The sequence below is a fragment of the Erythrolamprus reginae genome, chromosome 7 (genome assembly GCF_031021105.1).
Source record: "Erythrolamprus reginae isolate rEryReg1 chromosome 7, rEryReg1.hap1, whole genome shotgun sequence".
Taxonomy (NCBI): Eukaryota; Metazoa; Chordata; class Lepidosauria; order Squamata; family Dipsadidae; genus Erythrolamprus; species Erythrolamprus reginae.
Window position 1 is genome coordinate 25,037,105 of NC_091956.1, and position 288,358 is coordinate 25,325,462.

Here is a 288,358-nt window from a genome sequence, read left to right on the forward strand (position 1 = left end):
CTTGCAACCATTCTTCATAGAGAAGGGTCTTATCCTTCTCCTCTTTTTTTGCTTGACAGGCAGAAGTAGCAGAGGCCAAATATATGAGGCTTTGAAAAGGAAAATGGGCTCTCTCCCCTCCCCAATATAATGATTCCTCCCCCTCCCCCAGTCCTCGACTTACAAAAGTTCAGTGAGGGACCATTCAAAGTTTAAAAGGTGCTGAAGAAAGTGGGGTTTTTTTAGATTTTATTTTTTATTTTTCTCCACAATAAGTCAAATAACATTGGTCAACACACACAAAAATGATCATCAAAGGTAATATGTCTATTTTATGGAGATAGAATAGAATAGAATAGAATTCTTTATTGGCCAAGTGTGATTGGACACACAAGGAATTTGTCTTTGGTGCATATGCTTTCAGTGTACATAAAAGAAAATACACATTTATCAAGACTTATGAAATACAATAATGAATGATTGTCATAGGGGTCAAATAAGCAATAAGGAAACAATATTAATAAAAATCTTAAAGATACAAACAGTCATACAGTCATAAGTTGGAGGAAATGGGTGATAGGAATGATGACAAAAAACTAGTAGTAATAGTAGTGCAGGCTTAGTAAATACAGTAGTTTGACAGTGTTGAGGGAATTATTTGTTTAGCAGAGCGATGGCGTTCAGGAAAAAACTGTCCTTGTGTCTAGTTGTCTTGGTGTGCAGTGTTCTGTAGTGACATTTTGAGAGTAGGACTTGAAATAGTTTATGTCCAGGTTGTGAGAGGTCAGTAAATATTTTCCCTGCCCTCTTTTTGACTCGTGCAGTATATAGGTCCTCAATGGAAGGCAGGTTGGCAGCCATTGTTTTTTCTGTAGTTCTGATTATCCTCTGAAGTCTGTGTCGGTCTTGTTGGGTTGCAGAATCACACCAGACAGTTAAAGAGATGCAGATGACAGACTCAGTGATTCCTCTGTAGAACTGAATCAGCAGTTCCTTGGACAGTTTGAGGTTCCTGAGTTGGCACAGGAAGAACATTCTTTGTTTGTGTTTTTCTGATGACGTACTGATTCCAAAATTATGCTTAGTTTTGCTCTATTGCATAGAAGTGTCTGATATAGACGCATTTTTGTTATTAACGTTATTTCTACATTTTCCATGTATATGTATATACAGTGATACCTCGTCTTACAAACGCCTCATCATACAAACTTTTCGAGATACAAACCCGGGGTTTAAGATTTTTTTGCCTCTTCTTACAAACTATTTTCACCTTACAAACCCACCTCCGCCGCTGAGATGCCCCACCTCCGGACTTCCGTTGCCAGCGAAGCACCCGTTTTTGTCCTGCTGGGATTCCCCTGAGGCTCCCCTCCATTGGAAACCCCACCTCCGGACTTCCGTTGCCAGCGAAGAACCCATTTTTGCGATGCTGGGATTCCCCTGCTGGGATTCCCTGCAGCATCGCAAAAACACAGAAGTCTGGAGGTGAGGTTTCCCATGGAGGGGAGCCTCAGGGGAATCCCAACAGTGCAATAACGGGCGCTTCGGCTGGCAAAAGGGTTGAATTTTGGGCTTGCACGCATTAATCGCTTTTCCATTAATTCCTATGGGAAACATTGTTTCGTCTTACAAACTTTTCACCTTAAGAACCTCGTCCCAGAACCAATTAAGTTTGTAAGACAAGGTATCACTGTACTGCCTTCTCTAATGTTGCCGGTATATTTCAAATAGAAATATATATATTCCTATTCTTTGTAATAATGATGCTGCTCCGTGGAAACTATAAATTTTTGAAATCAAAACAAAAAATGATTTGGAAAAGTACAAGATCAACTGCGATAATTACAAACAATATTTTTTGGTAGACCTGTATAATTACATCCATATAAACCAAACACATTAATTAAAAAAACACCAAAAATATCTTGCTTTGACTTCAATCCAAATACAGTGGTACCTCTATCTACAAACGCCTCTACTTAAGAACTTTTCTAGATAAGACCCGGGTGTTCAAGATTTTTTTGCCTCTTCTTAAGACCCATTTCCTACTTTAGAACCCGAGCCCGGAAAAATTTCCCAGGAAATTTGAGAGCAGCACGAAGGCCCGGCCAGTTCCCTGCCATTCTCCCGGGTTTCTCTTTCTGGTGCAGTGCATGGGAGGCAGCCTCGCACGGGTGTATGGGAGGTGCGTGCTCCTTCTTGCCACCTCAGAGTCCCTCTTTTTTTTTAAGCCTTAAAAGTTTTGAATTTTTTTGATTTCCCTCACCTCACCTCCTTCCTTTGGCAGCGACTGTCCTCCTCTTCTTCCTCCTCCCACCCAAATTCCGAGTTTTTATTTCTTTCCTAATGGGTTTGCACGCATTATTTGCTTTTACATTGATTCCTATGGGAAAAATTGCTTCTACTTACGAACTTTTCTAGATAAGAACCAGGTGTTCAAGATTTTTTTGCCTCTTCTCAAGAAACATTTTCTACTTACAAACCCGAGCCTCCTGGGAGGAAACAGGGCCGGAAACGGCGGGGAGAAGCCTCCATGGGGTCTCTCTAGGAATCTCCTGGGAGGAAACAGGGCTGGAAAAGGCAGGGAGAAGCCTCCGTGGGGCCTCTCTAGGAATCTCCTGGGATGAAACAGGACCTCCACCTTCCCTGTGCTTTCCCTAATCGCACACATTATTTGCTTTTACATTGATTCCTATGGGAAAAATTGCTTCTACTTACAAACTTTTCTACTTAAAAACCTGGTCACGGAACAAATTAAGTTCTTAAGTAGAGATACCACTGTACTATCAATATCTGCCTGTCTGAACTTCCATTTTCTATTCACCCAACCTTCCTTTCCCTTTTTCTTCTCCTTACCCTTCTACTTTCTTTAACTTTCTCTCCACCTTCCTTCTCCAATCTCTCCAGCCTCGATCTCCTACCTTTCTACTTCTTCTTCTCCTTACTTTACTTCAAAGAAAGTTATTGTTGACCCTTTTTCACACCTAGGACCCTTGCAGCATCCTCATGGGTTACATGATCAAAATTTGCTAAGTGAGGTAATTATTAAGTGATTGCACCCAATTTTATGACTCCCCCTGGGCAAAGTTAAGTGAATCATGTGATTGTTAAGCAGATCCATTTATTTTGCCTGTCAGAAGCTGTCTAGGAAGATTGCAAATGAACCCGAGAATCTGCAACCATCATAAATATCTGCCAATGAGAGGTGAGTTCCTCCTGGTTTGGGTTGGATGGCCCAAACTGGTAGTGACCGACTGGTGACATCACTGAACTGGATCGGCTGGAGCTGGTCTGTGCACACCGCCATCTTTGAATTTTTTGCAAATTTCATTCCTGTTTGGGAGGTTTCCCCTGTTCCGCTGCTTGAAAAAGGGCCTTCCCGTGTTAATATAACCTTTATTCCTTTGCCTAAAGCACAGCTGATCAGCTCCTCAGTCAGGGGTGGGCAGCAGGCAGGACGGGGTGGAACACAGTTCCACCAGCGGAAATGAAGATGCGTGCACAGCTCCAGCTGATCAGTGGCCACCTGAATTACTGGTCTCGGCTCTCCTTGTTCCCCCTGCTGCTGCATCTGCATTCCTTGCTTTTTTCCTCTTTCTCCTTCCTGGCCTCAGACGAGCTTCCCTCTCTCCTGCCCAGCTCTCCTCCAGCCTCATGCAGTCACCTCCTACCTGAAGGGCAGGTAGAAGACGTGGGTGGAAGCGGCGCTGGCAGCATTTATGCTTGTGGCAGCACCCGTTCGCCTAGCTTCCCAGCCTGAGGTGGGGGGGGGTGACCTAGGAAGAAGAGCGCAGGAAACACGAAGCAAATTGTTACCCCAGCGAGTGACACTGGTAAGGTTGTAAATCGAGGACTCAACAGTTCACTTGTACGATGATGATCGTTCAAGCCACTCCCACCCAGTCACATGACCATTAAGCCACACACACAAAATAGGCCACACCCACAGTGTGGCAGTAAAAATGTTGACTGCCCATTAGTGTCCCCAGCTATGTTTCCGGCTGATTCCAGTTACTGACTATGGTCGGGTGGCGCAAAATGTTGCAATGCGAACCGGTGGGGAAGGTAAATAGAATCCACCCCTGCTGCCAATTGCCAAGTGTCCAAAGTTTGATCAATTGACTGTATGAATGCTTTAATGGTTATTAAGTGAAAGGAACCAATCGTAAGTCACTTTTTCAAGTTGTATCTTTGGATGGTTGCTAAAAAAATGGTTATAAGTTGAGGACTCCTTGCATTCAGCGTTTTCCACAAATCTATCAATTTGTGACATTTGCACTAATGTTCCAATGCAAATATATTCCCACCAGCAGTGGGTTGCTCCCCGTTCGACAAAGTGGTAGCGGCGGTGAGAGTAATATTGTAGAGAGACGGTGGGATGGCAAGCACACACACAACAGGATTTAAAACCCACTACTGATTCCTGTGCTGAATAGTCTTTCAGTAGTCTTTGATTCTGTCTGTCTGTCTGTTTTTCTGTCGAGTCAGCTAGTATACCCAAATACGGGAGGGTGCATACTGCTTCCTTTTGCCTTTCAGCCCTACTCCAGGGGCCAAGCAAGCAGTCCAGGTTTGAATCGTAGAAGGGTATGACTAGCTGATGAGAGCTAAATAGCTCAAAATAGATCTATAGTAGTCTCCCTTTTTCTTTTTCAGTTCTTTGTAAGTTTGATGTGTGAGTGTGTGTGTGTCTGTGTCTGAGTGTGTCGTTCTTGGCAGATTCGGGTTTTCCCCGCATGTAAGATTCTTACCAATCTTACACAGGAAAAGACCCGAATATACCAAGACCTACATAGGTATAACCATGAAAATCTACGAAAACATAAACAGTATATAAACAGTGGTACCTCTACTTAAGAACGCCTCTACTTAAGAACTTTTCGAGATAAGAACCTGCTCAAGATTTTTTTTGCCTCTTTTCAAGAACCATTTTCCACTTACAAACCTGAGCCTCTGAAACTGTAACCGGAAAAGGTGGGGTCTCTTTAGGAATCTCCTGGGAGGAAATAGGGCTGGAAAAGGTGGGGAGAATCCTCTATGGGGTCTCTCTAGGAATCTCCTGGGAGGAAATAGGGCTGGAAAAGGCAGGGAGAAGCCTCTGTGGGGCCTGTCTAGGAATCTCCTGGAAGGAAACAGGGCCTCCACCCTCCCTGTGGTTTCTCCAATCACACGCATTATTTGCTTTTTCATTGATTTTTTTTGCCTCTTTTTAAGAACCATTTTCTACTTAAGAACCGGAACCCAGAAAATTTCCCAGGAGATTTGAGAGCGGCACGAACGCCTGGCTAGTTTCCTGCCATTCCCCCTGGATTTCTCTCTCTAGCGCCATGTATAGGAGGCAGCCTCGCGCCGGGTGTATGGGAGGTGTGTGCTCCTCCTCGCCACCTCAGAATCCCTCTTTTTTTTTAATGCCTTAAAGTTTTGGATTTTTTTTATTCCTCTCACCCAGTGATGGGCTACCAAGATGTTTATGTTTACTACCACACTGCGGGCGTGCCTTATGCATTTTATTTCAACATCTTCCACTGCAAATTGGGTGCTCTGGAGTGAAGTTCCATTTTCGCTACCCCACTGTGTTCCCTTCCCCCGTCCAGGCAGTAGCCCACCCCGATTATCTACTATATAAAGTGTATGTACACAAACAAACACACTACACTTCTAAAATTATACACATTCAACTTCATTTACTGTAATAGGAAAAACATACCCAGAGCCCAGAAGGAAAAAAAAGAAAAAAAACCTGGTCGATTTACTAACCGCGGGCCACTTCTCTCCTCTCCTCTCCCAGCAATGCTCCTGCGGCTTGGAAGGCTATTATTTCATGGGCATTGCCTCATCCGAAGTGGACGCCTATGAGGCTCTGCCTGACCTGGGCCAGTCCCGGAATTGTATAAACATCAAGTGTGAGACCTCACCGACCCCCTTTCCACAGCCTCAGTACCCCCATGGACCCTCTCCTAACGGACTCTTTGACCAGAGCCTCCCCTGTCAGGCCTCCGCCTCCAGGATCCTCATCACCCCACCTGCCTCCCCAATGAAAATGTGAGAAACCAAATCGAGAGGACAGCTCTCTTCATCCCACAAACGGACCACGACACAAACCCCGTCCGGGTTTTGGCCATCTGATACCGAGAGGCGAGTGGGAGAGGTATCGCGGTATTGCTTCAGACGAGCACCAAAAGAAACTTTTACGTTTCTTGTATCTTCTACATGGAAAACTCCCGCGGCTTAACACCTAGGCCACCCCCGGGTAAACCGGGCGGGGAGTCTTTCCGGAGACTAAAAAACCTGAGGCCTGCGCAGCTAGAGCCTTTGGTTCGCCCCACCATGGGCAACAAGACCCCGCTGATGGCGGGCAGGGATTCACCAGGGCCCGAAGACCAGGGCCGTCCCAACTCTGGCGCTTCTCCCCCGAGCGACACCGCCCCGCGTCGGAGACATATCTCATCTGGTCACGCTGTTGGTCTGCGCGCTAGCTTGGCGCGATTTAAATGGTCTCCACCGCCGGCCAGGCCTTCTACAGCGCGCCCAGGAAGCCTCTTTGGATTGGGCGACCCCGAGTCAGACATAGCCGCCTGTTTGGCATCCCTCGCATCTTTCCAGAAGGTGGACAGCCGCCCATCTTCCCAGGTGAGTTGGCCCCACAGACCGTAGGGAGCGGGGTGGGTGGCTGGAACGGCACGCACTCTGCACGTGCTCAGAGGCACTGCTGTTTGCTTCAGGAGACGGGGAAAAAAGGGGTGGCGTGGAAGCTTTGTATTCCCCTCGCCTTCAAGGGGGGGTCCTCCACTCAAACCTGAGGGACCCCGCTTAACTTGAGAGGAGGGAGGGAGGGGGGGTTTCATGGGAAGACGCCCTCTGTTCTCCCTCACTCCTTTGTGAGGTGAATTTTTGTGATGTGAATTCTTTTTTGGTGGGGGGTCAGGCCAGTGTCTCAGGTCAATCCACTAACCGTGGGCCACTTCTCCCCTCCTCGCAATGGTCCTGTGGCTTAGAAGGCTATTATTACTTCATGGGCATTGCCTCGCCCGAAGTGGATGCCTATGAGGCTCTGCCTGACCTGGGCCAGTTCCAGAACTGTATGAACATCAAGTGGGAGACCCCACCGATGCTCTTTCCGCAGCCTCAGTACCCCCACGGACCCTCTCCTAACAGACTCTTTAACCAGATCCTCCCCTGTCAGGCCTCTCCCTCCAGGATCCCCATCACCCCACCTGCCTCCCCAATGGAAATGGGGGAATCCGAATCCAGAGGACAGCGCACTTCAACACACAGACGGCGACGCACAGGTGCAATTACAATGGCTGCAGGAAAACAAATAAGAAGAGCTCCCATCTCAAGGCGCACCTTAAAACACACAAGGGTAAGGCCTCATTTTATTGCGTCATAGGAGGGAAGGTTTCAGAGGAGTCTGCTAAACACACTCCATCACCCCATCCGCCCCCTGAGGTTTGCACACAATTCTGGAGAGGTGAACTCAGAAGGAGGGATAGTTATGCTGGTACAGCTGAGAGTTCAAAAGGGGTATTTCACCTGCCCTGTGGGTGTACATGGCAGGAGTGAGCACATCAGATGGACAGGTGTGAGGTATACAGCAGTCAAAAAGCCACAGTGATTTTTGACCTGTACAGAAACAATGCTTTGGCTGCCTTTCCTACTTAGGATTAAAGAGCAAGGTATATTTAGTTTTTCAATTTATTTATTCAAGTTTTTAATGCCTCCCTTCTCCTTAGACTCAGGGCGGCTTACAACATGTTAGCAATAGCACTTTTTATCAGAGCCAGCATATTGCCTCCACAATCCGGGTCCTCATTTTACCCACCTTAGAAAGATGGAAGGCCGAAGGTGAGATTTCAACCGCTGACCTACAGATCTAGCAGTCAGCTTCAGTGGCCTGCAGTACTGCACTCTACTCGTTGTGCTACCTTGGCTCATTTACAGATACATTTAGAAGGCATAATTTTAATAAATTAAAATGAGAGATCCCTTAAAAAGGAGGACCAGGTCTGGTGGTCACTCATATCATTTTCTTTCCCCTCTTCTCCCCAAACAGATGAAAAGCTCTATTACTGCAATTGGCAAGGGTGCGGAATGAAGTTTTCCTGCTGTGAGGAAATGACACGCCATTATGAAAATCATACCAGCCATTTTCTACTTCAGTGCCACCTGTGCGACCAGTCCTTCTCCCGCTCTGATCACCTGGCATCACACATGAAACAACACCAATAGCCTTTGACACCTGTGGCTTGATGCCTGGTGATCAGAGTGACCCACCGTCTCTCTACAATATTACTTGAAGTCAAAACCGACTCACTTGAATTGTTCCCTCAAAACTCTTCCAGATGTACATACAACTGGTAGCAGTAAAAAATACACTGCTTCAAGTTCTAGTATTAGAAGAAAGTGCAATATTTATGGACTTTTCTCAAAATATTCTAAGCCTTCAATTTGCCCTCCTTTTCTACAGATATTTTCCTAAAATAAAACCATCCATTGCAACAATTGATCTCTGGTCATATCTCATTATGTTACAACCAAAGTATTGGATTTCAAAAAAACAAATTTCAATAGAATGGGGGAATATTTAAATAATAAATTAAAGGGCAGGGATCAAACGGCAGGAGCAAGTGCCCAATGGACTATATTAAAAAGGCCATCTTAAAAGCCACTGGACTGTATATAAGGCAAATAACTAAAGGTAAAAGGACCATCTATGTTTGTGTTTTGATGTAAAAACTGATGGTGAACAATCCTATACTGCAATCAAAGTATTGGATTTCAGAAAAACTAATTTTAATGCAATGGGGGAATATTTAAATAATGAATTAAAGAGGAGGGATAAAATGGCAGGAGCGAGCACCCAGTGGACTGTATTAAAAAAGGCCATCTTAAAAGCTACTGGACTGTATGTAAGGCAAATAATTAAAGGTAAAAGGAAGAACAAACCGCTATGGTTTAGCAATGGTGTAAGGACTACAGTCAATGAAAAAAAGGCTGCCTATAGGAGGTATAAAGAGTCTGGAAATATAGCTGATAGAGAGGTGTATAAAATGAGAGAGAAGGCGAAACAGATAATATATGCTGCTAAAGCCTCAAAAGAGGAAGAAATTGCCAAATCTGTAAAGAAGGGGGATAAAACCTTCAGATGTATATTAGTGATAGGAAGAAGAAAAACTGCAGCGTCACGAAGCTTAGTACCGGGAATAATACATGCATTGATGAGAATAAGGAGGTCGCTGACCATTTGAATAGCTACTTCTGTTCAGTTTTCTCAAAAGACACTTTACAATATAATACTATAGATGGATATAGCATTGCTTCCAGCTGTAGAGATTCAGCTCCAGTGATCTTAGAAGCCAATGTCTTAGAAGAACGTGAACGATTAAAGATAAATAAGGCAATGGGTCCAGATGGCATCCACCCCAGAGTTTTTAAAGAACTCAGATATATGATTGCTACCCCCCTGACTGATTTATTTAACCAATCCCTGTTAACAGGAGATGTTCCTGAGGATTGAAGAGTGGCCAGTGTTGTGCCTATCCACAATAATGGCAGTAGAGAAGAAGCTGGTAACTACAGGCCAATTAGCTTGACATCAGTTGTAGTTAAAACGATGGAGACTCTACTCAAAAAGAGGATAAATCAGCACTTAAAAAACAATAACTTATTGGACCCAAATCAGCATGGCTTTATTGAAGGAAAATCATGTCAGACTAATCTCATTGATTTCTTTGACTATGTCACAAAGGTGTTGGATGAAGGTGGTGCCGTGGATATTGCCTATCTGGACTTCAGCAAAGCTTTTGATACAGTTCCAGGTTTGGAAGGGAAGTTTTGCCTATTTGCTGATGACTCTAAGTGTGCAATAGGGTTGATATTCTTGGAGGTGTCTGTAATATGGTAAATGATTTAGCTTTACTAGATAAATGGTCAAAGGAATGGAAACTGCAATTTAGTGTTTCCAAATGTAAAATAATGCACTTGGGGAGTCTTTCCGGAGATTAAGAAACCTGAGGCCAACGCAGCTAGAGCCTTTGGTTCGCCTCACCCTGGGCAACAAGACCCCGCTGATGGCGGGCAGAGATTCACCAGGGCCCGAAGACCAGGGCCGTCCCAACTCTGGCGCTCCTCCTTTTCTAGGAGAGCTGAATTTACGCCTCCTCGAAGAGGCAGGCGTCATCGCTTTACATCCCCCGAGTGACACCTCCCCGCCTCGGAGACATATCTCATCTGGTCGAGCTGTTGGTCTGTGCGATGGCTCGGTGCGATTTAAATACTCTCCACCGCCGGCCAGGCCTTCTACGGCGTGGCCGGGAAATCTGTTTGGATTGGGCGACCCCGAGGCAGACATAGCCCCCTGTTTGGCATCCCTCGCCTCTTTCCAGAAGGTGGACAGCCGCCCATCTTCCCAGGTGAGTTGGCCCCACAGACCGTAGAGAGCGTGGTGGGTGGCTGGAACGGCACGCGCTCTGCACGTGCTCAGAGGCACTGCCGCTTCCTTCGGGAGGCGGGGGGGAAAGGGGCGGCATGGAAGCTTTGCATTCCCCTCGCCTTCGGGGGGGTTCCTCCACTCAAACCTGAGGGACCCCGCTTAATTCGAGAAGAGGGAGGGGGGTTTCATGGGAAGGCGCCCTCTGTTCTCCCTCACTCCTTTGTGAGGTGAATTTTTGTGATGTGAATTCTTTTTGGGGGGGGGAAAGGAGGACCCTGACCCCTTCCCGGGTCAGGCCAGTGTCTCAGGTCAATCCACTAACCGCGGGCCACTTCTCCTCTCCTCGCAGTGGTCCTGTGGCTTAGAAGGCTATTACTTCATGGGCATTGTCTCGCCCGAAGTGGATGCCCATGAGGCTCTGCCTGACCTGGGCCAGTCCCGGAATTGCATGAACATCAAGTGGGAGACCCCACCGACCCCCTTTCTGCAGCCTCAGTACCCCCATGGACCCTCTCCTAACGGACTCTTTGACCAGATCCTCCCCTGTCAGGCCTCTCCCTCCAGGATCATCATCACCCCACCTGCCTCCCCAATGAAAATGTGGGAAACCAAATCGAGAGGACAGCGCTCTTCATCCCACAAACGGACCACAACACAGAGGTGCACTTATGATGGCTGCGGGGAAATGTACAGGAAGAGCTCTCATCTCAAGGCGCACCTTCAAACACACAAGGGTAAGGCATCGCTTTATTGCGTCATAGGAGGGAGTTTCAGAGGAGTCTGCTAAACACACTCCATCACCCCATCCGCCCCCTGAGGTTTGCACACAATTTTGGAGAGGTGAACACAGAAGGAGGGATAGTTATGCTGATACAGCTGAGTTCAAAAGGGGTATTTCACCTGCCCTGTGGGAGTACATGGCAGGAGTGAGGACATCACAGGTGTGAGGTATACAGCTGTCAAAAAGCCACAGGAAGTTTTGACCTTTACAGAAATAATGCTTTGGTTGCCTTTCCTACTTAGGATTAAAGAGCAAGGTAGATTTATTTATTCAATTTTTTTAATGCCTCCCTTCTCCTTTGACTCAGGGCGGCTTACAACATGTTAGCAATAGCACTTTTTATCAGAGCCAGCATATTGCCTCCACAATCCGGGTCCTCATTTTACCCACCTTAGAAGGATGGAAGGCTGAGTCAACCTGGAAGGTGAGATTTGAACTGCTCACCTACAGATCTAGCAGTCAGCTTTAGTGGCCTGCAGTACTGCACTCTAATCATTGTGCCACCTTGGCTCATTTACAAATACATTTAGAAGGCATAATTTTAATAAATTAAAAAGAGAGAGATGAGATCCCTTAAGAAGGAGGACCAGGTCTGGTGGTCACTCTTATCATTTTCTTTCCCCTCTTCTCCCCAAACAGGTGAAAAACTCTATTATTGCAACTGGGAAGGATGCGGGTGGAAGTTTTCTTGCTGTGAGGAAATGACCTGCCATTATCAAAAACATACTGGCCATTGTCGATTTCTGTGCCACCTGTGCAACCAGTCCTCCTCCCGCTCTGATCACCTGGCATCACACATGAAGCAACACCAGTAGCCTCTAACACCTGTCGCTTGATGCCTGTCGATCAGAGTGGGGGTCGGGGGGGGGGGAAATCTAGTAGGTGGTTCTACTAGGTCTGTCCAGAAAAAAATACTTGGACTGAACACTGACCCCGGGAACCAGCTGGTTCTGGTGCTTCCTCAAGAGCCAAGAACCTGACTTGGACTTTACCCATGGGGCTTATTTATGGAGAAGAACTGCAGAAAGACCACCAGAGCACTTGAAAGAACTGCAACAATTCCTTGACCGATCCTCACCCTTCAATAACAAAAAAACAAAATTCTTTGACCGACCCTCACTCTACAATATTATTTGAAGTCAAAACCAAGACTGTCATATTTCGGTCTTATCATCAAAACCAACTCACTTGAATTGTGCCGAGAATGATTTATAGGGTGGAGAAAAGAATATTTATAACTGTGAAAAATGGACTTCCAAAACCCCCCCAAAAAACAGACAAAAGTGTGAACAGGACTTTATTTCTGAGAACATGCCAAAACTATCCTGTACACTCAAAATGTGCCTTAAAGTCTACTAGAACTACTACTGGATTACAGATTCTGTAAATAAACTTGTCTTTGGACCGGAATTGTAAATAGTTCTATACTGAAGTTGGACTGTAAACAGGAGATAAAATAGGTTTTTGCCCCCTCTACCTATTATTTTGTTTTAAATAAATATTTTCTGAAAACTGTTTTTTTAAAAAGACTTTTCTAAAATAAAGCATTTGCATTGATCTGTCTTTCACCCTTATTTAAAAGCCATTTGCTGAGAGTCTATTGAGGAGGTGAACCAGATTTGCCTTAAAGCTGCTTTGTGGTTCAACCAATGTCTCAGCTGCACCGTAGAACAGAGCTCGGTAGCAAAACTCTCAAGTCTATAATTTGAGTCTCATGTTTAGTTTATTTGATAGCTATTTTGGTAGCTCCCTCAAAACTCTTCCAGATGTAGATACAACTGCTAGCAGTAAAACCATTGTACAATGCTTCAAGTTCTAGTATTAGAAGAAAGTGCAATATTTATGGACTTTTCTCAGAATTCTCTAAGCCTTCAATTTGCCCTCCTTTTCTACAGATTTTTTCCTAAAATAAAACCAATCATTGCAACAGATGATCTCTGGTCATATCTCATCAAAAGTGGAATCTGTTATTTTGATCACTAGCTAAGAAGCTGATGGAGTACAGGAAAATCTCAGGGAGAAAGGAAAATCAGATCTCATACTCCAGGGGTAGGCAAAGGTGGCTCTTCTATGACTTGCGGGCTTCAACTCCCAGAATTCCTGGGCCAATCATGCTAGCTCAGGAATTCTGGGAGTTGAAGTCCACATGTCATAGAAGAGCCAACTTTGCCTACCCCTGTCATAGTCCAATGTTAAGTATTCATAAAGTATGTCCTGTAGATGGCACTCAGGGTGTGAACACCTAAGCTTTCTTTGGCCTAAAGCTGAAAGAAATTGAATACTACATCAGAGAGACCATTAGACATGGAGGAGGGGGAAATGAGATAAAACAAGGTCCAAAATACAGAAAAATAAATGATCCTAGGTCGAGGCAGGTGTAGGATCTCCTGATTGGGATGATCTGCAAGGTCCCTTCCAACTCTGTTAATCTGTTAAATATTTTAAATAGGAAAGCAGTGGGGAGGAAGAGAGGAAAAGAGAAGTGAGATGGTTTGGGGATGGTTTGCATCCATCATACAGAGGTACCCAAGTGCTTGGTGAGGAGTTCAGAACTTTTTTGGACAGGTATTTAAACTAGGTAAAGGGGACAGAGATGTAACCGACGTGGATGATTTCTGTCCCCGGACAACGAGGATAAATCAGTTTGTTGAAATTTATGAAAGGGGAGCTGTAAATGAAATAGATGTAGTTGTTGAGGATAAGGGACAAACAAATAATGATAATAATGTTCTTCGGGTAATGTGCACAAATGCTCGAAGCTTGAACAACAAGGTCTGTGAGTAATGGCCATAATATCAAGAGATAATTTGGATCTGGTTGCCATAACTGAGACATGGTTTAAGGACTTCAATGAATGGGAAATATCCATACCAGGATATACATTGTATAGGAAGGATAGAGTAGAAAGGGAGGTGAAGTAGCCATTTATGTGAAGGAAAGTCTAAAAACAACACTCATTCAAAATACATGTAAAGATCTGGAGACATTCTGTGTTTGCATGCAAACTAAAGAGGGTTCTGTCATTAGATTTGGGGTGATCTATAGACCTCCAGGGCAATATGAGGATTATGACAACAAGATGGTGGATGAAATTGCCCAAATGGCAGTAAAGGGATATATCGTGATTAGGAGTGATTTCAACACGCCTGATATTAACTGGAATATCCCTATTGCTCTTACATGCAAAAGTAAGAATATAGTAGAGGCCCTTACAGGAGCAGCTCTGGCACAGCTGGTTAAGACACCAACTAGAGGGGAGAATATTCTAGATTTAGTTTTTACCAATGGGAACCGGGTTTCAGAGGTTAAGGTGGGAGAAAACGTCAGTTGCAGTGATCACCTATGTTTGTGGTTAGATGTAAAAACTGATTGTGAGCAATCCTATACTTCAACCAAAGTATTGGATTTCAGAAAAACAAATTTCAATAAAATGGGAAAATATTTAAATAATGAATTAAAGGGCAGAGATAAAAAAAGAACACCGTAAGACAGGAAGTACGAAACAGGAAGCTACAGTAAAAGAGTCATTTAGAGCTACATAGAGAAGACTTGGAGAATTGATTACCTAGCGATATTGTGTGGCCAGAGGAAATATAGTCGATTGCTACTGGTTTTTAAATACAGTATTCTAGAGAAGAATGACCAGCCAATGCATTAAAGAAGTCAAGATGAAATTATTTGAACTGAATTAACTGATTTGAATTGATTAGATTTAATTGGAGTGATTGATTTGACTGAAATTACATTTTGATCTAATTGGATTGATTGATTTGACTGAAATTACATTTAATAATATTAATTGAAATTAAATACTTTTAAGAATTAAATGTCTTTAAGAAAATTAAAATTAAAATACCTGTAAGAATATTTAAAAGTTACTAAAAGATATTAGCACCTTCTTTTCTCTTTTCTCTGTTCTTACAAAGTTATAAATTAGAAAAAGAATTGAGTATACTTAATGAATTAGATTTTTTAATATTTTAACCTTATGGGAGCTTATATATATATATATATATATATATATATATATATATATATATATATATATATACATACACATATATATACACACACACACACACACACACAAATATACAAGCATAAGAGGAGAAAATTTAATGGCTTATAAATAAACAAATTGAAAACAGATTTGATTATTGCGCATAATATAGATGAGATACTGTATATGGCTAACTGAAGGAGGTAGATCTTTGTTATGTAGAATAGACTGGTCCAGACTATTAACAAAGGTGTGGGGGATGAGTGAACTGGGCCATTTCTTGATGGCACTTTGACAAAGGTGGGAGCTACTAAGAGTGAGTCTTTTTTCTGTTTAAACAGTGGTTCTCAAGCTTTCTAATGCTGCAACCCCTTAATACAGTTCCTCATGTTGTGGTGATTCCCAAACATAAGTCTAGCACCAATTCTCTCAACAGAGATTTAAGCTGATTGGCAGGAAGGTCAGAGGGACATCCTCATTGTAAACACCCAATGGGTTGAATTGTAAAACTATGTTCTAAGATGCCAGAATAGAAGCTATAATTCCTAACACCATGGGAAATTTGTCCTTTCCCCTGGTCTTATGAGACCCCTGTGAAACGATCATTCGACCCCCTCAAAGGGGTCCCGACCCTCAGGTTGAGAACCACTGGCCTAAAAGCATGTTTCAAGGGATATTCTATATAATTGTTGTGAGCCGCCCCGAATCTACGGATATGGGCGGCATACAAATCTAATAAATAATAATAATAATAATAATAATAATAATAATAATAATAATAACAACAACAACAATAATAATAATCTTCCTTTTTAATATTTCCTAGGATATTTCATTTTTCTAGGAGGAGGTTAACTTCCCACAAGTTATATTTTCACAAATAAGTATTTTCTTTTCAGGAGAAATGGTTGGCTTGCAACATATATACATATATATTTACCAGCCATTACTACTTTTGATGCCATTTAAGGTGCTTTTTAATAAGTTTCCTCTTGTATCTGTTCCATATTTCCTGTAAGTTGTAACTCTCCTGGATCATACTCTCTGTGGGGTAACTGCTGAACAACTGTAGTGCTATCTGCGTGGATTTAGCAGTTGCTTTTTCCAGAAATAGCCGTTTTGGAATAAATATGCACTCTGCGCCTTCACTGATCTGTGGAAAGAGGAAAATAGTAATAACAATCTCTTTTGCTAACTAAAATAAATAATCCATATTTTAAGGCTACACTCTATTGTGTTATATATAAAACAAATCTGAGATTACCAAAAAAAAAGATGTCAAGATAGTTAAAGTATAAATTGGTACACATAGATGCTTGCCAAAAGAAGAATACTTATTTAAATTCAGCTTACAATGAAAGAGGTTTTTTTAACTATTAAGGTGAAGAGTAATCTTATCCAAATGTGAGAATTTTTATTAAGATAATGGTTTGTCTAAAGAACAATATATTCTAATTTCCAAATAAAATGAAGAGACTATCAGAGGAAATGTTATTGTCCAATAAATGACTTAGCAGACATGCACTCGCAATTAAAATTAAAATTTATTTAGGACTGATATTAATTAGGGAATAACACCACCCAAATATACATATGTGAACGAATGTTGTTTCATAGCAACAGTTCCAATTTACGGTAATTGATTTGTACCTTATGTGTTTCTGAAGACACATTTTAGATGGCAAAGAAGAAAAGAAGAAAAACTAGCACTGCTCTGTGATCTCATAATCTATTATTAATATAAAATGTTCATTTTACAAATTCAAGTAGAGTAGCCTGATCACAGATGCATGTAGTTTAGCCTGAATTCCAAATTTCTCTGTAATATAAATAGTACAAACGGAATAAAAGAATAATAGAATTGGAAGGGATCTTGGAGTTTTTCTAGTCCAGTGATGGCACGCGTTCCACAGGCTGCACCCAGAGCCATATCTGAGGGCACCTGAGGCCTTGCCTTATATCAGCTCCAGTGTGCAAGCTTGCACTGGCCAGCTGATTTTCAGTCTTCTTTTCAGCTGTTTTCGCTCTTCCCAGGCTTCTGGGAAACCTCCCAAGGCCTGGGGATGGCAAAAAATGGCCCAACAGGCCAACTGGAAGTTCAGAAGTGAACTTACGGTTGGCCCGTTTTTCACCATCCCAAGGGTTCAGGAAGCTTTCATGAACCCTGGGAGAGCAAAAAACACCCAAATGGGCCTAGCGGAAGTCCGGAGGCTTCAGTGAGGCCTGGGTGCATATGTGTGGGTCAGCATGGAAGGGGTGTTGTGCGCATGCAGGGGGAGGGCATTGCATTAAACACAAGAACAAGGGGACACAATCTGAAGTTAGTTGGGGAAAAGATCAAAAGCAACATGAGAAAATATTATTTTACTGAAAGAGTAGTAGATCCTTGGAACAAACTTCCAGCAGACGTGGTAGATAAATCCACAGTAACTGAATTTAAACATGCCTGGGATAAACATATATCCATCCTAAGATAAAATACAGAAAATAGTATAAGGGCAGACTAGATGGACCATGAGGTCTTTTTCTGCCATCAGACTTCTATGTTTCTATGTTTCTATTATTTTTGTAAGCCGCTCTGAGTCCTACGGAATTGGGCGGCATAGAAGTCAAATAAATTCAATTCAATTCAATTATTGGTGTAGGGCAAAAAAGGTTCGACATCATTGTTCCAGTCCAACTCCCAGCTCAGGCAGGAAACCTTATTCTAATCCAGACAAATGGTTGTACAACCTTTTCTTTAAAATCCCCACAACTTCTGGAGGCAAGTCATCTCACTGACTAATTGTCAGGAAATTTCTCCTTAGTTCTAGGTTGCTTTTCTCCTTGATTAGTTTCCACCCATTGCTTCTTGTTCTGCCTTCAAGTGCTTTGGAGAATAGATTGACTCCCCCTTCTTTGTGGCAGCCCCTTAAGTATTGGAACATCTATCATGTCACATCTAGTCCTTCTTTTCACTAGATGAGACATCACCCAATTCCAGCAACCATTCTTCCTATGTTTTAGCCTCCAGTCCACCCTTAATCATTGTTGTTCTTCTCTGTGTTCTTTTTAGAGTCTCAAGATCATTTTTTTTGTATTGTGTCGACCACAATTGGATGCAGTATTCCAAATGTGGTCATACCAAAGCATGATAAAGTGGTACTAACTCTTCATGCGATCTTTAGTTATTTGCTTATTTTTGTCAACCACTTATTAGCTACTACATGAGTATAAACATGAATTGAATACATGAAATATATACGAATAAAAATAAATGGTGGCCTTGCCATTCAACTCATTGGTCAGATGTTTCCCAAACTTTTCCAAAAATTTTACAATTTTAGGCACTATTACAGTGCTAGATATTTTTGTCATTTACTGGGTGAGGGGAATTAATATACATTAATAGGGCAACTGTTGAAGACACTAGCCAAATATAGTAGTAGAGGAGAGGACTGAAATGAGGGGGGGAAATGTTTCATCTTTTTTTATGATGTTTTACCTATAGAAATAAATTTACATTGCTTTTTAAAACTCTGGAGATTCTCAATCATGGTTGTTCCAAAGGTGCTTTTTCAAAAGGCAATTAGATTTTCTTTTTCTTTGAAGACATTTTGCTTCTCATCCAAGAATTTTCTTCCGTTCTGAAGGAACGTTCAGTTTATTTATATGCTCTCATTTTTCACAAAGAACATTGAATAATGAAGGCTAATCTTAACATTATTTTTAAAGTAAGATAAAACAAATTTTCTTTTTTTTTTCAAAATAATGATTTACCAAACTGAGCTGAAGACCACACGACTTGTCCATTAAATTGGCCAGCCCCTGTAATGATAAACAATTTAAGAAAATGAATGAGTTAGTGCTAATAATATTTTTTGTCATTTTTTAAGAATAGTTTCTTTATTTTACACAATCTTGATGCGGCCCTCAATGAAAGCTGGCTACCAAGACTGGAAATAAATCTGATTTCGAAAATAACTGAGGGGGTTTGTTAATGTATTAGTATATGTAGAAAGGATGAGGCATTGCTTTATGTAGTTCCCGTCTATTAATTATTGCCTCCTGCGTTCTGGTCAAATTTGGGAAATGGGTACCGGTATTTATTAAATCAATATGTAATTTTGTCTAAGTCTGTTGAATCTGCTGTGGAAGCTGTCCCTAAGAATTTATTATTTGTGTGTTTGTTTAATTACTATATAGTCCATTCAGAAAGTTCTAATCAGGGAATATCATATATTCCAACCGACCAATTCCTAAAAGTCAGTTTTAGAATAGTAGAGTATATAGACTATAGATTCTATACTATTCTAAACTATACCACTAGGAATTGGTTCTCAAGCTGCGGGTCAGGACCGTTTGTGGGTTGAACATTCGTTTCAAAGGGGCCACCTAAGATCATGGGAAAAGACAAATAGAACTAAAGCTTCTATTCTGGGGCCTTGGAACATATTTTTACAATCCGACCTAACAGGCATTTACAGTGTGGGTGTCCCTCTGACCTTCCTGCCAATCAGCTTAAAGTTCTGTTGGGAGAATTGGTGCTAGACTTATGGTTGGGGGTCACCACAACATGAGGAACTGTATTAAGGGGTCGTGGCATTAGAAAGGTTGAGAACCACTATAGAATAACAGAGTTGGAAGGGTCCTTAGAGATCTTCTAGTCCAACCCCCTGCTTAGGCAGGAAACCCTACACTACTTCAGACAGATGGTTATCCAACATCTTCTTAAAAACTTCCAGCATTGAAGCATTCACAACTTCTGGTGGCAAGCTGTTCCATGGATTAATTGTTCTAACTGTCAGGAAGTTTCTCCTTTAGCATAGTTAAATAGGCTGGTTACCTTCAACTTAACTATTGAAGACTGCATTAAAAAATGGTTTCCTTGCCTTTTGAAATGCCAAAGGAAAAGCAGCCAAATAAATATCTAACCTGCTCCATGAGGTCAGATCATCCAAAAGAAAGCTAGAAGACAGCAGAAGCCCTGTTCAGATTTTTATTTTCTATACAAGTAGTCCTCAACTTACAACAGTTCGCATTAAAAAAGTGACTTATGACCATTAGTCACACATGACCATTGTAGCATGCATATGCTCATGTTATTTACATTCAGCAACTAACAATGTTAGTTGGCAACTAACTTGGCAACTAACTCACATTTGTGACCGTTGGCAACTAACTCACATTTGTGACCATTGCAGTGTCCTGGAGTCACGTGATCCCTTTTTGTGACCTTCTGATAAGCAAAGTCAATGGGGAAGTCAGATTCACTTAACAACCATGTTACTAATTTTACAGCTCTACTGATTCACTTAATAAATCTGGCAAAACAGTTGTAAAATGGGGCAAAGCTCACTTAACGAATTTCTCACTTAACAACACAAATTTTGGGCTCATTTGTTGTCCTAAGTTGAGGACCACCTGTAACAACTTTTGGACTGGATGTTAATTTCTAACTATATGCATGTTACATAATTAGACTTTCTTTACATCTGCACTATTTAAAAAAACATATCCATATGTTTCTAGTTCAACCAGCTTGTACATTTCTAATACTCACAAAAATATCACCTTGCTGAAGAGTTCTTATCTTTAGCAGCCGGAAAACTAAGGAAGCTACCTGCATTGAAAAGAAAAAAGGGTGTTAAATGGAACATTTTCCCTATTATAGTTTGCAGCCTTATTTTCTATACTTATAGCTCTTTATTATAGGTAATATGCACATGCGAGGCATTTTCAATCACTATAACCATATATAAAAGTCAATTGATAAATCTCTGGTGATTTTGCTTTTAGTAATAGGAGACCATTTTCTTACTGTAACTTCCCAGCTTTCCTAACAATATCATTAAATACTGTCTGTTGTGTCTTAACTTTTTCCACCACAAGATAACAAACTATTGCCGAACATCCTAGTAGCATATACACATCCATCCATAACGTATTGCCCTACCTGTGTTCCTTGTTTCTCAGGCTTGGATTTAGGTGTCATTTCCCTTGTAGCTTTATTGGATGACCAAAAAGATAGAGATCACAATTAAACAATTATGAACAGCTTCTAAGAACAGGCGTAGTAGTCTTTTGAAAATGTGTACGTTGAAATTAACTACTTTTTATATTTAAATATTTAAAAATTATTATTTATCTAAAATTGTGTACACACCCATTCGCATGGACATGTATATAGTCTTTTAAAGTACAATGGTACCTTGTCATACGAATCCCTCGTCATATGAACTTTTCGAGATACGAACCTGGGGTTTGGATTTTTTTTGCCTTTTCTTATGAACTTTTTTCACCTTATGAACCCACCACCACTGTTGGGATGCCCCGCCTCCGGACTTCCGTTGCAAGTGAAACGCCTGTTTATGCGATCCTGGGATTCCCCTGAGGCTCCCCTCCATGGGAAATCCCACCTCCTGACTTCCGCGTTTTTGCGATGCTGTAGGGAAATCCCAGGAGGGGAATCCCAGGATCGCAAAACTTCCATTGCTCCACTGGCAATGGAAGACTTCCATTGCTCCGCTGGCAATGGAAGTCTGGAGGTGAGGTTTCCCAGCGAGAGAAGCCTCAGCGAAATTGCACCATCACAAAAAAGTCCGGAGGTGGGGTTTCAAGGATTTCCGTGTTTTTGTGATGGTGTGATTTTGCTGAGGCTTCCCTCGCTTGGAAACCCCACCTCCGGACTTCCGTTGCCAGCAGAGCGCCCGTTTTTGCGATCCTGGGATTCCCCTCCTGGGATTTCAAAAACGCGGAAGTCCGAAAGTGTGGTTTCCCATGGAGGGGAGCTTCAGGGGGATCCCACCAGCACAAAAACAGGCGCTTTGGCTTGAAAAAGGGGTAAATTTTGGGCTTGCATGCATTAATTGGTTTTCCATTGATTCCTAAGGGAAACATTGTTTCGTCTTACGAACTTTTCATCTTACAAACCTCCTCCCGGAACCAATTAAGTTCGTAAGACAAGGTATCACTGTATACGTCTAAAAGCATACAATTTTTGAATTAAATTTTAATGCTGGTAAATCTTTTTATCTTTTTTCTATTCCTTCCTTTCTTTCTTTCTTTCTTTCTTTCTTTCTTTCTTTCTTTCTTTCTTTCTTTCTTTCTTCTATAAGCACCAACAGATTTTAATATGAAGCCTGCAGGAGTCAGTTCACGACACCTGTAGATTTTGGCTAAATATGATTTTAATTATAAAAAAGAAAAAAGAAGAAAAGAATCACAGGAAACACAGTTGATTCATTCAAGATGCATTGTTGTGCCAAATCGGAAGCGCCTGTAAAATCTGCTTCGTGTTAGCTAACAAAAATCCTGATTACTAAGCTACAAATTGTAACTATGGCCACAGATCTGTGTAAATGCATTTGAAATTATTCATTATCTTGGTAATTTATCAACAAAGTTTCAAATTATAGGGCAAAATACATTTGAAAGGTTCAATGCTAGGAAATAACAGTAGCAAATTGCATGTACAAACCAATGTTTGACCTAGAAAATAGTTCCAAAGCTTATAAAGATAAAAATGTTCCCCTCGCGCATATGTGCTAGTCGTTCCTGACTCTAGGGGGCAGTGCTCATCTCCGTTTCAAAGCCAAAGAGCCAGCGTTGTCCAAAGACGTCTCCGTGATCATGTGGCTGGCATGACTAAAGGCTGAAGGCGCACGGAATGTTGTTACCTTCCTACCAAAGTACAGTGATCCCCCGTTTATTGCGTCCCCAACCATTGCGAACAGGGTACTTCGCTATTTTTCAACCCGGAAGTCAAAAATACCATCTACGCATGCGTGCCGGGCACGCATGCGTAGATGGCAGCGGCTTCCCTGGGTCTTCCCCCTCTTGCTGGCGTCAGCGAGGAGTTTCCCCACTGCCCACGCAAACTCCTCGCTGCCGCCCGCCCTTCGCCCGCCCACGCCGTTCATTCTCGCCGCTTTTGAGCTAAATCCGGGAGCGAATTCGCTTCCGGACTCAGCTCAAAACCGGCGATACCAAGCGGCAAGGAACGGCTTGTCTCGGCGCTTTCGAGCTAACAGCTCGAAAGCGCCGAGACAAGCCGTTCCTTGCCGCTTGCTATCGCCGCTTTTGAGCTAAATCCGGGAGCGAATTCGCTTCCGGACTCAGCTCAAAACCGGCGATACCAAGCGCCCCCCGGACCCCCAACCCGGGTTTGGGGGGCTGCTAGGAAGCCCTCCATGCCGGCGGCAAACAGCCGCCCCGCCCCCAATCTTCGGCTCCTCGCTAGCGCTGTGGGAGTAAAAACACCGTCTGCACATGCGCAGACGGTGTTTTTACTTCCGCATCGCTACTTCGCGAAAACCCGCTCGTTGCGGGGGCTCCTGGAACGGAACCCTCGCAACGAGCGGGGGATCACTGTAATCCCTATTTTTCTACTTGCATTTCTTATGTGCTTTTGAACTGCTAGGTTGGCAGAAGCTGGGATAAGTAATGGGAGGTCACCCTGTTATGCAGCGCTAGGGATTTGAAATGCTGAACTGTCGACCTTTCAATCAACCAGCTAAGTTGAGCCGGGGTGGCGCAGCAGGTAGAGTGCTGTACTGCAGGCCACTGAAGCTGACTTGTAGATCTGAAGGTCAGCGGTTCAAATCTCATCACCGGCTCAAGGTTGACTCAGCCTTCCATCCTTCCGAGGTGGGTAAAATGAGGACCCAGATTGTGGGGGCAATAGCTTTGCTCTGTTAAAAAAGTGCTATTGCTAACATGTTGTAAGCCGCCCTGAGTCTAAGGAGAAGGGCGGCATAAAAATTGAATGAATGAATGAATGAATGAATGAATGAATGAATGAATGAATGAATAAATAAATAAATAAGTTTCTTAGCCACTGAGCCACTGAGCCACTTAGCCACTGAATTTGATTGTGCATAATTCAACATATCATCTGTTTCAAGAATGTCATTCAGGAAGTGATTAAATTAAAACAATTACCATCTTGTGTATTAATTATCCTTGGGTCCAGCCTTGCTGCCTCTGTGCAATGGCCCTATAAACTCATAGAAAAGGTTTATTATTTGTTTTGTTTCTTTATCTTTCACCTTTATTCTTTTTTATTAGCTAAAAACAAATGTAATAGTTAAGATATCTCATTAACTGAGGACCCGGATTGTGGGGGCAATATGCTGGCTCTGTTAAGGGCGGCATAAAAATCAATCAAAGAAATAAACAAATAAATAAATAAATTCCAGCGGAAATACGGTGAGCATGTGTTTAAAATATACTGGACCAAAAACAGAATTTGAATAGTTTGATTACCCTAGTTATGTTCCATAATGTGAGAAAAACTGATTTTGAATTCAAATATTATATGTATCCAGTTTCATTTTTCTACCAAACAAAATCACCACAGCATTCTACTGGTTTTCTAGTTAACTTTCTAAACTTGTTAATTTTAATATTTATGATTTTATTCTAAGCTGCCCAGAGTTACTTTGGATAGTAAGGGGAGCAGAATATAAATTTAATAAATAAAATAAAAAATCGATATCTTCAGTCACTTCCAATTAGCTGAACTATAACGCCAATCTTCTGATCCAACCTACATCCTATACAAGTTGCGTTAAACTTCAATTTCTCATTGTAATAAAAATTTCTATCAAGCATATTTAAGATATATGGATTTCAACTCCCCAGCAAGCAGCTTAAAGTATTCAAGGTCAATAAATTGCTCTAGTCAATTTTAGGAAATAAAGTAATCCATTAATAACACTGTTCTTGTTTTCTTTTTTAAGATACTTACTGATTTTACAATAACAATGAAGCTAGAATTCAAGCTGTCCATTATAATAGTTGTTCCTGCTCTATAAATACAGAGAAAAAGAGAGTATCAGAGCTTTTTTGGTAAGTAGGCGTTTACTCAAAATGCTCATTAACTCATGCGGTGATCTGAAAGTTATTTGAAATATGCTAAAAACAGTGTTGAATTTCAATTGCTGTTTCATTTAGAATACTGATGTTTTTATTTTAATGCTTACTGCCTTTTCCTTAGAAATTTTAATGGTAAACCATGATGAAGTCTTCTCATAGAATACAGTGGTACCTCTACTTACAAACTTAATTCACTTTGTGACCAGATTCTTAAGTAGAAAAATTGTAAGAAGAAATTGTAGGAATCAGTGTAAAAGCAAATAATGTGTGTGATTGGGGAAACCACAGGGAGAGTGGAGGCCCTGTTTCCTCCCGGGAGATTCCTAGAGAGGCCCCATTGAGGCATCTCCCCACCTTTTCCGGTCCTGTTTCCTCCCTGGAGATTCCTAGAGAGGCCCATGGAGGCTTCTCCCCGCCTTTTCCATCCATGTTTCCTCCCAGGAGATTCCTAGAGAGGCCCCACGCAGGCTTCTCCCTGCCTTGTAAGTAGAGGCGTTTGTAGGTAGAGGTACCACTGTATATGATATTCATTCCTCCAGTAAATTACAACAATATTTTGCTTAAGATTGGTAGGTATTTTGATCATTTTAGAGGTTTGCCATTAGTACTAGCTGTAACAGCGATTCTATCCAAAGTCTACATAATACCTAATTGGTTAGTTTCTTCAAAATCTCCTGAATAGTATAGACTTTATTAAAAATCGGAACTTTATCATATTTTTTGAAAAAAAAAAATTTTTTTTTACTCTTAATGAAACATAGAAACATAGAAGTCTGACGGCAGAAAAAGACCCCATGGTCCATCTAGTCTGCCCTTATACTATTTTCTGTATTTTATCTTAGGATGGATATATGTTTATCCCAGGCATGTTTAAATTCGGTTACTGTGGATTTATCTACCACGTCTGCTGGAAGTTTGTTCCAAGGATCTACTACTCTTTCAGTAAAATAATATTTTCTCATGTTGCTTTTGATCTTTCCCCCAACTAACCTCAGATTGTGTCCCCTTGTTCTTGTGTTCACTTTCCTATTAAAAGTAACAATGGCAGTCTTTCCCCTTCATAACCTATTGCACACACTTAATCTTCCATATAGAGAGAGCAGCATGGTGGCCTAATCAATGGTGGGTTGCTACCGGTTCACATAAACCAGTGGTGAAAATTTGGCCACAGTTGCCAAACCGGTAGTGAAGGCCGGCTTTCTACGTCCCTGAACCTGTTCCCCGGTCGTCGCTGCATGAAAGCGTCTGGCAAATAACCCTTTGTGCATGTGCAAAGGCTTCTGCGCATGCGCAGAGGGAATGGAGATTTTGCAGTATCTGTCGCCTGCCGCACACACCAAGCCATTCCCGCTAAGCCACACCATGCCCACCAAGCCACGCCCACAAAATCGCTAGTTAACATTTTTGAATCCCACCACTGTTGAACCTGTAGAAAATCTGCCATTTATTACTAATGGTTCTAGCATGATATATGTTATTAATAACAACCTGTATAACTTCTGCAGAGAACAATGAATGATCAAATCTATTTTTTCTGATGGCCAAGTAGAGAACAGTGGGAGTTTCCTGCAGAAAAACAAGGCAAATATATATTAGAATTGCTAATGAAATATTTGTAAAACAAATCTACATTTGGCAGCAGGAAGCTTTGATGACTCTCTAGTTAGTCAAATCTTAGTTCTTGGTGAGATCACTCATTCATCTGAGAGTGTTTTGCTTCAGGATACTTTTTTTATCTAATATGAAATTTTTAATTGGGCTGAGGGCTATACAGTGTCCCCTCGATTTTCGCGGGTTCGAACTTCGCGAATAGCCTATACCACGGTTTTTCAAAAAATATTAATTAAAAAATACTTTGTGGGTTTTTTTTCTATACCACGGTTTTTCCTCCCCAATGACATCCTACGTCATCGGCAAACTAATAAATTTTGCAAAGAAATAGCAAAAAAATAATTATTGTTGTTAATAATTATGTTTATAAATATCAGGATCACGAAGTGTCTTATTCAACGGTGAGTACCAGTAATAGTGATGAGTAAATGGTTGTTAAGGGAATGGGAAATGGTAATTTAGGGGTTTAAAGTGTTAAGGGATGGCTTGTGATACTGTCCATAGCCCAAAATGGTGTATTTACTTCCGCATCTCTACTTCGCGGAAATTCGACTTTCGCGGGTGGTCTCGGAACGCATCTCCCGCGGAAACCGAGGGAACACTGTATTAGCTTTAATCATCCTAGACTGCCCCACTGCATTTTAGCTATTATCAATGGATTACGCGACTCAATGTAATTAATTTTAAATAAAAAGATACTACTATACATTGACACCTGCTGGTTAAGAATGTACATTGATATGGTGATAAATGCAGAATTATAGGAAGATGAAGAATAAGTATCAGAAATTATTGTGTTAAATGCTTTGCTATCACATTTTTCCAAGATGTATTTGTTAATATTTGAGTCTGCGGAGATGGGCGGCATACAAATCTAATAAATAATAATAATAATAATAATTATTATTATTATTATTATTAATAATAATAATACTAATAATAAATTAGTATTAATAATACTGCTGGGCGCAGTACCAAAGGATCTCAGCGGACATTTGAAAACCATTGGAATTGACAAAATCTCCATCTGTCAATTGCAAAAGGCTGCTTTACTGGGATCGGCAAACATAATTCGCCGCTACATCACGCAGTCCTAGGTGCTTGGGAAGCACCCGACTGGTGATGAAATACGAAATCCAGTATAGTGATCTCGTTTGCTGTGTTGTACTGATATAATAATAATAATAATAATAATAATAATAATAATAATAATAATAAATATAAGTGTCTCTACACACTAAGCCTTCATAAAATTAAAAATCAAGACAGCTATACTGTATAACAGGAGTGAAACTCAATTTTATCAAGGGCTGCATCAAGGTTGTGTTTGATCTTGGGGGCTGGGGAGGGAGTGGCAAGGATGGGCATGGCCAGCTCAACCTAACTTGTGTCGGGGGTGCATTTGGTGGCCTGAGTGCTCTGCCATCAAAAACGGGCTCCTGAGCTCCATTTTTGGCTGCAACAGCTTCCTGAAAGCCTCTGCCAGCAAAAATGAAGCTTGCGACGGCTGGCTACAACCCTCTCAAGCTCTGTTTTCAGCCGCAATGGCTTCCTGCAACCTTCTGCCAGTGAAAATGGAATCCTGGAACCCTCTGGTATTGAAAATGGAGCCCAGGGGAGGTGTCACAGAAATATTTCACAAGAAGAGACCTCCACTCCTCTACTCGCAACAGAATAGCTTATTCCAGCAGACTTAAAATTCTGTGCTTAGATAGCTTAGAGCTATGTCATCTTCGATCTGATCTAAATGTAGTTCATAAAATCATCTACCACAATGTCCTACCTGTCAATGAACAATTCAGCTTCAACCACAACAATACACAAGCACACAATAGATTCAAACTCAATGAAAACCGCTTGAAACCCGACTGCAGAAAATACGATTTCAGCAACAGAGTTCTCAATGCCTGGAATACATTACCCGAATCTGTGATTTCTTCCCCAAACCCCAAAAACTTTAACCTTAGATTGTCTACAGTTGACCTCACCCCATTCCTAAGAGGGGGTGTGCATAAGCGCACCATTGTCCTATTGTCCTAATTTACCTGTTCCTACTTTGCTAATGTTTATGTTCATACCAATACCTGCTATCTTGTGCATGTTTTGATAAAGAAATAATAAAATAAAATAAAAATGAATAAATAAATTCATAGCATTCACAAACAGAAAAGTCCAGGCAATCATCCTTCCAAGCGTTAAACTGATGTAGAGACCTATCAGCTCCTTGGATAATTGCCAGGCTGGGAACTGCCAGTCACAAGGCTATAAATTAAAGTCTAACAGTCTCCTGGATATGAAACACAACAAACAAATCTTCCAAAACAAATCCAAACAGCCACACTGCGTACAGGTAGTGAAAATGGAGCTGGGTCACCGGAGTGCATGCGCACCTGTCAGATTTGGCTTTTGCACACGCACAGGAAGAGAAATCTCACAAGATGACAAACGTGTGTGAGATTTCGGCAGTTTTTTGCTTCTGTGCATGTGCAGAAGCAAAAAAATCCTCAAAGATCTCGTGTGGCTGCACAGCCTCTCACAAGATTTCGCTTCCTGTGCATGCGCAGAAGCCAAATCTCACTTGGATGTGCCTGCCTGCCCGTCAATCATCCGGAGCTGCGCACACATCGCACCAGTACCAGGGGTAAGTAGAAACCCATACCCAGAGCGCAGGCAGAAGCAAAAATCCACACTGAAATACTGGCGCACCTGCATCTCTGCGCGCAATTCTGCTATCAGCACAGCTGCAATAGCAGAATTGTGCTGGAGTTTGCTAGCACTCAGAGCCACGGGGGCAAGCACATGTCACCGTTCCACCATAGCAGCCCACCGCTGCCACCGCCTGATACCAACTTAGGTTTGCAGTGACTGTTCTGAAAACATCTTGCTTGAACCCGATTCATCATGGAAAGGGGGTCAGCAATTGGGAGGCAGTTTAGAAGTTGCCTTTTGCAACTTCTGACAAGCAAAGTCAATAGGCAAATGGGATTCACTTAACAACTCTGCCTCGGTGGTGCAGTGGTTAGAGTGCAGTACTGCAAGCTATTTCTGCTGATCACCGGCTGCCAGCAGTTTGGCAGATCCAATCTCAGTAGGTTCAAGGTTGACTCAGCCTTCCATCCTTCCAAGGTTGGTAAAATGGGGACCCAGATTGTTGGGGGCAATATGTTTACTCTCTGTAAACCGCTTAGAGAGGGCTGTAAAGCACTGTGAAGCGGTATATACTGTATTTTTCGGTGTATAAGACACACATTTTTCCTCCCAAAAAGAGGCTGACAATTTGGGTGTCTCTTATATTCTGAATGTAGCTTTTTCTTTTTAGCCCTAACCAGATGCTAACAATCTTCCCAGCTTTTACATTGCAGGCTCTTTCATCGTTACTCTCTGCGAAGAAGAATGTTTTCCAAGCCCTAAATCTTTGCAGGTTTTTTTATTTCTGTACTTGCTCTGGCTGTTTCTTTCCAGGTGCTAATGATGTTCCCAGCTCTTATTGGCTTGCAAGCTCTTTCATTGTTACTCTCTCAGAATAAAGCTTTTTTAAAGCCCTAACCAGGGGAGCTGACCAGACTAAGGATGCTAGCCAGATGGCTACCTGGTAAGCAGATTCTTTTCCCTATTTTCCTCCCCAAAAACTAAGATGCTCCAGTGCGTCTTAGACTCTGAAAAATACGATAAGTCCAAATGCTATTGCTATTAACAACTGCAGTGATTCTCTTAACAATTGTGGCAAGAAAGGCTATTAAATGATGTAAGACGCACTTAACAACTGTCTCACTTAGCAACAGGAAGTTTGGGCTCCCTTGTAGTCATATGTTGAGGATTATTTAGATCCTTTGCCTCTAGTCTTTCCTCGTCTAGCGGAAATATTTTTTTATAATCTGGTATCTAGTGCCCTCTAGTGGACAGCTGTCTAATGAAGAGAACAGTTAGACCTCGGAAAGGAAAAAAAGAACATTACATTCCTGAAAGTTTTCTGTCTTTACGAAGCTGTGAGGCAATAAAATAATTTTCTGGTAGTTTTCTATGTAGATAGTAATCAGACCAGACTGTGCTTAAGTTTTTGCAATCAGTGATCTACTAAACATCAAATACAGATTTATGATTTGTTGTCAGAAAACACAATATGTGTGCCTAAAGCCCCGGATTCAGTTTCTCTAACATAGGGATGTCAAACTCAAGGCCCGGTGCCCATATCCGGCTCACGGGGTGCCTAGATCTAGCCCGTGGTGCCTCTGCCAATGAAATAGAGGGCTCCCAAGCTCCTTTTTCACTGATAGAAGATTTCAGGAAGCCATCACAGCCGAAAATGGAGCTGTTTACATTGGCAGAGAACTTGGGACGCTACTGGCGCACACAATACGAGTGATATTGAGTAAGCCACGGCCACCCTAGCCAGACCCACCCCAGCTCCCCAAGGTCAAACACAACTCTGATGTAGCCCTCAACAAAATTAGGTTCGACACCCTTGCTCTAGCAGTAATGGCAAACCTATGACATTTTACATTGATTCCTATGGGAAAAATTGCTTCTTCTTACGAACTTTTCTACTTAAGAACCCGGTCACGGAACGAATTAAATTCGTAAGTAGAGGTATCACTGTATGTATCTTTAGTAAACATTTAAATAAGAATGATCTCATTATGCATTTGTCGATATCCACTGTTGGATGTAAGGACATCTGAGATACTTTACAGCTAAATGCATATATTAATTATGGACTTTAAGTCTTGAAGCAAAAATAATCTAGATACGTATGAAATATTAAACAGAGCAGAAGAGTAGAGCCTGATCTACAAAAGGGCTTAAGTTTGACATGGTTGCAAAAACCCAAGGCAGAATGACTGATCACTCCTAGGTGAAGCCAAAGATCTGTTTTCCTTTTTAAAAATCACTTAACACCTATTATGTTTAGAACAGACATACAGAATCAAATTTTATCCCTTTTAATTTTTTCTCCCTCTTAATACATAGCTCTTTTCTCCAGGAAAGACTGGAAGCCGAAATTATTTTAATAAAATTGGCAGTAAAAAATCTCTATAACTCATAAGTTATAGAGTACAGTGCAGGTCACCCTGTTTAGCAAGTGCCACGTTTAGTGACCCTTTGCATTTGAATGGTGATGAAAAAGTAACTTCGTGACCTTGCAGGTCTATAAAACAAAGAACAACTGAAGTGAGATCATAAGCACAATTGTGATTACACTTAGTGGAAGAACCAAACCGAACCAAACTGAACCGAACCAAACTGAATAGGATAGGAAGAGACCTTAGAAGTCATCTAATCCTGCTCAAGAAGGAGAATAAAGTGCTCACTGTTCTCAACTGCAGTTGCTAAATTAGGACTTTGTATTGGTTTGGTAGTATTTTCTCTCCATCATTCTTTCTGCACCAACTCAGGAAGCTCAAACTGCCCAAGGAGCTGCTGATACAGTTCTACAGAGGAATCATTGAGTCTGTCATCTGCACCTCTATAACTGTCTGGTTTGGTTCTGCAACCCAACAAGACCAACACAGATTTCAGGGGATAATCAGAACTGCAGAAAAAACAATTGCTGCCAACCTGCCTTCCATCGAGGACCTGTATAGTACACGAGTCAAAAAGAGGGCTGTGACAATATTTACTGACCTGGACATCAGCGTTCCCCGTAAGCTGCGCACGTGCGCATGCGCATGCTCCCAAATAACCCCCCGCGCACCCTTTTCCACAGGCGCTCCCCATCCCCCTGCCAGCCCGCGGGGGGGTTGCGGGGGCGGGGAGGCACCGGCAGTTAAAGGAAAGGGAGCTGCGGCCGCCGCTGCCTCCCCACAGTGTCTCTGGCCCCCTCGCGCCCTTGGCCTCTCAGTGCTGCCCCCCGCCCACCCGATCCGCCCCCTCTCCTCCTCCTCCTGCTTTGGGGCGCGATTTCTCCAGCGCCGGTGGCTGCGGCTTTTTTTCCTTCTCTTCCGTGCTCCCAGCCAGGTGGCTGCGAGAAAGGGATTTCTCCGTGCGCTTCAGGAATGCCCGCCCCTCTCGCAGCCCCCTCGCTGGGAGCGCTTTCATCCCAGACTTTCAGCAAGGGGGCTGCAGTAGAGGCAGGATAGGCGTTCCCGAAGCGCTCGGAGAAAGCGCTCTCACAGCCCCCTCGCTGACACAGAGAGAGAGAGAGGGAGAGAGAAGAGAAAGAAAGAAAGAGAGATAGAAAGAAAGAGTGAGTGGGAGAGAAAGCAATAGAGAGAGAAAGAGAGAGAAAGAGAGAAAGAAAGAGAGATAGAAAGAAAGAGAGGGAGAGTGAAAGTGAGAAAGAGAGAGAGCAAGAGGGGGAGAGAGAAAGAGAGAGAAATGACTCTTGATTTAAAGCATATGGTAAAAAGCACCCAAATAATAACAGAGAAAAAAACCCCAGCCATGTGTGTGTGTGTGTGTGTGTGTGTGTGTGTGTGTGTGTGTCTGTGAACTCTTGAACCATTTCCAATAGCTCACCTGTTATTGGAAATGGTTCAAGAGTTCACACACACACACAAGGGGGGAGGAGACAGGGATGAAAAAAGAGGAGAAGATAGTAATAATAGTAACAGATTTTGGTTTTGTTTTATTATTAATTTCTTTAAATAAAAAAGGATGGAATTTTTTTCTTATTTATTTATTTATTTATTTATCCATCCATCCATTCATTCATTCATTCATTCATTCATTCATTCATTCATTCATACTTCTATGCCGCCCAGTCCCAAAGGGACTGCCGCTCCGACACTATACTTTTCCGCCCACACCGAAAAAAAGTTAGAGGGAACATTGCTGGACATAAACTATTTCAACTGCTACCCTCAAAACGTTGCTATAAAGCACTGCACACCAAGACAACTAGACACAAGAACAGTTTTTTCCTAAATGCCATCACTCTGCTAAACAAATAATGCTCTCAACATTGGCAAAATATTTATTAAGTCTGCACTACTATTATTACTAGTTTTTTCTCATCATTCCTATCACCCATCTCCTCCCACTTACGACTGTTGGACTGTAACTTGTTGCTTGTATCCTAAGATTTTAATTAATATTGATTGTTTCCTGATTGCTTATTTAACCCCTGTGACAAACATTAAGTGTTGTACCTTATGATTCTTGACAAATGTATGGGGTGGACATAAAAATGGAAACACCTTGAAAAATCATCAAAATATCTTTTAATATGGTGTTGATCCACCTTTTTGGCAAATGCAGCCTCAATTCTCGGAGGTATTGATTCATACAAATTGTGAATTGTTTCCAAAGGAATTTTAGCCCATTCTCCAGTTAAAGCACCCTCCAGGTCTTTTAGAGACGATGGTGGTGGAAATGGACTTCTTACTTGAATCTCTAAAATCGACCATAAATGCTCAATAATGTTGAGGTCTTGTGATTGTGGTGGCCAGATGAGATGCTGAACTTCATTAGAATGTTCCTCGTGCCATTTTTTAACAATTCTTGCTCTATGGATTGGTGCATTATCATGTTGAAAGATGGCATGCCCCTCTGGAAACAGTTCTTGAACCAAAGGATGAATTTGGTCGGCCAAAATTCCTAAATAGTGATGGCTGTTAATTCTTCCATGAAGGGAAATCATTGGCCCGGTGGATTTCCAAGAAATAGCACCCAAGATCATCACTGAACCCCCGCCATGTTTGACGGTTGGGAGGAGGCAGTCTGGATGAAATGATTCTTTTGGCTGTCTCCAAACGTAAACACATCCGGAGGTCGGAAAAATGATGATTCGTCAGAGAAAACCACATTTTGCCATTGCTCGAGGGACCATTTCTGGTGGTTTCTACACCATTCTAAATGCTTTGAAACATTTGTCTTTGAGAGCAGAGGTTTTCTAATTGCAGCTCTTCCGCGGAATCCAGATTTGTGAAGCTCCCTTTGAACAGTTTTTGTGGAAACTGGTTTCTGTACGTGTCTATTGAGCTCTGCAATGATTTTAGGAGCTGTGGTCTTGCGATCCACTCTAACAATTCACTTTGGAGTCCGACGGTCTCTCTCAGACAACTTCGACTTTCGACCAGACCTGTGCTTGGCTGAGGACGTTTTTCCCTTCTCTTTCAAAAGCAGTCATTACTTTTGAGACATTACCTCTTGAAACGCCAAACATTCGGGCACTTTCTGTTACACTAGCGCCTGCCATTCGAGCACCAATAAGTTGGCCTCTTTGAAAGTCTGAGAGGTCTGCCATTTCTAGAAGGTTATAACCAATTTCCTTAAATTTCTGTAAAAAAAGGTAGTTTAAAAAAACATATCAAATAACAAAATTTAAAAAAACACATTAAAATTTGTCAAGTTTTGATTGATTTGAACATGTTTAAGCATGATGCCAAAAAGTCAAGTGTTTCCATTTTTTTGTCCACCCCGTGTATATTTTCTTTTATGTACACTGAGAGCATCTCCACCAAAGACAAATTCCTTGTGTGTCCAATCACACTTGGCCAATAAAGAATTCTATTCTATCTGCACTCCCCTATCCAGTTGCCAAAATTTCACCACCTGGTATTGTTTGATCTTATTATTCAACCAGCATTTCTTAGGGAGCGGGTCTCAATTTCCAGAATGAACATAAGGGAAGGATTGTGAATTATTATTATTATTATTAATAATAATAATAATAATAATAATAATACTAATACTAATAATAATAATAATAATAATTACATTTGTATGCTGCCCCTCTCTGGATAATCAGAGCGGCTTACAACAACAATACATAGTACAAATCTAATGGTTAAAAAAAGACAGTTTAAAACCCTTATTATAAAAACAGTCATGCATCCCAAACAAACCATATATAAAATGAAACGGCCCGGGGGAATGAAATTACCCATGCCTGACGGCAGAGGTGGATTTTTAGGAGTTTGCGAAAGGCAAGGAGGGCGGGGGCAGTTCTGATTTCCAGAGGGAGTTGGTTCCAGAGGGTCGGGGCCGCTACATAGAAGGCTGTTCCCCTGGGCCCTGCCAGATGACATTGTTTCGTCAACGGGACCCAGAGAAGGCCAACTCTGTGGGACCTAATCGGTCACTGGGATTCGTGCAGCAGAAGGCGGTCCCTGAGATATTGTGGTCCAATGCCATGAAGGGATTTATAGGTCATAACCAATACTTTGAATTGTGACCAGAAACTGATCGGCAACCAATGCAGACTGCGGAGTGTTGGTGTGACATGGGCATATCTGGGAAAGCGCATGATTTATTTATTTATTTATTTATTAATCAGATTTGTATGCCGCCCCTCTCCGCAGACTCGGGGCGGCTCACAGCAACAATAATACAATGTAAACAAATCTAATATTTAAGTTAATTTAAAAAAACCCAGTTTAGAAACCAATCATACATACTAGCATACCATGCATAAATTTTATACGCCTAGGGGGAGGGAAAATGTCAATTCCCCTATGCCTGACGACAGAGGTGGGTTTTAAGGAGCTTACGAAAGGCTAGGAGGGTGGGGGCAACTCTGATATCTGGGGAGAGCTGGTTCCAAAGGGTCGGGGCTCTCGCAGCTACATTCTGCACGATCTGAAGTTTCCAAATACTCTTCAAAGGTAGCCCCATGTAGAGAGCATTACAGTAGTCGAACCTCGAGGTGATGATGGAATGAGTGACTGTGAGGAGTGAATACTTTCAACTGAGTCTTTTTCCTTAAAGTGAATTCATACAGAAAGCACACTAAATACAATTCGTGTAAATATCTATGAATCCTAATTATCTTTAGATCTTGAGAATACACGCACCCTTTTCGTCAGTTTGTTGCAGCACATACAACAAGCACACACAAGTAAATGAACTCAGCAGGACCCAATTAACTTCTCTTTATAAATATTATAACCCATTAAATCAATATACAATACTGTAAAGCAGAATCCACAAGTACAGAATCAATATTTACAGAAGTAATATTCACAGAAGCAATATAATACGGAGACTATAGAATCACAGAAGCATATATTTACTAAGTCTGCACTACTATTTCTACTAGTTTTTTCTCATCTTTCCTATCACCCATTTCCTCCCACTTATGACTGTATGACTGTAACTTGCTGCTTGTATCCTTAAGATTTTTATTAATATTAATATTGTACCTCATGATTCTTGACAAATGTATCTTTTCTTTTATGTACACTGAGAGCATACGCACCAAAGACAAATTCCTTTTGCGTCCAATCACACTTGTCCAATAAGAATTCTGTTCTGTTGCGTTCTATTCTATTTCTAAACAATTTTTCCGTTTAAGAAGGCCAATTATTAAGGGGGGGCGTGATGTTTACTCCACAGAAGAAGTGAAAATTAAAGATGATTATTGTTATTTCCCCTCAGTGCCCAAAATAACCATCAACCTGGCAGTGTTTTGCAAGGTGATTTATGACAAGAAAGACATTTTCAAGGTTTTTTAAAATTTTATTTTGCTCAGTGTGTCTTCCAAATACAACTAATATCAGAAATTGTACTAAAGTAAGCGAACTGATGTTTCCCATTATTATGGTTCAGTTTTTTTACTGTCTTTCCTTTATTTTCAATGATTTTTATTTTATTTTATAGCATTTTAAGTGCTGTGACTGATATATTAATATATATGTTCTAAACTTATCTGAAATTAAGATTCGTGCCTATCAAATGCACATATTTCGTACACAAGACTCACAGATACTATAATCTAGTCTGAATTCTTAATCTCAACAATTTGGAAAATAATAAAGTTACTTTTATAAATCCGGGGCTGCTCGTCTCTTATCTAAAACATGCACTTAAAAAAAGCAGTTACCTTAAAAATCGGCAAGTTGCATGGTATTGTTCATACCTTATGCTGGCAAGAGCACTTTCAAAAACCTGTTAAATGAAGAAGAAACAACAAATCTGTTTATAATCAGCTATATTGTGCTTCACAATAGTCTCCCTCACTATAGCATAGATCAGTGATGGAGAATCTTTTTTTTTCTCAGGTGCCGAAAGTGTGTGCACATGCTATTGCATGTGCATGCGTGCCCACACACATAATTCAATGCCCCCACAATGCATGCACGACCTGCCCATGCTGCCCCACGCATGCATGCACAACCTTCCCACTCCCCCCTTTCCCAACTTCCAGTGCATCCTGGAGCCTGGGGAGGGCAAAAATGTCCTCCCTCACCTCCCGAAGGCCGGAAACGCCCTCCCAGAGCATCCACGTGACCTGAAAATCAGCTGACTAGCGCACTCATGCGCCCTGGAACTGAGCTAGGGCAATGGCTTGTGTGATGGTAGATATGGCTCCGCATGCCACCAGATAGGGGGAATATTAGAACATACTTTTTTAATAGAATGAATAAAAATAGAAAGATACATAATTCACATAATTCAGTGCCCCCACATGCATGCACGACCCGTCCATGCTGCCCCATGCATGCGTGCACAACCCTCCCGCTTCCCCATTTCCCAACTTCTGGTGCATCCTGGAGCCTGGGGAGGGCAAAAATGGCCTCCCTCACCTCCCGAAGGCCAGAAACGCCCTCCCAGAGCTGAAAATCAGCTGGCTAGCGCACTCATGCGCACTGGAGCTGAGCTACGGCAATGGCTTGTGTGCTGGCAGATATGGCTCCACATGCCACCTGCGGCAAGAAAGTTTGAGGAAAGATTAATCCTCAATAACAGAGTTGACTTAATCAACATTTGGAGGAGCAGGAAGATACCTTTGATAAGGAGATTGGGATATGGGCAGACAACGGGAAGAATTGGCAGCACACGATTGCACTGGGAGAAATGTTTAGATTGAACAAAAGAATTGAAGCACTAAAAAGGAGAAGAGATGATGGATAGAATAACTGCCCTTTAAATATTAAAGTATATAAACTAAATATTAAGGTAGCTTGATTATAAGCTAAGGAGGCAGAAATAAAGCTAAGTAAGCTAAGGAGGCAGATAGGGGAAATATTAGAACATAATTTTTTTATATAATGAATAAAAATAATAGAAAGATTATAAGTTTATAGATGTCAGTCATTTTTTTTAATGTCAAATAATATAATGAGGATTACATACATTTGATTAATGTGATATAAATTATTAACATTAGTGCGAATTATGAATGATACCGAGTTAAACTTCTTCATATATAATAGATAAATGTTTAAATTGAGCAAGAAAGATATAGATGAAGATAGCTGCATTTTTTGTTCATGTAGGTTTGAACAATATGAGAATTACTTAAATTTGAAAAATCTGATAGAAATTATTAATATTGTTATTGTGAAGTGGATTAATATGAATAATACCCAGAACCAACTCTGTTCATACCCAATATGGATGTACAGTGATCCCTCGAGTTTCGCGATCTCGATCTTCGCGAAACGCTATATCGCGATTTTTAAAAAAATATTAATTTTTAAAAAACCACTTCCGGGTTTGGCTTCGGGAGTCAGCTGGGAAGCGGCGCGGCTGTTTTAAAAGGTCGCAGCCGGCCTGGGGGGCTTCCCAGCACCCCCCTGAACCCCCAACCTGGGTTCGGGGGGGTGCTGGGAAGCCCCCCAGGCCGGCTGCGACCTTTTAAAACAGCCGCGCCGCTTCCCAGCTGAGTCCTGAAGCCAAACGCCAAAGGCGAACTTCCGTGTTTGGCTTCAGGACTCAGCTGGGAAGCGGCGTGGCTGTTTTAAAAGGTCGCAGCTGGCCTGGGGGGCTTCCCAGCACCCCCCGAACCCCCAACCCGGGTCTTCCCGGCCGCCCACGCAAAGGGGAAACCCCGGCTCCTCGCTGATGCCCGCCGCTCGCCCGCCCGCCAGCAAGAGGGGGAAGACCCAGGGAAGGTTCCTTCGGCCGCCCAGCAGCTGATCTGCTCGGTAGCGCAGCAGCAGCGAGGAGCCGAATCGGGGTTTCCCCTTTGCGTGGGCGGCAGGGAACGCAAACTCCACCATCTATGCATGCGCGGCCATAGAAAAAAGGGCGCGCATGCGCAGATGGTGTTTTTACTTCCGAACCCCTACATCGCGAAAAATCGATTATCGTGAGGGGTCTTGGAACGGAACCCTCATGATAATAGAGGGATCACTGTATATTTTAATAGTAATAAAAATATATATATTAAAAATAACAGAGTTGACTGGTTTCACAGTTGAATTTAAAGGTGTACATCAATGTTTATGTGGACATATCTGAAAACAAGAGGTTATACTGCCATGGAAGAGTAGACAGCCTAGAATTTAAGGGAGGACATTATCTCAAAAACTGCTTAATATATCTGTTTCAAAGATGTAAAACATAAACAAAAACTAGGATTTTAAATTTACTCATCAGAAATTAACCGCAAGACACCAGACTAAACAAGATTGTACTTATTGTAATAATTGTAACCATTATTCTTAAAACTTCTCTGTATTCATTTCACAATCTTTAGGGAAATCTGTACATACACCCCTTTTGGCCAATTTATTTCTGTTACTCTCCTCAATTTCTTAGTATTATTATTATTATTATTATTATTATTATTATTATTATTATTATTATTTATTAGATTTGTATGCCGCCCCTCTCCGAAGACTCGGGGCGGCTCACAACAGCAATAAAAACAATATAACAGTGGAACAAATCTAATATTAAAAACATATAATACCCTATCATTATTTAAAAAACCAAACAGCACATTCATACCAAACATAAAACAAAGTATAAAAAAAGCCTGGGGGAAAGGTGTCTCAACTCCCCCATGCCTGGCGGTATAAGTGAGTCTTAAGTAGTTTACGAAAGTATTGGTGAAAAGGTCAAGCAAACTGCCAAACTACAATTAACACTCTGAATTTGGAAACCACTGCAGAAATAATATTTCCACCTCTATCAATTTCTGCCACAATGCCAGGTGATAAAGCCTCGCCTTGAACAGGGAGAATCTGCTCCATCCTTTAAAGTGCATGTCACAACTTTTATCATGGAAAAAAACATAAATATTTAAAGTTAATGTCTGATGCTGGCAGGATTATCAGCCTGATGACTCATCCCCTTGTATCTTCGTTTATTACATATTCAGCTACCAAAGCTAGAACGTATTAAAAATGTAAGAGAAATTCTAAACTATTTCATTCTGTAGGCATTTATTTCAACACACGCCGTGTCCTAAAAGTGTGGTTTCTTTCTTTCTTTTTTTGTTCACCTGCTTAAAGGGATCGTTTCCTCTGAGAATTAAACATTTAAAATACAGTGATACCTTGTCTTACAAACTTAATTGGTTCCGGGAGGAAGTTCTTAAGGTGAAAAGTTTGTAAGACGAAACAATGTTTCCCATAGAAATCAATGGAAAAGCGATTAATGCGTGCAAGCCCAAAATTCAAAATCTTAAACCCCGGGTTTGTATCTCGAAAGGTTTGTATGACGAGGCTTTTGTAAGACGAGGTATCACTGTACATTAAATTACATGATTTCCTCACATTCCAGAATGTGAAACAAAAATAAAAAGCTGTTTTTTCTGAAGCGCCAATTTTATAGCACACAAGTCAGTGCAGTGTGTCTTTGGTATACAGTGGTACCTCGGTTCTCGACCACAATTCGTTCCAGAAGTATGGTCGAGAACCGATTTGGTCGAGTACCAAATTAATTTATCCCATAGGAAATAATGGAAATTGGTTTAATTGGTTTCCAGCCCCTATTTCCTTTATTTCCTATGGGATAAAGATCTGAGGTCTAAGCACTCCAAGCTGTAGTAAGGGTGGGGGCAGCTGCAATACCGGCAGTTTCAGGGGGGGGGGCTCCTTTCGTCAGTGGTTCGTCTTCTTCCCTTTAAGCAGCTACACCAACTTTCTCCTTCCCGGCGGTGGCAACGGCGGCTTTCCTTCGAGCAGCAGCAGCGCCGGGAACGTCACATGAGAAAGGGAAGCCGCCGATGTTCCCGGTGCTGCTGCTGCTCGAAGGAAGGCCGCCGCCACCGTCGGGAAGGAGAAAGTTGGTGTAGCTGCTTAAAGGGAACAAGACAAACCACTGAGGAAAGGAGCCCCCCCCCGAAACTGCCGGGATTGCAGCCGCCCCCACCCTTCCTACAGCTTGGAGCGCTTAGACTAGAGACTGGGAGGCTGTTTAGTGGGCGGCCAGGATGGGCGTGTCAGATTCCGACTCCCATTCCGTCTCACCCCGTCCCCTCAGATTTTGTAGCATTTCGGATAATAAACAAAAATTTCTGTGGCTGTTTGGTATCTGAATTTTTGTTCAGATACAGAAGCAAATTTTTGCCGAAAATTTTGTTCAGTATCCAAAATGTACGAGAACCAAAGCGTTCGAGTACCGAGATACCACTGTATTTCTGACAAAGTAACTATCGATAAACTATTTGTAGCCTCAAGGTTGAAAGGAGGGTTCTTTGGTGCTCTCTGAGTTGGTTGTTTCCTTGTAGACATTTCATTGCCAAGCTAGGTAACATCATCAGTTCTAGTTAGGAGTGGGATTTCTTCTCCTTCTGGGGGAATTGATCGCGAGGGACCACACATGTTTCCCGTGGTCACATACGCCCCCCCGGCATTGCCCCACGCGCACCCCATTATTTGCGAATCATAGAATCATAGAGTTGGAAGGGACCTCCAGGGTCATCTGGTCCAACCCCCTGCTCAATGCAGGATTCACTAAACCATTCCAGAAAGATGACCGTCTTAACCAAATGCACGAAGATCAAAACACTCAGCATCATGGATCTGATAAATTCTGTCTAACCACTTACTTTCAATTTTATGGACAAATTTATTAACAAACATATAACTGCCTGAAACATATGGCCATCGCCTGATTATCAGTCAGGAAAGCATATCAGCAAAAATGAATATGAAGATTCTTGCAAAGTTTATCTCAGCTTCCATGCTGTTATTCTCACAAGAAAATTCTTCTGCAAATGCTGAGATTGAATGATAAATATAATATTTGTGTTGTTTTAAGGATTAAAGAATTAAAGCACAATGTTATTTCACCATTCCCATTTGCACTTCTGCAGAACCTTCTATAATGAGAATCATTACAGAAATATATGAACAATATGGCAAGCTAATGGATTATAAATGTACCCACATGCAAAATAGGAACCATCAACTTTCACTTCTAGTATATTAAAATGCCTTTTGGATCTAGACCAGAATAGAATTAAAGACTAGAGGAACAAAATACGACTCTTATTTTCTCAGAATGAGGTTTTTCACTGTCTTATTGCAACATAACACACATAAAATTATATTACAGTATTACACAGATCCATAATTTAGCCCTTGGAGATAACTAGAATAATATTTTTATTGCCATGTCAAGAAATCTTTAATATACAGACAGCTCAATATAACTTCGGCAAAAGTGTTGTTTAATTAAATTGAATTTGCACGTGTCAAATTCTTCCCTAATGTGTCAACAACCCAGGCCACAACTGCTGAATAAAAGCACATTAGCTATATAAAAGCTTTGTGGATTAGTGTAACATAATACAGTATCAACATCTGGTATGCTGGTTATGCAATGAAATAAATTATCAATTTCATTGTTACTTTAAAATCTGTTCTTCAAAAATAAATTAATAAAGTGGTTCCTAAATTATTCCAGTTCAGGTCTTCGTGTTGGTAGGAATGACTAAAAATGAAGTCTATATTGATTATGCTAAGCAAAAAAGTGCAAATGAAAAAAAATCCAGATTTCCAACTTCCGGTTTGGAGGAGATCGCGGCGGGACGTTTCTGGCAGGGCTCTGCCAGGCGATCCCTTCTACCCCCTCCGAAGGTCGCATTTGCGATCGGATCGGGCCCGGATGGCCCGATCCATGAACAGGGGGCTCTCCTCTGCCCGAGGACCCTTCGCCAGGACTCCGGAGGCAGCGGTTCGTCCCGCAGCTTCGGAGACGGGAGAACCGCTCCTCTCTGCTTAAGAGGACCGGCCAGCGCTTTCTCCCCTCACCCAGCGGGAAGAAGAAAAAATCTAAGAAGTGAAAGTACAAAATTTCTTGATTGAAAAAGAATACCAGACAAAGGACCTAAGGTAAAAAATCTCCATTGTGTTTCGTGTTCAAAAGAGAAGATCGTGAAAGTTTTAAGTAAAAGTCTTTTTTTCTTCAGGGCGAAAGTGAAAGTTTTTCCCTGTTTGAATTCATCCGCAAATAACAGCCGGATCTAATTTTTTTTTTACTTTTACTTTTCCATCTTGAACGTGAACTTTGGAACCTATAAAATAATTTCTTGACTTCATGGTTTAACAAAATAGCCTAAATTTGACATGACTATTTAGAAAATTTTAACTGCTAAAGGAAATTACTAGTGATGATTAGAATTGGTTTTTGATAGACTGTCAAAATCATAATGTTCTGGGCTTAAATTTTGAAGCGGAGGAACACAGCTTTGCTGCCTTTTTTTCTCTTTCTTGTTGCTCCTTTTCACAACATGAAATAATTTAATAACTATGAACTAAATGGAATCTAGAAGAGATTGAAATCACTTCTTTTTTGGATTACTTACTATTGGATTAACCTATTTGGATTACTTGCTGAGCCTTTTTGGATTATTTGCTGACTCCTTTTGGATTATTTGTTGAGAATTCTTTTGTTTAACATCTGCCCTGCTGCATAGAAATTAACTTGACTCCATCTTGGGATTTGTTTCTTTGTTCCTGCCTTGAACTTGGAAAATAAACTGACTTCACTTTGAATACAAGCAAGCTTCTGATTTGTCTTACTCTTTGAACCTTGAACTGAAACCAAATACAACTTCACCCTCTGAGACTTGGATCTTCATCTTTACTTTCTAGCAAAATTACAGGTTCCATAAGAAGAACTTAAGTATATTAAGTATATAATATTGCTATTGTGTCTTTGCATAATTATTTTTTTTTCCTGACTTTCCTTTGACTTTTTTTTTAATTCCTTGTGCATTCTTATTATTAGAAGAAGTTTAGCTTGAACTATATGCATTGTTAATAACCCTTGGGTTCCTGCTCTATTTTAAATAGTTGAATTAAAATATTACCTCCCTTTTTCTTTTTCCCTTTGAACAACTCTTTTCACTTTTCATTAATAACTTTAATAACTTTTATTTTTTTCCCTTTCTCCCCTTTCTTCCCTCCTCCCAAAGCTTCCCCTCCAATGCTTTTTCTTTTGTTTTCTATATATAGCTGATATTTCTTTTTTTCTTTTATTTTTTGTCTCCCTCTTATTTCCAAAGGTTAATACCTGTTCTCTCTTCTTGTGGCATTGAATAATAATATTTTTTTTTGAATTCTGTTATTAATTGAATTGGTATTGAATTGGTATAGTTATATTTTAAGGGAATTTCATTGAACAGATTTGGAATTACACTGAACAGATTTGGAATTTATAGCAATTTTTTTCTTTTTCACTATATATAAATTGAAACCAATTTCAAATTTGAAATAGTGGATTCTAATTTGATAATGTCCCATACCTCAACCCTTGTTAAAACAGCAAAAAAACAAACTACACCAACTACCCTCTCTCCACAAGTGTCACCGCATTCTTCCCCTTCACACCAGGTGATAACCATGTCCACCAAAGATAAAGACAAAGACAAAACAATGCAGTCCAACCTTGCAACTATACATGAGACTTTAAATACTTTGAAGGACTTCATGGTTAAATCACAAGAAGATGCCACTCAACAAAGAGAGGCCATAAAGGAGGAGGCAACACAACAAAGAGAAGCCATAAAGGAGGAGGCAACACAACAAAGAGAAGCCATAAAAGCGGACTTGGCAGAATTCAAAGTGGAGATGGCCCAAATGAAAGCTGACATGGGTGAGATGAAAGACCAGATAAAGCAGATCCAACAAACACTCCAAGAAAGTGATGACCGAGTTAAAAAAGTTGAAGAGCAATCTGATAAAAATGAGAAAAGAATGGACTACCTTGAAGGGAGAGCTGATGAAAGATACAGAAGATATGATGAATCAATCATCCAGCTGGAGATGCAACGAGCTTCGTACGGACTTCGATTTCAGAATATAAAAGAGGAAAAAGATGAAGATTTAAAAATGACTATGGCGGAGATTATTGGAGGTATACTCCAAGAGGATCCTGCAGCTCTACTGAAAGAAATCGATGAAGTATACCGAATCTCGAATAGCTATATCCGTCGACACAACCTCCCAAGAGAGATACATATTAAGTTCACAAGAAAAGCGTTGCGAGATGAGATACTTCATTACTCAAGAAATTCCCAGCCTCAACGACATGGAGTAGACATAAAGATACTAAAACAAGTTCCAAGAAGTGTCAGAGAAAACAGAAGAGATTATCACTTTTTAACTAAAATCTTGATCAAAGAAAATATCACTTACCGTTGGCTTATTCCACAAGGACTTTCTCTGACATGGCGTTCTACAAGGTACAAACTGGAAAACGTAGAACAAGCCATGTACTTTCTTGAAAAGAGTGGCATCGGCCACTCCGATTACACAAGTAAGCAACAAGTGGTCCAACTACAACCAGCTCAACAGCAACCAGGGGAAAAATTACCAACTCAGCAAGAAGAAGATTTGGGAGCCACCGCTCAAGTAATAGAGCAGGACCAAGGTCCTAGAAGAGTTCAACCTCAGCGAGAAACCAAAAAACCCATTAAATGATAACAAATAAAGACTTAAAAATCTTTTCCATAAATGTCAATGGACTTAACGAACCAAGAAAAAGGAAGCAAATTTTTTCTAAAATTAGAAATCAAAATGTTCAGATTGCAATATTACAAGAAGTTCATATTAAAAAAGATAACCAAAAATTACTGTTGAATCCCAAAATTGGAAAAATGTATGCTGCATTAGCAGACAAAAAAAAAAGAGGTGTAGTGATGTATGTTAAGAATTCTATAAATTCCAAACAAATATATAAGGATAAAGAGGGTAGGATACTGATTGTACAAGTTGATATTGAACCTAGACCTCTAGTGGTTGTTTCTATCTATGCTCCCAATGAAGACCAAATGACATTTTATAAAAATTTACACCAAATAATAATAGACTTAGCTATCGACAATGTATTGATAATAGGTGACTTCAATGCTATTACGAATAGACAATTAGACCATTCAGGAGGGGGAGGCAACAAAAAAAGGGAAAAAGGTAAAAAAACAAGAAGGAATTTGCTACCTAGTACTTTCCAAAAAATGAAAGCGGAATTATTACTAAGTGATATTTGGAGGGAAAGACACCCCCACAAAAGGCAATTTACCTTCTACTCCAACCCTCACAAAATTTGGACGAGAATTGACATGATATGGGCGCCAAAAATGGTGGCAGAACAAATAAGAGAGGTCGAGATAGATGTTAATACATGGGCTGATCACAACCCAATAGTGGTCTATATGACGATGAATAATAAACAGAACAACTGGCGGATGAATAGATATATATTAAATGATAAGAAATATAAGGATTGGATTGAGAAGGAATTAAAAATATTTTTTGAAATTAATAAAACATCAGACACTACTCCACAGAATTTATGGGACACAGTTAAAGCGTATATAAGAGGCTTAACAATATCTTATACAGCAAAACATAATAAGGAAAAGAAATTAGAGTACTTACAATTAACAAATGAACTAAAACAATTAGAATCCTTATCGCAGCAACACATTAAGAACAGAGATTTAAAGACAGAAATAAATGTAATTAAACATAAAATTAGAGTTATAGAACAAAACCAACTAACTGAAAAGATCAAAAGAGCAAAGCAACAATATTTTGAACACGCAAATAAACCCGGCAGATGGTTAGCGTATAAACTTAGAAAACAGAGCCAATCAAAATTAATCCAAAAATTAGAAGACAAAGATGGCATAATAAAATATGATACAGAAGGTAAGGCAGACATTGTGTATAACTTCTATAAAGAGCTATATGCTAAAGATCATGTCACTGAAGATGAAGTTTTTAACTATTTAAAAGCTTCAAATTTACCACAAATAACAGAAGACCAACAGGCCACCATGGATGGACCAATAACAATGGAGGAACTCCTAACAACAATTAAAAAACAGAAAAGTAATAAGGCCACAGGCCCAGATGCCATACCTGCAGAATGGTACAAGATAGAGAATGAAACAATAAGAAACCATATGTTAGAAACCTTTAATTTATGTAGACTTGAGGGAAAAATCCCCAAATCTTGGTCAGAATCACTGACAACCTTAATACACAAACAGGGTACAGAACCAGAAAAAATTAAAAACTATAGGCCTATATCATTATTAAATGTAGACTATAAGATATTTATCGCCATCTATGCAGAGAGACTTAAAAGAGTTATAAATGGAATAATACACCAAGACCAAAATGGGTTTCTTCCAGGGAGACAAATTAAAAATAATCTTAGAACTGTAATAAATATACTAAGTACTATGAACAACACCCAGACAAGACGGCATCTTTAATGTTTCTAGATGCTCAAAAGGCCTTCGACAACGTTAATTGGATATTCATAAAAATGCTATTAAATAAAATGAGATTTGGCTCAAAATTTGTTAACTTAATAGATACTATTTATTCAAAACAAACAACGAACATAATACTGAACAACAATCAATTACCAACACTTGATATAAACAAGGGAGTTCGTCAAGGTTGTCCTATATCACCATTGTTATTTATCATGACTCTTGAAACCTTATTAATTAAAATAAGAGCGGACCCTAAAATAAAAGGTTTAACTGTAGGAGACGAAACCTATAAACTCCAGGCCTTTGCAGATGATCTAATGTTCATAATTGAAGAACCGACAACAACAGTTTCTACCTTACTGCAAACCATTGAACAATACGGAAACGTAGCAGGTTTAAAGATAAATAAAAGTAAAACACATTTCTTGACCAAAAATATGAATAAAACACAAGAAACCAAATTAGAAAGTATTTCTGGAATAAAGACTGTAAAAAAAGTAAAATATTTAGGAATAAATTTAACAGCGAAAACAATAACATTAAAAAATGATAACTATATAAAATTATTAGTAGAAATTAAAAAAGACTTAGCAATGTGGAATAATTTGAAAATATCTTTTCTAGGAAGAATTGCAACAATTAAGATGAATATTTTACCCAAGGTTTTATTTCTTTTTCAGGTAATACCAATAAACCCAGGTGGAATTTTTTTAAAAACTTTAACAAACCTAGTTAAAAAATTTATATGGCAAGGGAAAAAAGCAAGGATAAAAATAAATTGCTTAGAAGATATTAAAGAAAGAGGAGGATTTGGCCTTCCAAATTGGAAACTATACTATCAGGCTGCTGCATTAACATGGCTTAGAGAGTGGATAATCCTAGATAATAAAAGAACACTTAACCTAGAAGGACATGATTTAATGCTTGGATGGCATGCATTTTTATGGTATGATAAAGACAAAAACCATTCATATTTTAAAAGGCATACATTAAGGAAATACTTATTAGAAGTATGGAAAGACATAAAGAAAAATCATTTTTTAAATATCCCAGAATGGCTAGCTCCTTTAGAAGCAATAACGCATCCAAAGTCTATAAAAGACAAGAAAATAACTCATAGATATAAAGAATTATTAAATGATCAGATGAAGCTTAAATCTAGAATTGAACTACAAGAAGAAGGGATAATAATAGACTGGTGGCACTACGCCCAGATCCGATCTAGATATCAGAAGGATAAAACTCTTTACATTTTTAATAAAAGTAAGAATCCTTTAACTACCTTAATTACCACTAATTCAACAAAAATGATAGGGAAAATATATAAACTACTCATCGCTCATAAAAATATAGAGCTGACTTTAAAAGACACTATGATAAGATGGTGTAGAAATATCGGCAAGGAAATAGACATAGACACATGGGAGAAAGTGTGGATCAATAATTGGAAAATGACTAAATCAGTTTCATTAAAAGAAAATCAAATTAAAATGTTTTATAGATGGCATCTCCCACCAAATAGGATAGCAAAAATGTTTCCCAAAACATCCCCAGTATGCTGGAAATGTAAGAAGGATATAGGAACTTATTACCATCAATGGTGGACATGTGGTAAAGCTAAAACATATTGGAAGATGATTGAAAAAATATTAAAAGAAATAATAAAGCAAGATATAGATAACACCCCGGAATTTTATTTACTAGGTGTTACAAATCAGACCTACAAGAAAGAAATTTTTTATTTAATTATACACATATTAACCGCGGCTAGAATAATATATGCGCAAAATTGGAAAGGGGAGGAAATCCCCAAGGAAGAAGAGGTTATAGCCAAAATATTAGATTGCGCTGAAATGGACATGATGACAAGAAGACTAAACGATCAAGAAGATACTAAATTTTATGAAACATGGAACAATGTTTATAAATGGATAGATAAGAAAAAATAACACATATAGATTGATTTTTAGTTATTTCTTTTGTATTTGTTTTTACCTAGGTGATAACAATATTAATACTAGTTCAAAAGTACTTTTTGATGATTATGATATAGTAGTGTATGCACAAATATAATGCAATATACTAAGATCTTTGATGTATAATAATTGATATTAGCTTAAATCTTTGGATTGATGGTTTGACATTATTTCATCATACTAATTAGCGTTATATTAAAGGTATCTTTCTGGCAACTATGCTATACTAACCCTATTTAACATCTACATTGAATTCAAGATTTGTAAAACTTTAACTCAAACTTATTAACTTTTTTTTCTACAATAGTTAACATATTTTTAATTATGTATTCTTTTTCTATATTTGAATGTATACTTTCATAAGAAGCGGGGGAAATACACCCCCACTTTATGTTTATTGTTTGTATGTATTTGTTTGTTTTTTATGAAAATTAATAAAAAAAATTATAAAATAAATAAATAAAATAAATAAAATAAAATCCAGATTTCCTATCATATGCTTCACTCTTTTACTATGATTGTAAAATAAGATATTATAAAATCTACACTGTTAATGAATTAGAAATATATTTTGATTACAGCAGTTAATGTTAAACCTGTAACTGAGAGGAAAAACTTGAAGTTAATTGCTGAAGATTATAGTGTAAAATACCACAAAGATCTTTTCTATCTTACATCTAAAATCTCACAGGAGCCTATTCTTTCGTTTTGCTGCTCAAGGAGAACTATGATTGATAATTCATTTAGCTGTAACAGGCACGGCTGTTATTGTCATGAATATTCATACCAGTGATGTAGTGAAGGGCCACTCATCTTCGATGCTAGCAGTGCACCCTCCATGGCTGTTGCAGGCACACATTCATCTGTCGGGTGCACACACATGCACAGCAAGCAAAATCTTGTGTGAGGATGCACACACGAGCGAGATTTCAGTGGTTTTTACTGATATTTTTGCTTCCGTGCATGCAAAAAATCAGTGAGAATCGCTAATATCTCGCTTCCGCTTTCACACGAGATTTTGCTTGCTATGAATGTGGAGAAGCCAAATCTCGCGTGGGTGCATGTGTTAGGAATGCACAGCTGTGCGCGCAGCTCCCATTTTTCCATTTTTCCAACTGGGGGGGGGGAATCATTGACCCCCTCAGAGAGGGTCCGCAACTTGGGCGTCCTCCTCGATCCACAGCTCTCATTAGAGAAACATCTTTCAGCTGTGGCGAGGGGGGCGTTTGCCCAGGTTCGCCTGGTGCGCCAGTTGCGGCCCTATTTGAACCGGGAGTCACTGCTCACAGTCACTCATGCCCTCATCACCTCGAGGCTCGACTACTGTAATGCTCTCTACATGGGGCTACCTTTGAAAAGTGTTCGGAAACTTCAGATCGTGCAGAATGCAGCTGCGAGAGCAATTATGGGCTTCTCTAAGTATGCCCATATTACTCCAACACTCCGCAGTCTACATTGATTGCCGATCAGTTTCCGGTCACAATTCAAAGTATTGGTTATGACCTATAAAGCCCTTCATGGCACCGGACCAGAATATCTTCGGGACCGCCTCCTGCCGCATGAATCCCAGCGGCCGGTTAGGTCCCACAGAGTCGGCCTTCTTCGGGTCCCGTCGACTAAACAATGTCGTCTGACAGGACCCAGGGGAAGAGCCTTCTCTGTGGCGGCCCCGACCCTCTGGAACCAGCTCCCCCCTGAGATTAGGATTGCCCCCACCGTCCTTGCCTTTCGTAAACTCCTTAAGACCCACCTCTGCCATCAGGCATGGGGGAACTAAAACATCTCCCCCTTGCCCATGTTATGTTGTTGATTGATTGACTGTGTGCCTGTTTTTTATATATATTGGGATTGTTTTAGGAAATTACTAATTTTAAATTGTAATTAGATTGGTGGGCATTGGATTTTTATTATGTACTGTTTTTTATTATTGTTGTGAGCCGCCCCGAGTTTGCGGAGAGGGGCGGCATATAAATCCAATTAATCTAATCTAATCTAATTGGAGCTGCGCACCAGTCCGCGTAACCAGCAGCCCCTTATTGCAGTGATGTCTTGCTGCCGGTTCGAACTGGTTTGCCCAAGCCAGTGGCGGAAATATGCCCCCACTCAACGAACTGGCAGCGATGGCCAGCTGCCCATGCTCCCGAACTGATCCTCCACTCCTTCAAAGCAGCTGGCAAAGAACCCTCTGCACATGCACAAAGGCTTCTGCACATGCGCCAAAGGTCGTTTCCCCGATGTGATACAAAACACGCACTTTTGACGCAATGCGAACTGGTAGGGAAGTTAAGTGGAACCCACTGATTCACATGAGAGAAAAATGTTGATCTGATGTACTGTTACGGGGAAAGTCTATTAGTGCAATACTGCCTTCCACATGTAAATTTTAATTTATGCCATACCACCTTACATTTAATACCTAGGAATCAGGAGACGCCCACTGGATGGACACTTTGAACACAAAGAACCTAGAGGCTAAACAAGATGGGCAAGTCTGAAAGAGGAACCAGCAACGATGCAGATGTTTTGGCTCATACATTACTCCTTTTGCAGTGAAAGCATAAATGAGGACAGCGTTTTCAATAATTAATTAATGTAATTAATCTCACACATTCTGCCTTTTTGCTTTGGGCACTTATGCAAGGATTATCTGTAAAGTAAGGTTACAAGGCACGTAGCTCTCGCAGGAAATGTTCGCGGGGGAAGTTAGCATTACTATCGTATAAATGGAAGCCAGCAGAAAAGAACAAGCAGTGCCAGTGGTCAGTAGATTTATTTTTATTTATTTTATTTATTCATTTGTCCAATACACAATACATATGGAAGAGAATAGACAAGAAGTAACATATATAAAGATAATATGTAAAAATAGAGAAGATATATGAAAGGAAGAAAATATATATGATATATGAGATAAAGGAAAGACAATTGGACAGGGGATGAAAGGCACACTAGTGCACTTATGTACGCCCCTTACTGACCTCTTAGGAACCTGGAGAGGTCAATCGTGGATAGTCTAAGGGAGAAATGTTGGGGGTTAGGGGTTGACACTATTGAGTCCGGTAATGAGTTCCACGCTTCAACAACTCGATTGTTAAAGTCATATTTTTTACAGTCAAGTTTGGAGCGGTTAATATTAAGTTTGAATCTGTTGCGTGCTCTTGTGTTGTTGTGGTTGAAGCTGAAGTAGTCATTGACCGGTAGGACGTTGCAGCATATGATCTTGTGGGCAATACTTAAATTGTGTTTTAGGCGCCGTAGTTCTAAGCTTTCTAGACCCAGGATTGTTAGTCTATTTTTGTAGGGTATTCTGTTTCAAGTGGAGGAGTGAAGGGCTCTTCTGGTGAAATATCTTTAGACGTTTTCAAGGGTGTTGAGGTCCGAGATGTGGCATGGATTCCAGACAGATGAGCTGTATTCAAGGATGGGTCTGGCAAAAGTTTTGTAGGCTCTTGTGAGTAGTGTGAGATTTCCGGAGCAGAAGCTACGTAGAATCAGGTTAACAACTCTAGAAGCTTTTTTGGCGATATTGTTGCAGTGAGCTTTAGCACTTAGGTCATTTGATATTAGTATTCCAAGGTCTTTTACTGAGTGTGGGTTGGCTGTGAGAATTTGTTTATTCAGATCATCGACTGGCGTTGTAGTGAAGGTTAGAGATGAGCGTCCTCATTCCGTTTCCCTCCAAGTGCGAAGTACGCGCTGTAATACGCTACCTGAATGCTAAGGGCACAAATGCTGCTGTGATGGGTGCCCAAGATGTTTACTGAAGCACAAAAAATTGACAGAGTCAGTGCCGCCCGAGAATTTCTTGACCATTTCGAGATTGAAGGTGAGGCTTTTCTCCGCTGTAAAGTGACAGGAGATGAAACTTTGGCTTATCACCATACTCCAGAAAGCAAATGTCAATCAATGCAGTGGCACCATACCCATTCTCCTCCAGCCAAAAAATTCAAACTTCAGCAATCGGCGAGAAAAATCTTGGGCATCCATTGCGCACAAATCTTGGGCATCCATCGCAGCAGCGTTCATGCCCTTTTTCTCCACAGCAATTTCATTTTTAAAAAAATAAAAATCCTACAATTAGCATTATCACAAACAGATGTCTTACTCATCATTATTTACCTCTGAATTTTCTTTCCTTTCCTTACTAGGGGTAGGGAATGTTGACTCTTCTATGACTTGTGGACTTCAATTCCCAGAATTCCTGAGCCAATCATGCTAGCTCGGGAATTCTGGAATTGAAGTCCACATGTCATAGAAGAGCCAATGTTCCCTACTCCTGAGTTAAACTATTGCATGAAAAGGGCCTGCAAAAATTTGTGATTTAACTCATGCGTGCTACGAAACAACTTTTTGTTGTTGCTCTTGCAAGAAACCAACTTTTCAGAAATAGAAAAACAAACTTTAGGTAGTGATATTGTGTACATCAGTGTCACAGCTAGAACGGAGCTCTCCAACCAAATGTTACCACTGCCAAATCCAAAATATTTGGTGAGGAAAAGAAGTCTATACCCCATACCTTTTTGTCAATCACAAGAAGTTCGGCGTCAGATTTACAAATAACTGAAGCAGGACGTCTCATGTTGGTCAACAGACAGGTTTCCTTGAAAAACAAGAGTAGTTTTAGCCTGCCTTTCTGTCAATTTACTAAGAAAAATATACAAAAGCATATTAGTCAGTTATATCAAAATTACTCTTAGCATTTTGCATCCAATGTCTCCTCTTTGGAGAAGGGCCCTGAGATTGGTGAAGCTAATCAGCTGCACAGTTCTATATAAATGAATGTTTTAGATGATGAACTTTTTTTCCTGGGTGCCAAAAGCTTGTGCGCGCACACTATCACACATATGCAAATGCCCACACACCCATAATTCAATGCCTGGAAGGGCGAAAATGGCCACCCTAACCCCTGCAGAGGCCCTCTGGAGGCCCAAAACAGCCCATTTCCAAACTTCTGGTGGGCCCAGTACACCCATTTTTTCACCCTCCACAGGCTCCAGAGGCTTTCCTGGAGCCTGAGGAGGGCAAAAACAACCCCCTGGCCCTCCTGGAAACCTAAAATGCCCTCCCAGAGCTCTGTGCGAGCCAAATATCAACTAGCCAGCTCACATATGCACACTGGAGCTGCGCTAGGGCAAATGGCTCATGTGCCGGCAGACATGGCTCCACGTACCACCTGTGGCACGCACGCCATAGGTTTGCCATCACTGGTTTAGATCCTTCCCCAGTCTAGGTTCAAACCCATGCAAAGGTGACATTAGTCACTCTCTTGAATGGTTTATGTTGGGACCTGAATGAAGGGAAACTTGGTAACTTTTGATACTATTGGCCATGGTATCTTATTGGCCTTCCTAGGTGGGTTGGGAATTCATTTTGCCATGGTTCTGTTCTCATTGGGTTTCTTCTTTCGTTCATGAAAATGATTTACACTGCCATAGAAATGGGATTATTTATTGGAAACATTATAAAACCCTAGTAATCAATTGCCCTGCACATACTTTCTTAATGTAAGTTTAAAATTATTCTTGACACATTTCTCTTTCATCTTTTTTAACTCTGTACACTAAGAATTGGCATCTGTGCAAATTATTTTATTTTATAAACAGGAAAATGGTTACCCCTATGAAATCTTCTCCTTCCAGTTCATACAGTACTTTGGAGGCTAAAATCCCATTTTCACATTTTTCATCAGTTATAGTAAATTTCAGCTTGCCAGACAATAGTAAGTAACATTCAGTTGCCTCATGTCCTTGTTTCATAATGACTGTTCCAGTTATGTACCTATAAGAATAAATATTTTACAAGTCATTTCTACAATACTTAGAATGTAATCAGCAACTGATTTTTAAGAAGGGATATCCTTGTATGGAGTATATGATAAATATTTTAGGTATATGTAAATATGAATCATTTTTAAATATTTTAAATATTCAGTACTTTTGTACCTTCTTTATATGATCATAGAAGAATCCTACAATCCTGTTCTAAATAGAGTGTTCCCTCGATTTTCGCGGGGGATGTGTTCCGAGACCGCCAGCGAAAGTCGAATTTCCGCGAAGTAGAGATGCGGAAGTAAATACACTATTTTTGGCTATGAACAGTATCCCAAGCCTTCCCTTAACACTTTAAACCCCTATATTACAATTTCCCATTCCCTTAGCAACCATTTAGATTATTACTCACCATGTTTATTTATCAAAGTTTATTTAAAAAAATGTTTTTTAAAGGCAGACGAAAGTTTGGTAATGACATATGATGTCATCGGACAGGAAAAACCGTGGTATAGGGAAAAAAACTGCAAAGTATTTTTTTATTAATACTTTTTTAAAAACCGTGGTATAGACGTTTCGCGAAGTTCAAACCCGCGAAAATCGAGGGAACACTATATTATGTAGTTTCCTTAGGTTTACTCAATAGAAATTGAGTATTGTACCTTACAAATATGTCCTGACCTGCGATACAAGCAATGGAATAAAATATTATGGTTCATATCATCAAAGAACTAAAGTACTCAATTCTACTGCTTCATGAATTTCAGTATATGTTTAGAAGCAGACATTTTTAAATATGCGTGCAATCTGACTTTCCTGATTGCTTATTTGTATACCCCATGACAATCATGCAGTGCTGTACCACATGATTCTTGACAAATGTATCTTTTCTTTTATGTACACTGACAGCATTTGAATCAAAGACAAGTTCCCTGTGTGTCCAATCACACTTGGCCAATAAATAATTCTTATTTTCTGCAGATGATTTACTAATTTGCATATCAGATTCATGTAGTCTCCTTGATTTTTAGAGGACAATAAGTACGCTTGTAAAAAGCCACAAAGAATGCACAGATATGTTAAAGGCATCTCTTTTTGGCATCCCTCTGTAAAGATTTTTCTTGCTTTTGAATGGATACAATGCAAGGAATCCTAGCAAAATAATTGCTCCGATATTATTTATTTATTTTTATTTATTTATTTTGTCCAATACACAATGAGGGTTTTAGTGGGTATACATCTATATACACATAGTAAAATACATGATGAAGGTTATAGAGGAGATACTCATAGTAAAATATATCTAGGAAAGAATAGAAAATAAGATATAGTAATAGAACATATCAATGAAAGAATAGAAGAAGAGATATAGGAATAGAAGGTATAGGAGATATAGGAGAGCAATAGGACAGGGGACGTCCTATTTGTATTAAGGCATTATTACAGTAATATTTAGAAGGGCTTTTCCTTTATTAAGTGGAAAATCATATTTTTTTGCAATTTTAAAAATGGCACAATCTTGATATGAAATATTCATGAACTTCATTGCTTTGCCGTGAAGATCTGTGGTGGCACAATAGTTAGAACAGAGTATTGCAGGCTAATTCTGCTGACTTCCAACTGCCACCAGGTCGGGAGTTTGATTCTGACCAGCTCAAGGTTAACTTAGCTTTCCATCCTTCTGAGGTTGGTAAAATGAGGATCCAGATTGTCGGGGACAATAGGCCGACTCTGCCTTAAGAGAGGGCTGTAAAGCACTGTGAAGTGGTATATAAGTCTAAGTGTTATTGCTAGTGTCCCATATCTGATTTCAGCAAGGTTACTTCCATCTGTTCAAATATATTTCAGCACAGCTTCTTTCAGGAAGTGCCAACACTGCTTCCAAATTATATTTTTTGCTTCTAATCTGAAAAAGTATCAATTTATCATATTAATCAAGAGGATCTATCTTTGGAAAAAACGTATTTCCTTCCTTACACTTAGAAAAGCAATGTCCTGCCATATAGCTACAATATTTCTGAACCTTTTTTTTTTTTTTTTTAAATCCACTTAAAAATAGTAAAGGCCAAATTTTAAAAAGTGCTTGAATTCATTTATTTTTTAGAGGGTATATGAAGTATCCGATGACTGGGCCAACAGATACAACTGTGGATTATGCAAACAAAATTTGATACCATAGCTCAGTGATGGCTAACCTTTACTGGACCGAGTGTCCAACCATATGCGTGGCCCCAATGTATGCGCCCCGCCTCGTGCATGTGTGCATGCCTCCACATGCACTTTGCCCCATGCATGTGCCCCCCCACATACATGCCTCTCTGTGCGCCCCCCCCCCCACATGTGCAGCAGATATTTGACAACCAGCTGACCGGCAAGAGGCATGCACACATGCACACCAGAGCTGAACAGGGGCGACGGCTTGCGTGCCCCCAGAGAGAGCACTGTGTGCCACCTCTGGCACAGTTGCCATAGGTTCGTCATCGCAGCCATAGCTAAAGAGTCTCCTCTAATTTTTGTCCTCAGCTTGAAAATGTTCACTCTACTAAATGAAGATTTGTTGGAAACTTTATAGACAAGCTGCAAAGTGCCAGCTAGGAAAAAACAATACACACCTTTAATGAGCTTTATACATTATCTTTCAAAGTAAAGCCATCTATCTATACATTTGTATTTTTCTTAGTCACCAAAGGTCTAGAAGCTCTCCATTAGAAGGCGGCTGTTGAATCGCAGAATACCAAAGTAATATTATGTAGCTTGCATCCGTCAATATTTTATTTTAATGGGGCAGGTCATTTCTAAAGAATGATAAATATTTAATCGGGGTGGAAATTCAGCTTTCTTGAAAAACATTCACCTTCTGACCTAGCTTTCTGAAGAGAGCTCATGGAGTGGATCTCATTCGCATCCAATAGTATCACCCAGGCTCCTTACTTACTTTTGATAGATGAAAGCTTGGCAGAGTTTCTGTTGTACATTGCTGGGGAAGCTGTAAAAGGTTCTGTTTGTCTCCAAACACAATTGAATCTGCAGAGGCAGGGGGAGAAGGTAGTTTATAGCAATCCGGGTATCGAAGGCCAGGCACTATCAATGTATCACTATTTATTTGTTTGTTTGTTTATTCATTCATTTATTTTATTTTGTCCCAAACACAATGAGGTTACAGGGGATATACATATAGTACATCAATCAATGGATAATATAAAACATAGGAAGAGTATTAGAAGAAAGAGATATTGTAGAGTGATAGAGGAAAAAGATAGAGAGTTATAGAAGAGACATTAGGACAGGGGACAGGAGGCACGCTTGGGCACTTATGTACGCCCCTTACTGACCTCTTAGGAATATGGAGAGGTCAACCGTGGATAGTCTAAGGGTAAAATGATGGGGGTTAGGGGATGACACTACAGAGTCCGGTAATGAGTTCCACGCTTTGACAACTCGATTGCTAAAGTTGTATTTTTTACAGTCAAATTTGGAGCGGTTAATATTGAACTTGTATCTGTTGTGAGCTCTTGTATTGTTGTGATTGAAACTGAAGCAGTCGTTGGCAGTAGGACGTTGCAGCATATGATCTTGTGAGCAATACTTAGATCACATTTAAGGTGTCGGAGTGCAAGGCTTTCAAGGCTCAGGATTGAAAGTCTAGTTTCGTAGGGTATTCTGTTACAGGTGAAAGAGTGAAGGGCTCTTCTGGTGAAGTATCTGGATATTTTCAAGGGTGTTAATGTCCAATATGCGGTATGGGTTCCAAGCAGATGAACTGTATTCAAGGATGGGTCTGGCGAAAGTTTTGTAAGCTCTGGTGAGTAGTGTGAGATTGCATATCACAATGCATAGGGGTCAGATTCAAAATTTTTAGGAATTCTCTGCCCAGTTGCTGGGTGGGCGTGGCCTATTTGGCCTATTTGGGGACAGGGGGCGTTTCTGCCCTCCCTGGACTCAGGGGCTGCTTCAAAGGTCGCCACCAGTGGTGAAATCCAATTTTTTAATAAACTACCAATTCTGTGGGCGTGGCTTGGTGGGCTTGATATGGCTTGGTGGGCGTGGTTTTGTGGTTGTCTCAGAAGAAGGATATTGCAAAATCTCCATTCCCTCCACACTCTGGGGCCAGCCAGAGCTGGTGTTTGCTGGTTCCCCGAATTACTCAAAATGTCCACTATCGGTTCTCCAGAACCTGTTAGAACCTGCTGGATTTCACCCCTGGTCGTAACTATGAAAACAGTTGTAAATCACTTTTTTTCAGTGCCATTGTAACTTAGAATGTTCATTAAATGAACTGTTGTACATTGAGGACTACTAAAAAAAAAGCCTGTTCTTTGTGCTTTATTACTCTGTCTGCTAAAGAATTCTGCAGTTTGGAGGCATGACAATCAATATTGGGTTCCTACCTGGATGGGGGAGGGCGGCATTCCAGTAGCAAAAATAGAGCTGTGCCGGCAGCTCTGGGTGACTGCACATGCACAGAAGCAAACCTTTGCGCCCGAGCGAAGTTTTGCTTCTGCGCATGTGCAGGAAGCACATTCTTGTGAGATAATACATGGGAGCATGAGATTTTGGCAATTTTTGGCATTTTTTTGCTTCCATGCACGTGCAAAAGCAAAAAAACCCACCAAAATCTCACAAGTGTACATGTCCTCTCGCGAGATTTTGCTCCCTGAGCATGCGCAGAAGCAAAATCTCGTGAAGGCACACACGCATGTCTACTGGAAATGTGGAGCGGTGCGCAGAGCACACGGGTAGCAGTGGGAGCCAGCAACCCTTCAATAATGACAATAATTGTATTTGCATATGTCTAAAAATTTGGGTGCATCTTATACTCTGAATGTAGCTCTTTTTTGGAAGATTTTTTCAGTCCTAACAAGGCATTAATGATCTCAGCAATTACTGGATTACAGGCTTTTTTTTTCATTGCTATTCCCTCCAAAGAAGGGTTTTTAAAGCCCTAACCAGGGGATAAAATGATGTGCTGAAGCTGACCAGACTAAGGACGCTAGCCAGATGAATACCTGGTAAGCAGATTTTTCCCCCTCTATTTTTCCCCCCCAAAATTAAAATTTTATTTATTTATTATTTATTTATTATTTAGATTTGTATGCCGCCCCTCGGACTCGGGGCGGCTCACAACAAGGCATAAACAAATCGTAACAAATCCAAATAAATTTAAATGCGTCTTATACTCCAAAAATTACAGTACTTTGTCTACTTTTAATTTGTCGTCTCTTTTCTCTTGTCTAAGCGGAAGCCTGTTTTAATGGAGTAGCAAGCACTCTGTGACATATCCCAAATGACACATTCAATCCAAGGAACAATGTTTAATAGAATCATTGTTCTAGGATAACAAGATAATATATCCCAACTGTGTTCTGTTCATGAAACTGGCTCTGCATTGCCTCAATATAACTTGAGTTAGCTTTCTAAGATATATTGCTCAAAATCTGGTGAGATTTAGTCATTCTCACTTGAAATGCAAGATTTCAAATAAATTTCAATAAAAGCTATGGAGATTCTCAATGATCCAGGTTATGATTGTCCCAAAGGTGCTTTTTCCAAGAGGCAACTGGACTTCCTTGGTTTTTTTTCTTTTGAAGATGTTTCGCTTCTCATCCAAGAAGCTTCTTCAGCATCTTCAAAGAAAAACCAGAAAATCCAGTTGCTTTTTGAAAAAAAATCAATTAAACCTTTTATTTTTATTCAATTTTGTGGTCTGTCTTGCATGCTAAGACTCTGATTTATATGGTAATCTTCAAAGTTTGTAAAAAGGAATCTAGCAATCTACTAGCAATCAACCTATTCTCCAAAGCACCTGAGAATAGAACAAGAAGCAATGGGTGGAAACTAAATAAGGAGAGAAATAACTTAGAACTAAGGAGAAATTTCCTGTTTTTAAGAAGATGTTGGACAATAATTTTTCTGAAGTAGGGTAGGGTTTCCTGCCTAAGCAGGGGGTTGGACTAGAAGACCTCCAAGGTCCCTTCCAACTCTGTTGTTGTTGTTGTTGTTGTTGTTATGGAATGGGAGCTTCTTTTCAAGAATATAAAATAATCACAAAAGCTATAGTTTGCTTCTTGAAGGTTTTGATTTCACTTCTGTAAACAGATGGTTTGTACAATACAGCACTGAGGTTGAGAAAAGATATTCTTTTTCTAGTGAAAAGTTTAGTTCAGCAGAATAAATTATAATTATTAATAAAAACAAAACAAAACAAGAATTGAACTAGGATAATTCAAAGTCTCCAAAAAGCAGAAATCAGATATAAACTCCACTATCAGTCACAATCCAGATGTGTTTTGATCAGAATTCCCAGAATTCCTTGTGTCTAATAAAATATTCTAGTTTGTTGGAAGGCAGGGAATTAGAATTTTTGCAACAACTTAGGGAAAGTTTATCATAATGCAACTAAAGCAGTATCTTTAAACAAATTAAAGCCTTAAGTCATCTCTTATGGAAACAATTTTTTTCTTGAGTTTCTAACATGTACAGAATCTCAAGACATGTGTGAATAAAGAAAATAGATATGAAAAAAACTATAGATTTTATTTTCCGAAGCTTTTTTAGAAAGAGCTTCTAATTTGACAGTTGTGGTTTTTATTGTAAAGGAACTCCCAGTCAGGGAATCATTTCTTTAAAATGATTTCCTTGGACAAATTACCAATGGAAAAATTCAAATAATTACATTAGCAAGGCCGATTATTAACTGATGGATAGTTTTACTTTACTAATATTGTCACTGCTTCAAGAAATAATGATTTATAAATCAGATATTTATTGAGTCAAACAAATCTCTGGCATAGGTTTTGATATAAACAGACCATAGCTTGTCGGTTAATGCCCCAATATGTAAAGTTACATTTCATAATTTAATGTTAAAAGATAAAACGCTTGTCAATATTTATCAGCTTTACAGAAAAGCTTTTATATTGAAACACTTAAATAAAAAATCTATGAGATCTAAAAGCCTGCCTATTATACAGAGAGTTAACAAAATGTGTCTTTATATAGTAGCACATGAAAGTAATTACATAGCCTATTAAAACTACAAAAGCTAGGTTTGTTGGATAGCATCCCAAATGCCAGAGGGTTTCCTAAATTTCACCTCCTTCCAAAATCAGAGATCGGATTCTCTAAAATCAAATATCCCCTCTTATTTCTCGGTCAAATGGAAAACAATAAGCATTTCTCTTGTTGTATAGAATGTGCCCTGCAAGTTGCAGCCAGCGCAGCATATATAGAGTGGTGGGATCCTGCTGGGGCCATGAATAAATTTAATACCATCTGGATCCGGCCACTAAAGGATTAATGTTTTTAATGGGTTTTCAGATTATTTTATACTGCTTTTATATGCCGTAGGCTGTCCAGAGTCTGGAAGGAGTCGAGTGGCCTATAAGTATAAATGCATTTAAGTAGAGGTTGGTGTGTGGCTTTGTCCGGTAAATAGTGGTGTCCTAGGGAGCCATTGGATTTTTTGTAGATCAGGATGTCCAGAAAGGCAAGTTAGTTGTTGGCTTCTATTTCCATGAATTGTATTTTGGGATGTAGGCTGTAGAGATGGGTGAGGAAGTTGTCCAGTTTTTCTTTCCCTTGTGGCCAAATTATGAAGGTGTAATCTACTTATCTAAGACAGAGTCTGGGTTTGTGTTCAGATTTATCCAAGGCATTGGTTTCAAAATATTCCATGTATAGGTGTGCGATGACAGGTGAGGGGGTGATCCCATGGGGGCTCCTTCTGTTTGTATCTTTGCCCATTGTGGATGAAGTATGTGTTTGTTGGTCAGTGGTTGGTCAGATCTAAGATGTGCTTTGGGGGGCAGGGGTATTTGTTTTGGATAGCTGTCAAGGCTTCTTTAATAGGCACTTTGGTGAACAGGGATATGACATGGAAGCTCACGAGAAGGTCGCTGGATAGTAGGCTTTGTTTCATTATAGTTTCTATGAAGTGGAATGAGTTTTGTACACACACACACACACACACACACATTTATTATTTATTTATTTATTGGATTTAGGCATAGAAATAGAGTAAAGAATTCAAAAAACCTCTGACATCCATTACCATAATGCTGTACCATTATTTATAAAGGTTTGTAACAACAGATTCTCATTGTTAGAGAAATCATTTCAGAATTATCATTAACAAGAATCAAATAATTTACACGCAGCTTATTATGAAGACATCATATTTCTTGGCTATAAATAAAACCCTCTTTTTCTTTTGGAAGGAAGCATCAATTTGCCACAATTGAAAGATAAAAAAATTAGCATAGGTATTGTTTGGAGTGCATGATGTTTCATTTAATAAATGAATTTAATATGATTCAACATTTACATACAATAATGGTTACTACCTTTTTAAACAAATGTTAAAATTAAGTTGAATGACTTAATTCAAATATTGGTATAAGCAATAATTGTCCACACATTTTTTTCATATTATTGTGTTCAAAATTATCAATCAAACAAGTGTTCATAGTTATCACTTACCTGTAGAATGTCCTTCGGTGTTCTTTCATTTGGACATATATGTAACAGATGTATAAGTCTTTCAAAATCTTTATTTTGCTACATAAAGAAAATGCAAACATTGTTCAGGGCATTTACAGTAACTAAACAGTTCCCCTAGTGACATGAGAGTATGAACAATACAAAAATATGCATTGCAGTCACAGCTAGTTCCAGGTCTGTTTATCTTGGTTTGACTATATTCAAGGAATAAATAATGGCAGTGTTTCTCAATTATTTTCTGTTACAACCCCCCCCCCCCCCCCCCAGGAAGAAGTAAACATTTCACACACACCCCACAACTCTCCGCGGGGACCATTGTTTGCAATATTCAGCAAATATCCAGGGGAAAAGCCTTCTCTGTGGCGACTCCGACCCTCTGGAACCAACTCCCCCCAGAGATTAGAACTGCCCCTACCCTCCTTGCCTTTCGTAAGCTACTTAAAACCCACCTCTGCCGCCAGGCATGGGGGAATTAAGACTTCTTCTCCCCCTAGGCTGATACAACTGTATGTATGGTATGTTTGTACGTATGCTGGTTTTATATATTAAGGGGTTTTAAGTTAGTTTTTAGTATTGGATTTTTACTGTATATTGTTCATGACTGTTGTTAGCCGCCCCGAGTTTTCGGAGAGGGGCGGCATATAAATCCAATAAATGAAATGAAATGAAATGTTTCAGCTGAAAAAAACTCAAGCGGCTTATCAGTGTAATTGGTGTGTTTGTTTATTTATTTATTTATTTATTTATTTATTATTTATTAGATTTGTATGCCGTCCCTCTCCGTAGACTCGGGGCGGCTAACAACATACAATAAAACAATTCACAACAAATCTAATAAATTTAAAAAAAAATTAAAAACCCCATGATTAAACCAGACATACACACAGACATACCATACATAAATTGTATAGGCCCGGGGGAGGGGGGAATGCCTCAATTCCCCCATGCCTGACAGCAGAGGTGAGTTTTAAGGAGTTTACGGAAGGCAAGGAGGGTGGGGGCAGTTCTAATCTCCGGGGGGAGCTGGTTCCAGAGAGTCAGGGCCGCCACAGAGAAGGCTCTTCCCCTGGGACCCGCCAGACGACATTGTTTAGTCGACGGGACCTGGAGAAGGCCAACTCTGTGGGACCTAATCGGTCGCTGGGATTCGTTTAAGTGACGTCTTAATTTATTTGGCTTCATGCTGTCTGCTTCTAACATTTTTAGACAAAGTAAACATACCAGTCTTTCCTCATCTCCCACCGTAGTCACAGTGAAGCCAATCGATACATATGCTTCATCATATTTCTTCATTTTGGTTTTTGGGCTTTCTCATTATCTCCATCTCTCTCCTCCTTTCTTTTCATCCCTGTTCAATATTTTTTCAGGGTGTCTCTTAAGGGTTTGTTATATGCACTTCATATCTCCTACTCTGTGCTGTGTGCTATTGTTCAGTGCAAAAAAATTCACTACTCCCTTTGGTAAAAAAAAGGGCATTCCCCGGGGGTCACACGCCTTCCCTGGCATCGCTTTGCGCCCTCCCCCCCGGGGAGGCACTATTTGAGAAACACTGCTACAGTCATAGAATCACAGGACTGGAGGGATCCTTAGAAATCTTGTAGTCCAGCCACCTGCCCAAGACTGGGGACCGGGGATGAAATTCAGCAGGTTCTGGAGAACTGGTAGCAGAAATTTTGAGTAGTTCGGAGAACTGGCAAATACCACCTCTGGCTGGCCGCAGAGTGGGGAGGGAATGGAGATTTTGCAATATCCTTCCCCCAGGAGTGGGGTGAGAATAAATATTTTGCAGTATCCTTTGCTTGCCGTATAATAATAATAATAATAATAATAATAATAATAATAATTATTATTATTATTATTATTATTTATTAGATTTGTATGCAGCCCCTCTCCGAAGACTCGGGGCGGCTCACAACAACGATAAAAACAATATTATACTGGCACAAATTTAATATTTAAAAAAAACTAAAAACCCTATCATAATTAAAAACCAAACAGCACATACATACCAAACATAAACCCAGGCCCAACCCAGGGCCATATATATATATATATATATATATATATATATATATATATATATATATATATATATATATATATATATATATATATATATATGTAGATTGTTCTGAGTTCGGGTTTTGCCCTGTGTAATGTTTTGCATGTCTATGCGACGTTTCGGTGAAATCTCATTCACCATCATCAGGCTGGAGTTCCAATCTTTGTGTTTTTGCAAATGAATATATATATATATATACACATACATACATACATACATACATATATATATATATACACACACACACACACATAGTAAAATACATGATGAAGGTTATAGAGGAGATACTCATAGTAAAATATATCTAAGAAATAATAGAAAAGAAGATATAGCTATAGGACAGGGGACGGAAGGCACTCTAGTATAAGTGCACTAGAGTGCCTTCCGTCCCCTGTCCTATAGCTCACCTATATCTCCTATATCTTTCTTCTATTCCTATATCTCTTCTTCTATTCTTTCATTGATATGTTCTATTACTATATCTTCTTTTCTATTATTTCTTAGATATATTTTACTATGAGTATCTCCTCTATAACCTTCATCATGTATTTTACTATGTGTGTGTGTGTGTGTGTATATATATATATATATATGTATATATATATATATATATATATGTATATATATATATATATATATCATATATATATATATATATATATATATATATATATATATATATATATATATATATATATATGGCCCTGGGTTGGGCCGAGAGGCAAAAAAGGAGCTGTGATGTTCCTTCAATATACCAGTGTGATTCGACACAAAATGTAACCCTTCCCTGGTACAGAGCTGAAGGGATTGGATACTGTAGCCTAGAGGATAATTCTCTGCCTTACAAGGCAAAGGTTGCAGGTTCAAGTCCCAGTGGGTATGGCTAGCTGATGAGGCCAAAATAAGGCCGAAATAGATCTATCCTAGTCTCCCTTAATTTTCAAATTCAGCTTAAAACATGTGACATACATACATATATATATATATATATATATATATATATATATATATATATATATATACCCTGTTTCCCCGATAGTAAGACACCCCCGATTGTAAGACGTATCGGGGGTTTCAGGGGGGTCGGCTAATATAAGCCGTATCCCGAAAGTAAGACATATGTCTTACTTTCGGGGAAACACGGGGGTATTGCCGCCTCCCTCTCATCTAGCTGCGCGCCGCCTCCTGCCCACGTCCGCACCTTCCCCCTCTCCATACGTCACTGCGCCGTCCCCTGCACTTGTCACTGCCGCCTCCTGCTTAAAATACGGTAATGCACACAGTATTAATCATACATCAGTAAAACATACACACTGGCATACTGGGGTACCATCTGCTGTTTTGTGGTGAATACAATACTGTTCAGGTTGTTAATAAATGTTAATTTTATGGTTAAAACAAAAAATTTGACAATTTTTTTCCAATATAAGACATACCCCGAAAGTAAGACATAGTGGGGCTTTTGGGGATAAAAAGAAAGTAAGACACTGTCTTACTTTCGGGGAAACACGGTATATATATATACACCCACTCCCTCATTGTGTATTGGACAAAATAAATAAATAAATAAAAATAAATATTTCAAGGGTGTGTGTTGGGGTATTTTTTATATATATACCGGGTGTAGATGTACAATAATTTCAACAGGTTTATTTTATTTTTAAAGTAAAACATATATCATTTAAATATCCATAGAGTAAAACTTAAGTCTATAGCCCAGTGGAAGTGATTTTCAAAGTAGATGAAAAACATTGTTACAATAAAACAACAAATGGTTTTGCCTATGTTTTAATGGTTAAAAATCTACAGTATATCAACAAGACTTCAAAAAAAATGCTACCAATCGCATTCTCATAGCAAATCTGATTTTGCTTATGACTTTAAGCATACAGTATATGATTATGTATTACTATTATGAATGATTATAGTATTTAATTTATATCCTTTAAGTTTCTCAACCCTTATTTTTGTACTGTAGTTTTTATATAAATACATATTTTAATTAATATGTGATATTGAGATGTTTGCAAAGTATAATAAAAAAGATCAAGATAGCCATCACATTTATCGATCACATATTTGAACCACCATCTGGTTCAAGTCCTTCACCCATCCTTCGGGATTGGGCAGCATAGAAGTCAAATAGATAGATAGATAGATAGATAGATAGATAGATAGATAGATAGATAGATAGATAGATAGATAGATAGATAGATAGATAAATGAATAAATCTCACTCACAAAGGGGCTCTAGGTAGTTATGCCATTGTATATCAGCAGGCTTTCAAATGCTACAGAACTATTTTTCCCCTATGTATAAGATTGAACTTAAAGGTAGGTGTATTGCTTTTGCTGACATTATAATTTTGATAATAATATCAGCATTATTCTGAACAAGTTCATTTAAATTGAACATGCCGAATTTCATTTAACAACATGTATATTTTTTCTACTTCCACTACTTTTTCCATTTTTTTCCATTTCTGACTCTCTCAAGAGCCATTCCCAGGAGTCAGAAAATGCCTTGGAACTGTGTATGGTTACTTTATGTGGAGCTATACTTAGAGATCTCTTTTACAGGAAAGTGCTCTCCAGTATCTGGAAATGGGCCACAATTAGTTTATTAGAAGCACATCCAATCTCAAGCTTCACTCTGACCACCGTGTTGCCAAAGAAAGATGGGGTGTGCTTAATGTTTTCCTCTAATGTACTTATCAGCTTCTGGATTAGAATCAAAATAATCGTTGAACTATTAGATTGAAGAATGAGATATAAATCTAATTATCTAGGAAAAGCAACATTTATTTATTTTTTGTTTAGATTTCATAACCACCCACCTTCCTCAGATACATCAGTACATTATTTTTAATATATTAAAAATATATTAATATTGTTTTATCTTATTTCTTGATAGTGATTAATATAATGCTTTTTTGGCATAATATGCTTCACTTTTCAAGAAATATGACTGTTTGATTGTTTGTTTATTAAAAGTGCATTACCCCTTCTCAAATGCATGACCAGGGTCTTAACAATTGTAAACCAAATACAGTGGAACCCCGACATAAGAGCTGCTCTACTTAAGAGCAACTCGAGATAAGAGCTGGGAGGGGAGAGATATTTTTGTTCTACTTACAAGCCCAAATTCGAGATACAAGCGCCAAGGAGCTGTCTCCTGAAGCCAAACGCTAACTTCCGCGTTCGGCTTCAGGAGACAGCTGCGAAGCGGCGCGCGTGTTTTAAAAGGTTGCAGCCGGCCTGGGGGGCTCGGGGGGGTGCTTGCAGCTTTCTTTCTTGCTCTTTTTCTTTCTCTCTTTTACCTTCCCTTCCTCTATTTCTTCTTTTCTTTCTCCTTCCCACCTTCTTCCCTCCCTCCCTTCACTCATTCCTCTCTTACTCTCCCCTTTCATAAGTTTCCTTGCTTCCTTCCTCTGTTCCTGTCCCTTCCCTCTTTCCTTCCTTCCTTCCCACCCTCCGTCCATTCATTCACCCATTCCTCTCTTGATCGCTTAAAGCCGGTCCCTGGTGCAAAAAGGGTTGGGGACCTCTGTCCTACAGGATTGGGTGGCAGAGAAGTTGAACATATGTAAATTTAAAAGTTTAAGAAAGTTTACAAGTTAAGTGAAAGAAACTTCATTATTCATTTATATGTACATGTACATTTCTTCATTAAAAACATGTCTTTCTGCATAATTTAGACTAACTTTGTGAGTTTTTTGAGGGCTGGAACCAATTAAAATTATTTACATTAATTCCTATGGGGAAAAGTCGTTCGAGATAAGAGCTGCTCGACTTAAGAGCCCAGGTCCGGAACGAATTAAACTCGTATCTCGAGGTACCACTGTACTGTATAAACAGTAAGTTGAAACTACATACAGTGTTCCCTCGATTTTTGCGGGTCCGAACTTCGCTAAAAGTCTATACCACTGTTTTTTAAAAATATTAATTAAAAAATACTTCGCGGTTTTTTCCCCTATATCACGGTTTTTCCCGCCCGATGACGTCATATGTCATCGCCAAACTTTCATCCGCCTTTAATAAACTTTTTTTAAAATAAACTTTAATAAATAAACATGGTGAGTAATAATCTAAATGCTTGCTAAAGGAATGGGAAATTGTAATTTAGGGGTTTAACGTGTTAAGGGAAGGCTTGTGATACTGTTCATAACCAAAAATAGTGTATTTACTTCCGCATCTCTACTTCGTGGAAATTCGACTTTTGCGGGCGGTCTCAGAACGCATCCCCCGTGAAAGTCGAGGGAACACTGTATATCATAAAATAACAACTGGGCAACACCACATAACAGACACCCACAGGCCAATACAGCTGAGAAATGGGCCAGAGGAATATTAGATAAGTTCACCAGCTTGAGGTATTTATAAAAAATAAGTATGGGTAAAAGCAATAAAAATATATTAAAAATATGAATGTTCCACATAGGAATTTTTTCTTCTTTTGCCCAAATTTATGTACTAGGCATTAAGGTGAACTGAAATATATTTCAACCTTCCTAGGAAAATCATATTTGTACTGGTATACCTTCAGATAAGGAGATTGAATCTATATCGCACAGTCAATTTTATTAAAAATGATGATTAAAATTGATAACTCCAATTATTGCAAAGTTTCCATCATAATGAGAAAATCAATGTTTTCCTTTTAAGGGATCGTTTTTTAAACGTCCCAGGGTGGGGGCTAAATTTTTATCTGTAGCTTTAGCCCGTAAGAATCAATTATCTCACAGCTTTGATTGTCTTTGCTTTTATATAAATTACAAACGATTGTTTAAATTTGCTGAATGGATTTTATTAGGTTCTTTGTTTGATCTTGGACCAGAAATTAATAAATAATAAAAATAGACAACATTAAAAATACTCACAAATTTTTCTTTAGAATAATCCCTAATATTGAACGAAAGATCACCTCTGATATTCATCTGCATCTCAAATATTGCCCACTGCATAAATGGACTTTGTTCAATATATCTGTAGAAAAACAAAAGGAATGTTAGATAGAGAACTACAGAACATATAACATATTTCTTATATATTTTTTCAATAAATCATCATTGCAAAAACATATCAGAACATATTTTAATAATCCAACCTTCCAAAATTGTTCAAAAATACCAGATGAACGCAAACTATGTAAAAAGTTGGTTTCCTCTCAGTTGTGACCCATTCTGTTAACTTTGTGGCAGGAGTGGGTTCCAACTTACCTTGCTGCCTTTTGCTCCCTCCGGCACTGTATGGGCATGCCTCATGGGCACATGAGTGCATTGCGCGCATGCACATAAATCAAAAAATTTAAAATAGTAATTAATAAAACAAAGCCATATAAAAGATGCCAGAATTCGGCTTCTGCGCATCTAGGAAGGAAATTTTAAAAAAAATTCAAATTAGAAAAAATTCAAAAAGATGGTGGCACTGACCAATCTGGTTCAGTGATGTCATTGTGATGTCACCAGAGGGCGAACCAGTCTGAACCGGGAGGAACTCACACCTGCTTTGTGGACACATGCATTTTCCTTGCCCACAATATGAAAGTGGTTTGGCGCTGCTTTCTTCCTTAATATTTTTTCCCCCAATTACCATTGTTTAACCCTTGAATCTATTTACAGATAGTCCTTGACATACAACCACAACTTAGCTCAAAATTTCTATTGTTAAGCGAGATAGTTGTTAAATGAATTTTGACTCATTTTATGGCCTTCCTGGCCAAAGTTGTTAAGTGAATAATGGCAGTTGATAAGTAAGTAACCTAGTTGTTAAATGAATTTGGCTTTCCATTAACTTAGCTCTGCAAGACGGGAATAACATCAGTTCTGGATACAGCAATGATCATAAATACAAACCAGTTCCTTAAAGTTTCTAAAAGGACAATTCTAGGCTGCATCAACAGAGCGATAGAATCAAGATCACGTGAAGAGTTAATACTACTTTATAAGTCCTTGGTAAGGCCACACTTGGAATACTACATCTAGTTTTGGTTGCCACGATGTAAAAAGGATGTTGAGGCTCTAGAAAGAGTGTAGAGAAGAGCAACAAAAATGATTAGGGAACTGGAGGCTAAAACATATAAAGAACAGTTGCTGGAGCTGGGTCTGTCTAGTTTAATGAAAAGAAGGACTAGGGGTGACATGATAACAGTGTTGCAATATTTCATGGCTTGCCACAAAGAAGAGGGAGTCAAGGTATTCTCCAAAGCATTTGGAAGAAGGACAAGAAGCAATGGATGGAAATTAATCGAGAGAACCAACCTAGAATGAAGGAGAAATTTCCTGAAAGTTAAGGACAATTAATCTAGACTTGCCTCCAGAAGTTTTAAAGAACAGATTGGACAACCATTTGTCTGAAGTGGTAGGGTTTCCTGCCTAGCAGGGGGCTGGACTAGAACAGTGTTTCCCAACCTTGGCAACTTGAAAATATTTGGACTTCAACTCCCAGAATTCCGCAGCCAGCATTTGCTGGCTGGGGAATTCTGGGAGTTGAAGTCCAAATATCTTCAAGTTGCCAAGGTTGGGAAACACTGGACTAGAAGACCTCCAAGGTCCCTTCCAACTATTCCATTCCATTCCTATTCTATTCTAATCCATTCCATTCTAATTATTTCCTATTCTACTCTATTCCATTCCATTCTAATTATTTCATAATCTATTCTAGTCTGTTCATTCTAATTATTTTATAATCTACTCTATTCCATTCCATTTATTTCCTATTCTATTTCTTTCCATTCCATTTATTTCATATTCTATTCTATGTTCATTCTAATTATTTCATATTCTACTCTATTCTATTCCATTTCATTCTAATAATTTCATATTCTATTCTATTATACTCCATTCCATTCCAATTATTTCAAATCCATTCCATTCTGCACAAAGCCATTTGGGTGACCTTGGGCCAGTCTTTCCCAACCCGAGTCCTGCCTGGTCTAATCCCAACAATCTAATCGCTACAACTGCCCTCCTACAAGGGGAGTGGGGCGCGCGGGGGAATCAAAAGGCCCCTTTAGTTCCAGGCTCCAACCCCTGAAAGAAGCCCCGGCCGAGATTCCCTCGAGCTTTCCGGGCCTTCCTTCCCAATTTTTCCCTCACAAAACGGCGCCGCGGCGTCCTCCTTTTTACCTTTTCCCGCGCAAAACCAGGCCGCAGAGATGCGCGACGGCGAGGGCGGCTCGGCGGAAGCGGCGCCGGACCGGCGAAGCCGTTCGAGCCTTGTCCTGACAGAGGGAAGGGGAGCCGGAGGAGGCCGAGGCGTCCATAGCTGACCTCGCCCTGCCAACCCCGGGCTGGTAGCTTCACACCCGGACCGGGGGAAAATAAAAAAAAAAGTCGCTGCCTTCTTTTCTCTTCTCGGCGGGAACCGCAAACAAGCGCTCAAAGACGGGCATTCAAGCGGAGCTTGGCGGCTTTTACTCCCCATGGAAACTTGGGGGGTGGCTGGGTGGCGGTGCTACATCTGTTGGGTTTCTGCCTGCCGGTGACCCTGGCCGGGATAAGGGTGTGTGCGTGAGTGTGTGTCTGAGGGGGTTGAGCTGGAGGTCGACATGGAGGCAGCTCTTCAATTGAAGGGTCCCAGATGGGCTGGAGATTGGAGTTTATTTATTTATTTTATTTTATTTATTTTGTCAAACAATTATAGAGTGGTAATTTGTACAAATAAAACATTAGATAAGTAATGATAAAAAGTAACAAAAGAAGACAATAGGACAGGGACGGTAGGCAGTGGTGCACTTATGCACCCCCTTACAGACCTCTTAGAAAAAGGGAGAGGTCAATTGTACATAGTCTAAGGCTAAAGGTTTTGAGATTAGGAGTATTAGGTGGTGGTGACACCAGCACAGGATTCTTCTCCAGCTATCAATCATTTTTTAAATTTATTTTTTCTCTCCACAGTTTCCATATGTATGTATGTATGTATGTCTGTCTGTCTGTCTGTCTGTCTGTCTGTCTGTCTGTCTCTCTCTCTCTATCTATCTATTTATCTATCTATCTATTGTTCTGTTCAGAGGCTTTGTGATAAATTCCAATCCCGGAAAAATCACTTCTTACAAATAAAACTCACTCTTTATTCACTCAAGCAGTGAATGCTTGAGTGAATGCTTGAATACATGAATGCAATGCATAGTTCAATGATGATGAAACTTTTTCCCCTCGGGTTCCGAAAGCGTGTGCGCACACACTATTGCAGTTGTGTGAGTGCCCACACCTATTATTCAATGCCTGAGGAGGGTGAAAATTGCCTCCCTTGCCCCTCTGGAGACCAGGAACAGCCTGTTTCCCAACTTCTGGTGGGCCCAGTAGGCCAGTTTTTCACCCTCCCCAGTCTCCAGAGGCTTCACTGGAGCCTGGGATGGGCAAAAATTATTATTATTATTATTATTATTTATTGGATTTGTATGCCGCCCCTCTCTGCAGACTCGGGGCGGCTAACAACAGTGGTAAAACAACATGAATAATCCAATTAACAAAAACAACTAAAAAACCCTTATTATAAAAAACCAAACATACACACAAACATACCATGCATAACTTGTAATAGCCTAGGGGGAAAAGATAACTCCCCCCTGCCTGGCGACAGGGGAGTTGGTTCCAGAGGGCCGGAGCTGCCACAGAGAAGGCTCTTCCCCTGGGGCCCGCCAAACGACATTGTTTGGTCGACGGGACCCAGAGAAGGCCAACTCTGTGGGACCTAACAAACTCAACAATTATTATTATTATTATTATTATTATTATTATTATTAAACTGTTGTAATCCAATTTTCTGGGGTCACATAACAAGCTGAATTCAAAACTTAACTATACAATCTATGCACAGTTCTTGCAACAAAATTGTGGTTGGTCAGTTTTAGATTGTACACGTGTGAACAAGGAATTATGGATTCAAAGATAATCAAATCTACGTCACCTCTGATCTGATCTAACTGTAGTTCATAAAATCAAATACCAAAATGTCCTTCCTGTTAGTGACTACACCTTCAACCGCAACAACACACAAGCATGTAATAGATACAAACTAAATGTAAACTGTTCCAAGCTACACTGCAGAAAATATGACTTTAGCAATAGAGTGATCAACTTCTGGAATTCACTACCTGACTGTGGTTTCTTCCCCAAACCCCAAAATCTTAACCTTAGATTATCTACAGTTGACCTCTACTCTTTTCTAAGAGGTTTGTAAGGGACATGCATAAGCGCACCATTGTGCCTACCATCCCTGTCCTACTGTCTTCTTCTTTTATCTGTTATCTAATACATGCTTGAGTAAATGAATAACCAGAGAATCTTATAGTACTGTGAAAGTGCTATTGCTATTTAAGCCAATCATCTGCCACAATATTTTAATAAGCTAAATGAAACTGCATTTAACTTAACTATGGTGAGCTTATTCTGTATTAATTATTTGGAATTCCAACCATGGCTGTAAAGTTTTGAATTCTTACCAGGGAATAGAATCTACTGAACTGATTGAGAGTTATTCCCAGACAGACATAGATAAAACTGCAGTTACACTACCTTTAAAATTCTTGTACACCGAATGGCAAATGTAACAGAATTACTTACAGTTAGTATTTTACTGACTTACATTTCATATGGCACAAATGAAATACAAAGTTGATTTAAATATCAATTGTAAAAAGAGGCTTTAATGGCATTATGCTACTAATTGTTTTTGAAAGCTGAAGTGAATATAAGGGCGGAAAAATAACAGTTAGCGAGCACCAAAATGAATTAATTATATTGATAATGGATAGTTAATTATGTTTAATGATTTATTAAATATCAACAAGATACCGAGATTCTTTTTCCAGCATTGGGTAGCTGAGTAGTTTGCTAGTCTTAACACTTTCTGGTCTTTTTTTTTTCCTTTTCACCCTTCTAAACAAGGGGGTGAATTGTTTTATATAAGAACAGTTTAGTAATAAATAAAGTAGAAAACCAGGGCCATGTAGAATAAAGACATCATATCTTCATAGAGGAATGAACACTGTATTCTAGATAACATTGAAGGAGATGAATTATCAGACTTGGAAAGTTTATAATGCTGACATTACTATGATAAAATACTAGCAAGGAAAGGGTTACTTCCCATAGTTCTCTAACCTGGATAATAGGGATTTTTTTCCCCCCTGTGTGCCTAAGAGTAGAGACTTAGATATAATATCAACCCATTTTTTTCCCCCTGAACCAACTGGAGGGTTTGGAATTGGCTGGCTTTCCTTTTCCTCCGAAATGATGCACGTACACTTGTGGGAAAAGATAAGTGTTCAGGATAAGTGGCAGTTCTGCAGATGAGGGCGTTGTGAGTATATGTAACTCCTGCTCCTGTCTCCCGCCAATAGTCTTAACTCTAAATGGAAAATCCTCTCAATCAATACCTCCAGGCAGCTATGGGATAAACGGAAGCAAAATGTTGTTAGCGCGAATGGGGCTTTTCTGTTACTTCGGTTAACAATGCTTTTGCCCCAGGAGAGCCAGCGGGCTGCTAAATCCCATAGGAGCGGATATTTATTTCCATCAACAGACTATGGCAGAGCAGAGGAACTTTGGATGTACCGGACACTGAATGGAGCTACTGCTAGTGCTCTTTCTCTAGCCAGCAAGCTGGACAACTGGAACCTGGTGGTTTGATGGTTTGGTCACAGAATTGACTTTCTAACCTCTGGAGGAATCCACACCGGAGAAGAAGCGAAAGGGAGTGGAAACAAAGCATCCCTAACTTAGACACAAACCAAGGCAATGTCATCGCTGTTGAAAGAGGATCTCAACAAGAAGCTATTCAGATCTATAGGGCAAAAGTTATATGGCTTCATTGAAATTGAGTGTTCAGGCCAAGATCGGTTTTATCTCTGTGCTTCAGGTAAATGGGGTTGGGACATAAGGAAAGTTAACTGTCTCTAGTTGTTTTCTATCCATTCATTATGCTGTAAGAGTATTTTCCTGATTCAAAATTGATTCTAGCCCTTAACTAACTTGGTGTTCTAAGAAAAAAATACTATTCTATTAGCCTCAGTTCCTTTATCTGCTAGAGAGGAAATATATTGATGTGCGTGTGATTGCATAATGGTGCAAATGAGATGCTTTAAATATACTTGATATTTTGAACGTATTAAAGTAGTTAAGTATTATAACCTGACAGGATCTACATCTGATAGCTGTATTTATAAGGATTTTCAATAAATGTCATAGCAGCTTTTTAAAAAAGACAGTAAACCTAAATGTATGTAGTACAGTACTTAGAATTAAGATCTATTGAAATCAATACAGTTTGCTTCCAAGCAGCTGGCTGGTATCAGGCTCTTAATATTAAAGATTAAAAGGCTAATCAACTGCATAAGCATGGATTTTAAATGCTGTATTAATAATCTAAATTCATAGTACAATCACTTATATAGTATTAGACAGTACCCTTCCCCCCCAAATTCGATGTGATTAATTTTTTCAATAAATGCTTTAGATGTGTAGTCGGTAAATTCTTATTGCTAAGGTTATGGATTAAGTATACTATGCTTGAGAAAATGAATTTCCTCAAGTGCTGTCTGAAAGTAATTCACATTTCAGTAATTTTAGATCAATATAGGATTGAAATGTCTATTTTGTTAACTTCTTACTTGAAAAGGACCACATTGATAATTTTTGAATTAGAAGAAAATTTATTTTTCCATAGAAAGCAGGCAAACTAAATCTTTCTAAAGAGAAACAGCGAAAATATAGTTAGATGTTAATAAAACACATTTCATTTGTGGCTTTAAAAATGGTTAGTTTGAGCATTTTTACTTCTATAATGTAATAACCCTTTTCTCTTATTTTTGCTTCTAACATAAATAAGACTTTAAGTTCTTATTTCAGCATTAATATTTTAGAGTGCAATAGCTCATAGCTTATTTTGCCAATCTAATATCACTTATTGGCCCATTTTTATAATTAAGCAATATATTACAGTACTTCCATCTATGTAAAATATCTCATACTATCTTAGAAAATATATCTTAGCCAAGAAACCTCTGTATTTTTGCTTAGAGTACTCCATTGTTTCGACTTAATGATTTTTATTTTTCATGATATATTATCACTATTTTAAAATAAGAGCTTTGTAAGTCCTAAACTGGGTATTAAGAAAATCTAGGCTTGCCATTTTGATTTCACTGAATAACATGTTAAGTAAGGATTCATTAATAAGAGGAGGAACTGACTGTAACTTTTTACGTTGCTAAATATTTCTTAATGCAGAATATGCAGAGAATGTAGATTTATTGATAGATTAGATTAGATTAGATTAGATTTGTATGCCGCCCCTCTCCGCAGACTCAGGGCAGCTCACAGCAATAATAAAACAATGTATAACAAATCTAATATTAAAAGTATCTAAAAACCCCTTATTTAAAAAGCAAAACATACACACAAACATACCATGCATAAACTATATAGGCCTGGGGGAGAAGACTCAATTCCCCCATGCCTGACGGCAGAGGGGGGTTTTAAGGCATTTACGAAAGGCAAGGAGGGTGGGAGCAATCCTAATCTCCGGGGGGGAGCTGATTCCAGAGGGCTGGGGCCACCACAGAGAAGGCTCTTCCTCTGGGTCGACGGGACCCGGAGAAGGCCAACTCTTTGGGACCTAACTGGTCGCTGGGATACAGAAGGATGATTTCTCCTCCTTAAACTATTGAAGGAGCCCCTATAATAATATCACTAAAAGTACAGTACTACATATCCAAAGCAGTAATAGATGATTGGTGGAGAATTTGGGCTTGGAATGTTAAAAGAGGATAAGATAATATATAACTTCACATTACATATAATGAAGCAAAGGTCAGAATTAGATAAATTGATTCTTTTTCAAAGAATGGGAAAAATTGTGGGAGGGTGCAATTGTGCTGTCTGTAGTTAAAAACCTGATAGGAAATTGTTATTAATTCTGAGGAAAGTCATGCGTAAAAAATAAGAAAGTTCTTCCAAGATAACACACAAAAACTGGTATGCATCTGTGGGGGAATGATTTCTTAAAATTTAATATTGCTTCATTTTCTTTGGGACACACACATGTTGTCAAGCTACCCATTGGAAAAAGGACCTTCATCCTTTGGATGCCTCCTTTTCTATGTGCATCCAAGCAGATTTGCTGTTTGAAACAAAGTCTGAACAAATATTAGGGGGAAATCATTCCAAAACTAAGAATCTGTTTTGCTCTCTGAAATCTATTCTTGGGTTCACTCCCTTCTCATCTCATTTCCTTTCACTTTAGAAGAAACTCAGTTCCGATCGATCTGATCGATCATTGAATTGCTCAGAGAGGACCTACGTAAATTTCCACAAACTAATTTCGAAAGGAATCTAAGCAATTGCTAAATTAGAGTAAAAACCAGATTTGGGCCCATTTTACCCCCCTATTCCCTTGTACCTGATTCTCAAAGGCTGCTTGGAAAGTCTCCGTAGTTTTCTTGGAAGTGTTCTTACGTAAATGATTTGCCATTGTCTTTTTTTTTAAGACTAGAAGAAAGTGACTGGCTCAAGGTCACCTAGCTGACTTTGTGCCTAAGGCAGGGCTAGAACTCACAGTCACCTGGTTTCTAGCCTTATCCATTACCAGTGGTTCTCAACCTGGGGTCAGGAGTCAGGACCCCTTTGGGAGTTGAACCACCGTTTCACAGGGGTCGCCTAAGAATATGCGAAATGACAAATTTCCCATGGTGTTAGGAACTAAAGCTTCCCAGATTCGCCCACGTATCTACAACACTCCGTGGCCTGCATTGGCTGCCGATCACTTTCCGGTCACAATTCAAAGTGTTGGTTATAACCTTTAAAGCCCTACATGGCATTGGACCAGAATACCTCCGGAACCGCCTGCTACCGCACAAATCCCAGCGGCCGATAAGGTCCCACAGAGTTGGCCTTCTCCGGGTTCCGTCGACAAAACAATGTCGTCTGGCGGGCCCCAGGGGAAGAGCCTTCTCTGTGGCGGCCCCGGCCCTCTGGAATCAACTCCCCCAGGAGATTAGAATTGCTCCCACCCTCCTTGTCTTCCGTAAACTACTTAAGACCCACCTATACCGCCAGGCATGGGGGATTTGAGACACCTTTCCCCCAGGCTTATTATAATTTATGTTTGGTATGTATGTGCTGTTTGGTTTTTAATTATGATAGGGTTTTTAGGTTTTTTTTTAAAATATTAGATTTGTGCCTGTATAATACTGTTTTTATCGTGTTGTGAGCCACCCCGAGTCTTCGGAGAAGGGCGGCATACAAATCTAATAAATTATTATTATTATTATTATTATTACTACTACTATTATTATTATTATTATTATTACTATTCTGGTGCCCTGGAACATATTTTTACAATTCAACCAATCAGGCGTTTACAGTAGGGGTGTCCCTATGATCTTCCTGCCAATCAGCTTAAAGCTCTGTTGGGAGAATTGGCACTAGACTTATGGTTGGGGGTCACCACAACATGAGGAACTGTATTAAAGTGTATTAGAAAGGTTGAAAACCACTGTCAGTCACTACATTACACTGGTTCACGTATCAAAAGGATTTATGTCCTAATATATATATATATTTAAAGTATTTCATGCTACTTTTGAAAAAAGGAAACTAAAGTCATTAAAATTGCCCTCGGCATGTTCTGCCCTTTGCTTCAACATAATAATGCTAAATGGCAGCTATAGCTTTATTTACTTGAAAGCATAGTTCCCTCTAAGCTGAGCAGTCAGCAATCGCTCACTTAAAAATCATCATCAACTCAGAGTTTTCCAAACCTGCCCAGAAGCCGAGAGGGAAAGAGTGAGAGGGAAGGAGAGAGAGAGGAAGAGAGGAAGAGAGAGAGAAACAGATAGAAAAAAGAGAGGAAGGAAAAGAGAAAGAAAAAAGAATGGGAGTAAGGAAGAGAGAAAGAAAATCAAAATCTAGTTTGAAACTAGCTCAACTATTTAAGTGGCATTTTGATATTGATAGAGTTGCCCTATTATGAGCTCACTGTTATAGACACACAGTACAGTATTTTATTGTTTGTTTGTTTGTTTGTTTGTTTGTTTATTTATTTATTATTTCTGTGCTGCCCAGTCCCGAAGGGACTGCCGCTCAGACACTATACTTTTCCGCCCACCCCCCAAAAAATTAGAGGGAACACTGCTTGAAAGTAGATAAATGTGCACGAAAAATAAATACACCCTTAAGTCAAACTTGACTTTTTATTTCTTCATCCAAGCAGATTTTTTTGGGGGGGGGATATATTCCAGCAAAAGGATTATCATTGCCTTGGACTGGAATGGATGTTGTTGTTGGTTTTGTTTTTGATTCCTCAATCCTGGGATGGTGAACCTATGACACGCATGTCACAAGTGGCACGCAGAGCCATACTTGAGGGAACATGAGGCATTGCCCTATGACAGCTCCGGCGCGCATGGGCGCACTAGTCAGCTGATTTTCGGCCTTGGGGAAGGCTGTTTTCACCCTCTCTAAGCTTCAGGAGGCTTTCCTGACCCCTCCAGAGTGTGAAAAATGGCCCAATGGGCAAACACCCCCCTCCCACACCCATTTTTGGCATGCAAGAAGAAAAAAGGTTCCCCATCACATTGGGCCAGTCTATCCTACAGCTTTAGAATTTCTATGTGATTTCTCCACACAAATTCTAACCCCGGCCAACCTTATTTAGATTCTGAAATCAACCAAGGTTAGCTATGTGCTGCCTATCATTGAGATGAATATTGCACATACCTAGATAGGATGCTGCGGATCTCTTATTGTTTAAGAAAGTATGTAGGGATTTTTTTGCATGCCTCCAATCTAAAACCATGAAGAACTATCAATTAGTCCAGCATCTGAAACAGGATAAAACCATTTTTTTTAAAAAAAAATTCCTATTCAGGCTTGTCATACAGTGTTGATAGTCCAACCCCCTGCTCAAACAGGAGACCCTAAACCATTTCTGACAATTTTGTGTGTTTCTGTCTGAGAACTGGTTTTCTTGAAGTAATTTGGCAGGATCCAGGGGAAAAGCCTTCTCTGTGGCGGCCCTGGCCCTCTGGAACCAACTCCCCCCAGAGATTAGAATTGCCCCCACCCTCCTCGCCTTTCGTAAGCTTCTTAAAACCCACCTTTGCCATCAGGCATGGGGGAACTGAGTTACTCTTTCCCCCTAGGCCTTTACAATTTATGCATGGTATGTTTGTATGTATGTTTGGTTTTATAATAAGGGTTTTTTTAGTTGTTTTAATATTGGATTGTTACATGCTGTTTTTTATCACTGTTGTTAGCCACCCCCAGTCTATGGAGAGGAGCGACATACAAATCCAATAAATAATAATAATAATAATAATAATAATAATAATAATAATGTAATTGCTTCTTGCAGCAATCAACTTTTATGTGACTCCATTGCTGCTTTTACATGTGGCTTTTAAGTGTAGGTTAACAGAAACATAGAAGATTGATGGCAGAAAAAGGCCTCATGGTCCATCTAGTCTGCCCTTATACTATTTCCTGAATTTTATGTTAGGATGGGTCTATGTTTATCCCAGGCATGTTTAAATTCAGTTACTGTGGATTTACCAACCATGTCTGCTGGAAGTTTGTTCCAAGCATCTACTACTCTTTCAGTCAAGTAATATTTTCTCACGTTGCTTCTGATCTTTCCCCCAACTAACCTCAGATTGTGCCCCCTCGTCCTTGTGTTCACTTTCCTATTAAAAACACTTCCCTCCTGGACCTTATTTAACCCTTTAACATATTTCAATGTTTCGATCATGTCCCCCCTTTCCCTTCTGTCCTCCAGACTATACAGATTGAGTTCATGAAGTCTTTCCTGACAATTTTTATGCTTAACACCTTCCACCATTTTTGTAGCCAGATTGGTCCTTGAGTTACAATTGTGAGTTTAGCAACTGTTCAAAGTTACAGTGGCAGTGAAAATAGTGACATGACCATTTTTCACACTTAACGACCCAACATTCACAGGGTCATGTGATAAAAATTTAGACACTTGGCAACTGATTCATATTTATGACCATTGTAGTATTTCGAGTCATGTGATCTCTTTAGCGACCGTCTGACAAATAAAGCCAGAGTCCCTTAACAACTGTGTCACTTAACAACCACAGGGATGCACCTTAGCATCTCTCAGTAGTCCAAAGCCGGGGTCCCCAAATTTGATGGCACTACTGAAAAAAAGTGGTGTTATTAGCCACCCAACCTCAAAAACATACTTTTCCCAAAAGGTTTCCACAATTTTGGCCACTATATTCCGACTCCTCGGACATGTGGAGTCATGATGAAACTCATCACGAACAGTCTTCCCACAGGGAACACATCACACAAGATATCTGCCCATCCTTCCAAGTCATGGTTGCCCTGCTGGTTCCTTCCTTTTGCCTTTAAAGAGCGTTCAAAGACTACAATTAGAACAGAACGCAGCTGCACAATCTGTTGTGGGTGTGCCTCAGTACACCCATATAATACTAATACTCCGTGAGTTGCACTGGCTTCCAGTCAGTCTCTGGACACAATTCCATACCTTTCTTCTATTTCTATATCTCTTCTTCTATTCTTTCATTGATATATTTTATTCCTATATCTTCTCTTCTTTCTTAGATATATTTTACTATGAGTATATCCTCTATACTCATAGTAAAATATATCATTATGTATTTTACTATGTGTATACCCACTAAAACCGTCATTGTGTATTGGATGAAATCAATCAATCAATCAATCAATTTACAGTTGGTTATCACCAGTGAAGGGCTACCAAATTTTTTACTACCACACTGTGGCTTATGCAGGATGCTCTGCATGTTCTTTCAACATCTTTCAGTGCAAATTGGGTCCTCTAGGGTGGAACTCCATTTTTGCTACCCACTGCGTTCCCCCCACCATCCGGGCAGCAGCGCACCCCTAGTTATCACCTATAAATCACTACATGGCTTAGGCCAGATTATTTATGGAACCGTCTCCTGCCTCACACTTCCCAGAGACCAATTAGAGCTCACAGGGTTGGCCTTCTCCAGGTCCAATCGGCTAAACAGTGCCGCTTGGCGGGGCTGCGTGGAAGGGCCTTCTCTGTGGTGGCTCTGGCTCTCTGAAACCAGCTGCCTCCGGGGATTCCAACCACCCCCACACTCCTGGCCTTCCAGAAAGCCCTAAAAACCTGGCTCTGCCGGCATGCGCAGAAGCCAAATCTCGTGCAGGGGTGCGTCAGGGGGCGCGCAGCTGCGCATGCATCTCAACATTTCTTACCGGAGCTGCACACCGGTGCGCATTTGCTTCTGCTCACTACTGCACATGACCCCACACTCCCCGCTTTCCTGACTTCAGGTAGGCCCGTTTTTCAGTCTTCTCAGGCCTCCCCCCCAAAGCCCTCCCAGAGCCTCCGCGCAAGCCAAAAATCAGCTATCCGGCACGGATATGCACGCTGGAGCTGAGCTAGGGCAATGGCTCACATGCCTGCAGATATGGCTCCGTGTGCCACCTGTGGAACGTGCCATAGGTTTGCCATCATGGCTATATACCTATTATGATATATCATATCATATTATCTCTGTTTCTTTCCGACAGCTTAGGGGAAGATGTATTACATATCCCATTTGAACATACCATAAAGATTTGTATGCGTGGGTGTGTGCTTCCACACTATTTACACAGAGTCTCAGAAACACTGCACATTCAGATTGTACATTTTTAGGTTATACACTGCTCAAAAAAATAAAGGGAACACTTAAACAACACAATATAACTCCAAGTAAATCAAACTTATGTGAAATCAAACTGTCTACTTAGGATTGACAATCAATTTCACATGCTGTTGTGCACATTCAACTTTGTACAGAACAAAATATTCAATGAGAATATTTCATTCATTCAGATCTTGGATGTGTTCTTTGAATGGTCCCTTTATTATTATTTTTTGAGCAGTATATCAAGATTGTTTGATATGCAAGGATCTTATGCTACTTCAAGGGTAACTGACTGGATGTCCTACATCCCCTGTTTTGTAAAGTAAAGTGCAAAATATATGTAAAAATCGGTAAGAAGTAAATCACAATTGTTTGTCAGAAACTAAACTAAATTAATTCAAACAAAATTCAAGATACTGTGAGGAACACTTTATAACATACTGTACCTAAGATCATTAGCAAAGTACAGTAGGTACAGGTAAATTAGGCAATAGGACAGTAGGATAGGGATGGTAGGCAGTCGGTTCTTTTAAATTCTTTATTTGGCTCAGCAGGAGAAAGCTCTTTTTAGAAAGTGACTTCAGCTCAGAGCGTTCCTTATATACTTTTACTTTCCCGCCTAAACTCAACTGTCATTGTTTCAACCAATCAAAATGCTCAATCCACATTCAACTTATTTACATTGCTTCAATGAATATTTAACACCGCCCCTCTCCGAAGACTCGGGGCGGCTCACAACAATAATCAAAGACAATATAACATTGCAACAAATCTAATATTAAAAGAGAAAGATATATAAAACCCCAACAATTAAAAACCATGCAACACCTACATACCAAAACATAAAATATAATGGTGATAGATCGACTGTAGATAGCCTCCTTTTAAGAAAATGAACCTGTGAGAGAATTTTTTGTGCTTTTAATTATCTTCAAATTTGTGGTGATCAAGAGAAATTTTGTTCCTTTATTCTTATACAGCATTATTTATCTATCTACAGAAGGCAGTCATTAATCTTTATTAGATAGTAATCTTTACTAGATAGTAAAAAAATAATGTAGCACATACATTGTTAAAATATACTGCTCAAAAAATAAAGGGAACAGTCAAATAACACATCCTAGTTCTGAATGAATGAAATATTCTCATTGAATACTTGGTTCTGTACAAAGTTGAATATGCACAACAGCATGCGAAATTGATTGTCATTCCGTGTTGCTCCCTTAATGGACAGTTTGATTTCACTGGAGTTTGATTTACCTGGAGTTATATTGTGTTGTTTAAGTGTTCCTTTTATTTTTTTTGAGCAGTGTACAATAACAACATTTCCCTAAGAGTGCATTAACGTAATCAATTTATAAAAGTTGTACTGCTATTAACAGAGTTACATGAACAACAACAAAAGAAATTCACCCAAACTGAAATTAAGAATAACAAATACACACCTTTATGTTCGGATATTATTATTATTATTTATTATTATTTATTAGATTTGTATACCGCCCCTCTCCGCAGACTCGGGGCGGCTCACAACAGTGACAAAAACAATATATACTGACAAATCTAATAATTAAAATCTAAGATAACAATTATACATTTAAAAATCTAAAAGCAAGGAACCCCAATATAAAAAACATACATACAGTCATATCATGCACTAGAACTACATAGGCAGGGGGAGATGTCTCAGTTCCCCCACGCTTGACGACAGAAGTGGGTTTTAAGGAGTTTACGAAAGGCAAGGAGGGTGGGGGCAATTCTAATCTCCGGGGGAGTTGGTTCCAGAGGGCTGGGGCCGCCACAAAGAAGGCTCTTCCCCTGGGCCCCGCCAAACGACATTGTTTTGTTGACGGGACCCGGAGAAGGCCCACTCTGTGGGACCTAACCGGTCACTGGGATTTGTGCGGCAGAAGGCAGTCTCGTAGATATCCTGGTCCGGTGCCATGAAGGGCTTTATAGGTGATAACCAACACTTTGAATTGTGATCGGCAACCAATGCAGACTGCGGAGTGTTGGTGTTACATGGGATTTTTGGGAAAGCCCATGATTGCTCTCGCAGCTGCATTCTGCACGATCTGAAGTTTCCGAACACTTTTCAAAGGTAGCCCCATGTAGAGATATCTTTTCTATGAACTGTTCTCTTGAATTTCTTGACCATCCTAGGACATTTGAGAGATTATAATAAATATTCATAAACCTCTCAAAATATTATTCATATTTTTTGTTATAATTCCAATGAATTGGAACAAGTAGCAGAATTTTAGGGATACCTAGCAAGACCTCCTCCTCCTGGCAGTTCATCCTTAAAAAGGAACTCCACACTAAATCATTATAAAATTTGGAACTTCTTGATGTAGACTTTCAAATCGCAAAAGTGGCTGCAGTTTGAGGTGGATGTGCAAATCCAGAACAGTTTACTTAGTAAACTTTTCAAAATCATTAATTTCGATTCCAACTTAAATTAACTGAATTTATAATCTTTAGTGAAATCAGACCCTTAGTTACTGTATACAGTATTTTGTGGTTGAAACAATAATCTGAAAAATACAAGGAAAAATTACTGGGAAAACATCGGCATCTGGATCTAGGAAAGTTCTGTAAATGAAGCAAGGCAGTTACGTATAAAAATCATATTGGCGCTTAATTAAGTCATGTGCTAGCTCGGTCTATTGATTTTAACAGGAACTAAGTAGAGCTAATGTATTCTGGATCTAATCCAAGGCTATTATTTGTAGGAGCACCAACAGTCTCCGAGTCTTCGGAGAGGGGCGGCATACAAATCTAAGTAATAAATAATAAAATAAATAACAGTTTTTAAATGTCGTAAAGTCACTTTTAAAATTACTTGGATGAAGGTTTATTTGGCAAATAATACAGAGACTGGAGATGGTTTGCCATTACCTCCTTCTGCAAGGCTCTTGGACTTTCAGATCCTAGTGTACCCCAGAGGCTGAGTTGACTTAACGGCAAGACCAGGTGTAAAAAACTAAAGCACAGCTTATACTCCCCAGTAAGGCTTGGCTTCTTTTTCTAATGTCCATTTTCTTCCAAATATTCAAATGAAAACACTTCGGAGTCTGAGGCATGTATCAGTTCTCTGTATAAATAAAATATAAGTACTGTAATTGGAAAGTTTAGAGCTTGTGATTTGTCCTTTCCCTACATCAGCGGCAGTTTAGTTTAGTTTAGTTTCATTAAATTTGTATGCCGCCCCTCTCCGAAGACCAATATAAGTTAAAAACAATTTAAACCCCATAAATATTAAAAAAACCATCATTACTGCACAATCATACCATTCTCATATATTACAGTCAGAAAAAAGGTGGTGCTGGGGGGACAAGATAGTTATTCCCCCCATGCCTGGCGATATAGATAGGTCTTCAACATCTTGCGGAAGTCAGGAAGAGTAGGGGCAATTCGAATCTCTGGGGGGGAGTTGATTCCAGAGGGCCGGGGCCGCCACAGAGAAGGCTCTTCCCCTGGGTCCCGCCGAATGGCATTGTTTAGTCGACGGGACCCGGAGAAGGCCAACTCTGTGGGACCTAATTGGCCGCTGGGATTCATGTGGCAGAAGGCGGTCCCGGAGGTATTCTGGTCCGATGCCATGTAGGGATTTATAGGTCATTACCAGCACTTTGAATTGTGACCAGAAACTGATCGGCAACCAGTGTAGTGCCATTTCAAGTTTAAATATGGACAGTTTGTATATTTTATTTAATTACGTACATTTTGATATCATAGATATGCCTTATTTAATTAGGTTTGAATTAGTTTAAAAGGCATGAATGCTACGAGGGTCGCCCAGAAAGTAATGCACCAACTTTTTTCCCCTCAGCCTACAGTAATGGTACAAATGCGAAACTTTAGATATACATTATTTGAATTGTCAGGAGTGGGTGTGTAAATTTTGTGTTTCTTCAGACAAATAGCGTAGCTACAGCAGTGTTTTGAAATGGTGTCTTTAAGTGATGTATGTTACAAGCAGTGTGTCATCATTGAATTTCTCAGTGCAGAGAAAGAAACTGTTGGGAACATTCACAAATGTTTGTGAATGTTCAGCCCTGACCATGTTCCCTCAGACTTCCACTTGTTTGGCCATTAAAGGATGCCATTCATGGAAGACATTTTAAGGATGACGAAGCGGTGATTCGCACAGTGCGGAAATGGCTTCCTGACCAGAACAAGGAGTGGTACCGACAGGGCATACACGCCCTTGTCTCTCGCTGGAGGAAGGCCATAGAACGGGACAGAGATTACGGGGAAAAATAGGGAGCATCATTCTTTCTTGTGTGTAAGTTTCATTGTGTTCAATAAATAATTGTTGAAGAAAAAAAATGTGGTGCATTACTTTCTGGGCAACCCTCGTAAAAGCAACAGCAATTGCTGAATCTTACAAATGCTTGGCCTAACTCACCAAATTTTACCAGAAGGCATTTTTCTTTTCTTAATATAGATTTTATTTTCTCATTCTGTATGAAAACATATTGTCAAATGTTCATCCTGCAGTGTCAAAAGGTGAAGAAGTACAGATATCCGTGGTCAAACACTACAGAACTGGTCTTGATGAGAACTATGAAATATCTGAAAAATGGCTTCTAGATGATTTGGAGATGATAGATGGAAAAGAGGCAGATTCTGTAAGTGCTGCATTTTATTATAAAGCATATACTGTGCCGATGATGATATAATACGGTAGCTAGAATGTAAACATCTGTGGAGGTTCTCAGTCATCCAGGTCATAGTTGTCTCAAAGGTGATTTTTCAAGAGGCAGTCGGACTGTTTTTTTCCTAGAGGAAAACGTTTTGCTTCTCATCCCAGAAACTTCATCCGTTTGGGCAGGATGGTGCGAGTGAGGGAAGGATTAGTTCAGGCCACTCCTACCATTACTGGTGCATTGTGCGCACAATGCCACGTCCCCAGCACGAGTGTGTGCATATGAGTGAGATTTTGCCTACGCGCATGCGCAGAAAGCAAAATATTGTGAGGGGAGGGGCCCGCGCGCGAGAGATTTCAATGATTTTTTTGGTTCTGCACATGTGCAGAAACAAAATATTGTGAGGGGAGGGGCCCGCGCAAGAGAGATTTCAATGATTTTTTTTTTGTTCCGCGCATGTGCAGGAAGCAAAATATTGTGAGGGGAGGGGCGCGAGAGAGAGAGATTTCAATTTTTTTTGTTCCGCGCATGCGCAGAAGCAAAATATTGTGAGGGGAGGGGCACACACGAGAGAGATTTCAATGATTTTTTTTTGTTCTGCGCATGCGCAGAAGTAAAATATTGTGAGGGGAGGGGTGCGCGCGAGAGAGATTTCAATGATTTTTTTGGTTCAGCGCATGCGCAGAAGCTAAAAGTAGCCAAAACCTCTCTCGTGCACCCCCTCACTAGATTTCTGTGCATGCGCAGAAGCAAAATCACACTCAGACATGTGCACACACCAGAGACATGGAGCTGCGCGTTCAGCTCCATTTTCACCACCGGTACAATGGTGTTGACCGTACTGGTAGGAACCCGCTACTGGATGAGTTCTGACCAGATTGGGGGGAGATTGGTAGGATCATATTTCTCTGCAGTTGTCTGGTTGTTAATACTCTCCCCGGAAGCTCTTTAGATCACTTGAGGGTTTAATCTGTCCCCTCAGGATTATCTGCATCAGAGTTCAAATGGGGGAGGAAAGTTCTTGGAACATCTTGTAGACATGAGGTGGTGTCTTCTCCCTCCTCTGTTGAGAGAGGGCTGCTCGATGTTAACATAAATGGCCTCTTTTACCCCTCTTTCAAACCAATGATCCAAAGGAGGCCATATAGGTTAAGATTGAGCAGCCCAGTGTCAACAGAGGGGGAGAGAGAAGATACCTACTATCTTCTGCATACAAGGAAGTTAGGAAGACCTGGGGCATGGCATGAAAAACTGGTATGAGTCCCTTTATTGGCACCAACATTGCCCCCAATGTCCCATTTAGTCTCTGGCCTAGATAAAACCTCTCTCACAAATCTGCAGCAGCTTCTGGTTGCAGATACTCCAGTCTAAACGCTGTAAGCAGAATGACTGTAACCAATCACTCCAGCAAGATAATGAGTCCCGGAGGTGAAGAATTTACGGCAATAATTCTAGCAAGGCAAGATAAGCACACAGAAGCATGACAATAATTCAAACAGTCAGGAGGAATGCCAGGAATGCAGGCCACAACTCTCAACGGTATATGAATTCAGCGTTTGTTCCGGAGAAATGCCCTCCCAACTGCCTCTCCTTTAAACTCCATCCCCAGGTGTGCCTTGTGAAGGGAATGGGGGCCCTTTCCTTCCTCATAAGCCATGCAACCCATATTGCCTTCTTCTGTGTTCTTCCCTGCGCAGCCTAGGATGAGGAGGAGTTGAGCCTTGGTCTTCATCTGAACTCCCTCTCCCTTGTTATACCTCTGCCCTGCTCTGCCCAGCCTGACTTTGCCCTTCCCAAGTTTCCTCCATAGCCAACGGAACCAGTTACCCGCTCTTTGTCAGCTGTTCATCTTTCATCTCAGATTCAGGCTCCAACAGGGGCACAACAGAGGTCCTTTCAGCAGTTCCAAGAAGATTTTGCCCCCATTTGAAGTCAGGACACTAGGAAGTAGCAGGTTATACAGTCCAGGCAAAGCAATTGAATCACTAACAATAAATAAAGCAATTGAAAATTATTTATTTATTTATTTATTTATTTATTCGTTCATTCATTCTTTCATTCATTCATGTATTTATTTATTTATTTATTGGATTTGTATGCCGCCTCTCTCCGAGGACTCGGGGCGGCTCACAACATGTCAAAAACAACATACCATATACATATCTTAAAATCCAATTAATATACTAAAAAAACTTTTAAAAACTCTAATAAGATATAAAACCATTCATTACCATTCACACAGCAAAACATACACACTCGTCGACCAGAGGGCTAAGGTCTAATGGCCCCAAGCCTGGTGGCAAAGATAGGTCTTTAAGCTTTTATAGAAGGCAAAGAGGGTGGGGGCAGTGTGAATCTCCGGAGGGAGCTGATTCCAGAGGGCCGGGGCTCCCACAGAGAAGGCTCTTCCCCTAGGTCCCGCCAAATGACATTGTCTAATTGACAGGATCTGCAGAAGGTTGACTCTGTGGGACTCATGCGGCAGAAGGTGGTTCCGGAGGTAATCTGGTCTGATGCCATGTAGGACTTTATAGGGCTTTATGTTGCAAAAGGAAGAACGGAAAATTAATGTGAATAGGCATGAATGTGCCTATTTTGACACTATAAATTCAGCATCCCTATAGTAGCAAGTTATTACTCATGCTGTCTTTGCCACATCCTTGGTTGATTGTTAATTGTTGCTCTATTTGAAGCTATCCTGGGAAAACTCCCAAAACATCGTAGTTAGACTGCATGCCTTACTAAAAGATCTCATTAATTGGCAGTTGGTTTCCAACCACAATTGATCTGATATTCTAATCATCTGTCTTGCCACTTCGGTCAAACTCTTCCTTATTTTGCATGCAGATAAGAGCTCTTTTTGTCTCTACGCTGCTTTAAGAAGTACAAACAACACAATTTTCCACCCCAGGTCTTAAAAGGGCAGTAGTTTTCTATAGCAGTGGTCACCAACTGGTCTGTGGACCCCTGCTGTTCCTCAAGAAAATTTTGGTGGTCTGCAAAAAATTTATTTGCATTTTTTAATATTGCACTAAATCAAGGATCCTCAAACTACGCCCCCTAAGTTGGATATGTGCAATTAACATTTGTGTTGCTGCAGATTTTGCGTGGGTCAGAAGGGGGCAGAAATTCCAACTTGGGGTCTCCTTGTGTGGGGTTTTAGGCGAAGGCTGGAGGGAAGTGTAGTTGGTGGCGAAGAGCTGGAGGACCTTGTTCCAATGGGACTGCATCATGGCCTGGAACTGGCTGACCATCTCAGTCTACTGAACCTCCAGATGCTAGTACCTGGCCTTGCACTCCCGCAGGTCTTTCCTCTGCTTGGAAAGCCTATGTTTGTAGTCCTCAGTGAGGTCCTTCTGCCTGTGAAGGGTTGCACTTACCTTTCTATGCCGGGATGCCTCTGGGCCAGCGGCGGGCATGGATGGGCGGTCGGCGGTCATGGTCCCATGGGTGATGGTCAACGTCGCGGGTCAGGTACGCATGCCTGGCATGAGATTTCACATGAGCATGTGCGCGAGTGCGAGATTTTGGTATTTTTTGCCGGGGTTTTTGCTTCTGAATGCAGAAGCAAAAAAAGGTGAAAAACGTCAAAATCTCAAGGCCACACAGATTCTCACATGATATTTCTCTTCCTGCGCATGTACAGGAAGCAAATCTCACGCCGGCCACGCACAACTGACCACCGGGCAGCTGGAACTGTGTGCACAGCTCCATTTCGGAGCTTTCGGAGAAGGGCGGCATACAAATCTAATAAATAAATAAATAATTTTCCACTACCCGGATGGCATCTCCCCTCGATCCGTGCAGCTGCCCTTCATTGCCTTCTACTGAGCCTTCTTCTTGATCAGATTCAATTTGAATGCAGCTGTTTTGCCAACTCGTTCTCGTGGTGGCTGTTTAGCTCCAACTGCTTCCTGTTGGGGTCCTAAGGAGCCCGGGTCAGCAGGAGAGGAGTGGCTGGGAGGGGAGGATCCAATAGAGGCCGGTGAAGCACCCCTTGACATGAGTGACATAGAGTTGGCCACACCCACTCAGTCACATGACCACCTGGCCATACCCACCTAGCCGATCATTAGGTAGCTCATATAAATGTTCCGTGGGATTTTAAATTATGAATTTTGTGGTCCCTGAGGTCCGAAAGGTTGGTGACTCCTGCTGTGTAGTACATTTTACCGACAGCCCTTGAGTTGCAATCATTCATTTCATGACTGAAGTTTCAGTGGCACTGGAAAAAAGTAGCCAGTCTCTTTTTCACACTTAACTATCAACATCTCCATGGTCAGGGGATCATAAGAGTACTGGACGTTTGACAATTTGCATGCAATGGATGCAGAATAAGTACACTGACCACAGAGCTGGGATTTATGGGTCACTTTATTAAGTCAAATCTGGACCTGCAGAGGAAACCAAAAGGAGGTGGAACTTCTGTTCCAAACATTCTTGGTCAACTATGGGTGAAGCTCCATTACTGAGCAAGAGAAGGGTGTCCTTGACCTTGGTCTTGACCTTCCCTTGCTCTCTGCCACGCCCAAGGCATGTGGGAAGGCTCACCCCCAGTTTGTCGCCTGTAGGCCTGCGGTAGGTGAGCCCCAAAGGCACCCCCCCTCCATCACCCTGGCCGGGTCAACCTTGAGTTTCTGGAAAGTGGCAACCCATCACTTTCCAAAAGGTACCCAAAAGAGATCACGTAGTTGCTGTTAGCCCCATTTTCCGCCCCGTACCGCCTTCCCTAGTGACCAAAGGGATTTAAGCCAATTAATCTAGTTCTACTGTGTAACCTGCCGGACACCCCCTAACATAGTTCCCTCTAAGCTGAGCAGTGAGCAATCGCTCACTTAAAAATCATCATCAACTCAGAGTTTTCCAAACCTGCCCAGAAGCCGAGAGGGAAAGAGTGAGAGGGAAGGAGAGAGAGAGGAAGAGAGGAAGAGAGAGAAACAGAGAGAAAAAAGAGAGGAAGGAAAAGAGAAATAAAATCAAAATCTAGTTTGAAACTAGCTCAACTATTTAAGTGGCATTTTGATATTGATAGAGTTGCCCTATTATGAGCTCACTGTTATAGACACACAGTACAGTATTTTATCTTGAAATTCTCTGAGGCAAAACAGGGTGGGTTTTTTATTTATTTATTTGTTTGTTTGTTTGTTTGTTTATTTATTATTTCTGTGCCGCCCAGTCCAGAAGCGACTGCCGCTCAGGCACTATACTTTTCCGCCCACCCCCCAAAAAAAATTACAGGGAACACTGCCCCCTAACCTTCCTGTCCCCAGCTCCCAGTGTGGAGTAGGCGAAAAAACAGCCGAAACATAAAAGGTGTTACAACCGCCAAAAATTCCTACTCGGACCCCAAAGGCCACCACTAGTCACACTGTGGCTAAGGGGAGGGTGGGCGGGTGCCTGCAAACAGGGCCGACGATCAATTCCAAAGAGGGCGGGGAATGGCGAGCCGTCCCCTTTTATATCGGGACTCACCGCCCCGCCCTCAAAAACAGATCACATGTCCCAGAGTCATGTGATTTGTTTTTGTGACTTGACAAGCAAAGGCAATGGGGAAGCAAAGATTCACTTAACAATCGTATTACTAATTTAATAACTGCAGTGATTTCCTTAACAACAGTGGCAAGAAAAGTTGGAAAATGGAGCAAAACTCCCTTAACAACTGTCTTAGCGATGGACCTGTTGGCTATGATGGCTATAAAGCAGTGTTTCCCAAGCTTGGCAACTTGAAGATATCTGGACTTCAACTCCCAGAATTCCCCAGCCAGCGAATGCTGGCTGGGGAATTCTGGGAGTTGAAGTCCAAATATCTTCAAGTTGCCAAGCTTGGGAAACACTGCTATAAACTTATGGATGCTACTTTTATAGCTGCATGTTATTTTAAATTCTGTATTAGTTTGAATCTTCTTTTCTGCGCAGAAAGGCAAGCCAATAAAACATTTTTTCCCCCCTTTTAGGACAATCCATGGTTCGATATGCATTTCAAGCAAGTTTACACTTGGGAAGCCTACAGCTGTGCATCTAAATACGCCTTTGCAAGAATATTAAGCCAACTGAATGAGATGTACCTGCAAAAGGATCTGAAGATCGTGAACTTTGATTTTACCTACATTAACGAGGCAGCACTCTGGTCATCAAATAATGGGGATTGCTTAGTAATGATGAGAATCTGTTTTTATGCCTTCAATCTTGTGTGTCTATCTCTGTGTCCCTTGCCAGTTTGACGGTTGTAGCCACACCCAGATTTGGATACGGCTACCAAAAAGCTAGATACAGTGATCCCTCGCTACTTCGCGGTTCACCTTTCATGGCTTCAGTGCATCGTGGGTTGCTGCTGGGGCTTAACCTGGTGCAGAGCGGAGCCTCCGGGAGCCCCTCTGCCTCGGTCTCTCTCTCTCTGGGAATCTTCGCGAGGGGCTCCCGAAGGCTCTGCTCCGCACCCAGCAGCAAAGCGTCGCTTTGGCAGGGACAAGGCAGGCGCGTCGCTGAGTTAGCCGGGAGGAAAGCCACTGGAGCCGCCTCAGCAGTTGCCGCCGCCACCTCCATCAGGACCAGCTAACCCAGCCGTGCACCTGCCTTGTCCCTGCCAAGGAGATGCTTTGCTGCTGGGTGCGGAGCAGAGCCTCTGGGAGCCCCTCGTGAGGTGGATTCCCCGCATGCACCCAGTGTCCCTCACTTCCACCCTGTCTCTTTACCTCTCGTCTCTCTGCCTCGGTCTCTTTCTCTCTCTCAGGGAATCCTTGCGAGGGGCTCCTCGAGGCTCTGCTCCGCACCCAGCAGCAAAGCGTCACTTTGGAAGGGACAAGGCAGGCGTGCCGCTGAGTTAGCCGGGAGGAAAGCCACTGGAGCCGCCTCAGCAAGTTGCCGCAGTCACCTCTACCAGGACCAGCTAACCCAGCCTCGCGCCTGCCTTGTCCCTGCCAAGGCGATGCTTTGCTGCTGGGTGCGGAGTGGAACCTCCGGGAGCCCCTTGCGAGGAGGATTCCCCGCATGCACCTAGTGTCCCTCACTTCCACCCTGTCTCTTTACCTCTCGTCTCTCTGCCTCTGTCTCTTTCTCTCTCTCAGGGAATCCTCGCGAGGGGCTCCCGAAGGCTCTGCTCCGCACCCAGCAGCAAAGCGTCGCTTTGGAAGGGACAAGGCAGGCGTGCTGCTGAGTTATCCGGGAGGAAAGCCACTGGAGCCGCCTCATCAGTTGCCATCGCCACCTCCACCGGGACCAGCTAACCCAGCCGCGCACCTGCCTTATCCCTGCCAATGCGATGCTTTGCTGCTGGGTGCGGAGCAGAGCCTCTGGGAGCCCCTTGCGAGGAGGATTCCCCGCATGCCCCCAGTGTCCCTCACTTCCACCCTGTCTCTTTACCTCTCGTCTCTCTGCCTCTGTCTCTTTCTCTCTCTCAGGGAATCCTCGCGAGGGGCTCCCGAAGGCTCTGCTCCGCACCCAGCAGCAAAGCGTCGCTTTGGAAGGGACAAGGCAGGCGTGCTGCTGAGTTATCCGGGAGGAAAGCCACTGGAGCCGCCTCATCAGTTGCCATCGCCACCTCCACCGGGACCAGCTAACCCAGCCGCGCACCTGCCTTATCCCTGCCAATGCGATGCTTTGCTGCTGGGTGCGGAGCGGAGCCTCTGGGAGCCCCTCGCGAGGTGGATTCCCCGCATGCCCCCAGTGTCCCTCACTTCCACCCTGTCTCTTTACCTCTCGTCTCTCGTCTCTCTGCCTCGGCCTCTCTCTCTCAGGGAATCCTCGCGAGGGGCTCCCCGAGGCTCTGCTCCGCACCCAGCAGCAAAGCGTCGCTTTGGCAGGGACAAGGAAGGCGTGCCGCTGAGTTAGCCGGGAGGAAAGCCACTGGAGCCGCTTCAGCAAGTTGCCGCAGTCACCTCTACCAGGACCAGCTAACCCAGCCATGCGCCTGCCTTGTCCCTGCCAAGGCGATGCTTTGCTGCTGGGTGCGGAGCGGAGCCTTTGGGAGCCCCTAGCGAGGATTCCCGGAGAGAGAGACATGGAGGCAGAGATGAGAGGTAAAGATGGGGAAGGGGGGTAAGTGAGGGACAATGTGTGGGGGAGAGAGAGAAAAAAAATCCTGCTTCATTTTCGTTTATCACGGGTGGTCCTGGAATGTAACACCCGCGATAAATGAGGGATCACTGCATTCAGTACAATATCAGGGTTTCAATTTTCGTAACATTTTTAGCCAATTGTTCTTTCAGTCTTGATAATAGGTTTAAGTGCCAATTTCCTGTAACCAATATTTTTCAGCATCACAATGCATGGTCAGGTTAATCATAAACTTCACTGAACTTCTCTGGCTTGCTTCTCAGCAGCCATTTATATATTTCGGCTGCAAAGCTACACAACACTCTGATATGTATTTCCTTTGATGTACTTATTTCCCCGACTTTCCAATAAAAGACTTGCACACAATATATAAATCCTCTGTAACTATGCATGCTGTGAATTTCTGTGGAGTTTAATTGCTCTTTTTTTTTGCAATAATTTTCTGGAATTTTGAATAAAAACATTTCCACTGCCTTTGGTCCAATGATTCTGCAGCAAGTTGCGATGACGCCAAAATGCATAGTGATGCATTTTACATCCATAGTGAAATCATGAAATGAATTATGGCTTTGCATATTCGCATCCAGGGTTGGGTAGCAGGTAGAACGGGGTGGAACGCAGTTCCACCAGCGGAAATGAAGATGTGTGTGCAGCTCCAGCTGATCGGCGGCTGTCACTTCCTGGATTACTGGTCTCGGCTCGACTCTCGTTTTTCCCCATGCTGCTGGTGTGTCTATGCTCCTTGCTTTTTTCCTCTTTCCTCCCTCCTGGCTTCCCTCTCTCCTGCCCGGCTCCCCTCCAGTCTCACGTGGCCACCTCCACCTGAGATGCAAACAGAAGGCGTGGTGGAAGAGGCGCTGGTAGCATTTATGTTTCTGGCAGCACCCGTTCGCCTAGCTACCCAGGTAGGGGGTTACCCAGGAAGGAGAGCGCGGGAAACGTGAAGCAAATTGTCACCCCAGCGAGTGACACTGGTTACGTTATAAGTCAAGGACTTAACAGTTCACTTGAACGATGATGATCATTCAAGCCACTCCCATCTGATCACATGACCAGCAAGCCACGCCTACCCAGTCACATGACCATTAAGCCACACCCACAAAATAAGCCATACCCACAATGTGGCAGTAAAATTTTTGGCTGGCCATTACTGCTCGCGTCTCAGCTTCTGATGTAAGCAAGGAACTCATGCTATGTGCATTATGAAGTCGCGGCCTGCATTTTATCACCCTCAATGACTAATGTTTTGGTCTTTGAAGGAACCAAAATATAACGCATATGTAACGAGTCTTTGGAGAGGGGCAGCATACAAATCTAATTAATAATAATAATAATAATAATAATAATAATAATAATAATAATAATACCATGTTTCCCCGATAGTAAGACCCCCCCCCCGATTGTAAGACATATGGGGGGTTTCAGGGGGGGTCGGCTAATATAAGCCATACCCCGAAAGTAAGACATGTACTAAAAGCAAGGGAGGCGTCGGAGCAGTTTGCGGCGCTGGCGAGGGAGCTTCGCGCCCAGGAGAGTCTCCCAAACCCGGCGCGGATAAGGATTCCTCGGCCGGCGGAGGAAGCTCGGCGGCGGCAGCAGGCTCCGGAGGGAGCTCGGGCAGTGGCGAGAAGACGGGATTCCGGGTGCCGAGCGCCACCTGCCCGCCGTTCACGCCAAGGACAGGCAGTCCCAGTTCCAGCACCTCGGCCTGCTCGCCCAGCCTCTTGCCCGGCGGGGAGAGCAAAGGCGGCGGCGGGAGTAGTGGAGGCGAGGCGGAGAAGAAAGAAGCGGCGGATAGCTGGCGAGGCGCCGGCTAGAGGGCTGGACCCTGCCGCTTTGCCGCCGCTCCCCCCGCCGCCTTTGCCTCTTGTCCGGTGGGAAAGGCGACGAAAAGGGCTATCGGGTCCCTTCCAATTGCCCGGCCGGCGTCGCCTTAGTCAGCAGCGGAAAAGCAAAGGAAGCAGCAGGAGAAGCGAAGTTCTTGAATGGTGGCGGCGGCCCTTGATCGCAGCCGATGAGGTTCGGCTTTCTTCGCTTCTCCTGCTGCTTCCTTTGCTTTTCCGCTGCTGACTAAGGCGACGCCGGCCGGGCAATTGGAAGGGACCCGATAGCCCTTTTCGTCGCCTTTCCCGCCGGGCAAGAGGCAAAGACGGCGGCGGGAGCGGCGGCAAAGAGGCGGGGTCCAGCCCTCTAGCCGGCGCCTCGCCAGCTATCCGCCGCTTCTTTCTTCTCCACCTCGCCTCCACTACTCCCGCCGCCACCTTTGCTCTCCCCGCCGGGAAAGGCGACGAAAAGGGCTATCGGGTCCCTTCCAATTGCCCGGCCGGTGTCGCCTTAGTCAGCAGCGGAAAAGCAAAGGAAGCAGCAGGAGAAGCGAAGAAAGCTGAACCTCATCGGCTGCGATCAAGAGCCGCCGCCACCATTCAAGAACTTCCGCGAAAGACGCAGGAGCGGCGGCGACGGCGGAACGCTGCTTGAACCGCCCCCGCCTTCTGCTTAAAACCCTCGGTTCGTGCCTTTCCTGCCCGCCTCCACTCACCCGCGCTTCTGCCACTTCTTTCATCAAGCTCCCCGAACCAAGGATGATGAGCAGCTCAAAGGACCAATCAGCACTTCCTAGCACCAGCTACGGTGGCCAAATAAGACCAAAATCTTCCCGCTTCTGAGTCCTTAAAAGAGGTGCAGTACTGTATACTTAAATGATTTATCATGCAGGCTACATTGCCCCCCCCCCCCCGCAAATTGTAAAGTCTAGATTTTATTTATTAAAAAAATTGCCCGGGACAATATAAGACATACCCCCAAAGTAAGACACAGTGGGGCTTTTGGGGATAAAAAGAAAGTAAGACACTGCCTTACTTTCGGGGAAACACGGTAATAGCTGTTTGGGAGAACTAGCTTACACAAGCTTGCATAATTTCTAACCTACCAATTTTGTTCTTCAATCTTCACTAAGATTGAACATTTTTTGTGTGCCCTATCTGAAACTACAAACCATTAGGTTTAGCTTGGTTGAAAATCCCAAAATATGGCTGCTGTGCTGTGTTCGGATTGCATGTTATCAGCTTTATATGCTTCCATTATAAAACAAAGTTGTGAGTTATTCAGTTAACAAAATACGGTATACAAAAATATATTTTGAAAAAAATATTTTTAATTGACAGAGATAGATTTCTGTTAAGATTTTACTATTATCTTTTTGGTAATGCCAATAATTTAGCTAGAACTTCTCATAAACTTAGCTATGCTGTTTGCTGCTATGATGCGGTTCCAGAATGAGTTGAAAAAAAGCCATTAAAAAGAGATTTCTATATACCTTTTGCTACATTTGTGTCAACTCTGTGTTCCTTTCGATAAAGCAACCTAGACAAGTACACAAAACACAGTCAAATAAAAACACCTAAGCTTCATTCCCACAAAACCAAAGCACACATTTAGACAAAGTAAATATTGCAGGATAATGCAATGAGGATGGAGATTGCTTTGGTTAATTGCTGCCTATGTTGGTCCTGTAAAAATAATTAACAAAGTTATCTACCATATTTTTCAGAGTATAAGATGTACCAGAGTATAAGACTCACCTTAGTTTTGGGAGAGGAAAATGGGGGTGGGGGAGAGAAATTTACCTATCAGGTATTCATCTGGCTATTGTCTTTACTCTGGTCAACTTCAGCACATTATTTTATCCCCTGGTTAAGGCTGAAAAAAACCTTTTTCTGAGGGAGTAGCAATGAAAACAAGCCTGCAAGACAGGAAAAGTCGGGAAGATTGTTAGCACCTTGTTATGGCTGGGGTAAAAAAGCTTCGAAAAAGCTACATTTGGAATATGTCTGCCGGTGTGTTTCAACCGCCTGTAATTACAGGGTAATTAGTCCAGGAAGAAACACACCACACAATAAAAGGAAAACCCAAAAGTTTTTATAAACAGAAAAACAGAAACAGCTCCCTTTTTAAATGTCAAAGGGATTTTCTGGTACACACAAGGCACAGGTTAAATGCAATCCAATTGCTCACCCAATAACTCAGAAATTGAGTTGAATTCTAAAGTCCAGAGAGTTCACACACAATCTTGAACAGCACAAAAACCACTATCTTGACGAAACAATGAAGCAGATAAACTGCCATGAGGCTAAAATATCAGGTTGCACTTTTATCTGTAGCACTAATTACAGCAGCCCCACCCAACCACAGGTGGCCTCATTTTCTCTTGTAATAATCCTTCAGTTGTTGTCTCCTATGCATCACTCTACGCATGCGTGGATGTGTCATTAATTCTTGTTCAGAATCCAAGGATGATACAGATGATTGATCTCCTCCTGGGCTGTCTGCCAAACTCCTCTCTTCCCTGTCACTCACGCTTCATTGGTCAGAGGAGGCTTCATCGGAAGATTCCATCGGGAGCCAAACAGGCCTACGGTATGTGGATGTTTCCCCCACATCCACTTGCACATTCCTTGGGGCAGGAGGTGGGCCAGAGCTAACCACAACAGCGTATAAGGCACATCCAAATTTTCAGGCTCATTTGGGTGGGGGGGATGCATCTTATCCTCCAAATAATACAGTAATTTAATTAGTTGGAGAAAGAGGTGCTTGCTCTGAATTAATTAGTGCAAATATAATTTTGATCCCCAAGGGTTGTCCAGCACCAGTTTTATTGAGCCTCTAGTCACCCATCAAATCAACAGTTTCCTTCCTTTCCTACCAATGCATCATTGTAGAACTGTGTTTTCAGTCTGGGCAATTTTAAGATGTGTGACTTCAACATCTGTTGGCTGGGGAATTCTGGGAGTTGAATTGCAATCGCCCTGGATTGATAAACACTGCTCTATTTGGCAATGCCAATGTACTTTCCTCCTCAAGGTAGAGGAGAGGTACATTGGTACAAAAATCCTACATTGGTATATACTGCCATAACAATCTTGGCAACAAAACAGTATGTGCTATTGCTGTACATTACATACACACACACATACAAATGTACATATTTGTTTAACCTTCGTGTCAATATTCATTCCTGATGATTGAGCAAAGTCCTTGTAATTTTCTTGTTGTGATATTTTGAAGGGGGTTTTCTTTGCCTCCTTCCTAGGGCTGGTAGAGAGAAACACCAAGATGGCTTTGTGCTTAAGGTGGGATTAGAACTCATAGTATAACAGAATAACCAAGTCGGAAGGGACCTTGGAGGTCTTCTACTCCACCTCCTGCTCAGGCAGAAAGTCCTATTTCAGACGAATGGTTGTCCAAACTCTTCTTAAAAAAAAACTTCCAGTAGAAACATAGAAACATAGAAGACTGACGGCAGAAAAAGACCTCATGGTCCATCTAGTCTGCCCTTATACTATTTCCTGTATTTTATCTTACAATGGATATATGTTTATCCCAGGCATGTTTAAATTTAGTTACTGTGGATTTACCAACCACGTCTGCTGGAAGTTTGTTCCAAGGATCTACTACTCTTTCAATAAAATAATATTTTCTCATGTTGCCTTTGATCATTCCCCCAACTAACTTCAGATTGTGTCCCCTTGTTCTTGTGTTCACTTTCCTATTAAAAACACTTCCCTCCTGAATCTTATTTAACCCTTTAACATATTTAAATGTTTCGATCATGTCCCCCCTTTTCCTTCTGTCCTCCAGACTATATAGATTGAGTTCATGAAGTCTTTCCTGATACGTTTTATGCTTAAGACCTTCCACCATTCTTGTAGCCCGTCTTTGGACCCGTTCAATTTTGTCAATATCTTTTTGTAGGTGAGGTCTCCAGAACTGAACACAGTATTCCAAATGTGGTCTCACCAGCGCTCTATATAAGGGGATCACAATCTCCCTCTTCCTGCTTGTTATACCTCTAGCTATGCAGCCAAGCATCCTACTTGCTTTTCCTACCGCCCGACCACACTATTGCAATATTCACAACACCTGGAGGCAAGTTGTGACACTGATTAATTGTGCTGTCAGGAAGTTTCTCCTTAGTTCTAGGTTGCTTCTCTCCTTGATTAGTTTCCAACCATTATTTCTTATTGTGCCATCTGGTGCTTTGTAGAATAATTTGACCCCTTCGTCTTTGTGGCAGCCCTTCAAATACTGGATTACTACTATCATGTCACCCACACCCATCCGATTTTTCTTTTCTTGATTGCAATTTAATTTGCAAGACAAATTATTTTTATTTTTATTTAATAATTTCATATTATATATTCATCTATTCCCTGTCCTAATGTTTCTCTCTTACCCGTGTCATTTATATAACTTTATATACCACCAATACGTACTTGACCAAACAAATTAAAAATAAAAATAAATAAATTTGTCTTGCAATTTAATAAGACTAGCTTGCACACTTAAATCCTCGAGGTTTTTTTTTCAGATTTTGACCCTCAGTGTTCAGAAATAGCACAAAACATTGGCAAGGAGGAGAAAACAGCCAACAGTGCATGTAGCCAGGGCCAAGTAAGGATTGCTCAAAATTGGCCACTTTTGAGAGGGGTGGACTTCAATTCCTTGAATTCTCCAACCAGCAGGAATTCTGGGAGTTCACCCATCGAAACATGCTGGCTGCAGAATGTTGGGAGTTGGGAAATCCACCCAGAGTTGCTGAATTTAAGAAAGCCTTATCTACTCCATCAGCCCACCGAGCACCCAAGGAAGCCCACCGGTCTCCCAGTAGATGGCCTTTGGGGGGAACCATCAAGGCTAAGAGTCCTTCATCCCCAACCATCACTGTATGAAGCCTTCGCGGAAACCAGTTATGTTATTTATGCTCCTTTTTAAAATCCCTTGTCGAAGTGCACAAGTCACAAAAGGGCCATGGTTTCGCCACTCCTGCAATAAAGGAATCAGAACAGAGTCCGTAGGACGACAAGAGCAGGGGTCTGCAACCTTGCAAGCGCTCCAAACTAGACTGGCAGAAAATATGACTTCAGCAATAGTGATCAACGCCTGGCATGCACTACCTGACTCTGTGATTTCTTCCCCAAACCCCCAAATCTTTAACCTTAGATTTATCTACAGTTGACCTCTCCCCTTTTCTAAGAGGTTTGTAAGGGGCGCGCGTGCATAAGTGCACCATTGTGCCTATTGACTTCCTCTTTCATCTGTTATCTAATACATGCTTGACAAAATAAATAAGTAAGTAAGTAAGTAAGTAAGTAAGTAAATAAATAAATAATTTTTTAAAAAATTTAATTCACTTCTATGCCGCCCAATCCCAGTGGGACTCAGGGCAGTTTAAATAAACAAATAACAACATAAGAGAACAGAACAGAAACAAACAAACAAACAAACAAACAAACAAACAAACAAACCTACAACCTTGCTAACTTTAATACTTGTGGACTTCAACTCCCAGAATTCCTCAGCCAGCAAAGCAAAGCCCACAAATCTTAGAGTCGCCAATGTTGCAGAAACTCCTGAGCAAGAGAGCAACGAAGAGGGGGGAGAAAGGGGGGGGGAGGAGCCGAGACTCACGCTTAACAACGCGCCTCTCTACCCGCTTCCCTCTCGCTGTCCAAGCCTTTTCCGGAACGCTTCCACCTCCGTCACGTGATCGAAGCAGGAAGCTCGGCCCGGGATGGAGAAAGGCGGGACTTGAGAGCCTGGGAGTGACAGGTTTGCCGGAGCGACTAAGGCTTGTGAGGGAGACTCGTCCGGCCGCCGGGTCAAGAAAGGGAGACGCGGGGAAAGATCGGTTGGTAACGCGCTGCTGCCGCCGGCGTTTTTCTCCTCTTTTTCTTAAAGGGCGGCTGGATCTGGGTTGCAAAACTCCGGACGGCCGCTTGATGGAGCCTGAATCCATCATGATGGGTTGTGATATGCCATTCTCTCTCTCTATTGACAGCATTTTTGCAATGGGCAAGATGCTCCTGGCAGTTATGGTATTTTATGGCTGTGCCCATCAGGCTCAAAACGGAGAGGGGCGGCATACAAATCTAAATAATAAATAAAAATAAAAATTGCCTGTCCCTGCTTTTGGGGCCCATTAAATGGAAGTGCTTATATGACCTGTGCGATCCCTTTAGAATTTAGTTTTAGAATCTCCACATACATTTTGTACTTTCCAATTTTTGTTCAGACATACCAGGATTTCATACTTTTATTTTATTTTTATTTATTTGGTTTTGTCAAGTACCTATTGGTGGGATATGGAGAGGGGTGGCATACAAATCTAATAAATTGTTGTTATTATTATTATTATGTCAATACAACACAGCAAACGAGATCACTATGCTGGATTTCATATTTCATCACCAGTCGGGCACTTCCCAAGCACCTAGGACTGCGTGATGTAGCGGCAAATTATGTTTGCCGATCCCAGTAAAGTGGCCTTTTGCAATTGACAGATGGAGATTTTGTCAATTCCGATGGTTTTCAAATGTCCGCTGAGATCCTTTGGCACTGTGCCCAGCGTGCCAAGTACCACTGGGACCACTTTCACTGGCTTATGCCAGAGTCGTTGCAGCTCGATTTTTAGATCTTTGTTTTTCACTAATTTCTCTAGCTGCTTCTCCTCAATTCTGCTGTCTCCTGGGATTGCGATGTCGATGATCCATACTTTCTTTTTCTCCACAATCAGGATGTCTGGTGTGTTATGCTTCAGAATTCGGTCAGTCGGAAGTCGGAAGTCCCACAGTAGTTTTGCTTGCTCATTTTCAACCACTTTTTCGGGCTTATGATCCCACCAGTTCTTTGTCACTGGTAAATGGTAGTTCCGGCACAAGTTCCAGTGGATCATCTGTGCCACAGCATCATGTCTATGCTTGTAGTCAGTCTGTGCGATCTTTTTGCAGCAGCTGAGTATGTGATCGATTGTTTCATCTGTTTCTTTACAGAGTCTGCACTTTGGGTCGTCTGTTGATTTTTCAATTCTGGCTTTGACAGCATTTGTTCTAACGGCCTGTTCTTGTGCCGCCGGTATTAGTCCTTCTGTCTCGTTTTTGAGTGTTCTACTTGTAAGCCATGACCAGGTCTTTTCTTTATCCACTTTGCCTTCAATCTTCTCCAAGAACTGGCCATGCAATGCTTTGTTCCGCCAACTGTCCATAGGACATTGAGTTACAGTTTTTCTGTACTGGTCCTTAGTTTGCTTCACCTTGAGAAGTTTCCTATTGTTGACTGCCATCAACACTGACTCTTTGCTCTCCTTCACGTAGTCAGCTAATGCATGCTTCTCTTCTTCCACTGTCTTCTTCCACTATTATTATTATTATTATTATTATTATTATTATTATTATTATTATTTACATGATACTAGTAAGAGAGAAACATTAGGACGGGACATCAGTCCCCTGTCCTAATGTTTTTCTCTTACTAGTATTATGTATATATAAATGTTGTATACAAACTTAAAAGAAAACCGCTCCGAATTCGACTACAGGAAATGCGACTTTAGTAACTGAGTAGTTGATGCATGGAACTCACTACCGGACTCTGTAGTTTCATCACCTAAACTGTAAAATTTTACCTGTAGACTATCCACTGTTGACCTCTCTCGATTCCTAAGAGGTCAGTATGGGACTTGCCTAAATGCACCAGTGGATAGTCTAAGGGTAAAGTTTTAGGGGTTAGGTGACGAAACTACAGAGTCTGGTAGTGAGTTCTATGCATCAACTACTCCGTTACTAAAGTCGTATTTCCTGCAGTCAAGTTTGGGACGGTTTACTTTAGGTTTGCATTTGTTGTGTGCTTGTGTGTTGTGGTTGAAGTTGAAGTAGCCATTGACAGGAAGGACGTTGTAGCGGATGATTTTATGGGCTATGCTTAGATCCTGTTTAAGGCAACATAGTTCTAAGCTTTCTAACCTAGGATTATAAACCTAGTTGCGTAGGATATTTTGTTGCGAGTGGAGGAGTGGAGGGCTCTTCTAGTAAAGTATCTCTGGACATTTTCTAGAGTGTTTATGCGCAAAATGTGATGTGGGTTCCAGACAGAAGTGTTGTATTCAAGGATTGGTCTGGCAAAAGTTTTATATGCTCCGGTTAATAGTGTGAGATTACCAGAGCAGAAGTTGCGCAGGATTAGGTTAACATCTTTTTTGGCGATGTTGTTGCAGTGGGCTTTGACGTTTAGGTCATTTGATACGAGCATCCCAAGGGCTGTAAGGTCTTGTTTGTTCAGCTTGTATTTGGTGTTCAGATTCTTTTTGCCAATGTGTAGGACAGAGCATTTTTGGGTTGAGATTTGGAGTTGCCAGATATTTGACATTCAGACATAAAGTCAAGGTCTTTTTGGAGAGTAGCTGTGTTATTGGTGTTGAAAAGTTTTACATCGTTGGCGAAGAGAGCGCAGTTGCTTGTAATGTTATCACAAATGTCATTTATATAGAGTAAGAAGAGGGTTGGTCCTGCTGTAGATCTATACTTAAAGATATATACTGCTATAGATCTCTTTCATAAATTACTAGCTCTGATTATTCTGTTAAGTGGCCTGGGATTCATATAGAGTATCATTTTTTAAACCATAAATTTTATTAATTTTCACATTTTTGTATCTACATTTCCAAGTGGATCCACACCTGTGTATATACATTGGTAATGGTGCTTGTATAATTTATATATATTTTACATTGTTTCTCCCTGTTTATTTTTCCTTCCACATCCATCTCTTAACTCTTAGTCTTTTTATTTTAATCCATTCATACCATTTGGTCCATACATTATGATCATCATTCTTTCTAGTCATTCAGTTCCATTGTTAATTTGGTCATTTCCACACAATTGTAAATTTTTTTGATGATTTCTTTTTCTGAAGGTATCTGGGGGTCTTTCTAATGTTGTGCATAAGTGATTCTTGCCGCTATTCCGATATGTAACATTAAATACATTATATAGAGTCCCATTTTTGTGATACGTGTGTGTTTGAGTCACAATGAACTACTGCAATTATGTCAAACATTGACTGATTTTAAATGCACCATTGCCTAAATACTATCAAAATACCATTATGAGCTAGTGTGAAAATAGACGATATTTGTTACGACAAGCTTTTATTTAAAATGCATTTTATCTCAAAGAATAATTATGGAAAAAAAATTGTGTTATCCATTTAGTAGGACAGATCTTTTATATGTCTGAATAACACAATGCAAATTTGTGAGTTAAAACACGATTTAAGTATTGCCCACAAGATCATATGCTGCAACGTCCTACCGGTCAATGACTACTTCAGCTTCAACCGTAACAACACAAGAGCACGCAACAGATTCAAACTTAATATTAACCTCTCCAAACTTGACTGTATAAAATATGACTTTAACAATCGAGTTGTCGAAGCCTGGAACTCATTACCGGACTCAATAGTGTCAACCCCTAACCCCAAACATTTCTCCCTTAGACTATCCACAATTGACCTCTCCAGGTTCCTAAGAGGTCAGTAAGGGGCGTACATAAGTGCACTAGTGTGCCTTTCGTCCCCTGGCCAATTGTCTTTTCTTTATCTCATATATCATATATATTTTCTTCCTTTCATATATCTTCTCCTCTATTTTTACATATTATCTTTAGATATATATTACTTCATGTCTATTCTCTTCCATATGTATTGTGTATTGGACAAATGAATGAATAAATAAATAAATAAATTTCTGTAGGCCCACCACATGTGTTATATCGTGGTTACACTTAGTACAAAGCTAGAGGAACTAGGAACGACCCTGATGAGGCATGCAATAACTTTACCCACTTTCTTACAGCTTGGAGAAAATGACGGCCATCAAGCATGCCTTACAGAGGGATATTTTCACTCCAAATGATGAGCGTTTACTGAGCATTGTTAACGTTTGCAAAGCAGGGAAAAAAAAGAGAAACTGTTTCTTATGTGCTACAGGTATGCAAATTTTAAATAATAGGTAAAAAATTGTCATTAGTTCATTGGATAGTGAGGAATACGAGGATAACTTAATTTGGGAATAATGTTTTATTTGTTAACATGTGTGATGTAAAGATGATTACATACTATGTACATGGGTGACACTGTATAAAACAAAACAGTTTGAATTTTCTTTTGGAAGAAGCCATTGTACATTGCTACGTATTACCCCAAAATGTTTTGCTTTAGATCTTAAGATCAAGTCTTAAGAGTCTTCGGAGAGGGGCAGCATACAAATCTAATTAATAATAATAATAATAATAATAATAATAATAATAATAATAAAACATATCTAAGGAGTCATTTCCAAAAGCTGGTATATTTGTCTCTATTAATGATAGAAAGCATCTCATATATAAAACTTGAATCTAGCAATTCACAGCTAAATTCACAAATATGTGAGGAAAATAATGTTTTGAGGACAATATGTTGTGTATACTCACTTCCAGTTTTACTTGCATGGATTTGATTTACTGATTACCTGCCACCAACATGTCAACTCTTATTAGTTTGCTTTCATTCCAGAGAAAACAGCAACTGTTTTGTTGTTAGAGGTTTTAGATTATTTATTTCTGCACGTTTTTGGGTTAAAAACACTCTGGTGGCTCACATTGGTCATCTACCGGTAGTTTGTTTTCATGGTTACTTCTGAATTGACGGTTCTGAATTATTTGTTAACCTGAGGATGGCTTGAAGAGGCTCTCTTGCTTGATTTAATCCTCAGAGTAATTTTTCTACCTTGCCCATTATGAATGACTTTGTACACATCCTGAAAGCTTTACTTTTCCTTTAAAGCAGTGGTTCTCAACCTGGGGGTCGGGACTCCTTTGGAGGTCGAACAGCTGTTTCACAGGGGTCGCCTTAAGACCATGAGAAAAGACAAATTTCCCATGGAGTTAGGAAGACGGGCTACAAGAATGGTGGAAGGTCTTAAGTATAAAACGTATCAGGAAAGACTTAATGAACTCAATCTGTATAGTCTGGAGGACAGAAGGAAAAGGGGGGACATGATCGAAACATTTAAATATGTTAAAGAGTTAAATAAGGTTGAGGAGGGAAGTGTTTTTAATAGGAAAGTGAACCCAAGAACAAGGGGACACAATCTGAAGTTAGTTGGGGGAAAGATCAAAAGCAACGTGAGAAAATATTATTTTACTGAAAGAGTAGTAGATCCTTGGAACAAACTTCCAGCAGACGTGGTAGATAAATCCACAGTAACTGAATTTAAACATGCCTGGGATAAACATATATCCATCCTAAGATAAAATACAGAAAGTAGTATAAGGGCAGACTAGATGGACCATGAGGTCTTTTTCTGCCGTCAGACTTCTATGTTTCTATGTTTCTAAGTAAAGTTTCTATTCTGCCACCTTGGAACATATTTTTGCCATCCGACCAATCAGGCTTTTTACAGAGGGGGTGTCCCTCTGACCTTCCTGCCAATCAGCTTAAAGCTCTGTTGGGAGAATTGGCGCTAGACTTATGGTTGGGGGTCACCACAACATGAGGAACTGTATTAAGGGGTCGCGGCATTAGAAAGGTTGAGAACCGCTGCTTTAAAGCAACTTGTGGGAAAATGTCTATTTTCTTGAGAGCTTAACAATCTGTTGTGCTTAAACAGTGACAACTGAACGGCCAGTGCAGGTGAAGGTGATCAAGGTGAAAAAATCTGACAAAGGCGATTTCTACAAAAGGCAGATTGCGTGGGAGCTTCGGGATCTCACTACTGTTGACGCCAAGGATGCCATCAAGGTATATCTAAAATACAATGATCCATCTTCACTGTACAAAGCATAAGTAGACTATCACCTGAATATATTTGTTTCGCTTTTATCCTTTCATGGTGGCACAGTGGTTAGAATGTAGCATTGCAGACCAGATTACCTCCGGAACCGCCTGCTACCGCACGAATCCCAGCGACCGATAAGGTCCCACAGAGTTGGCCTTCTCCGGGTCCTGTCGACTAAACAATGTCGTTTGGCGGGCCCCAGGGGAAGAGCCTTCTCTGTGGCTCTCTGGAACCAACTCCCCCCGGAGATTAGAACTTCCCCCACCCTCCCTGTCTTTCGTAAACTACTCAAGACTCACTTATGCCGCCAGGCATGGGGGAGTTAAGATATTCCTTCCCCCTAGGCCATTACAAGTTATGCATGGTATGTTTGTGTGTATGTCTGGTTTATAATACAGTGGTCCCTCGATTTTCGCGGGTTCAAACTTCGCGAAACGGCTATACCACAGTTTTTCAAAAATATTAATTAAAAAATACTTTGCTGTTTTTTACCCTATACATCATACGTCATCGCCAAACTTTCGTCCGCCTTTAATAAATATTTTTTTTAATAAACTTTAATAAATAAACATGGTGAGTAATAATCTAAATGGTTGCTAAGGGAATGAGAAATTGCAGTTTAGGGGTTTAAAGTGTTAAGGGAAGGCTTGTGATACTGTTCATAGCCAAAAATAGTGTATTTACTTCCGCATCGCTACTTTGCGGAAATTCGACTTTCGCGGGCGGTCTCAGAACGCAACCCCCGCGAAAATCGAGGGAACACTGTAATGTTTTTTTGTTGTTTTATTAATTGGATTGTTACATGTTGTTTTTTATCATTGTTGTTAGCCGCCCCGAGTCTACGGAGAGGGGCGGCATACAAATCCAATAAATAAATAAATAAATAAACTCTGCTCACTGCACAGGAGTTCGATCTTTTTTTTTGTTTTGAACTATTCAACTACGGTTAGAAGACACATTAGGGAGAAAAGTAGAAAAGAAGCCTGGATTATTCTTACTAGGTATAGCTCACGAACACTTTGATAAAGATCAATTGTATTTAATTCTCCACCTAACAACAACTGCGAGGATAGTGATCACACAAAACTGGAAAAATGAAACTATACCCACAGAAGAAGACACTATCGAAAAATTAATATCATGTGCGGAAATGGACAGTCTTACTAAAAAAATAAATAGAGACGAGGAAGAATTTATTAACTGCTTATTAACTGATCCCCTTATATAGAGCGCTGGTGAGACCACATTTGGAATACTGTGTTCAGTTCTGGAGACCTCACCTGCAAAAAGATATTGACAAAATTGAACGGGTCCAAAGATGGGCTACAAGAATGGTGGAAGGTCTTAAGCATAAAACGTATCAGGAAAGACTTAATGAACTCAATCTGTATAGTCTGGAGGACAGAAGGAAAAGGGGGGACATGATCGAAACATTTAAATATATTAAAGGGTTAAATAAGGTCCAGGAGGGAAGTGTTTTTAATAGGAAAGTGAACACAAGAACAAGGAGACACGATCTGAAGTTAGTTGGGGGAAAGATCAAAAGCAACATGAGAAAATATTATTTCACTGAAAGAGTAGTAGATTCTTGGAACAAACTTCCAGCAGACGTGGTTGGTAAATCCACAGTAACTGAATTTAAACATGCCTGGGATAAACATAGATCCATCCTAAGATAAAACACAGGAAATAGTATAAGGGCAGACTAGATGGACCATGAGGTCTTTTTCTGCCCTCAGTCTTCTATGTTTCTATGTTTCTAACTGTTGGGATAAATTTTATAGTTGGATGGGGAAAATGGGAAAAAAGAAAAAAAGAGAGAGCTAATAAGTAGCAAAAACTTGGAAAGTAAAAGTCAGAGTTTTGGATATTTAAAAAAAAGTTATACCTGATTAAGATGATTGCTAGGATTCGGTGTATTATGCAAATATGACTTGTGTAATGGGAAAGAAACACTATTAGAATTGTAATGCAGGTCACATCACAAATTGTGAAATTGTTTAATGTTTTGTTTGTCTTATTGTATGTGTTTGTTTATAAATAAATTTTATATTTAATTTTTTTTTTTAAAGGAGTTTGATCTTGACCAGCTCAAGGTTAACTCAGCCTTCCATCCTTCCAGGATCGATAAAATGAGGACCCAGTATGTTGGGGACAATATGCTGAATTTGTAAACCTCTTAGAGAGGGCTGTAAAGAACTATGAAGTGGTATATCGGACCAGATAACTTACAGGACCATGTTCTGCCTCATGAATCTCCACGGCTGGTCAGGTTCCAGGCCTTCTCCTGGTCCTGTCATCCAGACAATGCCGTCTGGCAGGACCTAGGGAAAGAGCCTTCTCTGTGGTGGCCCTGGCCCTTTGGAATCAACTCCCTCCAGAGATTTGTACTGCCCCCACCCTCCCTGCCTTCCGCAAGGCCTTAAAAACTCATCTTTGCTGGCAGGCTTGGGACCACAAAGTTTAACATCTAGCCTCAGCCGATGAATGAATTTATATGTATGATAGAACGGATGTAGATGATTGGTTGTAAGAAATTGAGGTTTTAGAAATATATTTTAACTTTAGATTTCTACATGTTTTTGTATTTCATTTTGTTGTGAACCGCTCTGAGTTTGAGGAAAAGGGCGGCAAAGAAATCTAATAAATAAATAAATAAATGCTGGCTGGGGAATTCTGGGAGTTGAAGTCCAGATATCCCCAAGTTGCCAAGCTTGGGAAACACTGAACTAGACAATGTCGATTGACGGGGCCTAGGGGAAGGGCTTTCTCTGTGGGGGCCCCGGTCCTCTGGAATCAATTCTCCCCGGAGATTCGCACTTCTCGCCTTCCCTAAGAATCTTAAGACTCATTTATGCTGCCAGGCTTGGGGTGATTAGACCTTAGCCCCCAGTCGATGAATGCTACGTATGGTTGTTGTTTGAATGGGTATGATTGATTTTTAGTATAATTAAGGATTTTAGAGTAGTTTACTTAATTTTAATTAATTGGATTTAGCCTGCTGTATTTTATGGTTTCTTTTTATATATTGTAAGCTCCCCCGAGTTCTCAGAGAGGGGCAGCATATAAATCCAATGAATGAATGAATGAATGAATGAATAAATTAATTTGTGTAATCTCTGTTTTTCAGGAAAGTTCTGAGTTTGATCTGCATTTTGACAAAGTATACAAATGGGTTGCTAGCAGCATAGCAGAAAAGAATATTTTTATTTCGTGTATTTGGAAACTCAATCAGCGGTACATTAGAAAGAAGATTGACTTCATCAATGTTAGTTCTCAGCTTCTGGAAGGTAAAGATTTTAGCTGAATCCTTGCTATGCTGTCTTTAAATTTAGCATTTGTTTAAATAGTTAGAAAATTCATATTGTCGCTCTTATTTTTCTTATTGCTAATATAAGTAGTTTACTTGACTTTCAAGTCTTGTTTAACTTGATGCTGATCATTTCAGAAGATGAAATAATTTCCATGGGGGTTACATTCTTTGTCACTTTCACAATATTCAAACTTTATTCATTTGATATAAGAGAAGGGATCTCTGAATTAGAATCGGTGAAAGTAAATTCTCAGCTTTAAGCCAACTTCAATCTTAAACAAATCTTTCCTATCCCAGTTCACTTATATCAAGGAATAGGTACTTTTGCATAACACATCTGCCCCTTAATTATGACTTTATTGTGGCTCTATGTGTGTAAACTTTAGACATAAAATTACATATGAAGCCTTTTTTCTGGTGTATCCTATTGTAGGGAAATTCTACTTCTATATGCAGTATGAATTGTATCATTTATGTCTTGGGAATTTGATTATGTAAAATCTAAGTCAAACCTCATGGTATAGACATGCTTGTCTAGTTGGTTTGGGAGATTTTTGGCAAATTAAATACAGCACTTATAACAACTTATCAGATCTGCTTTGTAATACACCCAGGTTGGCAGGCTTAACCTGTTTCCTCTGCACAATAGCTGAACACAATTTTGTTGTACTGAGGATAGTCTTAACTTCTAAGATAGTTATAATCTTAAACTTCATAATAATTCATTTGATCATTCAGGAGTTACAACATAGCTGCAAAGAAATCTGCTTTGTAGTTTGTTTAAAGTTCTTCTAAGTTTTCAAAAAGTTTGTAACCGAAACAAATTGTTGCCATTTGAATGAAAAAAAAAATTGTGTTCTTGACTGCTTAGCTAATATTCTTTGCTTCTTCTCCTCTGCTTTTCTCACACTTTCAATTCTCCAGAGCTTCCTAAAGTCGCTGAAGGTGCGTAACACCTTTTCCTTCCGTATTTCTTTTTCTGTGTAACTCAATTCAGTTGCTTTTGCTCTAAAACTGTGTACAACACTTTGTTAAGCAGATACTTCATTCAGGTTTTTCTCCAAAATACTTTGCAAATTTAGATAGAAATATGGTTCAGAGGTTTTTAAGCAATGAGCAGTTGAACAGAATTTAAGTATGAAGATAGAGGGCAAAACTAATCACTTAAATACTTTTTGATGAGAATTTTCAGAGTCTGACTTTTCAGTACAATTCAGTACAACATAGAATTGACTTTTTGTGTAAATTGAGACTAGATTTTTGCTGGAAAGTTTGGTTAACAAGTAAATAAGCCGCTTCAAGAAGGGCAGCATAAAGTAAGTAAGTAAGTAAGTAAGTAAGTAAGTAAGTAAGTAAGTAAGTAAGTAAGTAAGTAAGTAAGTAAGTAAGTAAGTAAGTAAGTAAGTATTTGATTCTTTGTTCACCCAAAGTTGCTTGAAACTCAATATTTTGCTTACAATCTCTAATCAGACCACTTTCATCATGCTCCTTGGAGGTAAATTGCTGCTAAAAGCATCTTAAATGATTTGTTTGTGTGCCTTTAAAATACTCTACCCACATCCTACACTTAAGTTACTACATGAAACTACAGCACACAAAATTGGGAATAAATTTTATTGGACTGAATTGAGTCTAGAGAGACTGGAATTGCCTAAAATGGAACATACACACAGACACGCATACATGGAGTAGGGGATGAGGATGAGGTGGGGGTGAGGACTAGTATGGTATATATTTGGTTAAAGTTTAAAAACAGAGAGACCCTGGTTCAGAGGTGGTTTTCTGCTGGTTCTGTAGAACTGGTAGTGGCAATTTCCTCCCGCTCATCGAACTGGCAGTAATGGCTGGCTGGACACCCCTCCAAACCGGTCCTCCAGCTTGAAATCCGTCCACTGGAGCCAAATTTATGAGAAAATAACCCTTTGGTCATTTGTAAAGCATGCGCAGATGAGTTTAATCCTGGAGTGACGGAAGACTTGGCTTGCTACGCTCACAGGCATGTACAAAACAGACACACTTCGGGTGCGACCCCGAACCGGTAGCGAAGATAAGTAAAATCTTATATTATAGAGCCGAGGTGGCGCAGCAGGTAGAGTGCAGTACTGCAGGCCACTAAAGCTGACTGTAGATTTGTAGGTCAGCGGTTCAAATCATCACCGGTTCAAGGTTGACTCAGCCTTCCATCCTTCCGAGGTGGGTAAAATGAGGACCCGGATTGTGGGGGCAATATGCTGGCTCTGTTAAAAAGTGCTATTGCTAACATGTTGTAAGCCGCCCTGAGTCTAAGGAGAAAGGCGGTATAAAAACCGAATGAATGAATGAATGAATGAATGAATGAATGAATGAATGAATGAATGAATGAACCAACCTTTCCAGCTTTATGAAATACATGCACCAGAGGGAGTGATTTTTTGTTTTGTACTGGTCTCCAGTGGGTTTTCCCAATGCTTTAAATAAAAGTGCCTGTTGGAGAGATAAATTGCTATTCCATAAATAAGCTCAGAAATAAGCTAACATATATTCTACAGTCAGATGCGGGGTGATGAACTTAGAACATTGCCGAAATAGATTTCCCAGCAGTGTCTTTTTTTTAGTCTGTGAAACAAGAGAAATATTAGAAATTGTGGTTTAGTAATATCCAGAGTACCACAAGTTTCTCAGCCATTCATTCGATGAAAGGGCTGAAAGCCATCTTATAAGTTCTTATATACAGGTTCAACTAGGCATAACTGAGCACACCTCTTTAAAATTGGGCAAGACATAATTGCAGAACAATGTGATTGCTTGCTAAAATCACAAGTCTCATGGAAGGCATTTGCATGTATCGGAGATTGATTGATTGATTGATTGATTGATTTATATTTGTATGCCACCCCTCTCCATAGATGGCGAATCTTTTTCTTCTTGCGTGCTAAAAAAGGGAGTGCATGCACACACTATTTATTTATTTATTTATTTACTTACTTACTTACATACATAGAAACATAGAAGATTGATGGCAGGAAAAGACCTCATGGTCCATCTAGTCTGCCCTTATACTATTTCCTGTATTTTGTCTTAGGATGGGTCTATGTTTATCCCAGGCGTGTTTAAATTCAGTTACTATGGATTTACCAACCACATCTGCTGGAAGTTTGTTCCAAGCATCTACTCCTCTTTCAGTAAAATAATATTTTCTCATGTTGCTTCTGATCTTTCCCCCAACTAACCTCAGATTGTGCCCCCTCGTTCTTGTGTCCACTTTCCTATTAAAAACACTTCCTTCCTGAACCTTATTTAACCCTTTAACATATTTAAATGTTTCGATCCTGCCCCACTTTCCCTTCTGTCCTCCAGACTATACAGACTGAGTTCATGAAGTCTTTCCTGATAAGTTTTATGCTTAAGACCTTCCACCATTTTTGTAGCATTTTTGCTACATTTATTTTTGCACTCTTTCTTTCTTTCTTTCTTTCTCTCTCTCTCTCTCTCTCTCTCTCTCTTTCTTTCTCTCTCTCTTTCTCTCTCTCTCTCTTTCTTTCTTTCTTTGCCGCCCTTCTCCTGTGGAATCACACAACCCCTATACATGCACCACACTGAACATGTATGCATCCTTGTGCATGCGCCCCTACGTTGGGCTGTTTTTTACCCTCAGGTTTCCTTGAAGCCTCCAGAGGGCGAAAAATGGCCGAACAGGCAAACAGGAAGTCTGTTTTTCCGAACTTTCGGTTTGCCTGTTGGGCTGTTTTTCCCACTTCAGGAAAGCCTCCTGAAACCTACGGAAGGTAAAAATGGCCTTCCCCAAGACTGAAAACCAGCTGGCCAGTGCGCGCATGTGGACTGGAGCTTACATAGGGCAACGCCTTGCGTGCTCTCAGCTATGTCTTCACGTGCCACCTGTTTGCCAAGGTTTGCCATCATAGGTCATATGTGGTAAGATTCTAAGGAGAACACTTAATTTAATTTAACTTATGCGACTTCTGTGCCGCCCAATCCTGAAGGATTCAGGACAACAATACAAACAATACAATAATAAAAAGAAGTCAAATATTAATAATAATTATAAAACCCCATTATAAACTCATACTAAAATAACCCTCTATAAAATCCCGAAATCCAATCTAACAGCAACATACATACCAATCAATCATGGTTCGGGTGTGCCTGATGTTAAGATTCACGGCTCCCATGCCTGTCGGCAAAGCCAGGTCTTGACAGCTTTTCGAAAGGCCACTAGACTGAGAGCAGTGCGAACGATGGGGTGGGGGGAGTTGAGAGCCGGGGCGGCTACAGAAAAGGCCCTCCCCTGCGGCCCCGCCAACCTACATTGTTTAGTTGACAGGACCCGGAGGAGACCGATTCTGTGTGATCTAATAGGTCTCTGGGAGGTATGTGGCAGGAGACGGTCTGGTAAATAGTCAGGCCCTAAGCCACTTACAGAAAGTAAGTAAGTGATTTAAAATTGTGGTCTTGTGATCACCATCCCCCGTAAGCTGCGCCCGTGAGCAGGTGCACACCCCCAAGTACCCCCGCGCGCGCCCTTTTCCACGGGCGCACGCTCTCCATCCCCTTGCCAGCCCGCGGGGGGGGAGGCGCCAGCAGTAAAAGGAAAGGGAGCCGTGGCCGCCCCTGCCTCCCCACCATGCCTCCCGCCTCCTCGCGCCCCTGCCCCCCACCCGATCCGCCCCCTCTCCTCCTCCTCCGCCTCCTGCGCTCCCAGCCAGGGGGCTGCGAGAGAGAGTTTTCTCCGCGTGCTTCGGGAATGCCCGCCCCAGCCCTCTCGCAGCCCCTTCGCTGGGAGTGCTTTCCTCCCGAGCTTTCAGCAAGGGGGCTGCAGTAGAGGCAGGGCAGGCGTTCCCGAAGAACTTGGAGAAAGCGCTGTCGCAGCCCCCTCGCTGAAAGAGAGAGAGGGAGAGGGACAGAGAAACTGAGAAAAAGAGAGAGAGAGCAAGAGGGAGAGAGAGAATGAGAAAGAGAGAGAAATGACTCTCTCTTAAAGCATATGGTAAAAAACACCCAAATAATAACAAAGAAAAAAAACCCCAGCCGATTGTGTGTGTGTGTGTGTGTGTGTGTGAACTCTTGAACCATTTCCAATAGCTCACCTGTTATTGGAAATGGTTCAAGAGTTCACACACACACACAGACACACACAAGGCGGGAGGAGACAGGGATGGAAAAAGAGGAGAAGATAGTAATAATAGTAATAGATTTTGGTTTTGTTTTATTATTAATTTCTTTTAATAAAAAAGAAGGGAATTATTTATTTGTTTGTTTGTTTGTTTGTTTGTTTATTTATACTTCTATACCGCCCAGTCCCAAAGGGACTGCCGCTCAGACACTATATTTTTCTGCCCACACCGAAAAAAAATTAGAGGGAACATTGCTTGTGATTGTGGGGCACTGCAAACAGTCATAAACACAAGCTGGTTGCCAAAATGTGATCAGGTGGCCACAGGGAGGTGGCGAGTGGGGTTGGGACATGATGGAGCTCTGAATCTGGGTCGTAAGTCCCTTTATCAGAGTCTTCTCTTTGGACGGCCTCTGAGCAATTGGTTGTAAATCAAGAACTACCTACTCAAGGGGACAAAGAGTCCAATGAGATAGGAAAGCAACAATAACCAAAATACCTTTAGTAAATGAAAGCTAGGAAAGTTAACATTTGAACGCTTCCGGGTCTTTCCTAAAAGGGGCAGCGTGAAAAACGGAATAACAAATACAGACTTGGAGGAGGAGTAAATCTGGAATAGTGTTTTCCAAACTGGGCAATTTTAAGATGTGCGGACTTCAACTCCTACTCAGCATTCCCCCAGCAGGCATTCTAAGGCATAGCCCTCCCTATTCCTCATAAAAAAGTTACATGAACTTTAACAGAGTCTTGCAAATCTTTATTCAACTCTTACACCCCTTTATTTTTCGGAGAACGAATGAGGATAAAGCCGAACAGTTTTCCCCCCTAAAGCAGTGGTTCTCAACCTTTCTAATGCCGTGACCCCTTAATACAGTTCCTCCTGTTGTGGTGACCCCCAACCATAAGTCTAGCGCCAATTCTCCCAACAGATCTTTAAGCTGATTGGCAGAAAGGTCAGAGGGACACTCCCACTGTAAATGCCTGATTGGTTGGATTGTAAAAATATGTTCCAAGGCGCCAGAATAGAAGCTTTAGTTCCTAACACCATGGGAAATTTGTCTTTTCCCAGGGTCTTGGGTGACCCCTGTGAAATGGTCATTCGACCCCCAAAGGGGTCCCGACCCCCAGGTTGAGAACCATTGCCCTAAAGAGACTGATTATACTACACACCATATTTCAGAGAGTTGGATTAAAAAGCACACTATAAATGGGTAATTAATCCATGCTTCTTAAAAATGACTCATCCTAAAAATAATTATGAATCCAGATTTAACTTTGTGTCTGAAAGATTGTTGCTCAAGAGAGGATGTATCAAGAAGCTGGAATAATAAGGCACTATTACTTCTCATAATTAAGGACTAGGAAGCATAACAGCTAATTTTGGAACCTATTCTATTTTTCGTTTAAATGTAACATTGTTGAAAAATAAGGCCAATATTGGCCTTATTTTTCAACAATATTACTTTTAAACGAAAAACAGGATAGGTTCCAAAATTAGCTTGGCCTTATTTTTCAACAATATTACATTTAAACGAAAAACAGGATCGGTTCCAAAATTAAGTGTTATGCTTCCTAATCCTTAATTATAAGAAGTATTAATTTATGAGCTATATTTTAATAACATGCAGATGAAAATAACTGCCTGAAAGAAGATACTGCAGAGAAATGTCCTGTATATATATTATTGTCACCGAATCTTGCTATACATCCTTGTTACTGCTTTGTTTCATTGTTTCTAGTGTAAATGTTTCCAACATTATCACTCTAAATAGTGACATTGTTATCAACTAAAGGAAATAATCACAGATTTTTCTAAGTTTTTCCAACATTGTTAATATCTGTTTTTTTTCCCTTCCTGATACAAGAGGAATAGGGGTTTTTTTGCAATTTGTTTAAAAATCATAGAGCATTGTAAATTTTCAATGTATTAATAGCTCAGTATCAGATTAAGCACATGGGTGAAATTTAAGCAGAATATCTTTATGCTACGCAATGTTAGATTAAAGAACCTATTTAATGTACACTGCTCAAAAAAATAAAGGGAACACTCAAAGAACACATCCTAGATCTGAATGAATGAAATATTCTCATTGAATACTTTGTTCTGTACAAAGTTGAATGTGCACAACAGCATGTGAAATTGATTGTCAATCAGTGTTGCTTCCTAAGTGGACAGTTTGATTTACTTGGAGTTATATTGTGTTGTTTAAGTGTTTCCTTTATTTTTTTTGAGCAGTATATTTGACTTTGCAGTGAACTTATATAACATGGGTATTTCCTTTATTACCTTTATTAGAATTAGAATGATCAAGAATGATTTTGCTGGCCAGTGGAGTTGAATTCATTTTTCATAAATTACAACCACCTCTTTCCCTCCTTTAGAATCTGTTCCCAGTGGTGAAAATCAGAATGTGGCAGGAACAGATGAAGAGGTGGTGGATGAATATCAAGAATTAAATGCTAGAGAAGAGCAAGATATTGAAATAATGATGGAAGGCTGTGAATATGCCATCTCTAATGCAGAAGCTTTTGCAGATAAGTTATCTAGAGAACTACAAGTTCTTGATGGGGTACGTCTGTCTTCTTTTGTACCATTGATGTGTGTTTTTTTTTAAATTATTATTTTAGTTTGTTTATTTCTTTTATACAGTGATCCCTCAATTTTCGCGGGTTCAAACTTCGCGAAACGGCTATACCACGGTTTTTCAAAAAATATTAATTAAAAATACTCCGTGGTTTTTTTCTATACCACGGTGTTTTCCACCCGGTGACGTCATACGTCATCACCAAGAGTCACTTCTCTCTCTCTTTCTCTCTTTCCTGTCATTCTCTGCTTCAATCATTTTCTCATTTCTCTTTTTTTCTCCCCTTTTTTCTATCATTTTTTTCTCTCTCTCTACCTTCCACTCTCCCCCCCTCTTGCTCCCTCTCTCTCTCTTTCTCACTCTCTCTCTGCCTCTCTTCTCTCTATCTCGCTCTGTCTGTTGCTCTCTCTCTGTGAGAACGCCTGCCCCGCCTCTCCTGTAGCCCCCTCGCTGACAGCTGGGATGAAAGCGCTCTCAGCTAAGGGACTGCGAGAGGGGCGGGGCGGGCATTCTCAAAGCGCTCAGAGCGGCTAGCAGCCGAATGAGGAGGACGAGAAGCCGTAGCCGCCAGCGCTGCTGCAGGAGGACCCGTGCCCCAAGAAAGCCGGTGAGAGGGGTGGATCGGGCAGGCGGGGGATAGCGGCGAGTGGGCCGGAGGCGCTGGGGGGGGGGCAGCCGACATTCAATCTTTGCCAGCCTCCGTGCTTTCATCACTCTCCGCCCCCAACTTCAAGCCCGGCTCCTTGCGCAGCCTTGGAAAAGGGTGCACGGGGGTAGTTTTTGGCTGTCCATTGCCAAAAATGGTGTTTTTACTTCTGCATCTCTACTTCGCAGAAATTCTACTTTCGCGGGCAGTCTGGGAACGCAACATTCGCAAAAATCGAGGGATCACTGTATTATGTTTTAAGCTGGGGTCTCTAACCTTGGCAACTCTGTGAATTGAAGTCCACGAGTCTTAATCAATCCTAGAATACAGCTCGCCTGTATGGAACCCACATTGCATATCTGACATCAACACAATTGAGAGAGTCCAGAAATATTTCACAAGAAGAGTCCTTCATGCCTCCTCTCACAACAAAATACCTTATTCCGCCAGACTTGAAATTCTTGGTTTAGACAACTTACAACTCCGTCGTCTCCGTTCTAACTTAATTATAGTTCATAAAGTCATATACCAAAATGTCCTACCTGTTAACGACTACTTCGCCTTCAACCGCAACAACACACGAGCACGAAATCGATTTAAACTAAATGTCAACCGCTCTAAACTTGACTGCAAAAAATACGACTTCAGCAACAGAGTAATCAACGCCTGGAATGCACTACCTGATTCTGTGGTTTCTACTCCTAACCCCAAAACCTTTAACCTTAGACTATCTACAATTGATCTCGCCTCCTTTCTAAGAGGTCTGTAAGGGGCGTGCCTAAGTGCATCATTGTGCCTACCATCCCTGTCCTATTGTCTACTTTTTATCATTACTTATCTAATGTTTTATATGTACAAATTATCACCCTATAATTGTTTGACAAATAAATAAACAAAATAAATAAACAAAATAAATAAACAAAATAAATAAACAAAATAAACAAACAAAATAAATAAACAAAATAAATAAATAAATAAATAAAAGTTGTCAAGGTTGGAGACTCCTGTTTTAAGCTACTTTGAGTTAGTATGAGCAAGTAGGCAGTAAATTTCCAAATAAATGAATAAAAAAGTCGAAGTCCCCAAAGAAGAAGAGATAAAAAATCTACAGATTGCTCAGAAATAGATATGATGACAAGGAGGTTGAAAGTGGTCAGTACTATAAAATATGGGAAAAATTTTATAAGTAGTTAGAAGAGAGAAATGGTGAAGGAAACTAAATTATAGAGACATTTGCGCAGTATTTTAAAAATGTAGTAAGTGTACATAGTATAAGAAATGCTAGTCCTAAGAACAACAAAGGAATGTAAAAATGTGTAAGTGGTAGACAATAATTCCTCCAACATCTCTGACAATAACTCAGGATGTCCAGCAAACCTGAAAAACAGGGAAATCGGGGAATTATCAGGGAAATTGGCTGTTTGGGAAATACCAGGGAATTATCAGGGAATTCATAAAAAACTGGAATAAATCGGGAAATAAACCAAACAGTATTAAAATGTTTAAAAGTCAGGGAAAAATCATGTTTTTAAAAAAAACGGATTGTGTTGCCTGGCAGAATCAAGCAAAAATGAGCCTAACTGTGGCAACAACTTGCTTCCTCAGCTACCGATATTTCTCCACGGCTTAGCCGTTTTGGTATGATGTCATCTACGACCGTGCCTTAACTAGATCGCAAGTTACAGGGAAATACAGCAGTACCCCTAGATACGAGCATAATTCGTTCCATAAGGGAGCTTGTATCTCGAGGCACTCGTATCTGGAACAAGTTGTTTTTCCCCTCCGAGATAACCAAAAGCAAGGATTCTTGCGCCACCTAGTGGACGCTCGGCTCGCATCCCGAATTTCAGCTCGGAACTAGAACAGAAATGTCTCACCCCTTGTGGCTCGTATCTTGAAATACTCGCATGTAGAGCAGCTCGTATCTAGAGGTACTACTGTATCAGGGAATTTCAAAATGCTTTCTCCCTGGACACCCTGTAACTTCTGATGAAAAAGGGGTTGTAAATAACCCAAATAGCTGTTGTATGTTTGTTTTTGTCTTTTGTGTTATAATCACTTAAAAAAAAAAAAAAAAAGTCCTGCTGCCAGCAGTTGCTGTTGCAGTCACCCGTTGTGTTTACTTCCAATTTGACGATAGGATTTACGTAAATTTGTTCCTAGGCAAACATCCAGTCGATTATGGCCTCTGAGAAACAGGTGAACACTTTGATGAAATTGCTGGATGAGGCCCTGAAAGAAGTGGATCAAATCGAATCGAAGCTGAGCAGTTACCAAGACATGCTCCGGAGCGTAAAAGAACAAATGGATCAGATTTCGGAAAGCAACCATCTAATCCACCTTAGCAACACGAACAACCTAAAACTGCTGTCGGAGATAGAGTTCCTCGTTGTAAGCATTTAAATATTCTTAATTCCATGTATTATCCGTTCAAAATATTTGGAGTGATGCACTTTTCATGTTTTATGGGTCTGCTTGTTTATCAGAACCAAAACATAATACCAGTGCAGGTAGCCCTTGACTTGCCACAGTTTGCTTAGTGACCATTCCAACAGCACTGAAAAAGTGACTTATGACCAGGGGTGGGCTACCAATTTTAGCCCTACTGGAATGCACCCAGAGCGTGCCCCTATGTGTGTGCCCGGTGCGTCCAGCACGCCCCTGGCGTGTGCCCTGCTCAGTGCATGATTCGGCTTCTGTGTATGTGCAGAAGCCAAATTTCACATGAAGATGCGCATGAGATTTTGCTTCCATGCATGGAGAAGCTGCCGGCTCACATCCGCCTGCTGCACTGCCAGCCGCCGCCCCCCTGTGATGACACGTGCGATGGGAGCTGGCTGCTCCCATCCACCCGCCACGTTGCCAGCTACTGCCACCCCGCCACCCCCCACCCCTGACGTCGCCACGAGCGGCCTGCCTGCTCCACCGCGCCACGGCTCTTACCTTTGATCTCCTGGTCGATGGGCCATGGCATAGGGAGCAGGCAGGGTGGCCCCGAGTTCTCCGCTCTCCCACATGCGCCAAGAGATTTCTGTGGCGCGGGACAGCAGAGAGTAGGCCACCCGTCCGAAGCTTGGGCAGGGGGCTGTTGCTTGTTGGCCCCAGCTGCTGCTCTAGGCACCGCAGCGAGATTTGGCTGCTGCGCATGTGCAGCAGCCAAAATCTCGCATTGACGTTCTTGTGGCAGCGATATTTGGGTAAAAATTGGTGAAGCCCCCTGGAGGCCTGAAACAGTTCATTTTCCATTCTCTGCTGGGCCAGTAGGGCCAGTTTCCACCCTCCCCAGGCTCCAGAGGCTTCTCTGAACCATGGAGAGGGCAAAATGCCCTCCTCCATCCCCCCAGAGACTCTCTAGAAGCCGAAAATGCCCTCCCAGAACCTCTGGGTGAGTCGAAAACCAGCTGGCCAGCACACACATGCACGTTGGAGCTGAGCTAGGATAACGGCTTGTGTGCCAACAAATACGGCCCCACGTGCCACCTGTGGCACCCGTGCCATAGGTTCACCACCACTGTCCTAGAGTAATGATGGCAAACCTATGGCATGCGTGCCACAGGTGGCACACCGAGCCTTATCTGTGAGCATGCGAAATATTGTCTTATGTCAACTGATTTTCAGCCTTCTTTTCAGCCATTTTTGCTCTCCACGGGCTTCAGAAAAGTCTCTTGAAGCCTGGGTTTGGCAAAAACAGCCCAATGGACCAAACGGAAGTTTGGAAATGAACTTCCAGTTGGTCCATTAGCCTGTTTTTCACCATCCCAAGGGTTTAGGAGGCTTTCCTGAACCCTGGGTAGAGCAAAAAACAGCCCAACGTGCGCATGAGCGTGGGGCAGGACAGGGGTTTTGTACATACATGGCGGGAAGGCGTTGCATTATGGGCATGGGCACACATGCTCCTGCTATTGTATGTGTGCGCATCCTTTGGGCCTATACAATTTATGCATGGTATGTTTGCATTTTTGTTTGGTTTTATAATAAGGGTTTTTTAGTTGTTTTAGTATTGGATTGCTACATGTTGTTTTTATCATTGTTGTTAGCCGCTCCGAGTTTACGGAGAGGGGCGGCATACAAATCCAAATAATAATAATAATAATAATAATAATAATAATAATAATAATAATAATACAATATACAAATCCAATATTAAAAACAATATTTAAAACCCTTATTAAGAACAGTCATGCAATCCAAACAAATCATACATAAAGCGGAATAGCTGAGAGGTATATCAATTTCCCCATGCCTGGCGACATAGGTGGGTTTTTAGGAGTTTATGAAAGGCAAGGAGGGTGGGGGCAGTCCTAATCTCCGGGGGGAAGTTGATTCCAGAGGGTTGGGGCCGCCACAGAGAAGGCACTTCCCCTGGGTCCCGCCAGACCACATTGTTTTGTCGACGGAACCCAGAGAAGGCCAACTCTGTGGGACCTAGTGGGTCACTGGGATTCGTGTGGCAGAAGACGGTCCCTAATGGTTTGGACTGATTCATGTGAACCAGTAGTGGCGACTTGCAAGTGGGCCTGCCCACCCATCCCGGCTCTATGCCATCCTATTTCTGCATGGTTTTTTGGGGGCGGGGGGATTAAGTTTTCTTTATTTTTCCTCTCAAAAAAACATATACGTACAATATCATATACTTTCCATCTGTATTACAATACAATAATTATCCATTTACTCTTGGTATTTATCTTCTCGCAAGTGCTGCCTCCTTTTGTTTTGTCACCTGGAAAAAAATCATATATAAAATTTTCCAACACCCTTAATGAAATTTGCAACACCATTAGCTAATACATTGATCAACTACTTTTACACATCTAGTAAATTTGGGGGGGGAAAGACCTTTAACAATGCTAATTTTCATATATCCTTGTTTCTTTGTGGTTTTTTTAAATTTATTCATTTATTTAAATTATTTAATTGTTTATTTATTTAATTGTTTATTTGTTTGTTTATTTATTCATTCATTCATTCATTCATTCATTCATTCATTCATTCATTCATTCATTCATTAGATTTGTATGCCGCCCCTCTCCGTAAATTCGGGGCGGCTAACAATAATAAAAACAGCATGTAACCAATCTAATATTTAAAACCACTAAAAAACCCTTATTATAAACCAAACATACACACAAACATACCGTGCATAAATTGTATAGGCCTAGGGGGAAGGAATTTCTCAGTCCCCCCATGCCTGACGGCAGAGGTGGGTTTTAAGGAGTTTACGAAAGGCAAGGAGGGTGGGGGCAATTCTGATCTCTGGGGGGAGCTGGTTCCAGAGGGCCGGGGCCACCACAGAGAAGGCTCTTCCCCTGGGTCCCGCCAAACAACATTGTTTAGTTGACGGGACTCGGAGAAGGTCCACTCTGTGGGATCTAACTGGTCGCTGGGATTCGTGCAGCAGAAGGCGGTCCCAGAGATATTCTGTTTTGAAGCCGCACATATGTGTGCAAGCTGTGCATGAGAGCACAGCGCATGCGCAGAAAGTGGTTCACATTTGCGAACCAGTAGGGAAGGTACGTGAATACCACCTCTGGTTGGAAACCCGTTGTAATTCAGGACAATATCTGGATCGTGATAGTCTGTCTGTCTAATTTATATGCCGCCCAGCGTCCTCAAGTTTGAGGAACTGTGATTTAAATGGTCTTATTAAAACATGTGAGGGGGGAAAAAGATAATTGGGCTTGTTTTTATAAATGAAGGAAAGTTATACAATTTGTGTTTGAGAGTTTGGTCCCCCTGTTGTTGCAGAACCACATGGATTTGGCCAAAGGTCACATCAAGGCCCTCCAGGAAGGAGACCTCTCCTCTTCACGCGGCATTGAGGCCTGCACAAATGCCGCCGATGCACTTTTACAGTGCATGAATGTAGCTCTTCAGCCAGGTAAGCATTGAGAAGGAAAACAACAACACCTGTGTCTATCGTCACCAGATCCTAGTTCTGCTTTCTTTAAGTTTAAAAAAAAATAAAATAAATCAGGTCAATCTTTTTAAAAAAATAATTTTAATTTTGTTTTAATACGAACAATCCATCTTCCATTAAACAGTGTGTCATCACGGTGCAAATATCTCGTGCAATAACAATTAAAATTTACAGCCATATTCATTATTTGTCTACTCTAAACAATATCGATATACAGTGATACCTCTACCTACTTAAGAACTTTTCTAGATAAGAACTGGGTGTTCAAGATTTTTTTGCCTCTTCTTAAGAACCATTTTCTACTTAAGAACCCGAGCCCGGAACAATTTCCCCGGAAATTTTAGAGCGGCATGGAGGCCCGGCCAGTTTCCTGCCATTCCCCCTTTAATCCCGGCCATCTCGGGCTTTTCTGCCGGAGGAGACTTTCAGGTGTGCTTAAGGAGGCTATGGCAATCCAGAGCGAACGAAGCATTTTCCTTTCTTTGGGCACTTGGAGAGGGAATAAATCTCTGCCAGCACCCAAAGAAAAGAAATGCTCCCTTTGCTCTGGGCATCCCAGAGCGAACGGAATGTTTTCCTTTTTCTGGGCGCTTGGAGAGGGAATAAACCATTTGCTGTGGTGACTTCCTCGCACTGCCTCCCATAAACCTGGCGCGAGGTTGTCTCCCGGAGCATCTGGGCGCAGAAAGGTAAAAGGGGGCGCTTCGTCCCAGCCGGATCAACTCGGCTTCAGCCAAACCGAGGAGTCACCATAGTGAAGGAAAGGCACCGGCTACAAAGCGAGCGAGTGAGAGGAGAGGAGAGCCCTTCAGCATGGGAAGGAAGAGGCAGTAGGTAGCAGCAGCAGCATCTGCCTTTCAGTCAAAGGAACGGGAGGTTCCCCCCTCTTGCCCACCTGGGTTTCTCTCTCTTTGCGCAGTGTATGGGGGCAGCTTCGCGCTGGGTGTATGGGAGGCGCATGCTCCTCCTTGCCACCTCAGAGTCCCTCTTTTTTTTTAAGCCTTAAAGTTTTGGATTTTTTTTATTTTTTTATTTATTTCCCCCCCCAATATTTTTATTAATTTTCTTAAAATAACATACAGACTTACAAACATTTAACATAGACTGTGGGGATGTACCATCCCCGCTTTTCTTAAAAGTATAAATGCAGATACAAAAAGAGGAATACATGATTAAATGCGTAATTCAATGCTACTAATACAAAAATATCTAATAAGGAAAAGGTGATATTATAGAAAAAAGAAAAGTAGTTATAACTAGTATAAGTTTTGGATTTCTTTTAATTCCCCTCACCTCACCTTCTTCCTTCGGCAGCGACTGTCCTCCTCCTCTTCTTCCTCCTCCTCCTCCTCCTCCTCCCAAATTCCAAGCTTTTATTTCCTTCCTAATGGATTTGCATGCATTATTTGCTTTTACATTGATTCCTATGGGAAAAATTGCTTCTACTTACAAACTTTTCTACTTAAGAACGTGGTCACGGAACGAATTAAGTTCTTAAGTAGAGGTACCACTGTACATAGCATGTCTAATACTATAACAATCCTCTTCTTAGCTTATTTAATTTTATTGATGTATTTTTTTATATTTCACTAATCTACTTTTATTTCTACCTTTTGTATTTAGCAATAGTAATAGCATTTAGACTTATATACTGCTATACTGCTTCCTAGTGCTTTTACAGCCCTCTCTAAGCGGCTTACAGAATCAGTATATTGCCCCCAACAATCTGGTTCCTCTTTTTACCCACCTCGGAAGGATGGAAGGCTGAGTCCACCTTGAGCCAGTTGTGAGATTTGAATTGCTGAACTACAGCTAGCAGTTAGCTGTAGAGTGCTGCACTCTAACCACTGCGCCACCCCGGCTCTTGATATTTATTCTCTAGCCATTGGTAGAATAGTTCCCATATGATATAATATTCAGTTTATTCCCTTTATTTGATTGCAAATGTTAAGGTGTTCATTTCTGCATATTCTAATATTTTCCTAATCACATTCCCATGCATAGGAATCTCTTATACAGTGGTACCTCTACCTACAAATGCCTCTACTTACGAACTTTTCTAGATAAGAACTGGGGGTTGAAGATTTTTCTGCCTCTTCTCAAGAACCATTTTCTACTTACAAACCCAAGCCTCCGAAAGTGTAACTGGAAAAGGTAGCGAGAAGCCTCCGTGGGGCCTCTCTAGGAATCTCCTGGGAGAAAACAGGGACGGAAAAGGTGGGGAGAAGCCTCCGTGGGGCCTCTCTAGGAATCTCCTGGGAGGAAACAGGGCCTCCACCCTCCCTGTGTTTTCCCCAATTGCATGCATTATTTGCTTTGACATTGATTCCTATGGGAAAAATTGCTTCTTCTTACAAACTTTTCTACTTAAGAACCTGGTCGCGGAAGGAGTTAAGTTTGTAAGTAGAGGTGCCACTGTTCTGCAGGTTCTCTGTAGATCTGGCAATAGAGGAGACCAACCAATTCAAATTGTCCTGAATTATTTCATTTATCTATCCCATTTTGAAACTGCCCGCCTCCCTCCCAGAATGACATACCTGTAATGATTATGCGTTCAAAACCTCTTTCCATCTGCTGATCCTAGGACACGAATTGCTTCATGCGGTCAATCAACAGAAGCAGCGATTTGGCGACCTGCGTGAGCTGTTTGCACGGAGGCTAGCCAGCCACCTCAACAATGTCTTTGTCCAACAGGTGATGCTTTGCTCTTTTCCCACTTTGTAGTTGGTTCCTCACTTCAGTTTTCAGAGTTTTCAGGGAATTCTTTTCCCGATAAAAGCTGTTCCTTAACCATCTTCTTTCACACTTCTCCATAACGAAATTTGGAATAGAATGCAAAACAGAATTAATTATTCTTGTTGCTGGTAACTTTTATGCAAAATCAATTGATTTCCAGTGTACGTTTAAATCAACAGACACTGCCTGCCATTCTAAAATGCAGGCAATTCAAGCATCCATTCTTTTAAAAAGATTTGGCAGGTTTAACATAACAGGTGTAGGTAAGAATGGAATTTCTTTTGCAGCAATTTTGAAAATAATTATTACATTGGCGACCTTCAGTCTCGAGAGACCATTGTATCATGTTCTGGATTATATAATTTATAATTATACCATATGGGACAATGTTTCTGATTGTTAACTGAAATGTGTTACATACATATATGTACATAAAAGCAAAATGCCATTCATGCATTTCACAAAATCACTAGAACCTTATAGGCTACAAACTTGAAATTTGCCACCTATGTTCCTCTTGACTTCTAGGCGCTCACTGAAAAAGGATTTTTCAAAATCACCATCAGATCATTAGTATTTCCTACATTATTATTAACGTGCTCTGATGCTAAGGAGTTCTACTTCCCCTTCCCACCTCAAAATAAATCTGTTCCAAATGCCAAACACAAGCAGAGGAGAGGAGATTCGGTTTCAGTTTTACTTTCACAGAACTAACAGCTTTACTACAAAACATTTGAGCTAAGCCAGCAAGGCTGAGGGAGAGAAGGGCAGAGGAGAGGCCAATAATAACCACTCATTAATTTTCAAGCTGTATGTGCCGATTTATCAAGTCCGGTCACATAGTTTCATAGTGGAGAATGGGTATTGAGCTAGTATAGATATACAAGTGAGTTTATAGTTGTCACGGTTTGTAAGTTATTAAAGTCCGTTAGACTCTTAATCACTGTGGAGGCGATAGATGGAAGCCCAGTCATTTGTTGAAAGCAAGATTTCTTTTTATTATAAAAGTATAAAAATAAACATGTCTCGATGGACAACATAACAAATACGTCTTACGTGATGGAGGTTAGAATAAGAATGGAGTTTTAACATGAAGAAGAAGGAAGTGATGTTAGATGTGGCAGGATATTACATCATAATAGGAGGATCTTAGTAAAGCACACACACAGTTAATTCTTTAATTACTAAATGTCTCTGGGGCTGTCAATATTCAGCGTGACAATAGTTATCTTTAGATGGCCCTGCAATTGTACATTTATTCCAAAGCAATTCATCTTAAAGTGTTACATTCACCATTCAAGCTGGGCGTGTGTGTGTATTTGGGCAAATCTATTCAGTTCTCTGTGTTTTTTTATCCCTGTATTTTATCTCCAAATAGTTTATTGAACTGGAGAAGGGTCTCAGTAACAGGTCCTACTATCTTTCAGTTTCTGTGAGTATAGAGTTTGAATCAAGCTGCTTGAATCCTACTCGGCCTCTTTTTAAAACAAGCTTGCTAAACCTAACTATTTCTTGCAGTGTTGCCTCTCTAAAATTGAAAATACGGCTTATGAGTTGAAGCATAAGTCTTTGTCATTGCTACGTCTTCTTTAAATCTTTAAATCTTTCACGTTTTGAGCGCCTGGTAAAGAAGTATATCTTAGATGAGAAGATATTGAATTTAGATGGACGACGATTAAAATATATGATTAATATGAAATGTGTGGTTAAAGTGCATCGAAGTGTTTTGTTTGAGAATTACACATGGATTCACTAGTTTATTAGCGCTATCATAATGAATAGATTCCCCATTAGATAATTCTTCCCAATTACTAAATTATATATAGTGTCCTTCTTATCCTCTCCCTAGAAGCTGGTTTATGTTTGGTTCTCATTGACACATTTGAGACTTTTGTCCAATTGAGGATTTTTTAAAATTGATACATTTGTTTTCTTGCAAAACATGGTTTTTCCCAAAAGCCTTCCATCTTGTGAATGGATTTTTGACTTGCACCCTGGGAAAATAGGTTTACTAGAACAAATATGGGCAATTTTTTTTTTGCAAGAAGGAGCGTGGAAATTTTGAAAGCTTATTGCTGAGGCTCCCACTAAAATTACTGTTATGATAATACTGGTAGTAACGAGTAACTCCTTGTAGACCCATTTTTGTCGAGTGCAGTGATGATGAAGCTTTTTTGGCTCAGGTGCCAAAAGGGTGTGCACTCCCATTTTGCAATGCCCTCCCCCTGCGCATACCCGGTCATGGCCACGCAACCCCCGTTGCCCCCTGTGCATGCGCACAGGACTCACTGAAGCATTGGGAGCCTGTGGATGGCGAAAAATGGATTCCAGTTTGCTTTTGGCCTTCCAGAGGGTGGGGTGAGGTCATTTTTGTCCTCCCCAGGCTTCAGAAAAGCTTCTGGAGCCTGTGGATGGCGGAAAATGACTTAATAGCTCAATCGAAGTTCAGAAATGAACTTCCTGTTGGGCCGTTGGGCTGTTTTCACCGTCCCCAGCTTCAGAGAAGTCTCTGGAGCCTGTGAATGGTAAAAAATGGACCCAACAGCCCAACCGGAAGTTCAGAAACAAACTTCCAGTAGGAACCATTTTTCACCGTCCTCAGGCTTCACAAAAGTCTCTGGGAGTCTGCGGATGGCGAAAAACGGATCCAATGGCCCAACCGGAAGTTTAGAAACGAACTTCCTGTTGGGCCGTTGGGCTGTTTCTCACCATTCCCAGGTTTCAGGGAAGTCTCCAGAGCCTGTGGATGGTGAAAAACGGACCCAATGGCCCAATCAGAAGTTCAGAAACTAACTTCTGGTTGGGCCATTTTTCACCGTTCCCAGGCTTCAGAAAAGTCTCTGGAGCCTGCGGATGGCGAAAAACAGACCCAACAGTCCAACCAGAAGTTTGGAAATGAACTTCTGGTTGGCCCGTTTTCTCACCGTCCCAGGCTTCAGGAAAGACTCCTGAAGCCTGGGGAGGTTGAAACATGGCCCAACTGCTTAACCGGAAGTTCATTTCCATAGTTTCGCCATCAAGGGTCTAGTGGCAAAGGCATCGGACCAAAAAGCAGGAAATCTGACAAGCTATAAGTAAATATGTAAATTAACTGACTATCCTTGTAGATATAAATTCTACATATCAGTGTTGGGTCTATCAAATTTCAAGTTTATCAAGCCCAGCAATTAAGAAGTTGGACCACATTGATAAAGTCATATTTTTCTCCCCTGTACAAAAATAATAGGTCAACCGTCTGGCTTACATGTACATGAATGGTGTTTGTTAAGTAGCGCTACTTTGTGTTAATATCTTGTCTGGAGTTGCCCATCAAACGCTTATACGGGCAGGCCTCGACTTACAATAGTTCATTTAGTGATCGTTTCAAAGTTACAATAATGTTGAAAAAAAAGGATCTGTGACTGTTTTTCACCCTTACGACTACTTCAGCATCCCCAAAGTCACATGATCCAAATTCAGTCGCTTGGCAACTGTTCATACTTGCGACGGATGCAGCGTCCCAGATCATGTGATTCCCCATTAGCGGCCTTCTGACAAGCAAAGTATATTAACTATAATATACAGTGGTACCTCATGATACGAACCCCTTGTCTTACGAACATTTCGTGATACGAACCCGGGGTTCATGATTTGTTTGCCTTGTCTTAAGAACCATTTTCACCTTACGAACCCGAGCCGGGGGCGTGGGCTCTCCTACTGCGCATGCGCTCTACCTTGTGCTCTCTTACTGCAGCAGGGATTTCCCTGCCTTGTGACTGTCATTTCTGGAATTTCCTCCCTGCCTCCCTCCTCTTCCGCCTCCTCCTCCTGTATTCCGCCTCCCTCCCAGCCTTCGGGCAGCATTCGCTTTCCTCCGCCGCCATCGGCACCCAGCTCCTCCTTGTCTTCTCACTTCTTTGCAAGTTGACAGTCGGGCGGCGGCGCAGAGGCTGGGGGCGGCGAGGGTGTGTGGAAGAGGTCCCAGTCGAGAACTGGGGGGAACCGCAGCCACCGCTCCGTGGAAGGGACCCGGCTGGGAAGCTCCTGAAGGTGGTCTTTGCGTTGTCCCAGGAAAGCAAGCAGCAGGCATGGGCTGGGGTCTTTCCCCTAGGGGCAAAGGTGGTGGTCGCGGGGTGGTTTTGCTGCAGGCGGGTGTCTAGGCACCGCAGCTCCCCCTAGTTCTCCCATGGACCTCTTCCACACACCCCGATTCCCCCAGCTTCTGATCTTTTCTTTCGGCTTCTGGCTGGATGGGAGGAGCTAAGCTGTCAGAGGAATTAATGTAAAACACCGATGGGCTGGAAACGTCTCCGTGCTGCTTAGCTCCTCCTGTCCAGCCCGAAGCCGAAAGAAACGTGTGGAGGCTGGTAAACAAAAGGCAGAACTTTCGGCTTCTGGGTGGATGGGAGGAGCTAAGCAGCCGGAGGAATCAATGTAAAATGCCGCTGGGCTGGCAACATCTCCGGCTGCTTAGCTCCTCCCATCCACCCAGAAGCCAAAAGTTCTGCCTTTTGTTTACCAGCCTCCACGCGTTTCTTTCGGCTTCGGGCTGCTTGCTCTCCCGGAAAGACCCCATCCCACACCTGGTAAACAAAATGCCTCTCGTAGCAGCTGCTACAGCCGCCGGCATTTCTCCTTCCCTCCCAGCCAAAAAGGAGCTGCAGAGAGGGGCACGCTTTCCGCCTGGGAAGTCCTGCCCATCTCCGAAGTCCAGCCTTTTTGGCTGGGAGGGAAAGTGAAATGCCTCTCGTAGCAGCTGCTACAGCCACCGGCATTTCTCCTTCCCTCCCAGCCAAAAAGGAGCCGCAGAGAGGGGCACGCCTTCCGCCTGGGAAGTCCTGCCCCTTCATCCCCGAAGTCCAGCCTTTTTGGCTGGGAGGGAAAGTAAAATGCCTCTCGTAGCAGCTGAGCCTGGCCGGCCCGGAAGATCATGGCGCGCGGTGCCTGCGGCAGCCAGGGAAGCCAAGCCGGGCATGGCAGCACCGCTTCTGCTCCAGTCGCCCGGTCCTCTCCTTCCTCCCGCACCAATGTCCCCCACTGCGTCGGGCGGCGGCGGGTGACAAAAGGCAGGCCAGTGCCTGGCTCCTGCCTCTCTGGAGCAGCTGACCAAGCGGAGCAGCGGCGCGAGGAAGGAGAGAGAGAGAAGCAGGCACGCACTTCGCCCTGAATGCCTCCTGACTCAAGCCGGTGGCCGCCTTTGGGTTTTTGGCTGGGGGGGGGAGCAGGTGGACTTTCCTAACTCCCTCCCCCCCCAGCAGCAGCTGCTACAGCCCCCTCTTCCCCGCCCCTCTTCTGCTGGTCACGGGCGAAGGGCGGGGAAGCCGGGCAAGAGCGATCTTCTGCCGGCCATGGGCGAAGGGCGGGGAACCCAGCAGCTGTAGCAGCTGGTGCAAGAGGCTTCCCCGCCCTTTGCCCATGGCCGGCAGAAGATCGCTCTTGCCCGGCGGGAGGCAAAGCACTGAGGTGGGAGTTGTCAGGACACCCCCCACCCCAGCGCTTCGCTTCCCATCAGGCAAAAGTGCTCGGGAGGCCACGGGTGACGGGCGGGGAGGATCGGGAGGCTAAGTCTCCTGCAGCGGGTGCTGTAGTGGGGACCTTTGGGTTTGTGGCTGGGGGGGAAGGTGAAGTGCTGGGGTGGGGGTGTCAGGCCGGACCTCCTGCCTCCCCCCCAGCCAAAAACCCAAAGCAGCCTCCCAAACCTGAACTTTCGCTGAGAAGCCCCGCCACCCGGCTGTCACCTTTTAAAACAGCCGGGGGGCTTCTCAGCAGCCTCCCAACGCTGAACCCGGAAGTTCAGGTTTGGCTTTCGGGTTCAGGAGGCTGCTGGGAAGCGCCCCCCCCCCCCCCGGCTGTTTTAAAAGGTGACAGCCGGGCGGCAGCATTTTTTTGCAGGTTTTTTTTGTTGTTGCACAGATTAATTGACTTTACATTGTTTCCTATGGGAAACAATGTTTCATCTTACGAACCTTTCGTCTTACGAACCTCCCCCTGGAATCAATTAGGTTGGTATCTTGAGGTACCACTGTATTAACAACTGCAGTGGTTCACTTAACAATAGTGACAAGAGAGGTGGTACAACATGGCAAAATTCCCTTAACAAACCCCTCACTTATCACCATCCATTTTGGACTCAGTTGTTGTTGTAAGTCGAGGACCACCTGTAATGAATTTTATTTACAAAATGTTCTTGACAAGATCGAAGAGTATGAGTCGAGGCAAAGATTGCACATCCAGGTTAATTTTTACCTCACCGATCATTGAAACCCTCGTATATTTATATAAATTAATATTAATCGATCAAATTACAAGTTTCATGAGGGCCAGCTTGAACTTTTCGGCAGAAGGAGCAACTCCTGATAAGAAGGATGCGTTGTATCTGTAATCCAGTCTTTATTTTGTCTTTTATGTCGTTTCTGAACGTTACAGCCGTCATTGCTTTTCACAGAACAGCAGGAAGGCCTAACTAACCAATGACAAGCAGAGCCTCTTTTCTATGATTACATGGCCCATGTGTCTGGCCTGGCAGATTTAACCGCTATCATTTATTCAAGCAGCTTCCGTCTCTTTGCTTCCTTCCGCAAAGGGCCACGACCAGAGCTCCACTCTCGCTCAGCACTCGGTTGAGCTGACCTTGCCAAATCACCACCCTTTTCACCGAGACCTGCTCCGGTATGCCAAACTTATGGAGTGGTTAAAGAACACGGACTATGGGAAATACGAAGGGCTGACGAAGGTAAGTCGCTCAAAGAGCAAAATTAGGAGATGCAATTTTTGCACTCTTGCAAAAACCGAAGACCTTTGTTCACATCTGCAACCTCTAGACCAGCGGTCCAGGTCACGTGAGCAGTGGGCGTGTTTATAAAATGTATTGTTTTATAACCTAGACCAGAGATGGCTTTTTGGGGGGTCATGTGCCAAAAATGTGTGTGTCTGTGCTAGCAAGAGCCATGGTGGCGCAGCAGGTAGAGTGCTGTATTGCAGCCCACTGAAGCTGACTGTAGATCTGTAGGTCAGCGGTTCAAATCTCATCACCGGCTCAAGGTTGACTCAGCCTTCCATCCTTCCGAGGTGGGTAAAATGAGGACCCGGATTGTGGGGGCAATATGTTGGCTCTGTTAAAAAGTGCTATTGCTAATATGTTGTAAGCCGCCCTGAGTCTAAAGAGAAGGGCGGCATAAAAATCGAATGAATGAATGAATGAATGGATGGATGGATGGATGGATGGATGGATGGATGAATGAATGAAAGAATGAATGCACATTCTCCCCACACATGTGCAACCTCACGCTGCCCATGTGCATAATCCCCTCCATCCCCACTTATGCACACAGACCAAAATGACAGTGAAAATATGGCCAAATGGGCAAAGAAAAGCGGACTTCCTGTTTGCCCATTGGGCAGTATTTTCACCCTCTGGGGCTTCAGGGAAGCTTCCCTGAAGCCTCCAGAGGGTGAAATAGTCTTCTCCAAGGCCAAAAATCAGTTGGCTTGCACTCGCATGCGTGTTGGAACTGATATAGGGCAACACCTCGTGTGCCCTCTGATATGGCTCCGCATGCCACCTGTGGCACCCGTGCCTTAGGTTTGCCATCATGGACCTAGACCAGTGAGGGGTAACCTTTTCAGGACTGAAGGGCCAAAGTGCATGTGCATGCGCCCGAACCCCCAAATAAAATGTATGTGTGTCCCTCGTTCATGCCTCCCGCATATACACACACAGCCCCTGGACATGTGCCCTGCGAAAGTGCTTGAGGCCCCTCACAACCCTTGCACATGAGCAGCAGAGATCTGATGATCTTCTGGCTGGCGGAAGTGTGAGCCCACGCGTGGCGGAGCTGAACTGGGGCGATGGCTCATATGTCCACAGAGAGAACGTTGCGTGCCATAGGTTCACCATCGTGGACCTAGACTGAAGATAAAAGAAATACAGTGATACCTTGTCTTACAAACCTAATTGGTTCTGGGACGAGGTTCTTAAGGTGAAAAGTTTGTAAGACGAAACAATGTTTCCCATAGGAATCAATGGAAAAGCGATTAATGTGTGCAAGCCCAAAATTCACCCCTTTTGCCAGCTGAAGCGCCCGTTTTTGCGCTACTGGGATTCCCCTGAGGTTCCCCTCCATAGGAAATCCCACCTCTGGACTTCTGTGTTTTTGCGATGCTGCAGGGGAATCTCAGCAGGGGAATCCCAGCATCGCAAAAACAAGTGCGTCGCTGGCAACGGAAGTCCGGAGGTGGGGTTTCCCATGGAGAGGAACCTCAGGGGAATCCCAGCAGCGCAAAAACCGGTGCTTCGCTGGCAACGGAAGTCCGGAGGCGGGGCATCCCAGCGGCGGCGGTGGGTTTGTAAGGTGAAAATAGTTTGTAAGAAGAGGCAAAAAAATCTTAAACCCCAGGTTTGTATCTCGAAAAGTTTGTATGATGAGGCGTTTGTAAGATGAGGTATCACTGTAAGCGTTTTTCTTCCTTCTGTCTTTTGTTCCAATAACTTCATTGCTGTTCACATGCTGATTTGTCAAAATTAAATGTATGGATGTAAAAACAGATGAAACTGTTTGTATTCTCTCTTGGAGCCAACCATGTCTGCTTTTTTTTTGTTTTTTGAAAGAACTATATGGATTATTTATCACGTTTGTATGATAGAGAAATAAAGGACTTCTTCGAAGTTGCCAAGATTAAAATGACAGGCGCAACTAAGGAAGGAAAGAAGTTTGGTAAGTTTTTTTTCCAAACCCCCCAAAAAGCTGAAGAATCTCTTTTTTTGCAGTTAATTACTCAGAATGTAGAGGAAGTAGAGAATTATTTCAAACATCTTAAAAATATCTCTTTGCTAGATGTAAATAAATATCATTTACTTCTCACTAGCAATTATGCTTCGGATAAGCCTCAGCCCTATGCATTAAAAAGGGAGATTAATAAAAAAACTACAAAGTACAGTACTGTATTTTTTGGACTATAAGATGATTTTGCTAGAATATTGTTTTTTATTATTGTTGTGAGCCGGCTCGAGTCTTCGGAGAGGGGCGGCATACAAATCTAAATAATAATAATAATAATAATAATACCGGTAATAATAATAATAATAATAATAATAATAATAATAATAATTATGATTATTATTATTATTATGATTATGATTATGATTATTATTATTATTAATAATTATTATTTCGAAGAGGTAAGTAAGAAAAGAATGTTGTTGTCCTTCCCAGCTCCCAGAATCCCTTTGCAGGCCTCCCAAACCCTCTATGCACTCTGTTTTTTGCAAAATTGGTGAAAAATGGGCCTGTTTATGCAAAAAGCGGGGTGCACAGAGGATTTGGAAGGCCTGCAAAGTGACTCTGGGGACTGGGGGAAGGCAAAAACGCCAGATGTCTTATCTGGCTGTCTACTCTAAAAAAAATATCTCTTAATCTTAACATAAGTTCATTATGCTTTTATATTAGCTGGCTTTAACAAACTTTTTTTCTTCCTGTGATAGATCAAAATAGGTACAATCATGGTTACCAGCAGCAATGGGTCAAGCTGGGGTCATGCGCAAACATGATATCATTGCACAAATGATGCAGGCTGTATATTTGTGCAGGCTGTGTATATGCTTACTTGGAAGCAAATCCACATGAATTCTATGATTGCACAGAATTTTATTTCCTGTGGGCACTTTCTAAAACTGTACCATTGATCATTTTATCAGCCGGTGCTAGTTGAGGATGTAATTTCCAGATTTCTTAACAGCATTATAGGTAACATTGTCTCTGATTTTGTATTTGCAGTCTCAATGTTTGTCCCCTCCATCTGTGCTCAAACCCAGCGACAGCAATAGAAGACAGAAAACAATCCTGGATTATATAGGAAAAACTTACTACTACCTATCTTAATTTGTAAAAATGAGGCTATTTATATGGTTTGGTACAAAGACAAACCGCTTTAGCCTCATGATCCCTGACTTTCACTGTTTTAACAGATTAACAGAGTTGGAAGGGACCTTGTAGGACATCTAGTCCAACCCTCTACCCAAGCAGGAGATCCTACATCTGCCTCCTGGGAGGAAAGAGGTCCACTTCTAGGCCCCAGCAGCTGGCACTTTAAAGAGTTGCTAAGCATTTCACAACTTTCCTTGGTGGGCCTCAGGGACTTTTGAGGCACATTTATCAGGGAATGGATTATTTGGTATTGCTGTATAAGGTAGAATTTTATCTCTTGGCTCACAACTTGGGTTTCCCATTATTGTCGGGATGAGCCTAACAATGCAAGCCTGAAGGTGGCCTGTTAGGCACTGAAGTCTAGAAGATGTCCAAGGAAAGTGGGTTTCTTCATACGGTCCCAGAAAACCACATCCACAACTCTTGCCATGCTAGAGAAAGTTAGGGTCAACTTCTGGATCAGGTTAAAAAAAAAAAGATACAATTGCCTTTCAATCAAACTTTGACCCCTGGTGACTTCGGAAGGCCCATCCATGTACTTTGGTTTGCAGCAGCGTAGAAAAAAGGCAGACAGATAATCCTTGACTTATAGTAATTTGTTGAGCAGTGACTCAAATTTGCGTTGACAAAAAGTGACTTCGCGAGTGGTCCTCAGGCTTACAACCATCGCAGCATCCGGAGCATTCCAAGGTCGTACGAGTGCCATTTGCGACCTTTTTCAGCTGGGTTCCGATAAACAACTCACTAGGGCAGTGATGACAAACCTATGGCACGGGTCCCATAGGTGGCACGTGGAGCCATATCTGCCGGCACGCGAGCTGTTGCCCTAGCTGAGCTGCAGCACACTTTTGCACACTGGACATCAGATTTTCAGCTTGTATGGAGGCTCAGGGAGGGTGTTTTCTGCCTCTCGAGTGCCTCTGAGGGGAGGAGGAGGGTATTTTCGCCCTCCCCAGGCTCCAAGGAAGCCTGTGGAGCCTGAGGAAGGTGAAATACGGACTTACCGGGCCCACCAGAAGTTGGGAAAGAGGCTGTTTCCGGCCTCCAGAGGGCCGGGGAGGCAATTTCCCCCCTCCCCAGGCATTGAATTATAGCTATGGGCACTTGTGCAGGTGCAATAGTGTTTGTGCATATGCTTTTGGCACCCGAGGGAAAAAAGGTTCGCCATCACTGCACTAGGGGAAACCCCATTTGCTTTAAGGACCACACGATTTGCCTAGCAATTGTAACCAGAAAGGTTATAAAATCGGGCACAGCTCACTTAACGACTGCTTTGCTTAGCAGCTGAAGTCCTCCTCTCAACTGTTGCTGTAAGTCAAGAACCCTTTGTTTAGTCACTGTTAATAAAATGGCCTGCAATTCATAGACGTGTCCCAGGATCTAAGGTGAACATTATAAAACAGGTCTTCAACCTTGGCAAATTTAAGTCTGGAGGACTTCAACTCCCAGAATTCCCCAGCCAGCTTTGCTGGCTGGGGAATTCTGGGAATTGAAGTCCTCCAGGCTTAAACTTGCCAAGGTTGGAGAACTCTGTAAAAAATCCTACCCCACAATTTGTCCAGTTCAGATCTTGTGTCTTCGTTGGGCTGCCACTTTCTTTGAGCGAGATCTGTTTTCTCCTACAACTCGTTTGTACCTGATGCACAATCTTGCATTCAGGATTCACCACCATTGGCCTTTGTTGTTTCCCTTCTGGATGAAACAAAAAAAAATGGGGGAAAGCCATTTAAAGGCTACTTAACATGTGTTTCCTGCCTAGTTAAATAGATCCCCACCTTAGGGCCTTCCCAGCTGTGTACATTTGCAACTTGTAGTCGACTTGCTTCTTATAGTTCTCTGCATGTTTCTTTCCAGCTAGTGCTTAACTTGCATTCTCGTGCATGATTTGTTGCCCAATACATTTTTAACTTGTCTTTGTCTTTGATGCTTGCAACCTAATCCATCCCAGCCACCCTGCCTCGAAAAGAAAGTGCTGTCAAACAGGAAACCGACAGTGAGTATTGCCAGAGCTTTTCAGTGGTTATTGCCAGTGCATTTTATGTTTTGGTGAACAAAAACAAAACAAAATATTATGGCAAAACCTGTGAATTGTCAGATGCTGTGTTTTTTTTTACACTGATCTGAGATACAGGAAAAGTTAACGTTCAATCAAAATTCTTGAACGCTGCAAGTGGGATTTGAGTCATGGGCAAAAGTCAAACGTGTTCAAATTTATGGGAAAATCAGGAAGATCATATCTTCCTACATATTTCTTGGAATATGCGAAAAGTATACTGCTCAAAAAAATAAAGGGAATACTTAAACAACAGAATATAACTCCAAGTAAATCAAACTTCTATGAAATCAAACTGTCCACTTAGGAAGCAACGTGGTTGACAGTCAATGTCACACGTTGTCAGCACAGTCAACTTTATACAGAGCAAAGTACAGTGGTACCTCGAGATACGAGTTTAATTCGTTCCGGACCTGGGCTCTTAAGTCGAGCAGCTCTTATCTCGAACGACTTTTCCCCATAGGAATTAATGTAAATAATTTTAATTGGTTCCAGCCCTCAAAAAACTCACAAAGTTAGTCTAAATTATGCAGAAAGACATGTTTTTAATGAAGAAATGTACATGTACATATAAATGAATAATGAAGTTTCTTTCACTTAACTTGTAAACTTTCTTAAACTTTTAAATTTACATATGTTCAACTTCTCTGCCACCCAATCCTGTAGGACAGAGGTCCCCAACCCTTTTTGCACCAGGGACCGGCTTTAAGCGATCAAGAGAGGAATGGGTGAATGAATGGACGGAGGGTGGGAAGGAAGGAAGGAAAGAGGAAAGGGACAGGAACAGAGGAAGGAAGCAAGGAAACTTATGAAAGGGGAGAGTAAGAGAGGAATGAGTGAAGGGAGGGAGGGAAGAAGGTGGGAAGGAGAAAGAAAAGAAGAAATAGAGGAAGGGAAGGTAAAAGAGAGAAAGAAAAAGAGCAAGAAAGAAAGAAAGAAAGAAAGAAAGAAAGGGGGAAGGGACAGGAACAGAGGAAGGAAGCAAGGAAACTTATGAAAGGGGAGAGTAAGAGAGGAATGAGTGAAGGGAGGGAGGGAGGGAAGAAGGTGGGAAGGAGAAAGAAAAGAAGAAATAGAGGAAGGGAAGGTAAAAGAGAGAAAGAAAAAGAGCAAGAAAGAAAGCTGCAAGCCCCCCCCCGAGCCCCCCAGGCCGGCTGCAACCTTTTAAAACACGCATGCCGCTTCGCAGCTGTCTCCTGAATCCGAACGCGGAAGTTAGCGTTTGGCTTCAGGAGACAGCTCCTTGGCGCTTGTATCTCGAATTTGGGCTTGTAAGTAGAACAAAAATATCTCTCCCCTCCCAGCTCTTATCTCGAGTTGCTCTTAAGTAGAGCAGCTCTTATGTCGGGGTTCCACTGTATTCAATGAGAATATTTCATTCATTCAGATCTAGGATGTGTTCTTTGAGTGTCCCCTTTATTGTTTTGAACAGTGTATTTCTAAAGTGCGGGATGCTGACCATGACGATTGGCAGGGCGCATAAGGACAGCTGCAAGCCCAGTGCAAGGAACTTAAAATGGTTAAATAATGCTAGCATGGAACTCTTCTGCATCGCATCATCTTTACTCATGATGGGAATACCATTTTGTGCATACGAAGTCTGGACTGGTGGAGAACTTTCTCCCAGGCATCGTCCCCCACTACACTTCAGTCTTAACTTTGCAGCAATGTGAACTAGTACATTCATACATATCCTCCATATTCGTATTTTCAATTAGCTGCTGGCAGTTAATTTCAAGAAACGTGGTCCCCCGAGTGTGCTACCTGACTCTTCCTGCTAACATTCTTGTGGCCAAGTCAATTATTTCAGACGTCACACTTTTGTTTGTCCAAGATCTATGACACGATTGGTATTCAGTGGCATTGCCATCTGCATGGCCATCAAGTCATCTGTAACTACCTCCCCCCCCCCCCCCATGCATTGTATGCTGAGAACTATTGTGCTGCTCTTCTAATGTGGGTTGTTGTGGCAACACACATCAGGTTTCATGGCTTGGGGATATTGTGGACCAGCATTTCATGAGACCTGAGGGACTCTGGGTTGAGTATTACCTGTTCTAGCCCGGGCTTTCTCAGATTGAAACAAAAGGCAAAGACCCATAAGTTTGGAATCACACTGTTTATATGAAAAGGCCACATTTACAATCAAAAGGCAGTCTTTGAAAGTTTCATGGAAATAAGTTTTGGGAAAGATCAGAAGCAATGTGGGAAAATATTATTTTACTGAAAGAGTAGTAGATGCTTGGAACAAACTTCCAGCAGACGTGGTTGGTAAATCCACAGTAACTGAATTTAAACATGCCTGGGATAAACATATATCCATCCTAAGATAAAATACAGGAAATAGTATAAGGGCAGACAAGATGGACCATGATGTCTTTTTCTGCCGTCAATCTTCTATGTTTCTATAAGTTTCATAACTGTGGAGTTCTCAGATACGCTTCCAGGAAAGATGCCAGAGTCAGAGCTAATTATATTCCAACAAGATAAACCAGGCATGAGTCATAGGTAATACAAGTCATCTCACCACATTCTGGCAGGCAGACAGCCAGCTTCTAAGAGATGAGTTTTTTAGAGCAGAAATCAGGTAGTTTTGGGGAACATTTCTGAAGCCCCAGATCTAATACAGCATCCATGAAAGCAATGTTGAAATTCCACCCAGAATTACCCAGAAGCCTTCCCTCCTGCTTGGAGTGGTCAGCAAACCCCTAGAGTTAAAACTACAAATTACTTCCTTTTACCATACAAGTATTGTTGTCTGCTTTGTAATCTGCTGAATCAAGCATCTAAGAGTGGCTCATTATCTCTAATGTCCCCTTCGTACTCTGACTCAGACCAATCCCCCATTGACATATCTGCCACCTCTGGTTGTCCATCTGATTCATCCAGCTCTATTTCTCCATCGCTCTCACTCTCTGCATCAGCTGGCAACCCCACTGGCCCAGGGTATCCAGATGGGCCTGGCTCATCCTCCTCAGAATCTATCATTACCAGAGGTGGACAAGGAGCACTCACAACATTACCTGACCACTATAGTGCTGGCAGTTGTTTCAACTCACATGTTTATTTTCCTTAATTCCAATCCCTTAATGCCGTAACGTAAAGCACTATATAGTAGTACCTCTAGATACGAGCTGCTCCACATGCGAGTATTCCAAGTTACGAGCCGAGACGTGAGCAAAATTTCTGTTCGACACCTGAGCTCAAATTCGGGATACGAGCCGAGCTTCCACTAGGTGGTGCAAGAACTCCATGCTTCCAGTTATCTCGGCACGGAAAAACAAAGTCTAAAGGCATTCATTCGAGCTGCGAGTTGATCGACATACGAGCTCGGGTCTGGAACGAATTAGACTCGTATGTTGAGGTACCACTGTACAAAGAAATGATCTCCAAATGCTTGAGATTTGCTACCCGGTGTGCTGTTGCTCTTCCTATGCCCGTAATGGCGAACCTATGGCACGCGTGCCACAGGTGGGATGCGCAGCCATATCTGAGGGCAAACATCTTGGGCGCCATCGCAGCAGCGTTCATGCCCTTAGCATTCAGGTAGCGTATTACAGCGCGTACATTGCACTTGGAGGGAAACGGAATGAAGACGCTCATCTCTAACCTTCACCACAATGCCAGTCGATGATCTACTGACCACTGGCACTGTTCGTTCTCTTCCGCTGCAAACATTCCCCGCGAGAGCTACATGCCTTGTAACCTTACTTTACAGATAACGCTCAGTACGTCTAGAATTGATGCAGAAGATTGCATTCCGCTCAAAACTCTGCTGGGGGATGGAGTGAGACATCCCTTCATAATTTAGAATCTCATTTGCCCATTTTAGAGGATGAACAACCCCCTTGGGTGTTGAAAGATGTAAGGGTTGGAAGCAGGAAACGTGAAGATAGAAACACACCCAGACCCACTCCTGGAACTTTTTTTTAAGCAAGGGAACAATACAAAAATTGGGAGTCTTAAAACATTTTGACTCATCTGGTAAGAATAGTCTTCTTATTTCTTTCCAGTTGAAATGAAATCTGAAGGTCGCCCAGAAGGTAATGCACCACATTTTTTTCTTTAACAATTATTTATTGAACCCAATGAAACTTACACATAAGGAGGAATGATGTTTCTTCTACACTCCCTATTTTTCCACATGATCTCTCTTGTTCTGGTCACGAAGCCATTTCTGCACTGTGCGAATCACCTCTTGGTCATCCTCAAAATCTCTTCCGCGAATGGCATCCATTCAGATCCACGCAGATTCTCCATAAACGGTACACAAACATTTGTGACTGTTCCCAACAGTTTCTCCGCAGTGAGAAATTCAATGAAGACACGCTGCTTGTAACGTACATCAATTACAGGCGTTGCAGTTACGCTATCTGTCTGAAGAAATGCAAAATTTACACGTGCACTCCTGAAAATTCAAAAACAGTAGTACCTCTAGATACGAGCTGCTCCACATGCGAGTATTCTAAGTTACGAGCCGAGGCGCGAGCAAAATTTCTGTTCGACACCCGAGCTCAAATTCGGGATACGAGCCGAGCGTCCACTAGGTGGCGCAAGAATTCCATGCTTCTAGTTATCTCGGTGCGAAAAACAAAGTCTAAAGGCATTCATTAGAGATGCCAATTGATCGACATACGAGCTTGGGTCTGGCACGAATTAAACTCATATGTTGTTCTGTCTGGGTCACTCCGGAAGCCAATACCAACCCAAAAAGCGAAGCCAGACACACCGATAAAAGGCAAAGGCAGTTTATAAAATTCAAGAAAAAACACAGGTAACAGAAAATGTCCTTACAAACAGGAAAATGCTGTATCTTCAGATATATCCACGAAGGCAAAAGTCCATGCAGCAATACAGGATTCTTACTGCCAATACGAGGCTGTAGATAGCAGACCTACCCATCCCACGGGTCTTCCAAACTGCTGGGCCACAAGCCAGGAACAGAGATGCCGAGAACAAAGCAGGACACCGTAACTCCAATTGATAACACTCCACATGGCTTCAAGGGCTTGCCTGCCTTTTAAACCCTGCTAAGGAGGACCACACCCAAGCCCAGCTGTTCCTAATTCAGTGCTGATAATAGTTCTTTAATTGCTCCTTTCTTTGCTCTGAACGTCTCTGTCGCATGTCAGTGACGGCTTGTGCGTCATCACCTAATGACTCCAAGCTACTGGCTGTGGAGAGCCCCCCCCCCCCCCGGGGCTCTCATGCTGTTCTCCTTCGTCCCATTCCTGAATTTCCTCTCCTCTGTCCGACTGTTGAGCCCCCTCCTCTTCGCTGTCATCCTCCTCCGGGCATGGAGCCAGCAGAGACACAGCTGGTCCCTGAGCAGCCTCAGGTTGAATCACAACATATGTCGAGGTACCACTGTAATTCAAAATATATCTAAAATTACTCATTACTGTTGGCTGAGGAAAAAAAATCGGTGCATTGCCTTCTGGGTGACCCTCTTATATAATCAAACTGCAGTAAGCAGATAAAAGCCATAAGAGTCGGTGGAGCAGGGAAGGTTTCTACTGGAAGGGCCTCCAAGAATGGGAAGGCTGTCCCTCATTTCTTCAGGAGTTGGTTGCTTCTACTTTCTTCCTAAGAAAATAGTAATGTGTGGCTTTCGTTCCGCTTTGCTTCTAGAAGATGCTCCTTCGTGAAGTGTTCCCGACCTTTCTGTCTGCCCCTATTTGTGCTCTTTTCCTGGATCACTAGTGACCTTAGGTGCTAGTTCTTGTATTGGCTGATCCCAAATGTCTTTCGTTAAGTGTCCATTTCTGAATAGGTTTATTTTGTCTTCAGTGAAGCAATGGGGCAGCACCAGAGTGTTTGGTTTATTCTGTGGGGAATGCCCTCATGATATGCAAGGTTAGATGAGGCGATTGTTTTTTAACGTAGGATGCTTACGGTGTTGCAACGTCTTATCTAGCTTGTGTGTTACGTCGTAGGCCTTCACGGAAGCTCTGGGAAATTGACCGGCTCAACATCTAGCTTGAACAAACTCTCCATTCAAAGTTCAGGAAGTCGTAGATCTCAGTCGTCTTCCTTGCTAGATATGGGAAACATGTCCACTTCGGACCTTGATGTAGCGGATAGGACTAAGTTTGATAAGGTAATGCGACGATTCTGGGTATAACTTGCATGCCAGCTGTTTGCGCCTCCCCAAATACTAATTCAGCAGATATAAATATCAACCTTCTTGTTTCGTATAAATCAAGAATGCTTGTATCCTTAAGATTTTTATTAATATTGATTGTTACCTGTTTCCTGTTTGCTTATTTGTATCCTATGGCAGTCATTAAGTGTTGTACCTCATGATTCTTGACAAATGTATATTTTCTTTTATGTACACTGAGAGCATATGCACCAAAGAAAAAATTATTCTATTCTAGTTTAGTTCTAGTTCTATTTCTGTTCTGTTCTATTCTATTCTAGTTTAGTTCTATTTCTGTTCTGTTCTATTCTATTCTAGTTTAGTTCTATTTCTATTCTGTTCTATTCTATTCTAGTTTAGTTCTATTTCTGTTCTGTTCTATTCTAGTTTAGTTCTATTTCTGTTCTGTTCTATTCTATTCTAGTTTAGTTCTATTTCTATTCTGTTCTATTCTATTCTAGTTTAGTTCTATTTCTGTTCTGTTCTATTCTAGTTTAGTTCTATTTCTATTCTGTTCTATTCTTGTTCTATTCTGTTCTATTCTATTCTATTCTAGTTTAGTTCTATTTCTATTTCTGTTCTGTTCTATTCTTGTTCTGTTCTTGTTCTGTTCTATTCTATTCTATTCTAGTTTAGTTCTATTTCTATTTCTATTTCTGTTCTATTCTTGTTCTATTCTATTCCCAGCTCTTTCCCACATCTTGGAATTAAAGGATCTGCGGGCTGCAATTCTTCATATTGCTCCTCAGAACTTGAGGATATTCAGTAGGTCTACAATGATTGGCAGAACTTCCTCTTCTGCCTTTTTACGCACGTGGAGAATTCATATGGCAGCAATTTCTGCATTATCAAGATTAAAAAAAAGAGGCTACAAATAGACTAGAAGTTGATCTAATTTTCTTTTTGTCTTTTAATGATCCCGTAGCCCCTTGCAGGGTGGAGTCAGGGCAATTGAATGGAGCTGAATTTTTACTGGCCGGATGCCCTTCCTGTCACCACTGCAGAGTTCGCAGCTGATATTTACTCATTGTGCCCAGAGAGAGAAATATCTTCCCCCAGTGAAGGGCCGCTCATCTTCGGCTCTAGTGGTGTGCCCTCTGAGACTCTCACGGGCGGATTTGCGCCCTTCAGCATGACATTTTGCTTTTGCGCATGCGCAGCAAGGGAAATCTTGTGTGAAGACGTGCGCACGAGTGAAATTTCGGCGACTTTTGCCGATAATTTTGCTTCCGCGCATGTGCAGATGCAAAAAACCATCGAAAATCATCAAAATTTCACTCGCGTGAGCATCCTCATGCAAGATTTTGTTGCCATGCATGCACAGAAGCCAAATCTTGCGCTGATGGGCCTGTGCACGTCGGGGACACGCAGCTGCATGCGCATCCCAGATTTGCCTACCGGAATGGCGCACCGGATTGCGTAACCTGGAACCTGCTGCTACCTAACTCTCAGCCTCCTGATTGTAAGGCGAGAGCTCCCCCTCTAGGCCATTGCACGACTCAGGTTGAGCTCCTAATATTAGCTTTTTAAATATTTTAAGCATCTTTTAAAAAACCTGGCAGAGTTATTTTCTGAGGTATTTCTGCTTTTTCCCTTCCTCCTCTAATAGCGTCTTACGACCACAGGTTCAGTCAATTGAAAACACTTCCCTTGCTCTTAAAAGGAACACTGTGACAATAAGACATCCGTATAAGTGTGTTTGTGTGCGCTAAATATCTGTTTTGATCCTCATAGATTTTTGAACAGGTCTTAAGTGAATTAGAGCCGCTTTGTCTGGCAGAACAAGACTTCATTAGTAAATTCTTCAAACTTCAACAGCATCTCAGCATTCCTGGAACACCGGTGGTATGGATCTCAATTTGGAAATTATTGACTAAATGGCTGTAACCTTAGCCTGATTTCCATCTAAATCTTCACCTTTTCCCCCCCTCAGAGTGATACCGAGGAGACTGACGGAGGGACTTTAACAAGACCGCACAACATTGGCGGGATGCAATCGGCATATTCAGAGTATGTGTCCAATTAGCAGGAGGATCTTTTGAACGTGAAACGGTCATTGTATCTTGAATAAATTGTGAGCTTTTTTTGCTCGGGATTGTGAGGCTTTGCTGCTCAGGAGGGCTGTTTTGGAAGTTATCAGCATATTTATTTATTTTATTTATTGGATTTGTATGCCTCCCCTCTCCGTAGACTCGGGGCGGCTAACAACAGTAATAAAAAACAGCATGGAAATCCAATACTAAAACAACTAAAAAACACTTATTGTAAAACCAAACATCCATACAAACAAACATACCATGCATAAATTGTAAAGGCCTAGGGGGAAAGAATATCTCAGTTCCCCCATGCCTGACGGCAGAGGTGGGTTTTAAGGAGCTTACAAAAGGCGAGGAGGGTGGGGGCAATTCTAATCTCCAGGGGGAGTTGGTTCCAGAGGGCCGGGGCCGCCACAGAGAAGGCTTTTCCCCTGGGCCCCGCCAAACGACATTGTTTTGTTGACGGGACCCGGAGAAGGCCCACTCTGTGGAACGTAACCGGTCGCTGGGATTCGTGCAGCAGAAGGCGGTCTCGTAGATACCCTGGTCCGGTGCCATGAAGGGCTTTATAGGTGATGACCAACACTTTGAATTGTGACCGGAAACTGATCGGCAACCAATGCAGACTGCGGAGTGTTGGTGTTACATGGGCATTTTTGGGAAAGCCCATGATTGCTCTTGCAGCTGCATTCTGCACAATCTGAAGTTTCCGAACACTTTTCAAAGGTAGCCCCATGTAGAGAGCATTACAGTAGCCGAGCCTCGAGATGATGAGGGCATGAGTGACTGTGAGCAGTGACTATATATAATATATAGTGACTATATATAAATCACATATATAAATGTGCTGCTCATTTGGCAACAAACAATTAAAAAGGAAAATAACAGAAAATCGGTTTAGTGTAGCCTTAAGCATAATGTATTTTATTTGTACCAGGCTGCTCATAAAAAAGGACATTGAGGCAATATCCTGTTCCTGGTCTTTTAACACTCAAGACACCAAGCTGAAGGGAAGGAACAAATGGCACTTACTATAGTCTTAATCTTTAATAAAAATAATAATAACAACAGAGTTGGAAGGGACCTTGGCGGTCTTATAATCCAACCCACTACTTAGGCAGGAGACTCTACGCTACTTCAGACAAATGGTTATCCAACATCTTAAAAACTTCCAGTCTTGGAGCATTCACAACTTCTGGAAGCAAGCTGTTCCACTGTTTAATTGTTCAGGAAATTTCTCCTTAGTTGTAGGTTGCTTCTCTCCTTGATTAGTTTCCACCCATTGCTTCTTGTATTACTCTCAAGTGCTTTGGAGAATAGCTTTGCTCCCTCTTGTTTGTGGCAGCCTGTGAGATATTGGAACATTGCTATCATGTCTCCCCTAGTCCTTCTATTCATTAAACTAGACATACCCAGTTCCTGCAACTGTTCTTCATATGTTTTAGCCTCCAGTCCCCTAATCATTTTCATTGCTCTTTTCTACACTCTTTCTAGAGTCTCAATTTTCTTTTTATACCATGACAATCAGTATTGGATACTGAATGTCCAGAGGATTTTAAAAAATAAGCTGGGAACAACATGAAGCTAGTCATACAGGGTGCGTTCCAAAAGTAATGCAATTTTTTTTTTAAAAAAGTAATTTATTGAACATATTTGCACAAACACTTAAAATTCTTCAAAGTACTGTCCTTGGGCCTCTACACATTTTTTCCAGCGACTCTGCCATGACCGGTAGGCGCCCTGGAAGGCATCTTCGGGGACCTCTCACAAGGTCTTCGTCACGGCTGATTGAATCTCTTCTATGGATACAAAATGCGCCTTGCCACATCATACTACGACTCTGTGAGTTCCTGGCCAAACACCAGGTGCCAACGCTGCCCCACCTCCCCTATAGTCCTGATGTCGCCCCACCAGACTTCTTTTTGTTCCCTCGGATTAAGGCAGCCCTGAAAGAAACCCGTTTTTCGGTCATGGCAGAGTCGTTGGAAAAAATGTGTAGAGGCCCAAGGACAGTGTTTGTGCAAATCTGTTCAATAAATTACTTTTTTAAAAAATTGCCTTACTTTTGGAATGCACCCTTGTTTGTCACCCCACTAAGATGATAGTAGTGTTTCATTAGTGTTTTCCCAACTTGGCATTGACTGGGGGACTCCAATAATTGAAGTCCACACATCTTAAAATTCCTCAGTTGGAAAAATACTGAAATAGATCAGCATTGGGACCGCCTTCTGCCGCACGAATCTTAGTGACCGATTAGGTCCCACAGAGTTGGCCTTCTCCGGGTCCCGTTGACTAAACAATGTCGTTTGGCGGGTCCCAGGGGAAGAGCCTTCTCTGTGGTGGCCCCAGCCCTCTGGAACCAGCTCCCCCCTGAGATTAGAACTGCCACTACCCTCCTTGCCTTTCGTAAACTCCTTAAAACCCACCTCTGCCATCAGGCATGGGGGAACTGAGATAACTTCCCCAGGCCTATACTGTTTATGTATGGTATGTTGTGTGCATGGTTTTTTTTAAATTTGGGGTTTTTATCTTTCTAATTATTGAATTTGTATTATATATTGTTTTCTGTTGCTGTGAGCCGCCCCGAGTCTGCGGAGAGGGGCGGCATACAAATTTAATTAAACAAACAAACAAACAAACAAACAAACAGACTGATTGATTGATTGGTTTCCTAACAAGGTTCTGTGAAAGAGGGGCGACTTAAAAAATGAAAAATAATCAAATTATGTCCTTAAAATATACGTTAAATCTCAATATTTGACTAATACTTAAAAGTATTATTAATATTTTAATACTCTGTTGCAGGAATCACATGATCCGGCAAATGATGATAAAAATATTTCGCTGTGTTGAACCAGAACTGAATAACTTCATTGCCCTGGGAGACAAGATTGACAGCTTTAACTCCCTCTATATGCTAGTGAAAATGAGTCATCACGTGTGGACAGCCCAGAATGTGGATCCAACCTCCTTCCTTAGCACAACTCTTGGAAACGTTCTAGTGACTATCAAACGAAACTTCGATAAATGCATTGTAAGTTTTAAGCACTTTGACAATGGGATGATTTGCAGTAGTTGCAGGCAGGTAGGATTCTGAATAAAATTCAAGATTCAAAGTGAGGGCATAAAATGGCGTGGCCTGTATTGTGCTCTGACATTGCCTTAGTGTAGTGTTTCTCCATTATTTTCTGTTACGCCCCCCCTAGAAAGAAGTAAACATTCCCCCCCCCCCCAAATCCTCTGCTGGGACGATTGTTTGCAATATTCAGCACGTTTTCATTGAAAAAACTAAAGTGGCTTATCAGCATGATTGAGGTGCAGTGTTTTAAGTCAGTGTTTCCCAACCTTGACAACTTGAAGATATTTGGACTTCAACTCCCAGAATTCCCCAGCCAGAAAATGCTGGCTGGGGAATTCTGGGAGTTGAAGTCCAGATATCTTCAAGTTGCCAAAGTTGGGAAACACTGTTTTAAGTGATACGTTAATTTATTTGGCTTCATGCTGTCCGCTGCTAACATTTTTAGACATAGTAAACATACTGGTCTTTCCTCGCCTCCAACCATAGTCACAGTGAAGTCAAGCACTGCATACACTTTGCCATATTTCCTCATCTTAGCTTTTGGGATATTTAAATTTGTCTCGTTCCTGGGTCTCGTTATCTCTGTCCCTCTCCTCCTTTCTATTCGTCCCTGTTAAATATATTTCCCTGGTGTCTCTTAGGGGTTTGTTATATGCACTTCATATCTCCTACTCTGTGCTATTGTTCGGTGCAAAAAAATCCTACTCCTTGCTGCAAAAAAAGCACGTTCCTGGGTCACGTGGCCCTCTGGCATCGCTCCATGCCCCCCCCCAAAGAGGTCCGCCCGACTATTTGAGAAACACTGCGTGTAGTGTGCAACAACTCAGTATTGTACAAATATTTAGCCCTTTAAATGGAGCCCCTTCCCCTCCATTTCCTGTGGAGGAGAAGCAGAAGAAAGATGAAACCTGTGGAATGAATACAGCGATAGTAAGTTTTTAAAAAGTTTGCTACCAGTTAATAACTGGTAGCAAATCTCCCCCCGGAGATTAGAACTGCCCCCACCATCCCTGTCTTTCGTAAACTACTCAAGACTCACTTATACCGCCAGGCATGGGGAAGTTGAGACACCTTTCCCCCAGGCTTTTTTTATACTTTGTTTTATGTTTGGTATGAATGTGCTGTTTGGTTTTTTTAAATAATGATAGGGTTTTATATGTTTTTTAATATTAGATTTGTTCCACTGCTATATTGCTTTTATTACTGTTGTGAGCCGCCCCGAGTCTTCGGAGAGGGGCAGCATATTTATTTATTTATTAGATTTGTATGCCGCCCCTCTCCGCAGACTCGGGGCGGCTAACAACAATAAAAAGACAACGTAAACAAATCTAATATTAAAAAATCTAAAAACCCCAATTTAAGAGATCAGTCATACATACAGTCATACCATAGATAAATTTTATAAGCCATGGGGAAGGGAATATTTCAATTCCCCTATGCCTGACGACAGAGGTGGGTTTTTAAGAGCTTACGAAAGGTAAGGAGGGTGGGGGCAACTCTGATATCTGGGGGGAGTTGGTTCCATAGGGTCGGGGCCGCCACAGAGAAGGCTCTTCCCCTGGGTCCCGCCAAACGACATTGTTTAGTCGACGGGACCCGGAGAAGGCCAAGTCAGCATACAGATCTAATAAATAAATAAATAGATAGATAGATAGATAGATAGATAGATAGATAGATAGATAGATAGATAAATAATATAATATAATATAATATAATATAATATAATATAATATAATATAATATAATATAATATAATATAATATAATATAATATAATAAAAATAAATATTAATTAGATTTGTATGCCGCCCCTCTCCGAAGACTCGTGCGCTCACACTGGATGCTTCTGCACATGCTCAGAAGCGTCCTGGGTGGGTGGGCGGACTGTCCTGCCACCGCCGTTACGTGTTCTAAGAATCGGTCCGAACATGGAGCAATCCACCGCTGGAATACTCATTCACACATGGACACACCCTGATCTTGTGTATTCATACTTTTGAGTAGTAAATACTAATATTCCTTGACAAACCATCTTTTTATAATGTAACTAGATTTCCTTTGTATTTATCATTAGATCAGAGAAAGATCCTGTTATTTATCAGAAGTCAGTTACCTGCATGGAAATAAAAGTTTAAAATTAAAAACATGGCTAAACTTTTTTAAAAAAATATCATTTTAGAGTAATCAGATAAAGCAGATGGAAGATGTGAAGATATCCAAGAAGAGCAAAGTTGGAATTCTTCCTTTTGTGACTGAATTTGAAGAGTTTGCAGCCCTGGCTGAATCAATATTCAAAAATGCTGAACGCAGAGGAGACCTGGATAAAGCTTACTTGAAACTTATTCACGCCGTTTTTGCTAATGGTAAAATCTCTTTTCTGAAAGTCAGTGATCTGCTATGTCAGTGTTTTTCAACCAGTGTGCCGTGGCACACTAGTGTGCCGCGAGACATGGTCAGGTGTGCCGCAAAGAAGGAAGCTCAGGTTCTGGTCTCACAACTTTTTGATGAGAGAGAGAGAAAGAGAGAGAGAAAGAGAGAGAAAGAAAGCAAGAGAGAGAGAGAGAAAGAGAGAAAGCAAGCAAGAGAGAGAGAGAGAGAAAGAGAGGGAGAGAGAGAGAAAGAAATGAGCAAAAAGGGGAGGAAAAAAAGAGAAATGAAAATGATTGAGACAGAGACTGAGAGGAAAGAGAGAGAAACAAAAGAGAGAGAAGTGACTCTTGATTTAAAGCATGATAAAAAGCAACTAAAGAATAAGAGAGAGAGAAACCCCAGCCCTCACCTGTTTTTGGAAATGGTTCAAGAGTGTGTACACACACACACACACACAAGGGGGGAGGAGACAGGGATGGAAAAAGAGGAGAGGGTCTTAGGGTGTCATTTTGTGTCATTTTGGTTGGTGGTGTGCCCCAGGATTTTGTAAATGTAAAAAAATGTGCCGTGACTCAAAAAAGGTTGAAAATCACTGTGCTATGTAATAATATCTCATTTTGTTGAAGAATCAGACTGAAGTCTTGCATTGCTGAATCTTATTATGCATTATTGCTCTACAAGCAGTGAAATACATTTTTTTACTACCGGTCCTGTGGGCGTGGCTTGATGGGCGTGGCATGTTGTGGCTTGATGGGCGTGGCAGGGGAAGGATACTGCAAAATCTCCATTCCTGCCCCACTCCGGGGCCGGCTAGAAATGATATATGCCAGTTTTTCAAACTACTCATAATTTCCACTACTGGTTCTCCGAAATACTCAAAATTTCTGCTACCGGTCTTCTAGAACCTGTTAGAACGTGCTGGATTTCATTCCTGACTACAAATCATTTCCAAATCATTTTTGTCTCTTTTGTCACTAACAAAAATGCTCATTTTTGAATGCTCATTTTTGTTAGTTTCTACCTACCGTGTTTCCCCGAAAATAAGACAGCGTCTTATATTAATTTTTATGTGCTACGTCTTACTTTCAGGGGATGTCTTATTTTTTTTCCAATTAATTGTATCTTGTATCCTGTATCCTGTATCCTGCTGTAGCAAAAATGCATCCAAACACGCAGCCACATGTTGGATGCGTATTGGATGTGTTTTAAAACTAATTGATGCAGCATTTGGGGATGCAATTTATGGACAGTAGTGTTATATATGTTCAGTTCAGGAATGTTGCAAAATGAAAGGTCTCCTATGTCTTACTTTCGGGGGGTGCCTTATATTAGGCAATTCTATGAAACCTCTCCTATGTCTTACTTTCGGGGGTGACTTATTTTCGGGGAAACAGGGTATTAATCATGTATGAAGTGTTTATGTATTTCTTCCCATTTCTTTCCAACTCTGTTGCCAATTCCCAAATTCCAATTTAAATCTATTCACCTTATAGGGACAGTCAACAAACAAACCTAAGCTATAATCTTGCTGAATCTGGGGCATTTCAAGGGATTATGATTTGGGCATCTCATTGGTTGGGTGGAACTCTTTAAGTTATAAATGTGGTTTGCTTAATTTTGACTTTGCGTGCTGTTCAGGTCAAATCTTATCTATTGCTTAGTAAGTTATTTGATTCTCACTAGTTATAGTTAAACAAAGCATGGGCTAGTGTGAAGAGACAGAAGAATATCTTCTGATTCAAATAAGTTAATGATGATAACAATGAGAGACACATGATTTTAAGTATACTGTAGTATTGTGATGGCGAATCTATGGCACATATGCCACAGGTGGCACGCAGAGCCATATCTGAGGGCATGCGAGGTGTGGCCCTTTGTCAGCTCCGGTGCTCATGTGTGCACTAACCACCTGATTTTTGGCCTTGGGAAAGGCCGTTTCACCCTCCGGAGGCTTCAGGGAAGCTTTCCTGAAGCCCTAGAATGCAAAAAACGGTCCAGCAGGCAAACTGGAAGTCTGTTTTTCTGAACTTCCGGTTTGTCCAATGAGACATTTTTCATATTCCAGCCGCTTCAGGGAAGCCTGAGGATGAAAAACGGCCCAACAGAGGGACACATGTGCGGGGATTTGCGCATGGGCACTGTGGACCACGTGGGGGTTTGTGTGCCAGCACAAGAAGCTTCCCTGAAGCCTCCAAAGTGCGAAATGGGCAAACCGGAAGTCCATTTTTCGAAACTTCCGGTTTGCCTGTTTTGCCGTTTTTTCACCATCGCAGGCTTCAGTGAGGCCTGTGTGCATGCATGGGGATAGGGGGATTGTACGCATGCGCAGGGCAGTGCGGAGTGGTGGTGGTTGTCCATGCATGGGGGGGCAGAGAATGAATGTGGGCATGTGTGCGCATGCTAGCACATCCACACACACTTTTGGCATGTGAACCAAAAAAGGTTCGCTATCACTGCTGTAGTACACTATAGTACATCTCTATTCTACTATTAGAAATAATATTCATGTTTTTTATTTATTTATTAAATTTAGGAACCACTTTTCTTATTCCCTTTTATAACGATACTTTCTCTCTTTTTAGTTTTTCTTTCACTGTCATCTTTTTTTTGGTTTTATAACTACTACTTAAGATCTTTTTATTTGTTGTTCACTATCCTTTTCAGTTAACTCTTTGCTGGTATTTCCAAATTTAGGCCAATAATCTTCTGACTTGGAAAATAAGCATAGTTACCATTGCTCTTTGATATTTCACGGAGGCTATGTTTACATGGGATGTATTCTTTTTATTGTTGTAGTCGAGAAAGTAGCAAATGAAAGCCAAAAGACTCCTCGGGATGTGGTTATGATGGAGAACTTTCACCATATCTTTGCAACACTCTCTCGTTTGAAGATCTCCTGTCTAGAGACCGAGAAAAAGGAAGCCAAGCAGCAATACACAGATTATTTACAGTCATATGTGATCTACTCTTTGGGACAGCCGCTTGAGAAATTAAATGTAAGATTTTTTTAAAAAAAGTATTTTATTTATTTAATTTATTTAATTCGACTTCTATGCTGCCCAATCCTGAAGGACTCAGGGTGGCTTACAACAACAATATAAATATGGATCGATAAAAAAGAAGTCAAATTTAAATCTAAAAAATTATAAAACCCTAATTTAAAAAACCATAGATTAACCAATCACAACAACATGCCTACTAAACATTCATACGATTTGGCCATGATAGTTGTTAATTCTTGGCCCCCAGGCCTGCGGGCAAAGCCAAGGTTTAGTGGCCTTGGGGAAGGCCAGTAGGGTGGGAGCAGTACAGACATTTGGGGGGGGGGGTGTTTAAAACCAGAAATACATATTTTTATAAAACACGAATGAAGTTTTATCTCCTTCATTAAGTATTCATTTTCCAAATCATTCAAATAATGTGAAACTAATTTCTAACAGCAGGTTTCTGAGAGTGGGAAGAAGTGATAAAAGTACTCCTTCTTAATAACTCTGGCTTGTTACATGAATGCTGATAACAAATTGAATATTTTCAAAATCTCTGTAAGTGTTCAAAAAACTGCATATTATTCATACTTGATGACTGACTGATGTCTTTCAGTTCTTTGTATCATACCACAAAAACGCAGAAGCCACAAATTGTATTTTTAAATAGTACAGGGAAATTCGTTAGGTTGTAGTATATTAACTATATATACAGTGATACCTCGTCTTACGAACCTCTCGTCATACGAAATTTTTGAGATACGTATCCGTGGTTTAAGATTATTTTGCCTGTTCTTCCGAACTATTTTCACCTTATGAACCCGCTGCCGCCGCTGGGATACCCCACCTCTGGACTTCCATTGCCAGGCGAAGGCTCCCCTCGCTGGGAAACCCCACCTCCGGACCTTCCATTGCCAGTGAAGCACCCGTTTTTGCGATACTGGGATTCCCCTGCAGCATTGCAAAAACGTGGAAGTCCAGAGGTGGGGTTTCCCTTGGAGGGGAGCCTCAGGGGAATCCCAGCAGCGCAAAAATGGGCGCTTCGACTGGCAAAAGGGGTGAATTTTGGTCTTGAATGCATTAATCGCTTTTCCATTGATTTCTATGGGAAACATTGTTTCGTCTTACGAACTTTTTACCTTATGAACCTTGTCCTGGAACCAATTAAGTTCGTAAGACAAGGTATCACTGTATATAGTTCAAATCCCAGTGAGGTTATGGCTAGCTGATGAGGCCAGAACAAGGCCGAAATAGATCTATCCTAGTCTCCCTTAATTTTCAAAATTCAGCAAAAACATGTTACACACACACACACACACATAATGTAATTTTAAATTCAGTTTCTCTGTAATTTAAAGCCTTTTAAATTTAGTTTATGAAGTATGGCTCCCACGCTCTACTCAAAGGTAAAATAAAGTCTATGCCATTCTATTTTAATGTTATGACAGTATGGCTTGCTTTTAGATACTGAAGACCAAATAACTGTTCTGTGTTTGTGAATGTAAGCTTTACATCAACCGTGTGATCCTATGATAATTGGCTCTATTTGAGAACTAATATATATTTTTGCTTGGATGAAACTGCAGCAAATCTAGAAGTGGCGTAGTGTCTCAGTGGTTAAGACATTGAGCTTATTGGCTGGAAAGCCAGGAGCCCAGGTTCGAGAGCCGATTGCCATGTGATGGGGCGAGCTCCCATCCTAACCCCAGCTTCTGCCAACCTAGCAATTTGAAAGCATGCAAATGCGAGTAGATAAATAGGCACCACTTTTGTGAGAAGGTAACAGTGTTCTGGGACTTCATACTGGCCACAAGATTGCAGAAATGTCTTCTGATAGTACCAGCTCAAGGGAAGGGGTAAAATACTCCCGGTTTGCTTGTGCCTGCCAGTCAACAGAGAGCTGGCAGCGAAGGCAGCATGAGGCTCCGCCCACCTGCCCGGATGCCACCATTTGGGTTCTTTTATCCTCTGTGCATGCACAGAACGCTTTGCACATGCACAGAGAGTAAAAGAATTCAAATAGCGGCATCCAGGCGAGTAGGCCGAGCCTCGCACTGCCTTCACGACCAGCTCTCTGATGACTAATAGGCACGAGTGAACCAGGAGCATTTCACCCCTGCTCAAGGGCCTCGAAACAGAGATGAGTTCCTGTCCCCCTAAAGTCGGCAATGGAGTAAAATCCTCCGGAGACTCCTCTGGGCTCTACAGATAGTCTTCAACTTACGACCAGAATTGAATCCAAAATTGATACTTGCTAAGTGATAAATTTGCTGAGTGGCTTTTGCCCCATTTTATGACTTTTCTTGCTACATTTGTCAAGTGGATCACATGGTTGTTAAGCGAATCCGGTTTCCCCTTTGACTTTGCTTGTCAAATGGTCGCAAAAGGCGATCCCATATGACCCCGGGACAATGCAACCGTCATAAATCGGCTGAATGTAAATCGTATGACCATGGGGATATTGCAATGGTCCTAAATGAAAAATGAAATGATGTCACTTTTTTTCAGGGCCACTCTAAGTTCAAACGGTCACTAAGCAAGCTGTTGTAAGTTGAGGACAAGTTTGCAATATGCAGGTGAATTGTCTTGCAACCGTTTTGGAAGCATTAGGGCACGGAAGCAACCAAGGCCAACTGTCTTCGGCACTACCAGTGCACCCTCCGAGGCCGCCATGTGTGTCCGGTGGGCATGTGCACACCCATCGATGTGAGATTTGGCTTCTGGGCATGCACAGCAAGTGAAACCTTGTATGAAGATGCTTGCGCGAGCGAGATTTCGATGATTTTCAGTGATATTTTTGTTTCCATGCATGCGCAGCAGCAGAAAATCGGCGAAAATTGCCAAAACCTCGCTCGTGTAAACGTCTTCGCATGAGATTTCACTTGCTGTGCATGCGCAGAAGCCAAATCTCATGCGTGGGCCCCCGTGGGTATGTCAGGGGCGCACAGCTGTACATGCATGGCAACAATCGCTACCAGAACGCAGCACCTTACTGTTCTGGTAGCAGGCCATCACTGCATGGAAGCGGTGTCAACGTGGAAGTAATCTGAATTGTATCTCATTGCAGCACTTCTTTGAGGGGGTCGAAGCCCGTGTGGCTCAAGGAGTGCGAGAAGAGGAAGTGAGCTACCAGCTGGCCTTCAGTAAACAAGAACTAAGAAAGGTTATTAAGGAATATCCTGGCAAAGAAGTCAAAAAGGGATTGGACAATCTTTATAGAAAGGTGGACAAACATCTGTGTGAAGAAGAAAACCTACTTCAGGTATTGTAAGAAGGAAGGCTGAAAGAAGGAAATCTATTACGGTTTCAGTAATTTGCCTTTAAATCTGAATGACATATCACAAGAAGGAAATTTGAATTACTGTATTTTTCAGAGTGTAAGACGCACCTTAGTTTTTGGGAAGGAAAATAAGGGGAAAAATTTGCTTACCAGATACAGTGGTACCTCGACATACGAGTCTAATTCGTTCCAGACCTGAGCTCGTATGTCGATTAACTCGCATCTCGAACGAATGCCTTTAGACTTTGTTTTTCCGCGCTGAGATAACTGGAAGCATGGAATTCTTGCGCCACCTAGTGGAAGCTCGGCTCGTATCCCGAATTTGAGCTCATGTGTCGAACATAAATTTTGCTCGCATCACGGCTCATAACTCGGAATACTCGCATGTGGAGCAGCTCGTATCTAGAGGTACTACTGTATTCGTCTGGCTAGCATCCTTAGTCTGGTCAGCTTCAGCACATTATTTTGTCCCCTCATTAGGGCTTAAAAAAACCTTATTCGGAGCGAGTAACAATGAAAGAGCTTGCAAGCCGGTAAGAGCTGGGAACATCGTTAGCACCTGGTTAGGGCTGGAGGGAAACATTCGGAGCAAGTTAGAGCAATGAAAAAAACCTGCAAAGACTTAGGGCTTGGAAAACATTCTTCAAAGAGAGTAACAATGAAAGAGCCTGCAAGATAAGAACTGGGAAGATTGTTAGTACCTAGTTAGGGCTGGGTGGGGAGAAGCTTGGGGTGGTGGGAAGAAGCTACATTCAGAGTATAAAACGCACCCAAATTTTCAGCCACTTTTAGGGAGGAAAAAGGTGCATCTTAATACAGTGTTCCCTCGACTTTCGCGGGGGATGCGTTCTGAGACCGCCCGCGAAAGTCGAATTTCCACGAAGTAGAGATGCGGAAGTAAATACACCATTTTTGGCTATGGACAGTATCACAAGCCATCCCTTAACACTTTAAACCCCTAAATTACCATTTCCCATTCCCTTAACAACCATTTACTCATCATTATTACTGGTACTCACCGTTGAATAAGACACTTAGTGATCCTGATATTTATAAACATAATTATTTATTAACAATAATTATTTTTTTTGTTATTTATTTGCAAAAATTATTAGTTTGGCGATGACGTATGATGTCATCGTGCAGGAAAAACCATGGTATAGAAAAAACTCACTAAGTATTTTTTAATTAATAATTTTGAAAAACCATGGTATAGGCTATTTGCGCAGTTCAAACCTGCGAAAATCGAGGGAACACTGTACTCCAAAAAATACAGTATACCAATTTGGATCAGTATGCCGTATATATTGATAGGACTTGGATGCATAGTAGTACAATACCTTCCTTCTAGCATGCTGAGAACTATTTTTCTTTCTATGTGAATAGTTTATACTGAGATAAATATTTGTAAGAAGAAATATGAGGTCATGTAAGCCCCTGTTATCATTTAAGTCCCGCAGTTCAGACATAGGTTAGCATCTGAGTGGAAACTCATTGATGCTTCAGGCATCAGTGCATGAAATTAAATTCACGTTCCCCGGGTACTTCTGGAATGTAACACGGAAACTTTTAATGTGACTTCACCGGTGGAGTTTGGGACTGGAGCTTTTCATGATTAAAGCTTCCTTTTTATTAATGCTTCCTTCTCCCTCCTTCTTTTTGTAGGTGGTGTGGCATTCCATGCAAGACGAATTCATACGGCAATACAAGCATTTTGAAGGCTTAATAGCCCGTTGCTACCCTGGTTCTGGAATTACTATGGAGTTTACCATTCAGGATATTTTAGATTACTTCTCCAGTATTGCACAGTCACATTGAAATTTGCCGGGCGCAATGCAAGAGAAGATCACAAAGTTGCTGGAAAGCATGGTTGATACTGGAAGCCATCATTTTGAGCAGTGGCAGCATGTTCTTAGTTATCTTCGTACATATCAGCAGTTGGCTTAGGCCAGCTTTCCTCAATGTAACTGCTACTGTGTATATAAAATTGGATTACAGCTCTGAGAATTCACAGCAGGGTTGTCCTTGGCCCTGTTGGCTAAGAAGTCTGAGAAATTTAGTCCATTTTGTTGGAAAGTTGGCCTAGGTTGAAGGACTGCCTAATTGCTGGATAAAGCATGTTGAACTATACATTTTCACATGTTAAGTGGCATGTCAAATGTATATTTATTATACCTGGTTCTTCTGCTTTCCTAATCCTTTACTTTTAGAAATTAATAAGTATAGATATTATATCGACTTCCGGTGTTTCTTTTTCCGCATGTTAACATATAGATTAATAAAATGGCTGAGTTTCTGAGAATTAATTTACAAGATTATGTAATTTCAGTTCTTTTCATTTGAAGTACATAAAAATATGCTCTTCACAAAGAAAGTACCTATTTCCTGAGGGAGATTATTAGTGGTGCCTCAGCGTGGGACAAAGGAAAAAATGCTTTACTTGCTTCTCCAGGAGAAGCAGCCAGTGATTGTACATAAAGTAGTGTTCAGTGCATTGATTGAGGTTTCCTTGGTAACTCTGAGATTTTTAGATTTAAGCATCATTAATTGTAAATCTGTTTGAATGGCTGTAATTAGAAACAAAAGAGGCAAGATACTCTTCTGTAAAAGAACTGTTGAAATGCAAATTGCCTTTTCTAGGATGTGTCTTGGTATTCTAATCTTTAACTCACATGACACAGAATGCACTTGCCAATGTTTTTACCTATCTCGATTTCTTCCTCATTGCACTGGTTTTGTTCAAGTTATTACATATCTCTTTAGCCGAGGAAGATTCCAGGCACTGTAGAAAATGTTTTTCTTACCTATTGGTTTCATAATTATTGCTGGTGGAAATGCTGTGGAAACGGGACTACCTCTTCGCAGAGCTTCTTTGGATTTAGTAGCAAGAAAGGAATTTGTAGAAATGTTTGGCTTGTTCCTTCCCACAAAGCTATTTTTTCACCATGTGACTTTACAATGAGCATATAAAAAAAGTGAGCTGAACTAGGATGTGATGGTAACAGTTGTCATGCTATTTGACCACACTACAAACACAAATGTTAAAGTGTACCGTGGTTTCAAAGAGCCAATATGCTATGCCACTCCTCCCATCCCACCCCGGAGGAACTCAACATGTGTCTTTCTAATTCTTAGGCCTAAGAACCATTTGTTTATATTTTATTCTACTTATGTAGCTTCAATTTGTTGGTCTTCAGACCATTCTGTATCCAGGCAAATGTCAAAATGTATAGCCTTTCCTGATTCAAATGAAAAGGAGAAAGTGTGTTGGAGAATGAAATGTGAATAAATGTTATCTATTTGTCCTGCATTTGCAAAATTGTTGATATATTCAATATCCTAAATAGCACATGTTTTCATGCCATTAAAGTGTTATAAAAAGCAATTGCATTTGCCAAAAACCACAACGCCCACCCGCTTGCACTAAACTGATGTAGAATGATGGGGGAGTCTCATATTTATTTTTAATATGTGTAATCCAATATTGGTAATAAATAGAAACAAAGGAGATTCTTGAAAAAAATCATTGGTTTCCTTGACAGTTCAGCTTGGGAATTAAAAGAAGCGATAGTGTGTCAATCTGCTTAATGAGACAATTTCTTACCCATGTTTCCCCGAAATAAGACTCTATCTTATATTTTTTTGAACCCTGAAATAAGTGCTTGGCCTTATTGCCATGCACACAAAAGCCCGATTGGGCTTATTATCAGAGGATGTCTTATTGTGGGGGAAATAAGGTACATTGTTAGGAAGATCCTGAGTACCCATCAGGAAATTCAGCAATATCTAACTATCCAGAAACTTGGCAGTTGCCAAACTTTAAAGTACCACATTTTTCAAAGATTCTTTACATATTTTTTAAAAAGAGATTAGCCTTCTGGAAAGGAGAGTACCAGCCCTAAACATTCATGATCTTGATTTTCAACATCTCATTAGAGGAGAGAATCTGAATCAAATACATTCTGGATGGCTTCTGCTCTGGATTCTGCATAAATAGCCCTTAGGAAATTGGAAACAATCATAATTGAGTCCTTGTGTTGCAAGGATGGATGGTTGATTAAATGGGAATCTAGAGACTGCCCATCATAATTACATGGTCAAAAAGATGTCCTTAAATTCCTACCTGAAAGGTCAAGAAGGCAGCACAGAAGGGAGATTTTTATTTTATTTTATGTAGTATCACCTGCTCCTCACTCAAGATTTACAAAATAATTTTGATTTTAGGTGCTCTTGAAATTCTGGGTGCCTATGTTTTCTATTATGACATGGACTGCTTCTCTTTAAAGCTGTGTGAAATTTAACAGGAGACGGTGAACAAATTAGAAAAATTAATGTAATTAATGTATCCTCTACCCTTGGATACATAGATATATATCTGGATGCAAATGACATTTCCTAGGCAAGAGATTAAAAAGCTTCAAATAAAGCATGACTAAAAAAAAATCCAGTTGTGTCAGCAGTCCAATAGAGTTGAAGATCAAAAGTGTTGTATTCCTTCCAGTGAAAAAGGTTGCAATTATTTATTTATTTTATTTATTTATTTTGTCCAATACACAATGGGGTTTTTAGTGGGTATATATATATATACACATAGTAAAATACATGATGAAGGTTATAGAGGAGATACTCATAGTAAAATGGCTGCACTGGCTGCCGATCAGTTTCCAGTCACAATTCAAAGTGTTGGTAATGACCTTTAAAGCCCTACATGGCATTGGGCCAGAATACATCCGGAACCGCCTTCTACCGCACGAATCCCAGCGGCCGATAAGGTCCCACAGAGTTGGCCTTCTCCGGGTCCCGTCGACCAAACAATGTCGTTTGGCGGGCCCCAGGGGAAGAGCCTTCTCTGTGGCGGCCCCAGCCCTCTGGAATCAACTCCCCCCAGAGATTAGAACGGCCCCCACCCTCCTTGTCTTTCGCAAATTACTCAAGACCCACTTTTGTCGCCAGGCATGGGGGAGTTAGGATATTCCTTCCTCCAGGCTATTACAAGTTATGTATGGTATGTTTGTGTGTATGTTTGGTTTTCATAATAAGGGTTTTTAGTTGTTTTATTAAATTGGTTTGTTACATGTTGTTTTTTATCATTGTTGTTAGCCGCCCCAAGTCTGCGGAGAGGGGCGGCATACAAATCCAATAAATAATAATAATAATAATAATAATAATAATAATAATATATCTAAGAAAGAATAGAAAAGAATATAGAGTAATAGAACATATCAATGAAAGAATAGAAGAAGAGATATAGGAATAGAAGAAAGGTATAGGAGATATAGAGCAATAGGACGGGACGGAAGGCACTCTAGTGCACTTGTACTCGCCCCTTACTGACCTCTTAGGAATCTGGATAGGTCAACCATAGATAATCTAAGGGTAAATTGTTGGGGGTTTGGGGATGAGACTATGGAGTCCGGTAATGAGTTCCACGCTTCGACAACTCGGTTACTGAAGTCATATTTTTTACAGTCAAGTTTGGAGCGGTTAATATTAAGTTTAAATCTGTTGTGTGCTCTTGTGTTGTTGTGGTTGAAGCTGAAGTAGTCGTCGACAGGCAGGACATTGCAGCATATGATCTTGTGGGAAATACTTAGATCTTGTTTAAGGGGTCTTAGTTCTAGGCTTTCTAGGCCCAGGATTGAAAGTCTAGTCTCGTAGGGTATTCTGTTTCGAGTGGAGGAGTGAAGGGCTCTTCTGGTGAAGTATCCCACCCAAAGGTGCTTTTTTCAAAAAGCAACTGGACTTTCTGGTTTTTGTTTGAAGACGTTTTGCTTCCAATCCAATAAGCTTCTTCAGATCTGTTACTCCTGCATTATTGTTCATTTTAAAGTGCATAGCTCTGGAGATTGTTAGTTTTCCAGGTCCTGATTTCCCCAAAGGTGCTTTTTCAAGAGGCAATTGGACTTTGGGGGCTTTTCTTTGTGAAGACATTTTTGCTTCTTTTTATTTTATTTTATTTTAGAATTTGTCAAACAATTATGGGATGGTAATTTGTACAAATAAAACATTAAATAAGTAATGATAAAAGACAATAGGATAGAGACGGTAGGCAGCTTGGAAGAAAAAGCCTCTTGGGAAAAAAAGCACCTTGGATGACTGAAAAGTTCCACAGACAGGTGCCATTCCCTTCAAACTCCAGCAGGGGCTTTTCGTGTATGGACGCCCGTTGCTTTCCAACGCTGGTTGCTGAGGCGACCTGAAGAGGAAGCCGCCCGTCCTCCGCGCGCCATTTTCAAAACGGCTCCTTCGGTCCCGGCCTGGCTTGTCTTGTCTTGGCGGCGGCGGAAGAGAAAAAGGAGTGTGCAGCTCGAACTCGAGGCCGCCTTCGCCTCCGGGTCTCGACGTGGGGCCGAGGCCGCGGCGAAGGCCTCTCCCACCTCCGGACGAGGCCGCGGGCCCCGTTTCCATGACGACATAGATGACGGTAGAAAGATGACGTCGCCTGGCTGGGAGTAGCGGCCGAAAGGGGGGCGTCGAGCGAAGCGAGTTTAGGCCTTGGGAGCGGGGCGCCTGGGGAAGGCCCCAGCAGGTTCGTGCCGTGGTGACCCAGCGTCCCCAGGGACCTTCCGCTGCCAAATAGACTGCTATAGGTTTCAACTAGGCCCCCCCACACTCCCCCTTTTAAACCCTCACCTCTAGGACTTCCCTTGAACCTCTATATCCAGTCCTCAGATAGATACCTTCCACCTCCCCCCTTCCTTTTTGACCCTGCCCCTTTCAGCTTCTGTATTGCCTAATATGCTTTCCAACAAACATTTGAGCAGCTAACAATGGGGAACAGCAATTTCGTTGTCTTAAATCTGTGACTTGTTTTCAACTAACTTTTCCAAAAATAACCCCAGTTTTTGTCTATCACCTCAACTTTCTAAGCTACAGGCAGTGATGGGCCATTGTTTCTGGCGCTACCAGAATGGGCCGGGAGTGCATGTGCACCTGGCACAGGATTCAGCTTCTGCGCATGTGCAAAAGCCGAATCTCGCACAATGATGCACATGCAAGAGATTTTTTGGGGTTTTTTGCTTCTGTGCATGTGCGGAAGCAAAAAGTCTCGAAAACTGGCCAAAATAAGGTAAGTGACAGCTGCCCAGCTGCGTGCCTGCTCCGTTTGCGCCGGTTGTGCTGTGAGCGGATTATCCGCTCACCTGCACACCCGCATTGCTCGTGGCGGCTCTGCCACAAGCGGCCTGCCTGCTTGCCCGCCCTTACCAAGTCGCTCCGGTGCTTGCGCAACCTCCTATAGGGCAGCGAGAAGATAGGCCATGGCATGGGGAGCAGGCCGAGTGGAACTGTGCCGGTTGTGCGTGCATGGCGTGTGCACGCCAGACAGAAATGGAGCTAGGCTACGTGCTCCATTTTTGCCACCGGAACTGCGTTCCCAGCATTCCAGGCATGCCCATCCCTGGCTACCTTATACCCTCAAAAGTCATACAAATTGTGCACATAAAGGAAAGGAAAGTAAAAACTTACCAAATATACTGTTTACAAAGAACAATTTTATTCATACAAAGGCCATAATAGTTACTGCAAGTTAAATTGTGTCCATACAAATAGGGTTTTTTTTAATTGAACGGTAATTATACAGATTAAGGTAAAAAAATTTGCTTATAGCTTTTTTCTGAAGTGTTTAATCTGTGGACATTCTCGCTTGATGCTCCAACAATAGTCAGCCATCATATATACACCCCATCTACCTTGATACTGTGCCTCCGTGACCTTCAAATCTTGGTGGAATCGCTCACCCTGCTCATCACTGACTGCACCAAGATCTTCTGGGAAGTTAGCAATGTAAAATTGCAATTTGAGGCTCATGTTGCCTAATTAACTATATTATATTTATAAGGTTTAGAGAAATTTTTTTGATGTGGTAGAAGAAAACTAACTACAGTTTTGAAACCAGCATGCCTAATTAACTATAAAAAAGCTCAAAAATCAAATTCAACAGAAATTGTGTTACAATTGTTCCCCAGTGTAATTTCTATGGAAGCGGCCTTGGCGCTCAAAATGGCAGGTCCCTTGCGACAGGGTTATGTATTCACTCTGGTCCTTAATCCAAGACAAGAACTAATCTGCCTCCTATTTTCCCCTTTAAAGAGCTAAAGAACTTGTGCATTTTTTCCAAATGACTTTTTTTTTTAAAGTAACTAGTATGGATGTTCCAAAGGTGTTTTTTTTTCAAGAGGCAACTGGACTTTCTTGCTTTGCTTTTTCTTTGAAGATGTTTTGCTGCTGCTTCTTCAGAAGCTTCTTGACTGAGAAACGAAATGTCTTCAGAAGCTTCTTGGACAAGAAACAAAATGTCTTCAGAAGCTTCTTGGAGAAGTGAAACTTTTTCAGAAACTTCTTGGGTGAGAAGTAATATCTTCAGAAGTTTCTTGGGTGAGAAGCGAAACTTCTTCAGAAGCTTCTGGGATGAGAAGCAAAACGTCTTCAAAGACAAAGAAAAACCAGAACGTTCAGTTGCCTCATGAAAAAGCACTTTTTGGACAAAGATGACTTGGATGGTTGAAAATCTCCATAGACATGCACTTTGGGATGAACTAATAAGAATCTTTTCTGACAGCCTGAATGTATATATGTATAGAACAAAACAAATACACAGAAGTTGGGGTACAGGCAGTCCTCAACTTACGATCGCAATTGAGCCCAAAATTTGTGTTGCTAAGTGAGAAGTTTGTTAAGTGACTTTTGTCCCATTTTACAACTTTTCTTGCCACAGCTGTCTAGAAACCAGGAGACTGCAAGTTCTAGACCTCTAAGTTGGGTCCTCTAAGTTGATGTTACGAGTGCATGGTAATTTGTATAGATTTAATTATTTATTATTTACTAGTCCCCTTTTTAAACCCCCCCCCCTTTCTTTTGTTTATTTAGAGAATCTTCACAATGACTACAGTGGTAGAGAGGAAGTTTGTTAATTTAAGAAAACGATTGGATCAGTTGGGATATCGACAACCACTGGGAGTAGAAAGTTTACCTCTGGTGGAAAAACTTTTCAGGTATTAAAAAGTTACTTGGAACAGTGCAAAGTACCGCTCCAGCTGGTAGAATGTTAGTGGTATTGGATGAATTTTGGATGAATGGCTTTCTTTTAATGTTGGGGTTTTAAGATTTTGTATTTGTTTTATGCTGCCCTGAGTCCACTGGAAAAGGTGGCTTATAAATTTGATTAAACAAACAAATTCTTTATGGAATAGGACCCAATTTAGCAACTTACAAAGTAGTGTTCCCCTTTGCAGGAAGGATGTAAGATTTTTCTTGTGCATTTTTTTTAGAGCGAAATTAATATGAACCTATTGGTTTGCATGCACATTGAGAAACAAAACGTTAGAATTGTTTAGTAATCAAAATAGAGTATATGGTTACCATTTATTATGTGGTGATTCAATAGAATACTCATAGGAAATTATAAATCCAGTTTTAGTATTCCATATTTTGATTACCGGTATTTGTTTTATTAATTTTAGTGACCTTGTTCATACAACTGAGAGCCTCCGGAGCACGAAGTTATCTGCTGGAAAAATTGAAAAAGAATGCAGTAACTTTGATGTTGTTCTGGAACCTTATCGAGAAGAAAATGCTAGACTCACCCGTGAAAATAATGAATTGCACTTAGAACTTCTGAAATTGAAAGAGCAATTTGAAGAACAGGTCAAAGGTAATACAATTTTTTTTTTTGGGGGGGGGGATCTACATTTTCCAGTTTGTCTTTGGTATCTGTTTTTAACTAAGTAAATATCATCCCTAAATCTGCAAATTTTGGGATCTGACTGAGAAGGAGGCTCAACAGAAGCATCGCACTGAGAACTACGAGCATACAGTGGCCTACAGGTAGAGTTCTCACTTCACAATCAGGAGGCTGTGAGTTCAATCCTAGGTAGAGGCAGGTATTTCTCTCTGGGCACAATGAGAATTCATCTGCTGAATAAAGTTTTGCATTGGCGACAGGAAGGGCATCTGGCCAGTAAACACTCTGCTCAGTTGCTCTGAGTCCATCCCGCAAGGGATTGTGGGTCGTGGTGGAATTCACATTTTTTTACTACCAGTTCTGTGGGCGTGGCTTGATGGGCATGGCGGGATACTGTAAAATCTCTATTCCCTCCCCACTCCAGGAGAACGATACTGCAAAATCACCATTTCCTCCTGTTCATCTGGGATTCGAGAGAATATATGGAAGTGGGGGAAGTCAGAGGTGGTATTTACCAGTTCTTCAGACCACGCAGAATTTCTGCTACCAGTTCGCCAGATCTGGTCAGAACCTGCTGAAACCCACCTCTGATTATGTGGTCATAAAAAGGAGGTGGTGGTGGTGATGATGAATAATGAATGAATGAATGCAATATTTTTGGAGTCCTGAGCAGGTATACTCAAATTGAGAGGCTCATAGAATGACTGCTAAAATGGTTGCAGCGGGTTTTGCAGTAGCCATTTGCTTTTCCCCAAATCATCTACAGCAGCAGCACCCAAACCTTTTGGTACCAGGGACTGGGTTCTCTGGAGGGAGGCTTTTCAATGGACTGGCAGGAAAGTGGTTTTGCCTGCTGCATGCATTCTTTGGATGGGGCTTCACTTGTTTGCACAGACCGGTTTCTGGCATGCCACTGCCCAGGGCTGGTCCACAAACCGGGAATTAAGGACCTCTGCTCTACAGCTCCGTGAACGTTCTCTACCATTCCTTCCTTCCTTTCTCACCAAGTGGACTGTATCAAATGCCGTTCTTATTTCTTAACAATGCTGCTCTACTGCCATTCTTGGAAATAAAGATGGTGCACAGATTGTTTTTCAACGTGCTAGCTTCCTATGCATTTTTATTTTTTTTTAAAATCAGATGGAACAAAGAATTTGGTGGATATTAAGGGTGAAGACTATACACATGAGCTCTGTCAGCATACTGTCGCTTGTGCTTATGATCAATAATCATAAATATGTTAATGTAATAATTTTGAGGCTGCTGCTGCTACTTTCTATTCAATCATGTCCAATTCTTGGTGATTCTGTCAATCTCTCTTGCACGCTTTCTTGCTTGCTCTCGCACACGTTCTCGCGCTCTCCTAAACCTTTTCTGACCTTGCATGGCTTCTTTCGGTTGTTCTAGGCTCTGTCCGGTGTTGGCTTTGATAATGTACTGATGCCATGGTTTTTTTACAACTTTATAATAATTCTAAATGCAAGAAAATAGTTTCTGAAGCCTGGTGCAGCTAAAACAGAAGCATGGAATCAAATTGCTTTTCCTCCTTACAGATTTGAAAGCTTCTTTGAGGAAATTTGAACATGAGAATTCAGATATGAAATTTTTGAATAATCAGTATATACATAAAATGAGGTCATTAGAAAAAGAAAACAAAGCCAAGACTGACAAAATTCAACAGCTTCAAGAGAAAAATCTGCAAGCTGTGGTACAGACGCCAGGTACAGTGACAATCTATGTGCTCATCGTTCTGGTCTGAGGATTCTTTTATTGGACTGTAATTCTGTGCACTCTTACTACTATTGAAGTAACTTCAGCTTACTTCTGTATCCTTTAGCTCCAGAAGCAAAGTATCAGTTTAAGCACTTGATCCTAAAGAGCACAAGCAAAACAGATAAATGACTATTTCTTTATTTATTTTGCCTGGGCTCTTCAGGATCAAGTGCTTTATATGATGGAATATAAAATTCAAATGAAACCAGAACTATATTTATTGGGAATATTAGATCCGAAAATTGAAAAAGATAAACAGTACTTAACTTTTCACTTTTAACTCTGGCCAGAATTAACTTTTTACAATACTGGGAGCAAATAAACGAGTATTTCAGTGGACTGTTGTACTGTTTTTCTAAAAACTTCAATGACTTTCCTATGCAGGCTTCAAAGAAAGTATATGCCGCCCCGAGTTTGCGGAGAGGGGCGGCATATAAATCCAATAAATCTAATCTAAATCTATAAAGTATTTTTATTCTCTGAATCCCAGGTACAAATTCTGTCTTCCTATTTTTATGCTTTCTTCAATTCTCAGTTTTACTTTTTAAAACCTATTTTAGTGACTCGTACTCTAATTTACTTGGAAATGTGTGGGAATAGCCTCTAACTTACTTTGGTGGAGCTCAGAAATATTAAGCATGGTTGGGCCTGATTAGTGCTTGGATGAGAGTACCAGGGAATCCCAGGTTAATGGATTTATGACTGGTAGTTTAGCAATCATTTAAGATTACAATGGAACCCCCCCCCCCCCTCCAAACAAAGCTATTTTACAAATAGCAAAGTTATAACTATTGCAGGATCCCCCTGGCCAATATACAAAATTTGTCATTTGCCCTTACAACTGACCGAAGGGATGCTGCAGTGCACCCCCACCTATCTTTCCCCCTTCCTGCCCCACTGGATGTCCACAAGCCGTGAGCCTGCTTCTCTCTCCTCCAATTGGGTCTCCTTCAAGCCTTGAACTTGCTTCCCATCATACCTGGTTTCACCTCCTCCCCAACCCTCATCACTGATCACATATTTACCATTGGAGAAGAGCCCCAGAGTTTGCACTGGCGAAGGAAAGAAGGCCACTCCACTCTTTGGTTGTCCCTAGGTCGCCGGTCTCCATCCTGGAAGCAAGTGCCATTTTCGGAGTGGCTGCAGTGAGAACAATTGGTGATCGAGTACCAGGAGGCTTTGGGATCTGGTGAAATGCGAAGTAGGACCAAGACCCTTCTGACAGGGATGTAAAAACAGGTCCAAGGCATGCACAGACCCTTAGGGGCGGGAATCAGTGCCCAGGATACTTCAGAGGATGGCAAATACTTTGTCAGGCCCTGGGCAGTAAGATCTTATTTGCGCTGGGCTCCACCACCCCTGGACCCTTCATGTGCTTCTTAACTACATTGAGGAGAGTAGGGATGGGGGATGTTAAGCCATTCAGATGGGTGCCTTGCTTAAAGGCCATAATGACTTGTGAGCATAATGGGCAGGGTCCAATTTGATCATACCTGACTACCTGTAGACAAGTTTGGGGAAAAGAAAGAAAATCCTTAAAAGAAGCAGTGGCAAACTCCTTCTACATTATTGGCAAAGAAACATGTCCATGTGGTCCTCAAGACTCAGTCTTAACTCAAGGGGGACACTAACTTTGTGAACTGTATATTGCATTTGTTAACATTAAATATTGACTCTGCGATGAGCAATGAGAGAGGAAGCCAAATCAGCTTTTTTCAGTGATTGTATAGATAGGTTATAGATCTCTTTTTGGACACAATATTTCAATGTGTTTATCTCAGAACCTTAATCAATATGATCGTGGATTACAGGGGTAGCTTATCTAGTTTAGGGAGCTAGAATGTTGTGATTTCTTTATTTGTGTTTGATGGAGTTTCTATGGTTTGCATAGCAGAATCTGGAAATATATTTCTCAAAATAGTTAAGAAGGAAACTACCAATAACCCCACATCTTACACCTGTGAGATGAACTTCTGTATAGACTAAGATTCTAGGAAGGTCTACCCAGAGTCCAAATTTGGAGTTTGTTTTCTGTGATCTATGGGGTTCCTGGCAACTGAAGGGATGTAAGGTGGAGCTTCATTTTATTATGTCTGTCTTTAATATTATTTTCTTCTCATACATGATCAATACATGTAAATATGAACACAATTGAGCCCAAAATTTCTGTTGCTCAGTGAGACAGTTATTAAGTGAGTAGTGTCCCACTTTCTGACCTTTCTTGCCATAGTTGTTAAATGAACCATTGCCGTTGTTAAATTAGTAACAAAGTTGTAAGGTGAATCTGATTTCCCCATTGACTTTGCTTGTCAGGAAGTTGCAAAAGGTGATCACATGACCCCACGGGTGAAATGCTATTGATTACTGCGGTTTTGCCCAAACTGGTAATAATGAATGCTTCTGGTTCACAGAACTGATAGTAAAAAATGTTTTTAAAACGTTTTTAAAAAAAGGTTCCAACCATCAGCATAGCTGATTGTCACAGCTGATGAACCTTTTTCTTTTTAAACTACCTATTCTTTACTTAAACTACCCATTTTTTACTACATATTTGACCAGAACGGTGACTCAGTGAGGTTCCTGCTTGTTGCAGGAGCCATTTTGTGTAAAGTCAAGCTCCTTCTGCATTGTGTTTGAGTCAGTTGTGTAGGAGTAAATTGTGTAGCCTTTGTGTTATTTTTGTGGTGTGTGATAGTTGTTTTTTGAGCTCTCTGATATTCTGGGAGGTTACTGCTTGTTACAGGAACCATTTTGTGTGAAGTCCAGCTGCTCCTGCATTTTGTGTGAGTCAGTTGTGTAACTTTTCTGTTATTTTTGTGTAAAGTATGATAGTTGGTTTTTGATACCATGCCCACCTGGTCACATCACCAAGCCACACCCACAGAACCGGTAGGGATTTTTTTTAAAAAATTCACCATTGACTGGAACTATTATATTTGAATCTGTTGCCAAACATCCAAATTTTGATGACTTAGCCTTGGGAATTGTGCATTTTTAGATGTTCTCTTTGTTGTGAGCTGTCCAGATTCCTTAGGGAGTTGGGCAGCATACAAATTAAATAAATGATAGATAGATAGATAGATAGACAGACAGACAGACAGACAGACAGACAGACAGACAGACAGACAGACAGACAGACAGACAGACAGACAACTATTTTAAGTATAAGAAACAATCAAGTCACTTTTTTCAGTGCTGTTGCAATCTTGAACAGTCACTAAACAAGTGGTTGTAAGTTGAGAACTACCTGTAAAATCTTTGAGAAACTTCATCCAATTATGTGTTCACTGGACTCTGCATTTATGAATACAATAAAACATTATTTTAGTGGTTTAATTGAGACAAGGGAGTTGAGTGTCTGAGCTGGGTTGTTTTCTTGCAAGTAACTGGATAGGACTAACTGTTATTCACAAATCTCCATGAGATACCAAACTAAGTCATTGATTTATGACTTGTGCCGTTTGTGAAGCAAGATCATTACATAAATTATGTAAGATAACATGTCTGGCATTATTTGCGTAACATCTTAACACAAATGAAAATAATTGATTTGTAAACTTTGTCTGTTACATGCCAAACCCAGTATCCTGACGAATGCTAAATTGAGATTTCATTGAATTTATTTGGCCCCTGGTCTGCATAATGGCACAAAATCTCTATTGTGGTCTGAATAGGTGGGGTTAAAATTTGGGTCTTCAGGAAAGAAGTATTTTAGGGGGTAAAGTGGTGTCTCACATCTTGTACTTAAAATTCTTCCAAGATCTGGATTTTTAGATGGTGAAATGATGCCTTAATCCAGTGTTTCCCAACCTTTTTTGAGCCGCAGCACATTATTCATATTTTCAAAATCCTGGGGAACATTGAAGGGGAGGGGCGGGGGGGGGGCTAAAGAAAAGTTTGGACAAAAAAACCCTCTCTCTTCCTCCCTTTCGCTCTATTTCTCCCTCTTTCTCTCTTTTCCTTCCTTCCCTTTCTCTCTCTCCATCCCTCTTTCTTTCTTCCTCTCTTTTTTCCTCTCTTTCTCCCTCCTTCCCTTCCTCTATGTCTTTCTCTCTCCCTTGCTCTCTCTCTCTCTGTGTCTCTCTTGCTATCTCTTTCTTGCTTTTTTCTCTCTTTCTTTCTCTCTCTCTCTCTTTCACTGTCTCTTGCTATATGTCTTTTTCTTTCTCTTTGCCTCTCTTGCTATCTCTCTTTCTTTCTCTCTCTTTCTTTCTCTTTCTCTCTCTCTTTCTGTCTCTTTCTTTCTGTCTCTGCCTCTCTTGCTATGTCTCTCTTTCTCTCTTGCTATGTCTCTCTTTCTCTCTCTCTCTCTCTGCCTCTTGCTATGTCTCTCTCTCTCTCTCTCTTTCTCTGCCTCTCTTCCTATGTCTCTCTCGCTCTGTCTCTCTTTTTCTGCCTCTCTTGCTATGTCTCTCTTTCTCTCTCTCTCTCTCTGCCTCTCTTATATGTCTCTGTTTCTTTCTCTCTCTCTCTCTCTCAGCTGACTGCAAACGGGAGCCCTGACGGCGGCAGCTGGACGTGCTGCTGGACAGCGTATATGCCAGGCCCGCAGCGCCAGCATGTACGGCGTCCAGCAGCACGTCCAACTGCCACCGTCGGTGCCTCCACCCTGGAGCTTTCCCCGCGACTGCCTGCGGCCGCTGCCATCTCCCCACAACTGCCATCTCCCCGCGACTGCCTGCAGCTGCTGCAGCCACCACCCCACCCGCTCCCACCGCCATCTCCCCGCGACTGCCTGCGGCCGCTGCAGCCACCCCCCCACGACTGCCTGCACCGCTGCAGCCGCCACCCCCCCCCGCGACTGCCTGCACCGCTGCAGCCGCCACCCCCCCGCGACTGCCTGCGGCCGCTGCAGCCGCCACCCCACTCCCACCGCCATCTCCCTGCGACTGCCTGCGCCGCTGCAGCCGCCACCCCCCCGCTCCCACCGCCATCTCCCCGCGACTGCCTGCACCACTGCAGCCGCCACCCCCCCCTGCTCCCACCACCAGTGCCCTCCCGCCGGGCCCCAAAGGACACTTGCCGCCGACGCCAGGGAAGCTCCAGCTGGGCGGGGCGCTGCCAGTGCCTCCGACCTCCTGGCTCCTGCCCGATGCCGCGGTTTCTGGCACTCTCCTGCTGGGCCCCAAAGAAGGAAGGCGGGAAAAAGGCGCGAAGAATGAACCTCTCCTTCTTCCTGCCTTCCTTCCTGCCCAGCTGGAGCTTCCCTAGGAGCTTCGCGGCACACCTGACCGTGTCTCGCGGCACACTAGTGTGCCGCGGCACACCGGTTGGGAAACGCTGCCTTAATCATTACCAAGGTCTTAGATTCTCACTTTACTCCTTAAAATCATCTGTCATCGCCATCTATGATGAACCAAAAGCATAGTGTCAAGCCGGTGTAGAAATTGGTGATAAATTAATGGCTTGCCACGCTACCTATAGAAGGACTGATGTTTACGGGAATTGGGGAGGGGTGATTTTCATGAGGCAACAGATGCAGCCACAAAGCACTCTTTCGAGTGGTTCAAGGACATCCCATGCCCACCCACCTGGGCGGAGGAAGTGGAGGAAGGATTTGCCACACTGGCACAATCTGAGTGGGCAACATGACAAGGTTGTGGGTGGTGGTGACAAGGGATGTGTACTTTCAACTGAGTGGGAAACTCAGATTCAGGTTTAGGTGTAGGTGTAGGTGTCAGGATATAAATTGGAACTTTGAGGAGTACTTTTGACTTGGACTCTGATTTAATTTGGATGTTAGCTGGAACCTTGACACATAGTTTCATTCATCTGAAAAAGTATAGAAAAAAGTTCTGGGGTCTACAAAACAAGTCCTAGGAGTTGCATCAAAATTGAAGGTTGTTTTGTCACTATTTTATGCATTTGTATGTCCTTGGTGTTTCTTAATCATGCCTAATTTTTATTACAGCGCAAAGATTATTTATGTTACAGATTTTTAATTAGTACATGAATAAATGTATTATTTACTGTTCACATAATCACAAAAACCTGTATTTATAGTGTTGCTAATAAATAGTTTGACTTCAAAAACGTGAAAACCTGTAATTTCCACTTTATATGTGAATTATGTATGAAAAAGCATGGCCTGTCCAAACTTTTAGTAGAACACGTTTATCTTTGAAGGTGGTAAGAAACGAAATATTCCATTTCGACGTCAGCGTATGCAAATAGATCAACCAGTTCCTCCTTCAGAGATTGGTACCTATCCAGTTCCTCAACCAAATGACCCATATATTGCAGATCTTCTTCAAGTGGCTGACAACAGGTGATTAAACTTCAGCAATATTTCAAGGGTCATCTCAAACATTGGGATTAGAGGTGGATGGGATGTGTGAGTGCAGTTGTAGATGAAATGCATAATTTATATATTGCTCAAAAAAATAAAGGAAACACTTAAACAACACAATATAACTCCAAGTAAATCAAACGTCTGTGAAATCAAACTGTCCATTTAGGAAGCAACACTGATTGACAGTCAATTTCACATGCTGTTGTGCACTTTCAACTTTGTACAGAACAAAGTACTCAATGAGAATATTTCATTCATTCAGATCTAGGATGTGTTCTTTGAGTGTTTCCTTTATTTTTTTGAGCAGTATACATATTTATTTGTTACCCTAACCTTGACTGAGAAATTGAACATTTCTACAGATATATTTATTTACTTATCAATTAATATAGATCAGATTTGAAGAATATAGGGGAGATATTATACAGTAATAGCTTATCTGCTTGTTTCTGCCCTTTAATATATCAGATCCAAAAGTGATATTGTTGGGCCAAAGCCATTTTATCTTAGGCTTGGGATCCTAGGCCTGCCACACTTTACATTAGTTACTACTATGCATTTTATACTGTGGAAAATTATGAGGTTGTTAGAATGTAGCCATAACAAATTCTTTCTAGAAAGCCAAGGCCATCCTTTGTCTCTGCACTTCTGCACCTGCACAGAAGGAGATGGGTGGTGTCTGCCGGCATGGTAATAGAAGATTGGACAACGTGATGGAATTGTGTTTGTGGGAACAAGGACTTGAACTTTTAACTGGGTGGTGAAACCTGGGGGACTTCAGATTTGGGTTTCATGCAGATGTGCCAACATGGCTCTGTTAATAAATTGGAACTTTGCGGAATAATTTACCTTCGTACTTGAAGGTCTTCTTTAAAAAGGGGGGGGGGATTTGCATGTTTTTTCTCACCCTTCTCTATCAATTCATTTTTTTCCTGGTGATTTTGCCATAAATTGTGGAAACCACTCATACTATAATATACAAACAGTGCAAGCCCATATCTAACTGTGAATCTCTTTACCAGGGAAGGATGTCTACAAAATTCTAACTTATGTACTAGTTTATGTATGTATTGAATATTTCAGAATTCATGAGCTGCAGACTGAAGTGGATGACTTGCAGGAAAAACTAGAGCTAGCTGAACGTGAAATGAAAAATTACAGCAAACAGGTACATTAAGCTCTTACTAGTTTTACCTACATATTTGGTGGTACCTATAGTTTCTGTAATATTGAAGAAGTGAGTTTATTATTATTATTGTCCCAAATCCAAATGCCCTATATATACCGTGTTTCCCCAAAAATACGACCTACCTCGAAAACAATCCTAGACTGATATATTTTTTTTGGAGGGCCTAATACGCCCTACCCAAAAATGAGCCCTAATGAAGGAGGTGGTCGTGGCCAGCACAGGAGGAAGCCCTTCCCTTCCCCAGTCACCTGGCACACTGGTGCAACTGGTATCCCGCTTGTGGCTACACCGATATGTCAAACCTTGCAGCAGTGCCTCCGCTTGCACGCACAATAGCGTCCTCCTGAACCCGAACTTTTGCCGAACTTCCGGGTTCGGCATTCAGGAGGCTGCCGAGAAGCCCTGCCGCCCGGCTGTCACCTTTTAAAACAGCCGGGGGGCTTCTCGGCAGCCTCCCGAACTTTTGCCAAACCCGGATGTTCGGGTTTGGCGTTCGGGTTCAAGAGGACGCTGAGAAGCCCCCCAGCTATTTTAAAAGGTGACAGCCAGACGGTGGGGCTTCTCAGCGTCCTCCTGAACCCGAACGCCAAACCCGAACTTCCGGGTTCGGCGTTCGGGAGGCCGCCGAGAAGCCCCGCCGCCCAGCTGTCGTCTTTTGAAACAGCCGGGGGGCTTCTCGGTGGCCTCCCGAACGTCGAACCCGGAAGTTCGGGTTTGGCGTTCGGGTTCAGGAGGACGCTGAGAAGCCCCCCGGCTGTTTCAAAAGATGACAGCCGGGCGGCATGGCTTCTCGGCGGCGGCGGCGGGTTCGTAAGAAGGAAAAAGTTCGTAAGAAGAGGCAAAAAAATTCTGAACCCCGGGTTCGTATCTCGGGTTGTTCGTAAGACAAGGGGTTCATATCATGAGATACCACTGTAATGGGGATTTTAGTTTTAGATTAGTGGGTCTTAGATTACTTAATTGTATTTGTATTTGTATCACATTCTTTTATATGTTGTGAGCTGCCTCGAATCCTCAGAGGAGGTGGCATCTAAATCCAATCAATCAATGAATCAATCTAATACCCCTGCCTCCTACAGTATTTTCCCACAACAATCCTACGAGACGGTTTGGGTTGAAATAGATTGATTGACCCCAAGTCACACACCTGGCTTCCATGGTTAAGGGAGGCCAAAATTCACATTCTCCCAGTTTCTATGCCAGCACCTTAACTGGATTTCATTTCTTTAATATTAGAAACGCACAATCCATGTACAAATCATTCTGTGCACAGAGTAGCTAGTATCTCATGGTTTGTGTCCAGGTTAATATATTCCCATTTCTATGTCTGAACCGAAATATGTCTGGACAGAAAGAGCAAGAGTGTTGACAGAACGGCAGGAAAATGAAATTTTGGCTACAATTGGGGGAGTTACGGAAAGAATAGAGTGGTATCGCTGGGGATTGGAAGGGTTGGCCAATATCCTTGGCTTCAGGTGCACCATATTCAACTTCTTTCCTAACTTTCCACAGTCCTTATTTCTTATTTTTTAAATGCTGCATTTGTGTTCAAGGACATTGGCAGCAGCAAAGGGGAGGTAGAGAGAAAGGTAAACCCTGGGAAATGAGTGTGGGTGAATAGGTTGGATAGCTACTCCTGCTGGTATTAAAGGGTTAAATAAGGTTCAGTAGAGAAGTGTTTTTAATAGGAAAGTGAACACAAGAACAAGGGGACACAATCTGAAGTTAGTTGGGGGAAAGATCAAAAGCAACATGAGAAAATATTATTTTACTGAAAGAGTAGTAGATCCTTGGAACAAACTTCCAGCAGATGTGGTAGATAAATCTACAGTAACTGAATTTAAATATGCCTGGGATAAACATATATCCACCCTAAGATAAAATATAGGAAATAGTATAAGGGCAGATTAGATGGACCATGAGGTCTTTTTCTGCCGTCAGACTTCTATGTTTCTATGTTTCTATGTGTTCTTGGCTTTAGGCTCAGTGGTTAGAATACTTATTGTAGGCTAATTCTATTGTCTGTCAAGTTCAATCCTCACCAGCTCAAGGTTGACTCAATCTTCTGTCCGAGATCTGTAAAATGAGGACCCAGAGGGGGCAATATGCTGACTCTGTAAACCAGTTAGAGAGCACTATGAAGTAGTGTATAAGTGTAAGTGCTATTGCTATTCAGGTAGCGCATATTTGTGATTATATCATAGGGAAAGATTTACAGCACTGACTGTATTAACACAGTTTTTTTTTTTCTTTGAAGGTTGAGCTCCGAGATAATGAGATTGAACGTTTAGGATTTGCCCTAGATGGCGGTCGTTCTCATGATGTAATATCGCTGGAAGCCAAAAGCAAAAGTAATGAAAAAATTATTGATCACTTAAATTTGCAGGTAACATTGTCTTTCAGCTTCTACATCTAAAGCATAACCTAAAACTGTAAAATATGGATCCTCTTAATGTTAGTGTTAAGATGTAGGTGTTTCCATTTTCTACACGCTGATTACATGGATTTTCCATGCAAATGGATAAAATTTCCAAGCACCATTTGGCATAATTATAGCATTACATAAACAATGCAAAAGACCAGGTGTCAGTTTATGTAATTTTGCATGATAATGGCATCTTGGTACAAATGAATAACAGACGCAATTAGTCCATTCAAATGAGATTGCACTGTAATTATTGTCATTTCCTGGAGAACTACTTTTTGTATCTTGGCTTGATAAATGTATGCAGATTATAATTAAGGTTACCTTAATTATATTTTTTATGCCTTTCCAGTTTCCTTTTGAAATGTCTCAGGTCTCATATATAACTTATGCAATTATGTGTAACTTAGGAGATTTTTTTAATCATTCACAGATTTAATGTACAGTGATCCCTCGTTTATCACGGGGGTTCTGTTCCAGGACCACGAAAATCCGCGAAGTAGGATTTTTTCCTCTCCCCTCCACACACATTGTCCCTCACGTGCCAGTGTTGTCGTACCTCTCCCTGGAGGACCGCAGGCACCAGGTGAACCGGCTTCCCATTCGGATCCTGAAGATACTGAGCGCCCACAGCGGTCACCTCCTGCACCCGAAATACCTGCAGCCACTCTCCTCCATACCTGTCAGCCCCTACGAGGTCAGTGCCAGATCCGAGCCTCCTTTTGCCCGCCTAACTGGGCCTTTTTTTTTGGCCTCTCAGCCACGCGCTCCCGACTCCTTGTCCGGCTGCTTCCCCAGCCTGCAGTGCTTCCAGAGCCCCATCTGGCTGTTCCTCCTCCCTCCCCTTAGTTCAGGGATCTCTGCTCCCCACTGCCTTCACGCCGAACTGATTTGGCTGGACGGCCTGTTGATGGCAGGGATGGGGGGAGGGGATGAAAGAAAGACACTTCAAGCTCTTCGGCGCCTTCTTCTCCAACTTTGAACTTTGCGCCACAGTTTAATTCTGCTGCTTGATGCGTCTTTCTTTTGTCGTGTCCCCCCCCCCCCGGTCCCTGCCATCAACAGGCCTTCCAGCCAAATCAGTTTGGCTTGAAGGCAGCGGGGAGCAAACATCCCCAAACTAAGAGTGGAGGGGGAGGAAGGAGAGCCAGATGGGGCTCTGGAAGCGCTGCGGCCCTGGGAAGCAGCCGGGCAATGATTTGGAAGCACGTGGCCGAGAGGCAAAAAAAAAAAGGGGCCAGCTAGGCGGGCAAAAAGAGACTCGGACCTGGCACCGACCTCGATGGGACTGACGGGCATGGAGGAGAGCGGCTGCAGGTATTTTGGGTGCAAGAGGTGACCGCTGTGGGCGCTCAGTATCTTCAGGATCCGGATGGGAAGCCGGTTCGCCTGGCGCAAGAGGTCCTCCAGGGAGAGGTGTGACAACACTTGGCATGTGAGGGACAATGTGTGCGAGTGGGGGGGAGAGGAAAAAAATGCGATGCACCGAAGCTGCGAACAGTGAACCGTGAAGTGGCGAGGGATCACTGTATTAATTTGTAGTCTAAGGGCAGGAAGTACTTTGATTGTTCATTGGGGAAGATCACTGAACGAATTTCTTAATTTTGTTCAGGTGAATTTAACTGGATACATGGTTCCAATATTTATAGGTTGAATTTCTACAGCAAACAAACAAAGAGCTTGAAAAGCGCATAGAAGATCTTTTGGATAGCAGGCAAAATATGACTAGTGAAGTGGCTCATTTAAGCAACAAAAATGAAGAACTGTGTCAAGAATTGACTGAAATCGATCACTTGGCCCAACAGTTGGAGAGGCATAAAGAAATTGTGCTTGAAACTGCAGATAAAGAAATTGGAGAGGCTAAGGTAAGAATATTTCGGGAATTACTACAACATCAAGAATATGTTCCAATTCCTTGGGAAAACATTCCGCACTTCTTTTTCCTTTCACAATTCATTTTTTGTTTTAAATCTTACATGCTATAAAGTTTTAGGCTGAAGGAGTTTTCTTCTGTTTTTACTAATTAAATGAAATTAACAATGTTCATTTTAATGGTTTTGTGCAGTTGTTCCTCGTAAATGAATAAGAATTTTTATATTCTGCTGTTAATTGGAATGTATATATCACCTTTCTAGATTTTATAAGTGGAAAAGCCCTGAAGTTAGCCAAGAAACTAATTAAGAGTTTCTTAAAATATTGAATAGGATTAGCATTTCATTCAGCTACATAAAGATTACTTAATAGAACTCTGTTTGAATATACAAGCAAAAGGAGGCAACAAATCTTTAATATGAAACCGATTAAGATCTTTTCACTTTCAGGCAGCACTACAAGTGGTCCAGCATTCAGTTAAGGTCACAGAGCTGAATTTTTAAATCTGCAGTTAGGAGTTTTTAGGGAAGCACTGGGCAGTGGAGAAAAACACTACAGGAACTGATAGCTTGTTTAGTCAATCTTTCTGCTCTGGGGTGGGCAAGAGATATCATGGGATAGCTATTAGCTGACTGCAATGATGAACACATGAAAGAGAGACAGAGATGCTGCACCAGGGGTGGGTTTCTCCTGCTTGGACCAGATTGCCCGAACCAGTAGTGACCCTCTGGTGATGTCATGGATCCTATTCGGTCAGTGCCAATCTGTGGGCACCACCATCTTTTTTTTTTTTTAAATGTGAATTTTCCCCTGTTTGGATGGCCTCTCCTCTTCCGCTGCTTGAAAAAGGGCCCTCTTGCCCACGCCCATTTTAATACTGACCATTATTTCTCCGCCCGAAGCACAGCTGATCAGCTCCTCAGTGGGCCTCCACCCTTCCTGTGGTTTCCCCAATCGCACACATTATTTGCTTTTACATTGATTCCTATGGGGGGAAAATTGCTTCTTGCAAACTTTTCTACTTAAGAACCTGGTCACGTAACAAATTAAGTTCGTAAGTAGAGGTACCACTGTACTGACTATTCTATACCTGTGTGCATTTGTTTTTTTTCCAGCCTAAGTGCAGGACTTTGCTTGTCTCACTTCTGAACGGTCTCTTATTGGATTGGGTCCATTCCAGCTACTTGGTTGTGCCATTCAATGTATGCTGTTCCTGCCTCCATCTTACATCCTGCCAGTATGAGTTGGATGGTCTCTGAGGCCTCTGCATAGTCAGTGCTTTGGATCCTGTCCTATTTCTATGGATCTGGTGCTTACTTTGTATTCTTGTATGGCTGTGATCAGGGCCTCAGTGCTGTCCAGCTCTTTCTAGCCAATAATAAGCTGATAAACTTTTCCAATGTCAGCCACCTCAGCTATTTATTTATTTATTTATTTATTTATTTATTGCTATCTGTTATACATCTCATGCAGGGTCTTGTCTTGCATGGCACTTTCTCTGCTTGATCTTCCTTCTATGCCAGCTGCCACAACTGGCATTCTCTCAGCAGTTCATTATTGGGTGCCAGCTTATTGATGTATTTCAGGATACTTTGGATTGTTTCCCAGACAATGACTTTGACACTCACCTGATTTCGTTCATCCTCTTTTCAACTGCTGTACCATCTCTGGGTAGCCCTTCCTGGCCACTATATACGAGGGTCGCCCAGAAAGTAATGCACCACATTTTTTTCTTCAACAATTATTTATTGAACACAGTGAAACTTACACATAAGAAAGAATGATGTTTCTTCTACACTCCCTATTTTTTCACGTAATCTCTGTCCTATTCTATGGCCTTCCTCCAGCGAGACACAAGAGCATGTATGCCCTGTCGGTACCACTCCTTGTTCTGGTCACAAAGCCATTTCTGCACTGTGTGAATCACTTCTTCATCATCCTCAAAATGTCTTCCACAAATGGCATCCTTTAATGGGTCATTATGTGGAAAAATAGGGAGTGTAGAAGAAACATCATTCTTTCTTGTAAGTTTCATTGTGTTCACTAAATTCAGTGATACCTCGTCTTACAAACGCCTTGTCATACAAACTTTTCGAGATACAAACCCGGGGTTTAAGGTTTTTTTGCCTCTTCTTACAAACTATTTTCACCTTACAAACCCACCGCCGCCGCTGGGATGCCCCGCCTCCAGACTTCTGTTGCCAGAGAAGCACCCGTTTTTGCACTGCTGGGATTCCCCTGAGGCTCCCCTCCATGGGAAACTGCACCTCCAGACTTCCATTGCCAGCGAAACGCTTGTTTTTGCAATGCTGGGATTCCCCTGCTGGGATTCCCCTGCAGCATCGCAAAAACACAGAAGTCCAGAGGTGGGGTTTCCTATGGAGGGGAACCTCAGGGGAATCCCAGCAGCGCAAAAACGGGCGCTTCGGCTGGCAAAAGGGGTGAATTTTGGGCTTGCACGCATTAATCGCTTTTCCATTGATTCCTATGGGAAACATTGTTTCGTCTTACAAACTTTTCACCTTAAGAACCTCGTCCCAGAACCAATTAAGTTTGTAAGACAAGGTATCACTGTAATTGTTGAAGAAAAAAATGTGGTGTATTACTTTCTGGGTGACACTGGTACATATGTGTGTGTGAGTGTGTGTGTGTGTGTGTGAGTGTGTGTGTGTGTGTGTGTGTGTGTGTGTGTGTATGAAGGTCTTGGCATATTCGGGTTTCTTCCTGTGTAAGTTTCAGAGATTCCTGGTGATGTTTTGACGAGGTCCCACTCGTCATCTTCAGGCTGGTGTTTTTGGCCTTGTGCTAGGATGAACATATTCACCCTAGCACAAGGCCAAAAGCACCAGCCTGAAAATGACGAGTGGGACCTCGTCAAAACATCACCAGGAATCTCTGAAACTTACATGGGAAAGCTAGGGAATGCAGATATATTTTAATTTGAAGCTGATTTCCTGATTTATTGCTGTAACGTTTATCCTATTTTACTTCAACAGCTGATTTCTCAAGATATAAAACTTCCTAATATATTTCAGATAGCTGGGTATTTTTTCCCTCCTTCCCTTTCTTCAATTTTAAACCATTCACAATTATGTAGGAACCTATCAGCTTACTTACAGTAGTTTGCATGTTTTAAAAATACAGTATATCCCAAAAGTAATGCATAATAAAATAAAAACAGAAAAAAACACATTCAAATCTTTTTTTTCCAAATTTTATGTTACAAGCAACAATAAAACATGACAAAGTGTCAAAACAATAATTACACAGTTAAATAATAAATCATTTTGGATTGCCAGGTCATTGGATTCATAAGAAATTATACAGTTCCATAAGTCCTTATGAAGAATTCCTTTCATCAGAAATAAAGATTTGTATATTTCTGCAAACATACAAAATATACCATATACTGTACTTCAACTGTAGTCCTACCCTTTAAAGCGAATATATTATTTTTCCTTCCTTCATCATCTGCTCTTTAAGTTATTTGAGTATCCCCAAGGAACAAATCTTATTTTTAAAATATAGCTAGTATGCATGTGTGGGAGATAATAATAATTTGGTGACTGATATTTATTGTAAGCAACAATCTATATAGAAATAAATATTTTAGTTCTCCAGTTTTATAATCAAATTTTAATTTAAAAAATAATATTTACAATATATTTCATGTAATCAGGAAGAAATTAAAAAAAAACGCAGTGAAATACAAGATCGCGAGGAGACCATATCAAGACTGAAGTTAGTAAGTAACATGCCTATTGAACTGAGTTAAGCTTACTTAATAAACTTTATATATATGTATATTTGTTTGAATTCAATGCATGATACTAATGACAATTAATAGCATAGGAAAGAAAATCAATAATATATTTATAAAAATTCAGCTTTTTTATGTTGACGCTATTGTAGTAGATTTTTATTAGTAAGTTTTATAAGCCTAATACAAATATTTTAAATATCCATACTACTGAATATTGCCTACAATGAAATTGGTAAAGTTAAAATATCTTGCAGTATTTAGATGAAAACCTTCAGTATTGTGTTGATTTATATATCTGTTTTTTTCACTGAGGACAAAATGTGGCATATTATTTAAATGTATTTTAAGTACTGTGTTTTCCCGAAAATAAGACCCTGTTTTATATTTTTTTGAACCCTGAAATAAGTGCTTGGCTTTATTGCCATGCACTCAAAAACTTGATTGGTCTTATTTTCAGGAAATATCTTATCTTGGGGGAAACAGGGTAGTAACAGATCAGATAATAAAAGAGAAATGATAATACTGTGCTAGAGTAAGATTCTTCACTCTTCTCAATCCCAGAATTAAAAATACTCTGGGTAAAAATGTTATTAGTGTCCATTTTGCATGGGGTTGCATTTTCTCTGAAAGATCATTTGCAGCCCGGTTTGACTCCTGGATCCCTTTTGTCACTTGAGTTATCATCTGGCTAGCTGCACTGTATTGTGTCCTACCGCATAATGAATCTGTCCTTCAAGCCTCGTGGTGCAGAATATGGCTATATAACAAAGTTATTGCTATATTTGCTCGACTAAACAGCACCAATTCTCAAAGAACTCCACTGGGAGGGCAGTTTTTACCAACGGCATCTCGTTACCCCATTTAAATGCTTTAATTGTTTAAGACTGCAGTACTTGAGGAGAACACCCCTAGTATATACCTGCCTATGATCTGGAGTGCAGGAGCTCTTCCTTGTTTCATGACTGAGAGGGGTATACTCTGTGGGGATGTAGGAGAGGACTTTGGGATGCCTTTCCCCAGAGAGACTAGGAAAGTGCTGCTTTACATATCCCTTTGCATAAGGTAAAGAAATTGGGGATTTTGCTCATATAAAATGTAGCTCAGCTTCGCTTTGATCTCTTGATCACTTTTCTATTAATAATCTTCATTTGATACAGTTTTTAACTACATTTAAAAAAATTTATTTGTCTTATCTTGTTTTTATGAGCTACGGTGGCGCAGCGGATAAAGGGCAGCACTGCAGGCTACTTCTGCTGACTGCCAGCTGCCTGCAATTTGGCAGATCGAATCTTATCAGGCTCAAGGTTGACCCAGCCTTCTATCCTTCTGAGGTCGATCAAATGAGGACCCAGATTGTTGGGGGCAATATGCTGACTCTGTAAACTGCTTAGAGAGGGCTTTAAAGCGGTATATAAATCTAATTTCTATTGCTATGATAGATGGTTTTCCACCATGATATTTTCTGGGTATTGAATAAGCTCTGAATAATATAAGTTGACTAATTTTCAGCTTATAAATAATATATCAACGAAATAAATTGCATCTAAGTCAAATTCTCTGATATACAGTGAATACTTGGTGCATCTAACTTGAATACAGGTAGCCTTCAACTTATAAAACTTCATTTAGTTTTAGTGACTATTCAAAGCTTACAACAGCACTGAAAAAAGTGACTTATGACCATTTTTCACACTTATAATCTTTACAGTATCCCCATGCTCATGCGATTTGCATTTGGATGCTTGACTACTGGTTCATATTTAATTGGTTGCAATATGCTGGAATTATGTGATCGTTGTTTGCAACGATCTGACAAGCAAAGTTGGCAACATTCTGACAAGCAAAGTTAATGGGGAAGCTAGATTCACTTAACAACCTTGTTACTAATTTAACAACTGCGCTGATTCACTTAGCAACTGGCAAGAAAAGTCATAAAATGAGGGAAAACTCACTTAACAAAATGTCTCACAGAACAACATAAATTCTGGGCTCAAGTGTGGTCGTTGGTCAAGAACTATCTATATGTGGAAATGTTATGCCATTTTAAAAAATGGATATTTTTATTGTAGCCACAATTCTAAATTTTGTGATATTTGTGTCATATTAGGAGATAACTTCCCATCGCAGAGAAAAAGAAAAAATGAGTGAAGAACTCTTTGGAAAATCAGAGGAAAAACAAAATCTTGAGATACTGTTAAGCCAGATTCAATCGGAAAACCATAGATCATCGAAAAAAAATGAAAACCTTGAAATTATAAGTAAGTATTTACTTCCCCACAGGCTGTAGGAGATGGATTTTCAGCCTCAAATGAAATCTTGGTGTGTGGAAAATCTAAAGAAGAACAGTGAAGAAATTTTACATCCTGTATTTTTCGGAGTATAAGACACACAAGAGTACAAGAAGCACCTTAGTTTTGGGAGAGAAAAATAGGAGGAAAAATCTACCTATCTGGTATTCATCTGGCTAGCGTCTTTAGTCTGGTCAGCTTCAGCACAATATTTTATCCCCTGGTTAGGACTAAAAAAACATATTCGGAGGAGCAATGAAAACAAGCCTGCAAAGACGTGGGACTGGAAAAAAATTTCTATGGAGTAGCAATGAAAAAATCCTGCAAGCCAGGAATATTGTTAACACCTCGTTAGGGCTGAAAAAAATTTTTTGGGGAGGGAGTAGCAATGAAAACAAGTTTGCAAGCAGGAAGAGCCAAGAAAGATCGTTAGTGCTGGAGGGGGGGGAAGCTTTGATAAAAAGCTACATTCATAAGATGCACACAATTTTTTAGCCTCTTTTAGGGGAGAAAAAGATGTCTTATACTCTGAAAAGTACGCTGAATTGTTTATTAGATTGTTTCTCTGTAATTCATTCAGATTTTGGTTCCTTTCTTGGAGAGAGCAAAGTCCTTTATTTAACTTGTTAGTGTTGTATAAAGTATAGCGTTATTTTGCAAATTTAAATATTTGGTTACTGTATATTAAAATATAATTATTGTATCCTACAACTGATGAATGTTAATAAACTCTCACCCTAATACTAACCCATTGGATCATCGTTTCAGAGATATTTACCTAAAAACAGAAAATTTTTGAAAAGAGTTTTTCTTTATCATGTTCATAATAAATGCTTTAGCTGAAGACTTTGTGCGTATGGAAATTTCATCCTTGCCGATTGTGGTCTGTCGCAGATCGGGAGCTTGTTATAGAGCTGGAGAGAATGAGGCTGGAGGGTGGCATAGCACTTGGAGACAAGTCCCCTTCTCGCTTAGATGCATTTGTAAAGACCATAGAAGAAGACAGGGACTATTATAAGCGAGAACTAGAGTGCCTTCAAAAGATATTTAAAAGAAGATCCAGCCCGTTACACAAATCTCCAGAAAAGGTAAGGCTTACTGTGCTTAATACATCATACTTCAGTCCAATTATACATCAAATTAACTTTTAAGCTCTTCGCTTTATAAAGCGTGCTATCAGATATGGGTCAGATAATTCCTTTTGTAGCATGCTTGACTATTTACTAGGAGGAGACCTGCTTTCATTCTTTGGCAGTGTACTGGGTTTCATTTCTTGGCTCATTTCTTTTGAAGGTCTCTGCCACTTCACTCTCCTGCATTCAATTCCTTATCACTCCTAAGAAGTCAAATAGGAGATCCAAATTACAGCTGCCTATTGCATCATAAACAGCTGTTAACAGCCAATAAAGTGAAAAGATCATGGTGGAAATGATGTAGTCAGGCAGCATTGCAACTATTTAGACATATACCATATTTTTCAGAGTATAAGATGCACCTTTTCCCTCCCTAATAGAGGCTGATAATTTCGGTGCATCTTATACTCTAAATGTACACCCCCTCCCCCCATAACTAGCTGCTAACGATCTTTCCAGCTCTTTCCTTGAAGGCGTTTTCATTGTTTCTTTCTACAAATAATATTTTCCAAGCCCTAAGTCTTTGCTGGGTTTTTTTTCATTGCTATAACTTGCTCCGAGTAAGTTTCTTTCTAGCCCTAACCAGGTGCTAACAATGTTCCCAGCTGTTACAGGTTTGTAAGCTCTTTCATTGTTACTCTCTGCGAAGAATGTTTTCCAAACCCTGTATTTGTAGGGGTTTTTTTACATTCTCAATTTGCTTTGAATGTTTCTTTCTAGCCCTAACCAGGCGCTAACAATGTTCCCAGCTATTACTGGCTTGTAAACTCTTTCATTGTTACTCTCTGCAAAGAATCTTTTCCAAGCCCTAAGTCTTTGCAGTTTTTTTCATTGGTCTAACTTGCTCCAAATGTTTCTTTCCAGCCCTAACCAGGTGCTAACAATGTTCCCTGCTCTTACTATATTGCAAGCTCTTTCATTGTTACTGTCTCCAACTAAAGTTTTTTTAAAGCCCTAACCAGGGGATAAAATAATGTGCTGAAGCTGACCAGACTAAGGACGCTAGCCAGATGAATACTTGGTAGGGAGATTTCCCCCCCATTTTCCTCCCCCAAAACTAAAGTTCGTCTTAGACTCTGAAAAATATGATAATGATGATGATGATGCACACTTTAATAAGGGGGGAAAACTAGTTTTCTCCAATTAACATTAAATATGAGGCAATATAGCATTATTAGTATCAAAATATTAACACCGGTGGGAGGGGTTCCAACTTACCGCTGCTATCGGTGCTGATATGCGCACAGTTCTGGGTGACATGCACGCATGTGCACGCATCGGAGCGAGATTTGGCTTCTGCACAGGAAGCAAATCTTACGAGAAGATGCGTGGGCACGTGATATTTTGGCAATATGTTTTGCTTCAGTGCATGTGCAGAAGCAAAAAATAGCCCAAATCTTTCGCACACGTCCCTCTCAAAAGATTTTGCTTTCTGCGCATGAGCAGAAGCCAAATCTTGTGAGAGGATGGGTGCACACGCCTGCCGGTCACCCAGAGCTGCGCATGCAGCTCCATTTCCGCTACCAATATGGTGTCGTCCTCCCCCCCGGTAGGAACCTGATATTGATTAGCACGTTTTGATCCCCAATTTTACTGGATTCAGTGATATTTCCTTCTTAATAAGCATGCTTCATTTCCTTCAGCTACAGGCAGTCCTCGACTTACAACAGTTTGTTTAGTGATCGTTCGAAGTTACAAGGGTGCTGAAAAAAGTGACTTATAACTGGTTTTCACATTTATCCCCATGGTCACATGATCAAAATTCAGGCACTTTGCAAGCGATGAATCAGCTTTACATCATTGTTTGTGACTTCCCGGACAAGCAAAGTCAATGGGGAAGACAGATTCACTTAACCACGTAGCCATGTCATAAAAGGGGGCAAAAATCACTTAATATTTGTCTCATCAACAACAGAAATGTTCAGCTCAGTTATTGTCATAAGTCAAGGACTTCCTGTAAATGCATTAGAAATTATTTGTAGCCCAATATTGACATATTTTCCTTGACTTTGTTTCCTTTTATTGTTTGTAAGGACACCTAATAATTTCCCTTATAATTATCAAACCTATGTGAATAGGTCTAACATGGTCACAAGAGAAGAGGGAAAGTCTTTTAGCCTAATTGCAATTTGCATTTTAATCTGGCCAGCAAATGATTAGAAATGGATTTGTTTTGACTGACCATAATAAATATATCAGGGTGTTTCAGAGCCCTATTTGAGGAAGTGAGACAGATCTGCAGGCTGAAGGCTCAGAATATTCAACAGAGATTTAGTGCTTTGTTTGAATATTGAGATCCTGGCTAGATAACTGACATTAGATTAGAATTTCCCAGTTCTGGGCAATGTTAACAATATAATCCAGGGCCAGTTTTGTATGATTCTTTACTACATAAACCATAATTTATAAAGCATGGAATGGTTATTGGTTTTGGACTGCAATCCTGTCATTCGTAATATAATAATAATAATAATAATAATAATAATAATAATAATAATAATAGTAATAATTTATTAGATTTGTATGCTGCCCCTCTCCGAAGACTCTCCGAAGAATATGTATTTTGTTGACTTGTTTACTAATATGGGTGAATACATATGTGGATGTATAAAGCATATTCTCACTTTTTCCTCCCCCTCTCCCTTTATTTTGCAGAGTGAAGACCTTAGGTTAGTTATACAAGAGAGAGATGAGCTACAGTGTATGCTGGACAGATTTGAAAAGCATATGATAGAAATTCAGTCTAATGTCAAACTATTAACTGTAGAAAAAGACAAATTGAGTGTCCTTTATGAACAGGTAAATAAATAGAACCTTGATCCAGAGCAATATACTGTACAACAATGAAAATCTGCAGTCTCATCAAAAAGAAACTAGATTTATTGAACTATTGCAATCTTAATAATAATCTCTGTTAAAAATCTAGTAGAGTGTATAGTAATTACTTTGATTTATGTGAACTGCCCAGGGTTATTGAGAGTGAGGTGGCATAAAAGTTTAATCAATTATTTATTTCCTGGACTAGTGTAATTAAATATTTGACATTTATTGGAAGCCTATTGAGTTTTGATGCTAAGTCTCATGGATATTTAATATTATTAATAATATTCAATATTAATGCTAATACACATTAATATTTATCAAATTTATTGATATTAATACAAGCTCATATTAATATGATTGGATGGATGGATAGATAGATAGATAGATAGATAGATAGATAGATAGATAGATAGATGAAACAATAATGTGTAATATTCAATATTTAATTTAGATTATTTTTTTTCTATGAAAGAAAAAATACTTCAAACATAGGTAGAAAGATCAAGTCTGGAATAATTACTTTAAGTTAATAATGTTGTAATGTTACATTTAGGAATACGATTTTCTTGGCTTCTAATGTAGGAAATTTGAAGGTATATTTAGCTACTGTAATTTGGTCAAGTTCAGTTTATTTAAAAAATATATGTCTGTGTAAATGTTTTCAAGTTAAAATTTAAAGGTTATTTTCAATAATATTCCAAAATTGTGGAAACAGGGAGTTTCTGAAGTTTATTGGTTTTATCTTATATGGGGAATACTTAAGACATTTATACTGAGAAATTGAAAAGTACTATTACTTCAATTATCAAAGATTGAACAAATCCATTTTTAAAGAGGCTACATTTTCTAATCAAAAAAATAATACATTTGCCTTTTAGAGACTTTGCCATATTATGTGTGTGTATGTGTGTTATACATTTTTATTATATTAAAAATATCAGTTTAAAATTTTTTAGTTTTTCTAATTTTCTATTTTTGTTCACTTTAGTACTTATAGATTTCATAAATATTCTGTTTCCCCCAAAATAATACATCCCCTGAATTATAAGCCCAATCGGGCTTTTGAGTGCATAGCAATAAGACCAAGTACTTATTTCCGGGTTCAAAAAAATATAAGATATTTTCGAGGAAACACAGTATTGTTTTCTTTTAATTTATTTTCTGTATGCTTTTCTTTTTGTGCTTTCCTTTTAAAATTGCAGTACAATTATAATGTATTTAATAACTGCTTCAAAAACTAGAAAGCCAGTTTGTTGTAGTGGTTAAGCGCCAGAGTTTGAACCAGGACACTGAGTTCTAATCCTGCTTCAGGCACAAACATTGGCTAGATGACTTTGGGCCAAATACTCTCTCTCAACCTATCTCAACTCACGTGGTTGTTGTGGGGAAAATAGGAAGAGGAAAAAGCCTAAGTTCAACACATCGGATTGTTTATTTAAAATAATAAAGGCAAGGTAAAAAAAATAATTTTGCATGTTTAGTCTCAGAATGAATTAAACTATCTGCGGAGAGAGAAAAAAACCTGTTCTCTGACAAGAAATCATGCAGAAGAAGAAAGAAATAATGCATTAGCTGATTTCAGAAGAGCTGCATCAGAGAAAGAAGGACTAAGGGAGAAATTAAAGGTCAGCTTTTAATCTTTTCTGTAGTTTTCAACAATGAAATAATTTTAGCCTAGTTTGTTATTTAAAGTGACTGTCTCCACGTCCTGTAACACTTCAGATTATTACTGATCACATAATGACAATTTCAAAAAGTGCATTTTGGATTTTCTTTTATAATCATTCTGTGAAAGGTATTGCTAAAACTAATAATAAACAGTAATGTTAATTTAGCATAAATTCTCAAAGTGGCAAAAAAATTCTGTTGTAATTTTGGTTTGGGGCTTTGTTAAGTATTAGGTAACATTGGAAAAAGAAATGTATAGCTGATTTGCAGCAATTGATTGTTGATAATATGGTATATTGTTTGCAAATATTTAAGTTGAGAGTTGCTGTGCAGAGTGAGATAAGTGGCATATAAATCAAAAAACATTTGGGGGATTTTTTAACAAAGAGGTAATGGAGAATACTTTTGAGCAATGTAGTCAAATTGTTGGACTAGTTCTTTTTCCCAGCTCTTTAACAATTTTTATTACTACAATTGTTAATTTTAAGACTATGTTATCTTATTAATGCAGATGTATGCATTTTTTTTTTAGTTTGATATAACAAAAGTATTAAACTAGGAATCTATCACATTAATAAAATCATCCTAATGTAAAAGTCCTAACATGAAGGAGCCATTAAAATTTGAAAACAATTTAACTTTGGCCACTTAGGACACTGTAGCCCAGTGATTGCGAAACTTTTTTCCCTCTGGTGCCAAAAGAGTATGTGTGCGCGCTATCGCGCATGCGCAAATGCCCATACTCATAATTCAGCTTTCCCTGCCCCCCGGAGGCTCTCTGGAGGCCGGAAACAGCCTGTTTTCTAACTTCAGGTGGGCCCAGTATGCTCATGCTTCACCCCAGGCTCCAAAGGCTTCCCTGGAGCTGAAGGAAGGTAAAAATGCCCTTCCCCATCCCCCTGGAGGCTCTTTAGAAGCCAAAAATGCCCGCCCAGAGCCTATGTGTGAGCCAAATATCAGGTGGCCGGCACACACATGCATGTTGAAGCTTGGCTAGGGCAGTACCATAGGTTCGCTATCACTGCTATAGTCAGTGATGGTGAACCTTTTTTTGCTCTGTTGCCAAAAGGATGCCCAATAGTATGCATACACGTGCTTACACCCATAATGCAATGCCCTCCCCCCCTGCACTGCCTCCCCCCTGTGCATGCACACAGGCCTCAATGAAGTTGAGGTTGACTTCCAGCAGGCCTGTTGGGCCCCTTTTTCATCATCCATAGGCTCCAGAGGCATTCCTGAAGCCTGCGGAGGACAAAACGGCTTCCTTCTGCCCTCCGGAAGGCTGAAAATCAGCTGGCAAGCACACACATGAACACTGGAGCTGACATAGGGCAACACGTGCTATAGGTTCAATCACAGATACAGGTCAATAGGAATGCACATGCTACATCTTCGGTTAATAAATTCTAGGTAGCAGATTTAATCTATATGAAAATAAGTTCTTTCTCTCTAATACAGGGTCCCCAGCTCCCGTCTGTAGCCTGGTACCAGACCATAGCCCATTCAGAACTGGGCTGCATAAGTGACGGGCAATTGTGCGATTGTGTGAAGCTGCATTTGTGCAAGCGAAACCATCCCTTCCCCCATCACTGTTGCCACCAGTCTGCAGAACTGAAAGGGAATGGGATGCTGCTCTAGTAGATTGCTTATCTGAAGTTCAGGGGGTTATGCAGAGGTTATGCGGCGAAACTAGAAGAAAATAAATGCTCACTTCGAATTAATAAGCGTTTTCGTGTTGCGTCTTATTTATATCTATTTTCAACCATATTTGTTATTCTAAAGACAAAATAGATACCATTTTCCTTCTGACGTTCATGTACTGTTTGGTCATTTTATTGTCAAGAAATGTAGGGTAATTGTGGCTATTTTAATATTATTAATGAAAGGGCTTACTACTATTGTTCTGTCTACTTTGTTTTGTTAGATGCTGCAGGAGGAATATGCTTTAGATAAATTAAAATTGGAACAGGATGTATCAAGATTGGAAAGTACTCTTAAAAGAGTAAGTATTTTGCCCAAATATTCTGATTGGATTTGGAGCTATAACTTTTTACGTAGTCATTATTTCATGATTATTTGGAAAGAAAAAGATGAAATATCTTAGGGGCCACATACAGTATACAGTGATCCCCCGCTCGTTGCGAGGGTTCCGTTCCAGGACCCCCCGCAACGAGCGGGTTTTCGCGAAGTAGCGCTGCGGAAGTAAAAACACCATCTGCGCATGTGCAGATGGTGTTTTTAACTTCCGCAGCGCTAGCGAGGAGCCGAAGATTGGGGGCGGCGCGGCTGTTTTAAAACGTCGCCGCCGGCATGGGGGGCTTCCTAGCAGCCCCCCAAACACGGGTTGGGGGTCCGGGGGGTGCTGGCAAGCCCCCCATGCCGGCGGCGACGTTTTAAAACAGCCGCGCCGCCCCCAATCTTCGGCTCCTCGCTAGCGGGCTTTCGAGATGAGTCCTGAAGCGAATTCGTTTCAGGACTCAGCTCGAAAGCGGCGAGAGCTAGCGCCCAGCCCCGTGACATTCGCTTTCCTGCCGCCGGCAGCCGAGTGATCCTGGGCTCCTTCGCAACCTCGGAGAGCTTCCTGGGCATGAAAGCTCACGAAAACCAGGAAGCTCTCTGAGGTTGCGAAGGAGCCCACGATCACTCGGCTGCAAGCGGGAGGAAGGCGAATCCCACGGGGCTGGGCTCGGTTACCCCCTCGGCTCCCCTCCTACCAGCCCCGCCGCGGAAGGCTCCATTCTGTTCCCTGAATGGAGACCGCCGGCCGCTCAATCGGGCCGGCAGGGAACAGAATGGAGCCTTCCGCGGCGGGGCTGCTAAGGGTGGGGAGACGAGCCCAGCCCCGTGACATTCGTTTTCCTGCCGCCGGCAGCCGAGTGATCCTGGGCTCCTTGGCAACCTCGGAGAGCTTCCTGGGCATGAAAGCTCACGAAAACCAGGAAGCTCTCTGAGGTTGCGAAGGAGCCCACGATCACTCGGCTGCAAGCGGGAGGAAGGCGAATCCCACGGGGCTGGGCTCGGTTATCCCCTCGGCTCCCCTCCTACCAGCCCCGCCGCGGAAGGCTCCATTCTGTTCCCTGAATCACTTTGAATCCAGCAGCTTCTGCTGGATACGGGCGGTGGGTGGGACGAGCGGTGAGGAAGCCAGGGGCTGTGGCAGCTCGCCCCCCCATCGCCCGTATCCAACAGAAGCGGCGGGATTCAAAGTGCTGGGGTGGGGTGGGGGGTGTCCCGACAGCCCCCCACCCCAGCACTTTGAATCCAGCAGCTTCTGCTGGATACGGGCGGTGGGTGGGACGAGCGGTGCGGAAGCCAGGGGTGTGGCAGCTCGCCCCCCCCATCGCCCGTATCCAGCAGAAGCGGCGGGATTCAAAGGGATTCAAGGCTAACTTCTGCGCTTGGCTTGAGGACTCAGCTGGGAAGCGGCACGGGTGTTTTAAAAGGTCTCCGCCGGCATGGGGGGCTTCCTACCCCCCCCGAACCCCCAACCCGGGTTTGGGGGGGTGCTAAGAAGCCCCCCATGCCGGCGGAGACCTTTTAAAACACCCGTGCCGCTTCCCAACTGAGTCCCGAAGCCAAACGAACCCGGGTGGCCGGGCGAGCAGCGAGCAAATGGCGGGTGGCCGGGCGAAGGGCGGGCGAACGGAGGGCAAGCGGGTGCTGGGGGGGCTTCTCGCCCTCCCGCCAGCAAGAGGGGAAAGACCCAGGGAAGCCGCCCAGCAGCTGATCTGCCCGGCGGGGAACACCATCTACGCATGTGTGGCCATAGGAAAAAAGGGCGCACATGCGCAGATGGTGTTTTTACTTCCGGGTTGAAAAATCGCGATGTAGCCCATTCGCAATGGTCGGGGACGCAATAACCGGGGGATCACTGTAATGGAATATGTAAATAAATTATGTTACTGCATGGCAGTTTACCTTATTGTGGATTTTACTGCCATTGATCCTTACTATCATTTTAATGGAACATATTGTGAAGGGCTGCTTTATCTTGCAATCTTTAAAATATGTTAGGTTTAAAAATGTCACATAGGTTTGGAATTTCTTTTGCTCTATAGTTGGAAACAGAACGTCTTGATCAAATGTCAACAATGTCATTGTTAAAAGATAAGATAAGCTCTTTGGAAGATGAACTGAACATGAAGACTCATCAGCTCTTAAACACATCTGAAGATACTGCACAGTATAAGACAGAATTGAGTTCAGTAAAGTAAGTTCAATTGTGTAATTTGTAATGCGTATTTGTATGATGCTGCTGCTTCAGTGATATGGCCCTAAAAAGAGATCTCCAATTTGCATTTGCCTGATAATCAAACTGAAAGTAATAGTATGGCTAGTCTGATAATTGACTAAGAAAAACCTATACTGAATTTGTTTAGAAAAAGTTATATTAGTGTTCGCCTGAGAACAAGGACAGAAACACCAGCCTGAAGATGATGAGTGGGACCTCATCGAAACGTCGCCAGAAATTTCCAAATCCTACACGGGAAGAAACCCGAATATACCAAGACTGTCATACCTGTACCCGTGAAAATCTACGAAAACAAAGTTATATTAATTTATACATATGGGATGGGATGGAATATAGAATAGAAATAGGAATCAGGGTGCCCAGCTAACCCGGAAAACGGAAATCAGGGAAATTATCAGGAAAAGGGAATTATCAGAAAAATCGACAGTTCAGGAAATATCAGAGAATTATGAGGAAATTTGTGAAAAAAAACGTAATAAATCAGGGGAAAAAACCAACAGTATTAAAATGTTTAAAAATCAGGGGGAAATCATGTAAAAAACCCGGATCGCAATGCTTGGCAGAGTCAAGCAAAAATGAGCATAACTGGCAACAACTTGCTTCCTCAGCTACTGATATTTCTCCACGACTTAGCCGTTTGGTAGGATGTCATCTACAACCGCGCCTTAACTAGATTGCAAGTTACAGGAAGTGTCAGGGGAATATCAGGGAATTTCAAAATGCTTTCCCCCTGGACACTCTGAGAAATAGAAGAATTGAATTGCATTGAATTTTTTATTGGACAAGCAAAGAATTTGTCTCCAGTGCATAAGCTCACAGTATACATACAATAATAAATAATAGGTCATAATCATAGTTACAATCATTAATCATAAGCTACAAACAACAATTGATAAATCATAAGAAGATAGTAGGAAAGATGAGAAGATGGGAAAAGATGAGAAAAGATTAGAAATGAGACAGTGCTATAGATTAATATTAATCCAGTGATTAAAGAGTTTATTTGTTCAATATTGTATTACTATTTGTATTGTTGTTGTGTTTATTGTATATATTCTTGTAAATAAAACTTAATAATTTTTTTTTAAAAAAAATAAAGAGCTGGGATAGCGCAGTGGTTAGAGTGCAGCACTGCAGGTGACTTCAGCTAACTGTTAGCTGTAGTTCAGCAGTTCAAATTTCACCACCAGCTCAAGGTTGACTCATCCTTCCATCCTTTTGAAGTGGGTAAAATGAGGAAACCAGATTGTTGAGATTCTATAAACCACTTAGAGAGGGTTGTAAAAGCATTATTTTTTATTTTTATTATTTATTTTTTATTTATTCATTTGTCCAATACACAAATACATAGGAAGAAAAATAGACATGTAGTAATATATATAAGGGTAAAGGGAACTTAGAGGAGAGGATATATGAAAGAAAGAAAATATATATTATAAGTGAGAGAAAGGAAAGACAATTGGACAGGGGACGAAAGGCACACCAGTGCACTTATGTACGCCCCTTACTGGCCTCTTAGGAACCTGGAGAGGTCAATCGTGGAGAGTCTAAGGGAGAAATGTTGGGGGTTAGGGGTTGACACAATTGAGTCCGGCAATGAGTTCCACGCTTCGATAACTCAATTGTTGAAATCATATTTTTTACAGTCAAGTTTGGAGCGGTTCGTATTAAGTTTGAATCTGTTGCGTGCTCTTGTGTTGTTGCGGTTGAAGCTGAAGTAGTCATTGACCGGTAGGACGTTGCAGCATATGATCTTGTGGGCAATACTCAAATCGTGTTTTAGGCGCCGTAGTTCTAGGCTTTCTAGGCCCAGGATTGTTAGTCTATTTTTGTAGGATATTCTGTTTCGATTGGAGGAGTGAAGGGCTCTTCTGGTGAAATATCTTTGGACATTTTCAATTATGAAGTGGTATATAAGTCTAAATGCTATTGCTATTGCTAATATCACAGATATTTCTTATATGTTAGTGATAAGTTAGTGATAAGCAGAATTTTTAGAGTTTATCTGCCCAGATATGCAGGAATTAATATTAAGTGGCCGGGCAACCTAGTGTGTATAAACAGGAAGCAAATCCCACATTCATTCACACTGATGATGTTGGAAAGTTTGGGAAGGGTGTATTTCTTAAAATAAATCCCATTCTGTTTCACTATGTAATTATGTTGGTGATATCCATACTTATAAAAATTAAAAGGACAATTTTGGACCTTCGTTAAGAAAACAGCATTTTTAATTATTGAAAATTTAGACTAAAATGTATAGCACTGGTGTTTTACTTAATCTAAGTCACTATTTCTTTATAAATTATAATGCCCACTGAAGATACAGTAAAAATGGATTCATAACCTGTGCCCAATATTGTATTTAACATAACTGTCTTGATTTTACAGATTATTAAATGAACAGATACAGAAATCCCTAGATGAGATACAGCATCAACTAACTCTTAAAACAAATGAACTTCAATCAGCTAATGAGGAAATTGAGATATTAGAGGACAAAATAGGTGAATTATATTGTACTGTATTATTAAGGGAAAAAGTACAAATAATCTAATTCAGTTCTACCCAAAACCATTGTCAGAGTTCTAACAGGAGTAAACAGAATATAAATACAACAAATAATATATTTCCAGTTCAAACATGGGGCTGAATAATAATAATAATAATAATAATAATAATAATAATAATAATAATAATAATAAATAATTCCAGTTCAAACATGGGGCTGAATAATAATAATTAAGGCTGAATTTATTCTAGTTGCTGGCCTTTCTTTCTCTACATGTATTTATTAAGCTTTATGTTATTCAAATTAATTAATAGTAAAAACTATACATGTAAACAATATTAATGAAAAATGATTTGAAATTAAGTGTAAAAAGCCTCTGTATAAACAACTACAAAAATGTGAACATATTCCTTGAATGCTGTTTTTGCCCCTTTATCAGAAAAAATATTCAAATGCTGCCATCCCAAATACTCAAAAGAATTATAAACACTAATTGTCTTTTTAATATTTGAATAAAAAAGTGGGATAAAAGTTCTTGGAATTCTTCTATTAAACAAAGAGCTAGAATAAAACATAAAATACATATCAAAATTATTGATTTGACTCAGAACGTCAAGTTTAGTTGGCAGGAATAGAAATTTGCCCTTTATCTACAAAATATACTGTATTTTTCGGAGTATAAGACCCATTGGAGTATAAGACACACCTTAGTTTTTGGAGAGAAAAATAGGGGAAAACATCTGCCTACCAGATATTTATCTGGCTAGCGTCCTTAGTCTGGTCAGTTTCAGCACATCATTTTATTCCCTAATTAGGGCTTTTAAAAAACCTTATTTGGAGAGATTAACAATAAAAGAGCTTGCAAGCTGGTAAGAGCTGGAAACATCGTTAGAACCTGATTAGGGCTGGAAAGAAACTTATTCTGAGCAAGTAAAGCAATGAAAAAAAAGCCTGCAAAGACTTAGGCTTGGAAAACATTATTTGCAGAGAATAATAATGAAAGTGCTTGCAAGCGGTAAGAGCTGAGAACATCATAGTATCTCATTAGAAAGAAACTTTTAGAGCAAGTAGAGCAATGAAAGTGTTTGCAAACCCCTGAAAACACCTAGACAGAGAGTAACAATGAAAGCGCCTGCAAGGCAAGGAGCTGTGTAGATCGTTAGCACCTAGTTAGGGCTGAAAAAAACCCACCTACATTCAGAATAAGTAAGTAAGTAAAACCTTTATTATAGTCAAAGACCATCAATATAATAAAGACAGAACATCCAAGAACTGTTTCAGATTCTTAGGATCTAAACATTTTAAAATCTCTTTGATCCTAGTAGCAGATTCTTGGGTGATAAATGTAGTCCTTGTCTTACAGCAGTTCGTTGACCATCCAAAGTTATAACCATTCAGAGTATAAGACCCACGCAAAATTTCAGCCTCTTAGGGAGTAAAAAGGTGCACCTTATACTCTGAAAAATACTGTAATCTCTGTTGAGTACATTGATTTGCTCTCTCCTCTGTTCTAATTAAATTAGTATTTTCAGAAATTCTAATTATGTGCAATGCAAATTCTAAAGCTTAATTAAGGAAAAAGCAAAAAACAAACAAAAAACAAACCCAAAATTTTCATACCTCAAAATATACCTAATCAGAGAAGGCATACCATTAATAATTATATAGTGTAGATCAGTGGTCCATGAGAAAATTTTGATAGTCTGCAGAAAAATTATTTGCATTTTTTAATATCGCACTACATACTATTTATCATTTTTAAAAATGCATATCAGTCAGAGATGGGATTCAGCAGGTTCTGATGAGTTCTGGAGAACCGGTATCAGAAATTTTGAGTAGTTCAGAGAACCGATCAATACCACTTCTGACTGGCCCTGGCCCTATCTATTCTCTGCCTCCCAAGTCCCAGCTGATCGGGAGGAAATGGGTTTTTTGCAGTAAACGTCCCCTGGAGTAGAGTGGGAATGGAGAGTATCCTTCCCCTGCCACACCCACCAAGCCATGCCAAACCCACAGAACTGGTAATAAATCATTTTGAATCCCACCACTGATATTAGTAGTTTGCGGGATTTAAAATTATAAATTTAGTGGGTCCCTGAAGTCCAAAAGGTTAATGACCCCTGGTGTAGATTACAAGCTACTAAAATATAATGTTGCTTTTCTAGATTTTGTGTTTTTATAATATACTCCTATATAAATTATATTTTTAAAAATCTATATTTTCCTGGTGTTTTTATTTTACATTGCCCAGAGTTATCAGAGTTGATTACATTTAAAAATTAAATAAACAGACCTATTTTTTTTTTTTGGGGGGGGGGGGGGGAGGATAAAAGTCAAAACGGCAGTCATTCTCCAACAGATATTTCCAAACTTCACCGGGATTTTAATTTTCCAAGGTCACATAGCTGATTTGAGATTAGCAAACAACAGAAGTTCTTTTAAAAAGCAATATACTTTTAAGATAAATTGGGATGACTGACTATTCTCCGAATTATTTGTTGAGTGTAGCAATAAGAGAATTTATCAACAACAATCTCATCCAGAACAGGGACCCAGAACAAATACACCAATTACTAGTGTGCTTACAAGGCTTAGAGTTTTGCATGATCAAAGCAAGTGAGCCAACTAACATTTGTGTTGCTTGCTGTTTTTCTGTTTTCAGATACACTCCAAACTAAGAGCTCATCACAAAATGAGTCTGTTATGCTACTGAGAAGTACCGTTAATGCTTTGGATAAGGAAAAAGACAGCCTTCAAGAAAGTATAGATGAAAAAACTGAAAAAATTGCATATCTAGAAGACAATTTAGATAACAAGGTATTCATACAAAATAGGAAATGGATTATGAGAACCATACTTACTGTATCAAAGGAAGAATGTTATTTGCTCCTGGTAGACATGCAATCAAGGAAGAATTTAGGATATTTAAGTTAAAACGACAGACAACTAGGATGGCAAAGGGATTGTTTCTACACAAACTCATGGTATATATACAAAATAACTGTATCCTCATGTATGATTTCCCTTCAGATATCACATCTTCTTGAATGGGTCATTTCTTCCCAAAAAACAGGCGCCTTGGAACATATTTTTACAATTCAACCAATCAGGCATTTACAGTGGGGGTGTCCCTCTGACCTTCTTGCCAATCAGCTTAATGCTCTTTTGGGAGAATTGGCGCTAGACTTATGGTTGAGGGTCACCACAACATGAGGAACTCTATTAAGGGGTCTCGGTATTGGAAAGGTTGAGAACCCTGTCCTAGATATAGATAAATAGTAGTTTTGCCCAGTTCATATTATGCCTTATTTCCTAGCTTGAAGATAGTGAGAAATAACATATAACAAGTGGTTATACGTATGTAAGTTACCTTTGCTGACAAAAAGTTATTTAAAAATAATTTTAAAAAGACATTCTGGTCGCGTCCCTTTTTTTTCTCTTCCGTTGTCCCCCAGCTACTTGGCAAATATTTTCATATTTTATTTTGAATTTTATTTGATTTCTGTTAAATTATTTTAATTATGATTATTATTAATACATGCTTCTATACACTCAAAAGATTTGAAGACATAATTTGGCTTCTGCAATTCATTAGAAAATTTGTGAAAATTAAAAATTAAAGAAGCAGAAAAATTATTTGAAAGATAATAAAAACAAAATAATATGAAGTAAATGTTTAGAAGTATTACAATTAAAAACTTTGCCACATACGTTGCGTGTAAAATCATAAATCAAATTGCTTGTAAGTAGTGCAGAGAACTATTAATGTGTGTTCAAGTTGTATTAGTATGTCCGTATACTGTTAGAATGTTATAAACTATATATGCTTATGTATATTAGTGTCTTGTGCTTGTTGCAGGAGCTTTGAAATATTTGGTTAGGCTAGAGAAAGGATAGTATGTCAAATTACTTAGTTTCATTAATGCTATGTTAGATTTAAAATTACAGAAAAAGAAAATACACAACATGCATAACTCCATCTCTTTAAACAGGAAAAAACTATCTTCAACTTACAAAAAGCAGCTACTCAGTTGGAAGTGTCTTTAGAGTAAGTAATAAAATTATAACTTTTGGTTATTCTGAAAGTGATTTAAAATAAAAGTCAGAGGTAATTTTAATAAGATTAGAAAATTAACTGAGCTACTGCATATACTTCATAAGGTAAAATAGAAGAGAAAAAAATTACTAATTTTATTTTAATTGTGTTATATATCAGGGAAGTTATTAAATGTAATGCTTATTTAAGATAAGACGACAAGGGAGCCCCAAATTCTTTATACTATGTTTTTTTTAAAAAAATGGCTGATTACCTTCAAAAATAATTACGCTTTCTTCATTCAAACTACTTTAATAACCATTCACTAATCTCACTGAAGATATAACATTTCACTGCAGAGCTGTTCCCTAGCTTTCCTGGCCTGTTTTCTAATTCTGCTAAACTGCTGCTAATTTCTTTAGTACAGTATCTAATTATATTTCTGAAAACTTTAATTAAAATTATTTACTTTCAGACTTTTTCAAATGAAAGTTAATACTTTTAAAAACAATGCAAGGTATGGGAGGCATTATTGAGAGAGTCAATTTTCCTTTTTCAAAAGATCTCAAAAGATAATATTCTTGTTACTTGCCCCTTGTACTAGTGGTTGGTTACAGGAAACATACCATACCACTGCAGAAAGTGCTTCAGAGTCTCAAGGTAGGACGGCTGGAAGCAACAATAGCTAATTTTAATAGGGAAGTAGTACGTTGTGCTTTCTTGACTATGAAACAGATCTAGCATATTCTACGGTTAAAATTAATTAAGACTTAGCATCATATCTGTCTTCTACCAATGCTACCATTTGTGCCACAGTGCAAGAAATTCAGGTATAATTTTCCAAATGCTTGGGAATTTAGTTGTTCTAAAGAAACAAGAGAGATTAGATTAGATTAGATTTATTGGATTTATATGCTGCCGCTCTCTGCAGACTTGGGGCGGCTCACAACAATAGCAAAAAAACAGTACATAGTGACAAATCCAATGCCCACCAATCCAATTACAATTTTAAGTTAAGAAATTCATAAAACAATCCCAATATATATAAAAAACAAGCACACAATCAATCAAACAGCAAAACAACATGGGCAAGGGGGAGATGTTTTAGTTCCCCCATGCCTGACAGCAGAGGTGGGTTTTAAGGAGTTTACGAAAGGCAAGGAGGGTGGGGGCAGTTCTAATCTCAGGGGGGAGCTGGTTCCAGAGGGTCGGGGCCGCCACATAAAAGTCTTCCCCTGGGTCCCGCCAGACGACATTGTTTAGTCGATGGGACCCGAAGAAGGCTGACTCTGTGGGACCTAACCGGTCGCTGGGATTCGTGTGGCAGAAGGCGGTCCTGAAGATATTCTGGTCTGGTGCCATGAAGGGCTTTATAGGTCATAACCAACACTTTGAATTGTGACCGGAAACTGATCAGCAACCGATCCTTGTTCGGTTACACAAACAGCTCTGTACTTGTTGGTAATATGCAAAATATCTTTTAGTTAATTGTTGTTATTTTAAAATTATGGCCAACATGTATACACTGTATTGCAAAAAGACGAATTGCATTTAAGATTTTCTAAATCCCACATTTTTTAGCCAATTAAAGGATGCTTTAAATGGGAAAGATCGTGAGCTTGGCAGTCTCCACCGCCAGTTTGACACGGTACACTCAGAGCTTGGAGAAACCGTCAGAGTGAAAGAAATGGCTCTGAAGGAAAACAGAAGATTACAGGATGATCTGGCCACAATGACCAGAGAAAACCAGGTATAAAACAATTGATATAGTGCACATTGTGATTTATTTTGTATCAGTAATTTATAAGTACAAAAAATGTGATGTACCTCTTTGGAAACATCATTGTAACCATAACAATGTCCATGTCATTTTAAAGTGAAATAAAATGTGACGTTATGTGACCACACCAACCTGTGATGGTAATTGTGGCAGTCTCAATTGCTGCGATTAGGCTATTCCTGTGTGCTCATGTGATCATCATTTGCCACTTCCTAACAGTTTCCCCATTGATTTTGCTTGTTGGAAATTGGCGGTGAAGGCCGCAAATGGCGTTCACGTGACTGTGAGACATTGTTGTGTTATAATTGCAAGTTGATTGTCAAGTCCCCTATGTTCAGCAGCCTTATAACGACCGAATGCTTGCTGTTTTGGACTGTGAAGAGTTTTTGTAAGCATTTTACTTTGTTCGTATTCCTGTTTCTTTTAGTTATAGAGTCCAATATCATTCTCTCTTAATGTAACTACTTTAATACGCTCTCTACATGGGGCTACCTTTGAAAAGTGTTCGGAAACTTCAGATCGTGCAGAATGCAGCTGCGAGAGCAGTCATGGGCTTACCTAGGTATGCCCATGTTTCACCATCACTCCGCAGTCTGCATTGGCTGCCGATCAATTTCCGGTCACAATTCAAAGTGTTGGTTATGACCTTTAAAGCCCTTCATGGCATCGGACCAGAATATCTCCGAGACCGCCTCCTGCCGCACGAATCCCAGCAACCGATTAGGTCCCACAGAGTGGGCCTTCTCCGGGTCCCGTCAACTAAACAATGTCGGTTGGCGGGCCCCAGGGGAAGAGCCTTCTCTGTGGCGGCACCGGCTCTCTGGAACCAACTCCCCCCGGAGATTAGAACTGCCCCTACTCTTCCTGCCTTCCGTAAACTCCTTAAAACCCACCTTTGCCGTCAGGCATGGGGGAATTGAAACATCTCCCCCTGGGCACGTTTAATTTATACATGGTATGCTTGTGTGTGTGTCTGTTAGTATATGGGGTTTTTTAAATCTTTAAATATTTTAATTAATTGGATTATTTATGATTTGTTTCACTTGTTGTGAGCCGCCCCGAGTCTTCGGAGAGGGGCGGCATACAAATCCAAATAATAAATAAATAAAATAAATATCCCGGATTATCTTTCTAAAAAAAAGTATTTTGCTTATAGGTTTTTTACGAGTTTGTAGGAATGCACACACACACACACACACACACACACACACACGTACATACTGTAACATATTTTGCTGATGTTTCCTAATGTTTAATAGCAAACTTGAAGATTAAGATATTTTTTTAAAAATGAAAGATTCTTCATATTTTTACCCAGGAGTTATGGACTGTGTATCTAATGATGATTAGATATTTAGTTCTTTCACAATAAAGAAGAATAGAGACCAATATAGGTAATTCTCATGGTCACGTGATCACATTTTGGGCCGTTGGAAACCAGCTTATATTTACAGTCATTGACAGCATCTTGTGGTCACTTGAATGCAATTTTCAGCATTTTTTTCCTGCATTCTCAACAAAAAAAATATCCCACCCATTGAGTTTAATATTTTATCACATCATAGCTACAACTATGTTTTATTCTTCTTTGTATTTACTGGTAAAGATAAATCCCTCATGGCTACATAATTCACAGTTTTTCCAGAAAAGATTCTCTAATGGCCTGCTTGTATGTATATCCCATTTATGGGATTTTTTTAATGGTGTGATAACTGTTCTAGTTTAAAGTTGACTATTAGAAATATTGAATAATTATATCATTTGAAATATTTAATTAGATATCAATTTTTAATGTGCCAAGTGCTAACACCAATATGGGCATTGCAAGTGTAAAATATAAATGCCAAATTTTTGTCCCAAATTTTTCATAAGGAAAATTACTTGCCCATAGGTTTGGAATCACAAGACTGAACGCTACTTTTTTTAAAAAAAATTATGAATATGAGGACATAATAACAAAGAGAAACCCTATTATAAGCTGCTCCTCTGTAGTTCAGTTTTGATATGGAATAGATCATATTTAATTGTACTGCTTTGTCATCAGGTGGTTTATTTATTTTGTGAATAATATGTCTAATAATATGTAATGCAAACAGGTAATCTCAACTGAGTTGGAAGTAACTTTACGTGAAAAAGAAGAACTGAAAGTTAGAGTTCATAATTATATTACTGAAGTCTCCAGATTTGAAAGTTTAATGGCCTTAAAGGTGAGAAATATTATGAAAATATTATTATTTAATAAATCAATTTGGTTTTGGGTTTTCAAGTCATTATTGGCCAATGCAAGACTCCCAGACGTTACGTGGAAAAGTCCATGGAGTTTCCTTGGCAACATTTTGGGAAGTAGGATACCACTGCTTTCTTCCTGTAGTGGAGAGAGAGTGGCTGGCCCCATGGCTTCATGTCCAAAGTAGGACTAAAAATATGACCTCCCAGCTTCAAGCCTAGTGCCTTTAACAATTGTATAAAATAAAAAATAAAATATATATTTTTTAAATGTTGTAAGTAAGCTGAAGCCAAGTTAGTACACAAAGAAAAATTATTCAATCTATTATTTAAGAGAAAGGAGTAATATTGAGACAAATGTCCTTTCTTATCTCTATAACATTTAAGATGCATTTTATTTTATTTTTATTTATTTTGTCAAGTACGTATTTGCATAGATATAACATTTTTCATGTACTTAAGATGAGTACTGATAAGAGTGGCAAGGGTTCCCCGTCGCCGCCGCTATCAGTGGCAGTTGCGTGTGCAGCTTCGTGTGACCGGTGGGCAGTTGGGCACGCTGGCAGAAGATTTGCATGTGCGGGAAGCAAAAACTTGCATGTGGATGCTCGCGCATGTAAGATTTTGCTGATTTTTTTTGCTTCCGTGCATGCGCGGAAGCAAAGTAATAATAAAAAATCAGCAAAATCTCATGTGAACATCCTTGCTCGAGTTTTCACTTCCTGCGCAAGTGCAGAAGCCAAATCTCGTGTGGGCGTGCCCAGCCGCCCACCAGTCACATACCAGTCATGCACGTGCAGTTCATTTTCACTATGGAGTGCCCCGTACCGGTAGGAACCCAATATGGGATAAGAGGGAATATTAGGACAGGGACGGTAGGTACGCTGATGCGCTTATGCCCGCCCCTTACTGACCTCTTAGGAATCGGATGAGGTCAACAGTGGACAGTCTAAGAGTAAAGATTTTTTGGGGGGGGGGCATAGTCAGGCATTAACCACTGTTGCTAAAGTCGTATTTTCTACAGTCAAGTTTGGAGCAGTTCACTTTGAGTTTTTATTTGTTGTGTGCTTGTGTATTATTGTGGTTGAAGCTGAAGTAGTCATTGACAGGAAGGACATTGTAGCAGATAATTTTATGAGATATGCTTAGGTCCTGCCGAAGGTGACATAAGGTGACATTCTAAGCTTTCTAAGCCCAGGATTTCAAGTCTAGTTGTGTAAGGTATTCTGTTAAGAGTTGAGGAGTGGAGGGCTCTTCTAGCAAAGTATCTCTGGACCTTTTCTAATGTATTTATGCCTGATATGCGGGGTGGGTTCCAGGCAGATGAACTGTATTCAAGGATGTTTTGTATGCTTTGGTTAGTAGTGTGATATTACCAGAGAAGAAACCGGGTTCTAACATTTCTATGACAGTTAAGAGGAGTATTATTTAGAATTATCATTAGATTTAAAACAAATTGGGACTTGGTCACAAATGCACAGTTGTGACTGAGTCATTGATACACACATACAGGTAGATCTATCTAGGCATATATAGAAGTCTATGTTTGTTGCATTTAAAAACTTCAGTTTGTGATTAGCGTACATACATAAAGATGATGATGATGACGACGATGATATCCATTCAGTTCTGTTGGACTCATGGTGATTCTATTTTATTTAAATAATATTTTTATTGATTTTTTAACAAGTTTAATATACACACTACATAAAACAGTGCATGGTAAAAAAATGCCTATCTTTATGTGTCCTATCTTTATCATACCAAAGGAAGGCATCTCTGCTCTCTTCTAATAGCCTCCACCTGTCCGGTTAACTCCTTCAGCTGCTCTTCTCTTTGTCTTTCCTCCTCGTCTGGGGTACTACGACCGTCAAAAAAATCTTCTTCTGCTTCTTTTGTCTCACCCATAGTTCCTTGTGCTCCAGCTTCTTCAAACCTGATCCCCAGTTGATCCAATAATGCTTTTCCCTCCTCCAATGTACGAACCCTGTACATTTTACTTTCTTGGAACACCAAAATAGCAGCTGGAAACCCCCAAGTAAACCTTTTCCCACTTTGATATAAACGGCTTGAAATTGGGCGTAAGGCAGCTCTTGATCTCAAGGTTTCCCAAGAGAGATCCCTCTTATCTCATTCCCATCTTGTTTAAGGCTGGCAGAACTTTTCAAAGACTTGTAAACGATCTCCGCTTTTCACTGACCAAAGCCATAACAATGTCTCTTTGCATCTCCCTATTTCTGCGTGGGGCAGCCCAATGGACATGTATTATATCATCAGAGCCGACTTGCACTCCAGCTTGCTTATTAATCCAAGCAATTACTGCTTCATTTAAGTTTGAGCCTGAAGCAAAATCTGATCTGAACCCACGCAGACGTAAATTTCTTCTCCTTTGACGGTCCTCCAGATTAGCGATTCTATAATTCATTTGTTTAATTAATTCATCGTGATCCTTCGCTTGTTTTTCAACTTTCTGAATCTTTCCAGCAGAAAACTCCACCTCCTTTTTAATCAATTTAACATCCGAAGCCAGATTTCCAATTGTTGACTCCACTGTAATAAATCTGCTCAAATCCTGAACAAATATCCAACAATCTATCCAGCTTTTTTTCGATTTTCGCTAGGCTTGAGTCTCCCCCTCCCTCCGCCATTTTAAGATTTATTGTACTCACTTTATCACTCCCTCGTTATAGCGAAAGAATCTCTGTTTTTGCTTAAAACCGTAAATCTTTAGATTCTCTTTGATGTCTGTGGATTCTTTTTCCTTCTGTTCTTCTTCAAGAAGGATTTATAATATTTTTAAGGGAGATATTTCCCTTTACATAATAAATTACTCCGGAGCTCGAGGTGGAGCACCTAGAATTCGCTTCGGCACATGCTCAATCCCGACTCATGGTGATTCTATGGGCCAGATTTCTCTATATCTTCTGTTCTTGCATTTCTTTGAGTAGTCCTGTGCTGTGGCTGGTATCAGGTTTTGATGGTGTCCAGTTACCATGTTCATTGGTGGCCTGGTTTCCTTTTGCCACAAACTCTTCCAAACATAATTGCTTTCTCACTGAATTTCCCCACAAGGCATGGCCAAAATAAGTGAGACACTGTTTTATGATTTTGTCTTCCAGTGCCATGTCTGGTATTATGGTCTCCAGTACTTGCTTGTTAATCATTTTTGCTGTCCAGCAAAGCAGCTCAAATGAGTCAATGTTCTCCCTCATTGTTTTTTTTAGGTCCAACCTTCACAACAACAGGGAAACACAACAGAGTTGTCTAACTTCCATTGATTGCAAGGCTGATGTCCTTGCTTTTCTATCCATACACCTAGACAACATTTAAAAATTCAAATTATTTATTATAAAAACAATATAGCAAATTGATATAAGGTATTACATTCTTACGTTTAATGATCAATTAGTGTCATATCGGACTCAAATCTTTTAAAGTCTTAACTGTAACAATATAATGATTTAATCTTGAAGTTATCTCATATTGAAAATAACATATACAGTGGTCCCCCGATTATTGCGAGGGTTCCGTTCCAGGACCCCTCGCAATGATCGGTTTTTCGCGAAGTAGCGGTGCGGAAGTAAAAACACCATCTGCGCATGCGCAGATGGTGTTTTTACTTCCGCCGCAGCAGCGAGGAGCCGAAGATTGGGGTTTCCCCGCCGCCCACGCAAACTCGCTGCTGCTGCGCCCGCCGCTTGTCTTGTCTGCCCGCCGCTTGTCCGCCGCCTGCCTGCCCGCCGCTCGCCCGCCCTTCGCCCGCCCACGCCGTTCGCTCGCACCGCTTCCCAGCTGAGTCCTGAAGCCAGAAGGCAAAGGCGAACTTCCACGTTTGGCTTCGGGACTCAGCTGGGAAGCGGCGCTGGGGTCTCCCCACCGCCCATGCAAACTCCTCGCTGCCGCTCGCCCGCCCTTCGCCCGCTTACGCCGTTCGCTCGCGCCGCTTCCCAGCTGAGTCCTGAAGCCAAACGCGGAAGTTCGCTTCAGGACTCAGCTGGGAAGCGGCGCGAGCGAACGGCGTGGGCGGGCGAAGGGCGGGCGAGCGGCAGCGAGGAGTTTGCGTGGGCGGTGGGGAGACCCCAGCGCCGCTTCCCAGCTGAGTCCCGAAGCCAAACGCGGAAGTTCGCCTTTGCCTTCTGGCTTCAGGACTCAGCTGGGAAGCGGCGCGAGCGAACGGCGTGGGTGGGCGAAGGGTGGGCGAGCGGCGGGCAGGCAGGCGGCGGACAAGCGGCGGGCGGACAAGACAAGCGGCGGGCGCGGCAGCAGCGAGGAGTTTGCGTGGGCGGTGGGGAAACTCCTCGCTGATGCCCGCTGCTCGCCCTCCCGCCAGCAAGAGGGGGAAGACCCAGAGAAGCCGCCCAGCAGCTGATCTGCCCGGCGCCATCTACGCATGCGTGGCCATAGGAAAAAGAGCGCGCATGCGCAGATGGTGTTTTGACTTCCGGGTTGAAAAATCGCCATATAGCCGTTCGCAATGATCGGGATCGCGATACCCGGGGGATCACTGTAGTCAGGTTTCTTCAGTGGAACAAGTTGCTGACTACAGTGATACCTCGTCTTACAAACGCCTCGTCATACAAACTTTTCGAGATACAAACCCGGGGTTTAAGATTGGTTTGCCTCTTCTTACAAACTATTTTCACCTTACAAACCCACCGCTGCCACTGGGATGCACCGCCTCCGGACTTCCGTTGCCAGCGAAACACCTGTTTTTGCACTGCTGGGATTCCGCTGAGGCTCCCCTCCATGGGAAACCCCATCTCTGGACTTCTGTGTTTTTGCGATGCTGTGATTTCACTGATGTTCCCTTCGCTGGGAAACCCCACCTCCGGACTTCCGTTGCCAGCGAAGCACCCGTTTTTGCGATGCTGGGATTCCCCTGCAGCATCACAAAAACACAGAAGTTTGGAGGTGGAGTTTCCCATGGAGGGGAGCCTCAGGGAAATCCCAGCAGCACAAAAAAGGGCGATTCGGCTGACAAAAGGGGTGAATTTGGGGCTTGCACACATTAATCGCTTTTCCATTGATTCCTATGGGAAACATTGTTTCGTCTTACAAACTTTTCACCTTAAGAACCTCATCCCGGAACCAATTAAGTTTGTAAGACAAGGTATCACTGTATTTCTAAACTGAAGAGAGGCCAAATAGTAGCTGAGACATTTGTTTTGGTGATTTATTGATCAGTGGATATATTTTCTCTTAATACCAGGAAAGAGAAAATAAAGAATTATTGGAGAAGTTCCGGATGCTTCACAGCCAAGCTGAAGATTGGGAAGTAAAGGCCCATCACGCTGAGGGACAAAACAGCTCTGCACGATTAGAGCTCCTCTCAGTTGATACTGAACGAAGACACCTGAGAGAAAGAGTAGATTTGTTGGAAAAAGAAATTCAAGAGGTAATTATAAAATTATAGCTTCCCAGACCATTTTAATATGCTTTTCTTAATCAAATATCTTGACATTAATTGGAAATTTGTACAAGGAGCAGATGTCATTAATCATCTCTATGGTCTCAAGGGGAAAATTCAGATTTATGCCTGCTCTTGCCCAGTAGTTTTTAAGTCTTGCAAATGATTGTAAATGTATTTTGAAAGAAAAAAAATACTTCAAGTTGATATGGGGATTTTTTTGTTTGTTGGTTTAGAGTAACTGAGTGCAAATAGAAAAATGTAATAGGAGCATCTCATCTGTGCTTGTAAAAAGAGCTGCTTTTGTCTTTCACATAGCACATGATTGCACATCAAGCGTATGAGTCACAAATTTCTTCGATGGCAAAAAAAATGGCCAAGCTGGAAGACCTTCTCAGACATGAAAAAGATGTAAAATCTTCAATAAATCACGACGTGTCTTCTGTTAGAGATTTATGTATCAAACTGGAATCTAGCAAAGATAATCTCTCACGTCAATTAACATCCAAATCTCTGGAATTTGAAAGGGTAAAAGAGAAAAATGTTGTTCTTACAGCATGTATACCCTATCTCTCTCTCTCTCTCTCTCTCTCTCTCTCTGTGTGTGTGTGTGTGTGTATTATTATTATTACCGTATATACTCGAGTATAAGCCGAGTTTTTCAGACCAAAAAATGGGCTGAAAAACCTGACCTCGGCTTATACTCAGGTCACTGACAAGTCACCACAAGAGGGCGCCCCGCGGGAGCCCGGCAGGCATTGATGGCTCGGGTGGGTGAGGGAGCTATGGCAGGTGCTGCCTCTTCCTGGCTTCGGGGGCACCTTTGGGAGGGCATCACTGTCTGTGTAAATACGTAGTGCCTAGTAGTGCCATCTCTGACAGCTGGACACAGGGACTGGGCTGCAGAGGTCGCGCTTTTCCACCCTCCGCGGCTCCAACTTTCAATTAGGAAAGAAGGGTGGTGTGGAGGAACGATGCCAGCGCCGAGGAGGCGCCTTTAAGGCAAATTCAACAGTTCAGAAAAGAGATGGGGGGAAAAGGCGATGGGAAGCCGGTGAGGGGGGGGGGGCAGAAGACAGAAGGAGGCATCCACCGCTGCTTCAAAAATGGAGCTGCTTGAAGAACTGGAGCCGGGGTGAGAGGTTGACAGAAATGCCGGCAGGGCGAGGGGGGGGGAGAGAAAGGGTTGTCTTCGGGAGGGGGGGACGCTTGAGGAGGGGGACACTTGAGACCATCCTTGCAGAGATGCCACCAGGAAGAAGGAAGAGGAGTTGGTCCTGAATCCTCGTGTGCGCTGCAGCAGGGCAGCTCTGCCCCGCCAGGTTACTGCTCCTCCCCCTGGAGCTCCCAACGTGGCAAGAGAGCAGGTGAGCAAGCGAGAGAGACGAGCCGTGATGTCCTTTTAGCAGGCAGGAGAGCGAGCAAGAGAGAGAAATGAGCCTTCTCTGGTGGGCATTGGGAGCTCCGGCGGGAGGAGCAGTAGGCTGGCCGGGCAGAGCTGCCCCGCTGCAGCGCGCAAATTAATTCGGGACCAACTCCTCTTCCTTCGGGCGGACGGAAAAGGCTTGTTTCTCTCTCGCGTGCGCTCTCCTGCCCGCTACAAGGACACCACGGCTCGCCTCTCTCACTTGCTCACTTGCTCACCTGCCAGCTACAAGGACAGGGAGGCGCAGTGTCAGGACTTTCTCCCCGCGGGCAAGAGAGCAAGAGAGAGAGAGAAACAAGCCTTCTCTGGTGGGCATTGGGAGCTCCAGCAGGAGGAGCAGTAAGCTAGCCGGACAGAGCTGCCCCGTTGCAGCATTCACGTGAATTCAGGACCAACTACTCTTCCTTCGCGCGACCGGAGAAGGCTGGTTTCTCTCTCGCGCGCGTTCTCCTGCCCGCTACAAGGACACCGCCGCCCTTCTTTCCTAATTGGAAGTTGGAGCCGCAGAGGGTGGAAAAGTGCGACCTCCAAAGCCCAGTCCCCATGTGCAGGAATTCTGGGAGTTGAAGTCCACTAGTCTTAAAACCGTCAAGTTTAAAGACCCCTGGGTTAGGGTTAGAAGTGCAAGGGTCTTCAAACCTGGCAAGATTAAGGCTTGCAGACTTCAACTCCCACTCCTGAGGTAGCATGGCTGGTGCAGGAATTCTGGGAGTTGAGGTCCACTAGTCTTAAAACTGTCAAGTTTAAAGACCCCTGGGTTAGGGTTGGAAGTGCAAGAGTCTTCAAACTTGGCAAGATTGAGGCTTGCAGACTTCAACTCCCATTCCTGAGGTAGCATGGCTGGTGCAGGAATTCTGGGAGTTGAAGTCCACTAGTCTTAAAACTGTCAAGTTTGAAGACCCCTGGGTTAGGGTTAGAAATAGGTTTTAACTTGGTTGCTGATTGAGCTACTTTTTTTACTTTTTAATTTATTGTTATTACCAGATTGCTTTTGTTTACCCTCTTTTAAATTTACAGAGCTAGTTTACTGGTTTTCTTTAAAATAAATATTCTAAAACATTTAATCTACTGATGTCTCAAAGTAATTTTATTGGTTTCCATTTTTATAAGTTACCAGTAGCCACTGCATTTTTTAACCTCGGCTTATACTCGGGTCAATACAATATAAAACAATGAATACAGAGACAAATCTAATTAATTAAAAACTATGTGACCTAAAACCCCCAATATATTAAAAATCAATCAAACAAATTCAAGTCGCAGCCATACATCACAATTTTTGGCCAGGGGTTCTAGATCTAATTGCTCCAGGCCTGGTGACATAAAGAAGTCTTAAGACTCTTGCGGAAGGCGAGGAGGGTGGGGGCAGTACGAATCTCTGGACGGAGCTGATTCCAGAGGGCCGGGGCCCCCACAGAGAAGGCTCTTCCCCTAGGCCCCGCCAAGTGACATTGTCTGGTTGACAGGACCTGGGGAAGGCCAACTCTGTGGAACCTAACCGGTTGCTGGGATTCATAGGGCAGAAGGCGGTCCCACAAGTAATCTGGCCCGATGCCATGTAGGGCTTTGTAGGTCATTACCAACACTTTGAATTGAATCCAGAAACCAATCGGCAACCAATGCATACGTATGTATGTATATATATATCTCCATTTTTTATGTAAGGTAAAATGTTGACAGTAAAATAAATAGATATAATCTAAGGCATGGGTCCCCAAACTTGGCCACTTGAACTCCCAGAATTCTCCCAGAATGCATGCTGGGAGTTGAAGTCCATAAGTCTTAAAGTTGCCAAGTTTGAGGACGTCTGAACCAAGGTAAAAAAATTCATCTTCAAGCCACTTTGGCTTAAAAAGCCTTCCTGGGAGAGATGGGAAGAGAAGCAGGTGGAGTAGAAGGGCTTAATGGAGAGGTGGACAGGAACTGCGGGCTTGCTTAGTTACTGTGAGGTTATTAAATAAATTCTTTTTATGCTCTAGATCATGTCTGAATTTGAAGATGCAAGGGCAGAAACAGAGCTGTTAAAAAAGCAACTGTCAAGTGAGCGACTTACAATACAGAACTTGGAAACCCTCTTGTCCACCAGCAGAGACAAAGATTTTCAGAACCATTTGATAACCCATGAAAAAGATTCAGAGATACAATTGCTCAAAGACAAGTTAACGCTCTCGGAGAGTAAATTGTATGTTGAAAAGTATAAAATGACCAGTTTTGTAATATTTTTCTTTCAGCTGTTTGTAATTTAAGGCAAAAATGTTTCCATTATTGAAAAAAATATAATATTTTTTTACATAATTAAATCCAGGTTTTCTAATTAGTAATGTGAAAAGGGTTTTGTAAGAAACAATGGGCTTCAGATATTTCCCCTGGAATTGCAATTTGCGTAATTTGCATTGAAAGATGAAATTATTCATCTTTGGTTTATGTTTTTTTCATGAAAGTATGGTTATATTCTTACCTAGCATAGTATCCTTTATGTGATATTATAAAGTATAATATGCTAAAAGCAACCTATGTCAATCTGTATTCTTCAGCTGAAGTAGTGAAAAACAATTGAGATCAGTGTTTTTGAAACTTAGCAACTTGATAATGTGTGGACTTCCATCTCCCAGATTCTTTAGTCAGGATGACTTGGGAATTCTGGAGTTGAAGTCCAGACAACCTCTGGTTGCCAAATTTAAAAAACACTGCTTTAGATTATTACAATAGTCACTACAAATGCATGTAGTACTGCCTATTCACATGCAAGTAAGATTGCAATACCAAATAAATTATGTCAGCAATATGTCAAATGGATGCATTGTTTAAGTTTCAGGTGAACGCATTCTCAAATATGCATATTTTAAGTAGTCTGTTTTGTAGTAAATTGGTGGTTTCTTTATTTTAAGAACTTTTTGTATGTGTATGCACAAATATGGGTATATTTTCTTAATTTCTAGGTCTCTGTTTATCTATTTGCAGATATTTATAAAGTTTGTGTACAATGCCATCTGCGAATCTGTAATAGATATTTTTCTCTTTGTTTTACAATATTTTTAGAACAAGTCTTAGTAGAGATGTTTCTATACTGCGGAATAAACTTGTACAGCTGCAGACTGATTATGATATTGTGAAAAGACAGCTGACAACAGAGCAATTTGAACGGTATGTGAATTAGCTTCATTAAAAAGGCAACTGTTCTGAGTGCCATTTGGTGTTGCAATGAATATTAAAACTGGCTTAACAATTAATTTTCAATACTGTTTCTTAGTTATACAATCTATTTCTTACCATTCCTTCCATGTTATTGTGGTTTACAACATAAAAAGCAAACAAGAGGCATATTCAAAATGTGTTATATTAAATATTACCATTTAAAATAAAGTAATGTCTATCAGGATAGACTGCAAGACCTTTCAGTTAAGCATCCATGGAAATTGTTATGCTTAAAAAAAATCTCTTAAAATGGGAACAAAACTGCGATCAATCATTTGTCGCTTAGATTGAACAAGGCTTCCACACAGTAACCAAATAGTTTGCCAGCAAAAATTTGCATCAGGAAACCAGCAATTTGCTGGTTTCTGCAGGTAGCTGATTAACAGGCTGGTAGGAGGGCACTTTTAGTGCTATCTGCTGAGGATCCGTTCTTAGATTTACTGCAAGTAATGATGCTTGTTGCTTCCTCCTTCATTTAATATTTTTCAGGTTCATTAGGAAGGAGAAAGACAGGGACATTTAAGACATGTAGGCACGTCCACCAGCCAGGGGTAAAATCTACTTACCTTCCCTACTGATTCAGAAGCTCGCACACCTTCGTTAAAGCATGCTTTTTTACCTTCCGTGCATGTGCAGAAGGCTTTGCGCATGCGCAGAATGTAAAATACAAATGCCATCCGGGAGAGTGGGTGTAGCCTCGTGGTATTGCTGGCACCAATTCTCCGAACCATTGGTGGCTGCCGCTATTAGTACAACCAAACAGGGGTGTACCGATAGCATTTCACCACTGCCCCCAGACCAGCAATGAATATAGGAAACGTAAAGTGTACCAGCTTTTTGCTTTCATCTTTATACCGATCCTGTTGTCCTAGCCAGGAGAAGAAGAAAAATTCACTTCACTTTGAAATCAGATCTATGCTAGAAGTTGATGGAGTTGGCTGAAGTGGCAAAATTGACTGCTTTGATTAAAGAAAAGAACATAAGTACTTTTGTTTCCCTATGGAAACTTCGTGCTTCGTGTGGAAAAGAATAAAAATCTAACTTTGGGTTTACCGATTAAACTGATAGATCTTTACAGAAATGGCTGGTTCATATTATTATGAAAAAGCATAACGTTGTGATTTGATATTAATGCCTTATGTTATTGTAACAGAGAGTCGGAAGTCAATGCTTCTTTTTCTTATATTTCCTCACTTCTTCTTTCCTTTTCTCCACACCCCCCCCCAACTGCTTTTCTATGTACTTTGTATTTTGAATTTTATTATTCAATTTAAAATGTTGACTGGAAATCAGATCTATCCTTATTAAACTTTCTTCAACTAATTTCTGCACCACCTACAGGTATTTCTCAACTTATGATCACAATTAAATCCCAAATTTCCATTGCTAAGCAAGACAGTTGTTATATGCACTTTGTCTCATTTTACAATCTTTCTTGACACAGTTGTTCAGTGAATAACTGCAGTTGTTAAATTAACAACACAACTGTGACTGTGGCTTCCCCTTTGACTTTGCCTGCCAGAAGGTCTCAAAAGGTGATCCCATGACCTGGGGACACTGCAACCGTCATAAATATGAACCAGTTGCCAGGCATACGAATTTTGATCATGTGAGCATCGAGATACTGCAACTGTCATAAGTGTGAAAAATTGTCATTTGTTTCAGAGCTGTTGTAAGTTCAAATGTCATTGAACAAATGGTTGTAAATTGAGGACTACCTATATTATCTAGAGCAAGGTTGTCCAGATGCATCACATAAAGGCCACACCCACCCCAGCTCCTTGAAGGGGAAAAACATGAAATGCCACGTGACATGTGATGCCGCGAATTTGACATCCGTGATCTAGTGTTAAACTGGAGAGCAAACTCTGACTGAACATCAAGAAAAGCAAAATTCTTTCTAACAGCTAGCAAATAATTTTTTTAAAAAAAGTGATTCCAATTTATTGTGTAGAAAAATAGTGAACCATCTTGTTTTCTACGTGAGAAAATATTTGGAAGTGCAACTTGATTTCAGTTGTAATTTTCTACTTGGTAGGGAACGGGCCATTCAAGAGATGCGAAGGCTTGGCTTCTCTACCACTTCTTACCCCACCTCTTCACCGCTTAGCTCAACTATGAGATCCCCATCGCGTTCTCCGGAGAGGGCAGGCTCAGTAACAACAGAGAGAACAGAAAAGTAAGTAATTAATCAGTAGCTTAGGCCTTTGTTTATTTTTTAGATGTATGGCTACCGTATGTTTTGGAACATAAGATGCACCTTTTCCCCCTCTAAAAGAGGGTGGAAATGTTGGTGCATCTTATACACTGAATACAGCCATTTTTGGCCTACAGAAGCCCTGCCCGGCCCATGTTCCATTTTTGCAGAAAATGGGACAATATTTTGCAAAAACAGGGCGCAGAGGGCTTGGGAGGCCTGAAAAATGTTCCTGGGTGCTGAGGGAAGGCAAAAACGGGGGCAATTTTGCCTTCCGTGCAGTCCCCAGGAGTACTCTGCAGGCCTCCCAAACCCTCTGCATGCCCGTTTTTCACAAAAACAGATGAAAAGTTGGCCTGTTTTTGCGAAAAATGGAGTGCGCAGAGGCTTTGGGAGGCCTGCAGAGCGCTCTTGGGAGCTGGGTAGGACAAAAAATATTTTTCCTTACCTCTTTCCTTACCTATACACCGGTGTGTCATATAGTCTGAAAAATATGGTAATTTACATAATATTTCAAAATTAAATATGAGATTATATCTGTATTTTGGGTTTTTTCCCAGAGACAAAGTTCTTTTAGAAAGTTAAGTTCTGAATCTTATAGTTACCATTTTTAATGTGGGAGAGATGAGAACAGGTAGATAATGAACACCTACTGGGTGTTTGGCTATTTTGAAGATAGTTATCATCTGATATGATCTAACTTGAGGCACAAAGTATACACTCTGAAAAACACAATATTCAAAAAACCTATTAATTCTTAATCGACACGTGTTTAATATAATCATTCCATTTTCTTTCTTCTTAGAAATGTGGGCTTCAAGGATTAATCAGTTACTTTAAAAGCAGAACAATAATGGGATGTTTCCATGTTTGGACTCACTGTCAGCGTTGACATGAATTCTACCTCTAAAATGTTAAATCATTAACACAACAACAAGAAACTGTGTGGGAGTAAATCAAGCTTCCCGTCATTCTGCTATTACACATAGGCTGGGTTGGCTTTTAATAATTCTGATAGGTTTGCCCTGCAGATTAAGCCTAAATGTCTGAATTGGAAGTTATAGCGTGGTTTGTTATTGTAATCTATTCTTTCAAGGTTATTTATTTTCAGTTAGATCAGCTACAATCCGTAGTTGCTATTGACTGAAAAGCAGATAAATATGGAAGAAGAAAAGTCCTTTAATCATGACTTTATATCTATTATTCAGGTTGTTTTCATACCAGTAATTTTATAAAATGTGTGTATGTATGTATAAATAAATTATGCAAAGTTTAATTTCATAATGTCCTTTAAACCTGAGCAAAAAGGTTACATCATTAATTAAAAGGTGTGTTTTAAATGTTATCTCTAAAATGAAGTGTATCTGCATTTTAAAAAGGGTTTTATATTAAAATCAAACAAATTTACATACATTAAATTATGGTGGTATAAATAATGTTAATATCATGTCTGTCTTAGAGTCATTTAGAATGTTGTTCCTTTCTTTAAAGTTCTGAAGTAAAGTTTGAAGAATTGACACACCTGAGTTCCAGCTTTTAAAGACAAAATGTGGCAGTTTAAAATACAAAACTAATTAGGTAAGAATGAACTTTATTGCAAGGAAACTAATCATGTTGTAGTATTTGTCACAATATGTAACAGGTTGTCAGATACAGTATAGTACATTCCTTAATTGACCAGAGCTTTGTACCATCTTGATATTATCCTCAACAAGCAATCTACACAAAGCACTAGAACATTTTACTCCAGAGCTATTTTGGGCATAACATGACTATGTTTGTGGCTATTTTATTAAAGGAGACAATTTTAATTACTGAAGAAAATCCATGAATTAAAGTAGCAGGAACATTCTTGGGCATAAATAAGCCATCTGTATAACCAAAAGTACATGGAATTTTGGATTGGGGTATATATTCCATAATAATACCTGTCATTTTATAGCATTAATTTTTGAATTGTGTTGTTACTAATGTACTTGATATCACTAAGAAGACGATACTAATGATATTATTAAATAAAGTAATTTCAGTTTTCAAGGAATAGTTGCAGATTGATTTATATCCTTTGAAGAAAAAGAAAACTTTCCGGTTCTCCTTATAGACACTGGCAAGAAGAACAGAAAATGTCATTCAACAGAGAACGACCGGCCAATTCCTAAATGTAGTGAGAGCTTATTATAATAAAGTATATACATAAACTGGAACAATGGTCTCGGTAGAAGAATTCAGACATACAGTTTTAAGTACTGATTGATAATTTACAAGGTCTCATTTTACATCACTCCTGTTCTTAAAACTTTCCCCCAAAAAATCATTACTGTTTTTAATAGGCCATACAATTATAGGCCAAACTGTCCATCCAGGTCCATTTTAAAGCCTCCTTTGTCATGATCTTTGCTGATGTTAAAAAAGGAGGAACTATTTGAACGCTGATATAAACGCTTGGCCTTATTTGCAGGGAAGTCTTATTATTTGGGGGCGCATTGACAGGGCTCCTCTTACCTGATTTTCAGCTCTGTCCCCCCAACCTTAACCAGAGGAAATGGTATTTTCAGGGGAGGGCTTATTTTCGGGGAAACACAGTATCCCATATGAAACTCTAACATAACTTTTTATGCCTACTTTCTCCCAGTAAGAAAAAAATCCTTGAAATTGGTCTCACCAATCAGATATTTCTAGTTAAATGTCCTCCGATCTTATTAATAAAAACAATTAAGTGTAATCTCTATTTTTTTTAAAAAAAATAGATTACCTATCTTCTACTGTATATTTCCTACTGTGGGAATGACCTGGAGACAGGACAATGAGATAAAACCAAGATCAGATAAAAGGCAACTTAGCCCAAGACAAGAATGAGGATGGGGCAGAAAAGACCCTGGTTTGTTCTGCAAGTGGGTTAGGAGAAGAAAGAGCGAAAAATACTTTCAGGCTTGCAAGATTCTGTTTATGTAATCTTACAAAATGAGTACAATTAGCTCACATGGCTGCATTTTGTGTCAGGGTTACAGTGAGGCTGACCTAACCTGAGAAGTAAGTAAGGCCAGCATGAGAATCTTTGGATAACTTTTGAAAAGAGGTATCTTTCCTTGTGCAGGAACTGGATCCAGTGATTTCTATTGTTCCTCCAAGAATATAGGCCGGTGAAGGCGAACCACAGGTGGCATGCGGAGCCATATCTGCTGGCACACGAGCTGTTGCCCTAGCTCAGCTCCAATGTGCATATGTATATGTATGCTGGCCAGCTGATTTTTGGCTCGCACAGAGGCTCTGAGAGGACATTTTTTTAGGGGGGATGGGGGAGGGCATTTTTACCCTTCCCCGGCTCCAGGAAAGCTTTTGGAGGCTGTGGAAGGCAAAACACATGCCTACTGGGCCCACCAGAAGTTAGAAAACAGGCGTTTTCGGCCTCCCGAGGGCCTCTGGAGGGTGTGGGAAGCTGTTTTTGCCCTCCCCAGGCATTGAATTATGGCTGTGGGCACACTCACACATGCATGATAGCACGCACCCATGCTCTTTTGGCACCCGAGGAAAAAAGGTTCGCCATCATTGATATAGGCATTGATCGCAGATCAGACTAAAATAGATTCTCAACCCACTAAAGCAGGGGTGTCAAACTCAATTTCACTGAGAGCCACATTAGGGTTGAATTTGACCTTGGGGGCCAGGGTGGGTATGGCCAGCTTGAGTCTGGTGGACCAAGCACTCTGCCAGTCTCCTGAGCTCCATTTTCAGCTGCAACGGCCCACTGCCGCCCACTGCCAATGAAAATGGAGGCTGTTTTCACTGGCCGAATCTTCTCGAGCTCCATTTTCACTGGCAGAGGTACCTCGGGCTGGTCCTTTGCTGTTTCTAGGGTGACCCTGCGGGCCAGAGCTAAGCACCTTAAAAGCCGGATCCAGACCCCAGTTTTATCAACTGTACACAAAAAGTTGCATACTAAAAATCATACCTCCTGATGATGCCTGCCTGAAGTTCTCATTTGTTTCTATGGAATACAATCTCAAACCCTCTCATGTAGTGGAATGATCTCACTGAGGTCAGGGGAAGAGGAATACAGGCAGTCCTCGACTTACAACAGTGTATATTAGTGACCATTCCAAGTTGTAACAGTGTTGAAACAAGTGACTTGTGGCCGTTTTTCAGAGTTAGGACCTTCCCCTGAACCCCACGATCATGTGATCAAAATGCAGATGCTTGGCAACTGGTTCATAACTTACGACTGTTGCTGTGTCCCAAGATCATGCGATCCCTTTTTGGGACCTGACGAGCAATTCAATTTCAATTCAATTCAATTTATTAGATTTGTTTGCCGCCCCTCTCCGAAAGTCCATGGGCAAGCCAGGTTTATTTAGCAACCAGGTTACAAATTTGTCAGCTGTAGTGATTCAACAACTATGGCAAGAAAGGTCGTAAAATGGGGCAAAACTCGCTTAACAAATGTCCCTCTTAATTTTGGGCTCAATGGTGGTTGTAAGTTGAGGAACTACTTGTACATGTTTGCTAATGTCTATTTCTCTTGACAGCAGGATTACAAACATTTGGTTGTATAGAAACTACATTCAAGGAAGGGATGAGGGCTAAATGTAAAATAAGTTACTACCTACCTTTCCTTGAATTGACTTTTCAAAAATTGTATAAATTGTACAAGAAGGTATTAATCTTTATAGAACCTGAACCTGAGATATGTATAAACCAAAGACCAACCTGAAACTTTAATTTAATAGCGAAGATTAATTCCAGAGTGCACTGAAATTATTGAAATCTCTAATAAAATGCAATATTTCACAAAAGCAAAAAAACCAACATGACCTGAACAATTGGTTTCACAACAAGAAATTCATTTATGTGAATCTGCATATGAAGAACCACTTCGGAAGCGGAATATTTTTTAAAAAAATGTCAAATGCAGAAAACCGGGAGTCCAGGCAGTTCAAATGAATATAAAGATTTATTGCAAAAGTGAAGCTCTCTACAAGAATCTGAACTGCTAACAATCAAGGCAAATTGGTGGTAGAAACAAGTCAACAGAATTCAAGGTGGACTGAACTCTGTTGTATGTGGGAAGGGGCTTGAGGCTGATGAAGCACTTGATCCCACCCTCGGGTTCAGCCTGGTCATCTACAAAAAACTAGGAATTGGAAAATTCTTAGCATCTACCTCTTAAAATCAGGCATTCTGATCAGCCATGATTTAAGCCAGGGTCTCCATTCTTGGCAATTTTAAGGGACTTTGCTTTGCTGGTTCAGGAATTCTGGGAATTGAAGTCCAAAAGTCTTAAAGTTGCCAAGGTTGGAGACCCTTACTTTAAGTCACTGAAATATATTCCTGATAGTAAAGAAAAACTTTATCAGCAAACATTCAATATTGCTATTCACCTTTTAAAAATATTAATTTCAAAGGTAAGCCAAGGTATCCCCCCTGGTTCCTTACTTTGATTCTTTAACAATTTATTGGTGGAAACCTTTCCTGATGAAAAAGCAAGATCAAATAAGTACAATGCTCCATATAATTTACAATGGTGCTTAAACGCTTTTGTAAACCCTTTTGAATGTTCAGTATTTTGACATAAATACAAGCTATATTGTAAACTGTTCTCCGTGCTAGTCCTAAAACTACATAATGAAAACCAAATCATATGAGTCAAAAATATTTATGCAATGAAAATTTTTCAACTGAAGACCAAGTTGAAAATGACCCAAACATCTGATTGTAAATGAACAATAACAATTTGATTGCCATATACAGATGCACTTTCAATAAATAGAGTGAAGTTGCCTTAATATAACAGACAAAATTTCAAAGGTTCAGCACAAATATTTTTTCATAGCTCCAACATATCTGCCTTCTTTTATGGCACCAAGAAAATTTACTTTTGGCAAGTGTGTATTACCTATATTATTAGATTGCAGAGGAGGTGAATTCTGGTATTCATTATATACCAACATCTGTGCTTTTTTTTTTTTTTAAGACATCAGTCGTAGTAACAAGTTCCACCATTTAAGTCTCTTACATGGTTTTTCTCAGAGGTGGACTTCACATAATTTAACAACTGGTTCATCCAGCACCGAAAATGTATGTGCACCTTTACTCGCACTTTAGATGTGGCTGGTAGAAAAAGTGGCTAAATAAGACGGCATAGTCTCAGAGCGGCTGGACAGGCCCACTCGCAGGTCGCAACTATCGGTTCGCCTGAACTGGATGAATCCCATCACTGGGTTTTCTCCAAAAGTCAGCCAAAACAGGTGAATGTGGATTCAGGTCCTTGGATTTAAACCAATTTGATGGTTAGAGAGATTTCCATTGTTGATACTCTGTTTTGTCTCTGTGCCACCTTTTATCTTTCAAGGAGTGACATGTTTAAGCGCATTAGCAGTAGCCGCTGATTGGATTAACTCTGGGAGAGTTTACCAGCAATTCTTTGAAGACTCCTTCCTTTGATAGAACACAGAACATAGAATAATAACACTTGGAAGGAACCTTGGAAGTCTTCTAGCCCAGGGCTCTCCAACCTTGGCAACTTGAAGACTTGTGGAATTTTAACTCCCAGGACTCATCAGCCAGCTGGGAGTTGAAGTTCACAAGTCTTAAAAGTTGCCAAGGTTGGAGAACCCTGTTCTAGTCCAACCCTCTGCTTGAGCAGGAAGCCAGTTCAGATAAATGATTGTCTATACCAAAGTCTGTTGTTTCAGAAGTCATGCGAAAGGAAGATTGTTGAAGCAAATTGCAAGTTCTGCGTGAAGGCAAGGTTACATACCAGGTGAGGCCTGCCAAAAGGGCTTCCACTTTTCTTCCTCGGTTGTTTTGGAGGCTGTCAATATTCCTGTCTGACCAAATCCTGCTGATGGGAAAGTATTTAAGGGGAAAAAATTTTTTTGCTCTAAATTGCTGATTTCTCTGCAGGTCAGTGAAAATCCTGAATATTGCTGTCATTAAGATAAAGGAATATGGAAGGCTGGACCATATCCTTGGAAAAGCTTCCCTTCAAAAGACCTTATAGGTGACCCAGCAATATAAGTTCAATATGGACACACTAATAGTCATTGATAAATATTTCACTTTAGTTTCTGGACTTTGTATAGCCTAGATCAGTGATGAACCTTTTTGGTTAGCGTGCAAAGGCAAAAGGGACAATTTCAAAGGGAAAGCAAAAATAAACCATAATCCAAATAAACACCAAATCTGATTTGATCCAAACTCCATCTTTAACAGCCTTTAAAGCTCTTCAAAGAAGAACGTTGATTAGGCACTTTTGCTAATCCATGCTCTCGCTGTATGCCCCTATTCATGAGTAGCCGCTGTGATCTATTTCCAGCTTTTCTAGTCCTGATCTTAACCAATTCTCGAACAGATCCAATTAGCTTCCTTAGCACTCCAAACTCACCAGCACACTGCTTAAAGTTTCTTCACCATGCCAATGCTTGCTTTTTATTCCCTTTCCAGATGTTACCAGTCTTCTTCAATCACCTGCGTTGCGTTGTCTCCCGTGGCTGGTACCGGCACAGACATGGCTGCCTGGCCAGCCTCGCACCACCGCCGGTGCGAGACCAGATCGGTTTGCCTGGTGGGGGGTTGCCAACCCCCTACCAGGCCCCCGATAGAGTCCCCTACTTCACCTCCCCTCCAGAGAGGATCGGGTCCGGCTCATCAGAGCCAAGATCCCCAGACGATGGGGATTTGGAGCTACCCTCTAGAGACCGAGGGCAGCTCCGTGTTGTCGCGGCCATTGACCCTGCCTCTCTTCTCAAAAAATGTTTTTGAAGATTTCAGAGTTAGACAATATAATGGATTTGGTATGTGACCTTGCCTTTACACAGAAGACAACAAGCAAGGCAGCCAGAATCAGTAAAATGAGTTTTACACCTTGATTACCTTTGTACTTTTCCATTGATCTATTAATGTGGATGACAACTATTGTGCAAGCCCTAAACAATGTGGAGTTATATTTCTGACTGTGATTATAAAAGGAAGTTTGAGAACGTAGTGCCCTTTAAAAGGTGCCAACCACAGTTGTGAGAAAGGCAAGTATTCAAAGCTGGCTGAGGAATTCTGGGAGTTGAAATCCATAAGTCTTAAAGTTGCCACATTTGGAAACCCCTGCCATAGACAGATTTATGGTTTAAACTCCAGAGGGAACGGAAGACATGGGGGGTGGGGGGTGGAAAGACCCTTTGCGAATATTGCAACCTAATTTAGGATGCTAAGGGAATATTTCAATTAAGGCCATGCCATTTTGAGAGGGAAGACCGCCTATTCCTACCTAGCTCTCTGATCTTCAGTCTTGAAAGACCATGACTCCTGGGTAGGTTAGTAGGTTAGTACTATGATCTTCATAGGCCTTTAAGTATGGAATCAACTTTCACCCCAAATGTAAGGAAGTCATAAGTGCACCATTGTGCCTACCATCCCTGTCTTACCATCCTATTGTCCTAATTTATCTGTACCTACTTAGCTGATGACGTTCGCCCATCATGTTCGAAGAGGACCTTGACATCTAATAGGTTGTGGGCTGTACACAATGTATCCGCAGGTGGCTGGTAAGGCCTACATGGGCACGAAATGTTTTGCCACATGTTGGACAGAAGTGTGGGCACCATTGTCGTAGCATTTGCAGCTCTGGCTTTGCGGAGTGTTCACGTCTCTTTTCTCTGAATGTACTTATGAATTTACTTATGAATTCATATATGTACTTTATGAATTTATAAATATATACATTTATGTATTATAAATATGTAAATTTAGGTATTATTATAAATATGTAAATGTAATTTATAATATATAAATTTATAAATGTACTTATGAATGTACAGTGGTACCTCTAAGAACTTAATTCGTTCCGTGACCAGGTTCTCAAGTAGAAATGTTCTTAAGTAGAAGCAATTTTTCCCATAGGAATCAATGTAAAAGCAAACAATGTGTGCATTAGGAAAGAAATAAAAGCTCGGAATTTGGGAGGGAAGAGGTGGAGGAAGAAGAGGAGGAGGACAGTCACTGCCGAAGGAAGAAGATGAGGTGAGGGGAATAAAAAAAATCCAAAACTTTAAGGCTTTTTTTTTAAAAGAGGGACTGATGTGGCAAGGAGGAGCATGCGCCTCCAATATACCCGGCGCAAGGCTGCCTCCCATACACTGGCGGCTGCTGCTGCTACCTGCTGCCTCTTCCTTCCCATGCTGAAGGGCTCCCCTCTCCTCTTGCTCGCTCGCTTTGTAGCCAGAGCCTTTCCTTTGCTGTGGTGACTCCTCGGCTGCCCTGGGCAAAGGGAGCGTTTCTTTTCTCTGGGCGCTGGCAGAGGTTTATTCCCTTTCCAACAACCCAGAGAAAGAAAAATGCTTTGTTCACTCTAGACCAGTGATTTTCAACCTTTTTTGAGCCGCGGCACATTTTTTACATTTACAAAATCCTGGGGCACACCACCAATCAAAATGACACTCTAACAACACGGTACATGTTATCCACATAGTTAAACGTTTACCTCCAGTCCTGACCAGTATTAGAAATCGGGACCATGGGGAGGAGTAGCAGCTTCAACTACTTGCTGTGGCCACACAATGACAAGTACGTGGCAGCCCAAGCAGGGACCTTCCTGGGTTTGGATGAGAGGCGGCCTGCTATTGGTTCATTGCTAGTGGTCGGGATAAATCCTAGAAGGTGATTGGTCAGTGAGTGTTCTCTGTGCCTCCACTCTTCCTGTCGCTGATAGCTGGATGGATTGTGAGGGGAATGTTTATGTTTGGATGGAGGCAGCTGGCGGCGGGCCAGATAAATGGCCTCCACAGGCCGTATCCGGCACACGGGCCTTAGTTTGGAGACCCATGTTTAATTTCCCCATGGCACACCTGATCATGTCTCACGGCACACTAGTGTGCCGCGACACACTGGTTGAAAAACTGCTCTAGACTGCCAAAGCCTCTTTAAGCGCCACCAAAAGGCTCCTCTGGCAGCCCAGATGGTCGGGATTAAAGCGGGAATGGCAGGAAATTGGCCAGGCAGGCCTTCGTGCCGCTCTCAAATTTCCTGGGAAATTTTTCCAGGCTCAGGTTAAGTAGAAAATGGTTCTTAAGTAGAGACGTTCTTGAACACCCAGTTCTTATCTAGAAAAGTTCTTAAGTAGAGACGTTCTTAAGTAGAGGTACCACTGTAATGTTTATGTTTATACCAGTGCTTCTCAAATAGTGGGGCGGGCCCCCTGAGGCGACATGTAGTGATGTTAGGGAGGACATGTGACCCCAGGGAACATGCTTTTTTTTGCCATAGGGAGGTTTTTTTTACACCAAACAGTAGCACACAGCAGAGCAGGAAATATGATGTGCAGATAACAAACACCATGGAAAAATATTTAACAGGGACGAAAAGAAAGGAGAAGAGTAGACAGAGACAACAAGACAAATGTAAGTCTCCTGAAAGCTAAGACGAGAAAATATGACAGAGCGGACATAGTGCTTGGCTTCACTGTGACTATGGTGGGAGACGATGAAAGACTGACATGTTTACTGTGTTTACTGTGACACCATGGAAAAATATTTAACAGGTATGAAAAGAAAGGAGGAGAGAGACGGAGGTAATGAGACAAACAGTAAGTCTCCTGAAAGCTAAGATGAGAAAATATGAGGAAGCTTGGCTTCACTGTGACTACGGTGGGAGACGAGGAAAGAGCTGCATGTTTACTGTGTCTAAAAAAAATTATTTTTTATTTATTTATTTATTTATTTTGTCCAATACACAATGAAAGTTTTAGTGGGTATATATATACACACATAGTAAAATACATGATGAGGGTTATAGAGGAGATACTCATAGTAAAATATATCTATGAAAGAATAGAAAAGAAGATATAATAATAGAACATATCGTGCTGGCGGCGGACAGCATGAAGCCAAAGTTGAGTTCTTTTCAGCGAAAACATGCCGAATATTGCAACATCCTGGTGGAGGGGGGGATGAATGTTTTCTTCTGGGGGGTATACTGTAATAGAAAATAATTGAGAAGCACTGGTGTATACCAATACCTGCTATCTTGTACATGTTTGACAAATGAATGAATGAATAAATAAATAAATAAATAATAAATTAATAAATAAAATAGATGAAAGACAAAAAAAATATTCAAAACCAGTCTTTGAAGATGCCACAATGGGTTATTTTCCTAACCATAGGGCTTATGGTCAGGTGAATCGAGTGAAAGTTGGAGGGTGGGGGAAGAGCTTTTCTCCAACCTGGCAGGCCGCTGGATGGACCCCTAAGCGAGGCTTCTCCCGTTCTCCTTCCTTCCCTCCTTGCCTTCCCTCCCTCCCCGACTCCGAGGCCGCCCGGTTGCAGGCAGGGAGCATGTGATCGCTGGCGGGTCTCGAATTCGCTCGCCTTGCCATGGTGTGGCAGCAGCAGCAGCAGCGCAAAGCTCCATGGAGGCTGCTTGAAGGGAGAGAGCGGGCTGGGCGACTGCTGTTGCTGCTCCTCCGCCGCTCATTGGATCCATCGCAAGCCCCGGCTGCTCTTTCCAAACCGAGGCTCTCCCAAAGGAGGTAAGGATAACCGCGGGGATCCGGGGCTTGGAGAGGGGGGGAAGACCCCCCTCGAGGCTGCCCTGCTTCGTTTTTGTCCCTCTTTCCAAGCGTCCCTCGCCGGGTGGAGCAGAAGTTTTGCGTCGCCCTGACCTTCTCCGGCTTCCGAGGGATGTGAGTGTGTTTCTCAGGGGAGAGGGGGAAAAAAAGCCAAGCTAAGAAGGGATGGTGGCCCGGCGCTGAAGGGAGGAAAGAAGAGTCTCGTTTCTGGACCCCGGGAGAAAGGCGGCGGCGGTTGCAGCCGCGTCTATGCTGGGGAACGCCGTAGTAATACCGTAGTAGTGACAGCGCGGCTCCCGAAAGGGATTAAATCGAGCCAGCCTTGCGGAGGCTGGCGGTTGAGGGGAGGGGGGGGGGGCGAGGAGAATCCTTCCTCTCCTTGCCTCGTTCTGTCACGCCTTGGAGAGATCCGTTGACGTCTCCCCCTCCTCATGATTTCTCCTCATAATTTCCCCTCATGATTTCTCTTCATAATTTTCCCCTCATAATTTCCCCTCACAAAGGGGGCTTGTGTAAAATCTGCTGATAGTCGCCTCAGGCACCGGCCCCCCACCCACTCCGGGGGAAGCTAGGGGAGAGCCCCTTCCCGAGCGATGTCTTTCTTTCTTTCTTTCTCGCCACCTCAGCCCGCCCCGCCCCGCTTTGCACGGCGGGCGCTAAAGCTTCGCGGTGCCACGCGCGTGTGACAGAGAAACGCGCGTTTCTCCCTCTTCTCCCGGACTGGAAGGGCTCACCTGCAGGAATTGCTGGTGCTGCTGAGGCCTCCGGACTGAGAGCCCTGAAGTAGGAAGGGGGAGCTCCCCAAAATGAGGGAAGGTGAGGGGTGGGAAAAAAACCAGGCCCCGGTGAAAGAAAGGTGAAAGAAGGGAGAAAAGGTGCCGTTTGCAACACCCCCCCCCTCTTCTGCTTTCCCGATTTGAAAGTACATTGGAAACCACAACTTCTCTCCCTCTTGCAATTTTAATAGGGTTCAACAATAGGGCTGCTTGAACCTGAGCTGCTTAAAAAGAGGGAGGAGGAGGAGATAATGTTAGTTAGAAGGAAGTGTCCTTTTTGCAAAACCGAAGGAAAGACACTTTGCCATGGGGTTGTCTTGGCATGTGGCTTTTTTCCCCCCTGCTTCCCAGCTGAGATACCTGGGCCATGACAAGGCAAGTTGTAGGCAGACCGCATTTCAACCTGCTGAGGAAATTAATAGTCGAATTTGCAGCCCAGATAACTTGTTAAGTGGAGGAAAGTAATTACCAGCAGTGTTAGAACCAATAAACAACTATGTCTTTTTTCCCCCTGTGACTATTTTTATTGAGAAGGGCGGCATAGAAATCGAATAAATAATACATAAATAAATATTTTATCCCTTATTGCGTATCCCACTTTTTAGGAGGCATAGCCTTCCATGGCTACTGAAAACAGGTTGCCTGAATGCAGAGGGGCATGTTGAATAAACCCAGCGTAAGTTCTTAAAACCTCTAAAAATCAGAAATCCACGTGCTGGTTTTATTCGGCGGAAACTGGCTGTGCAAGCATTTTTATCTGCCACCGTCTTCCTGTCGCAGTTGGATTGTCATCCCCACATGCATGCTGTCAACGGGGAAGAGGGTCAAAAAGGTCAAGGTGGCAGCTACAATGGTGTGATCCATGTCCACTCATTTTCTACATCCCTCCCTTTAGCAAGCTTGTAATCCAGGCCTGTCAAACTGGAGGCTCACGGGCCGGATGCATTGCGTGCAGGCCACGCACACTCCGCCTCCCAAAAGGCAAAAAACATCATGATATGTCACCGTACGTCATGTGATACGATTGAGTTTGACACCCATGCTGTAATTCCTTGCATCAGGGTGCAGTTGGGGCAACTGAATGGAGCTGAGCATTTACTGGCCGAATGCTTTTCCTGATGCCTATGTGGAGTTGATAGCAGACATTTTCTCCATGTACCCATAGAAAGAGAATTAGGTGCCACTCCCTAGGATCAAATTCACAGCCTCCTGATTGTGAATTGAGAGCTCCATCTCTATGTCACCACTCATTTTATACATGATAAAAAGGGATGACTTTGTTTCAGGATTAGATTATCACTAAAAAAAGGGAAAAAGAAGTAGCATAACCTTCAGTATCTTGGTCTGCATGGGCTTAGGTTAGTAGTTTCAAGTCTGACAATTGTGCATATAGTGGTCTTTTAGCACTGTATCAAACTGTGAGTATTTGAGATACTTTAAAATCTCTTAAGGATCACAGATTTGCCTTGGGAATTTTTATTTGTTTATTTATTTATTTTTAGGAGCTCTGCAAAACCTGGTAGCTGGAGGAAATGGATCATAGACATCTCCGGAGAGGGACGGCATACAAATCCAACAAATAAATAAATAAATAAATAAATAAATAAATAAACAAATAAATAAATAAATAAATAAATAAATAAATAAATAAATAAATAAATAAATAAATAAATCTGTAATGGTTGGTGCTTTTTAGTTTAAACCAGGGGCATCAAACTCGACCGCATCACGTGACATGTCGTGACTTTTGTTGCCTTTATGAAGCTGGAGTGGGCGTGGCCTGGGTGCAATGCGCCCGGCCCATGGGCCACCAGTTTGACAGGCCTGGTTTAAACAGTTTGCCAACTGGCTAAATTTAATGCTGTTTGCACGAAGAATTGAGCACATCTGCATTCCAACTCTGAAAAATGGTATATGAACATTTTTAAAGTTTAGGAGTCCCCGCTTGCTAAAATTCTTCTCATCGATTGTTATTCCTGCCTATCAGCTGGGTAGTTTGTGATGGTAGCACTACAAGCTCAAAAATTCTTGTTGAGTTACTAGCAGTTGGTTTAGATCATTTTAGGTTTGCGTCCCTTAAATCTCATGCACTGTTTAGCAATGCCTAGTCATTCCACTTGAAGAATAAATTATTAAAGAGACATGTTTTAGAGCTCAAAGTGGTGAATTCTTTAAACAAGTGTTTTATACTAATGTAAAAAATTAATGCAAGATGCTTGTTTTTGGTTTAACATAATTTGGGAAGCAGGCCCCTAGGATTGATAAAACCCTACACTCTTGTATCTTGTTTAATGAGCAATGGTTAAAAATCCTGCTTCAATACTAAAGAATTCTTACTATTAAATCTAACCTATACCCTTGAGAGGAACATGAAATGTATTTAATGGGAGAAAAAATAGGTTCATCCAGAGATGATGATGTCTCTGAATGAAGATTTGAAGAAATTATTGTGCTGATTTATGAAACTATTATTCAAATATGTCATTTTAAGTCTTTGTATTAACTTCTGTTGTAACGGAAGGGAATAAGACTGCAACAGTACAACTCACTAGAAAACAAACATGGATTAGTACTGTGCATTGTACTTAGCAATTGATAAGCCAGTTTGATGTAATGGTTAAGGTGCTTCATAGAAACCAGGAGACTGTGAATTCTAGTCCTGTTTTAGGCATGAAAGCCAGCTAGGTGCCTTTAAGCCAGACTCTCTCTCTCAGTCCAACTCACAGAGCTTTTTTTTTTGTGGTGGTGGTGGTGGGAAACAGGAGAATGAAAAGAATATTATTTATATTTGCTGCACTCAGTTACTTACAGAATGATGAAGGCAAGGTAAAAATGTAAACCAGAAGTTGGATTGTTTCAATAGCGGGGTTGTGTTACTAAAACTCTTGAGCGGAGTTTGACGGTGGCTAATTAGGGCTGTCAACATTAGCAAGTGGCATGTGGAAATGGTTGTGATTGTCTAGACCACAGCCTTGAGGTTTCCTAGAAGCCCTCCATCCATGTACTAACTAGACATTAATTTAGCTAGGGGTTTATTTTTTTAGAAGAGCCAATCTTACTAAGTGCTATCACTATCTGCAGCCAAGAACTAAAAGAGACAAAGAAGGAAGAAGTAATAGATTGCTAGAAGAGAATCTAACCTGATCATTTTAGATCTTCCAGTGATATACCCATCGCCATTAATGATGTACCTATCACCTTGTTGCTGGTCATTCTCTGTCTTTTCTTCTACCTTTCAAAGCACTAGGACTTTCTCTAGACTAGAAGAAGACCTTGGCTTAATGTTTCTGAAATGGGATAATTTGAGCTGCTCATGTGTGCCTCAGCTTCAATTATTTGTTTGATGAACCCTTTGTTTGTTTTCATGGTATTCCCAGGAGCCTTTTCCAGTGCCTAATTTTAAAATTTGTCATTGGATAAGTAATAGACGTTAAAGAAGCATCGGACTAAGTTGGCTGGAGATAACTAATTCCAAAAAAAGAAACTAAGCCTAGTAGAAGACAATATAGAAACCAGAACGGGGTCGTCAGAAGCTCTTTCTACAATGCTCAAAGCTCAACTTACTTGTACTTCAATTGATTTGCTTTGACTAGCAATAAGAGAAATATTTGCCCTTTTGGCCTCTCAATGCTATTGAATTAAGCCCTTCCAACCTTACAATTGGCCATGTTGTCTGACGTTCTAGAGCACATGTGTCAAACTCACCCCATCATGTTGCCACCACATGATATTTTGCGATGTTTTACCCATTCGTGGAGCTGGAGTGGGCGTGACCTGCACATGACGCAACAAGCCTGTGGGCCGCCAATTTGACACTCCTGTGCTAGAGCTTGTAATCAAACAAGATATACTGTAGTAAACCACAGACCTCACTTTTCATTCAAACCTGCCCCCCCTCCCCTCAGCCATACTTTCAATCTATCATCTTGGTCATTTATTAAATTAGTATTGATAAAGGCTAACCTCCTAAGTTGCATGAAATAACTCACATTATTATGAATTAAGTTACATGAAAAATAACAGTGAAAATTCATGGGCATCTAATTAGCCACAACAATGCTAAAACAAATGAATGTGCATTGTAAACTCACACTATATGCACTGCCATTTTGTTCTTACATTGTACTTAAGTATGAAATTAGGGCAAAATTTGTATCATGATGAAAGGACAAATTTTTCATCGCTTGCCCTTTTGTCCCCCTTCTACGCATGTCAAAGTATATGGATATCCATGAGGGTTAAGTATTTGTGGGAGGATAAATGACCAAACATACATGACCATCAAACCTACCTTTAATTTAATCCATAAAATACACATACATACTTTATATTAAATACATAATAAAAATATAATGCAGAGATTTGTCTAATAATGTCAATGCACACATGGTGTCACAATGACATTATTGTAGTTTGCTGTGGATGTGGCTGAATCCATGCTCAGCATGCTGTATGAATATGGCAAGTAGGGTTTGAGTTAACCTAGTTCAATATATTGCGAGAACACAGCTGTGCAGTACCATCAAAGAACAATGTTCCAGAACAAACTTCTAAAAATAGATGAATCTCAAACATATAACTTTATCTTTCTGATTCATCTCCCAGTCTTTCATCATATTTATTCCCTAAAAATGATGTCTTGGTTTCCTGGTATCTCAGCTTTGAGGTTTGATAATGTTCTCAAACAAAATTCCCCCTTTCCCCCCTTTTGACTTTATTTGCTTTTTAAAGGTCTTATGTGTTTACTTGTTCCTGTACTTGAAAGTTTATCTTCCAGCTAGTGTACATGAATTTGTCCAAAATGCACGGTAATCATCCAAGAACTTCTACTATAACCTCCCACCATCTAATAATTAGATTTCAGATAGTAATTGGATAGAACTTTGTCTTCTTTTTCTTGAATGCTTTTATTAACCCAAAGGCAATGGTGATAGAATTAGGTACCAGTCCATGGGTGGTTTCTGGCTTATCTTGCTGCCGGTATGCTTCCTGATGCGTCGTGCATGTGCAGTGGTAAAAAACCCAGCTTGTGCGCATGCGCAGAAGCAAAAAAAAATTGGCGCCGCTGAGACAGCCGTGGTTTGGGGGGGTGGCAGACCACTGCTGATTCTAGTGACTCAAGCCGCCAAATTACTATCAGTTCTGTAGAACTGGTCCGAGTTGGCAAGAACCCACCTCTGTACCAGTCAAATACCTTTTAGAAATCCAAGCATTTCAGCCACAGACCCATGTTGTAATGCAGAAGATTCTTAAAATTAACATTAAATTGAAACCTGAAAGATTGTTGGATAAGGAGTTGGAAAAAAAGATATGGAATTGTGTTCTTGTATATGATGGTTGCAGCGAGGATGCTAGATGCACAGAAATGGAAAGATATATCAAGCTCCATAATCAGTGATGGGTTCTAAATCCCATCGCTAATGGTTTGCGTGTGTGCTTGTGTGCACGTGCGTACAGGATGGATGGGCGGAGCCTCTCGCTGCTGCCACTACCAGTTTGTAGAACTATACTGTACCAATAGCAACCCATTGCTGCCCATAACAGAATGGATGGAAAAAGTAATATTGATAGTAAAGATGGCAAGATTGACTATTTTAATTAGATAAAATAATATATCCAGTTTTGTTCCTACTTGGACACCATTTCTGGACTTTGCGCCCATGGTAGAAAAAAATTGAACTTTTGACTTGAGTTTTTGTTGATTAATCTAATTTATCTTATAGAAATGTCTAGGGCTTGATGGTAAAGTAAAAAGTTTAGGATGTACTTCTAATTTGTACTTTACTGCACTGAAAATATACTGCTCAAAAAAATAAAGGGAACACTAAAATAACACATCCTAGATCTGAATGAATGAAATATTCTCATTGAATACTTCATTCTGTACAAAGTTGAATGTGCACAACAGCATGTGAAATTGATTGTCAATCAGTGTTGCTTCCTAAGTGGACAACTTGATTTCACAGAAGTTTGATTTACTTGGAGTTCTATTGTGTTGTTTTAAGTGTTCCCTTTATTTTTTTGAGCAGTGTAGTTGGAAGTCCATGCTTTTTTCTTCTTTCCCCTTTTGTCCCATATACCTCTTTCACCTTTACCCTTGCCTTCCATGTTGCCCTATTATCTTTATTATTATTTGTATTTTATATCATGGCAATAATCTCAATTGATTTTTTTTTGAGGAGGGGGAAGAAATCCAATAATTTCAGCATATAATAGGTAACATTTATTATGGCTTGACCCATTCTGTTGGAATCTGGAACATTCCCCCTGGTTTTTTTAAAGTATTTATTACATCTGGCTGTTTCATTCTATGCCACCTTTTGTGACTTCCTAAAGGAGGATTTCTGGCAGCAGATTTGGACAGTGAGGAGGTTGAGGAGGACCATGGACCAGTCCTGGAGTCTGGGAAAGGTTCTGTCGAGGGCTCTCCATCGGAGGCAGAGATGGGGCCAGGGCAGTCTGGCAGTTATCAGCTGCCTTTGGAGTCAGACATTAGTGAGGCAGCTGGAGTCTGTTCCAAATGTGTGCATATACAGAGTTGCCAGATGAAAGGAACAGCTGAGGAACAAGGGTTGACTTGGGAGTAAAGGCACAGGTGGACGATGAATGGCCCCTCCCCTAGGGAATAAAAGAGGAGCCAAAGAGGATGGAAATTTGCAGGAGACAATTAGTTCACTTAATTGGTTCGTGACTCTCAGGCCTGACAGCTCTCCAAGCCAGATGAAGTCTGTGATTGTAAACTGTGCTTACCCTTGAAAGATATTGCTGGATGTGAATGAGAAGAATTCACAATAACTTAATAAAAAGGGATTTTTATTGGGACAAGGAATCTGCTTCGTGGTTTGGGCACACCTAGGTCAGAACAACCAGTCAGTCAAAACATTAAGAAACGCCAGGTTGAAGTTCATCTTTTTTTTAAAAAAATAGAGTTTTGATAGCAGCAATGACTGATGAGACATTGTGTCATTTTTCTTTCTTTTTAGCTTTCGCCTATGTATATTTTGATTGTCATAAATTTTCTAGAAGGATACATGCAGGTCTCTTTAGTTGGATGCCAAGAAGCTTGTTCCTTCAGGAAAAGGCACAATCATTCACTTGTTTCCCAGCTGCCAGAAGGTGGGTGTGATGGCAATGCTGCACCCAGTTTGGGTGTATTGTTGCAGATCAAGAAAGGAATCAGGCTAGGTGAGGAATGTTTGTACAGGAAGTGGCCCAGGCAAGTAGGTGTAAAGACCTGGCTTCAACCAGCCTGCCATTAAACCCATTCTGGGTTTTTTTTACACAGGATCTGTTGGGAAAAGTGATGGTGACTTAGCCTGATGGTGAGCAAGGAGATGGGGAGACTGTCAGCAGTGATGGGATTCATTTACTTTTGCTACCGGTCCAGGAATGGGAGTGCGCATGCGTGACACTTCTGCGCATGCGCAGAACGTCTGCAATGATGCCCTGGTGGGTAGAGCCTCCCGCTACCGCTGCTACCAGTTTGCCCAAATCGGGGCGAACTTGTGGAAACCCACCACTGTTGTCAGAGGGGTCCGTTTGCTAAGGTCGGTCAAGTCTTGAGACGAGGAAAACAATTAAGATGATAGTATTTTTATGGGATAGTTGCCCAGATGGGATAATTTATGAATCTTAGATATTTAAATGAGTGCATTTGGTGAGTCGGGAAACCAGGATAGGAGAAATACTGAGCCCACCAACGTTTGGAGTACTATTATGTTAACTTTATGTTGCAGGTTATTCTTTTTTTCTTGACCTACCAGAGTGATTTCTTTTTATAGTTTTTCAGCTGTTTCACTGAACTTGTGAATATGAAATTCTCAATAACTGATAGGTATGAATTTTAAGCGCGATGTATTGTACGTTTTGCCTCAAATATTTTAAAGAATATAACCCTTGGTTTTTTCCACATTTCTTTTCTGGAAACATTGAGCTCTGGGGTCCATTAATTTGCAAAGCCATATTTAGGTTTTCATACAGCGGTTCCCCAGGAGTCATTTGTAGTCAGGGATAGCTACACCAAGCTGATGCGAAAGCTAGCAGAAAATATTGGCACTCCAGGAATACTTTCATAAATGCCCACCATTTGTGTTTAATAATCCAGGTTAATTATCTGTTTGACCTTCATGTAGGAGGTTTAACATGGAACTGCAGGCATATGCAAATCCTACCCAGCTGCATTTTGGCTTTGAAGACACATTCGGTTGGTTTTTTTTAAAACATTCTATTATGATTCATTATGCACCAGGCCTGTTCAACAACAGTCTTCTGTCCTTACAGAATAACACATCAATCTTGTGCAATGATGTGGTCCCACTGTATAGAGCGCTGGTGAGACAATACTGTGTTCAGTTCTGGAGACCTTACCTACAAAAAGATATTGATAAAATTGAACGGGTACAAAGACGGGCTACAAAAATGGTGGAAGGTCTTAAGCATAAAACATATCAGGAAAGATTTCATGAACTCAATCTGTATAGTCTGGAGGACAGAAGGGAAAGCGGGGACATGATCGAAACATTGAAATATGTTAAAGGGTTAAATAAGGTTCAGGAGGGAAGTGTTTTTAATAGGAAAGTGAACACAAGAACAAGGGGGCACAAACTGAGGTTAGTTGGGAGAAAGATCAGAAGCAACGTGAGAAAATATTATTTTACTGAAAGAGTAGAACAAACTTCCAGCAGACGTGATTGGTAAATCCACAGTGACTGAATTTAAACATGCCTGGGATAAACATATATCCATCCTAAGATAAAATACAGGAAATAGTATAAGGGCAGACTAGATGGACCCTGAGGTCTTTTTTTGTTTCTGTACAGTATTTCTATGCGGAATGAAGAAAACCGTGAGGTTTGAGCAAGACAATGCAAGCTTTAAAAGAGTGCAGCTGTCACATTAAAATACATCTTAAAGTTGCCAAGGTTGAGAAATACTTGTTCTAGGTTCTTTGGAAAAAAATATAGTGCAATTTATTTCTACCGGAAAAAAACGCTAAAAAGTAATGTGTCTAAACTGTTATCACTTAGGAATGGTTTTTGGCATTTAATGAGAAATCTGTATTTCAGAGAGTTTCTCCTTTTGATTAACGATTGACAATGAGGCTGTGTTTCATATGTGCATATAATTATATATATTTGCAAACAGATAAAGAAAGACTAACAACGGGAGTTGATTGTTTTAATATAATGAAGATACTTCAGCTGGATTGCCTGAAAATTTTAGAGGGAATCCTCTAAAAAGGCTCACTAACAATTATTTAAAAAAACCTCCCTCACTATCTAAGAATAGTCAAAACAAAGGGGTGTTCTAGTATACAGTATATAGTTACAATGAAACAAGCAAGGGTGGGAAAATTACTTGGCTTGGTGCTCTTCATGCATCTAAGAGCTTTCTTATCAGTGACTTTAAAGGTTTCTTGGAATGCAATATAATGATATTGCGGCTGCAGGCAAGGACTAGCATTAGTGAAAAATAAGATTGTCAGACTTCTGTGTTCATTTCTTATACACAGGGTGCAATCAGGATGGGTTCCTCTTACCCAGTGATTTTCAACCTTTTTTGAGCCGAGGCACATTTTTTACATTTACGAAACCCTGGGGCACATTAAGGGGGGGGGGGAGGGGGACTAAAATAAGTTTGGACAAAATAATTATCTCTGTCTCTTCTTCCCCTTCGCTCTATTTCTTTCTCCCTCCCTCTTTCTCTCTCTCTCTCCCTTCCTTCCTCTTTCTTTCTCTCTCTCTCCATCCCTCTTTCTTTCTCTTCCTTCCTTCCTCTCTCTTTTGCTCTCTTTCTCTCTCCCTCCCTATGTCCCTCTATGTCTTTCTCTCTCTCTCCTTCCCTCCCTCTCTTTCTCTCTCTCTCTCTCTTGCTTTCTTTCTCTTTCTTGCTCTCTCTCTTTCTTTCTCTTGTTCTCTTTCCCTCTCTCTTGCTTTCTTTCTCTCTTGCTTTCTCTCTCTCTTTCTTTCTTTCTCTCTTGCTTTCTCTCTCTCTTTCTTTCTTTCTCTCTGAGCTTCGCGGCACACCTGACCATGTCTCATGGCACACTAGTGTGCCACGGCACAGTGGTTGAAAAACACTGCTCTTACCTCTACAGCAGTGTGCTATACATCGTGTCATTTCGTCCCCTCATGCGCAGAAGCAAAAAATCAGTTAAAAACGCATGTGGGAGAGTGTCCCTTTCTGTGATTTTGCTTCCGCACATGCGTGGAAGCAAAAAAAAGAAAAGAAAAGCTGAAAAGTAGTAAAAAACCAAAGTGGTGCCATGGATGGTGTTCTGCTGGCGTGTTTCAACCGCCCGTAATTACAGGGTAATTAGTCCAGGAAGACACACACCACACAATAAAATGAAAACCCAAAAGTTTTTATAAACAGAAAAACAGAAACAGCTCCCTTTTTAAATGTCAAAGGGATTTTCTGGTACACACAAGGCACAGGTGAAATGCAATCCAATTGCTCACCCAATAACTGGGAAATTGAGTCCAATTCTAAAGTCCAGAGAGTCCACACACAATCTTGAACAGCACAAAAACCACGATCTTGACAAAACAATGAATCAGATAAACTGCCATGAGGCTAAAACACCAAGCTGCACTTTTATATGTAGCACTAATTACAGCAGCCCCACCCAACCACAGATGGCCTCATTTTCTCTTGTAATAATCCTTCAGTTGTTGTCTCCTATGCATCACTCTACGCATGTGTGGGTGTGTCGTTAATTCTTGTTCAGAATCCAGGGATGATACAGATGATTGATCTCCTCCTGGGCTGTCTGCCAAACTCCCCTCTTCTTGTCACTCATGCTTCTTTGGTCAGAGGAGGCTTCGTCGGCAGATTCCATCAGGAGCAAAACAGGCCCGTGGCATGTGGATGTTTCCCCCACATCCACCTGCACATTCCCTGGGGCAGGAGCTGGGCCAGAGCTAACCACAACAGGACGTACTGGCAAAGACAGTACCAGAGCTGTTGCATGCAAATGGTGCAATTGGCGGGCCACTACCGGACTACTGCATCGGGGCGCACCGGTAGAACCCATCTCTGGGTGCAGTCATTCTTAAGTTTCCCTTGTCTTTCTTTCTCAAATCCAATGGCTCCCAAAGCTTTTAGGATTGCATCTTGTAGAATATTTCGTCCATGTATAACTGAAGTCCATCAGTTTGGAGATAATCACTCTTCAGAACACACACACACACACACAGAGGGGTTTCTACTTACCTTCCCTGCTGTTCGCATCACGCACGTTTTGTGCATGTGTCCCTTCCTGGAAATGACCCTTTGCGCATGCGCAGAAGCCTTTGTGCATGTGCAGAGAGTTTTTTGACAATCTGCAGTGACTGGAAGAGTGGTTCGGGAGCATGGACTGCTAGTTATCACTGCTGGTTTGGCAAGTGGCGGGAAATTTCCACTACTAGTTCTATAGAACCGCTCCGAACCAGCATCAACCCACCACTGCACAAACACACTTGGTGTTTAATAATCTCAGACTTGTATCTTGAGATTTTGGTTCTAACAAACTGCTTAACTGTTAACTAGAGTAATTATAACTGTGTGTTTGGTAATAAAGGCCCAGGGCTCTCTCTTATGGAGATTATATGGGCTATATGGCAGCTTCAGGAATATATCATTTCATTGCAGATGAAATAGATAATAGTTCCACAGCTCAAAGCAATTTGCATTTTGATGTTCCTATCTAGAGTCCTGTATATCAAACTACAAACAGATGAAAATGTTTTGCTAAAGAGAATAAAATTTATAGAGAGCGTTTATTGTCTGAGAAGGGATATGTACAGTATGTCTCGCTGTAGAGGTTGGCTTTGAAGCCTGACAGGCAATCCGCATATACTTTTTCAAGTTAAAAAAACAAAGCCCAAAATTGAAATAAAATATAATTCCACTAATGCAGCTTTACAATATCAGAATTTTCTTTCTCAATTCTACATTCTTCATAATTAAGACTATTGTTTTATACTTAAACATTTTTATATACATCTATTCATTTCATATATTATTAATTAATAATTATACATTATTAAACACATATGTATACAATATTTAGACTCTTATGTTACATTTATCACATTTTTTACAGTTTATAACTTCTTTTTATATTAATTTACATATTAATTTTTTTTGAACCAATCATACCATCTGTCCCATATTTTGTAATGCACTGTTTCTTTTCTCTCTCTCAATTCCATCATTAGTTTATTCATCTCTGCGCATTATAGCACCTTTTGCATTTGAGGGGTTCTTTTCTTTCTTCCAGTTTTGGGCAATTGTAATTCCTCCTGCCGTTATTATGCGTTGCATGATGTAATACATTTCTTTTCTAATATTTTCTTTTATTACTCCCAATAGAAACAGTTCTGGTCTCAGATCAATTTTTTTGCTCTGTTATTTCCTCAATCCAATTTTCAATTTTCCTCCAATATTTTGTTGTGCTGGGACATGCTCATCACCTGTGGTAGAATGTCCCTTGTTCATGACTGCATTTCCAACAGTTGGATGAGTGAAATGGTACATTTTTGACCAAGGTACTTCAGATGGGTCCAAAATGCCTGGTCCTGTGACTCCAGAAAGAATGAAATTTTGGAAAGCTTTGATTATTTCAGTGAGATCTTCATCCTCAGCAGTCAGCAGAAAATTTCCGAGCCAGTTTTCCAATCCTTTTACTCCCTCATCCAGCAGCAGCCACTTACTTGCCTGCAGCAAAGGCAAGGCAAAGTTGGCTGAAAGGAAGGAAGGAAGGAAGGAAGGAAGGAAGGAAGGAAGGAAGGAAGGAAGGAAGGAAGGAAAGGAAAGGATAGAATAGGATAGGATAGGTTAGGATAGACCTTGGAAATCTTCGAGTCCAAACCCTGCTCAGGCAGGAAACCGTATACTAATTCAGACAAATGGTTTATTTATTTATTAGATTTGTATGCCGCCCCTCTCCGTAGACTCGGGGCGGCTCACAACAATAACAAAGACAATGTAAGAACAAATCTAATAATTTAAAAAACACTAAAAAACCCATTATTAAAAGCAAACATACACACAAACATACCATGTATAAACTGTATAGGCCCGGGGGAGATGTCTCAGTTCCCCCATGTCTGACGGCAGAGATGGGTCTTAAGAAAGGAAGGGAGGGTGGGGGCAGTTCTAATCTCCAGAGGGAGCGGGTTCTTGAGGGTCGGGGCCGCCACAGAGAAGGCTCTTCCCCTGGGTCCCGCCAAACGACATTGTTTAGTTGACGGGACCCAGAGAAGGCCAACTCTGTGGGACCTAACCGGTTGCTGGGATTTGTGTGGCAGAAGGCGGTCCCGGAGACATTCTGGTCTGATGCCATGAAGGGCTTTATAGGTCATAACCAACACTTTGAATTGTGACCGGAAATTGATCGGCAACCAATGCAGACTGCGGAGTGTTGGTGTAACATGGGCATGTCTTGGGAAGCCCATGATTGCTCTCGCAGCTGCATTCTGCACGATGTGAAGTTTCCGAACACTTTTCAAAGGTAGCCCCATGTAGAGAGCATTACAGTAGTCGAACCTCGAGGTGATGAGGGCATGAGTGACTGTGAGCAGCGAGTCCCGGTCCAGATAGGGACGCAACTGGTGCACCAGGCGAACCTGGGCAAACGTCCCCCAAGGGTTGTCCAATCCCTTCTTTAAAATTTATATTTATTTGTTTGTTTGTTTGATTGATTGATTTATATGCCGCCCTCTCTATTGTAACTTTGTAACGGTCACTAGATGAACTGTTATAAGTTGAGCACTACCTGTAAATGAGTTGCTCCTGTTAGAACTGTCCGTTATGAATTTGCTCATTGTCCTTTTATACCCAAGGTAAAGGAGCCATCACCACTTCTTGTGGTAATGATTTTCGCAGTTTAATTATATGTTTGGTGAAGAAATGCTTTCTTTGGCTTAAGTTTATTTCCAATCCATTCTAGTGCTCTGGGACTTCCTTGCCCGCTGCGCTCCCCTCCCTTTCCGGCTTCCTGGAGAGGCCCTTGGCCAGTCCCGAGGGGGGCTTCTGCGGGGCCAAGGCAGTGGGCAGCAGATGGGGAGGGGTTGATGGCTGAGAGGGCGAGTGACCAGAAAGCGGAAGCGAAAAAGAAGCAGGAAGGAAAGAAAAAAGAAGAGGCGGGAGGGGAGGAGCCCAGTCCTAACCCCACCCCCATTTCTTAACCTGCTTCCAAAGGTCCTCTGTGTAAGGTAGGGGGATTGGGGCTTTTGCAAGGTGTGCGGTTTAACAGATTGAGCGGAGACCTCCTTCCTCCTGCGGTTTTCGGGTAGTGCCCCCACATATGCACGCACCCTCCCTCATTCCCTGTGGGGAAGTGCCCAGGAGCGCATGTGAGGACTCCCATTTCCCTGGGCGGTGTTTTTGCAACGTGACAGGGAAGGGAGTGATCCTCCGCCAGCACGGCTTAACAAATTTGCTGACCAGGAATGATGGGAGTTGAAGTCCGAGGCATCCCCCCCCCCGGTCAATGGTGTTCCGCTTTACCACACTTGAAATCTGGTCACCTTACAAATGGACCATTTTCTGCCTCTGGAGGGCCTCCCGGGGGGGTGGGGTCATTTTCGCCCTTCCCAGACTCTTAGAATGGCTCTGAAGCCTGTTGAGAGCGAAAAACAGGTATACCATTGCGTTTGGGAGGAGGTGCATGGATTTATGGGTGTGGGCATGTGTCCACCCCCACGCCCCCCTTTGGCACGCGAACCAAAAAAATTTGCCATCGCTGTCCTAGTTTATTAAATGCATATCTCCAAACAAAAATAATCATCTTCTCCTTCATGCTCACAAGGCTGATCAGAGTTTGGACCCATAATGTGAAGTCTTATTCTGCTCATCCAGTTGAGACTTTCCCAGTGATGGGACACTAAATCATATACAGATGGGTGGTTTTAGCTGTTGGACAGGGATAGAATGGAAAGCTCAGCTTATGAGCCTTGTCAAGTTAATTGAAATAGTGCAATAATGTGTGACTTGTGGAATCACCAAGGCAGTGTGTAATCTTTGGGGTAAGAATCGAAGTACTATTTAAAATAGAAGATAATACTTCGTGCAAAGGATCCCGTTTGCTTTGATTACTCAAAGGGCGAGGTTTGTCTTTTTCTTTTTGGTTTACTTAACATTATGATTCTAAATCAGGCATTTACCGCTTGGGATTTAAGAAGGTGGCATTCTGTGAATAGGGAAAGATAAAAATGGGGGAGGGCATTACTTTATTACTTTACAGTTGTTAAATGAATTTTGTCCCCTTTAATGACCTTTCTAGCCACAGTTGTTAAGTGAATCACTGCAATTGTTACCTTAGTAATTCAGTTGTTATTATTATTATTATGATTAATATTATTATTATTATTATTTATTAGATTTGTATGTCGCCCCTCTCCGTAGGCTCGGGGCGGCTCAAAACAATAATAAAAACAATATACAGTGTAACAAATCTAATAATTAAAAGAAAGCATCAAAAAACCCGTCATTTAAAAAACCATACAACACAAGCATACCATACATAAAATTCTGTAAGCCTGGGGGAAGTGTCTCAATTCCCCCATGCCTGGCGATATAGGTGGGTCTTAAGCAATTTACGAAAGACAAGTAGGGTGGGGGCAGTTCTGATCTCTGGAGGGAGTTGATTCCAGAGGCCTGGGGCTGCCACAGAGAAGGCTCTTCCCCTGGGGCCTGCCAGACGACATTGTTTAGTCGACAGGACCCAGAGAAGGGCAATTCTGTGGGACCTTCTGTGGGCTTTTTGCATGATGGATGTTGAGCTCCAGCTGGTCGTATAGAAGGGAGCATTTAATTACAGTATTTTGCATTGGATTAAAAAAAATCTTGGTGCTAGATTGAGAGCCCAGAGAGATGAAGGGAATCGGAAGTAACGGCATCCAACTGTCTGAATTTCAATCATGTGACCATGGGGATGTGGCAACGGTCGGAAGTGTGAAAAATTGTCATAACTTTTTTTCCAGTGATTTTGTAACTTTGAATGGTCACCAAATGAGCCGTTGTTAAATCGAGGGCTGCCTGTAGAGGAAAGATAAAGGCAGGCAATTATTAGGAGCAGCACAAATTCCTCTCACGCTAAAAGTAACCCAGTGTCTATTTACACTGTGATTTGTGATTTGTTTGGGTTAGCAGGTTTGTAGCTTTTGTAAAGCGGGATTTAATGCTCGGAATATGAAAACATGGCATGGCATTATCTATCATCTCAAGGAATGGCAGAACCTGCTAAACTGAGTCATACGAACAACATACACACACTACCTTCTTATCTTCCCTCCCGCACGGTTTATGAACAAAACAGTGGCAAAGAGTTGGAAGAAACACAGAAGATAAAAAATTTGGTTTCAGATTCCAAGGACTTCAATTAATGACTGTCTTCTCCAGAGGGTCCGTGATCTACACCCCAGGGGATGAATTCCATTAATATTTTCTTGAGAATTAGCGCAATTAAACACAAGCGCTGATTGTTCATATTCCAGGCCAACTCTACCTGCGGAAGTCAAGGATTTCATACCAGAAAAATCTATGTTCTTCCACTAAGCAACACCCTTCCTCATAATGGTAAACATTGCTGGAAACACCAGTTTCAGTTCCTAAGATAGCAAGCCAGGTACCAGAGGAAAGAGCCTCACTTAACTTAGCCTCTCTTTTAAGGTCTGAATCACACTTCTCCTCCCCAAAATCTCTGTTTGTCAGCACTGTAGATAATTGCTTTCTCCTTTGGGTAGGGAGAGGTCATTATTCCCACCGATTTCTCCAGATGGTGCACTAAATAGTGATGTGGTAGGAAGCGTCTTCCTTTCCCAAGAACACCTCCCTGCTTCTTTGAGATAAAAAAATAAGGTCTTCTCAAAGCTGTAAGAAGGCTGTTGCGACAATGATCAAAGGGAAAGAAGCCTATGAAATTTAAAAACAAGTCTGAAGAAAATCATTTTCTTTTTCCTGATTCTCAAACCCATTGGATTATTTGATTTGATTTGGTTCATAAATTGAAGATAAATTAAAATATCTGATTTGTTAGATCCATGGAAAAAAGTACTGTATCGTATAATGTGATATCTGGAAGTATATATGAATGTTTTTTAAAAAAACAGCTGTTCCCAGACTGGTGGGTTCCAGATGTGTTAGAATTCATTGCCAATACTTATTTTATTTATTTTATTTATTTATTTATTCCAATACATAATACACATTGAAGAGAATAGATATGTAGTAATATAACTAAAGAAACGAATAGAAGAAAAGATATAAAAGTATAGGTGGACAAATTTGAAAGGAAGAAAAGATAAATGAGAAATGTTTTACACCCTGATAAATTAGAAACATAGAAACATAGAAGTCTGACGGCAGAAAAAGACCTCATGGTCCATCTAGTCTGCCCTTATACTATTTTCTGTATTTTATCTTAGGATGGATATATGTTTATCCCAGGCATGTTTAAATTCAGTTACTGTGGATTTATCTACCACGTCTGCTGGAAGTTTGTTCCAAGGATCTACTACTCTTTCAGTAAAATAATATTTTCTCATGTTGCTTTTGATCTTTCCCCCAACTAACTTCAGATTGTGTCCCCTTGTTCTTGTGTTCACTTTCCTATTAAAAACACTTCCCTCCTGAACCTTATTTAACCCTTTAATATATTTAAATGTTTCGATCATGTCCCCCCTTTTCCTTCTGTCCTCCAGACTATACAGATTGAGTTCATTAAGTCTTTCCTGATACGTTTTATGCTTAAGACCTTCCACCATTCTTGTAGCCCGTCTTTGGACCTGTTCAATTTTGTCAATATCTTTTTGTAGGTGAGGTCTCCAGAACTGAACACAGTATTCCAAATGTGGTCTCACCAGCATTCTATATAGCGGGATCATAATCTCCCTCTTCCTGCTTGTTATACCTCTAGCTATGCAGCCAAGCATCCTACTTGCTTTCCCTACCGCCTGACTGCACTGTTCACCCATTTTGAGACTGTCAGAAATCATTACCCCTAAATCCTTTTCTTTTGAAGTATTTGCTAACACAGAACTGCCAATACAATACTCAGACTGAGGATTCCTTTTCCCCAAGTGCATTATTTTACATTTGGAAACATTAAACTGCAGTTTCCATTGCTTTGACCATTTATCTAGTAAAGCTAAATCATTTACCATATTACAGACCCCTCCAAATTCTAGATGAATTTGAGATGTCAACTTCGGTAAAGGTGCTGGACAAGGAAAGAGAAGACCTTGGTTATCTACCATCACTTATGGAATTTTATTGGGCGATTTTGAGGAATTTTAACCCAACCTACCTCACAGGTTTATTATTCTGGGAAGGCAAAACATCCCCAGTCCCCAGGAGCTCTCTGCAAGCCTACCACACTCTCTTCACACCCCATTTTTGCAAAAAACAGATCCATTTGTTCCCCAAATATGGGATGCGGGGATGGGGCTTCGGGAGGCCAAGAATGGCTGTATTCGCTGTATAAGACACACCGACATTTCCACCCTCTTTTTTTGGGGGGGGGAATTGTACCTTATACTCTGAAAAATACAGGTAATAGGTGGAGCACTTTGGATATCTCCTTGAGTGTCTTTAAAAAAGCTAGACCAGTGATGCCGAACCTCTGATCTGATCTAACAGTAGTTCATAAAATCATATACCAAAATGTCCTTCCTGCTAGTGACTACTTCACCTTCAACTGCAACAACACACAAGCATGTGATAGATTCAAACTTAACGTAAACCGCTCCAAACTAGATTGCAAAAAATACGACTTCAGCAATAGAGTGATCAACTCCTGGAACACATTACCTAACTCTGTGGTTTCTTCCCCAAACCCCCAAATCTTTAACCTCAGATTGTCTACAGTTGACCTCTCCCCTTTTCGAAGAGGTTTGGTAAGGGGCGTGCATAAGTGCACCGTTGTATCTACCGTCCCTGTCCTATTGCCCTATTGTCTTCTTTTATCATTATTTACTACTTATGTTCTGCTTATATAAACTACAATCCTATATTTGTTTAACAAACTAAATAAATAAATAAAAAGCAGGATACTTGCATGTGCCAATACCCATAATTCAATGTCCCCACATGCTACACACACCCTGCGTATATGTGTGTGACACTCCTGCGCTGCCCCACCCCATGCATAACCCCAATTTCCTGACTTCTGGAGGGCCTGGTAGGCCCATTTTTCACCCTCCTCAGACTTTAGAGCAGTGATGGTGAACTTTTTTCCCTCGGGTGTCGAAAGAGCCTGGCCACGCTCTATCGCGCATGCGCGAGTGCCCACACCCATAATTTTATGCCTGGGGAGGGTGAAAACAGCTTTCCTCATTCCCCGGAGGCCCTCTGGAGGCTGGAAACGGCCTGCTTCCCAACTTCTGGTGGGTCCAGTAGGCTCATGTTTCGCCCTCCCCAGGCTCCAAGGGCTTCCCTGGAGCAGGGGAGTGTAAAAACGCCCTCCCCCAGCCTTCCGAAGGCTCTCTGGAAGCCAAAAACGCCCTCCCAGAGCTTCTGTGCGAGCCAAAAATCAGCTGGCTGGCACACACATGTACTTGGAGCTGAGCTAGGGCAATGGCTCATGTGCCTGTAGATATGGCTCCTGTGCCATAGATTTGCCGTCACTGCTCTAGAGGCTTTCCTGGAGCCTGGGGAGGGCAAACACGCTCTCCCCTATCTTTCCGGAAGCCAAAACCACTCTTCCAGAGCCTCCCACTGAGCTGAAAATCAGCTGGCCGGCGCACAAATGCATACTGGTACTGAGCTAGGGCAATGGCTCGTGTGCCAGTAGATATGGCTCCGTGTGCCATCTGTGCCACACATGCCTTAAATTTGCCATCATGGAGCTAGACTATAAATCTAATTAAAAAATAAAAATTTTGACCCCTTAAGCCAGTATCATTATAAACCAGTTATTTTTCATTGGAACCATGTTCAGTGACTATTTTGTCCTGTCGAACCTGCAGCCCATGGACCGGATGTGTTACATGCTGGCCACGCCCAACCCCAGTTTAGCAAAGGGGAGGAAAGTAGCAATACATCATGTGACACTGTGTGATGATATGAGTTTAACATCCCTGATCTAAGGAATTCATTCTCTTTAAAAAAAAAGCCAAACTACTCCCTAGGTTTCATAGTTTGCAAAGCGTATTCCCATTCTTAATGGCTGGGATGTCCCAGGAGTCATGGAGAATCATTATCTTAATTACTGGTAATTCTGTTTTCTAGCGTGAAGGGCACGAGGACTCTTAGTTGCTAATAGAAGGAAAGGTTTAAAAGTGTGGTGGCAGGAAGTTGAATACACAATGTTGGGAGATCCCTGCTGGTGTTTTCAAAACCAGAAAGAAATCCGCAAGGGGCTCCTCAAGGGAGAAGGGAACCTCATTGTGTCTGTTGTTATTTCTCCATTTTTTCAGGATCTGGTTTCCCAGGATGGAAAGTCCAGTGCAGTGGTTGGATCAGTGCTACCGGTGTGCCCTCTGAGGCTGTTGCGGGTGTGGGTGTGTCCGGTGGGCATGGGTGTGCCTGTTAGCGCGAGATTTGGCTTCTGTGCATGCGCAGCAAGTGAAACCTAGGCATGACTGACTTAAAACCCGCTTTGCTTAACAACAGAAAATTCTTCTACTAATTGTGCTCGTAAGTAGAGGACTTCCTATACGGAGGACTTCCTGTACAATAACACGGGATAAATCTGGTGGCTATGCAGAGTGAGACTTCTGATATGCACCTGTACGTGTGTGACCTTCCATGCATGCAATGACTCAGTGGTATATTGTTTCTTACTAGAGCGGAAGCTAAAATGCTTGAAAGTCTGAGGAAATTGATCTTGGCAAAGGCAGGACTTAACTGAACACACTATTGTAGGATAAAATTCTCCTAGCTTTAAAAATGTCTGAATAGGACTTTGCTTGAAAATGAAAATATTCCTGCTCACTCCATTCAAACAGCATTGTCACATGAGATCTGTAGCTCTGGACTGATTGGCCAAGCAAATTATTATGCTTTTGTTTCCTGGAATGGTTGCAAATGGTCTCCTCCATCACAACCGCTTCCACCACCCAAACATTATTATTTTATTTATTTAGTCCAAGGATGAGGAACCAATTGAAAGACAAATGTTGATAGATTAATATCTCCAATCCGGGAAGGGGAATTGACTGTAAAAAATATGACTTCAGTAACCGAGTTGTCGAAGCGTGGAACTCATTACCAGACTCCATAGTGTCATCCCCAAACCCCCAACACTTTACCCTTAGATTATCTACGGTTGACCTATCCAGATTCCTAAGAGGTCAGTAAGGGGCGAGTAAAAGTGCACTAGAGTGCCTTCCACCCCTTGTCCTATTGCTCTCCTATATCTCCTACACCTTTCTTCTATTCCTATATCTCTTCTTCTATTCTTTCATTGATATGTTCTATTACTATATCTTCTTTTCTATTCTTTCTTAGATGTATTTTACTGTTAGTATCTCCTCTATAACCTTATTCATATATATATATATATATATATATATATATATATATATATATATATATATATTTACAATGCAGAAGCTTCCCAGATCGAATCCCAGTAAAGAAAGGGTGTGGCTAGCTGATGAGGCCTAATAAGGCCGAAATGGATCTATACTAGTCTCCCTTAATTTTAAAATTCCAGCTAAAAACATTTAACATATATATATATATATATATATATATATATATATATATATATATATATATATATACCCACTAAAACCCTCAGTGTATTGGACAAAATAAATAAATAAATAAATTGATATCTAGTGACAACTGAAGGAGCAGCAGGTAGAATACCTGAATACAAGGGCCAAACTATTTTCCACAGCACCAAAAGGCAAAACAAGCAATAATGGGTGGAAACTCATCAAGGAGAAAAGCAACTTAGAAAGGAGGAAATTTTTTCTAACTGTGAACGCAATCAAACAATAGAATAACTTGCCTTCAGAAGTTGTGGGTGCTCCATCATTGGAGGCTTTCAAAAAGAGACTAGACAACTATTTGTCTGAAATGATACAGGACCGTGATGGTGAACCTATGGCACGTATGGACATGTGAGGCGTTGCCCTATATTAGCTCCAGCATGCATGCTAGCCAGCTGATTTTTGGCCTTGGAGAAAGCCGTTTCGCCCTCTGGAGGCTTCAGGGAAGCTTCCTGAGGCCCCAGAGTTAGAAAAACTGCCAAACAGGCAAGCCAGAAGTTTGGAAAATGGATTTTGGTTTGCCCATTGGGCTGTTTTTCGCACTCGGAGGCTTCAGGAAGCTTCAGGAATCACCTGCATGAAGCAAAATAGTGCTGAAATCTTGTGAGGGAATGCACGCGTGTGAGAGATTTTAGTGATTTTTTGCTTTCACCCACGCATGCACAGAAGCAAAAAATCGCTGAAATCTCACGCGCTTGCATGTCCCCTCGCAAGATTTTATTTATTTATTTATTTATTTATTTTATTTATTTATTTATTTATTTATTATTTTTTATTTATTTATTTATTTATTTATTTAATTTATTTAATTTATTTATTTTATTGATTGATTGATTGATTGATTGATTGATTGATTGATTGATTGGATTTGTATGCCGCCCCTCTCCGGAGACTCGGGGCGGCTAACAGCAAGAATATGACAGCGTATAACAATAATCCAATATTAAAAACAATTAAAACCCATTATAATAAAAAACCAAACATACATACAGACATACCTTGCATAGAATTGTAAAGGCCTAGGGGGAAAGGGTATCTCAATTCCCCCATGCCTGGTGGCAGAGGTGGGTTTTAAGTAGCTTACAAAAGGCAAGGAGAGTGGGGGCAATTCTAATCTCTGGGGGGAGCTGGTTCCAGAGGGCCGGGGCCACCACAGAGAAGGCTCTTCCCCTGGGTCTTGCCAAGCGCCATTGTTTAGTTGACGGGACCTGGAGAAGGCCAACTCTGTGGGACCTAACCGGTCCCTGGGATTCGTGCAGCAGAAGGCTATCCCTGAGATAATCTGGTCCGGTGCCATGAAGGGCTTTATAGGTCATACCCAACACTTTGAATTGTGACCGGAAACTGATCGGCAACCAATGCAGACTGCGGAGTGTTGGTGTAACATGGGCATATTTGGAAAAGCCCATGATTGCTCTCGCAGCTGCAAAAAATTCTGCACATGCGCATGAAGCCTACCGCACTGGTAGCAACCCATCCCTGACACACATCCTTTGGCACACAAACCAAAAACGATTTGCCATCACTGCTATAGGATCTCCTGCTCGAGGAGGGAGTTGCAGTAGAAGACTTTAGAGATTCCTTCCAAGTCTATTATTCTATGTTCTAAACAGAAAACAGCGCCCAAACGACTTGAATTATTGAATGCTTATGCGTTAATGATTTAAATATATATTTTACATGATTGTTCCAAAATAAAATGCCCAAGAAAATAAGGCCATTCAGTAGTTTTCTAAAAGGAAACAGATTAGACCAGTGTCAGGGTTTCAAGTAACACTCCCATCAAAAGAAAACTCCGAGTTCTCTCAAAGTTCATATCATATGTCATATTGGCACATCTGGGAAAACCCGAATCTGAAAGCTTCCGTGTTTTGCCCAGCCAAAAGAAAGTCCAAGTCTTTGCCCCAGCACCCACATGTCCATCACATTGTCCAATCAATGCACTGTCCTAACCGGAGATAACTTCCAGTCACACCCCTCCAGGTGCAGGGCAGAGTGACCTTGACTCTCAGAGAAAGGAATGTTGTTATGATTATATATCTCCCCAACTGCATCCAATACCTCCTCCCAGTTTCCCACAGCATGTGGTAGGCCTGAAGAGCCAAGGCCCAAAATGGTTTCCAGGCCTGACAACCAGTTTTCAGTTATGGTCCTTGGATTCCTAGAGAGCTTTTTTTATATTTATGTTTGGGTATGTATATGTTGTTTGCTTTTTTAAATATGATAGGGTTTTATGTGGTTTTTAATATTAGATTTGTTTTCGCTGGAATATTGTTTTTATTGTTGTTGTGAGCCGCCATCTTCGGAGAGGGGCGGCATACAAATCTAATAAATTGAATTGAATTGAATTGAATGTTCACAAAGGCTCAAAGAAATTGTTATGACTTAAATCTTGAGTTAAGTCTTGGGGGCCCGTGACCACAAAAGGCCTTTAAAGGGGGTCCATGATGAAAAAAAGGTTGCGAATCCCGGTTTAGAATAAAGTTGATATCCAGGAAGCATTTGTGGAACAAGGCTGCAGAGAATTCTACAAAGAAACATAGAAACATAGAAGACTGACGGCAGAAAAAGACCCCATGGTCCATCTAGTCTGCCCTTTTACTATTTCCTGTATTTTATCTTACAATGGATATATGTTTATCCCAGGCATGTTTAAAACCCTGCTGTTCTGTTCGGGTCTGTGAGACCCGAAATCAAGGTTTGAGACCCTGTAAAAAATTTTCCCTGCATATCTGAAACTTGAAATTTCATGACTTTTCATCATTTCAGGGGTTCTCTCTATGAGAATTTTTTTGGGGGGGTGGGAGGTTTCTTTCTTGCTGAAAAAAAACAAACTCCCTAATGTTATGTTCCCGGGTCACCCTGACCCGGACCGAAAACTCTTCATTTGCAGTGCTTATGTTTGGTCTTTTTGAAAGCTTTTTTCACTTGGAAAGTAGTCTGAACATTTCTTCACACAATGGAATGAAAATTGAACTGAAAAAATTAATCCTTATTGGTTTATTTTGCCCATAAATGTGCCTCCCCCCCCGTTTTTGTGAAAGTTTTTTCAATTTATGGATAGTTTTGCTTGCAAAATGCAGTCTATTTTACTGGAGTTGGTGTGGGAATGGTACCTTGAACATTTCTGAATATAAGAAAAATATAAAGGAACTGAAAAAAATGATTCTTACTGGTTTTTTAACATCAGAAATAAGGCCTCCCTCCCCCCCTCGGCTGCTTGCAACCATTTTCACTTTATATTTACGCAGGCTTCAAATCCAAAATATTTTTAATATCTTAGGCATTCATTTACTCAATTTAACAATGCTGATCATCAAAAAAATATTTGTGGGGGTGGGGAAAAATTTTTTTTTCTGGGCAAAAAAAAAGTCACGTTTAGTCTGTTCGGGTCATATAGACCCGGACCAAAATGATTTTTTTTAGGTACTTGAATTTGGTATTTTTGAAAACTTTTTCAACTGGAAAACTAGTTTGAACATTTATGAACATAATGATATGAAAATTGAACTGGAAAAATTGAGACTTATATTTTTATTTTGATCAAAAAGCCCCTCCCCCCATCCTTTCTGAATTTCGTGTCAATTTCTATTTTTTAAGGCTACAAATCCCTAAGGAATTTTCCCCCAAAAGGTTTGATATACTAAATTGAACATTTCTGAATATAAGAAAAATATAAATGAACTGAAAAAAATGGTTCTTATTGGTTTATTTTTGCCACAAAAGGGACACCCCCCCCGGCCTTGCTCTGTGCCATTATTGTCACTGTTCATACATATTTGTCTAGAAATATTTGGAATATCCTTTTGAAAATCAACCACATTGTAGCCAGATAACTAATTTTATGAAAGAAATCCATTTTACTAAAAAAAAGTATGTAAATTTGAAATTAACAGCATAAATTTTATATAAATTGAAATAACTTTATATGCAAAATAAACCAATATGCATCAATTTTTCCACTTCAATTTTCATATCATTATGTTCAGAAATGTTCAAGCTACAAATCCCACACCAACTTTAGCAAAATTGAATGTATTCTGCTAGCAAAACTATCCATAAAGTGAAGACTATGTCACAGAAACGGGGGGGGGGAGGCACATTTATGTGCAAAATAAACCAATAAGGATTAATTTTCTCAGTTCAATTTTCATATCATTGTGTGCAGAAATGTTCAAGCTACCAATCCCACACCAACTTTAGTAAAATAGAATGGATTTTGCAAGCAAAACTATCCATAAATTGAAAAAACTTTCACAAAAACGGGGGGGGAGGCACATTTATGTGCAAAATAAACCAATAAGGATTAATTTTTTCAGTTCAATTTTCATTCCATTGTGTGCAGAAATGTTCAAACATGTTTCCAGGTGAAAAAAGCTTTCAAAAAGACCAAACATAAGCACTGCAAATGAAGAGTTTTCGGTCCGGGTCAGGGTGACCCGGGAACATAACATTAGGAACTTTTTTCGAACAGAACAGCAGGGCTAAATTCGGTTACTGTGGATTTACCAACCACGTCTGCTGGAAGTTTGTTCCAAGGATCTACTACTCTTTCAGTAAAATAATCCTTTCTCATGTTGCCTTTGATCTTTCCCCCAACTAACTTCAGATTGTGTCCCCTTGTTCTTGTGTTCACTTTCCTGTTAAAAACACTTCCCTCCTGAACCCTATTTAACCCTTTAACATATTTAAACAGCAGTTGGCTGCTATATGGATGGTCCGTTGCGCAGTCTCAGTTGGAAAAACGGAGATGCTCACTCTTCTATGCATTCCTGACACATGCACGTGTGCGCCCACACGAGATTCAGCTTTTGCACATGTACAGGAAACAAAATCTCATGCGAGAATGTTTTTGAGCATGAGATTTTGCTGGTTTTCAGTGTTTTTTTTGCTTCCGCGCATGCACAGAAGCATGCACAAGCGTCCTTGTGTGAGATTTTGCTTCCTGTGCATGTGCAGAAGCTGAATCTCATGTCGGTGTGCGTGCTCATATGGGCACACTCGCGCCCATCACTGGGAGCACACTGGGAACGCTAGCGACGGGCAGCCCGTCACTGATAAAGAAAAATGTCTTCCTTTGTTATTATTCTCTGAAAACACTCTGGGTATCTTCACACAATCATAGAGACATAGAAGATTGACGGCAGAAAAAGACCTCCTGGTCCATCTAGTCTGGCCTTATACTATTTCCTGTATTTTATCTTAGGATGGATCTATGTTCATCCCGGGCATGTTTAAATTCAGTTACTGTGGATTTACCAACCATGTCTGTTTGTTCCAAGCATCTACTACTCTTTCAGTAAAATAATATTTCCTCATGTTGCTTCTAATCTTTCTCCCAACTAACCTCAGATTGTGCCCCCTTGTTCTTGTGTTCACTTTCCTATTAAAAACACTTCCCTCCTGAACCTTATTTAACCCTTTAACATATTTAAATGTTTTGATCATGTCCCCCCTTTCCCTTCCGTCCTCCAGACTATACAAATTGAGTTCATGAAGTCTTTCCTGATACGTTTTATGCTGAAGACCTTCCACCATTTTTGTAGCCCGTCTTTGGACCCGTTCAATTTTATCAATATCTTTTTGTAGGTGAGTTCTCCAGAACTGAACATAGTATTCCAAATGTGGTCTCACCAGTGCTCTATAATAGTAGTAGTAGTTAATGATGGAACTAAACATAAGGGCCCAGATGCCATTCTCATTTTATACCTGAATTATTTACAATTTTGTTTTGTATTTCGTGGAACAACAACTGAACAGACTGCTTTGCAGTAGGCCAAATCATATCTAATTAAGGCAAACGACTGACTTGCCAGGAGGTTAATAAACAGAGGAACAAAGAAGGTACGTGAACCAGCGTTCGTTGTGCCCAAGTAAAGCGATCTATCGCAGAGGTTAATTCTTCTGAAAAGCCATCAGGAAGGAACAGATGAACATCGCAATCCTGTCTCATTCAATTGATGGTAATGCTTGAAATGTCTGATGCAGAAGAATGGCTGGCAGTTCCGGGCACATCTCCTAATTGGCCGCCATCTGAAATATCATAATTAAATAATAATGATAACAACTACCCGTATTGCAGGCTGAATGGCTCGGAGGTATAACTTTAAGGATGGTGGGGGGTTTGTTGTTTTTTAAAGTACAGTGGTACCTCATCTTACGAACGCCTCTTCTAACGAACTTTTCAAGATACGAACCCGGTGTTTAATATTTTTTTGCCTCTTCTTCCGAACTATTTTCACCTTACGAACCCAAGTAGCTGCTGCTGGGATGAAGGGGTTTCTTTCCCCCCCCTTTTTTGAAGAAAGAAAAGGGAGGGGCAGCTTGGAGGAGTAAAGATTTTGCATGCTTGCAAAAGCACTGAAACAGTGTCTTTTTAAGAAAGAAAAGGGAGGGGCAGCTTGGAGGAGTAAAGATTTTGCATGCTTGCAAAGGCACTGAAACGTGTCTTTTTAAGAAAGAAAAGGGAGGGGCAGCTTGGAGGAGTAAAGATTTTGCATGCTTGCAAAGGCACTGAAACTGTGTCTCTTGAAAAAAGAAAAGGGAGGGGCGCCCCCCTTGCCTTTCTTGCTTCCCACTCACCCTTTAGCCTAGCCTTGCTTCTTCCACCCGCCCCCTTTAGCTGCTCCTCCCTGCCCTCTGTTCGCCTCCCTTCTAAAGTTTGAGATTTTCCTGAAGGATTTGCACGCATTATTTGCTTTTACATTGATTCCTATGGGAAACATTGTTTCATCTTACAAACTTTTCACCTTACGAATCTCCTCCTGGAACCAATTAAGTTCGTATGATGAGTTATCACTGTATTGCAGCATCCAAACTGGCTCGATCACCAGGACCAGAGCTTTTGTCTTCTGAGCTTTCGGATACTTGCTGGAGCCCATCCTCGGGGAACTTCTCTCCAGCAGAGTGTATGCCTTGGGCTCTTCTATGTGTGGTATTTATATGGTGCCTATTGTAGGTGGCTTTTTAGATGTTAATGTTGGTGTTGGTGGCTGGCTATTAAGTTGATCTGCTTGTGCTGCCAAACCCTCACCTCCTATGTACAGTAGTACCTCTACTTAAGAACGCTTCTACTTAATAACTTTTCTAGCTAAAAACCAGGTGTTCAAGATTTTTTTGCCTCTTCTTAAGAACCATTTTCTACTTAAGAACAAAAGCCCGGAAAAATTTCCCAGGAAATTTGAGAGTGGGACGAAGGCCCGGCCAGTTTCCTGCCATTCCCCTTTTAATCCCAGCCATCTCAGGCTTTTCTGGGCTGCCAGAGGAGCCTTTTGGTGGTGCTTAAGGAGGTTTGGCAGTCCAGAGCGACCAAAGCATTTTCCTTTCTCTGGGTGCTGCCTCAGAGAGTCCCTCTTTTTTTAAAAAAAGCCTTAAAGTTTTGGATTTTTTTTTATTCCCCTCACCTCACTTTCTTCCTTCAGCAGCAACTGTCCTCTTCCTCTTCTTCCTCCTCCACCCCCCCACCTAAATTCTGAACTGTTATTTCTTTCTTAATGGGTTTGCATGGATTATTTTCTTTTACATTGATTCCTATGGGAAAAATTGCTTCTACTTACAAAGTTTTCTACTTAAGAACCTGGTCACGGAACGAATTAAGTTCTTAAGTAGAGGTACCACAGTACTTGATAAACTAGTGGTAAGTCAGCACTCCTGTTGACTGGGACTAGTGGTGGGCTGCTGCCACTGGGTGCCACTCTATAGAGTGGTAGTAAATTTGAGGATGCGTGTGCAGCTGCGTGTGACAGGCACACATGCAACATTTCAGGGATCTATGCGCAAAAGCCAAATCTTGTTCTGTCTGGGTTCCCCCAGACGCCAACACCAACTAAAAGGAGTATCCAGACACGCTGGTAAAAAGCAAAGTCATTTTATATCTTTGAAAACAAACACAGATAACAAAAACTGTTCTTACAAACTGGAATGCTGTGAAGCTTCACAGAAGAGTCACGACGGCCAGACAATACAACAGGCTTCTTGCTGGCACACACACCACTGTAGATAATAAAACCCACGCCTCCCCCAAGTTTTCAGCCTTCGAGGCCACAAGCCAGAATCAGAGACGCCAAGGATCAAAGCAAGGTCACAGAACTCCCAAAAGATAACTCTCCACAATACAGGAAGAGCGGGCCTGCCTTTTCAACCTTTCTGAGGAGAACCACACCCAAACCCAGCTGTTGCCTATTAGGGATGGAAATATCTGGCTAATTGTCCCCTTCTTTGTGCTGCCCTTCTCTGCCTCATATCTATGATGGCTTGTGCATTCTCATCTAATGACTCCAGGCTACTCGCTGGGGAGAGCTCCCCCCCGGGGGTCTCAGGCTGTTCCCCCTCCTCCTCATCCTGACATTCCTCTTCCCCGTCTGCCTGGTCCTCCTCCTCCTCCTGTTCCTCGTCCTCCCCCTCTGAGCATGGAGCCGGCAGAGTTCCAGCCGTTCCCTGAGGAGCCTCAGACTGAATCACAACAAATCTTATGCAAGGACGCTCGCCCGTGCAAGATTTCAGCCATTTTTGGTGGGTTTTTTGCTTCCATGCATGCGCAGAAACAAAGAAATTAGTGAAAGTCTGCAAAATCTGGCTTCTGCACATGCGCAGGAAGCAGAATATCACGTCCGGACGTGCGCGCACCCATGCCCGCCGCTGGGAGCACACCAGTAGCGGCGGCGGGGGGGCAGTTCTCCTCTGACTAGGACCCTTCTAAAAATCCACATATACAGATTAACAGAGTTTGAAGGGACCATGTAGGTCATCTAGTCCAACCCTGCCCAAACAGGAGACCCTACACCAGTGATGGCAATCCTTTTTTTCCTCGGCTGCCAAAAGAGCATGTGTGCGCACTATCACGCATCTGTGAGTCCCCACACTCATAACTCAATGTCTGGGGAGGATGAAAACAGCTCCCCCCGCCGGAGGATCTCTGGAGGCTGAAAGTGGCCTGTTTCCCAACTTTTGGTGGGCCCAGTAGGCTCACGTGTCGCCCTCCCCAGGCTCATCCTCGGGGAACTTCCTCCAGCAGAGTGTATGCCTTGGGCTCTTCTATGTGTGGTATTTATATGGTGCCTATTGTACATGGCTTTTTATATGTTAATGTCGCTGTTGGTGGCTGGCTATTAAGTTGATCTGCTTGTGCTGCCAAACCCTCACCTCCTATGTACAGTGGTACCTCTACCTAAGAATGCCTCTACTTAAGAACTTTTCTAGATAAGAATCAGATGTTCAAGATTTTTTTGCCTCTTTTTTTGCCCAGTAGGCTCATGTGTCGCCCTCCCCAGGCTCAAAAGGCTTCCCCGGAGTCAGGGGAGGGTAAAAACACCCTCCCCCATCTCCCCAGAGGCTCTCTGGAAGCCAAAAACACCTGCGCAGAGCCTCTGTGTGAGCCAAACATCAGCTGGCCAGCACACACATGCACGTTGGAGCTGAGCTAGGGCAGTGACTCATGTGCCAGCAGATATGGCTCCAAGTGCCACCTGTGGCACCCGTGCCATAGGTTCGCCATCCCTGCCCTACACCATTTCAGACAGATGGCAGTCCAGTCTCTTCTTGAAAGCCTCCAGCTTCCACAACTCCCAAAGGCAACGTCTGTTCCATTGGTTGGTTGTTCTCAGCGTCAGGAAATCTCTCCTTTATTTCTAGGTTGAATCTCTCCTTGATCGGTTTCCATCCACTGCCCTTGTCTGGCTTTCAGGTGCTTTGGAAAATAGCTGGTCTACTACTTTTTGCGCCTTCAAATTATTATTATTATTATTATTATTATTATTATTATTATTATTATTATTATTAATAATAATTAGATTTGTATGCCGCCCCTCTCCATAGACTCGGGGCGGCTCACAACAATGATAAAAACAATACATGGTAACAAATCTAATAATTAAAATCTAAAATAACAGTTTTACATTAACAAGTCTAAAAAGAAAAAAAACCCCAATATATAAAATAGATACACACAGTCATATCATGCACAAAATTACATAGGCAAGGGGGGGGATGTCTCAGTTCCCCCAAGCCTGATGACAGAGGTGGGTTTTAAGGAGTTTCCGAAAGGCAAGGAGGGTGGGGGCAGTTCTAATCTCTGGGGGGAGTTGATTCCAGAGGGTCGGAGCCGCCACAGAGAAGGCTCCTCCCCTGGGTCCCGCCAGACGATATTGTTTAGTCGACGGGACCCAGAGAAGACCAATTCTGTGGGACCTAACCAGCCACTGGGATTCGTGCGGCAGAAGGCGGTCTCGCATTTACCCATGTGTACAAAAAAGGCATTGAAACTCTAGAGAAAGTGCAGAGGAGAACAACCAGGGTGATTAGGGGACTGGAACAGAGCGGTTGCAGGAACTGGGCATGGCCAGCCTGGCAAAGAGAAGGACCCGGGGAGACACGATAGCAGTGTTCCAATACTTGAGGGGCTTCCACAGAGACGGGGGGGGGGGGGGTCAGACTGTTTTCCAAGGCATCAGAAGTCCAAGCAAGGTACAATGGATGCTCATCTGTTTGGAACCTATACCACATCTCAGACATTAACACCCTCAAAAATGTCCAAAGATACTTCACTTCTGGAGCCATACACTCCTCTACCCGAAACAGAATACCCTACGAAACTAGACTGACAATCCTGGGTCTTGAAAGCTTAGGACTACGACGCCTCAAACATGATGTAAGTATCGCCCACAAGATCATATGCTGCAACGTCCTGCCTGTCAATGACTACTTCAGCTTCAACCGCAACAACACAAGAGCACACAACAGATTCAAGCTTAATAGTAACCGCTCTAAACTTGACTGTAAAATATAAGACTTTAGTAATAGAGTCGTTGAAGCGTGGAACTTATTACCGGACTCCGTAATATCATCCCCTAACCCCCAACATTTTTCTCTTAGACCAGGGGTGGGCAAAATTGGCTCTTCTTTGACATGTGGACTCAACTTCCTGAGCTAGCATGATTGTCTCAGGAATTCTGGGAGTTGAAGTCCACAAGTCATAGAAGAGCCAACTTTGCCCACCCCTGCCTTAGACTGTCCACAGTTGACCTATCCAGATTCCTAAGAAGTCAATAGGGGCGTATATAAGTGCACTAATGTGCCTTCCGACCCCTGTCCTATTGTCTTTCCTATATCTCCTATATCTTCTCTTCTATACCTATATCTTCTATTCTCCAATTGATATATTTTTATTCCTATACGCTCCCCTCTTTTCTTCCTCTAACATATTTCACTTGAAGGTATCCTCTATTACCTTCATTGTGTATTATTGTGTATTGGATAAAATCAATCCATCAATCAAACAACCAACCAACCAGTGGAACAGTTTGGTGTATAAGAAGCACCCAGGTTTTCACCTTCTTTTGTGGGGGTAAAAAGGTGTGTCTTGTTCACTTGTAGGCTGGAATTACTTTAGATTCGAATGCATCATGTTCAAAGACAAAATGATGCTCCCAAGCACATGGATCTATCAATGTAGCAGCCACATCAATATCTGAGGTTTGTGGGCCCATCATCTATGAACTTTCCCTTTTGATATCCCCCCTCCATCTATGCTCGACCCATCCTCGAATACAGCTCATCTGTTTGGAACCCATATCGCATCTCAGACATTAACACCCTTGAAAATGTCCAAAGATACTTCACCAAAAGAACCCTTCACTCCTCCACTCGAAATAGAATACCCTATGAGACTAGACTTTCAATCCTGGGCCTAGAAAGTTTAGAACTAAGATGCCTTAAACAAGATCTAAGTATTACCCACAAGATCATATGCTGCAACGTCCTGCCTGTCGGCGACTACTTCAGCTTCAACCACAACAACACAAGAGCACACAACAGATTTAAACTTAATATTAACTGCTCCAAACTTGACTGTAAAAAATATGACTTCAGTAACCGAGTTGTCGAAGCGTGTAACTCATTACCGGATTCCACAGTGTCATCCCCAAACCCCCCAACACTTTACCCTTAGATTATCTACGGTTGACCTATCCAGATTCCTAAGAGGTCAGTAAGGGGCGAGTACAAGTGCACTAGAGTGCCTTCCGTCCCCTGTCCTATTGCTCTCCTATATCTCCTATACCTTTCTTCTATTCCTATATCTCTTCTTCTACTCTTTCATTGATATGTTCTATTACTATATCTTCTTTTCTATTATTTCTTAGATATATTTTACTATGAGTATCTTCTCTATAACCTTCATCATGTATTTTACTATGTGTATATAGATATATACCCACTAAAACCCTCAGTGTATTGGACAAAATAAATAAATAAAATAAATAAATGCTACTGAGCCCTTGCTTGCAACTCTTTAAAGCAGCTGGGGTTTTTCCCAGCTCCTTCACCATTGTTCTCTACTAGCCTTGTTTACTACTGATTTCATCACAGATATATGCAATGCAAAGGTCTCGGATTGGTTCTTGCCTTTCTTTCTTTCTTTCTTTTCCCTTTTTCTTTTCTGACTGCACAAATACGCACAGAGGTTAATTATCCATGATGGATGATGTTTTCCATTCTTTTGTGGACCTAAAATAGAAATCAGTTATCGTTCCAAAGCTGTTCTAGTTCCCAGCCTTCAAACAAATAAAAAGTAAATACAGTGGTACCTCTACTTAAGAATTTAATTTCTTCCGTGACCAGGTTTTTAAGTAGAAAAGTTTGTAAGTAGAAGCAATTTTTCCCATAGGAATCAACCTAGAAGCAAATAATACATGCAAAACCATTAGGAAAGAAATAAAAGCTCGGAATTTGGGTGGGAGGAGGAGGAGGAAGAAGAGGAGGAGGACAGTTGTTGCCGAAGGAAGAAAGTGAAGTGAGGTGAATAAAAAAAATCCAAAATTTTAAGGCTTAAAAAAAAAAAGAGGGACTCTGAGGTGGCAAGGAGGAGCACGCACCTCCCATACACCAAGCACGAAGCTGCCTCCCATGCACTGCGCCAGAGAGAGAAACCCAGGGAGAATGGCAGGAAACTGGCCGGGCCTTCGTGCCGCTCTCAAGTTTCCTGGGAAAGTTTTCCGGGCTTGGATTCTTAAGTAGAAAATGGTTCTTAAGAAGAGGCAAAAAAATCTTGAACACCTGGTTCTTATCTAGAAAAGTTCTTAAGTAGAGGCGTTCTTAGGTAGAGGTACCACTGTACTTGTTCAGTATATAAGTTTAAATAAATTGTAGAGTTGTTTGCTCTGAACTTCTCCTGGATTGCTTTATCTATAATGTTGAACAGTGCATTCGCTGGCTGGGGAATTCTGGGAGTTGAAGTCCAGATATCTTCAAGTTGCCAAGGTTGGGAAACACTGCTCTACTGTACCAGTAGCAACCCACTACTGCTGTTAATCATATCATAATCAAAAAGTGGCTAACTGCGTAGAGATTGCTTTTATTCTGTTATACAGCCCTCACATTAAATCTGTATATTTAGCAAGTGTCATTTGGATAGCTCCAGGTCTGCAATCTTTAGCTTTTTTTTTGCTTCGCTGGCCTCCTGCCATAAACTGCAAGGAAAGGAGAGGAATTTGGAGTAGTTGCATGTGGGCTTGGGAACCGGAAGACAAGTGGTGGGAGGGATAAGACATTAACGAGAAACAGAGGTGCCAAACCTGAACGAACCAGTCTTCAGGGACACCTGGCCTGGGACTGGAATGAAATATGCAAAGCTTCCCACCCATTCCCAAAACATCAAAAGAGCATCCTATTGGACACTGATGGACTGTTTATACGGGAGGGCCAGGGACAAGGGAAAGGTGAAACCTTGTGCAGGAATATTCAGATCTAACTTCGCTTTCGCTGCAACCACTTAAGTTTAATAAACAAACCTATCCCTTGAATTGAATTGATGTTTCTTCCTAAACATCTAAGCAGTAGCAGAAATGACAGGACTTATTTGCCAAGTTTTTCCAGCAGTATGATTTTTCACTCATCCTGGCGTTCAACATCTCTGCTTTAAAAGAAGATGGGGAATAAAGCATTTGATAGGATGATGATGATGTGAGCGGCTTGTAATTTAACCACAGTGACTTTTTAACACCCTGTGTTAAATGTCTAGTTGGTAAATATTTCCCTCTTTGTTTGCTGAGTAAATACCTTTGCCTCCTCTGCTGGGCTCTTTCCTAGCAATATAATGGAGCAGTAATTCATCTGGTATTTCCTTGACCTTTGCTATATTACAAGCCTCCTCCAAGCAGTATTTCTGCACAGAACGTGTTTACACTCTGTTTACACACTGAGTTGCAAGTAGATCGGGCGGTGGAAACTATAATTTCATGCTTTATGCTTTCCTTACAATTTATATTGACTGGTTCCTAATATGATTTGATTGCTTATTTGTACCCGGACTATCATTAAGTCTTGTACTTTATGATTCTTGACAACTTTTTTTATGTATGCTGAGAGCATATGCACCAAAGACAAATTCCTTGTTTGTCCAATAAAATTCTATTCTATTCTACTCTTGGCATGCTAACAAACATTTCCTCAATAATTCAGTTATGCAAAGTCAACTCCTATAATCGGCTATCCTAATTCCTGTTGATGACTCTCTATTAACTTTGAAAGTTAGGTTGCTTTCTTTTAGCTCATTAGTCCTCATCATGTGCCAGACACAAGAGCTTTAGAGATTCTGAGATCTATTTCCCACAGTAGGAGAGCCAATTGCAAGTTAGCCTCGACTTATACGTTTGTTTAGAGTTTGGAGCAGTGGTGGGCACGAGCCTAAATCGTGGGGAACACGGCCATGTAGTGTGTAGTCTAGCGGCGGTGGCGATGCCAGGCGTGCACGTGTGTGCACACACCACTGGCACTTCCCCAGACCTACGCCTACCCTGCCCCGCTGCGAGCAATGCCTTCCCCCACCGTTCGTCCCTCTCTTGCCTCTTGCGCCGGCCCCTCCACCGCCTGTGCTACCGCCGTTCACCCCAAGAGTGAGAGGCAAGTGAGGCGAATGGCGGCAAGCGGGCGGTGGGGGGGGCCAAACGGCGATAGGCAGCGGCAAGCGGGCACTTACTTGTTTGCCCATTTCTGGGTTTTTTCACTTCTGCTCATGCAAAGGGGAAGGAAGCAGGGGTGCGCTCCCGGCCCATTCTGGTAGGGCCGGGAATGGTAGTCCGCTCCTGGTTTAGAGTTTAGACTGTTTAGAGTTACAACGGTGCTGAAAAATGTGACTTACGACCGTTTTCCATTTGCAACCTTTGCAGCATCCCTCATGATCATGTGATCAAAATTCAGATGCTTGGCAAGTGGTTCATACTTACGAAGGTTGTAGTGTCCTGGGGTCATGTGAGCAGGAGCAGGTTCCTACCAGTACGGATGAGGATGCCACACCAGTAGTAAAACTGGAGCTGTGCGCAAAGCTTTGGGTCTTTGGCATGCGCCCACATGCGTCCCAGCAAGATTTTGCTTCTGCGCATGTGTGTGTAAGATTTCCGTGGTTTTTTGCTTCTGCACATGCGCATCCCCTCATGAGATTTTGCTTCCTGCGCATGCAGAGAAGCAAGATCTCACTGAGACAGGCACGCACACACAGCAGAAACCCAAAGTTGCTCTTGCAGCGCATCGGTAGCAGCCCCTACTTGTATGTGACCCCTTTCTGACGAGCAAAGTCAACGAGGAAGCCAGATTCACTTACCAGCCAAGTTATGCTGTAATTCACTTAACAACTGTAGCGAGAGAGGTTGTAAAATGGGACAAAGCTCACTTAACAAATGTCTTGTTTAGCCACAGAAACGTTGGGGCCCGTACGTCGAGGACTACATGTATTTCCTAGATCAGTGATGGCAGATCTTTTTTTCTTTGGGTGGTCGAAAGAGTGTGAACGAATGCTAATCTGCGGAAAGGGGCGGCATACAAATCTAATAAATAAATAAATATTGCGCATGCGCGAATGCCCACACCCATAATTCAATGCCTGGGAAAGGAGAAAACAGTTTTCCCCATCCCTGGAGGCACTCTGGAGGCCAGAACCGGCCTGTTTGCCAACTTCTGGTGGGCCCACTAGGCTCGTGTTTCACCCTTCCCAGACTGCAAAGGCTTCCGTGGAGCCAAGGGAGGGTAAAAATGCCCTCCTCTACCCCCCTGGAGGCTCTCTAGAAGCCAAAAATGGCCTCCCAGAGCCTCCGTGTGAGCCAAAAATCAGCTGGCTGGCACACACATGCATGTTGGAGCTGAGCTAGGGCACCGGCTTGCATGCCAGCAGATATGGCTCTACGTGCCACCTGTAGCACCCATGCCGTAGGTTCTCCATCACTGTCCTAGATGATCTCAGACATGTCTATTTATTATGCATACAATATTATTGATTTGACTGCTTGTCTGCCACATCCTGTAAATCAGTGGCTAACAATTTAAAAAAATAAAAGTAAAACTTAAACCCTTAACATCGCTTATTACCTTTTCTGGGCCAGACAGATGAAATATAACAGGGACTAAATCCAATTTATGTATTTCGGAAACAGAAATCCAGTGCACAGGTATGAAATGGAGCGTGCTTGGCTAGGCAACGGTACGTGTGACAAAGAGCTGGGAATACTAATTAATTGCAGAATGGATATGAGTCAGCAGTGAGAAGGTACTGCAGAAAAACAACCAAGAGCAATTTTGGGCTGCATCAGCAAATGGCAAATACGGCTTTAGCTGATTCCTCATTGTTCAAATCCCACCTTGAGAACTGCGTCCACTTCTGTGTGCATAGGATCCAGGCAAGCTGAAACGGAATCGAACAGGGACGAAACGGGAGACTAGGAATTAAATCCTTTCAAGAGGCATTGCCTTGAGTAGGTTTAGTAGTAAGAAGAGAAGATCAGCGGGAGATAGAATCACACTTTACCAATACAGTGTTACCTCTACTTACGAACTTAATTCGTTCCGTGACCAGGTTCTTAAGTAGAAAGGTTTGTAAGAAGAAGCATTTTTTCCCACAGGAATCAATGTAAAAACAAATAATGTGTGTGATTGGGGAAACCACAGGGAGGGTGGAGGCCCTGTTTCCTCCCAGGAGATTCCTAGAGAGGCCCCAGAGGCTTCTCCCCGCCTTTCCCGGCCCTGTTTCCTCCCAGGAGATTCCTAGAAAGGCCCCACGGAGGTTTCTCCCCGCCATTTCGGGCCCTGTTTCCTCCCAAGAGATTCCTAGAGAGGCCCCCCAGAGGCTTCTGCCTGCCTTTTCTGGCCCTGTTTCCTCCCAGGAGATTCCTAGAGAGGCCCCACGGAGGTTTCTCCCCACCATTTCCAGCCCTGTTTCCTCCCAAGAGATTCCTAGAGAGGCCCCCCAGAGGCTTCTGCCTGCCTTTTCTGGCCCTGTTTCCTCCCAGGAGATTCCTAGAGAGGCCCCACGGAGGTTTCTCCCCGCCATTTCCAGCCTTGTTTCCTCCCAGGAGATTCCTAGAGAGGCCCCCCAGAGGCTTCTGCCTGCCTTTTCTGACTCTGTTTCCTCCCAGGAGATTCCTAGAGAGGCCCTACGGAGGCTTCTCCCTGCCTTTTCTGACTCTGTTTCCTCCCAGGAGATTCCTAGAGAGGCCCTACGGAGGCTTCTGCCTGCCTTTTCTGACTCTGTTTCCTCCCAGGAGATTCCTACAGAGGCCCTACGGAGGCTTCTCCCTGCCTTTTCTGGCTACAGTTTTAGAGGTTCAGGTTTGTAAGTGGAAAATGGTTCTTGAGAAGAGGCAAAAAAATCTTGAACACCTGGTTCTTATCTAGAAAGGTTTGTAAGTAGAGGCATTTGTAGGTAGAGATACCACTGTACTCTAGAGGTGGTCCTCAACTTACCACAATTGAGCCCAAAATTTCTGTCATTAAGGGAGACATTTGTTGAGTGAGTGTTGACCCACGTTATGATCTTTCTTGCCTCAATTGTTAAGTGAATCGTGGCAATTGATAAGTTAGTAACTCGATGATTAAGTGAATCTAGCTTCTCCATTGACTTTGCGTTGTCAGAAGATCGCAAAAGGTGGTCACGTGACCCTGGGACATTGCGACCATCATAACCCGCAGAGAGAGAGAGAGAGAGAGAGGGGAACTGGCTGCTTGAGTAGGAGGCCCTGGCAACTCAGCTGTGCAAGTGGTGGGCCAGTGTGAATGCACCTACCCCTGCTTCCAAATAAGCCATAGCCTGGTAATGGGCCATGGCCCAGGGGTAGATGATGTTTGTACTAACTGAGGCCTATATGCATTACTGAAAGATAGGCAACAAGCCTCCTTTCTATGTCAAGGCCATGTTTGCTTCTTTAAATTCTTAAAATTTGCTGTTAAGTGTAAAAACGTCTTGAAATTTGACATGAGCTGTGATTTCCTTTCCAAGGAATAAGTTTGATAGACTATGGGCAAAGGAAAGCTAGAATAGCTTGTACGTCTGCTTAACCTATAGCTGTGATGGTGAAGGAGCCTTATCTGAAGGAACGCAAGGCGTTGCCCTATGTCTGCTGCAGCACACATGTGCCTGTTGGCTAGCTGATTTTATTTATTTTATTTATTTATTCATTGGATTTCTATGCCACCCCTCTTCGAGGACTCGGAGTGGTTCACAACATATCAAATATACAATACATAATATAATCCAATTAACTAATTAAAAATCTAGAAACAGCCCCCCCCCCAAGAAATCATTAAAAAAAATCATTCCATTCACTCCACATTCTCTCACCACTTTCATTGGGCAGGGGGCAAAAGGTCTAATGGCCCCATGCCTGGTGGCATAAGTGAGTCTTCAGACTCTTACGGAAGGCAAGGAGGGTGGGGGGGGCATACGAATCTCTGGGGGGAGCTGATTCTAGAGGGCTGGGGCCCCCACAGAGAAGGCTCTCCCCCTGGGTCTCGCCAAACGACATTGTCTGGTTGAAAGAACCTGGAGGAGGTCAACTCTGTGGGACCTAACTGGTCGCTGGGATTCATGCGGCAGAAGGTGGTCTCGGAGGTATTCTGTCCCATGCCATGTAGGGCTTTATGGGTCATAACCAACACTTTGAATTGGGTCCAGAAACCAACTGGCAGCCAATGCAGATCATGGAGTGCTGGAGAGATGTGCGAATGTCTGGGCAAGCCCGTGACTGCTCGCGCGGCTGCATTTTGCACAGTTTGTAGTTTCTGAACGCTTTTCAAAAGTAGTCGAACCTCAAGGTGATAAGGGCATGAGTGACTGTGAGCAGAGACTTCCTATCTAGATAGGGCCGCAACAGGTACACCAGCCGTTTTCACCCTTCCCAAATTTTACGAAAGCCTCCGGAGGCCGTGGATGGCGAAAAATGGATCGAACAGGCCTACCGGAAGTTTGGAAACAAACTTCCTGTAGGCCCCTTGGTTTCGTTTTTCACCCTCCCCAAGCTTCAGGAGGCTTTCCTGAAGCCTGGGAAGGATGAAAAACAGCCCAATGTGCCTACTGAAAGTCCAGAGGCTTCCATGTGGCCTGCCCATGTGCGGAGGTAGAACACGGGGGTTGCACACACATGCGCAGGGGTGAGGGCATTGCATTATGGTTGTGGACATGCATGTGCCCGCTTTTGGCACCCAAGCAAAAAAAAAAAGGGTTGCCATTACTGACCTATACACAAGTAACAATTAGAAATTACACAGAAAGCTAGGAGTCACTAGTTCTTTATTATATCCTTAAAAGGTACGCCTTGGATAACACAAGATATCTCGGCTTGCATTTCTTCCCATTTAGCTAGAAATCTATTATTTTTAATATAAGGGATGAGCAGAAAACGCCCAGCTGTGTTTATGGTGGCATTCATTATCTTCTGCTAAATCTACTAAATGAGAGTCTGTTTTGGAAAGAAAGCTGAGCTTGAAATCTGTATATTTGTGTCTTGCCGTACTAACATAATGAGTGGGCCTTGTGTGTGCGATAATTAAGCTGTAACATGATTTGCATGTTTATGGCTTCGTATGATGTATCCAAACCAGTCAGTTGAGGTTTATTCAGCAAAATCATAGCACAAAGTGGGAATGCGAGGAATTTCTGCCTATAAACATATGTCTTGGCCAATGAACATACTGCAGCTAGCCAATAAAGTTTTATATACATGTCTCATAAAGTATATGCGATAGATGTAGCTGTTGTTCAAATTAATAAATCATCTCCCTAAAATATATGGAGATGATTTCATAGTTTGAACAGTAGCATTAGCAATAAGATTTATATACCATTTTATAATGCATTATAACTCTCTCTAAGTGGTTTGCAATCACCACATTGTCCTCAGCAATCTGGGTCCTCGGAACGGTAGTGGTTTCCTACCAGTTCTAACCAGTTTTTTAGAACCATTAGTAATTTGGTGATGAAATCACAGAGCAATTTCTGTCGGTGTCTCCGAGGGCATCGCCATCTTGGATTTTGCTTCTGTGCATGCGCAGAAGCTATTTTTTAGTTGCTGCGGGCAAGCGCAAAGCACATGAACACACACAGCACAACCTTGAGCAAACAAGCAAAAGGATGCAGAACCCACCCCTTCCTCGTAAGGATGAAAGGCTGGGTGAACCCTGAGCTGGTGAGAATCGAACTGCTGGCAGTCCGCAGAATTAGCCTGCAATACTGTACTGCATTCTAACTACTGTGCCAGTGGGGTAGTAAGTTTATGCACTATTTATTGAATACTTAATAGTTTTTTATTGTTCTTCCTTCTCTGGTACGATAGTATGATCCTTAATTCCTTTTAAAATAGGAAATAATTACTGTAGTATGTTTTTACCCATAAATACTTTAATCATTTTAATCATTATCTAGAACTGAACTTTTATAGCAGTTAAAGAAAATTGAGCTACTCGCCTAATCTGTTATCATACTGAACCTTGTGGATTCAGTACAAAACCTTAAAATGTTACTGTGCTCCTCAACAAATAATGCAGTTTATCATTTGTCCTTTTTGTGGCTATTCAAATAATGTGACTTAATCAACTGAAAAAGAGTCCAAGCACCTATTTTGAAAACTTATCTTGGTCGGTAAGCCACTCCCTCCCAGTCACATGACCTTGAAGCCACCCCTGGTCACATGATTGTCAAGCCACTCCCTTCTGGTCACATGGCCAGCAAGCCACACCCACACAATAAGCCACGCCCACAGTGTGGCAGTAAAATTTTTTGGCAGCCCATCAGTGACTACATTTATCCTTCAGAAGAGAAGGATTTAGGGGTAGTGATTTCTGACAGTCCCAAAATGGGTGAGCAGTGTGGTCGGGCGGTAGGAAAAGCAAGTAGGATGCTTGGCTGCATAGCTAGAGGTATAACAAGCAGGAAGAGGGAGATTGTGATCCCCTTATACAGAGAGCTGGTGAGATCACATTTGGAGTACTGTGTTCAGTTCTGGAGACCTCACCTACAAAAAGATATTGACAAAATTGAACGGGTCCAAAGATGGGCTACAAGAATGGTGGAAGGTCTTAAGCATAAAACGTATCAGGAAAGACTTCATGAACTCAATCTGTATAGTCTGGAGGACAGAAAGAAAAGGGGGGACATGATCGAAACATTTAAATATGTTAAAGGGTTAAATAAGGTTCAGGAGGGAAGTGTTTTTAAGAGGAAAGTGAACACAAGAACAAGGGGACACAATCTGAAGTTAGTTGGGGGAATGATCAAAGGCAACATGAGAAAATATTATTTCACTGAAAGAGTAATAGATTCTTGGAACAAACTTCCAGCAGACATGGTTGGTAAATCCACAGTAGCTGAATTTAAACATACCTGGGATAAACATATATCCATTGTAAGATAAAATACAGGAAATAGTATAAGGGCAGACTAGATGGACCATGAGGTCTTTTTCTGCCGTCAGTCTTCTATGTTTCAGGAAGAAATAGTGTTTCCCATGTTGTTATCAATAAATAAAGAGTGCTCTGCTGGCACCTTAAGAATGATGTTGGATGCAATACCCTGAATTTCCAGCCAATATGGCTCTGTGATTTTCACTAGTTGCCATAACTCAGCTTATTTTGTGAGTTGTTATAATGGCTTTGCCTATCGTCCTTGATCCGTTCTTAGCTTTGCCCCTTTTCTTTGGTATGGCATAACAACGGTGCACCCCATATTTGAGGGATTGTTAATCATTATGCTGCAGTGGTAATTTATAATCTCTTGATGCACTGTTCCCTTTTGCCTTCTCCTTCTCTCCTGTTTTTCTAATTGTGCATATTGTCAGACATGACAAATAGACCTGCTAACTTCTGAATGGAAACATAGAAGATTGACGGCAGAAAAAGACCTCAGGGTCCATCTAGTCTGCCCTTACACTATTTCCTGTATTTTATCTTACAATGGATATATGTTTATCCCAGGCATGTTTAAATTCAGTTACTGTGGATTTACCAACCACGTCTGCTGGAAGTTTGTTCCAAGGATCTACTACTCTTTCAGTAAAATAATATTTTCTCACGCTGCTTCTGTTTTCCCCCCCAACTAACCTAAGATTGTGCCCCCTTGTTCTTGTGTTTGCTTTCCTATTAAAAACACTTCCCTCCTGAATCTTATTGAACCCTTTAACATATTTAAATGTTTCGATCATGTCCCCCCCCCCCCGTTCCTTTCTGTCCTCCAGACTATACAGATTGAGTCCATGAACTCTTTCCTGACGTTTTATGCCATTTTTGTAGCCCGTCTTTGGACCCGTTCAATTTTATCAATATCTTTTTGTAGGTGAGGTCTCCAGAACTGAACACAATATTCCAAATAAATATGTCTATGGAAATTTTCAGTCATCCAGGTCAGGGTTGTCCCAGAAGTGCTTTTTCAAAAGGCAGCTGAACTTTGTTTTTCCTTGAAGACGTTTCGCTTCTCATCCAAGAGACTTCTTCAGTTCTGAGTCTGAAGAAGCTTCTTGGATGAGAAGTGAAACATTTTCAAGGACAAAGTCCAGCTGCCTTTTGAAAAAGCATCTTCGGGACTTCTGAAGAAATGGATCCCTTTTGACAAGACGCAGTAACGATACATTCATGTTATCCTTGTAACGGATCCAACTGGAAATCTTTGTCTTGGGTCAGAATTAGGTTGGTCTCTTCCTCAGTTGAGCAAATGGAAGTTTGTGTTCCTACAAAGAGTGGACTTGATCATCTAAATCAGGGTCGACAACCTTAAACACTCAGAGAGCCATTTGGACCTGTTTTCCACAGAAAAGAAAACACCAGGAACCACAAAACTCTTCCTGTGCCTGACTATTAGCTAAAGTTTCCGGGCACAATTCAAAGTGTTGGTTATGACCTTTAAAGCCCTACATGGCACAGGGCAAGATTATCTCCGAGACCGCCTTGTGCCGCACGAATCCCAGCGACCGGTGAGGTCCCACAGAGTTGGCCTCCTTAGGGTCCCGTCGACCAAACAATGTCGGTTGGCGGAACCTAGGGGAAGAGCCTTCTCTGTGGGAGCCCCGGCCCTCTGGAATCAACTCCCCCCAGAGATTCGCACTGCCCCCTCCCTCCTTGCCTTCCGAAAGAGCTTAAAAACTCATCTTTGCCGCCAGGCTTGGGACTCTTAGATCTTCCCCTGACCACTGAATGCCTTAAGTATGATTGCTGAATGTTTGGTTAATAAGTTAATTTTTTAGGTTAATCTTCTCTTTCTAATTGTTTTTAATATTGTAGTACTAATTGGATTATATTACTGTTCTTTTTTTATATATGCTGTGAACCACTCCGATAAATAAATAAACAAACAAACAAACAAACAAACAAATAAAATAAACAAACTGCCACAAAACAGTTAAATTAAAGGTTCTGTTTTCTTCTAAAATTTTTCTTTTCTTGGATTTATCCATGGTTGGCCTACCAGGGCTTGAAAAGCTTAATAAATTGCACACCAGTGGTTGTCGCACATTTGGCAGTTGTGACGCATGTTTTGAGCGACAGGGAGCCGCAGTAGAGAGATGAAAGAGCCACATGCGGCTCCAGAGCCGTAGTTTGCTGACCCCTGATTTAAATCACTGAAATTTGTTTTGTTCAAAAAAGAAATTCATGAACCACTAATCAAGCGGCAAAGTTCTAGTGATAGAAAATTGGCTAGCTTGACATTTAAATTTTTTTTTTTCAAACTCCATAATTGACGTTTTTATTGCAGTATCACTATCCAGCTCTTCCACACTGCATAGCCAAAGAGCTTTCCATTAAAGGGAGCAGGAATAACAGAACTTCATGCACATACTAAAATAATAATGCTCCATCTGTATATTGGAGCTTCCATATAGGCATTTAGGTTTGTTAACCACAGTTCGTTGCACATATCTCTTGCATAATGCAAAAGGATATTCATTTTTGCCTGGATGTAATTGGGCTATATTCATTTTTGCCAGAATGTTAATTGGAATATGTTTAATGCTCTGTATTAGGGAAGAAAAAGAAACCCTGGTGTATTTTCCCCAATAATAAGTTATTAAAGACACAGAACCAGGAATTGCCAATCTACTTAGAACGATTTCAAAAAATATGGCCTAGCATATTTTTTTTTCTAACTGTTTTCTCTGGGAGACTCATTTCTGCTAATATTCTTTCTCCCAACCATTCCAGAGTTTTTAGAAGGAATGTTACAGTTCATTGCATGCATATGCAATAAATAAATAAATAAATATCAACTCAGCCATAAGCTCCCTTGAATTGTATGGGTTTATTCCAGTAATGGGCAGCCAAAGTTTTTACTGCCACACTGTGGTTGTGGCTTATTTTGTGGGTGTGGCTTAATGGTCATGTGACTGGGTAGGAGTGGCTTGCCAGACATGTGGTCAGGTGGGAGTGGCTTAAATGATCATCAGCGTTCAAGTGAACTGTTAAGTCTTTGACTTACAACCTTCCCAGTGTCGCTCACTTGGGTGACAATTTGCTTTGCGTTTACTGCACTCTCCTTCCTGGGTCGCCCCTCCCACCTCAGGCTGGGTAACTAGGTGAACAGGTGCTGCCAGAAACATAAATGCTGCCAGCGCCGCTTCCATTCACACCTTCTGCTTGAACCTCAGGCGGGAGTTGGCTGCATGAGTGCCGAGGGGAGCCGGGCAGGAGAGAGGGAAGCTTGTCCGAGGCCAGGAAGGAGGAAAGAGGAAAAAAGCAAGGATCACAGATGCAGTAGCAGCAGCAGGGAAAAAAAGGAGAGCCGAGCCAAGACCAGTAATCCAGAAAGTGACAGCCGCCGATCAGCTGGAGCTCCCCACGCATCTTCATTTCCACCAGTGGAATTGCATTCCACCCCGTCCTGCCTGCTGCCCACTCCTGGTTTATTCTCAGAAAAGTATTTTCTATCTAAATAATTATATCCAGTAGTGTTTTCTCCAACTCATAAGTAGTTTGATATACAGTGATACCTCGTCTTACGAGCTTAATTGGTTCCGGGACGAGGTTTGTAAGGCGAAAAGTTTGTAAGACGAAACAATGTTTCCCATAGGAATCAATGGAAAAGCGATTAATGCGTGCAGGCCCAAAACTCACCCCTTTTGCCAGCTGAAGCGCCCGTTTTTTGCACTGCTGGGATTCCCCTGAGGCTCCCCTCCATGGGAAACCCCACCTTTCGTGTTTTTGTGATGCTGCAGGGGAATCCCAGCAGCGCAAAAACAGTTGCTTCGCTGGCAACGGAAGTCTGGAGGTGGGGTTTCCCAGCAAGGGGAGCCTCAGCGAAATTGCAGCATCGCAAAAACATGGAAGCCCTCGAAACCCCACCTCCGGACTTCCGTGTTTTTGTGATGCTGCAATTTCGCTGAGGCTCCCCTCGCTGGGAAACCCCACCTCTGGACTTCCGTTGCCAGCGAAGCACCCGTTTTTGCACTGTTGGGATTCCCCTGCAGCATTGCAAAAACACGGAAGTCCGGAGGTGGGGTTTCCCATGGAGGGGAGCGGTCTTATTGGGTTGTAGAACCAAACCAAACAGTTATAGAAGTGCAGATGACAGACTGAGGAATCAATGATTCCTCTGTAGAACTGTATCAGCAGCTCCTTGGGCAGTTTGAGCTTCCTGAGTTGGCGCACTAATGATGTAGGGAGGAGACTACATTGCCTATAGCACCAAAGCCACTCTGTTAATCTGTTGATGATTGTTTTTAATTTGTGGAATGTTTACATTAAATATTGTTTATTTTATGATCTTGTGAGATGCTCCTGCACCTATACATATTTATTTACTTATTATTTATTATTTATTATTAATCGGATTTATATGCTGTCCCTCTCCTAAGACTCGGGGTGGCTTACAACATATATAAAAAGAAACAATATACATCAAATCCAATTAAAGTTAAAATCTAAAAGCCTGAAAACCAATTAATATACACTCATATCCGTTCAATTAACAAACTCACCATACATTCATCAACCAGAGGGTAGTGTTTAATGACCCCAAGCCTAGTGGCATAAATGAGTCTTCAGACTGTTATGAAAGGCAAGGGGGGGCAGTACGAATCTCCAGAGGGAGCTAATTCCAGAAGGCCAGGCCCCCCACAAAGAAGGCTCTACCCTAGGTCCCATCAATTGATGTTGTCTAGTTGACGGGACCTGCAGAAGGCCGACTCTGTGAGATCTAACTGGTCATTGGGATTCATGCTGATGATGAATAAATTAATAAATAAATAGTTCAATCAATTCAATTTTAAATAATTGACCTTTGGGGATATGGCTATAAACCTCAGGGCAGGAGCAACAAGGCAGAAGCCAGAAGGCCTGGCAATCTTTATAAACAATGTGTTTTTATAACACATTATTCATTGTGGCTTCCAGAGAATTTATTTGATAGGTAATGCAAATAAAGATTCACGGACTATAGCTGCATTCGCAGGGTGCTTAGGAAAAAGTATTGGATTATAATTCACCTGGTTAACATACCAATAAGAAAGATCTCTTCTTCACAACAAATGTTCTCACAGGAAACTTAACCCAGAGTGCAATATTCCAAGGATTTGACGCAAAGTAAGAGTGTTATGATTTCACGGTGTGATGCTAATAAGAACTTGGATTACTCATGAAGCATTAAAATGAGAACATCTCCCCGTCTTCAAAGCATGGCACGGTGTGATCTTAATCTCCACCCTAATCTCTAACCCACAGATTGAAGCAGAGCTTTGCATTGAAAGCAAACGCCCTAAATCAGGTGGAATGTTATCTCCACAAACATGTGGCTTTGAACTTGCTTTTCTTGACTTAATAAGGGAGGTGCTGGATAGGCAAGAGTCCGTACGGACAGCGCTTCTTCTCTCCAGAAGCTTCCAAGGTAATTTTGGATAGCCTTACTTGGATAAGGAGAATCTGAAAGTTAATTGTGTAACTTGGATTGCATTGCATTGATTTTGTGACTGTTTTTCCATGTAGAAAGGTGGACATTGCAAAAGGAATGCTATTTTCCTGATTCTCCATAAAGTACCAAGATGGGAATTTTATTTTATTTTATTTTATTTTATTTTATTTTTTATTTTATTTTTTTTATTTTTTATTTATTTATTTATTTATTTATTTATTTATTTATTTAGTTAGTTAGTTAGTTAGTTAGTTAGTTAGTTAGTTAGTTAGTTAGTTAATTAGTTAGTCCAATACACAATGAGGGTTTTAGTGGGTATATATCTATAATTGCAGAGGAATGACTGTCTAATAGCTGTTGCCATGTAATCGTAAGGAGAATTTGTGATGCCCACCAAAAATGTCATTTGGTTCGATCCAAAAAAGTAAAATCACTGGCAGTTCCTTTAAAAAAAACAACAACCCCACCTTAGAACCAAATGGAGCCTTGCACCAAAATCTCTGTACGTATCTTTTTCTAATTTAGAAAGTTTCTTAACAAGAGATTTCTATGCCAGTGCCAGCATTTTTTACAGCGTTTCCTATCAAAGAATTGGGAGTTTGGGGGATGTTAATACATTCTTTCGCTTACTTCTATCAGTTTGGCTGTGTTTTGCAGAGAAGGGAGATGTACTGTTTTTACACTATCTCATTTGGTCTCAAAACAATGTTGTACCTATGGATAACCTTCATCAAAGTTGATTCAAGTCCCATTCCATTCCGTTTTCTTAAAAAGTGAAAAAGCAACAGATATTTCACATTTTCCTGTGTTTGTCAGTGGGATACAGGATTATACTTTTAGCCTTACACTGACATCATTTCGTTCAATTTAATTTGAATCAGGAAGTGGAGAATCAGGATAAAACCCCAATCCAGTTGGTGAGAGCAGTTTTAAAAAATGCTTTTGAAAATAATCAGGAAGCTTTCTAAGCAGAAAGGTGATTAATTGTTACATAACCTTCTACATCTTATATTAATGTTATATTTTATATTTATTTATTTGATTCTACCTCTGTGCCTCCCAATCCCAGTGGGTCTCAGGGCAGCTTTCAGCAATATAAAAATACAATACTGTACAATAATAAAAAGAAGTCAAATATTAAATACTAAAACAATAAAAATCCTGTTATAAAAACCCACAAGCAAAGCAGTCCAATCAAACAACATGCATACCAACCAACCCAACCCAATTCGGCCGTGACAGATGTAAATATTCATGGCCCCCAGGCCTGCCAGCAAAGCCAGGTCTTCACAGTCTTTCTATAGTTATAAGTTATGATTTCTTCATAACATTAATTTTCACCATTTATTCTGGATAGTTATTTATTTGTAACCTATAAATATTCATTAATAGACCGAGTGGGTATATATACATTAGTGGTGAAATGCAAACCAGTTTGGCCTGGTTTGAGTGTACCGGTAGTGGTGGCCATCGGTGGTTCAGAGAACTGGTAGGCGTGGCAGAGTGAGGCTCCGCCCATCCACCTGAATATTGCCATTCTCTTTTTTTTAAACCCTCATGCATGCGCAGAGGGTGAAAAACGCATGCTTCCGAACTGGTAAGGAAGGTAAGTAGATTTCACCGCTGATATACATGCATATATACTCATATATGTGTATAATAATAATACCGTGGTTTATAGTTTTCTAGAATTTTAGAAATAAATTATTATTATTATTATTATTATTATTATT

At 41.3% G+C, this 288,358-nt stretch overlaps 7 protein-coding genes across 17 annotated transcripts in view; 6 read left to right on the forward strand and 1 right to left on the reverse strand.

The window, feature by feature from the left end:
* Positions 1–263: 263 nt before the first annotated feature.
* On the reverse strand, positions 264–73,660 carry LOC139170268 (cyclic nucleotide-binding domain-containing protein 2-like). 2 transcript variants are annotated; one of them, XM_070757245.1, is made up of 15 exons: positions 73,446–73,660; positions 71,199–71,304; positions 64,236–64,313; positions 58,693–58,781; positions 55,605–55,767; positions 54,506–54,589; positions 37,424–37,488; positions 26,539–26,616; positions 24,923–24,983; positions 24,115–24,169; positions 21,128–21,177; positions 20,735–20,794; positions 18,952–18,999; positions 16,133–16,345; positions 264–991 (listed from the first exon to the last, which is right to left on the reverse strand). In XM_070757245.1, the coding sequence occupies exons 1-14, from the start codon at positions 73,580–73,582 to the stop codon at positions 16,142–16,144; spliced, it is 1,278 nt and encodes a 425-aa protein (XP_070613346.1). In that variant the 5' UTR covers positions 73,583–73,660; the 3' UTR covers positions 264–991; positions 16,133–16,141. The 2 variants fall into 2 exon arrangements, with proteins under 2 accessions (XP_070613346.1, XP_070613345.1); XM_070757244.1 differs by lacking the exon at positions 264–991 and having other exon boundaries at positions 15,987–16,345.
* Positions 6,307–8,208, forward strand: LOC139170640 (Krueppel-like factor 2). Its single transcript, XM_070758130.1, has 3 exons — positions 6,307–6,609; positions 7,177–7,342; positions 8,033–8,208. Exons 1-3 carry the CDS (start codon positions 6,307–6,309, stop codon positions 8,206–8,208), a joined length of 645 nt encoding a protein of 214 aa, XP_070614231.1.
* Positions 10,050–12,007, forward strand: LOC139170641 (Krueppel-like factor 2). The gene is made up of 3 exons (XM_070758131.1): positions 10,050–10,391; positions 10,761–11,145; positions 11,832–12,007. Exons 1-3 carry the CDS (start codon positions 10,050–10,052, stop codon positions 12,005–12,007), a joined length of 903 nt encoding a protein of 300 aa, XP_070614232.1.
* Positions 73,661–77,001: 3,341 nt separating the features above from the next.
* On the forward strand, positions 77,002–95,981 carry LOC139169903 (exocyst complex component 1-like). The gene is made up of 3 exons (XM_070756570.1): positions 77,002–77,181; positions 89,501–89,631; positions 95,604–95,981. Exons 1-3 carry the CDS (start codon positions 77,061–77,063, stop codon positions 95,868–95,870), a joined length of 519 nt encoding a protein of 172 aa, XP_070612671.1. The 5' UTR covers positions 77,002–77,060; the 3' UTR covers positions 95,871–95,981.
* Positions 95,982–105,251: 9,270 nt separating this feature from the next.
* Positions 105,252–166,814, forward strand: LOC139170262 (exocyst complex component 1). Of its 4 annotated transcripts, XM_070757232.1 has the most exons (20): positions 105,305–105,388; positions 109,388–109,521; positions 111,185–111,315; positions 114,483–114,642; positions 122,158–122,345; positions 125,170–125,397; positions 128,752–128,884; positions 131,508–131,617; positions 133,038–133,091; positions 138,222–138,371; positions 140,247–140,352; positions 143,510–143,554; positions 149,551–149,714; positions 151,491–151,601; positions 151,690–151,766; positions 154,598–154,826; positions 157,050–157,233; positions 160,037–160,236; positions 163,292–163,486; positions 165,170–166,814. In XM_070757232.1, exons 2-20 carry the CDS (start codon positions 109,398–109,400, stop codon positions 165,320–165,322), a joined length of 2,742 nt encoding a protein of 913 aa, XP_070613333.1. In that variant the 5' UTR covers positions 105,305–105,388; positions 109,388–109,397; the 3' UTR covers positions 165,323–166,814. The 4 variants fall into 4 exon arrangements, with proteins under 4 accessions (XP_070613335.1, XP_070613336.1, XP_070613334.1 ...); XM_070757234.1 differs by lacking the exon at positions 133,038–133,091 and having other exon boundaries at positions 105,252–105,388; XM_070757233.1 differs by lacking the exon at positions 143,510–143,554 and having other exon boundaries at positions 105,290–105,388.
* A 2,775-nt stretch (positions 166,815–169,589) lies between these two features.
* Positions 169,590–227,647, forward strand: CEP135 (centrosomal protein 135). Of its 6 annotated transcripts, none has more exons than XR_011559582.1 (27): positions 169,642–169,928; positions 172,373–172,497; positions 172,966–173,156; positions 174,740–174,907; positions 181,086–181,227; positions 182,335–182,419; positions 184,698–184,826; positions 186,515–186,730; positions 190,417–190,482; positions 192,608–192,758; positions 193,683–193,876; positions 196,577–196,720; positions 198,226–198,369; positions 200,337–200,414; positions 202,471–202,622; positions 205,056–205,171; positions 207,839–207,993; positions 209,169–209,224; positions 210,794–210,962; positions 213,089–213,199; positions 218,428–218,613; positions 218,944–219,153; positions 222,031–222,233; positions 223,091–223,195; positions 225,285–225,425; positions 226,249–227,021; positions 227,545–227,647. XR_011559582.1 is itself a non-coding variant. In XM_070757227.1 (27 exons), the coding sequence occupies exons 1-26, from the start codon at positions 169,923–169,925 to the stop codon at positions 226,981–226,983; spliced, it is 3,492 nt and encodes a 1,163-aa protein (XP_070613328.1). In that variant the 5' UTR covers positions 169,642–169,922; the 3' UTR covers positions 226,984–227,021; positions 227,545–227,647. The 6 variants fall into 6 exon arrangements, 5 of the variants coding, with proteins under 5 accessions (XP_070613331.1, XP_070613329.1, XP_070613328.1 ...); XM_070757227.1 differs by having other exon boundaries at positions 226,935–227,021; XM_070757230.1 differs by lacking the exon at positions 227,545–227,647 and having other exon boundaries at positions 169,590–170,033; positions 226,249–227,480.
* A 9,100-nt stretch (positions 227,648–236,747) lies between these two features.
* The window catches only part of CRACD (capping protein inhibiting regulator of actin dynamics), a 209,351-nt gene continuing 157,740 nt past the window's right edge, over positions 236,748–288,358 (forward strand). The window contains exon 1 of one of the 2 annotated variants that reach the window (XM_070757216.1): positions 236,748–236,958. The gene's annotated coding sequence lies outside the window, so the exon portion shown is untranslated. The remainder of the gene's footprint in view (positions 236,959–288,358) is intronic. The other variant, XM_070757217.1, reaches the window with a different exon arrangement.

What these genes read in the sequence shown, in the direction of transcription:
- LOC139170640 (XM_070758130.1), top strand. Translation starts at nt 6,307, where the DNA reads ATGGGCAACAAGACCCCGCTGATGGCGGGCAGGGATTCACCAGGGCCC. An exon ending in ACAGCCGCCCATCTTCCCAG is followed by an intron (nt 6,610 to 7,176) that starts GTGAGTTGGCCC and finishes CTCTCCCTCCAG; the next exon opens with GATCCCCATCACCCCACCTG. An exon ending in GCACCTTAAAACACACAAGG is followed by an intron (nt 7,343 to 8,032) that starts GTAAGGCCTCAT and finishes CTCCCCAAACAG; the next exon opens with ATGAAAAGCTCTATTACTGC.
- LOC139170641 (XM_070758131.1), top strand. Translation starts at nt 10,050, where the DNA reads ATGGCGGGCAGAGATTCACCAGGGCCCGAAGACCAGGGCCGTCCCAAC. An exon ending in ACAGCCGCCCATCTTCCCAG is followed by an intron (nt 10,392 to 10,760) that starts GTGAGTTGGCCC and finishes CTCTCCTCGCAG; the next exon opens with TGGTCCTGTGGCTTAGAAGG. An exon ending in GCACCTTCAAACACACAAGG is followed by an intron (nt 11,146 to 11,831) that starts GTAAGGCATCGC and finishes CTCCCCAAACAG; the next exon opens with GTGAAAAACTCTATTATTGC.
- LOC139170268 (XM_070757245.1), bottom strand. Translation starts at nt 73,582, where the DNA reads ATGGACGCCTCGGCCTCCTCCGGCTCCCCTTCCCTCTGTCAGGACAAG. An exon ending in CACCGAAGGACATTCTACAG is followed by an intron (nt 58,782 to 64,235) that starts GTAAGTGATAAC and finishes CTGCCTCTGCAG; the next exon opens with ATTCAATTGTGTTTGGAGAC. An exon ending in TCTCTGCAGAAGTTATACAG is followed by an intron (nt 24,984 to 26,538) that starts GTTGTTATTAAT and finishes CTGTATTTATAG; the next exon opens with AGCAGGAACAACTATTATAA.
- LOC139169903 (XM_070756570.1), top strand. Translation starts at nt 77,061, where the DNA reads ATGTCATCGCTGTTGAAAGAGGATCTCAACAAGAAGCTATTCAGATCT. An exon ending in GTTTTATCTCTGTGCTTCAG is followed by an intron (nt 77,182 to 89,500) that starts GTAAATGGGGTT and finishes TTCATCCTGCAG; the next exon opens with TGTCAAAAGGTGAAGAAGTA. An exon ending in ATGGAAAAGAGGCAGATTCT is followed by an intron (nt 89,632 to 95,603) that starts GTAAGTGCTGCA and finishes CCCCCCTTTTAG; the next exon opens with GACAATCCATGGTTCGATAT.
- LOC139170262 (XM_070757232.1), top strand. Translation starts at nt 109,398, where the DNA reads ATGACGGCCATCAAGCATGCCTTACAGAGGGATATTTTCACTCCAAAT. An exon ending in CGGAGATAGAGTTCCTCGTT is followed by an intron (nt 125,398 to 128,751) that starts GTAAGCATTTAA and finishes CTGTTGTTGCAG; the next exon opens with AACCACATGGATTTGGCCAA. An exon ending in ACAATGTCTTTGTCCAACAG is followed by an intron (nt 131,618 to 133,037) that starts GTGATGCTTTGC and finishes ATCTCCAAATAG; the next exon opens with TTTATTGAACTGGAGAAGGG.
- CEP135 (XM_070757227.1), top strand. An exon ending in TGAAAAATTACAGCAAACAG is followed by an intron (nt 182,420 to 184,697) that starts GTACATTAAGCT and finishes TTTTCTTTGAAG; the next exon opens with GTTGAGCTCCGAGATAATGA. An exon ending in TGGAAAGTACTCTTAAAAGA is followed by an intron (nt 200,415 to 202,470) that starts GTAAGTATTTTG and finishes TTTGCTCTATAG; the next exon opens with TTGGAAACAGAACGTCTTGA.